The sequence below is a fragment of the Jaculus jaculus genome, chromosome 4 (genome assembly GCF_020740685.1).
Source record: "Jaculus jaculus isolate mJacJac1 chromosome 4, mJacJac1.mat.Y.cur, whole genome shotgun sequence".
Lineage (NCBI taxonomy): Eukaryota > Metazoa > Chordata > Mammalia > Rodentia > Dipodidae > Jaculus > Jaculus jaculus.
In genome coordinates, this window is record NC_059105.1 from 36922446 (window position 1) to 37189556 (window position 267111).

General features: G+C 39.7%; 2 protein-coding genes and 1 non-coding gene across 3 annotated transcripts; 1 reads left to right on the forward strand and 2 right to left on the reverse strand.

The window, feature by feature from the left end:
• Positions 1–8334: 8334 nt before the first annotated feature.
• On the forward strand, positions 8335–8438 carry LOC123460478. The gene has a single exon (XR_006637032.1). It is a non-coding gene; the product is annotated as a U6 spliceosomal RNA (small nuclear RNA).
• An 11609-nt stretch (positions 8439–20047) lies between these two features.
• On the reverse strand, positions 20048–223142 carry Nbeal1 (neurobeachin like 1). The gene is made up of 56 exons (XM_045147952.1): positions 223049–223142; positions 221961–222230; positions 205176–205267; positions 191584–191745; positions 184486–184567; positions 177849–177976; positions 171380–171462; positions 164494–164579; positions 158712–159018; positions 156433–156539; positions 146929–147015; positions 144295–144378; positions 140939–141037; positions 140271–140851; positions 139266–139398; positions 138419–138538; positions 135184–135487; positions 132581–132666; positions 129029–129118; positions 122191–122356; positions 121420–121553; positions 117647–117806; positions 117448–117550; positions 115563–115719; positions 114135–114293; positions 112338–112497; positions 110809–110897; positions 105075–105620; positions 104230–104405; positions 93634–93787; positions 85766–85894; positions 81835–82140; positions 81593–81742; positions 79955–80112; positions 78337–78461; positions 75869–75995; positions 72341–72489; positions 70794–70927; positions 68506–68607; positions 63550–63645; positions 62641–62765; positions 59659–59799; positions 57612–57742; positions 54750–54859; positions 50669–50786; positions 48028–48125; positions 46548–46664; positions 42138–42227; positions 39258–39367; positions 37680–37852; positions 34878–34972; positions 32120–32236; positions 28651–28812; positions 27614–27762; positions 25550–25685; positions 20048–20894 (listed from the first exon to the last, which is right to left on the reverse strand). Exons 2-56 carry the CDS (start codon positions 222009–222011, stop codon positions 20793–20795), a joined length of 8136 nt encoding a protein of 2711 aa, XP_045003887.1. The 5' UTR covers positions 222012–222230; positions 223049–223142; the 3' UTR covers positions 20048–20792.
• A 20803-nt stretch (positions 223143–243945) lies between these two features.
• Positions 243946–252242, reverse strand: LOC123460175 (calcium-responsive transcription factor-like). Its single transcript, XM_045148052.1, has 2 exons — positions 251883–252242; positions 243946–244845 (listed from the first exon to the last, which is right to left on the reverse strand). Exons 1-2 carry the CDS (start codon positions 252193–252195, stop codon positions 244736–244738), a joined length of 423 nt encoding a protein of 140 aa, XP_045003987.1. The 5' UTR covers positions 252196–252242; the 3' UTR covers positions 243946–244735.
• Between the last annotated feature and the right edge of the window lie 14869 nt (positions 252243–267111).

The window sequence follows — 267111 nt, forward strand, 5'->3', positions numbered from 1 at the left end:
GAGAGAGAGAGAGAATGGGCACGTCAGGGCCTCCAGCCACTGCAAACGAACTCCAGATGCGTGTGCCACCTTGTGCATCTGTCTAATGTGGGTCCTGGGGAATTGAGCCTCAAACCAGGGTTCTTAGGCTTCACAGGCAAGCGCTTTAACTGCTAAGCCATCTCTCCAACCCTGAAATGGAGTTCTGAAGACAATTGTGGGTTCTCTGCCTATTGGTCCCTTGATGCAAATACCTTGTAGTGAGGTGACAAGTCAGTTGGGTCATCAGTGTTAGATGTCTTTTTTTGTTTTTTTAAGGTAGGGTCTTAATTAGCTGGGCATGGTGACACACACCTTTACTTCCAGCATTTGGGAGGCAGAGGTAAGAGGATTCCTGTGAGTTTAAGGCCACCTAGAGACCACACAGTGAATCCCAAGTCAGCCTGGGTCAGAGTGAGCCCTACCTTGAAAAACCAAAAAGAAAAAACTTTACCCATGAAAACTGAGGCTTGGGGGCTGGAGATGCTTGCCAGAAAAGCCAAAGAACCCAGGTTCAGTTCCCCAGTACCCAAGTAAAGCCAGATGCACAAGGTGGCACATGGGTCTGGAGACCATTTAGAATAGTGGGAGGTTCTGGCATGCCCATTTTTCTATCTGCCTCTAACTCACTCACTCACTCCCTCCCTCTCTCCCTCCCTCCCTCCCTCCCTCCCTCCCTCCCTCCCTCCCTCCCTTCCTCCCTCTCTCTCTCTCTCTCTCTCTCTCTCTCCACCCATTTGTTTTATATATATATAAATTTATTTTTATTTTGTTTTTTTGAGGTAGGGTCTCACTCTAGCTCAGGCTGACCTGGAACTAACTATGTAGTCTCAGGGTGGCCATGAACTCACGGTGATCCTCCTACCTCTGCCTCTCGAGTGCTGGGATTAAAAGCATGAGTCACCACGCCCTGACACTTTATTTATTTATTTCTTTTCTGTACTTGGAACTTGAAGCTAGGGCACTGCATGTGGTAGGCAAATGCTCTACCACCAAGCTGCATTCTTGTTTTCCCTAATTCAGTTGCAAAGACTTAGGACTTGCCTGGATGTTAGTCTTGGGAAACAAGTGAATTATTCTGAACTGTCTGAGCTTCCAGGAAGTACATCCTTCTACATTAGTTAGCTTTTTATTATTGCCACCAAAACACCAGACATAAACCACTTAAGGAGTAGGAATTGATTCTGGCTCACTGTTCCGTGGGTGCAGCCCATGGTTGCTGGGCTCTGCACACTGGGAAAGAACCTCCCTGTGGTGGGAGTGAAGCTGAGGACCTTCAACTCTCAGGAGCAGGAGGGTGATGGGGGGCGGGGAGGGACACAGAGAGAGAATAAGGACCCTCCTCTAGGGACCTAATTTCTCCAAGGAGGTTCCACCTCTCAAAGTTTATAAAATGTCACCATAAGCTACAGGTAAAATATTCAGCAAATGTACCTGTGGTGAACACTTCATATTCATACAATACCACTTTCAAACCATAGAGTTTTGCTGTCCATTGGCAGTTGCAGCTGGGCAAAGTAGTACCCAATTTTAACCCAGCTTGCCCACATATTCCTGCCTGTCTTCAGTGTAGCCTTGGTTCTTCCTAACGATCTCAAGCAATTATCTCTAAAGGAAGATGATCCCTTGCATACTGATTGCTGGACAGGGGGCAACCAAAGTGCTCAGACAACAGATCTATTTTTTTTTAAAGAAGTTATTTTTTGTTGTTGTTTATTTATTTGAGAGCGACAGACAAAGAGAGAAAGAGGCAGGTAGATAGAGAATGGGCGCACCAGGGCCTCTGGTCACTGCAAATGAACTCCAGACACGTGCGCCCCCTTGTGTAACTGGCTAATGTGGGTCTTGGGGATCGAGCCTCGAATCAGGGTCCTTAGGCTTCACAGGCAAGTGCTTAATTGCTAAGCCATCTCTCCAGCCCAACAGACCTGTCTTAAATTCTATGGCATGGGACAGTGCTGAGGAGATAGCTCAGTCAGTTAAGTGCTTGCCTTGCAAGTTTAAGTACCCAAGTTTGATCTCCATAACCCACGTTAGGATGCCAGGCATGGTGGCAGGGGCCTGTAATCCCAGTGCTGAGAGGGGTGACGGGGATTCCTGGGACTCACTGGATAGCCCGTCTAGCCTACATGGTGACCTCCGAGGCCCCCAAAGAGGGATACAGTATACTTGAGGAATGACACGTGTGGCTGTCCTCTGGCCTACACACACACACACACACACACACACACACACACACACATACACACAAAACCCAGTGGGAATTTCACTGTGTTCGTCCATGTAAGTTTGCCCATTTCCATTAAGTGGGTCCTTTGATCTGAGGGACTGTGTAGGCCCCTGGCTAGTACATCAAGTATTCCACAGCCTTTAGAGAATGGTCTTAAGCCATGTCAGAAAAGGCAAATCCTACAAATACCTAGCTAGTCTATGAATGAACCTCTAATCCTTCTAAGACGAAAGGGACCCAAAATAACCAATTTGCTTGCAAGTGGCCCATTGGTCTTCTTGAAGAATGACGTGGTGTCAGGGACCAAGTGCTGATCTCTGTTGTAAGTTGGTCGCTTGTATAGTTAGACCAGCGTTGGTGAAAATTCATGCTGCTGAGCTCATGTATCACCTATGCTTCTGCCACTGTGGCTCTTCCTTTCAGGTGCCAGCCTTGCAGTAGCCAAGGCAGACACTGCCTCACATGAGCTGGTGCATTCATTTTGCCCACTTGGTTGTTCTAGGGTCTCTTTCATAGTGGTGCTCTCTAGTGAATGTTAGTATATGACTCATAATTCTCACTTCCCCATGTTCATATACATATGCATGTGTGTGTTGTGTATGGGTGTGCCAGGGCTCTTACCACTGCAAACAAACAATAGGTACATACACCACTTTTTGTGTCCAGCTTTATGTAGGGGCTGGGGAATTGAACATGGGCTGGTAGGCTTTGCGTGCAAGCACCTTTAACCACGGAGCGCTTTTCCCAGTCTCTCCATCACAGTCTCATCCCATCTTTTTTTCCCCTTGAGATAAGATCTCATTTTGTAGCCCAGGCTATCCTGAGGACTGTATATGTAGCCCAGGCTGGCCTCAAACCTACAAGGATCCACCTGCCTCAGCCTTTGAAGTGCTTGTATCGCAGGTGTGAGCCACTTTTGTCCAGTATAAAAATCCTTTTCCTTATGTGTTTTTGGTCAGCTGGACAAGTCACTCATCACTGCCTCTGAATGTGTGTGTGTTCTAACATTAAGCGGCTTCTCTTTCCACACAAAGTAAACAATATGGTGTACCACTACAGAGCTGTCCATTCGAGATGGGATGTAGCTCAAGTTGGCAGAGTGCTTGCCTAGCGTACAGGAAGTCCTAGGTCAAGTCAATGCCCTGCATTGGGTGTGGTGGGGCACACCTATTATCTTAGCATTCAGGAAGTGGAAGTAGGAGAATCACAAAGTTGAGGTTATCTTGGCTACCTAGTGAGTTTGAGGACACCTTGGGCTCCATGAGACACTGTCTTTAAAAAACAATCTGGGGGCTGGAGAGATGGCTTAGCGGTTAAGCGCTTGCCTGTGAAGCCTAAGGACCCGGTTCGAGGCTTGGTTCCCCAGGTCCCACATTAGCCAGATGCACAAGGGGGCTCACGCGTCTGGAGTTCGTTTGCAGAGGCTGGAAGCCCTGGCGCGCCCATTCTCTCTCTCTCCCTCTATCTGTCTTTCTCTCTGTGTCTGTTGCTCTCAAATAAATAAATAAATAAAAATTTAAAAAAAAATTAAAAAAAAAAACCAATCTGGCCGGGCATGGTGGCTTTTAATTCCAGTACCAAGAGGGCAGAAGTAGGATTACTATGAGTTCCAGGCCAGCCTGAGACTACATAGTGAATTCCAGGCCAGCTTGGGCTAGAGTGAGATCCTACCTTGAGGAACCAAAAAACAAAACAGAACAAAACAATCTGTCCCTCACTGAAAAGACCTTTCCTTTCCACCGTCTCTCAATAGCATAAGCAAGGTTTTGAACAAGCTGTCACTTGTGTTTGTCTCACTAATAAATCAAACTTTGAAAGCCAGATGTGGTGGCACACACCTTTAGTCCCAGCACTTGGGAAGCAGAGGTAGAATAATTGCAGGGAGTTTGAGGTCACCCTGAGACTACATAGTGAATTCCATATCAGTGTAAGCTAGAGTTGAGACCCTACCTCAAAACAAACAAACAAAAAAGCCGGGCGTGGTGGTGCATGCCTTTAATCCTAGCACTCGGGAGGCAGAGATAGGAGAGTTGCCAAGAGTTTGAGGCTAGCCTGAGACTACATAGTGAATTCCAGGTCAGCCTAGGCTAGAGTGAGACCCTACCTCAAAAAACAAACAAACAATATAAACCAACCAACCAACCAAACAAACAAACAAACAACAAAACAAAACAAAACAAAACAAGGGCTGGAGAGGTGGCTTAGTGGTTAAGCACTTGCCTGTGAAACCTAAGGACCCCAGTTCGAGGCTCGATTCCCTAGGACCCACGTTAGCCAGATGCACAAGGGGGCGCACACGTCTGGAGTTCCTTTGCGGTGGCTGGAAGCCCTGGTGTGCCCATTCTCTCTCTGTCTCTCTCCTCCTCTCTGTCACTCTCAAACAAATAAAAACAAACAAACAAACAAAACAAAACAAAAAATCCTGAAGAAAAAGAAAAAATTTTATACTGTAAAGCCGTGCATGGTGACTCACACCTTTAATCTTAGCATTTGGAAGGTTGAAATAGGAAGATCACAGTGAGTTTGAGGATAGCCTGAGACTACAGTGAAATCCAGGTCAACCTGGGCTACTGCAGGACTCTACCTTAAAAAACAAAAACAAAAAAAATCTTTGGTGGCAGGGAAATGTCTCAGTGGTTAAATTCCCAAGACACCCATGTAGAGCTGGACAGGTGTATGTTTGCAATGGTAAGAGACCCTGGCACAGGCACGTGAGCACACACACACACACATATGTGCAAATCAAAACAAAATTAAAAAAAATAAAAATCAATTGGTGGTGGTGGACTGTGGGAATTTAAGTGTGCAGTGATACAGTGGTGGTGGACTGTGGGAATCTAAGTGTGCAGTGGTACAGTGGTGGTGGACTGTGGGAATCTTAGTGTGCAGTGGTACAGTGGTGGTGGACTGTGGGAATCTCAGTGTGCAGTGGTACAGTGGTGGTGGACTGTGGGAATCTCAGTGTGCAGTGGTACAGTGGTGGTGGACTGTGGGAATCTAAGTGTGCAGTGGTACAGTGGTGGTGGACTGTGGGAATCTCAGTGTGCAGTGGTACAGAGGTGGTGGACTGTGGGAATTTAAGTGTGCAGTGGTACAGTGGTGGTGGACTGTGGGAATCTCAGTGTGCAGTGGTACGGTGGTGGTGGACTGTGGGAATCTCAGTGTGCAGTGGTAAGGTGGTGGTGGACTGTGGGAATCTCAGTGTGCAGTGGTACGGTGGTGGTGGACTGTGGGAATTTAAGTGTGCAGTGGTACAGTGGTGGTGGACTGTGGGAATCTCAGTGTGCAGTGGTACGGTGGTGGTGGACTGTGGGAATCTCAGTGTGCAGTGGTACAGTGGTGGTGGACTGTGGGAATCTCAGTGTGCAGTGGTACGGTGGTGGTGGACTGTGGGAATCTCAGTGTGCAGTGGTACAGTGGTGGTGGACTGTGGGAATTTAAGTGTGCAGTGGTACAGTGGTGGTGGACTGTGGGAATTTCAGTGTGCAGTGGTACAGTGGTGGTGGACTGTGGGAATTTCAGTGTGCAGTGGTACAGTGGTGGTGGACTGTGGGAATTTCAGTGTGCAGTGGTACGGTGGCGACAGACTGTGGGAATCTAGGCTACTTTGTTATTAGCATGTTTATATCCTGATGTCCCTATATAATCTGTATCTAAATAGAACTCTAGATAGATAGCAAGAAGTGACTATAATTATTTTCTGGAATCCTTAAGGGCATAGGACTTGTAAGGTTTTGTTTTTCTTGCTTATCTGTACTTATTTATTTTTGGAGTGCAGGTAGAAAGATTTGGAGCTGGAATACTGGAAGATGCACTTGTTTTGGATCTACTTTATTTGTTGTCTATTAACCTCCCAACACCCCAAATCATTTTACCTGCCTATACTTTGATTGCAGTTGCAGATTAATACATTTAAAAATATCCTCCCCTTCATAGAATAGGGTGTAATCCACTGGTTGAGCCTAACATGTGCATGACCCTGGTTTCAAGTCCCAGATACCACACACACACATACACACACAATCCTTTCACTGTTCTGGTAAACTTGAGAGATCAAAACTCAATACAGTACCTACATTTGATCTGTTCTCTCAAAACTCACAAACACAATCTCTGTCTGAGCTCTATGCCTGCTCAGTGCTGAGAGAAAAGGCCTGTATTGTCATTCTGAGTTTTCAGTCTATTCTTTAAAAAACATTTATTTATTTGCAAGTACAGAGAGCCAGAGGGGGGGGGGGCAGAAGAAAAGGCATTCTAGGGCCTTCAGCTGCTGCAAGCGAACTTTATGCATGCGCCACCCTGTGCATCTGGATTTACATTGGTAAAACTGCATGCAATCTTTTAAGAGAACCTACGCAAAATATGGTTGTCAGAACCAGCTATGGGAAACGTTTTGGTATTAACAGCTGCTTCTGGTTAACCACTAACTCAGTTAAAGATTCAAAAGGCTAGAAGTAAAAAATACTTCATGCCTTAAATATATATATATATATATTTGTGAGCTGGGCGTGCTGGCACACGCCTTTAATCCCAGCACTTGGGAGGCAGAGGTAGGAGGGTTGACTTGAGTTCAACGCCACCCTGAGACTACATAGTGAATTCCAGGTCAGCCTGAGCTACAGACCCTGAAAACAAAAACAAAAACAAAAAAATAAATAATTTTCCAAGAGAGAAAGAGATAGATAGAAGAGAGACAGATAGAATGGGAATGCCAAGGCCTCCAACCTCTGTAAAGGAACTCTGGATGTATGTGCCACGTGTGCACCTGGATTTATGTGGATCCTGGAGAATCAAATTCGATCATTAGGCTTTGCAGGCAAGTGCCTTAACTGCTAAGCCATGTCTCCAGCCTTAGCTCATGCCTTTTCCAACACCCGGTTAAACTCTGTTCTTTGGATGCTGACATAACTGGTAACGTTTTGGTTAACTTGCCTGTATGTAATTCTGCTCAAGTATGTGTACACTAGTTATGAGAGAAAGTTAGGTACATCACATGGGGACAGAAAATTTGGCCGATGACAAAAGAGGTAAGAATGAATAACCAATGTAAGCAAATAAAAAACAAACAAAAGAAGAGTGCCAAAATAGGGCTGGGGTTTGTCAGTGAAGCAGGAGGCCCTGGGTTTGATCACATAGCACTAAAAAGAAAAAAGTGTATGATGATTGAGATGGGGAGGTAATATGATGGAGAATGGAGTTTCAAAGGAGAAAGTGTGTGTGGGGGAAGGGAATTAACATGGAATTTTTTTTATGATCATGGAAAATGCTAATAAAAATTTAAAAAAATAAAAATAAATAATAAAAATAAATTTAAAAAAAGAAAAAAGTTAGGATTCTAAAAATCCAGTTCTAGATTGAATAATTAAATTTATCTTCCTGTTCCATTAGTTACCATAATATCATTATATGCATTTGAATATCTTGTAACATTGAGTTTCCTTTGCAAAAAAATCTATGGATTGTTAAAGGATTTGGGTTATAGAGCTGAGTAATAGAAGAAGGTCTCTATTTTCAAAAAATTTACATCACCAGACTATGAAAGGTAATTCATAAACTTTCTGGAATCTTTCCTTAAATGTATGTTTGCAGTTATATTCAAACAATCTTTGAATAAATGTAACTTTAAAAATATACAAAATACTAATTAGATAAAGTTCAACAAGATTTGAATTTGTCAAAATCATAATAGTAAGTTAGTGAATAAAGTAGAAAAGCTTCTCAAAAAATTTTGTTTTTGCAATATTGGGAAGTACCTAAGGCCTCCTGAATACTACGCAGTTCTACTACTGAGCTATGTCCCCGGCCCCTTTCCTCACGTTTTTTTGTTTGCTGCATCTACTTTTCACTTGCAAGACATATTGTCAGTAGGTTGTCCAGTTGGCCTTGAACTCATCCGAAGCCTAGGCAGTCTTTGAAGCTGCATCTGCCTCATCTTCCCAGGTAACTAGGATAATAGGCAGGCATCACCAGGCTAAGACTCAAAAGTTAAAAATAAATTGCTTAATTTCACATTCTCATCAAGTGAATAATGTGGTGAAGAAAATATAAGCTGTAGTATAACTGTATAAAACGCAGTGCTCAACGCAGGGCGTTGCCAGCATAAATAATGAAAGTGGAACAATGCAGAGAAGACGAGCATTATTCCCTGTGCAAGGATGACATACAAATTCATGGAGCGTTTCACATGTTTACATTCAAGATGGAGAAGTGACACAAGCACTGGTGTAGTGTTCTCACTGATGGCCTGACAACTAGCTCCAGGGTGATGGAGCCACTGGGATCATTCAAAACTCATCAAAACAGAGAACTCAACACTAAATCAGACATCTAAACAAGTCCACTAAGGCTCAGGGAACATTGTGGAAGAAGGGGTGAAGACTGTAAGAGACAAGGTGTGGGTAGGAATATCTGAGTCTGAGGCACGCTCCCCGCCACCCCCACACCGTCACAGAATGAGCCCGTCAAGATCCACAGTGAGTACCAGTAACACCACTGAGGAGGGCCTTCAGTGAAATGGGGTGGGGGAGAAGGCAAACCCCCCCCCCAAAAAAGGTTGTAAACAGTTGGTATTGAAGTCAATAAGCTAATGTTCATTTCCACTGCTAGTGTGGATGTAGACAAGGGTACCAGCAAGAATTGCAGCAGCATTTGCATTTGTCTTAATGTGACTAGGTTTCAGTAACATTAACAAAAACAGAATAGGGCTGAAGAGGTTAGTGGTTAAGGTGCTTGCCTATGAAGGCAGAGGACCAAGGTTTAATTCCCCACATAAGCAAGATTCACATGTGGCACCTGCATCTGGAGTTTGAGGTGGCTAGAGACCTTGGTGCACCCATTCTCTCTCTCTAATAAATAAATAAAATGAAATATTAGAAAAACAGAAGGGTTAGGTTAGTTACAACAGGGCAAGGGGCATAGCCCAAAAGTAGCATACTTAAAACCCTGGGTTTGATAATCTCTAATACTGAAAAAAAAAGTTGGTAAAGTATTTATCTAGGAAAGGTAAAAAGTTAAAAGACCAACCTAATATACTATTTGTTTAACTATAAATACAAATTTCTGATCTATGATCATTTACTATGTTTTGGATATAGCATTCAAAGTCTTATTATTATATATGACAACACTCAGCTAATGTATCTGTGTACATAGAATAATAAAAGAAATTCTACTCATCTGAGAAAGAAACAGTGGTCAAATTTCTGCTTATTAAATGCTGCATTCAATTCTTTGGTCTGCCCCAAAAATTTAGCCAAGGGTAAGTTCAAGTCAGACTAAATTGAGAACTAAAAGTCAACTGAAGAAAGTATCATTATCTTTTTATTTGATTCAAATCCATTGTAATATACAAAGCTAATTTATTATGTACAAAATAAGTGTACATTCTTAAAAATCATTAAGATTATAAATTTCCAAAGGACTAAAAAAGTGCAAAATTTTCAATTATTATCTTTGTTCATAATATACAGAAACAGTTCACACAAGAACTCATATACATATATTGAATTTTTAAAGAACATCATTTAATTAACAAAACATACATCTTATATATATCTTATATATTTAAGTTTAGAAGGATGAGGAAGGAAAGAATGAATTGCATCGAATAGTGACTTTGCTATGAGAATATTAATCAAATTATTTACATATCTTTACTAAATCTAAAACTTGTTCAACTTTAAAGACTTTTCTGCATACAAATATTCAATTAAGTCACAGTTTGCACAATTAATTAGGTATAAATAAGGCTTAATAGATTTTTCACGGTCAATTCCAGTAAAACAAATGAGAAGGAATATTCTAAGATAAATATGCAACTTTTCAACCCCCTTAAATATTTAAATAGCAGCACAACTTCCAAGGTTTTTAAGTTTTAACCTTTTTTCAGATAGCCTCATTCAAGGCTGGCCTCCAAATTTGTGACCATTTTCCTGCCTCAGCCCTCCTGAGTGCTAGGATTTTACAAGTGTGTACCATCATATCGAGCTATATATACACACACATACATACATATATATAGACAAGTCATTCTGAGGTTTCAGCTAAATCTCTGAACTAATGTACATATACATGTATTCAAGTTCCTCATTCCCTGTTCAAGCTGAAATGCTTCTAGTTAATCTGAGCCCCAGAAATTGGTAAGCAGATTAATCAAATATTCTTATTTTTTCTGCCTTAATTGATTCTTTCCTATTACAATAAATATGACAGAAAATGGCTGGCCAGGTATGTGACTACTTTTTGTTTATGTTTTTGCTTCAATTCTGTAAAAGCAAACAGAGGAAGGGAAACCTTACACAGTTAAAGAGTTTCTGCATAGAACAGAAGGTCACACAGGATGGAGAAATGGCTCAGCAGCTAAAGGCACTTGCTTGCAGAAAGTAGCACAATTTCCCAATAAGTTTTTAATGTGAAGTTAATGAAAATAAGCAGTACTACATAAAAAAGTCAATGGTATCACTTTGTACATTCAAAAAATTACCAATTTAGGGCTGGAGAGATGACTTAGTGTTTAAGGTGCTTCCTGCAAAGCCTAAGGACCTATGTTCGACTCTCCAGGTCCCACATAAGCCAAACATGCAAGATGACTCATTTATTTGGAATTCAATTACAGTGGCTGGAAGCCCAGATATGCCAATTCTCTCTTTCATATTAAAAAAAATTAAATTTATATTTAAATAATGAGAAAACCATCCTAAGTGGAAACACACAAGGAACACATATATGACTACTTTTTGCTATGTCAATCAACAGTCAGCTTTGAAACATGAATTAAAATAACGTAGTTTGAGATGGAATCTTGCTATATTGCCCAGGCTGGTCTGGAACTCTTGGGGGCCCAAGTGAGCCTCAGTCTTAAGACATCTGAGTAATTGTGACCTACTTCTGGGCACAGCTGAAGAACTGTTCAAATGAGTAAACTGTGTTATTATGTTAATAGTTGCAAAATACAAGTCTTTTTTATTTATTTGTGAGGGGAGAAAGAGAGAGAGCAGGAGAGAGTGCAAGAGAGTGAGAATGGGTGCACACTAGGGTCTCTGGATTCTGCAGTCAAACTCTAGTTGCATGCGCCACTTTGTGCATCTGGCTTTTACATGGTGAATGCGACCCAGACCATCAAGCTTTGCAGGCAAGTGCCTTTAACCACTGGGCAATCTCTCCAGCCCTGCCCTGGTAGGTTTTAAGTGTTAGGGAGAGGTCAGTGAATAAGTACAACTTCTTGTCCTTGTGGTCCCACATTCTTATTGGGAGAGACAGACAATGATCTACAGAAGTAACAGAATGGCAGCCTTTGTAAACAAGCACCTTTAGCCAATGAGCCGCATCTCCAGCCCCCAAAGACACATTTTTAAGAAAATAGGAAAACTGTGCCATGGGAAAAGAATGTTGAATTAGTGACTTTTCTCATTTCTGTCCTGAATTCTCAGCTCATAAAACAGTAAGTCTTCAAAGACAAATACCACTGAATTTGTGTCCTTTTACTTGACAATAAATCATTAGTTAGTCCAAATTCTACAAATGTTTTTAGAAACTACTCTCACATGACAAGCATACGGTGCTAATCTAAAAGGGCATATCCAAACCGGGCGTGGTGGTACACGCCTTTAATCCAGCACTCGGGAGGCAGAGGTAGGAGGATCACCATGAGTTCAAGGCCACCCTGAGACTACATAGTTAATTCCAGGTCAGCCTGGAACAGAGTGAGACCCTACCTCGAAAAACAAACAAAAAAATAAAAAAAAAATAAAAGGGCATATCCAATGAATCACCACCAGCTATCAAAACATTATCTGGCAGGTGGTGGCACATGCCTTTGATCCCAGCACACAGGAGGCAGAGAGGTAGGAGGATCACTGTGAGTTTGAGGCCAGCCTGAGACTACCTAGTGAATTCCAGGTCAGCCTAGGCTAGAGGGAGACCTTACCTTGAAAAACTTAAAAAAAAAAATTATCCGGCAATATAGCCACTTCAACACAGAGTTTTTGTACTAAACAAAACCATATTATTGCTACTATATTCTAGGATGGTCTCCAACTTTTTTTTTTTGTTGTTTAGGTCTTCAACTTTTTAACAAATAAAATTATATATACCACAATATGCCATATATATTAGCCATATGTGTGTGGGCATTTATTTATTTGGTGGGAGGGACAGGGCTTCAATCTAGCCCCAGATGATCTGAAACTTACTGTCTAGTCCTGGCTAGTCTGGAACTCATGGCAATCCTCCTACCTCCTACCTTAGCCTCCCAGGTACTAGGATTATAGACATCAGTCACCATACCTGACCATATGTGTGTATTTTTGCAGGCTAGGGAATGATTAAGTTTATTAAATCAGTCAAAATCCAAAGCAGTATTTAGATACAGTATATTTACTACATCCTGTTAAAAATCTGATTTGCAATCTCAAATTAACAACTATCTGCATTCAGTGGTAGAGTGCCTGCCTAGTACCCATGAGGCCCTTGATTTGGTCCCCAGCACTGAGGAAAATAATTATAATGCCCCATCCCAAGCTACCCCAGAATAATTAAAACAAAACAAAACAAAACAAAACTAGGGCCTCACATATTTTGGGCAATTGTACTATTGCTGAGGTATACTTTTAGCCCAAGCCCAAATCTCTCAAAAGTTAATGCTTTGTTCCCTAACACTTATGAAAAATTAAAGATGATTTCCATACAGAGGCATATTTACATAATTACAGTAGTCATTAGAAATACTTAGAGAATTTATTCAATGCATTTTTTAAAATTAGGACACATCTGTTTATAAACTTCAAGGCTATAAGAGATCTAATTCTGTTTTTTAAAAAATGTATGTTATTTATTTATTTGAGAGAAAGAAGCACACATAGAGAAAGAATGGGCATGCCAGGGGCTCTAGCCACTGCAAACGAACTCCAGGTGCATGTGCCACCTTGTCCATCTGGCTTTACATGGGTACTGGGGAACTGAACCTGGGTTCTTTGGCTTTGCAGGCAAGTGCCTTAACTGCTAAGCCATCTTTCCAGCCCTCTAATTCTATTTTAAATTAATTTAGCACTTGTTCCTCATTATTTTTATCTTTGATCAACATGTTTCTGGCCAGGTCTTGTAGGGCAGACCTGTAATCCCAGCTATTCTAGAGTCTGAGACAGGAGGATCACAAGGTCAAGGTCTGTCTGGGTACAGAGTGAGCTCAAGGCCAGCACAGACACTTGAGTGAGACTTTGTCTCAAAATAAAAGTAAAAAGAGGGCTGGGATATAGCTTTGGGGCAGAATGGTTACCTAGCATGTGTGAGGCCCTGAGTTCAAGAACTGCCCCAAACCCAAAATTTTATCTACTTTCAATTGTATAAAAAACACTGATAGGAGCTAGGCATGGTGGAGTACACCTTTCATCCCAGCACTCAGGAGGCAGAGGTAAGAGGATGGATCACTATGAGTTCAAGGCCAGCCTGAGACTTCATAGTGAATTCCAGGTTAGTCTGGGCTTGAGTGAGACCCTACCTTGAAAAACCAAAACCAAAACCACTGGCAGATATCAGGAACTACTATTAGCAAATATATACATTTTTAGAGGCAAATACTATAATTTTCAAATATGAAAGGTAAACAGCTCATTATAAAAATAATGACTAATGAATCTTTCAGTAACAAGGAAATGTGGCTGTTCTATATATGTAAAATCAAGATAAAGGCATAGCAAGCAAATTTTAGACAAAATGTCTCTCAGGATAATGATGAAATATTTTTTGAAATATATTTTGAGTATTAGGTTTGGTTTATAGAAATAAGTGAACCTAATTCATAGAGTGGAACATATTTTAAGATATAGTATACAATAATCCTGAGACACAATTTATTTTATAATAAGGATATCAAATAAAGAGATTTGGGAGGTTCAAAGTAGTACCTAGCCACTGCATACTTACTGAACGTATGGATAGTAAGAACTCGGCTCGCAGGAAAGTACAGTTCAGGGGAAGAGCACTTAGCACTTATCTAGCATGTGCAAAGCGATGGTTCAAAACTGGGTTTGGTGGCACATGCCTTAATTCCAGCACATGGAAGGCACAGGTAGAAGAACTGCTGAGTTCGAGACTAGCCTGGGACTATAGAATGAGTTTTTAGTTCCAGGTGAACCTGGGCTACAGTGAGACCTTACCTTAACAAAGCAAAACAAAACAGCAAAAAATGTCAGACATGGTGGTACATGCCTTTAATCCCAGCACTAGGAGGCCAAAGGAGGAGGATTGCTGTGAATATGATGCTAGCCTGAGATGCCATAGTGAATTCTAGGTCAGCCTGAGCTATAGTAAGACTCTACCTCAAAAAACCAAAAGCAAAAAAGTGCTGGGTTCAACCCCTAGCACTGGCTATAATCCACATTTTAAATAACATTGAAATGAAGACTGGTAACACTATATTGTTGCCTAATTCCATCAGGAAAAGCACTACAGGAAATCTCTACAGAACAACGTACTAGGTGGGATCATCTGAAACAAAACAATAGTATGTATGCATGAGAACTGTGCTCCTTAGGAAAAAATATGGAGAATGAATATTTGTTGACAATGGTAAAAATACTTAAGATTAATCACTTGCTGGGAAAGAATACTTTCTGTTAGTGATGGGAACACTTATGACAAGGTATGAATCTAGCTGAAAAATGAAAACATTAGGTTTAGCAAATTAAAAATGAAACACTTCCTCATATAAACCACCCCAAAACTATATTCTAAAAAATACTATATAGAAACCTATATAGTGTGTGTGTGTGTGTGTGTATGTATGTGTGTATATATATATATATATGTATATATATATATATATGTGTGTATATATATATATATACACACATATAGTTTATATATATATATATATAAACTATATAGGTTTAAGATCCTATTTACTGAAAAGTTCAACAATGTTTGAGCCTAACATCTTTATATAAAAATGCACACATACCCTATGCACCATATTATACTGTATTTATATTTAATACAATCCAGTACTTGAATATTTTCATTATAAAGGAGGTAAAGACAATTCTATTGATTTTTATAAATAAATATAGAAAAGGATAGGAGCTAATTTCGTAAAATATAGTTTAAAGCTTTCCTTAGTGATTTCTTAGTAAAAACAATATTAAGATTACTTAAAGGCAAATGCCTGTGTCTATCATTATTAATTAAAAATCTGGTACCCAAGTTTCTTGCCTACTTCAAGTGAAACATTAAAAAGTCTAAGGTTGGTCTGGAGAGATGGCTTAGTGGTTAAGGCGATTACCTGCAAAGCCTAAGAACCCATGTTCAACTCTCTGGGTCCCACATAAGCCAGTCACACAAATGTGACACAAATGTACAAGGTCGCACATGTGCATAAGGTGGCACACATGTCTGGAGTTTTACTACAGTGGCTGGAGGCCTGGCATTCCAATTCTCTCTCTCTTTCGTATTAAAAAAAAAGAAAAAGAAAAAGGAAAAAAAAGCTAATCTGTTGGGCTTGCCTCAAAAAAAATTTTTTTAAGTCTAAGATTAAGCATAAATTTTCAAATCAGAATTCTAATTCTAACAGCATACTTATTCCTTTTGGAAGCATGTATCATTTCCAATGTCAAATCTCTGGACAATAGCTCTGATATGTCTTAAAGGATAAAAGGGCAATCTTGCTTGTATTCTTTGTTGATAACAAAATAGTTGGCATTTTTCTCTTCAAAAGGATATACTGTCACATAAAGGAAACTGATAGAAACTTTTTATATAGCTGACACAAGACTCAGGTTAAAATAACTGCCACTCTTCATTTTACACACTTTCCTGATTTTCATGTACTGATTTACTTTTCATTTTTGCCTCCAAATCTCAGTAATAACAGCAAACTAATTGGGAATTTTTATAAGGCTTCCTTGTTTTCTAAGTGTACACAACTATTACATGTAAATGCATGAATAAATACATGCATGCATACATATATTACTATATTTACTGGCCTCATTTTCAAAAAATCATTATCTTATTATAGGCATTTAATCACCAAGATGCTTGCATTTTTATATTCATGATCACCAGTATCATGAAACAAAAGCAGATAACAAAGCTCTGCAAAAAAAACAAAAACAACCCCCCCCCCAAAAAAAAAAACAACTGGACATTTTAAAAGCCAGGTTGAGACTTGATTCTCATCTGTTAAAATGTTCAGCTAGCTGGGTATAGTGGCGCATGCTTTTAATGCCAGCACTCAGAAGACAGAGGCAGGTGGACTGCCGTGAGTGAAAGGCCAGCCTAAGACTACATAGTGAATTCTAGGTCAGCTTGGGCTAGAATGAGACTTTATCTTGAAAAAACAAAAAACAAAAAAGAAATACTCAGCTGTTATTCCATTCTAATGATATTTTAAAATTTCTTCCACTATACAACATATAAAGATGTCTATGAGGCCGGGCGTGGTGGCGCACGCCTTTAATCCCAGCACTCGGGAGGCAGAGGTAGGATCGCCGTGAGTTCTAGGCCACCCTGAGACTACAGAGTTAATTCCAGGTCAGCCTGGACCAGAGTGAGACCCTACCTCGAAAAAACCAAAAAAAAAAAAAAAGATGTCTATGAATATCATCGAAATATTACAATCTGTAAAAGTGTATCTTCCAGGGATTTTTATATATTGAGTTTTATTTCAGTGGGCTGTAGTATTTAAACAAGGTCTATATTGCTCAACTAATAGTACAATTATATTTGCTTATTTTAACAAAAAAGTTTCATTCTTCAAGAATTGGTACTATCCTCAAAATCCTACATTTTTGAGAAAAAAAACAACATAATGAATAATTCTGCTACATTCAGTGCCTAGTATTAGCCTGGATAAGAGATCTACTAACTGCACAAAGCTTCTTATGCATATTCTAAGATAATACAAGTTTTAGTTTCCTCAATTAAAGAATTTTTTCTCAACAGGTGTGGTGGCACATACCTTTAATCCCAGCACTTGGGAGGCAGAGGTAGAAGGATCACCGTAAGTTCAAGGCCACCCTGAGACTCCATAGTGAATTCCAGGTCAGCCTGGGCTAGAGTGAGACTCTTCCTTGAAAAACCAAAAAAAAAAAAAAAAAAAAAAAATTCCCTATCAAAGTCTTTTATTTTAATAATGCTTAAGCAGCCAAAATAATTTCCAATGGCCTCAAAAAATACATGGCCAAGCTGGGCATGGTGGTGCATGCCTTTAATCCCAGCACTTGAGAGGCAGAGGAAGGAGTATCATTTTGAGTTTGAGGCCACCCTGAAACTACATAGTGAATTCCAGGTCAGCCTGGACTAGAGTGAAATCCTACCTCCAAAATCACAAACAACAAAACAAAACAAAAAAACATGGCTGGGGCAGGGGAGATGGCTCTGGGGTAGGTGGAGCCAGGAGAGTCAGAAGCTCAGTCTGACATTGTTTTACAGACCTTTGTAGTGGCATGAGACCCTGTCTCCAAGGAGGTAGAACACAGATACCTTGAAGTGTCCTCTGACCTCCACTCATGTACCCTGGCATGTATACATAAACATATACACAAACACACTTAAAAAAAAAATCATTAGGGCTAGAGAGATGGCTTAGCAGTTAAGAGCTTGCCTGTGAAGCCTAAGGAGCCTGGTTCACGGCTTGATACCCCAGGACCCACGTAAGCCAGATGCCCAAGTTGCCGCATGCATCTGTAGTTTGTCTGCAGTGGCTGCAGGCCCTGATGCACCCATTCTCTATCTATCTGCGTCTTTCTCTCTCTGTCTGTCACTCTCAAATAAATAAACAAAATTTAAAAAAAATCATTAAAAATACATGAATAGTAAAAAAAAAAAATAAAAAAAACCTTACAAAGTTTAGATAAAGCTCCCCCAAATCATTATCTTACAATTTTTTTTGTGTGTGCGTGGCATGTATACATAACATGAATATGTGCTTATATGTGTGTGGGCTCAAGTGTATATGTGAATGTGAAGGCCAAAGACTGCTGGCAGGTGTCCTCCTCACTCACTGAGGCAGCGACTTGCACTGAAGCCAGAGCTCACAGATTCAGCTAGTCTAGCTCGCCAGCTTTACCCAGGGATTCCAGCTCTGCTGGCCTGAGGTTACAGGATGCCGGGGATCTGAACTGCGCTCTCCAGCAGCACAGCAAGTGCTTCATCCACAGAGCCATCTGACAGGTCAGCCTGCCTACCTGTCTGTCTGTCTGCCTGCCTGCCTGCCTATCTACCTACCTACCTACCTACCACCACCACCGCCACCACCATCATCATCATCATCATCTATCTTTCCTTCCTTTTCTTTTTTGCAGTACTAGAAATTAAACCTAGGGTCTTACACATTCTAGTCAAGCACTACCGCTAAGCTATGTCCCTAGCCCCCAATGAATTATTTTCCAAATCAAAAATTCAATTATGCTGCTTTTACTGAGGTAAGAATGGGATAGCTCTGGTGATATCATGGGTGGAACATGAGAGTGAGGGAGGGGTGAAAGAAATGAGGAAAACCAACAAGAAACTATGTCTCATATATCATAATTATCTCCATTGGTTTGTAAGACTTTTCCAACAAATTCCTAAAGTACTCAGATAAGGAAAATTTCACATTTAAATATTTTCTATTTTCTTTTTTAAATGCCTGTCTGGCTTTACATGGGTGGCTGGGGAATTGAACCCCAGGCTAACAGGCTTTATAAGCAAGCACCTTTAATTGTTGAGCCATCTCCTTAGCTCCCATATGTTCTATTTTTGAACCAGTTGATTTCTATTACTGATTAGCTATTTACAAAAAAAAAAAAAAAAACAAAAAAAACCCAGCTTTTTTTCTTGAATCAGACAATCTTAATGGGTTAGAAACATTTTACTAACCCTGATGCATAACAAATCAAGCTACTGAAGTTTCCCTTAACAGAATCCTTTACTTCTTACATTGTTTTTGCTCATTCTTAAGAGTATGGAGGAAAGGCCATGGGATATTGTGATCAACAGGAGAGAGAGAAAACACAAAAAGAAATTTCTTTTCTAATATTAAACTGAGAAAACAATTAGGTATAAGGAAATGTATGATAAGAATAAAAAGATTATTGATAAGCTTTCTATTGTTCACAGACCGTTTTAAGATAGCCATGCAATCATTTTTTTTTTTCCTGAAAATGTATTCAACATATAAATTCCTATAGAATTTCACGGATTCATAAATCTCTCCAAGCCCATAGAATCTCTAGTAACTTTGTTGTAAAATCTCTCTGACCTAACTCAAAAGATAGTCTTATAAAAGAACAATGTCTTTGAATTCCAAATTAAATCAATGTTTCACTTAAACATTTAAATAATAAAGTATAATATTTAATTACCTCTAACAAAAGTAACTAATTCTAGAAGTTGTATATAACATGTAATAGTAATTTTTTACATTATTTTATCTTAATGACTACTTTTAAGCATATAATTTTCAATTATTCATCAAATACATGATAAGCCTAGGGAAAAAACATGACACAACTGGGTATTACTGACAACTCATAATTATCATAGCAAAGCTACTAAAATACAGAGTGAAGCAGTTTTTGCTTAACAAAGAAAAAGCCAAGAACATCTGAATTTTCATATGTAAATTGTGCTGCAAATGCTATTTAGAAGACCCACTGTCAAAGTTACAAGTAGTTTTTACTTAAGTTCACCACTAATGAAATACATCTATAAAATTTATCTCTAGTTTTTCTTTTTCCTATTCATCTTCTGCTACTTAAGGCTAATAATATAACTTAATACATTATCATTAGTAGTATGCTAAGTAGCAGTAATGGTGGAATGAACCCATGTACCAGTTTAAATATTTGTATTTTAATCTAATTGTGCAAACCTTTAACTTCTGAAAATTGTACAACAGATACCTTTAAAATTAATCAAGACTTTCATGAGTCAATTGGTATTTTTTTAATGTGGTAGTCAGTAAACAGAAAAACAATTTTCTAAAGAATCTATGAAATGCCATTATCTCTCAACTGTCCCATTAGCTATACTATTTTATAGAAATACCTTAACACTTAGTATTTCAAATAACTTAATTGAACCTAAATTTTTAATACTGTAAGTTTGTTTTTGAAAATGGGTTGAATGCTCTTCAGAGGTGAACCATTAAATTGAATCAAATGTATTTTCTCAAATCCATCCTAGTAATCCAGACTGGTTAATGACACTAGAATATGTTAACCAAAAATTTTTTTTAAAAAATGGGTTAATAGTAAACCTACATCTACCTGCTTTTATTATTTATTATTTGTCTGTTTTTGAGACAGGGCCTTTCTATATGCAATCCAGGCTGGTCTCGAATTTACTTTCCACCTGCTGAATCTCCAAAGTGCTGAGATTGCAGGTGTGTGCCATCATACCTACCTCAACCCATATCTTCACATCTACCATACTGAGTTTTGGTAATCCCTAGATGATTTTCAGGGATAAAAATTTTAAAGCTTTTGGGAGAGTGGAGAGATGTGGTTAAAGTGACAAAGCAATACATGAAATTTCAGTTATCCAAGACAGAAGACGGAAATAATAATCACTTGGAATCTTGAGTATTATATTCCGTTTCTCCAGCTGAAATCTGGCTGAGCCGCTTGCTAGAGCCCCACAATTTTCGAGAAATCTGGCCCAAACGCATCTGTTTAAAGTAATTCAGAAAAATGGAAAATGGACGTTAAGAAAAGATACATAAAATCAACACATAAAGCACTGATTGTGTAGAATGCAGAATAGCTTTTGTTAGCATAATCATCACTTTAAAGATTCTTGATTAATAATCAAAGCTTTTGTTTATTTAATCAATTTTTTCGGTAGTAGAGATTGAACCTAATGCCTCATGCATGCTCGGCAAAGAATCCGCTGAGCCCTCTCTCCCTGTCCCTCTCTCTACTTTTCATTTTAAGACACTGTCTTGCTAATTTGTCCAAGCTGGCCTTGAACTTGTGAATCTTCTGTTTTAGTCTCTTAAATAGCTAGGATTACAGGTTTGTAACATCAGGCCCCGCTAAAGGCTTCTCACCACAATTTTCAGTTGAGAAAGATCTAGTGCCCATTTGCAAATTTAAAATAAGAGGTCCAGGGCTGCGGAGATGGCTCAGTAGTTAAAGGTGCATGCTTGGAAAGCCTGATGGCCTAGGTTCATTTCCCCAGTACCTATGTAAAGCCACATATACAAAGTGATGTGCACATGCACGTGGAGTTTGTTTCAGTGGCAAGAGGCCCTGGGCATCCATTCTCACTCACTTCCTTTCTCCCCTTTGCAAATAAGTAAATAAAAGTATTTTAAAATAAAATGTCCCAGTTATGTTAAAAAGATTCCTTTAGCAAAAAATGAGTATAAGCCAGGTGTGGTGACAGACACCTTTAATCCCAGCACTCGGGAGGCAGAGGTAGGAGGATTGCCTTGAGTTCAAGGCCACCCTGAGATGACAGAGTTAATTCCAGGTCAGCCTGGACCAAAGTGAGACCCTACCTCGAAAAACCAAAAAAAAAAAAAAAAAAAAAAAAAAAAAAAGAGTATAATTTGGGCTAGAAAGATGGCTTAGCAGTTAAGGTGCTTGCCTGAAAAGCCAATGAACCCAGGTTCAATTCCCCAGAACCTATATAAGCCAGATGCACAAGGTGGCACATGTGTCTGCAGTTCATTTGCAGTGGCTGGAAGCCCTGGTGTGCCCATTTTTTCTCTCTCGCTCAGTAAAATAAAATGCAATAAAGAAATTTAAAAATGAGTATAATTTTATTGAAATAACATCCCCCTCCCTTTTTTTAGGTAGGGTTTTGCTCTAGCCCAGGCTGACCTGGAATTCACTATGCAGTTTCAGGCTGGCTTCAAATTCACAGTGATCCTGCTATCTCAGCCTCCTGAGTGCTGGGATTAAAGGCATGCCTGCAAAGCCTAAGGACCTAGGTTTGATTCTCCAGGTCCCATGTAAGCCAGACATACATGGTGGCCCATGTATCTGGAGTTCAGTTGCAGTGGCTAGAGGCCCTGGCATGCCCATTTTCTCTCTCTCTCCTCTCTGTCTCTAATAAGTAAATAAATAAAAATAAAATCTTTTTAAAAAAGCCTATGAAGGTACGAATCACATATTGTTCACACTGTCTGTACCATGTAACCACCCTTTGCAGAATATAACAAATATTAATTAATCAATGAATAAATTTAAGAAGCAAAAATTTCATATAATTTGATGTAGTCACTTTCCCATGTACAATCTAATTATTATTTTCTTTTTTACTTGAAACATGGTCTTACTATATAGCCTAGGCTGGCCTTGAATTGACCATCTTCCTGTATCAGTGGGTTGATCTTGTACTATTCTATTTTTTGTAGCTGAGCTACAATCTTTTTTTCTTCCTTTCCCCAATTTCAAAACTAATTTGTTTACATGGGTGTGTGTGTGTGTGTGTGTGTGTGTGTGTGTGTTCTAGTGCATGCCAGGGTCTCTTGTTCCTGCAAACAAATGTCCATCCAGCTGTATGTGGGTGGCTGAGGAACAGAACCCTGACTGACAGGCTTTCTAAGCAAGCACCTTTAACCACTGAACCATCTTCCTAGGTCCCTGCAAATGGTGATTCTACTACCACCATTTTTGAGTGGTGACTTTCCTAGGGCATGTTCATTAGAGTGATAAGACAAGCCTGACACAAAGATACCATTGGCTCTGGATGCTTGTATTACTTTTCATCTCCAGATTAATCTCTGAAACATTATTTCCATGTATATATTATTATCCTGTCATTTCTGGTATGACTTTCACACAATAGAACAATACATCCTCAAACTGATGCATAATTTAAAATATAAATTAAGATTTTGATATTTCCAGATAAAAATAAATCTTGAAATAGCAATGTTTTTATAACTGTTGATGTATCTCATATTTTACATGATCATATTTATAGAATGGTTTATATCTGAATTATCAATAAGTTTAAGTATTCAATTTACTAAAGTAGAGCCATAATTCAATAGTTATATACATATAAGATAGAAGTAATTTTATTTACAATCTAATTTAGATTATGTATTATAGAGTATATAAATCTTACAGTGCGGGATACTGTCTAACTCATTTAACAAATATTATAAAACATTATCTATAAAATACAGCTGCTTTTGTGTTTTTCTCATGAACAGAATATCTATCATCCATCCATCCATCTATCTATATCTATCTATCTGTGTCAGTCAATCATCTATCTAATTTAAAACAGTGTTTCACAATGTAGCCCAGGATGGCCTTATACTCTAGATCCTTCTGCCTCATCCTCCAAGTGCTGAGGTAACAATTATGAAAAGATAGGCCTTTCCAATCAATTTTTAAAAGAAAATGTATGCACTTATGGTTATTTCATTAAACCAAATACTGTAAGATCAGAAACTGATTAACACATAAGATGGGGAGACAGGCAAATTTACAAGACCCTTGGGTAAACCATGAAAATGAAACCAACTCAATAAAGTCTGAACAGTTTTCATGTAATTATCCTACTAGCAGTGGACAGGTGGGTATTACTCAGGGGTGTATTAATCAAGAAATTCACTGTTGAATAGAGGCATGCTTAAAATGTCGATGTGGTAGTTTGAATGGATGTCTCCCAATAGATTCAGGAGTTTATTAAAGCTTGTAACCTAGATCTCTAGCCACCTGGCTGGAAGAGTATCACTGTGGGCAGAACCTGGGGCCCAGCTCTAAGGTGTTACTGGGGCTGATGTAGAACTCCACCCTAAGGTATGCAGAGAGCGGTCTGAGTTCCCTGTTATTTGGCTGCCAGCTTTGGCTCTCGCTTTTGGTGGTGGGTTCTCTCTCTACGTGGACTTGGAAAAGAGGGCCAGCTTCTTCCACCATTATGGAACTTCCCTGAATCTGTAAGCCTCAAATAAATCCTGTTCCTCCCATAAACTGTTTGGTTTTGATGTTTATCCCAGCAATGTGAAGCTGACTACAACAGTTATAAATACAAGTGAAATATAAGTACTGAGATACAAAATTGCTAATATAGTTTTGGGGATGTCACATCAGAAACTAAATGCTATAGTCAGTCTAATAAGACCATGTTTTGTTTTGTTCCCCCCACCCCCCCGGTATAGTCTCACTCTAGCCCAGGCTGACCTGGAATTCACTACGTAGTCTCAGGATGGCCTCGAACTCACAGCGATCCTCCTACCTCTGCCTCCCGAGCACTGGGATTAAAGGTGTGTGCTACCACACCCAGCCTAACACCATGTTTTAAGTGTCCTGATTTTATTTATAAAATATTAATATAGAGCTTTTCTATAATAGGTTGATTTTAATCACTAACAATGTAGCAGTAATTTTTCTTTCTCATTTCCTTCCCTCTTCCCTACTCCTCTCTTGGTAAGGTCAAGTAGTAGCCCTGGCTGGCCTCAAATCAGGAGGATCCTTCTGTCTCTGTCATCTGTGTGTTGGGTCTGTAATATGTGTCACTTTGCCCAGTTCAGTTTCTTTTCTTGAAAAGCCCATACAGATAATGTTTCTCAGTAAAGATTAATAGAAACTAATTAATAGAAACAATTAATTTAACTCTATATAAATAAGATCACTATATAAATAACAATCACTAAATTACCAAAAGTCACTAAATTTTCTAGGAACAAAAGTTAGATTTAAAATATTTGAATACTCAATAATTGATAAACTATTAGGAAAGTCAATTTACAGTTACAGGAAACTCACTGAGATTAAGCATATTGATATGGGTTATTTATAGTTATAAGAAAGAAAAGATACATTCACATAAAGACATGCAGTAATTCTTAGTATCTATTAATATTAAATTAAGTTTTATTGTTGAGAGAGAGAGAGAATGGGCACACCAGGGCCTCCAGCAACTGCAAACAAACTCCAGACATGTGTGCCTCCTTGTGCATCTGGCTAACATGGGTCCTGGGGACTCCAACCTGGGTCCTTTGGTTTTGCAGGCAAACGCCTTAACCACTAAGCCATCTCTCCAGCCCTGTATTTCATTTTTTTAAGGGTTTTATATAAGAAATTTTCACATAGTACTCTTGAGTCTAGATCTGGAATAAAATAATTTTCTTATTCGAACAGAATTGTACAAAGGAAATTCCAAATGTATGACTTAAATAATATGAACATCACTCTGAATAATAATTACATTTTGTTTTCATTTACTGCCATTTGAAAAATCAAATTTGCTTTTTAATTTGTTTATCCATAATGGAGACTTCTGAGATAGGTGGAAGGATGGAGAGCCAAAGGAATCCCCAACAGTACGGGAAATGAAATCCATGAGTCTAGGTTTTACCTCAGCAGGCTTGCCAACACCCACTACAATCAATTTGCCATCTTCTAAACCTACAAGAATGTGGCTGTATTCTTTGGTTACTGAAACACAGTGGATAGGCAATCGCATGGCTAATGGAGTGACGCTGAGATTCAAACTAGAAGAGAAATAAAAAAACACAGACATAATTACATGCATACAGAATGAGTTAATAGAACTTTATACCTTGAAGATAACTCAATGATCAACTAGTTTTGCAATCCAATTTTACAGGCATGTGCCACTGTGCCTGGCTGGGTTTCATTTTCTTACCCTACAAAAAGAGGGCTCTTGCTCTATCCCATTACAATTCCTACCGATTCTTCAAAAAGACTACTTACTCAGACTTACTCCTGCCACACATACAACTACTCCACTCTTTTCTTCCCACCCCTCTTTGTTTTTATTCTTTTTGTCAATGTAGGTTCCCACTGTAGCCCAGACTGACCCGGAACTCTACAACAATCCTCCTATCTCAGCATCTTGAGTGCTGCGATTAAAGGTGTGCACCACCATGCCCAGCTCTCTTTCTGAGACAGGGTTTTGAAAATAGCCCAGGATGGCATTGAACTCACATCCTAAGTCTCCCGAGTGTTGATTGATTATAGGGGTGTACCACCTTCAAGGTCAATCATTGATTAAATGCTTTTCACCTTGCTGACTAATGAGTTGTGATAGTTTGAATGTGATAATTTAAATATATGGCCCCATAGATTCAGGTATTTAATTAAAATTGAGCTTGTAGTGTGAGTCCTCTAGCAGGCAGATCCTGCTATACGGGGCATGTAACTGCAGGCAGATCTTGCAGTTCAGCCCTAAGGTATGTTTGGGGGCAGATCTGAAGTACAGCCCAAAGGTGTGCAGAGAACAGTCTGAGCTCGGGCATGCTGATGTTGGTGTTTTGCTTGTTGTAGTTGTTTCTCTTTGTTTGGATCTATGGAAATAAGCAGCTTCTTCTGCCATTGATGGTGCTCCTCTGGACTCTGTAAGCCTGAAATAAACCTCTTTCCTCCCATAAGCTGTGTCTGGTTGTTTGTCCCACTAATATAGAGCTGACTGCAACATAAGAGAAAGGTGAATTAAAAGGCCAAAATATGGGGCTGGAGAGATGGCTTAGTGGTTAAGGCTTTTGCCTGCAAAGCCAAAAAAGACCTGGTTCAATTTCTCAGGATCCATGTATGCCAGATATACATGCATCTGGAATTCATGCCCATTCACTCCCTCCCTCCCCTCTCTCTGCCTCTCTCTCTCAAGCAAATAAATAAAAATAAAAATAAAATACTAAAAAAGAGTTCCAACTTAAAAATACATCCCTCAATGGATTAAGTAACAGAATACTGCCCACCAATTTTATACACATGCATCTATAACATGATTAACACAAATAAATTAAACTTTCAAATACCTTAGTTTGCTTTACTTCATTTAAAATATAATGATCTAGCTGGGCATGGTGGCGCACGCCTTTAATCCCAGCACTCAGGAGGCAGAGGTAGGAGGATTGCCGTGAGTTCGAGGCCACCCTGAGACTTCATAGTGAATTCCAGGTCAGCCTGGGCTAGAGTGAGACCCTACCTCGAAAAGACAAAAAAATAAAAAAATATATAATGATCTGCCTCCTTAGCACAGTAGGAAGCATGTCAGTCTCAAAAAATATAAGTAATATAAAATTTTACATATTTGAATATATACATATATGCTTTATTTACTAATCTAGAATAAGAAAAATTGAACTTCCTCTTTTTTCTTAGTTGTGAAGATGTAATTTTTACAATAAACAATAAACCAAGATTATGAATTTTAGGATTCTGGTTTCCATTCTGGGATAGAAGTACCTTTTCTATTTTTATTTATTTATTTATGTAGGCAGGGTTTAGTTACTTAACCTTGACTAGTCTGGAACTCATTATGTAAACCAGGCTGGCTCTGAACTTGCAGCAATCCCCTGGCTTTGTCGCCTGAGTGCAGAGTCTACATGCATGCATCATACACTCAGCACAGTGCTACCTTTTCTTAAGTGTTATTTCAATAATTTTTATTACTTACCTATGCAGATCCCTTATAGACAGGAACCCTTGTAAGCTGCCAGTGACAATGTGTTCTCCAATTATACATACGTCTGATATTTGTTCATCTAGGACTTGAGACTCAAGATATTTGCCATTTACAGAAAACAGGTGTAATGTGTTCTTACCCTAATGAAGAATTGGTGAGGAATATAAGGATCTCAAATAAGAGCTGAGTTTTTATATTAACAGTTAAAACTATGGCTATAACAGAATGATGGAGATTTTGGAGTAAAAACATGGCTATATTTAAAGAGAAAGTATATAGACCATATTTTCAAAGTAATTTCATATCATATTGCCAAGAAAGCAAATGAGTTAAAATATTCTCCAATTTAAAAATATTACAGTGCTGGAGAGATGTCTTAGTAGTTATGACACTTGCCTACAAAGTCTAGGGACCTAGAACTCCCCAGAACTCACGTAAGCCAGATGCACATGGTGGTGGCACATGTGTCTGGAGTTTGTCTGCAATTGGCTGGAGGCCCTGGTGCACCCATTCTCTCTCTCTTTTTCTCTCAAATAAATAAATAATATTGCACATTCTTAAAAATAAATGATTTTAATAATTAAAAAGCTCTATTACTTAAAGGAAATAAATATATAAAATTGAGTTTATATGCTATCTTGTTCATGAAAGAATTTAATCCAGCTATTTCCATTTAAACTTATGAAGTCCTAGATAATCAGAAATTATTGTCTGTGTAGGTTGCTGGGAACGTACTCAGGGCCTCATTCATACATGCAAGGCAAGTATTCTACTCACTGAACTATATCCTCAGCCCTAAAAATAATTTTTGTAAACAAGTTATACAGGCCAATGGAAATCTCTACAATAAAATGCAAATCTGAGGCCAAGATTGTGGTAGAAATCTACAGGAAGGAATGAACAAATGATTTTTATGAAAGAAAAAGGGCCTCTTTTAAAAATGTTCTTTCCTAACTCAAACTGCTTAACATGTGGAGAGGGACAATGCTACTGATAGCCTCTCCCTACTGTTTATAAGTGTTACATACCTTAAGGGTAGTCTTTTCTTCAGTGCTGGAGTAGATAACAATATGACCTTCATAAGATATAGCCAGATTGGGAATGGTCAGGAGCAGGGAACTCTCACAAGGTGGTCGTAAAGTCCTCATGTACTGACCTTTCTGAATGGTATGTATAATCACAGTGCCATCCTACATACAGGAAATTAAAAAAAAGAAAAAGAAAAAACCCACAAAGGCAAACAACATAAAAAATGGAGAAAGGAAAGTGGCCAGGCACCAAAAATGTAAGTGCCTTATAAAAATTCCAATTTGAAAATTCTAGTATTTTATCTCATATGATGCTATCTTTCCCTTTTGGTAAGACCAATAAAATCCCCAAATAGAACCTAGCTTCTTTAGGCTTTTATTTTCTATTTTACTTTATTTTTGCAATGTCCAAAAATAAATATGGCATAAATTTCTTTTTACTTGTTCTCTTAACAATATCTTCTCAACACTCCAAGATATAGGCATAGGGAAGACTTTCTAAATAAGACCCCAGAGGTCCAGGAACCTTAGACAAACATTCAACCACTGGGATCTCTTGAAACTCAAAAGCTCTTATACAGATATACAGAGCCATCAATAAACAATCTCCAGAATGAGAGAAAAGCTTTTCTAGCTATACATCTGACAGAGGTTTAGTATCTAGAATTTACAAAGAACTCAAAAAACTAAGCAATAAAAAAGTAAAGCAACTCACTAAAAAAAATAGGGAAGGGAATTGAAGAAATTCAAATAGCTAATAAACACTTAAAGAATTGTTCCACATCTTCAGTAATTAGGGAAATGCAAATTAAAATGACTTTTGGATTCCATCTCACCCCAGTCAGAATAGCAGTCATCAAAAAACCAAGTGACAACAAATGCTGGCAGGAATGCGAGGAGCCTTCATTCACTGCTGTGTAAACTTGTAGAATCACAATGGAAATCAACATGGAGACTCCTCAAAAAGCTGAAAATAGACCTACCAGTTATTCTACTCCTGGGCATACAACCTTAAAGACTGTACTTTTTACCACAGAGGTACTTGCTTAGCCATGTTTGTCAGTATACCATTCACAATAGCTAGGACTAGAATCAGCCTTCAGCCAATGTACAGTTAATGAAGATGTGGTACATATATACAATCTCAGCCATAAAGAGAAACAAAATAATGCAATCTACAAGAAAAGAGATGGACTTGGAAACAAATCATACTAAGTGAACTCACAGAAGCAAAGAAAGACAAATGTCACTTGGTTTCCCTCATATGTGGTTCTTAATTTGAAATAGCTTGAGTTGCGTGTAAACGGTAGTTAGTATCAGGAGTATTGACAGGGCACTAGATTGAAGCTACCAGAAAGTGGAAGTACGGAGGGAAGACAGAAAGGGCTATTTGACTGACAACTCGAGGGGCAAATAACAGGAGATGAAAGGGTCTTGGGGGGGAGGGGGTAAAGATGGCAGGGACAGGTTTACACAAAACTAATGACATGAATTAGTACCATAGAAACCTTTTGCTTGGACAGCAAACTAAAAGACAACCCTTAATAGGAGGGGGGGGGGGGAGATTGAACACAAGGGCTCTGGAAAGGGTGGAAAAAGCCTAACCCTAAAACCATGGGCTATGGCTTGTAATTCCCAGTGCCAGAACTGGGTTATACCCTACAGTGAGCTATAGGTTGGGGAGACTCATGAGGATCCCAAAACAATGCAGGCTTCTGCCAAGGTACTTGGTTCCTCACCAGAACTAAATGATAAAATCTTATTGCTGAAGACACTACAATCTGTGGACAGAGGACATCAAGAGATCATGTTGGAATTTAGAAGGAAGCCAGCTTCCTGATGGCCCGCCCTTATAGTGCTAGAAAGTGCTATGCAAGCTGCTGGAGGATAATGGCAACCAGTAGTGAGTTAACAAGCAAGGGACCCTGCAAGCTGTAAAATCAACCTGTTGGACAAGATGTGCACACCAGTACAGTAGTGGCACACAGCTATGCAGATAATCAATGGCTTTCTGATTGGATAAGAGGCCCACGCACTGAGAAATAACTGATACCTGGTACTGTGAACTAAGAATACTAAGATTCTTATAGATTCCAGAGAGAAGTTCCTACTGGTCTTTGGCCAAAGAGTGGCTACACCCATCAAAATGTCTCTCAGTTAACTATGATGCTTGCCTTTAATCCATAGTGCTCCCACTCTTGGTTGGAGAGATTTTCTTTCTTTTCTTTCTTTTTCTGAGGGAGGGACTTGCTGGAATTCACTATGTAGTCTCAGGGTGGCCTCAAACTCATGGCAATCTTCCTACCTCTGCCTCCCAAGTGCTGGAATTAAAGGTGTGTGCCACCATGCCCAGCTCTCTGTTTTCTTTTTATGATGGCAACAAAAACTGGCAAGAACCAAAATCCATCAAAATAACAAGAAAAGAAAGCCAACTGCCTAGAATGAGATGAGCCACCTCCAGCACATCTGCCAGGACCCAGGTGACACCACAAAGGAAGTGGCAAGTTAAACATGAATGCTGTCTCACTGCTATCCCGACAACCTGCTCCAAGGAGGTGGTAATAGACTCCAGAGCATTCAAAACTCATCAAGGCAGGAATCCAGAAACTGCAGAGAGTACACTAATGTAGACTTACAACACACCTGCCAAGGCTCCGGGGACATATGGGAGAGGGGGCAAAGACTGTAAGAGCCACAGGGCTGGAATTTGTCCCTCCCCTCCCAGACTGACTGCTGCCTTCCTAACCCCATGAATATGGTGAATACCAGTAACCCCACCAAGGAGAGCCCTCAGTGGAATGGGGGCAGGGAAGACGGGATATAAGAGGATAACACGAGAGGAATGGGACTGTGTTATGGTGTTGTCAACTTGATCTGTTTAGTAATCCACTGAAATCCTTTTTGGGTGGGTATTCAAGGTTGCTTCCAGGAACATTCATTGAAGGAGCAAGTCCTTCCCCCAGAGTGGGCAGTCCCTCTCAGACAGGGACTTCGTATAAGGAAGCTCTGGGTGAAAAGAGCCCCTTCCTCCCTTCCTTCTTCCCACTTGGCTGCTGGAGCTGCTTGCTGCCTTCCAGCATGGATTGAAGACCAGCGAGGACTGAAGACCAGTGTCAGCTGAAGACCCGCATGGATCAAATCCAGCGGCTCCTCAGGAAGCCTCCAGGCTTTCCAGTGCCATCTGCAATGCTGGGTCGGGACTACTGAGGCATCTGGCCACATGGACTGAGCAGCTACCAGGTTCCTAAATCCTCAGGCCTGCAACTGCTATTGGACTACCGTAAGCTAATTCAATAACTTGCCTTTTTAAATTAATTCATTCTAGCAGTTCTATTCCTCTAGAGAACCCTGACTAACACAGGGACCAATACGTGATTTGTGCATACAATAAAGTTTCTAATTAATAAAAAAAAAAAAACCTTCTCAATTTATATAAAAAAATCAGTGTATCTTAAAGGTGAAATCTTACCCTCGATCCTGACACTGCCATGTCGAGTTCAGTGCTGATGCCCACACTTAGTACCTCATCAGTATGTCCATAAAGAATCTGGAAAGGTTTAGACGATAAGCCCACAGGAGTGCCTCCCTAAGGTTTAAAAAAAAAAAGGAAAGAAAAAGTAAAAGGGCTTAAAAAATTAAATTTATTTGTTTGTGCGCACGTGTGTATGGATGTACCAGGGCCTCTTGCCTCTGAAAATAATGTCAGACACTTGTACCTCTTTTATGCAGCTGGCTTACCTGGGTGGCTTGGAAACTGAACCCAGGCCAGCAGGCTTTGTAAGCAAGCATCTTTAACTGTTAAGCTATTTTCCCAGTCCCAATGGGGTTTCTTACATTGTATTTACACTTTCTAATAACAGAGTAATCCTGCAGGTAGTTATCATCACTGAGCTATCTCATGGTAGTACTCAGTACTTTATATTTTTATTTCTGGGTTGTGTGTGTACAAGTGCACATGCCTGTGGAGGCCAGTGGAGGACATCAGGTATCTTCCTCTATCACTTTTGGGCCATTTCCCCCTGAGATACAGTTTCTCACAGTTGCAGGGGAATTTTTTCCTTGGGGTGAGGAGAACACATGCTTATTCCTCCCAGCTTGAGCATGGAGGGCAGACCAAAGGACAATTATACCAAAACCAGAACTGAAGCTGCTTACAGAGCAGGGTAAGGGGTTGCCAACAGGAGCAATGGATGACTCAAAGGCAGCTCCATCATTGAAAAGCCCACCCAGCTTAGGTGACAACAGAAGCAGCTGTTTTCCCTTTGTACAGCCTTAGGGCAGGACTTGCAACCCGTTCCAGATTTGTTGATTTCCCCAGGAAGGAGTGTTTCACTTTCTATTTAACATACTCTTGGGGAGTAGTTGTGTGACCTTTTAAGTTTCAGGTCTCCCAGTCTTGACTTCCTGAATCAAAGCCTCTTTACTCTCTTCCAGAGAGTATTTCAATTAGGAGCAATCTGCTATACAACACTCACCCAATCTGGAGCTCTTCATTTTTCAGTGAGACTGGCTAGCCAGCAATCCCCAGTCTCAGCCTACTTCAGAGCTAGGGTTAGGGACATACATGACCACACCCAACTTCTTATTTTATTTTATTTTTATTTTTTTGGTTGCTGAGGTAGGGTTTCACTCTAGCTTAGGCTGACCTGGAATTCACTATGTAGTCTCAGGGTGGCCTCGAACTCACGGTGATCCTCCTACCTCTGCCTCCCAAGTGCTGGGATTAAAGGCGTGTGCCACCATGCCCAGCTCACACCCAGCTTTTTACTTAGGTGCAGGGAACAGAACTGAGGTCCTCATACTTACACAGCAAGTCCTTTTGTCCAACACTGGCGAGCACCCTGCCACAGGGGAGCTTATGAAGTGCCACACTACGACACACCACACCAAGGGCCCCCACCACACACACCAGCAAAACAAAACAAAACAAAAAAACCAACAACAAGGAAGTCTGAGAAGCACAGCAAGGAGAAGACACCTCCTGAGAGAAGTACAGTGAGGGGGCCAAGACCTTCTGAACACCAAGCTCTAAAGTGCCGTGATCGTCACAAAACAGAATGAGCAATGTGTGATGTAGAACAGTCAGAAGAAAATCTGGAGAGGAAGACAGAACACTGAAGTAAGGTAGAAAACCTAGAAGCTATTAACAAAGAGACATTTCCTGAATCAGTATCATGATGAGGATATAATAAAGTGGAGGAAAATAAGAAGCTATGATTTCTAATAGTTCCATGAGAAAGGTAGCAAGAATAATTATTATGCTGTCCAGACACTAAAAAAGAGTATTTTTAGAAGAAGTTCACAAGAAAGAATATTTCATAAACACAAGGAAATAAGTGAATCTAACAACAAACTTAGAAAAAAGTAGCAGTGAACTAAAGAGATAGCTTAGATTTGACTGCAAAGCAGATGACCTGGTTCACTTCCTCAATACCTATGTAAAGCCAGATGCACAAAGTGGCACATGCAACTTTGCAGTGGCTAGAGGCCCTGGCGTGCCTATAAACACACACTCACTCTCTCTGTGTATATATCTACTTGCAAATGAACAAATAAAAATTTTTTTGAGGTAGGATCTCATTATCTTCCAGCTGACCTGGAACTCACTTTGTAGTCCAAGTCTGGCCTCAAATTCACAACAATCCTCTTACTTTTACCTCCCAAGTACTGGAATTAAAGGCATGTGCCACCATGCCCAGCCTATAAAATGTTTACTTTATTTTATTTATTTGCATGCAGAGAGAGATAGAGGATAGAGGAAGACAGAAGGGGGGAGGGGAGAAAATGGGCATGTCAAGGCCTCTAGCCACTGTAAATGAACTCCAGATGCATACACCATTTTTGTGCATCTGGCTTTATGTGGGTACTGTGGAATTGAACCCGGGTTGTTAAACCTTGCAGGCAAGTGCCTTAACCACTGAGCCATCTCTCTAGCCCTAAACTTTTTGTTTGTTTGTTTGTTTTCAAGGTAGGGTTTCACTCTAGCTCATGCTGACCTGGACTTCACTATGTAGTCTCAGGGTGGCCTTGAATGAAATGCACCACCACACCTGGCTCCTACACTATTTTTTTTTTTTAAAGGAAAAAGATTAGCAATGAAGACAGGACAGAACATACAAAAAAGAATGCAAAGATGCTCAAAAGTCCACTTCCCTGAGAAAATTCATCACCACTCTCAAATATCTCGATAATTTCACAAGGTCTAACAACATTAAATGTGTGATTACCTGATGTGTTATTTTCCATATGATGCATGTAGTATCTCTGGAACCAGAAATCAAATGTATTCCACAGTAATCTGAAGCTAGGCAAGTCACAATATCTGTAAAACAACAATAAAGAAGCAACAGAATAAAATGAAATGGATGTGTTTTGCTGAAGCAGAACTTTAAGGGGTCAATTCACTAATGTTCCAGCTATTACTAACCCAGTTATTTATTTATTTATTTATGCTTTTCTGAGGTGGGGTCTCGCTGTAGCTTAAGCTGACCTGGAATTCACTCTGTAGTGCCAGGGTGGTCTTGAACTCATGGCAATCCTTCTACCTTGGCTTCCCAAGTGCTGGGATTAAATGCATGTGCCACCACACCCAGCCTAACCTTTTTTTTTTTCTAACAAGAAGGTATAGAAGTGACACTGGAAAAAAAATCATTGGGAGAGAGGGTAACACAAGATTTCAGCCGTATCAAAATCACCTAGAAGAACTTCAAAACGATTCTTTTTTTGAGAGACATGGAGGCATGTGTGAGATGACTGACCTAGGTCACAGAGATTCCAATGGATCCCTGGGTAATTTTGATAGGCTTCTATGCTCTCTACCTCATTCATACATTTCCCCCATTGAGAATTACATTCTTTCAGAATAAGTGTCCTTAAAAAAACAGTACTAATTACTATGATATAAATTCACAATGTAAAAAATAGCATTTTTGCCGGGCGTGGTGGCGCACACCTTTAATCCCAGCACTTGGGAGGCAGAGGTAGGAGGATCACTGTGAGTTCAAGGCCACCCTGAGACTCCACAGTGAATTCCAGGTCAGCCTGGGCTAGAGTGAGACCCTACCTCGAAAAACAAACAAAACAAAACAAAACAAAAAAAATAGTATTTTTGGCTGGGCATGGTGGCACATGCCTTTAATCCCAGCACTTAGGAGGCAGAGGTAGGAGGATCACCATGAGTTTAAGGCCACTCTGAGACTACATAGTAAATTCCAGGTCAGCCTGGGCTACAGTGAGACTCTACCTCAAAATTCAAACAAAAATTTTTTTGGAACTCTAACTATAAACTAAGCTAAATAATGTAGGAATCATTACTATAGAATTGGTAGCAGATTACATTTCATTCATCTAATAAGCTTATTAGAAAAAAAACTACTTATGCTTTGTTCTTCAAAACACTAAGATGTACCAGATTAAATTAATTATTCTACAAGTTTTTAAAAAAATACCCTTGGGCTGGAGAGATGGCTTAGCTTAGTCCTTTGCCTGTGAAGCCTAAGGACCCTGGTTTGAGGCTTGATTCCCCAGGTCCCACATAAACCAGGTGCACAAGGGGGCACATGCATCTGGAGTTCGTCTGCAGTGGCTGGAGGCCCTGGTGCACCCATTCTCTATCTATCTGCATCTTTCTCTCTCTGTCACTCTCAAATAAATAAATAAAAATTTAAAAATTAAAAAAAATACTCTTATGAGCTAGAGAGATGGTTCAGAAGTTAAAGGCACTTGTTTGCAAAGGTCAATGGCCTGGATTCAATTCCCCAGTACCCATGTAAAGTCAAAGGTACATGCATCTGAAGTTCATTTGCAGTGGCTGGAGGCCCTGATGTATTCATACCCCTTTATCCCTTCCTTCCTCTCTCTTTTTCAAATAAATAAATGAATAAATAAATACTAAAATATATTTTTATTTATTTGCCAGGAGGGGGGATGGGCACATCAGGGCCTCCTGCCACTGCAACAAACTCCACATGCATGCATCACTTTGTGCCTCTGACTTTACGTGGGTACTGGGGAAATCGAAACCAGGCCATCAACCTTTGCAAGCAAGCACCTTTAACTGCTGAGCCATATCTTCAGACCCTTATTTTCAACAATTTTACCTATTGTATTGACTGTTAATAAAGACAGCAACTAGGTCAGTTGATGTCTTGCTTGATGATGACAAATACAGTTATCAATTGGTGTTAAAAATCCTTATTTGTAGGGCTGGGGAGATGGCTCAGTGAAATTAAGGTGCTTGCCTGCAAAGGTTAATGACCTGGCTTTAATTCCCCAGTACCCATAAAGCCAGATATACAAGGTGGTACATGAGTCTGGGGTTCGTTTGCAGCAGCTGAGGCCCTGGCATTGTCCAGTCTCTCTTCTCTCTCTTTCTGCTTGTAAATAAATAAAGTGGTGACACATGCCTTTAATCCTAGCACTTGGGAGATAGAGGTGGGAGGATCGCTGTGAGTTCGAGGTCAGCCTGAGACTACATAGTGAATTCCAGGTAAGCCTGGGCTAGAGTGAGACCCTGGCTCGAAAAACAAAACAAAACAAACAAAAAAATTCAACTTAGTGTAATATCTTCTAATGTACTATGAAGGTCCATCTAACCTATATGGTGCTTTAGTATACCCTCAGTATATTAGGCACTCTTAGAAAGATCACATAGTACTTTTACATAATTTAGAAAATAGAAAGTTTTTGAAAAAATTTTTGGGCTTAGGAGATGGCTCAGTGTTTGAAGTGTTTTCTGCCCAAGCATGAGGACCTGAATTTGGATCCCCAGAATGCACCTAAGCCCAAACATGGCAGCACAAAAAATACCTATGCCAAGATGGGACTGGAGACAAGAGAATCTCTGGAAGCTCACAGGCCAACTGGCCTTGCTAACAAAGTAATGAACAAGAAGGGACCCTGCCTCAAACAATGTGAAGGCAAGGGCTGATTCCCAAGGTTACCCTATAACCTCCACATGTGTCCAATGCCATGTGTCCACTCACACATACATCATACATATGCAGAAAAATTTTAAAGTTAGCTCTTACCCATATGTCTGATGATATGTGAGATAATTTTGCCTTTTGTGAGTGACATCACTTGAATACTATTATCCCAGTATCCAGCACTAAAGAGCAACTTCGCATCATGTGATACTACAAATAGCTTAGAAGTGACCTCCAGCCCTGGAGCAAAAGGACCATTCATAGTACGTTGAGTTCTGTAAACACAATTATACATTAGACTTTTCTTTAAAAGATCACTTAGATTGGTATTATAAATATTTTTATCTCTGAAAAATATAAATCCCAAAAGTTCTACTTGAAATGTTATTAGATGATAGAATTTCAAGAAATATTAATTGTACTTTTTCATGTTATTCATAAAATAGAGAAACACATACAAATAGTCTGAAAGGTTAAGCATAAAGGTGAGATCCCGTGAAGGTGTGCAAAAGGTTGGCCATCTAATAAAAGTGGTAGTTCTGGAAATGGTAGTCTCAAAGTACAAAGACAAGACAGGAAATGCTAAGGCCAGGAAAATCACAAATAAACTTGAATCAAGTATCTTCTACACAAAGTGATATGTACGTGACAAATCTAATATATATCTAACAAGATTCATGACAGTTGTTTCTGTTCCAACGAAAGCAAACACATGACTTAGGCTTGCTTCCAAGGGAAGCATCTCTACACCTAGCCAATCTAAGTTTTCTGAAGACAGACCTAAGTGCTTGCACACTAGTATGTGTACAGGACAGGAGGCCTAATTCTGCTGGATCTGTGCTAGGACTGTATTATTTAGTATTAATCTGCTGAGAATGGAATTTGTACAAAAGAATTTGCACCAAGTTCTATGTTGGAGTTTTATTTTATTGAGAAAAATGAGAAATATACAGCAATAAAAATCATACCATCTAAGCCAGGCATGGTGGTACACGCCTTTAATCCCAGCACTTGGGAGTCAGAGGTAGAAGGATCACTGTGAGTTCCAGGCCTCCCTGAGACTACAGAGAGAATTCCAGGTCTGGGCTAGAGTGAGACCCTATCTCAAACAGAACTACTTAAGATGATACAATTTATTTTAGATGGTACAATTTTGTTTTTGTTATTGTTTTGTTTTTTTGAGGTAGGGTCTCACTCTAGCCCAGGCTGACCTGGAATTCTCTGTATTCTGAGTGATCTCAAATTCACTGTGATCCTCCTACCTCTGCTTCCCAAGTGAGGGATTAAAGGGGTGCATCACCACACCCAGCTTAGCTTTTTTTTTTTTTTTTTTTTTTTTTTAGGCAGGGTCTCTACCCCTGCCTGACCTGGAATTCCCTGTATAGTTTCAGGGTTGCCTTGAACTCACACTGATTCTCCTACTTCTGACTCCTAAGTGCTGGAATTAAAGGCATGTTCCACCATGCCCAATTTCATCTTAAATACTTTTCATACTTGTCACTAAAACAAATGTTAGGATGCAACTTAAAAAAAAAAAAAGGGGGGTGGGGAAGAGAAAAAGACGGAAAAATTTAGGTCTCAAAGCATTGCTTTCAAGATGACAGGAATCAATCTTGATTATTTTTCTTGGTAAGAATGAATCTGCTATAGTTCTTCTGCTTTAAGGGTTAATTTACTTACTTTGGATTTGTCACACTTTGATCCTTGATGAACGTAAAGTAATTAGAAATGTTTCTGTCATAAGGTAGCCATCCATGAGTCCCAACAATGTAATTCATGCTTATTGTTATCTGAAAAAGAATATAAAACTCAGCTGGGTGTGGTGGCACATGCCTTTAATCCCAGCATTTGGGAGGCAGAGGCAGGAGGATTGCTGTGAGTTCAAGGCAACCTTGAAACTACACAGGGAATTCCAGGTCAGCCTGGGCTACAGGGAGAACCTGCCTAAAACACACACACACACACACACACACACACACACACACACACACAAACAAAAAACAACAACAAAAATAAAACACTAAGCTAGGCCTTTATATGAGGCCTAGAAGCTAGAAAGGAGGCACTAGGGAGGGAGGAGTGGGTGAGGTTAAATGGAGGGGATTGAAGATACATAAATAGAGGGGTAGAATATTAGGGGTGGAAAGGCCCTAGTGGGGTTAGGTTAAGGGGGATGGAAGAGAGGAGGGAATGGAAGGAAGATTAATCAAAACTAAAGATGTTATGAATAAGCTACATGGGAACCTACTTCTTTCTTAGTATGTATGTATGTATGTGTGTGTGTATGTATATATATATGGATGTTACAGGAAAATCCCAGTGCCAAGGGTGGGATACCGTCCATTAAGTTGTTGGTCAGAAAGGCCCCCAAAACAATACAGGATATCAAGGCTCTAGCTTGCTCACCAGACTTAGATGGTGAGAGTTTATTGTTGAAGGCACTATATACTTGGGTTGCAGAACACTGAGAAATCCACCTGGAACTGAACTGGAAGCCTCTTTCCTGCTGACTAGCTGTCATGGTGCTGGAAAATGCTAGAGAAAAGTCATCAATGGTCTTAACCAGCAGTGGACCCTATAAACTGGACCCTATACACTATACAACTGGCCCCAGGCAAGATGTGACCATTAGTGCAATAGTGACATGTCTGTTGTGGGGGTAACCAAATGCTCTCAGACTGAATGTGAGGTTTGCTCCATGGAAGGGAATTCATGCCTGGTACTAAAAAATCTAGTCAAAAGCCTGTGGCAGAGAAGGTCATAAACCCTAAGGGGAAAGCTACTACTGGATATATTATTATTCCTACCAAAACTACTCTTGTAATATTTATGCTGCTGTCAATTCTGGTTAGAGAGATTACTCTCTTTTCAGATGATGAAGACTACCAGGGACACTCAAAACTCATCAATTTGCAGAGGAAAAAAAAAAAAAATTGAGGGCTAGAGAGATTGCTTAGCAGTTAAGTGCTTGCCTGTGAAGCCTAAGGACCCCAGTTCCAGGCTTAATTCCCCAGGACCCACGTTAGCCAGATGCACAAGGGGGCGCACGTGTCTGGAGTTCGTTTTCAGTGGCTGGAGGCCCTGGCGTGCCCATTCTCTCTATCTGCCTCTTTCTCTCTCTGCCTGTGGCTCTCAAATAAATAAATAAAAATATTAAACAAAATAGTTGAATGAAGTCTAAGGGATCATTGTTGAAGAGGTAGCAGAAAAAAATGTAAGGAGTACTCTGGAACACTTCTTCCTGACAAAGTGGCTGTTGCATAAATGATCTCATAGCAGCTGTCATTACTTGCACAAAACTTTCATAATACTGGGTCACTAACATGCTACTATAGATGATGGAGAAGGGCAAAAACAACAACAAAATAACAACAAAAGACTTCAAAAATAAAAGAGGGGGTAGTTTGGAAAAAAGGTAGTTCATTTAATAGGGTATTGGAAAGAAGGGCGAAAGAAAGTAGTAAGAAGAAATTATGATCAAAATACATTTATATATGTGTGTGTGTGTGTGTGTGTGTGTGTGTGTGTGTATGTATGAAATAAAAAAAAATATATCCATTTCCGGGCATGGTAGCTTTGTGCTGATAATCCTAACATTTGTAGGATGAGGTAGGAGGATCACCATTTGGGAGGGTCACCATTTACCATGTGTTCAAGACCAGGCTGAGTTGAGTGAGACCCCGTCTCAACAAATACACACACACACATACACACACACACACACACACACACAATACACTTATTAAATATAAAATTTCCTGGTTATTTCCAAATATTTACTCTTCTAGATAATCCCTGCAATTACAGTAAGCATTCACAAATATTTAATTAATAGTTAGTGAATTCCTTGGTCAGTCTGGGCTAGAGGGGACCCTACCTTGAAAAACAATAGAAAAAGCATTTAATTAAAAGTTATATTTTTGAGCCAGGTGTGGGGCACATGCCTTTAGTCCTACCCTCAGGAGGCTGAGGTAGGAGGATTGCCATGAGTTCGAGGCCACCCTGAGAATACATAGTGAATTCCAGGTCAGCCTGTACTGGAGTGAGACCCTTCCTTGAAAAACAAAAGAAAGAAAGAAAGAAGGAAGGAAGGAAGGAAAGGGGGGGGGAGAATGAAACAGAAAAAGAGAGAGAAAGAAAAGAAAAGAAAGAAGGAAAAGAATGAAAAAAATATTTTTTTTATCAAATTAATTCTGTAAAAATACTTCACTATTGTTATATTTTACAGTGATGGGGAACAAACTCAGGACCTCACACATAGCAGGCAAGCTCTACCACTGAGCCTTCTCCCAGCCTTCTCTGTTATATGTTTTATAAAGGTTTACTCCATACTTCATTTTCAGTTTTTCAAGGTGGGGTCTTGCTCTAGCCCAGGCTGACCTGGAATTCACTACGTAGTCTCAGGTTAGCCCCCAACTCACAGTACTCCTACTACCTCTACCTCCCAAGTGCTGGGATTAAAGGCGTGCACCACTATGCCCAGCTATACTCCTTATTTTTTGATAAATTGTCATGAGTACAGAGATAGCAGTATACAAAAAACAGTATAAATCAACTTACCAGTAACTCAGGACTGCCTTGAGACATAAAAGAACGAGTTTGATTTTTGGGGATGATGGCCTTCAATAGCGGAATACCATCACTAATTCCCTATAAAATAAAAGAAGCTTAGTGGCTGGTTCTGTTCATATTTAGTAGGTACAGATTACTGAAAATTTCTACTTCTTTAAACAAGGATGATTCTTGTGATATAGCATCTTACTCTATGTCATTTACAAGAAAGTATAGCAAAAGAATCATATGACATACTTGGTAGCCTACTGAAACTTAACACCATCACCTTCTTTCTACCCCAATATTACACTATTAAATAAAGATACAGATTTCCAAGAGAGCAATCATTTAAAACAGTTATTTATGATCTTATCTTTTCTTTACTATACTGACACAAATATAAAATAGAAATATAAGTTATATAAACATATTTCTTAAGTAAGTAGATGAGAGAATTAGTAATTTACAGAAAAAAATCTTTTAGGGCCTTTCATAAAAAAAATCTGGACTGGAATATTAAAGGTGTTTGCTTGCAAATCCTGACGGCCTGGGTTCGATTCCCCAGTACCCACATAAATCCAGATGCACAAAGTAGTGTGTGTATCTGGAGACTGTGTGCAGTGGCTGGAAGCTCTGGCATGGCTGCGTTAACTTTCTGCCTGCTTCTTTCAGTCTCTCTCTGACATGTATTCAAGTCCATCCTGGACTAGAGTAAGACCTGCCTCATAAATAAATAAAGTATAAAAAAATACACCTATTTCATCAATTGTGGTACTTCTTGAAAGCCCTAATATTACTATCAGAAAATATAAATGATTCTCAGAAAACATCTACCGTTATCTTATTACAACAGAGAACAACAATTTGAGCTTAATTTATTGATATAATCATTCTTCAAAAGTGATGCTTAACACTTATTAGGCAAATAATATTATTGGGTATAGACTATGTATCAAGTATTATTTTTAAAAATTCTTATACAAATTTATATATAAATAGATCCTCGTAATATCAAAGGCTCTGAAACAACCCCTAAATACATGATAAATGATAGCTCAGTAGCTATGATTTAGCTGACATGATAGCTAAATAGCTGATATAAAATTGTGGATTTAAAGTCAAATTTAGTGGCTAAATAAATGATGAAACATTCATCCTCTGTAACACTATGCAGCCAGTAGAATCTGGTTAGAAGCAGTATGTAACAACTCAGGAGAAAAACAGAAGCAGCAGCCAGACATGATGATGAATACCTGTAATTCCAGCATTTGGGAGGCCAAGGCAGGAGGATTACCAAGAGTTCAAGGCTAGCCAGTGTTACATAGTGAATATCAGACTTGTCAAAGCTATGTACCAAGGTCTCACCTAAAAAAAACTAGAGAGAGCCCACAAATAATGAGAGCTTAATTACTTAACAGTGAATACCAAAAACCCCTCTGAGGACAGCCCTCAGGGAAAGTAGGACCAGAGGACAGGGGACATAAGACTACAACCTTTGTAAAAAAAATAAATAAAATAAAAAATAGGGCTGGAGAGATTATTTAGTGGTTAAGGTGCTTGGCAGCAAAGCCAAAGGACCCAGGTTAGATTCCCCAGTACCCATGTAAAGCCAGATGCACATGGTAGCGCATGCATCTGGAGTTCGTTTGCAGTGGCTAGAGGCCCTGGAGCATGCATTCCCTCTCTTTTTCTTTCTCTTTCTGAACTATTTAAAGTAATCCAAGATGTGTATTTAAACATTTAAAATTGAAAGTATTCTTTCAATTATAAAATTAACTACTACTTTATTTGACTATTTAAAAAAGTATTATTTAGTTATTTATTTGAAAGAGAGAAAAGAGGGAGAGAGGGGGAGAGAGAGAATGAATGGGTGCGTCAGGGCCTCCAGCTACTGCAAACGAACTCCAGATGCATGTACTACCTTGAGCATCTGGCTTACGTGGGTCCTAGGGAATCGGACCAAGGTCCTTTGTCTTTGAAGGCAAGCGCCTTAACCACTAAGCAATCTCTCCAGTTCTTGACTACTTTTAAAAAATATTTATTTATGAGAGAGAGAATGGATGCACCGGGGCCAATAGCCACTACAAACGAACTCCAGACTCATGTGCCACCTTGTGTATCTGGGCTTATGTGGGTTCTGGGGAGTTGAACCTGGGTCCTTTGGCTTTGCAGGCAAGTGCCTTAACTAGTAAACCACCTCTTCAACCCCTTACTTGACTACTTCTAATACTATCAATTAATAATCTGACTTACTGGGATATAGTATAAGTGAGTAGATACTATAAATAAGAGCTATAAAAATAGCGTTCTCCACATAGTATCTCAACTGTCATAGAAAGCATTTTAACTGAAGTTATGCATCCTTGGCAGGAAAACATGAAGCAGCAGCCAAGAGAAATTGTTTAGTACTACCACTCAGCAGTAAATAAAAGTTTTCAATAAAAGTGATATAGTCAGGCATGGTGGTGCATGCCTTTAGTCTCAGCACTCAGGAGGCAGAGGTAGGAGGATCAAGAGTGTTTGAGGCCAACCTAAAACTCCATAGTAAATTCTATGTCAGGGCTAGAGAGAGGGCTTAGTGGTTACGGCACTTGCCTGCAAAGGCAAAGGATCCATGTTCAATTTCCCAGGACCCACATAAACCAGCACAAGGTGGTCCATGCACCTGCAGTTTGTCTGCAATGGCTAGAGGCCCTGGTATGACCATTTCTCTCTCTCTCTCTCATAAGTAAAATTTAAAAAAAAAAAAAAAAAAAAAAAAAGAACAACTCAGTAGTAGAGGCCAGCAAGCTAGAAAAGGGAAGAGAAAGGGGGGGGGTGTACTTAATAGAATGGTATTATATATATATAAGTAGAAGAATAGATTAATGGGGGTGAAAAGGCCCAAAGTGAGGTCAGGGGAAGAGATCAAGTAAAGGAAAGGTGGAGGGAGGGCTAATCAAAATCTAAGAGGATATAACTAAATCATATAGAATCCTCTGGTTTTGGACAATGGAATAATCAGGAGCTGTAGATTCTTGCTAGAAAATTTTCAGTGCTAGGGATGGGATACCTTCCAGTGAGTTTTTGGCCAGGGAGTTCCCTGATGCCCCCAAAACATTATAGGCCATTGCCAAGGCCCTTGGTTTCCCACCAGGAATAGATGGTAAGACTCTATTGCTAAAGACTCAACATACTTGGGCTGCAAGGCCACTGAGAAATCCTGCTGGAACTGAGCTAATAACCTCCTTCATGTAGACCAGCTGACAGAAAGCTGGAAGAAGCCATTCTGCATGCAGTTCAATGGGAGAGAGAGAAATCACCAGTGAAGATACTCAACAGTGGACACTGCAATCCTTATAATTGGTCAGCCAGGCCAAATGAGCCAATGGGTGCAATAGTGGCACGTCTATCATGATGGAAACCAACTGCCCTCTAATTGGACTGGAGGCCTGTTCCATGGGAGGGAATATATCCCTGATACTGAAAACTTAAAACAGGGGTAGTCATGAGCCCTAGGGGTGTAATGTCTGCTGCTATCTGGCTAACTGTATATACTATGCTTATCAAACACCCAGTAAGCACTTCTCTTAATGTTCATACCCTTATATTAATGCTACTCTCACTTTTGGTAGAGAATCTTCTCTTTTCAAATGGATGACTCAGAAGATATCATATCATGGTGCTAGAAAGTAGTGACAGGAGTGCTCAGTACTGTAATATCTCTATCACACCTTCCAAGGCTCAGGGTCTAATGTGGAACAGGTGGCGGAAAGAATGTAAGAGCCAAGGGAAGGGTAGGACTCCTTACAATGTGTTCCCTCCAGACATAAAATGGCCTGGATATCCATGAGCTCACAGTGCCTGACACTGCCTACACAAGACCATCATAAGAGGAAGAAAAGATCATGACATCAAAATAAGAAAGACTGATTAAGAAAGGGAGGGGATATGATGGAGAATGGAGTTTCAAAGGGGAAAGTGGGGGGAGGGAGGGCATTACCATGGGATATTTTTTATAATCATGGAAGTTGTTAATAAAAATTTGAAAAAAACTTAAAAAAAAAGAAAGCAAGTTCTAAGTCAGCCTATTTTAGAGCACGAGTACCTCAAAAAAAAAAATTGATCTAAAAATCCAAGATGAGGGCTGAAGAGATGGCTCAGCAATTAAAGGCATTTGCTTGCAAAGCCTAAAAGCCTGGGTTTGATTATCCATTCTCATTCTCTTTCTTTACTTGCAAATAAATACATAAAATTATTTTTTAAAAAACAGGCAAGGTGGCACACACCTTTAATCCCAACACTTGAGAGGCAGAGACAGGAGGATTGCTGTGAGTTTGAGGCCAGTTTGTAACATTTCCCCTTCATTAAAAATGAAATAAATTGACATGTATACAATTAGAGAAAACTTTTTGATGACACCAACTTGGGTATTACCTCTATAAAAAATGACTTCAGCTCAGGGAGGTACTGAAAGATGTTTAGGGTTGAAGTGTCAGCTCTGGTCTGCTTTTGCACTGCTTCTTCTGCTGACAATCTTGGAGGATGTGGTTCCTTCAAAAATAATTTTAAGGGAAAATTTCAGAATTACATGAAAGCATCTCTCTCTCTGTTCCCTCATATATACTGGACTATGGCTTAACTCCAGGCCATGGCAGAGCCTATCCTCTTGCAGCAAAGGAATTGCTTGCTTTTCTATGTAAACTCCACTTCTGCTTTAAAGTTTTCCTCCTGATATTGCTCCTGAATTTCCAAGTCAGAATTGTTTTCTTTTGCTGGGCATGGTGGCACACACCTTTCATCCTAGCACTCCGGAGGCAGAGGTAGGAGGATTTCTCTGAGTTCAAGGCCACCTTGAGACTACGTAGTGAACCCACGTCACAGGTCAGCCTGGGCTAGAGCCATAGAGCGAGACTCTGCCTCCAAAAATGGAAGAAAAAAAAGAAAGGAAGGAAGGAAGGAAGGTAGCAAGGAAGGAAGGAAGAATTGTTTTCCTTTATCATGCTCTTTGTTGTTTATGATCTGTTGTCCCTGTCTAGGCTATAGATATCTTAAAGTCAGTCATGAGTCTTACTCATTTTTGGATTTTCAACACTTAGACCAGTATCTCAAGCATGGTATATATTTCATAAATATTTGGTAAAATCTAATGCAGTATTCAACATTCAAAATTTGTAATGTGAATTATTTCCTGAAAGAATTGAAATGTAGTGCCATCAAAATTAAATTACAGATATTCCTGTATACTTTCCAAATAAAATATTATTATTCTTTGACATTCATGCCAGAGACAAAGAACCAATTATATTAACAATATTAATCAAATAATTAATAACATTCCCAAAGTACAATTAAGATGCAGAATGGAAGTCTTTCTAAAGGGGCCTAATTCTTTTTCTAAATTCTGTACAATAAGTCTACAACAGATTTTTCAAAACTTTTCATTTTTATTTATTTATTTATTTGAGAGAGAAAGAGACGGGAGAGGACGGGGAAAGAATGGCCCTGCCAGGGCCTCTAGCCACTGAAAAAGAACTCCAGATAGCATGTGCCCCTATATGCATCTAGCTTATTTGGTTTGGGGAATTGAACCTGGTTTCTTAGGCTTCACAGGCAAGTGCCTTAACCACTAAGCCATCTCTCCAGCCCTAAAACAGATTTTTAAATTACTAAAATAGCTGGGCATGGTGGCGCACACCTTTAATCGCAGCACTCAGGAGGCAGAGGTAGGAGGATCACTGTGAGTTTGAGGCCACCCTGAGACTACTACATAATTAATTCCAGGTCAGCCTGGATCAGAGTAAGACCCTACCTTGAAAAACCAACCAAACAAAAAAATTACTAAAATATTTTTAAATAGCATTAGTACTTTGGCAATTTAATTCTAGACTTAAACTATTAATAACGTATCATTTACCTTTAACAATTGACAAGGTGTTTGCCCAAAATTATTAATCATCCCTTCTAAGGCTTTTCTTTCTTTTTCATCTGTTAAAGCATCAAGATCCACAGCTCCTAAAACAAGAAGTATTCAACAGTATGGTGTGAAAACAAATCAGGACTACGTATCACTGATGACTATATCAGGAACTAATTAGTCTATTTTTAACAAAATACCATTCTTCATTTTCTTTTCTTTTTTTGGCTTTTCAAGATAGTGTGTCACTCTAGCTCAGGCTGACCTGGCATTCCCTATGTACTGTCTGGGTGGCCTCGAACTCACAGCCATCCTACCTCTGCCTCCCGAGTTCTGGGATTAAAGGCGTGTGCCACCATGCCCGGCTACAAACAGTTAATTTTCTAAAAACCAGTATGTCTTCAAACATTAAATATGTGTAAAATAAATTCCATGTACTATTTAGGACTCAACTCTTGTCATTAAGCAACATATATTATAAGTTTCTCTTGAAAAAATATAAGTTTTCATTATCTTTCATCTTATTTTAGGTCTTCTTCATGACAGGTTCAAATAAAAATAACCAAAGGGCTGGGGAAATGACTCACTGGATAATGCACTTGCTGCACAAGTGTGAAAACCATGTTTGGATCCCTAGAATCCATATAATGGCAGGTGAGGGTGGCAGCCTGCCTGTAATCCCAACACCAGCAGCAGAGACAGGGATCCCCAAGGGAAGCTGGTTAGCCAGACTAGCCAAATTGGTAACATCTGGGTACAAATGAGAGCCTCTGCTTCAGTACATAAGACACCTGATGTCAAGCCAGATGTGGCGGCGCATGCCTTTAATCCCAGCACTCGGGAGGCAGAGGTAGGAGGATCGCTGTGAGTTCGAGGCCACCCTGAGACTCCACAGTGAATTCCAGGTCAGCCTGGGCTAGAGTGAGACCCTACCTCGAAAAACAAACAAACAAAAACAAACAAACAAAAAAACACCTGATGTCAACTTCTCGTCTGCACATGCAGGGACACATGTACTCACACAGACAAACTAAATACACTACACAAACATACATGTGCAAAGTAGTAATAACCATGCAAAAGTACTGGGGAAGGTGGTATTCTTGTTTACTTCTTATATAATCAGCCATATTTAACACAGATTTTTATGTAACTAGAAATCAGTCAAACTGTGTAAGTCTAACCTCCTAACAATCACGCAATACTAATGCCTTACTAAACCTCATTAATAAATCAGCCAGTTATGGTGGCTCACAATTTTAAACCTTGCACTTGAGAGGCTGAAGTACAAGGATCACAATGAGTTCAAGGCCAGCGTTGGTCACCAAGTGAACTCCAGGTCAATTTGGGCTAGAGAGAGAGCCTACCTCAACAAAAGAAGGAGAGGAGAGGGGGGGAAAAAGGGTGAGGAACAGTAAGGAAGGAACCATAGTACCTGAGTGGATGTGGCACACTAAAAATGTACTTGTTTGTTTACTAAGAGCCAATGCAGGTTCTGTTCAAATTCACATAACTCCACACTATTCATAATCTTCAGGGCTAATTCTAATTAAGAACTAGAAAAGGGGCTGGGGAGATGACTTAGCAGTTAAGGGGTTTGCCTGTGAAGCCTAAGGACCCATATTTGACTTCCCAGATCCTATATAAACCAGACACTCAAAGTGATGCATATATAAGGTTGCACATGTGCACAAGGCGATACACGTCTGGAGTTCAATTACAGTGGCTGGAAGCCCTGGCACACTCTATATACATCTCTCTATATACATCTCCCTTGCTCTTGCTCTCTCTCATTAAAAATAAAATAAAATAAATAAAAAGAATTAGAAAAGAGGGCTGGAGAAATGACTTAGTAGTGGTTAAGGTGCTTGCCTACAAAGCCTAGGACCTGGGTTTAATTCCCAAGTACCCATGTAAACCAGGTGCACAGGGTGGAGCATACATCTGGAGTTTGCAGTGGTTGGTGGTCCAGGTGCACCAATTATCTCTCTATATATATCTGCCTCTCTCACTCTTTTCTAGGTAGGGCTGTATTCTAGCCCAGGCTGACCTGGAATTCACTATGTAGTCTCAGGGTGGCCTTGAACTCATGGCAATCCTTCTACCTCTACCTCCTAAATACTGGGACTAAAGGCGTGTACCAACACACCTAGCTTAACATTCTCTATCTGCCTCTTCCTCTCTCTCTCTCCAATAAATAAATATTAAAAAAAAGAAGAAAACAATTTAAAAAAAGAATTAGAAAAGAAAGAACACTTTTTAGCCCAAAACCATCAAAACTATATTGATCCTGATCTAAAAACTGTTACTTGAAAACTTATTATTAGTAATACTAAATGCCTTCTTTCAAAATGTGATAAAAAGTTAATCTGGAGTATTTAATATAGGACCTGATTAAATAGGACAAATATGCCAGAAATTAAAACCTTTTAGGATACCCATCATTGGAATTTATACTTAGATTTATATTTATACAACTGGTTATTATTATGAAAAAGAAAAGGCAGTAGTTTTTTAATCTTTTTATTAGAAGGCTATTTTGTTAGTCAAGTCTTTTCTGGATTCAGCAGTTAGGCTCAAATATCATGTATAGTAGCATAACACCAATTTTTATCAAAATACTGCCAAACAGGCTTTATACCTTCATAAGTACAATAATAGAAAACATTGAGTGCCTCCACTGCAGCCGGCCCTCTCTGCTTATAACCAAAAATAAGATCTATCCATTCATGTAGATGAGCAGAAACATATTCAGACTCCTAGAAAAGAACAAATTTAGTAATTAATAAAAATAACTTCTAACTACAACCTGAATTCATGCTCTTTAAAAAGCCAGCACAAACAAAATTGTTCTGGGTATATGCTAACATCTCTCAAAATCGTATGAAAATATTCATAGCTACAATAACACAGATGGTCATATTTATTACTCTAGGCATATGAATCTCCTCACTACTGGGTAAAGAAGACAATACTAATAGATCCCAAATGATGACAATTAAGGAGACCTGTGGAATGTTTCTCTGTGGTACAGTTTCCACTGAAATACTTCTCTAAAGCTTGCCAATTCATAAATAAATAGAAAAAGGAAAAACTGACTGGAGATATGGCGAGATGGCTCAGCACTTAAGGCGCTTTCCTGCAAAGCTTAATGACCCAGGTTTGATGACCCAGGTTTGATTCCCCAGTGCCCATATAAAGCCCGATGCGCAGATTGGCACTTGCATCTGGTGCTTGTTTGAAGTGGCTAGAGGCCCTGGTACACCCATCCTTTCCCTCTGCCTCTTTTTTTCTCTCTCTCTGCTTGCAAATAAATAAAATGAAAATAAAGCAATAATGAAACCATATTCAAATGGAAAGAGATTTAGGGGGAATTTAAAAATAATACTTGGGCTGGGGAGATGGCTTAGTGGTTAAGCACTTGCCTATGAAGGCTAAGGACCCTGGTTCAAGGCTCAATTCCCCAGTTCCCACGTAAGCCAGATGCACAAGGTGGCTCATGCATCTGGAGTTTGTTTGCAGTGGCTAGAGACCCTGATGCACCCATTTTCTCTCTTTCTGCCTCTTTCTCTCTATGTCTGTTGCTTTCAAATAAATGAAAATGAATTAAAAAAATTTTTTTAAATAAAACTTTCTTTTTTATTCCCAGAGTCTCTAGAAAACCAAGACTCTCCACATGAAAAGTGGTCTAAGACAATGACTGGTTAAGACAAGCACTATTAGAACACATATGTAAATGAAAGTTTCCAAAGGCTTATCTATTAAAAAATTTACTCAAACAAAGACAGGTTATATATTTCACTTCTCAACTGAAAAGAAACTAAGAATATTTTTATATTTTGTGTATGTATTTTCTTCAATCACTCGCCACTTGGTTTTTGAGATCTAGTGTCTTGCTGATCCCAGAGCTCTCCAGACTAGCTAGCCTGTAGGGATTCTAACTCAGGTCCTTATGCTTGTGCAGTAAGCACTTTACTGACCAAGCCTGGGCCCAAGCCAGAGAATCTTAAAGGCATTTTTCTTTAGCAGTTCCTATTAGGCCCAAAACAGAAAAGAATCATTTTGTAATGAAATGTGGAATGGCCTTTGCCCAATTACAGTTGAGAAACTCAATGTTTGTAAGGGATTGTGTTAGTTAAAATTAAAAGAGATAAAAGCTAGTCAAAAAAGGAGAAAGGAAAGAGACTTTTGGTTTTCAACTTTCTATGGTTAAGAAAGAGGCTGAGAAAGATAATCATGTAAACAAGTCCTTAAAAAAAAGAAAAGAAAAGAAATAATGATAGGAGCATAGTGAATCAAGAACAGATTTAAGAAAGACCATGAACCACTTTTGGGGAATATGACTGGGTACAAATTAAAAAGAAATCAATGACCATGTTCCTTTTAGAATTCTGAATTATAATAAACCAGTAACTGCTAGGAGCCAAGTTTTCTTTTTCACACTTTTTTATTTTGAGGTAGGGTCTCCCTGTAGCCCTGGCTGAGCTGGAATACACTATATATTATACATATACAATATGTAGTCTCTGGGTGGCCTTGAACTCATGGCGATCTTCCTACCAAGTGCTGGGATTAAAGGCATGCACCACCACACCCAGCTTCTTTTTCACATTTCTGAATAGGAACTTTATTAGAGTTCTCCTGTCATAACACTGTTGTGATACCAACAACAACAAAAACCCTGCTAATTTCTGTCTCAATGAGATGGGAGGGATATGATGAGAGGAAGTGAGCAGGGGTTTGAGCAGAGGGAAGACTGTTTAATGATTAAACATAACTGCAGGGCTGGAGACATGGCTTAGCAGTTAAGGCGCTTGCCTGCCAAGCCTAAGGACCCACGTTTGACTCTCCAGATCCCACATTAGCCAAATGCACAAAGGTGGGGCAAGTGCAAGGTCACACATGCCCACTAGGTGGTGCAAGCATCTGGAGTTCAACTGCAGTAACTGAGGCCTGGCGTGCCAATTCGTTCCCCCCCCCCCCACCTCTCTCTCTCTCTCTGTTTCTATCTCTCTAAAAAACAAACATAACAGCAAAGTCTTTCTCATTTTAACCACTAAGGGGTGGTTTACTTTTCTTCCTCTAAAATCTGCACTGATCCTTCCATCACTTCAAAGTGGCAAAAGTGATGCTATGATAATTTAGAGCACTAGTCCTTAAAAAAGTAATGACAGTAAAGAAAGTAAAGCTTTCATTTTTGTACTTTGGGGGAGCGTGAGCTACTGTGTTAAAAAGTCTGGTTATTCCAATGCAAAGACCACACAGATAGAAGACATCCTGAGATGACGTGTAGAGGGATAAAATGGTAATATTTTAAAAAACCATCCTCAAACATTAAATACATATAAAACTAATTTCATCTTTTAGGATTTCAGTGTCTCAGGTTACGCTACAGATGACTTCAACCTTAAGCCCATGATTGCAATGTCAGGAGAACCTAAGAGTAGAATAACTGCCCAACTATACTAGCCAGCTCACAAAACTGACAGATGACAAAATGACTGTACTTTCAAGCCACTAAATTTTATAATAGTTTGTTGCACAGTAATACATAGCTGCCACAAATTTTCCTAAAATTTTATTAGTTAGGTGCATGTCTTCCTAAGATCCTAGGCTCCTACTTTAGTTCTCAGTATAGTAGAAAAGGATTGAATCCAAGCATGATGGTATATCCTGTAGACACAGAACTTGGAAGCTAATGCAAGAGGAATGAGAATTCTACACCTGTGAGTTACCCACTGTGAAAAGCAGGAAGGAACAGAAGGAGACCTAAGAAGTTTCTTGATTGTCAGTAACTAACGTGATTTTTCAAGTTTACTCTATTTTTATTTATTCAGGCATAAAGTTATTTTTTACAAATTTATAAATCTAAGTTTTGTAAATTTGAGTACTATGTAATAATGACAAGATATGTTTGTAAGTATTGGCAGAGTGCAACATTTCCCTTTATATGTGGGCTTGTAGAGAAAAAAGGATCTATCAACATCTTCTACAACATACTCACCATTTGTAATAGTTAAGCCCTCAGTTCTTCAATTAAAAATTGAAAATTTAACTAAAAACGAACATCTTAAAGTGATACTTAGGATTTAGTTACTTTTGTTATTAGAAATTTAGGGAAGTTTCTCAGAAAAAAAAAAATGAAGAAGGTAGACATCCTTATTAGATTTGAAACAAATATGGAAACTAAAAACATCCAACAATACCAGCTTGGAAACCAGAATAATTTCTTAAATAGCAAGCAGACAGAGAACTGAGCTATTTAGTATAAGCTTGGCAGCCCTTATTCAAAATGCTCGGGACCAGAAGTACTTCAAATTTTGTTTGTTTTTTGAAACAAAGTCCCACTATGCTATCCAGGCTGGTCTAAAATTTCTGAGCCAAAGGAATCCACCTGCCTCACCCTCCCAAGTAACTGAGACTACAGGTGTGTGCCATTATCTTTGCTAATAATAAAAATCCAAAATGCTCCAAATCTAAAACTTTCTTCCAGAAAACTGACATATATAAACCTTTATTCTGTCACACATTAATAGAGAACTGTACAGTATTCTCAATATAATTAAAGATTCATATCCTAAAACTAAATTACCATATGGCACTTTCTAGAAAGGCATATAGAACAGATTACAAATAAATCTAGAAAAACATGCATTTTATCTCATCTTTGGAAAAATATGTGTATCTTATCAGTCTGTCTAGTAACAAAACAAGAATCTTACCAGAGCTTTCCTATGTTTATAGATGAAATCTTCAGCTGACTTTGCCCATTTGGGGAGAATTACATCATTTACAGGCTCTTTGGTAACTTGCAGGTGACCCAAGTTAAATTCTATGACATGTAAAAAAACACAAATGATCAAATTATTTTAGATTTTAAGTAAAATGTTCAACAATTACAAATGAGGGCCTATTATTTGGAAAAAACAAATAGCTGTCTCTTTCTTTTTTAACCAATCTACTGCAGTATAATGCTATCCAGTAACTAAGACACACAGAAATAGTTTTAACTAAGTTGTTACAGGTAAATCAGAGGAAGAATTTTCTTGTTTGGAAAGCTGGGGCAACTAACTATAATCCTCGCCTCAACTGGAAAAATACACCATTAATTACTCATGCTACAAATAAGTAACCATCCCTTTAATGGTCAACTATATACCTCTATTCTACAGATACATGCATAATAAAGATTGATCATACTGCTTGAATATAGCGTTTGACAGAAATTTTTCAAGTATGAGGTTTCCTTGTTCATATAAAGTGCAAGAAAAAGTGTTAATACCAAAGACATTCAAAATAGGTCTAGAATATCAGCCTGCAAATAGTGTGCTGCTTTAAAATACCATGATTTCCAAGTATGAGCGATGCTTAAATGGCACAGGACAGAATTTACAGGGTCTTTAGGCTTTACAGTCAATCACTATGGAGCAGATGCTGTTTGCTGTCCACTTGATAGGCATTCCTCCTTTTCACTTGCTAATAAAACTTTTCTCTCCTCTGAACATTCATTTCTAAGACATGTATTTCATGGCTGTTCCAGGTGACTATTTTAGTGGTTGGCACATAATCCAGTTCTGAAGAATGAAATTACAAAAGGTACATACACTTATGAAAAAAAAAAAAAAGGACACAATAGGATTGGAGAGATGGCCAACCCAGGTTTGACTCCCCAGGACCTATGTAAGCCAGATGCACAAGGTAGTGCATGCATCTGGAGTCTGTTTGCAGCAGCTGAAGGCCCTGGCATGCCCATTCTCTTCCTGCCTCTATCTCTCGCTCTCAAATAAATAATGTAAATAAATTAAAAAATGGATGAATAAATTGACAAAATATGTTAATGTTCCACTTCTTTGTAAGATGCAGTTCTATCTCACAATGCTTAAAATGGCTCTGGCCATTTAGGACCATGAGAAAAATTGGACACAGAAAAAGCCAAAGCATTTGGAAAGGCAGAGAGAAAAGACAGAAAAAACAAACCAAACAACAACAACAACAAAAAAAAAACTCTGCTATATTATTTTGTTTGAACACTTAACTCTGGGCTTCTATTACAAAAGATACTAAAATTTTACTGTTTACAAAATTGCAAGTCAGTGTTATTACTATGTGTCCCAATTCATATTAATTGATATGTTTGCTTTCTTCCATCCCATTTTATTTTAAAAGGGTTTAATAAATTAATTAATTTGCAAGTGGAAAGGGAGAGAGATGGAGAGAGAGAGAGAGAGAAAGACAGACAGACAGACAGACAGAAAGAATGGGTGCACCAGGTCTTCCAGCTGTTGCAAATAAACTCCCAATGCATGTACCACTTTGTGCATCTGGATTTCTGAACTTGGGCCATTAGGCTTTGCAAGGAAGATCCTTAACCACTGAGCAATCTCTGCAGCCCTCCTCATTTTAAATAAATGAAATGGAGAACATAAAACACAGTGCTGGGTTGGAAGGATGGCTCAGCAGTTAAGGTGGTGGCCTGCGAAAACCTGCCAGCCTGGGTTTGATTCCCCAGTAGCCACATAAAGTCAGATGCACTAAGTGGTGCACGCATTTGGAGCTTGCTTGGCAGGAGGCCATGGTGCACCCATTTTCACTCTCTCTGCTTGCAGATAGATAAATACTTTTAAAAAACCTATAGTGCCAATGTGTTCCGATAAATATAATTCATCATGCTATGAGTACGTTAAATTTATCATCTAAAATCATCCTGTATGTCTTTTTTCTTTTTTAAAAAGATACTTAGGCTTTAATGAATTGCAGTTGAATGGCTGACTTGACAGTGTAGGATCAGACTCAATATATCTGGTTTTGTGAAACTCATCAATTCTGTGTGCCTTATTTTGCTAACCAGAGGCTCTGCCTCTAACAGGCTGTTCCAGAGTGCATGATCAAAGTGACATGAAGCCTTGCATACACTCTTAACTGTAATGACAAACGCTACTGAGCAAGTAAATGGTGAAGCATTGACATTATGGATTAGGTGAGGAAAGAGAAGTTGGCAATGACCCTTTAACACTGTAGAGTCACCCCAGAGAACAATGGTAAAAATCTTGCCAATTTCTTCATTTGTGTTTAAATTTTTTTGAACAAGGTCAAAGAACAAATAGTTTGAATCTTAGTGAATGATAGATATGGTCTCTGGTTGTCAGTCTCTATAATTAGCCATTCAATGAAGATACAGAAATGAACTGGCTGGTTGTGTTGCAATGAAACTGTGATTATAAAAATATGAGTTTGTTTATGTATTTGGCGTGCTGATCTGTAGTCTACTGCCCTAGGTCTAAATACTTACCTTATTTAACTCAGAGATTTTAATAACAGCATATGATTATATTTGCTTTTCTTCTAAACACTGTACTCTGTTAAATTCACTTACCAGTTCAAATTTGATTCATTTACTTTAGTTCCCTATGTCATTCCCTTGAAGGGTAAGACTGGAACCTGGGCCGAGTTAAACCCTAACACTGAGTAATCTACAGACAGAATGAACTGTGAACTAAGAAACATTACAAAAATATTCTAAAAAATATCTTTCAGGTGTTTCCATTGGAACCTGCTGAATTAATTTTTAATTCTCTACTTCTTACGATTTTGATTTTCCAAAAACTCTGGGAAATAGAAGAACTCAGGAATAAGTTCCTTCACATCATATGGATTATCCATGAGGGCCTGCCAGGTAGCAGGGATGGAATGGAACTGTCGATCTGCACAGTCAAACCTGCATATGGAAATAGAAAGAAAAAAGTTTATTGGATGAAAGCAACAATGAAGCATGAACAAAACCTTTAAACTCCTTCAGAGGAGTTCTACATGACCACAGATATATATGTGTATATATGTATATGTGTATGTGTATGTATATGTATATGTTTGAGAGAGACAGAGAATGGGCATGCCAGGCCCTGTACACTGCAAATAAACTTCGGACACATGAGCCACTTTGTGCATCTGGCTTATGTACTGGGTACTGGGGAATCAAACCTGGGTCTTTAGGCTCCACAGGCAAGCGCCTTAACCACTGAGGCACTTCTCTAGCCCCAGTTGTTCTTTCTCAATCTTCCCCTCTCATCTTATTATAATAATCTATCATTATATTTTATTGTCAGGAGTTAAATACTATTATTTTAGTAACCTTGGTTAAAACAGTCAAATCACACTGAGGAGCAATTTCAAGCAAATTAAATAGAATGTTAAGAGACTTAAGAAGGCACAGAGACTAGATTTGCAATCATTCCTGGATCACTTGTCTATAATATTTAAAGCACTGGGTTCAAACCCCCAATCCCACAAAACACTTTTTAAAAAGACCTAAAATTGCTGAGTAAAATTTATTTTAAGAAAGCCAGGTGTGGTGGCACACACCTTTAATCTCAGCACTAGGGAGGCAGAAGTAGGAGGATCACCATGAGTTTGAGGCCACCCTGAGACTACATAGTGAATTCCAGGTCAGCTCTGGGTTGGAGCAAGACCCTACCTCAAAATAAAATTATTATAAGAACTTAATGTTAGATAGATATATGAAAATCAGAGTTTAAGATGGACACAGTAGTTCATACCTACAGATCAAGACTTAGAAGGCTAGGACAACATTGCTTGAAGTGTAAGGCCAGACAGAAAGTACAAAGTATAAAAATATAGAATAGGCAATATTTACATAGTTGTGACTAGATAGGAAAAGTAAAATAGTAATGCCAAGGAATAAGGCAACATCAATATAAATGCATATTTAAAAGGGGAGCTATCTGAAAGATACACCGAGAGACCTAAGAGGATTCAGGGAGTTAAAAAGTTTCTTTGGAATTATCAGGAAAATGTAATAAGGTTAAGTTATAATACAGACATATGGTAAAAGAGTACTATGACAGACCTGCTTAAGTGGCTGCTATGAGACCCATATTTCTCTTTCAATGTATTTCTCTCTCTCTCTCTCTCTTTTTTTTTTTTCCCCGAGGTAGGGTCTCACTCTAGCCCAGGCTGACCTGGAATTCACTTTGGAGTCTCAGGGTGGCCTTGAACTCATAGTGATACTCCTACCTCTGCCTCCTGAGTGCTGGGATTAAAGGTGTACGCCACCATGCCCGGCTTTGTATTTTTCTTGATAAATATTCTTAGGAAGACCATGCAAGCATTGCTGTGCTTTGACTCTATACATGGCTTAGATTCAGCTCGAAACCACATGTAACTCGAAATCTCTGGAAGTCTCAAAAAGACAGGAACCCCAAAGATACACTAGGATAACAGTAAAAAAAGAATTCTCTGTAAATATGCTGACTCTGAGTCTACTTGAATGCCTTATTTCAAACTAGTTCAGTTATTTTTTATGGAAAGTAAAACCTAATAGAAGGCTAGGGAGATGGCTCAGCAGTTAAAGGTACTTGCTTGCAAAGCCTGCCACTTCAGGTTCAATTCCCCAGTTCCATTTGAAGCCAGATGCAGAGTAGTGCATGCATCTGGAGTTTCTTTGCAGCAGCAAGAGGCCCTGGTGTGCCCATACACACTCTTTCTCAAATAAATATATAAACACATTCTAAAAACACATAGTAAAATAGAATGAAAGATATAGCATACAACATCAAAGCAAAGAGTCTTCCACACTGATATTAGAAGAAAATAGTTTACTGACTCCAAGCTTACCTTCCACTCTGAAGCTGGATGTGGAGGGTGGTGAATGGTTCTACGCGGATAAGATAGTGCATGACACCCGCAGAATTAGAATAGTGGGTCCCATAATGAAATTTATCAATTGTTCCCATAGGATCCTCAAAACTTTCATATCTAAAGAAAGAATGCAGATTTGTGATCATAATAACAAAACCACACAAGGAGCCCAAAGTTTGATTGTTGAGCTAAAACAGACTTTGATTTCACTGCAGGTCATTCTGACCTGGAATTCACTATGTAGTCTCAGGCTGGCCTTTAACGCATGGCGATCCTCCTACCTCTGCTTCCTGAGTGCTGGGATTAAAGGCGTGTGCCACCACACCAGGCTACAACAGACTTTTTACATCAGTCCTTGTTCAAGTGCTTCATTATCAAGTTATATCACAGAATATACTATATAAAAGATGGGTTATTTCTGAACATATTTTCCAAACAATGAAATATCACCAACATAAGACTCTGAAGCGTTTTTCCATTATTCAATTATCATACATATTCACTATGGAAAAATTAAAAGTCATACAGAATTAAAATAGAAGACATTTAAAACCAACTATAATTCTACTTTCTCAAGATAATATCTTACTGATGAGTAACTGTCTATTCTAATGCATACATATACAAAATTATATTTGCAGTGTTGGGGATCAAACTCAGAACCTCACACACTCAAGGAGATAGCTCATTACTGAGCTCTACTTCCAGTTTTGCAAACATTTAAAAAAATATTTAATTTAGTTATCTGTTTATTTATTTGAGGGGGGAGGAAAAGAGAAAGAAAAAGTGGCAGCAGAGAAAGAAAGAGAGAATGGACATGTCAAGGCTTCTAGCAACTACAAACAAACTCCAGACACATGAGCCACCTTGTGTATCTGGCATATGTGGATACTGGGGAATGGAAACTGGGTCTCCAGATTTCATAAGCAAGTGCCCTAACCACTAACCAATCTCTCCAGACCTTTACAAACGATTTTTTTTTTTTTTTAACTTAAGTAGGGTCTCATTCTAGCACAGGCTGACCTGGAATTCACTATGTAGTCTCAGGGTGGCCATGAACTCACAGCAATCCTCTTACCTTGGCCTCTTGAGTGCTGGGATTACAATCATATGCCACTACATCCAGCAAAAAAACAGCTTTTAAGAATGATCTATTAACATCTTTTGAACTAATTAAAAACTTTTTTACAGATACATGGAGATGCAGTATATAGTTGTAGCACAATTCAATAATTTCTTACTTTTAGACATTTAAGTAATTTCCTTTTTTTGGGGGGGGGGTTCAAGGTAGGGTTTTGCTGTAGCCCAGGAGGACCTGGAATTCACTTGGTATTCTCAGGGTGGCCTTGAACTCATGGTGATCCTCCTGCCTCTGCTTCCCAAGGGCCGGGATTAAGGGCATGTGCTACCACGTCTGGCTAATCAGATATATCTTTGCGGCCAAAGTAATGAAAAACAATTGGAGAAATAGTCAAAAATTCTGAAAATCAAAGCCTAGCACCCTAAAGGTAAGAGAGATGGAGATTGCTTTAAAGGAAAAAGGCAACAGAAAATAGTGATTCTGCAAGTTGTACCAATAATACATGTATGACTAGTATGAATGATGACATCTCAATTAATGTGTATAAAGTCTGAGTAAGAAAAATGTTAGCAAGGCGTAGTAGCTCACACCTATAATTCCAGCACTTGGAAGGCTGAGGTCAGAGAATCACTATGAATATGAGGCCAGCCTGGGCTACAAGTGAGACCCTACCTCAAAAAAATAAACAAAACAAAACAGCCAGGCATGGTGGCACATGTCTTCAATCCCAGCACTTGAGAGAGACAGAGGTAGGAGGATCACTGTGAGTTCAAGGCCACCCTGAGACTACATAGTGAATTCTAGGTCAGCCTGGGCTAGAATGAGACCCTACCTTAAAAATAAAATAAATTAGGGCTGGAGGGATGGCTTAGCAGTTAAGGCGTTTGTCTGCAAAGCCAAAGGACCTAGGTTCGATTCCCCAGGACCCATGTTAGCCAGATGCACAAGGGGGCGCACGCCACTGGAGTTCATCTGCAGAGGCTGGAGCCCTGGCGCGCCCATTCTCTCTCTCTCTCCTTCTCCCTCTTTCTCTCTGTCAAGTAAATAAATAAATGAAATATTTAACAAATTAATTAAATTAAAAATAGATCTACCAGCTGGGTGTGGTAGCGCATGCCTTTAATCCCAGCACGTAGGAGGACTGCCATGAGTTTAAGGCCACCCTGAGACTACAGAGTGAATTCTAGGTCAACCTGGGCTAGAGTGAGACCCTACCTCAACAAAACAAACAAAAAAATAGGTCTACCATATGACCAGTTATACCAACCCTGTGCTTTTACCCATAAGATACTTAAGCCAACATACCAGAGAGATACTTGCACAGCAATGTTTATTTCAACATTATTCATAATACCTAAGTTATGCAACCAGCTTAGGTGTCTAATAACAGAAAATGTGGCAATATATATGCATACAATGGAATACTTCAGCTGTAAAGAAGAATAATGTGTCATTTGTACCAAAATAGGATGCAGCTGGAGATAATCACATTATGCTAATTAAGCCAGACTCAGAAAGACAAACATGATTTTTTCCTTTCATTGTGGTTCTCAGATTTTATAGATGCATAAAACCATGTGTATAAATGTGACAGGAAAATAGGACAAATTATCTAGGATGGCACTAAAGGGATAATGGATGGGGAGGGGTGCAAAAGGAAGGAGAGATACATAGGAGGGGGGGAATATGCCCAACATGCAGTATGTACTAGTATGAAAATATTCATATATAACAATACTAGACACAATGAATATACACAGTAACTTTTTTTAATTTAAAAAGTAAACATCTAAAAATGCTAACATCTGGTTAGTTTTGATAGAAATCAATACAAATTCAAATAATAGCTATCTCTCAAAAGGTTTAAAACCACTTACTTTTCTTGCATAGCTTTGGCATTTTTTTCATTAACTACTCCAATTGGTTTAGAGAGATCTCGAAATACAGTGGGGTTATTAAGGTCCAACTCTTCTGAAGTATAATCTTGTAAAATCCAGGGAAACTAAAAGAGCCACAATTTGCAACTGAGACATACATTAAAGACATTTTAAATATTTATTTAACAATGACATTTCCTCTAATTCTACTGGGATATTTTCAATAAAGTGAAAGAAAGAAGGCATTATTTTTTCTTGGTATGGTTTTCATTTGAATTTCACTCTAGCCCAGGCTGACTTATAGCTCACTCTGCTGTCTAAGCTGCCCTGAAACTCATAGTGATTTTCCTACCTCAGCTTTCTGAATGGTAGATATGAGTCACAATGCCTGGAAGAATGTTTTACTTTCAATTATTTTTCATGTTTACATACTTTAAAAGAATACCAGTATAGAGGCTGGAGAGATTGCTTAGTGGTTAAGGCGTTTGCCTGCCAAGCCAAAGGATCCCAGTTTGATTCTCTAGGACCCACATAAGCCAGATGATGCACAAGGGGACACATGCATCTGGAGTTCATTTGCAGTAACTGGAGGACTGGACACACATACACTCTCTCTTCTCTCTGCCTCTTTCTCTCTCTTAAATAAGTATTTTTTAAAATACCAGCATATAAAACATAAAGGGAAAAGGTATGTATACATACGCATATATATGTACATGTACATAACTATAAATTATTTTTGTAGTCCTGGCAGTTGAATCCAGGGTTTCATACATGCTAGACAAACACTCTACTACTGAGATACACTTAAAACTCCTCCATTTTTAAAATTAAAAATATCATGTATATAATTGTTACTACTGTAAAACTGTGAGGGAATTATATTTTTAAGAGTTATACAAAACTTACCACAGGATACTGTGCAAGATCATTATAGGTTCGTCCTGCCATTGTATTTATTTGAATGAGGTAATCAAAATTTGATATCTCTCTGTTCACCCATTTCTATGTAGCACAAAAAAGAATAATATCAGAATTATATAACGTGTATACTTTAGAAAACAGCAACTATTATCTACAGGAACAACAAAATATTTTGTTACCATTACCTCATGTTGAAAGAGATTGAACTGAAAAAAATTAACTTGGAGATAAATCTACTTTTTCCTTTAAAAAGGTCTCCAAGGGCTGGAGAGATGGCTTAGCAGTTAAAGCACTTACCTGCAAAGCCTAGGGACCTAGGTTTAACAACCTAGTACCCACATAAAGCCAGATGCACAAGATGGCACATGCTTCTGGAGCTTATTAACAGTGGCAGGAGGCCCTGGTGTGCCTATTCTCTCTCTCTCTCTCTCTCAAATAAACAAACAAACAAATAAATAAATAATTTTTAAAAAAGAGGTTTCTAAGAAAAGAACAGAAAACTAAACCAAAGTAGTATAGTACAATGTGAAGGTCTTGGTAAGAATCAAGTCTTACTGGGTACAGGTGCACACACCTGTAATCCTAGCTTCTCAGGAGATGAAGACAAGACAAAAAGTTCAAGGATACTATGGCTAACTTTATAAGCCCATTAAAAAAAAAAAAGAGGACTAGGGATATAGCATAGTTTAGCATTTGTAATTCCTTGGGTTCAAGAAGGGTGGGTAGAAAGGAAAAGAATTAAGACTTTTTCTTTAATTAAATATTCTAAATTGAAAAAAAAAAAAAAAGAAATAGGGCTGGAGAGATGGCTTAGAAGGCATATACCTCAGAAGCCTAAGGACCCAGGTTCAATTCCCAGAACCCATAAGCCAAATGGACGTGGTAGCACATGCGGCTGAAGTTCTCATCTGCATTGGTTAGAGGCCCTGGTGTGCCTATTTTTTTGTTCTCTCTTTCTCATAAATAAATAAGGGCTGGAGAGATGGCTTAGCAGTTAAGGTGTTTTCCTGTGAAGTCTAAGGACCCATGTTTGACTCTCTAGATCCCATGTAAGCCAGATGCAAAAGGTGACACAGGTGCATAAGGTTGTACATATGCACAAAGTGGCGCACACGTCTGGAGTTTGATTGCACTGGCTGGAGGCCCTGGTTTGCCATTTCTCTCTCTCTCATAAAAAATTACAAACAGATGTGTATGTCTTTAATCCCAGCACTTGGGAGGCAAAGGCAGTATGATTGTCACTGAGTTTGAGGGCACCCTGAGACATGGTGAATTCTAGTCAGCCTGAGCTAGAGTGAGATCCTATCTCAAAAAACCAATAAATAAATAAATAATAAATGAAAAAAAAATCTATTTAGGGGCTGGGGAGATGGCTCAGTGGTTAAAGGCACTCGCTTATAAAGACCTGGCTTCCCTAGGTTTAATTCCATAGTACCACATAAAGCCAGATCCATACAGAGGTGCATGTAACTGGAGTTCCATTTGCAGGGGCAAGAGGCCCTGGGGTACCCATTTTCTCTTTCTGCTTGTAAAAAAATAAATAAAAATATTTTTAAACTTAAAAAATTTTTTTTGTTCATTTTTATTTATTAATTTAAGAGTGAGAGAGAGAGGGAGGCAGATAGAATGGGTGCACCAGGGCCTCCAGCCACAGCAAACGAACTCCAGATGCGTGTGCCCCCTTGTGCATCTGGCTAATGTGGGTCCTGGGGAATCAAGCCTCGAACTGGGGTCCTTAGGCTTCACAGGCAAGTGCTTAACCGCTAAGCCATCTCTCCAGCCCCTAAAATTTTTATTTAAGCTAATACAGATATATATGGCAGTGGTATTCTTCATGTATAAGCATGAGGGCATAAGGGAGCCTGAAAATGCTCAAGTTCAAATCTTCAGATCCTAGGTAAAACAGCTGGTTGTGGTCACATGCTTCTATAACGCTAGTCCTGCAGGGAAGCAAAGAGCCAAGAAGCAAGCTCTGAAGAGCAAGGGCATGGGACATCTGATGTTCTACTCAGGCCACTGAATGCAAGCAACCCCCACTGCAGGTGAGCATATGGAGTGCTGCAAGATCACATACATGTGCAAACATTACTCATATGCACACATACAAGTAAAAAAAAATGGAATTAAAACACTGTACAATTTAAATTTCTGAAAGTACTGAGCCATTAAATTTTTATACACACACACACACACACACACATATGTAATATCTTTTCAAAAAATATTTATTGATGAGAGAGAGAGAGAGAGACAGAGAGACAGAGAGAATGTGCATGACAGGGACTTCTCCTGCAGCAAATGAATGCCAGATGCACGTGCCACTTTGTGGATCTGGCTTTATGTGAGTACTGGTGAACTGAACCTGGGCTGGCTGTCAAGCTTTGCAACCAAGTGCCTTAAACCACTGAACAATCTCTGTAGTCTCCTAAATAAATATCTTTAAAAAAATTTTTTTTTCATTTATTTACCAGAAAGAGAATAAATGGATGTATCAGGGCCTCCAGCCACAGCAAATGAACTCCAGATACATGTGCCACTTTGTTCATCTGGCTTTATGTGGGTACTGGGGCACTGAACCTGGGCCAGTAGGCTTTTCAAGAAGCTCCTTTAACTAATTTACTAAAACTATACTTAATATGTAAAAACAATGTTCTGTAAGCTTATGTTGCTGAGCATGAAATTAATTATCCAAAGAAAATCACCATTTTGGTAGGTAAGATTTCATCATACCAGGTACAAAACTTTCTAAAGAAAGAGATAATTATTTTGTTCTATTAATCAAGTAATTATACCTAACTTTTAATCAAGTAATGATACCTAGCTTTCCAATTACTTTATATAGTGGGGCTATATTTGAGAGTTTTGTTGGTTAGCATTAAGCTTACTATGTAAAGGACATAGTTTTGGTGAATAGTAGCAAATGAAATGTGTTTATAGACAGATTTAGAGAAAGCTCGATTGTTCTTAGGTACAAAGTTGAAGAATTGGTGCTTAATGAATAAAGCTTGTTGCATAAGCAAAAGGAAATGTACTCTATGAAAAACAGCTTATTTTAGACCAACAAAAAAGAATTATTAAAGGCCCAAAGTGAGGTCAGGGAAAGAGATTTAGTAAAGGAAAGGTGAAGGGAGGGCTAATCAAAATCTAAGTGGATGCAAATAAATCATATGGAACCCTCCGGTTTCAGACAATGGAACACTCAGGAGCCATAGATCGTTGTTAAAAAATTTTCAGTGCCAGTGCCAGGGATAGGATACCTCCAGTGAGTTGTTGGCCAGGGAGGTCCCTGATGCCCCCAAAACATTAGAGGCCATTGCTGAGGCCCTTGGTTTCCCATCAGAATAGATGGTAGGTCCCTATTGCTGAAGACTCTACATACTTGGGCTGCAAGGCCACTGAGAAATCCTGCTGGAACTGAGCTTATAACCTCTTCCATGTAGACCAGCTGACAGAAACCTGGAAGAAGCCATTCTACATGTAGTTCAATGGGAGAAAGAGGTATCACCAGTGAAGATACTCCACAGTGGACACTGCAATCCTTATAATTGGCCAGCCAGGCCAAATGAGCCCATGGTGCAATAGTGGCACATCTATCATGGTGGAAACCAACTGCCCTCTAATTGGACTGGAGGCCCGCTGCATGGGTGGTGGGGAGGAACACATCCCTGATACTGAAAACTTAAAACAGGGGTAGTCATGAGCCCTAGGGGTGTAACATATGTTGATGTCTGGAAAAATGTATAAACTATGCTTATCAAACTGCCCAGTAAGCACTTCTCTTAATATTTATACCCTTATATTAACGCTACTCTCACTTTGGGTAGAGAATCTTCTCTTTTCAGATGGCAGTGACCTTGGGACAACTCAGAAGGTATCGTGGTGCTGGAAAGAAGTGACTGGAGTACTGAGTAACATCTAGATCACACCTTCCAAGGCTCAGGGTCTAATGCGGAAGAGGTGGCGGAAAGAATGTAAGAGCCAAAGGAAGGGTAGGACTCCTTACAACCTGCTCCTCCTAGATACAAAATGGCCTAGATATCCATGACTTCACAGTGCCTGACACTACTTACACAAGACCATCATAAGAGGAGGAAAAGATCATGACATCAAAATAAAAGAGAGACTGATTGAGATGGGGAGGAGATATGATGGAGAATGGAATTTCAAAGGGGAAACTGGGGGGGTTAGGGGGAGAGAATTACCATGGGATATTTTTTATAATCATGTAAAATGTTAATAAAAATTGAGAAAAAAATGAAAAAAAAAAAGAATTATTGGCTGGGGTGTAGTTCATAGAAGAGCTTAGCGTCTAATTCCAGCCCCCATCTCCACAGAAATTACTTTTAAACAAGAGCTAAGAGTGCTTGCCTAGCATGTGCAAGGTCTTGAGATCAAACCTAGAACCTCAAAAAAAGTGTTACTGAAGACCAACATTTGGTACATACATGGTAAAGAACATGTTTAAGAAACCATTAATAGTTCACAAAAACAAAATGACAGCATACTTTTGAAACCTGGCAATAAAGATTGGAGACATATAACTGAAGCATATAAGTGAGTTCAGACATATCAGTGAGACATATGAGTTCAGTCAGAAAAGCATTAATTACATTGAATTAGCAGGAGGAATGGTATTTTTGTTTGCATTTTCTAAGGTATTCCTTCCCCTCCTCACCTCCTTTTTTTAACTTTAAATTATTAAGAAAATGAGTAAATACTGAAAAATATAACATTAACCCAGTGATGCAACAAGTAAGGGAGAGGGTAGTAAGTGAATAAGGTAACAAAATAAAATGCAAAGATAACTCAAAAGATCAGGGTAAATGGAAGAACAGCACTTGCAATAACCAAAAGAAAGTAATTGGAAGATGTTTTAATTTTTAAGCAACAATTAGAGAAATAAAATGAACACCAAAATAATCAACATTTAAAATTTCCTACCTGTGTCAATCCTGATGCTTTAAATATCTCCTGTGGTGATCTGGTTCCAAAACTATTTGGAGAATGAAGTGACAATAGTCTACTATATACTTTGTTTCTAACCTATAAAAAATACCACTAGTTTAAAAATTGGCCAAGATAGCCTATAGCTTATCAAGATATAATAACCCATTATCCATACTTGTAGCAGTACTACCCAATTCTGCCTTCTTATTTCTTAAAACCACAATCTAACATCTGTTCCTAAGAATTCACCTATTCTGGGAAGTTGATATAAACAATGGATTGTGCTTTTAACTTCACTCATCTTGGTCCTGTGGTTTTCATGTGTTCTTTCAAAGTCTGTAAGTTAGAAACTTAATAATCACATTCACATGTTCACAGTTGGTACATAGCCAATATCACCCAATTGAAATATTCTCTCCTGAAGAGGGAAGGAGGCTCTGATCCACGAAGTAGTCTGGGAGACCTGAAACTTAAAGATCAAACAACCACTCCCCAGGGCTGTATTCTGCTGAAACACTCCTTGGGTGTGTGTGTGGGGGGGGGGGGCTTTCTGCAGATTCAGAAAGTCAACAAGTCAGCTGAGGTTAAAAGACTCTGTCCTAAGGTGAAAACAAGCGCTCGGCGATGGGCTTCTCCAATTGAGCTGCCTGCAGATTGTGCAACGTGCTCCAGGGATGAAGCTGCTAAGAGTGGTCTATGGTGGGGTGGGCTTCTCAGAGATGTAGCTGCCTTTGAATTGAACTTGCTGTGGGAATGGTTGGGACGAGACTTCTCCACGGTGCAACTGCTTTGGGCTTTCCATGCTGTGTCAGTAAGCTCTGCCCCTGAGGCTGAGGGAAGAGGATCTGCAGAGGCAATCTGGACATATAAGTGGTTATGGGAAGGTCATCATCCAAGATGGGATGAGACTTCTCAGTGTGTGGCAGCTTTGGGGTCACCACTGCTCCTATAAGCCTCCATAAACTCACAGGTTCACCAAAACTGGTTTTAGTGTAATCATACTTTGGTCTGTTGTCTGTGCCCTGTCTGGGGTGAAGATGTGTTCATGTCACCCCAGGAAAAATGTTTGTCATGACTGTTGGAGATGGGGCATTTGGGATATTAATTAATATTTCCCCAATGGAAATATCACAATGGCATTAGTGGCCTTCTAAGAAGAGGAAAGAAACCCAAACAGCACCATGCACAGCTCCAGTCCTCTCTTATATACTGTACACTGCAATCATCAGACATTTGTCGTTTGATACTCATGCTCTGCTATGTTACACACTGAAGGATTCAGCAAATACTCTGGACACAAGAAAGTCTCCTTGGAGATTACCAATGGTTCCACAACCTTGAGCAATAGGAAAATCTCACTGACCTGTGACCCCCATGGGAACCAGATTATCTGAAAAGGCAGCTTGTTTCTCCTACTTCCCACTCCTCCCTTCCTCATTCTGCCACCAGTACAGTCCTACTCCCACCTAAAAAGCCTTCAAAACCCCTGGCCAAGCACTACTCATTCCCATGGTCAGGGTGCCTCTGGAACCCTAGATGCCCCTCTCAGGCTCTGAATAAAGTCTGCTCATTGAGATTTCTGTCCCTTTTGTTCATCTAAACTTACCTCAAATCTCCTTTCTTACACACATACATGCACATTAATCGAAAACAACCACCTCTATGCTCAAGCAATCCCAACAAAAGCTCATATAATTGTATTTTTTCCTCTAATACTCTGTTTTGACAAAAATACAGCCCCAAGGCTGGATAGATAGCTTAGTGGTAAATGTGATTGCCCATGAAGCCTAAGGACCTTGGTTCAATTCCCCAGGACCCATGTAAGCCAGATGCACAGGGTGACACATAGTCTGGAATTTATCTGCAGTGGCTAGAGGCTCTGGAACACCCATTCTCTCTCTCTCTCATCCTCCCTCCCTTCCTCTCCCCTCCCTTCTCTAATAAATAAATAGATAAAATTACAGAAAAAAAAAAATAGCACCAAATAGCATTAAGCTCAAGCACTGGAAAATTATTTCAACTAATTATGATCACCAGAAAGGTATCATTCTCTTTTTTTTTTCTTTTTGTTTTTGAGATAGAGTCTCATGTTGCTAAAATTGGACTCACTATGTAGCTGCAGATGACCTTGAACTTCTGATCCTCCTACCTCCATTTCCCAAGTGCCAAGACTACAGGCACCTACAACACTGCTTGGTTTATGTGGTGCTAGGGAATGAACCCAGGGTCTTTCACATGCAAGTAGGTAATATACCAACTGAGCTATATCCCCAGACCCATACCTCTTTTCTGAAATTAAGAAAGTAGTTGGATTGGTCAATATGAAATATCTCAAGGGCTGATCTCCTTAAGTTGTACCGCCGTAAGTGAATCTCTCGAATTTGAGAATGAGGCCACTTGAAATCAAAGCCTATTCCTGAAAACAGAAAAGATCTTGTTATTAAAGTACCACACAAAGCCACTCATACCATAAAGAAAGTAACTCTTTGTTTCTAACAAAAGTAGCACTTAGGGAAAAGAAAAACTATATTATAAAAACCATGTATTAAATTTATGAAGTGATTGTAATTTTTTTCTTTTAAAACTATTTTAGGCCAGGCATAGTGGTGCACACCTTTAATCCCAGCACTCGGGAGGCAGAAGTAGGAGGATCACCGTGAGTTCGAGGGCACCCTGAGACTACATAGTGAATTCCAGGTCAGCCTGAGCTAAAGTGAAACCCTATCTCGAAAAACCAAAAAAAATAAATAATAAATAAATAAAACAAAACTATTTTAGAACTGCACAGCTATTTTATTACCTTTGGTTAAGAACAAATATTAATTCTAAGTATTAAATCTTATAAATACTTTTTATTTCTAAGATGCTAGCATTTCAAATTTAATCAGCTTTAAGTTTTTATATAAATGTAAAAAGCTATATTTAGAAAGGTATGATAAAATTAAGACTGTATCTTGTTAATTTTAAGTTTACTGTGATTCCCCTCTAGCTAAGCTTTAAAAATACACATAATAATAAGTAAATGAATAAATGTAGCCAGGTATGGTGGTACATGCTTGTAATCACAACTACTCCAGAGGCTAAGGCAGGAGGAGTATAAGGTCAAGGCCAGTCTGGGCAATTTCATGAGACACTGTCAAAAAAAAAAAAAAAGGGGTGGAGGTATAGCTCCATAGCAAACCACTTCCCTAGCGTGTGAGTGGGCCTGGGTTCAATCACCATACCACCAACAAGAAACCATATGGGGACCCAAGAGATGCCTCAGAGTTAAGGTATTGCCTGCAAAGCCTATGACCTGAGTTTGATTTCCCAGTACCCACATAAAGCCAGATGCATAAAGGAGCACCCGTGTTTGGAGTTTGTTTACAGTGAATAGAGGACCTGATACAACCCATTCTCTTTCCCTCTCTGCTGGGTGTGGTGCCACATGCATTTAATCACAGCACTCAGGAGGCAGAGCTGGAGGATCGCTGTGAGTTTATGGTCAGCCTGAGACTACATAGTGAATTACAGATCACCCTGGGCAAGAGCAAAACCCTACCTCAAAAAAAAAAAAAAAAAAAAAAAAAAAATATATATATATATATATATATATATATACACACACACACACACATACATACATACACACACACACGCATACATATGTGTGTGTGTGTAAATACACAAAAATCATTCCCATTCAATGCATTGTTGAATGATTTTTAACAGATTATTCTGCTTTTCATTTTACAAGATATGTTATCATTTCACAGTTCATGTTATTGCTTTCTCATTCTAACTCACATGATTATCTGGACACTTAAATTATCTCCCCAGAACACCTCACCATCTTCTTTTTCAATGCTGTTATCGTAGAAGTAAATGTGTTGAGTAGTGACTTCCAATCTGCCAGGAATTACGTCTATTATTGTAATGAGCTCACAGTCTTCGGTTAACACCAGTTTTTCTTTTTGATCTTGTTCTTCTTTCTCATCACTGGACAAAGATAAAAGAAAAAGAGGGAGGGGAAAGAAAGAGAAGACATTCATCAATTTATCCCGCTTATGGAGAAAATAATATCATATTCAAATACAAATCTCATACCTGTAAAACTAGTTTATAAAGAGTATTTCAATGATGGACAAAACCTTTCTACTGCATAACAAGTTACTTAAATCCTGCCCAAACATTTGAAGAGTAACTGGAAAGGGCTTGTTCTCTACTTGAAGAGATGACTTTAATTTCCAAGTAAAGAAATGGGAATTCCTGCATCTCACTCACAGAGAAATATTCAAGTTACCAATTCTCTAGGCCTAGATATTTCATGTATGCCTCATATCCAGCATAGCAATGACTAAGCCTCACTTTGTAGCAGATTCCCATTAGACATTATATATCACCAGATACTATAAACTTTTCACTCAAAGGGTGAAAAAACAACTAAAAAGGAGAAGGAAAGGGCAAAATGGGCAAATCTGGGCTGGGGAGACAGCTTAGCGGTTAAGGTGCTTGCCTGCAAAGCCAAAGGACTTTGGTTCAAATCCCCAGCACCCACATAAAACCAGATGCACGAGGTGGCACATGCCTCTGGAGTTTGTTTGCAGTGGCTGGAGGCCCTGATGCACACATTCTATCTGCCTCTCTCTCTCCTTCCCTCCCTCCCTCCCTCCCTCTCTCTCTCTCAAAAAAGTAAATAAATAAGTGAAAAAAAATAAGATTAGTTGTTGCCGGCGCATGTAAGGAAAAGTGGGACTGATTATTAAAAGGCACAGAATTTCCTTTATAAAAAATATATGGATATTTTTATTTCTATGTGTAAATGTTTCTGTCTATGGGTGTGCCAGGGTCTCTTGGCTCTGGAAACAAATGCCAGATGCATGTGCTACTTTTTGTATATGACTTTACATGGGTACTTAAGAACTGAACTAAGGCCAGCAGTCTTTGCAAGCAAGTGCCTTTAGCCATTGAGCCATCTCTGCAGTTCAGTGTTTCCTTTAAGGTGGAAAGAAATAATGCGGAAATTAGATAACCAATGGCTATATAACCTAGTTAATTTACTAATAAAACACTGAACTGCACACTTTAAGATGACAGATTTTATGTTATGTGAAATATATCTTGATTTTAAAAGGAACCAAGCCAGGCATGGTAATGGGAATCTGTATGTAACCTAGCTACTGGGAAGGCTAATATAGGATCTTCTTTTATTTATATATTTTTTAGTTTTTAGAGAGAACACAAGAGATAGAGAGAGACAGAGGTGGGGGGAGAGGGAGGGAGGGAGAGAGAGGGAGAGAGAGGAGAGATAGAGAACTGGCACACCAGGGCTTCAGCCACTGCAATCAAACTCCAGATGCCTGCACTACCTACTGGGCATGTGAGACCTTGTACTTGCCTCACCTTTGTGTGTCTCGCTAACGTGGGATCTGGAGAGTAGAACATGGGTTCTTAGGCTTCATAGGCAAGTGCCTTTACCACTAAACCATCTCTCCAGTCCTAATACAGGATCTTAAGTTCAAGGCCAGCATGAATAACATACTCCTGTCTCAGAAAAATAAAATAAAAATAGAGTAAAAAAATAAAAGTGAAGACTACCAGAGGTAACAAAGACCAAAAGAAACCTATTGTTTTTGAATCATTCTTCTTCTAAGAAATATTTAATGAGGGCTGGAGAGATGGCTTAGCAGTTAAACACTTGCCTGTGAAGCCTAAGGACCCTGGTTTGAGGCTCAATTCCCCAGGACCCACCTTAGCCAGATGCACAAGGAACGCATGCGTTTGGAGTTCATTTGCAGTGGCTGGAAGCCCTGGCGCACCCATTCTCTCTCTCTCTCTATCTCTCTCTGCCTCTCTCTGTCTGTCGCTCTCAAATAAATAAAAATGAACAAAAAAATTTTTAAAAAGAAATATTTAATTAAAGATCTTTAGACTGAAAGGAGATAAATGACATCAGATACCATGTGTATGAATGCATACAAAGAAATGAAGTTTACATATTCAAGTATGTGTAATAGTACACAGATATGGTAACAGTACAAAAGGAGAGATGAGAAAATAAATATAGTTTCTGTTTTAGGGAAAAGCTCAATCCTCCTGACACAGTCTTGCATACTGGGATTATAGACACTATTGATTAAAACTACACGGAATTTCAAAGGGGAAAGTGGGGGGGGGGGAGTAGGGAGGGAATTACCATGGGATTTTTTTTTATAATCATGGAAAATGCTAATAAAAGTTTAAAAAAACTACACATTAAAAAGATATATACCTCAGATTATTGACATGATCTATTTCTTCTTAATAGAGGAAATTTGTTTCCTTCAAGAAATTTGTTCATTTGTCAAATTTACTAGGATAAAGTTACACACACACACACACACACACACACAATTTTTTTGTGTGTGTATTTTTTTTTTTTTTTGTTTGTTTGTTTTCAGGGTCTTGCTCTAGCCCAAGTTGGCCTGGAATCTATTATATAATTTCAGGCTGTCCTTGGACTCATGGCAATCCTCTTACGTCTACCTCCAAAGTGCTGGTATTAAAGGCATGTGTCACCACACCCAGCAATATTTCTTTTTATTTAACCACTGTGACATGTGTAGTGATATATTTTTGTTCACTGCTATTACTGGCAACTTATACTGCTTTGTACATTAAAAAATTTTTATTTATTTATTTGAGAGAGAGGGAGAATGGGCACACAAGAGTCTATAGCCACTGCAAATAAACTCTAGATGCATGCACCACCTTGTACATCTAACTTAGGTGGGTACTGGGGAATCGAACCTGGGTCCCTGGGCATCACAGGCAAGCATCTTAACCACTAAGCTATCTCTCCAACCCCAGGATCCAGCTTTTATTACCCAGTACCCATGTAAAGATAGATACACAGGGTGATACATGCATCTGGAGTTCATTTACAGTGGCTAGAGGCCCCAGTGCACCCATTTTTTCTATCTACCTTTCTCCCTCTCTCTCTGTCTCAAATAAATAAATGGATGAATATTTTTTTTTAAAAATCTAATTTCAGTGCACAGCTTCTGGTGATCCCAGTTTGAAAAAATATAGTAGTCATAAACTTGTAACAGGTGACAAAGAGTTATCTATTCTAACTTGGAAACAAACAATTTCAAGGAGCCCATGAGTTTTTTTATTTTTATTTATTTATTTTTTTCAAGGTAGAGTTTTACTCTAGTCCAGGCTGACCTGGACTAGTTTCAGGGTGGCCTCAAACTCATGGTGATCCTCCTACCTCTGTCTCCTGAGTGCTGGGATTAAAGACATGTACCACCACACCCGGCAAGGAGTCCATAATTTTGTAGTCCCATTTCTTAGAACAAAATAATTTTAAATTATTTCAAGTACTTATACATACATATTTGCTCTGGCTGCCATGTCCTCTTCCAGAAGTTCTAATTTATCTTCTTCCATATCACTAACTTTCACTTGTTTTACTGCTTCCAAAAGCAATGAATCACTGGAAGGCTGTAAATGATGGACACCTGCTTAAACACAAAATATCTATTGAAAAGAAGTACAAATAGTATCAACATCTTCTGTTAATTACATAAAGGTGAATAAAAATACTTTCATTTACAATAATGTATGACATTTGATGGTGATTTCTTATGTACTAAACATGGGGCAAAGAGAAGATTTTTTTTTTTTTGAGGTAGGCTCTCACTCTAGCCCTAGCTGACATAGAACTCATTCTGTAGTCCAGGCTGGCCTCAAACTCATGGCAATATCCTACTTTAGCCTTTTGAGTAATGGGATTAAAAGCCTACTCCACCATGCCCAATTATTTTTAATAATGGCATTATCTGATTCAGAAATGGGCCAATTCTGAAAAAAAATGGGAAACTGACTTTGCACAGATGAATGACATTGCTCTATTAATCATACTGAATTCTAACATATTCCAGTAAGTCAAATAGTGTCGATATTTTAATGTTATTGTGTAATTGTATTAAATATAATCAAAGAATACATGATAAATTGTCCTTATCTAACAAACAATGTATAGGCCAAGAGCTTAGTCATTTTCTGGTACACATGGAAATTAACAGGTAGTTCTGATATATATAGGAAATAAACTTATAAACAAAATATTCTATAGTAAGGAAGGAATATGTAATGAAAAGACCATGGGCTATGAGCCAGTAAACTAGATTGCCATTTATTAGTCAGATCTCTTTAAATGGGTTTTTTTCTTGCCTTTTTTAAAAAAACTTTTATTATGAGAGAGAGAGAGAATTGGCATGTCAGGGCCTCAGCCACTACACTTGAACTCCAGATGCTTGCGCCACCTTGTACGCATGCACAACCTTTGTGCTTGTATCACTTTGTGTGCCTGGCTTACATGGGACCTGGGGAGTGGAACATGGGTTCTTAGGCTTCGCAGGTTAAGTGCCTTAACTGCTAAGCAACCTCTTTAGCCATTTTCTTGCTTTTAAAAACTTTATTTTGATACAGTCTTGCTAGGTTCTCCAGCATAGGCTAAAACTAAAGATCCTCTTGTCTCAACTTCACAGTAAGCTGAATTATAGGTATAAATCACTACACTCTGGTCATGAATCTGTTTTTTGTTTATTTTATGTAAGATTTCATGTAGCCCAGGCTGGCCTTGAACTCACTATGTAGTAAAGGATGACTGTGAACTCCTAACATCTTGCCTCTTAGGTGCTAGGATTATAAACATATTCTTAAGTGTGAAATACAGAATTTATCTCAGGGTTAACATAAATATAAAATACCTGGATACCTTAAGTGTGTAAGTGAAGATGAACACAATTTTTCAAGTCAAGTTTTTTTTTTTATTTTTTGAGGTAGGGTCTCACTCTGGCCCAGGCTGACCTGGAATTCACTATGTAGTCTCAGCATGGCCTCAAACTCACAGTTATCCACCTATCTCTGCCTCCCAAGTGCTGGGATTAAAGACGTGTGCTACCACACCCAGCTAAGCCAAGTATTTTTTAATGATACATTTAACAATACTATTCAGCTGTGCATGATGGTGCATGCCTTTAATCTCAGCACATGAGAGGCAGAGGTTAAGAGGAGGGCATGAGTTTGAGGTCACTCTAAGACTACATAGTGAATTCCAGGTCAGCCTGGGCTAGAGCCAGACTAAAAAACCAAACCAAAACAAAACAAAAAACCTCCTAAGAATAAATTACGCTTTGTCATTAATTCTAAAGTAAATGTACTTCGGAGAATGTTATAGGTTTAAAAATTGATACTACTGGTTTTTCTTGGGGTCTATCATTTACAGCCTTCCAGTGAAAATAATTATAATTTAGTAAACATATTGCTTCCATTGACTTATCATTAATAATAATCTGGAGTATTTCACAGACCTTTCTTCAAAAAGGAAGATATGACCCCTATAAAGTTGTAGAAATCCTATAAATATCTGTTTCTGAAATATTACTAGTTTAAATATTCAAAGGAATTTTTTTTTCTAAACTAAGTAATCAGTTCATCTAAGACCAAAATAATCTAGAATCTTTTAAAAGCAAATTATAAAAGAAAGGCACTTTAGAGGGTGGCTAACAAGTCTAATTACATCAAACAACTAAGAAAAAAGGCCACTGCTGCATGACAACAGACAGCACTTCATAGGAAATGTAGCACAATTTTGAAGTGAAAATTTTGCTTTTCTTTGGAACAATTTACAAAGTCATCTTAGACCTAGACCAATTGTAACAACACTGACGATATACATCTATTTGGATATTCATTTTAAAATGCCACCCTTCCTTCATAAGCAAACATTTTAAAACAAGACAATAATAACCAGCCCACTAACATCTTATTTAATAAATAGCCACTGAAACTCACCTAAATTATCTCTTAAGGCACTAGCTTCCTCATGAGTTTTGAAATTATAATTCGGCGCCAGTTTAAGTCTCATGCGGGAATAATTTTCTACATTAGCTAGTTTCCAGTGAATTGGATTCTGTTTCCTAAAGATATTCGTAATCAAACAAGTAAAATTACTTAAGAGTTATAAAGACTGGCTGAAAGAAAGGAGTCAAAAAAATTGTCAAGTTCTTTGCAATTGATTAGCACCATTTTATAAAATATTCAAGGACTAGAGCTGGTCTAGCCTTCATGGAATGGAACCCCAGGAAAAGTAGCAATTCCTTGATAAATTAAACACATAATATGATCCTGCAATTCCACCTGAAATACACATACAAAAGGATTAAAGACAGGTATTTGATGAACACTTTTACACAGTAGCTCATAGTAACACTAACCATAATAGCTCAAAAGTTAAAGACAACCAAATGTCCATCAAATGAAAGGATAAATAAAAGTGTGACAATAATATAATGCATACTATTCAGCCATAAAAAGGAATGAAGGTAAGCTGGGCATGGTGGCACATGCCTTTGATCCTAGTACTTAGGAAGCAGAGGTAGGAGGTTCACCATGAGTTCAAGGCCACTCTGAGACTACATAGTAAATTCCAGATCAGTCTGGGCAAGAGCAAGACCCTACCTCAAAAAACAAAAAAGAAAAAGGAATGAAGAAGTCATACATGATGTGACATAACAAAAACAGTATGCTAAATGACAGACACATACACGAAAAGGTATCATTCCATTTATATGAAATATCCAAGTAAAGAAAATAGTAGAGACTGAAAACTGATTGGTGGTTGGGGTAACAGGATTAATGGGTGTGGGGTTTCCTTTTGGGGTGTCAAAAATGTTTTGAGACTAGACAGTGGTGATGACTGTACATTATAAATGTACTTAATGCTACCAAATTTACACTTAAAAATGGTAAATTTCTTTTTTTTAAAAATTTTTATTAACATTTTCCATGATTATAAAATATATCCCATGGTAATTCCCTCCCTCCCCACTTGAAATTCCATTCTCCATCATATTACCTCCCCATTACAATCATTGTAATTACATATATACAATATCAATCTATTAAGTTTCCTTCTCCCTTCCTTTCTCTACCCTTTATGTCTCCTTTTTAACTTACTGGCCTCTGCTACTAAGTAAAAAATGGTAAATTTCTCATGTATCTTACAACATTAAAAAAGGCTATAAAAATATAATTCAGCAAAATAGAAGTGACACATTAAATAAGATGCAAAACATTCAAACAGATATTATCTTTAACTCTAGCTTAATGAGATAGTATTGGAAAAGTATATGGCTCAATGCTCATTAAGACTTGAAAGTTCGATAAATGTAATAAAAAAGGCAAAAAGGAACAAACTACGTGAAGAAAAAACACAAGCATACTAACCTCTAATCATCCCAGTCCTACTACATAAGACAACAATAAAAATAATTAAAAGTACTCTAATTTGAAAACTTAGAATGAAGACAGAATTGGCTTAAAAGTTTCAGACCTAGTAGGGCAGAGGAAAAATCATTTCAGGCCTAAGTTCTAAAGAAAAAAGAGTAATTAATAAAGAATGTGTACCAACCTTTCAGCCCAAGGACCCCTTTCACATGTAAGATAGAGTCGTATTGCCTTCCAGCGTCGAACAGCTGCTAGTTGTTGACTGCTAAGCTGTTTAAGCATATTATTGTACCTCAAGTTTTCTTGGCGTGCTTTTCGATTAAATGGCTCCACAAAAAACTCCTGAAAGAAACAAGAAAGAACACTGTACCATAGAACTTTTTTAGATTTGACCAATAAAATCATTTGAGGAAGGAATTGACAATCAACATGCTTTTCTTACTTCATTATAGAAATTTTCCCTGATGAAGCATGATTTGAGCTAAGATTTATTTAGGTTTTTCTGCGTGTGTGTGCACAGACTATTTGTATGGTGTGGAGTGTGTGCAGATTGTGCCCCATACATATGCATGCAGAGGCCAGAAGGGAATGTTGGGTGCCACTCGCATAGCTCATCTGCATTTTTCTTTCCTTAAGATGGGGTCTCTCTCATCCCAGAGCTGCTGTCAGTGAGCCCCAGGGACTATCCAGTGGGTAGTACCTGAGGAACAATACTCGAGGTGTTCTGGCATCCACTCATGTACACATATGTGCACCAGCATGCTCAGTCATACACACAAGCACATACAAAGAACTTGGTCTGTAAGTAGTCACATATATGTTTAGAAAGGGGGTTATAGTAGCCTTTTACTACCATACTGATTTTTGTGTTTTCTTTCACTTTTTTGTTTTGTTAAGCTTTCTAGAACTTTATCAGTTCTGATGACATAGTGAAAGGCTAGATTATGGTTTCACTGATTTATCCGATTTTTATTTTTGCTTTTAATTTTCAGTGATTTCAGTACATATTTTTGTGATTTTTAAAAATTTTTTCTAGGTTTCAATTACTTTCTTCTAGATGCTAATAGTGGAATCATAAAATTGTTAAGAACTTTCTTCTTTTCCAGAAACCATGTAGTGCTATAAATCTCCCAGTAGCACTGAAGAACAGACTCTTTTTAGAGTTACTTATCAATACACTTACAGCTTAATAAGTCTTTTAAAAGAATAACGATATAATAATATTTTACCATTAATGTCCTTAATTGTCACTGATAAGCTAGAGTTTTTTAAAATTTATTTTTATTTATTTGAGAGCGACAGAGAAAGAGGCAGAGAGAAAGAAGAAAGAGAGAGAGAGAGAGAGAGAATGGGCGCACCAGGGCCTCCAGCCACTGCAAACAAACTCCAGATGCATGCACCTCCTTGTGCATAGGGCTTACATGGGGAATCGGACCTCGAACCAGGGCCCTTAGGCTTCACAGGCAAGTACTTAACCACTCAACCATCTCTCCAGCCTTTTTTTGAGGGGTGCAAATCTGAAGTATTTTTAGGTAGTTTGTATCCCAATTTCAGGCTTGGCATTATTTTCATTTGAACATTAGATGCTTGGTTTGAATCAATCTAAAAAACTAGATGGAGAAAACTCTTAATTTGGGCTTTAGAGAAGTCTTAAAAGTTATGGTGCTTGCTGGCAAAGTCAAAGGACCCATGTTTGATTCTCCAGTACCCATGTAGAGCCAGATGCATAATATGCCACATGCAACTGGAGTTCTTTATTTAAAAAACTAAAGAAGAAAAAAAGCAAACTCTTAATTGTTACTTGGTCTTCATTAATTGTTACCTGGAACTTCAGCTTGCTTTCTCCTCCTTCCCGATCTCGTTTATGCATATTCACCATTAAGGATTCATAACAACTCTTCCAGTAGAGCGCCATCTTCTCATGACCTTCATAAAACGTATGCGTTTCATACTGCTTCATGTAAGGTACAATCTTATTTAAGAAAGAATGTACAGAATTTGGTATAAGCTTCTCTAAAATGATAAATCAGTAGAGAAATCTTGTTCAAGAAAGATAAAACTTACATATTTTTCAATGTAAACTTGCCATTCACTTGAATTGCAATATTCCTGAAAATCTTCAAAAAATGAGGAGCTGCCATTGGTAAAAGGTAAAGAAGGCAGGTGCAAGTTCATGAAGAGAAGTTCATAAATTTTGGACACCAGAGTACGTAGAAGAGGAATCAGAAATGAGTAGATTTCTGTTCGTCCCTTGATTGACTGACTGAGAACCTGTTCTAGCTTTCCTAAAATGTAGCAGGCTTCATCTTGACTCTCGATCACTTTTGTCTGGAGAAGGGTATTTAGTTTAGCTGAGGCCATTGCACAAACCTGTAAGTAGACAGGAAGATCAAAAAAAGGACACTAAAGCAAACATTTAATGCTAGCAAAAGTCCTGCCTCACTCTGCAAGTTCCAATTTGTTACTGTCCACGATCATGAAAGGTCTCAGATCTTGCCTTATTTCAAAGTTAATAATTTAGCACACTATAATTTCATATATATTAGCATAAAACATGGTACTCTTTGATCAGAGAGACAGATCTACAACAATACTAATAATCATAGTACTTAAAATTGGATTGGTTCTCCCACTGCAATTGCCAGTTAAAGATTACAAGATACCTGTAAACAGAGTGGTTGCTCAAGAAGGGAACACCAAGTCTTGAGTACCCTACCCTTTATGTTGGTATTTAAGCTTGTCTGATATTTGCCATGGAAAAAGGAAGTTATCTCTATTATATTAGACAGTAAACAAACCTGCCTTTTGCTCAAGAGAGACATGACCTCTATCTTCCAAATTTGTCTGTTACACAAAGATCACGAAAAGAGTTGTTTAACAAAGCAGCCAGTGCCTCTTACTCACATGTTAGACAGGAATACAAGAGATTAGACTGGAGAGATGGCTTAGCAGTTAAGGCACTTGCCTGCAAAACCAAAGGACCCAGGTTCAGTTCCCCATGAGCCACCTAAGTCAGATGCACAAGGCATCATATGCGTCTGAAAGTTCCTGTGCAGTGGCTAAAGGCTCTGGTGTGTCCATTCTCTCTCTCCCTCTTTTTCTCTTTCACAAATAAACAAATAAATAAAATATTATAAAAATAAGACAATCATCTGGGTGTGGTGGTGTACACTTTTAATCCCAGCACTCAGGAGGCAGAGGTAGGAGGATCACCATGAGTTCAAGGCCACCCTAAGACTGCATAGTGAATTCCAGGTCAGCCTGGGCTTGAGTGAGACCCTACCTTGAAAAACAAAAATATAAATAAATAAAGTATATATAAAGTCTGAGTCTTAACCAGAAACCTAACTAACTGAAATTTTTCAGGAAAATGCATGCTCAGAGCACAAGCCAAGATAAAAGAACACTCTATATTACTATACAAATGTGACCATGTGCTAAGGGCTCAGTTTCATATTAGGATGAAGGAAAGAAAAAGTGAAGGAAGGGGAAAGGAGGGAAGGAAACACAGATAGAGACAGCAAAGAGCAAAGCATGAAAGAAAGGGAGGGAAAAGAAAGAGGAAACAAAAAGGAAAGTAAAGGTGGGAGAGAATAAGAGAAAAAAAACAAAAAAAGAGTGAGGGAGAGAAGAAAGTAAACAAAAGGGAGGAAGTAAAGAAAGACCCCTAACTAAGAAAAAAAAAAACAACATAATTCTGCATCATTTTTTTTGCAAGCACATGTGTGCACACATGCGTGTGTATGTCAGGTGTCCCACTCCATCACTCTTCCGCCAGTTCTTGTTTGAGTAGCCGTCTCTACTGATTCTGGAGCTTGCAGGGCCAAACTGCAATGATTCTTGGGTCTTTGCTTCCCTTTGACTGTAGTTACAGATGCACATGGTTACACCAAGTTATTACTTGGGACATAGAGATATGAACTCTGGTAGTCTGAAGACCTCATGCTTGAGTAGGAAAGTGCACTTAACTAATGAGCCATCTCTCCAGCCCTTAAAAAAACAAAACAAAAACAAAAAAAACCAACTGTGTGTGTGTGTGTGTGTATTGTGAGTGTAAGCACATAAGAGGAGGTCACAGGACAATGTCTAGCATTGTCCTCCACCTTATCTGAGATGGGATATACTTGTAGTTTGCTACTGTAAACACCAGGTTAGCTGTCCTGTGAGCTTCAGAGAATTCTCCTTTCTTTGCCTCCTATCTCAACATAGGATTAGACAAGCCCTGCTATGTTCAGTTTTGTATGGGTTCTACAGATCTGAACTAAGGTCCTCATGCTATTGTAGCAAATGCTTTATCCACTAAGCCATCTCTCTAGCTCTGAATCTTTTTCCTTTAACCCTTAATTCTTATTTTGAATATTACATCCCAAATATAAGAAAACTAGAAATTATTGGAACCTGATACCAAGTGAGTAATTTATGCCAAAAGATGTTCTGGGATATATGAACAAGTTTTTATAAACCAAGACAACAAATGAGTTCAGGCAGTCTTTTCATGCAATCTTAACAAAGTAAACAGCATTGGAAGAAATAATCTCTAAGGTGCACACAAAGCTCTCATTTTTCTACAAAAAAAAAATTGAAGCTTCTCCACCTTCTTCATATCCCCCAACTCCAATTTAGTCTTTGCTTCTGACTACAGGAATTTAATTTTAGTAGATGCAATGTGAAAAGTTCCTAAGAAAAGATGAAAAGTTCTAAAATTCCTTTATCGAAGAAATACCATTTTTAATATTCTAGGCTTTAATATAATGTATTCATTTTTAGTGTCTTTGTATAGTATGTGATCACATGTACGCTTGTGTTTATGTACATGTGGGATATTACATGTGTGGCGATGTAGGCAGAGACCAAAGGAGGACAGCTGGGTATCCTGCTCCATTGCTCTTCTGCCTTACTTCTCTGAAACAGTCTCTCACTGAACCTGGAGCTCCCTGATTTTTTGTTAGAATGGTTGACAAGGAAGACCCAGTGATCCTCCTGTCTCCATCTCCCTCAGCACTAGGATTACAGGCACATATGAGCACACTCAGTTTTTTATATGGGTACTGGGGTTTGAACTCAGCTCTTCATGCTTGCATAGCAAGTGTTCTTATCTGTGGAACCATCTCCCCAGCTCCAATGTCACATATTTTGAAAACATATTATATACATAAAAAGCTGAATATTTAGTGTTTTGCTTTTAACTCAATATCATGGCATTGACTCTAAGTTTATATATTTAAAAATGCTAAAATAATTCTGTTTCTGCATACACATGTATATACATTCATATCATTCCCCCTACCAGGGCCCCATAACAATGCATTCTGCATTCGAGTCATCTGAGGAATTGCAAGATGAAATACTAATATCTTAAGTCTTCCGCTGTAAATTAACCCTCATCCAGCTGATTTTGCTACAGCCAAGAATGATAGTCACCTAAGGCAACTAGGAAAATAAAGGAATCCAGACAACTTGAGACTCTGTGCTGCAAGTAAGTAAATCAATAACTATGTAATTTTTCTCACTCTAGCCCAGGCTGACCTGGAATTCACTATGCAGTCTCAGGAATGTGTCATCAATATGGGAATAACCAATCAGCTGCTTCTCAAGCTCTATTCTGATCTCACAGAATTGAAATTTCAAGTGAAGTCATGCATAATTCTGTAGCTAATGAAACATACTATAAAGACATTATCATTGGGCTAGAGAGATGGCTTAGCAGTTAAGCGCTTGCCTGTGAAGCCTAAGGACCCTGGTTCAAAGCTCTATTCCCCAGGACCCACGTTAGTCAGATGCACAAGGAGATGCACTCGTCTGGAGTTCATTTGCAGTGGCTGGAGGCCCTGGCGCTCCAATTCTCTCTCTCTCTCTCTCTTCCTCTTTCTCTATTGTTCTCAAATAAATAAAAATGAATAAAAATTTTTTTAAAAAAGACATTATCATCTAGTTACTGAATGAAATAACTATGCTGCTTGAAAGGATAGAAAATAATATAAAAGAAATGACAAACCTGCAAACTGCCTCTTCCAATGAATTCCAGGAGCAACTGTATCTGAATTTGAGAGAGTTTTCCCCACACTGGACTCTCAGCATACCATACTGACAGACAGTCAAGGAGCTGCATGGTATCCTCTAAAAGCTATCACAAAAAAAAAACCAAAAAAAACATTTGAGTAATAAAAACATTCACTTTTTATTGATATTTTAAAACAGATTTTTATTTTTATTTATTTATTTGAGAGAGGGAAAGAGGTAGAAAGAAAGACACAGAGAGAAAATGGGTGAGCCAGGGCTTCCAGACACTACAAACAAACTCCAGATGCATGTACCACCTTGTGCATCTGGCTTACAAGGGTCCTGGGGAATCGAACCAAGGTCCTTTGGCTTCACAGGCAAGCGCCTTAACTATTAAACCATCTCTCCAGCCCACATTCACTTTTTTACAAAATTATTTTTATTTGTGAGCAGGGAGAGATAAAGACAGAGAAAGAATGGGCTCAGAGTTTCTTGTCAATGCAAACAAACTTCAGATGCATATACTACTTTATGCATCTGCTTTTATGTGGACTGGGGAATCGAAACTGGGCCAAGCAGTCCTTGCAAGCAAGTGCAGAGCCATTTCCCCAGTCCAATATTCACTTTAAAATCTGATTATGAGCTTTCCTCAACACGAATACAAATTACAAATATGTCAAAAGAAGCATTCTAGTAAAAGCTAACAAACTGTCGCTGTGCATCATGTTACTCATGTTTACTGACATCTGACTGAGCATTCATTTCCAAAAATGGATGCAAAATTTTCCTCCTTGAATAGTTCTGAGCTACCTAATGTACAATTTATTTTCTCCTCTTCCTTCTTTATATTGTAAGATAGTCAGCCTCACAATGTAGCCCAGACTGGCCTCAAGTCTGTGGAAATATTCCTCAGTCTCTTTTTTTTTTTTTTTTTTTTTTTTTTTTTTTTTTTTTTTTTTTTTTTTTTTTTTTTTTTTTTTTTTTTTTTTTTTTTTTTAAATTTTTATTAACATTTTCCATGATTATAAAATATATCCCATGGTAATTCCCTCCCTCCCCACCCCCACACTTTCCCGTTTGAAATTCCATTCTCAATCATATTACCTCCCCATTACAATCATTGTAATTACATATATACAATATCAACCTATTAAGTATCCTCCTCCCTTCCTTTCTCCACCCTTTATGTCTCCTTTTCAACTTACTGGCCTCTGCTACTAAGTATTTTCATTCTCACACAGAAGCCCAGTCATCTGTAGCTAGGATCCCCATATGAGGGAGAACATGTGGCGCTTGGCTTTCTGGGCCTGGGTTACCTGACTTAGTATAATACTTTCCAGGTCCATCCATTTTTCTGCAAATTTCATAACTTCATTTTTCTTTACCGCTGAGTAGAACTCCATTGTATAAATGTACCACATCTTCATTATCCACTCATCTGTTGAGGGACATCTAGGCTGGTTCCATTTCCCAGCTATTATAAATTGAGCAGCAATAAACATGGTTGAGCATGTACTTCTAAGGAAATGAGATGAGTCCTTTGGATATATGCCTAGGAGTGCTATAGCTGGGTCATATGGTAGATCAATCTCTAGCTGCTTTAGGAACCTCCACACTGTTTTCCACAATGGCTGGACCAGATTGCATTCCCACCAGCAGTGCAGAAGGGTTCCTTTTTTTCCACATCCCCGCCAACATTTATGATCATTTGTTTTCATGATGGTGGCCAATCTGACAGGAGTGAGATGGAATCTCAATGTAGTTTTAATCTGCATTTCCCTGATGACTAGTGACGTAGAACATTTTTTTAGGTGCTTATATGCCATTCGTATTTCTTCCTTTGAGAACTCTCTATTTAGCTCCTTAGCCCATTTTTTGATTGGCCTGTTTGATTCCTTATTAGTTAACTTTTTGAGTTCTTTGTATATCCTAGATATTAATCCTTTATCAGATATATAGCTGGCGAAGATTTTTTCCCATTCTGTAGGTTGCCTCTTTGCTTTTTTCACTGTGTCCTTTGCGGTGCAAAATCTTTGTAATTTCATTAGGTCCCAGTGGTTAATCTGTGGTTTTATTGCCTGAGCAATTGGGGTTGTATTTAGAAAGTCTTTGCCAAGACCAATATGTTGGAGGGTTTCCCCTACTTTTTCCTCTAGCAGTTTCAAAGTTTCCGGTCTGATGTTAAGGTCTTTAATCCATTTGGACTTAATTCTTGTGCATGGCGAGAGAGAAGAATCTATTTTCATCCTTCTGCAGATATTTATCCAGTTTTCAAAACACCATTTGCTGAAGAGGCTGTCTCTTCTCCAATGAGTATTTTTGGCATTTTTATCGAATATCAGGTGGCTATAGCTACTTGGGCTTACATCTGGGTCCTCTATTCTGTTCCACTGATCTACATGTCTGTTTTTGTGCCAGTACCATGCTGTTTTTGTTACTATGGCTCTGTCGTATAGGTTAAAATCAGGTATGGTGATACCACCAGCCTCTTTTTTGTTGCTCAGTATTATTTTAGATATTCGAGGTTTTTTATGATTCCAAATGAATTTTTGGATTGTTTTTTCTATTTCCATGAAGAAAGCCTTTGGAATTTTGATAGGGATTGCATTAAATGTGTAGATTGCTTTAGGTAAGATTGCCATTTTCACGATATTGATTCTCCCAAGCCAGGAACAAGGGATGTTTCTCCACTTTCTAGTGTCTTCTGCAATTTCTCGCTTGAGTGTCTTAAAGTTCTCATTGTATAGATTCTTTACTTCCTTAGTTAGGTTTATTCCAAGGTATTTTATTTTTTTTGATGCAATTGTGAATGGGAGTGATTCTCTGATTTCATCCTCTGTGTGTTTGTTGTTAGCATATATGAAGGCTACTGATTTCTGTGTATTTATTTTGTATCCTGCTACATTGCTGTAGGTTTTGATTAGCTCTAACAGCTTGCTAGTAGAGTCTTTAGGGTCCTTTATGTATAGAATCATGTCATCTGCAAATAGTGATAACTTGATTTCTTCCTTTCCAATTTGTATCCCTTTTATGTGTGTCTCTTGCCTTATTGCTATGGCTAGGACTTCCAAAACTATATTAAATAGAAGTGGAGACAGTGGACACCCTTGTCTTGTTCCTGATTTTAGTGGAAAAGCTTCCAGTTTTTCCCCATTTAGTAATATGTTGGCTGTAGGCTTGTCATAAATAGCCTTTATTATATTGAGATATGTTCCTTCTATTCCCAGTCTCTGTAGGACTTTTATCATGAAGGGATGTTGGATTTTGTCAAATGCTTTCTCTGCATCTAATGAGATGATCATGTGATTTTTGTCCTTCAACCCATTTATGTAATGTATTACATTTATAGATTTGCGTATGTTGAACCATCCCTGCATCTCTGGGATAAAGCCTACTTGGTCAGGGTGAATGATCTTTTTGATATACTCTTGTATTCTGTTTGCCAATATTTTGTTGAGAATTTTTGCATCTATGTTCATGAGGGAGATTGGTCTGTAATTTTCTTTTTTTGTTCTATCTTTGCCTGGTTTTGGTATCAGGGTGATGCTGGCCTCATAGAAGGAGTTTGGTAGGATTCCTTCTTTTTCTATTTCCTGGAAAAGCTTAAGAAGCAATGGTGTTAGCTCTTCCTTAAAAGTCTGGTAAAATTCAGCAGTGAATCCATCCGGGCCTGGGCTTTTTTTAGTTGGGAGATTATTGATAACTGCTCGGATCTCCATGTTTGTTATAGGTCTATTTAAGTGATTAATCTCATTTTGATTTAATTTAGGTAGGTCATATAGATCAAGGAAATCATCCATTTCTTTCAGATTTTCATACTTTGTGGAGTATATGCTTTTATAGTATGTCCCTATAATTTTTTGAATTTCTCTGGAATCTGTTGTGATGTTACCTTGTTCATCTCTGATTTTATTAATTTGTGTCTCTTCTCTCTTTCTTTTGGTCAGATTTGCTAAGGGTTTATCAATCTTGTTTATCCTTTCAAAGAACCAACTCTTTGTTTCATTAATTCTTTGGATTGTTCTTTTTGTTTCTATTTCATTAATTTCTGCCCTAATCTTTATTATTTCTTCCCGTCTACTACTTTTTGGTTTGCCTTGTTCTTCTTTTTCCAAGGCTTTAAGGCGAAGCATTAGGTCGTTTACTTGCGACCTTTCTAATTTCTTAATATAGGCACTTAAGGCTATAAATTTACCTCTTAGAACTGCCTTCATTGTGTCCCAGAGATTTTGGTATGTTGTGTTCTCATTATCATTTGACTCTATAAATTTTTTGATTTCCTTTTTGATTTCTTCATTGACCCACTCATCATTTAGTAGTGTATTGTTTAGCTTCCATGATTTTGTGTATGCTCTATAGCCTTTCTTGCTACTGATTTGTAGTTTAATTCCATTGTGGTCAGATAGAATGCAAGGAATTATTTCAATTTTCCTGAATTTGTTAAGATTTGCTTTGTGTCCTAATATATGGTCTATTTTAGAGAATGTTCCATGTGCTGCTTAAAAGAATGTATATTCTGCAGCCTTTGGATGAAATGTCCTGTATATATCTGTTAGGTCCATATCTTCTATGACCTCATTTAGTCCAGATGCCTCTCTGTTTATTTTTTCCCTGGATGACCTGTCAATTGATGAGAGTGGGGTGTTAAAGTCACCCACCACCACCGTGTTTGGTGTTATCTGTGACCTTAGTTCTAATAGTGTTTGTTTGACGAATTTGGGAGCCCCCATGTTAGGTGCATATATGTTTAGGATTGTAATGTCCTCCTGTTGGAGTGTGCCCTTAATCAATATAAAGTGACCTTCCTTATCTTTTTTGACTAACTTCGGACTAAAGTCCACCCTGTCTGATATTAGGATAGCAACCCCTGCTTGTTTTCTAGGCCCATTTGCTTGAAACACCGTCTTCCAACCTTTCACCCTAAGATAATGTCTATCCTTTGTAGAAAGGTGAGTTTCTTGAAGACAACAAATTGTAGGATCCTGCTTTTTAACCCAGTCTGCCAATCTATGTCTTTTCGTTGGGGCATTGAGACCGTTGATATTAAGAGATATTATTGAAAGGTGTGTATTTATGTTTGCCATTTGTGTGTGTGTGTGTGTGTTACTTGTTCTACCTGTGCTCTCTTCTGTTAACTGGTATTTGAGTATGGCTGGTTTTTTCTAGGTTCCTTATATGTGTGCTTTTCCTTTTGTTCAGCATGGAGGATTCTATCAAGTATTTTCTGTAGAGCTGGTTTTGTCTTCAGATATTCCTTTAACCTGCTTTTGTCATGGAATGTCTTTATTTCTCCATCTATTTGGATGGATAACTTTGCAGGATAAAGTAACCTTGGTTGACAGTTGTTATCTTTCAGAACTTGGAATATATCACTCCAGGCCCTTCTGGCTTTAAAAGTTTGTGTTGAATAATCTGCTGTAATCCTGATGGGCTTGCTTTTGTAGGTAACTTGATTTTTCTCTCTAACTGCTTTCAATATTTTTTCTTTGGTTTGTGTGTTTGGAAGTTTGAGTATAATGTGGCGAGGAGAGTTTCTTTCTGGGTTTTGTCTGGCTGGGGTTCTAAAGGCTTCCTGTATCTGTATTGGCACCTCTTTCCCAATTTGGGGAAAATTTTCCTCTATGATTTTGTTGAAGATGCCTACTATGCCTCTGGAGTGGACTTCTTCTCCTTCTACTATGCCCTGAATTCTTATATTGGATCTTTTCATAGTGTCCCGAATATCTTGAAATTCCCACTCATACTTTTCTATAAGTTTGTCTTTCTCTTTGTTGGACTGCATTAGGTCTGCCACCTGATCTTCTAGCTTAGATATTCTGTCCTCTCCCTCATCCATCCTACTGGTGAGATTTTCTACAGAGTTTTTTATTTCATTAACTGTGTTCTTCATTGCTAATAATTCTGACTGGTTTTTCTTTATTATTTCTATTTCTCTATTTATGTCTTGTATTGCCTTCTTTATTTCATTAAATTGGTGTCCTGCCTCTTCTTTGATTCCTTTGATTTCCTCTTTGATTTCCTCTTTGATTTCTTCTTTGGTTGTATTCATGTGTTCTTTGACCTCTTTGAACATATTTATAATTATTCTTTTGAACTCTTTCTCAGGCATTTCCTCTAACTCTTTCTCACTGGAGGACATTTCTGATGCATTAATACTTTTAGGTGGATTTATATCGTCTTGCTTTTTAGTGTTTCTTGTGTTATAATGTATATATTTTTGCATCTTGGATTAAGTTAATGCTTGGATTTTCTAGCTAGCTGTGTATTCTTAGCTGTATCAATTGATTTGGTGTAAAATATTTTCAGGGTAGGACCTTAAGGTATTAGGTGTGGCTCTTAAGACTCTCAGAGTATCTACAAAGATGTTCTTAGGGGTTGAGTTTCCCTGCTATAGGAGTATTCAAGCAGGCTGAGTGGAATAATATACTGGTAGATTCTAAAATTTAGCTAAACACTGTACCCATTCCATCAACAACAGCCCCGAGTATGTATGCAAGAGTAGTTATTATAATGACCAGATCCTCTATCAACAAAGAGGTTTAGATTTCTGGTCTGTTGAGGTATCCAAGTCAGCTTGTGACCAGGTGAGACCCTTCCCTGGTGCAATCCCAGTTACCTTGGGTGATTGTGGTCTCAGTCAAGTTGCTGCCTGGGTCGTCGGGCTGCTGTTCTGGTTTCTGGAGCTGGGCACTGGCTTTTCCTACGGGGCAAACTGGGCCGCCTCTGCAGCTGTTGTAGGTGCCTCCGCCGGAGCCCCCACCACTGCTGAAGCTGCCGTTGTCGTGTCCACCGCTGCTGCTCACCCCGAAGCCGCTGCTGTCCTGGGTCCGCTGCTGCTGGGGCCACTGGTACCGGTGCTGGAGCCGCTGAAGTTGCTGCCAAATTCTGCTCCTGCTTGGGTCCCGCCGTCAGCCCAAGTTGGCGTGGCCGGGTCCCGGGCCGCTGCTGTGTTCGCTGGAGCTGGGTTCAGGCGGCAGGGGAGGGGAGGGAGCCGCGGCTGTTCTGGTTGTATCGTGTGCTTTTACCTCGCGGTCTGCTCCTCCCTCCGTTGCTCGCTGCCGCTCTCCCCTCACGTTTCCCGAGTTGCGGAGAGCGCGGTGTGAGGGGAAAATCCCACACCTGGCTTGTCCTGCGGCTCGAGTCGAGAGACCGGCGGTTTTCTGCCGCTCCGCGGTTGCGGCGGGTAGCCGAGCGGCCCGGAGCCGCTGTTCCCGGCTGTGCAGGCTCTGGATGCTCTATAACTCTTCCACTTCTCCGCTGCCGCCTCAACTTCCTATACACCTCACTTTTTAGTAAAAGTGTGTATTTTGCTGAGTTTATTTTGGTCTTTTCCCCCCCCAGGCTGTTTTGGCGTGGTACCTACGCCGCCATCTTAACCGGAAGTCTTCCTCAGTCTCTTTAAGTGTTAGGGATTATAGGCTTGAAACACTATGCCTGAAACCTAAAATAGAACTATTTTTAAATTTTTATTTTAAAAATATTTATTTGCCGCCAAGCATGGTAGTGCATGCCTTTAATCCCAGCACTTGGGAGGCAGAGGTAGGATGATCATCATGAGTTCAAGGCTACCCTGAGACTACATAGTGAATTCCAGGTTAGCCTGAGCTAGAGTGAGACTCTACCTCAAAAACTTATATATGTAGACACACACACACACAGGCATGTGTGTTTGTATATGGACACATCAGAGTCTCTTGCCTCCATGAACAGAACAATAAATGCTTGTGGCCCCTTTTGTATCAGGATTTACGTGGATGGTGAGGAACTGAATCTGGGCTGGCAGGTTTTGCAAGCCAAGTATCTTTAACCACTGAGCAATTCCCCCAGCCCCCTGAAATATGAGTTTCAAAGTATATTACTAACCTTATCAGTCCAGATATTTGAATTAAGTAGTCCTTCTGACTGTAGAAAATCCTGTATGATCAACATGAGTCGAAAGGCATTTTCAGCAGTTACTGGATTACCTTTGGCATCTCTGTTTTCTGTGACCGCCCATTCTAACATCTTCTGTAGCAAACTAAATATAAAATAAAGTCCTCTTAAAACCATTGTAAACTTATGATGGGTGTGGTAGTGCATGCTTTTAATCCCAGCACTTGGGAGGCAGAGGTAGGAGGATTGCCATGAGAGTTTGGGGCCATCCTGAGATTCCATAGTAAATTCCAGGTCAGCCTGGGGTACAGTGAGACCCTACCTCAAAAAAACAAAAAACAGGACTGGAGGGATGGCTTAGCAGTTAAAACGTTTGTCTGCAAAGCCAAAGGGCCCAGGTTTAATTCCCCAGGACCCATGTAAGCCAGATGCACAAGGTTCTGCATGTGTCTGGAGTTCATTTACAGTGGCTGGAGCCCATTCTCTTTCTCTCTTTCTCCCTCTTTCTCTCTGTCAAATAAATAATTAATTAATTTTTAAAAACACTGTAAGCTTAGAAAGTGGAACCTAAAAGAAAAAGAACTAATATCAGTTATATATTAGTAGCATTACACAAGCACAGGCACATGTCACTAAACGATAGTGAACTGAGGGCGTCTGGGTAAGCTGGCAGGCTAGAAGTTCCACCTGTTCTTGTGAACAGTCAAAATAAGAAAAAAAAATAGACTGTGTAAAGACAACACAAGGAAGAGCTTCAGAAACTGCACAAAGGTAGAGAAAGGATTCCTGAAAACATGGAGAAAAAGACAAGGGACACAGGCTCAGGCACGAGGCTCTCCAGCGGGGAGAGGAGGCTCAGGCATGCGGCTCTCTGGCAGGAGGAAGCAGAAGCAGCTTCCAAAGGTAAGCTGGGAGAGAGGTGAGCAGCCCTTTCCTGAGGCCAAGCCCACAGCAGTTCAAAGCCTCAAACCCAAGTGTACACTTGGGAAAGAGTAGTTTCTCTGGTGGATGGGTAGTTGACAGAAATCACACTATCCCATTCTTTATGACTCAGAAGACAGCAGTGCTGTGTTGAGAACCAAAGTTAAAAAGTAAGCTACATGGGGGTCCTAAGAACAAGAAATCACCATAGGTTAGGGAGCCTCAATGTGGCCCTGCTGTAGTCCCAGGGCAAGGGAAGGCCCACAGAAGCCATGGTAGAAAGCACACAGCTTAGACACTGGCAAGCTGAATGGTGCAGACAGCAAGAGGCTCAGCTCAGGCTGAGAAGTGTACAGGGAAAGCTAGCCCCACCCCCACGGCCAAGAGCAGAACTCATCAACCTTATTACACTAGAGTTTCAACATTAAACCTGAGGTCACCCTTCAACCTCTGCAGCAATCTGCTGTTGATTGCTAGAGAGCCTGAGAACTCTGACACTTCAATGGTGTGCTTGCTAACCACAACTCCATCAGTCCAGGAGGATGACTCAGGATGTCTTAACAACACAAAGATAAGCCCTCTACTGTGGTTGCTTCTCATACTCCCAATGCACATGGGAGGTACTGCTCAGCTGAAACAGTACCTAGTCCAGGGGTGACAATCTGGGAAGTCTCAGGAGGCTGACAGCCTACTCAACCCCACTACCTGCAAAGCAACTTGGCTAACAGAGGTCCATAGTCACAATGGAAGGAAACTACCAAAATAAAGACCACTACGCTAAACAGTGGACATATGTGCAATTTAAATCTAGACAGGAAAACCAATATGCAATGTTTATACAATAAAGTTCTTGATAGAAGAAAAAATATATATATAAAAGACAAGGGTCACAAGTTCAAATGACAGCACCATCCATGCATACAACTGGCAGTCTCCAATTACTGAGGATGCAAAAAAGAATCCATTCCAACATTTTATTCTCTAAAAACATCTTTTGTAATCCTTGTGATTATTTTCTTTTTACTAGGTTTTGAAGAGTATTTAGTTTTCAGTTTATTTTTTATTTTTATTTTTTTTTAATTTTTATCTATTTATTTATTTGAGAGCAACAGACACATAGAGAAAGACAGATGGAGGGAGAGAGAGAGAATGGGCGTGCCAGGGCTTCCAGCCTCTGCAAACGAACTCCAGACGCGTGTGCCCCCTTGTGCATGTGGCTAACGTGGGACCTGGGGAACTGAGCCTCGAACCGGGGTCCTTAGGCTTCACAGGCAAGCGCTTAACCGCTAAGCCATCTCTCCAGCCCATAGTTTTCAGTTTATTTTAAATTAGTTTCATTGACAATTTTTAAAAAAATTTAATATTTATTTATTTGAGAGAGAGAGAGAATGGGTACACTGGGGCCTTTAGCCACTGTAAACAAACTCCAGACACATGTACCATCTTGTTCATCTGGATCATGTGAGTACTAGGGAATAGAACCTGGGTCCTTAGGCTTCACAGACAAGTGCTTTAACTGGTAATCCATCTCTCCAGGCCCATTGACAATTTTTATACATGTATAAATATATTTTGGTCAGAATTCCCTCCCATTACCTCTTCTTTAAATTTTTTTTATTTGCAAGGAGAAAGAAATGATGATAGAGAGATAGCTGTTACAGATGGACAGATAGACAGACAAAGAGGCAGACAATGGGCATGCCAGGGTCTCTTAGATACTGCAAATGAACTCAAGATTCATGAGTCACTTTGTACATCTGGCTTGATGTGGATACTGGGGAATCGAACCAAGGTAGTTAGGCTTTGCAGACAAGCACCTTAACTGCTGAGGCATCTCTCCAGCCCCATTACTTTCTCTTGATTCCCTACCCCATCCCTTTTTAGTAAACCTATTCTATTTTGATGTTTTTTTGTTTATCTTACATATGGGACCCATTAAATTTAATTAGGGTTGCCTGGATGAGCTTGGGTAGAGAATTATTTACCAGAATAAGTGGAATCTAACAGGGATTACTACAGAAAATATCTCCTGCTCTCTCAGCAACCATTAACAGGCAGGGAGGGATGGGGGTCTTATTTTCTCACCCATCACTCATGATAGAAGGTTGTTTTATTGTATAGTTTTCATACTTTTATGCTTTTATTTTATTTTGGATTTTTTGAGGTAGGATCTCACTCTAGCCCAGCTGACCTGGAACTCACTGTTGTCCAAGGCTGGCTTTGAACTCACAGCAATCTTACCCAGATATGCTCTTATTTTTAATGTCATTTCACTTTATCATTTTAACAAATCACTTCTTGCTTTCTTTTGTATTTTTTCTGCACTTTCCGTTTTTCCCCCTCCATAATAACCTTTGCCATTTCTTTTAATTGGTTTAGCTTTGCTTCAATTATTTTTCCCCTTACCCTGCCTCATTTATCTTATTCACATGCTATTTTCACATTCACTAAAATTTTTTTTTTAATTTTTTTTTTTTTTTTTATTTGAGAGCGACAGTGTGGTGGTTTGATTCAGGTGTCCCCCATAAGCTTAGTGTTCTGAGTGCTAGGTTCCCAGCTGATGGATATTTGGGAATTAATGCTTCCTGGAGGGAGTGTATTGTTGGGGGCGGGCTTATGGGCTTTATAGCCAGTTTCCCCATGCCAGTGTTCGGCACACCCTCCTGTTGCTGTAGTCCACCTTATGTTGGCCAGGGAGTGATGTCCACCCTCTGCTCATGCCATCATTTTCCCCTGCCATCATGAAGCTTCCCCTCGTGCCTGCAAGCCAAAATAAATCTCTTTTTCCCAGAAGCTGCTCTTGGTTGGGTGATTTCTAAGAGCAATGCGAACCGGACTGCAACAGACAGACATAGAGAGAAAGACAGATAGAGGGAGAGAGAGAGAATGGGCGTGCCAGGGCCTCCAGCCTCTGCAAACGAACTCCAGACGCATGCGCTACCTTGTGCATCTGGCTAACGTGGGACCTGGGGAACCGAGCCTCGAACCGGGGTCCTTAGGCTTCACAGGCAAGCGCTAAACCGCTATGCCATCTCTCCAGCCCACATTCACTAAAATTTTTAACTTCATATCACAACATACAATACTGTCATTTTCTGTTTTATGATCACTGGAAAGGTATTAGTGGTATATAACTGCTTTTTGGGTGTACTTTTATGTTCTGGTGTAGTTGATGATGTTGGTGTTATAGCAGTTTGTTTTTTCCTCATTGAGTGAAACTAGGGGTTGACTCTTAAAGGGTAGGCTGACTAATAAGAAGATTTACTCATGCACAAATCACAAGAAATATAAAAAAAAGCAAGGCAACATGACCCCTCCCAAAAGTTACAATTACAGTACAAAACAGAATATAAATATTACAACTATATTACAATTGCTAAACTGAAAGATATTAAAATATCAATTCTGGACTTAAAAAATTTTTTTTCGAGGTAGGATTTTACTCTAGGCCAGAATGACCTGAAATTCACTATGTAGTCTCAGGGTGGCACTGAACTCACAGTGATCCTCAAACCTCTGCCTCCCAAGTGCTGGGATTAAAGGTGTATGCCACTATGCCCGGCCTGGATGAAATTTTTAAAGTTTATTTGTTAAAAATGATCAATGAGGGCTGGAGAGATGGCTTAGCGGTTAAGCGCTTGCCTGTGAAGCCTAAGGACCCCGGTTCGAGGCTCGGTTCCCCAGTTCCCTCGTTAGCCAGATGCACAAGGGGGCGCACGCGTCTGGAGTTCGTTTGCAGAGGCTGGAGGCCCTGGCGCGCCCATTGTCTCTCTCTCCCTCTGTCTGTCTTCCTCTCTGTGTCTGTCGCTCTCAAATAAATAATTTTAAAAAATGATCAATGACCTAAAAGTATACAACCAAGCAGAAAAATTCAATCTAGGACCTGCAGAGGAAGCTATCACAAAGGAAAAAGTCAACAAAATGTATAATAAAACTAACAATATGGCAGAAAATTTCAGTAACAGGGAAGAAAAACTCAACAAGAAAACTGAGGTTGGGAATAACACATAAATGTTTGAAAAGAAAAACTCAATGTATCAAATGGAAAATCCAGTGGAAAGCATCACTAGTACACTTGATCAAGCACAATAAGGAATATCAGGGCTGGAGAGATGGCTTAGCGGTTAAGGTGCATGCCTGTGAGGCCCAAGGAACCAGGTTTAATTATGCAGGTCCCACATAAGCCAGATACACATGGTGGCACATGCATCTGGAGTTTGTTTGCAGTGGTTAGAGGCCCTAGTATGCCCATTCTCCCTCTCTCCCCCTCTCTATTGCTAATAAATAAATGAACAAAAATAAAAGTGTTTAAAAAAAAGTTGTTTTTTTTTTTGTTTTTTTTTTGAGGTAGGGTCTCACTCTAGCCCAGGCTGACTTGGAATTCACTATGGAGTCTCAGGGTGGCCTCGAACTCACAGCAATCCTCCTCCTACCTCTGCCTCCCAAGTGCTGGGATTAAAGGCGTGCACCATCACACCTAGCAAAAAACAAACAAATTTTAAAGGGCTAGAGAGATGGCTTAGTGGTTAAGGTGTTTGCCTGCAAAGCCAAGGGACCTAGGTTCAACTCCCTAGAACCCATGTAAGCCAGATGCACAAGGGGACATGTGTCTAGACTTCATTTGCAGTGGCTGGAGGCCCTAATGTACCCATTTTCTATCTGCCTCATGCTCTCTCTTTTTCTCTCTCAAATAAATAAATGGAAAAAAAAAAATAAAAGAGCCGGGTGTGGTGGCGCACGCCTTTAATCCCAGCACTTGGGAGGCAGAGGTAGGAGGATTGCTGTGAGTTCGAGGCCACCCTGAGACTCCATAGTGAATTCCAGGTCAGCCTGAGCTAGAGTGAGACCCTATCTTGAAAAACCAAAAAAAAAAAAAGAAAAAAGAAAAAAAATTATCATGGATGGAGTTCAAGATCACATTCAAACATCAATAAAGAAAAACATAAACATAGCCATAATATCCAAGAACTCTGGGATATGAATCAAAAGACCAAATATAAGAATCTACTGGAAAGAAGAAGCTTAGATCAAAATGTAAGGCAGCCGGGCGTGGTGGCGCACGCCTTTAATCCCAGCACTTGGGAGGCAGAGGTAGGAGGATCGCCGTGAGTTCAAGGCCACCCTGAGACTACAGAGTTAATTCCAGGTCAGCCTGGACCAGAGTGAGACCCTATCTCGAAAAACCAAAAAAAAAAAAAAAAAAAACGTAAGGCAAAAGTATCTGTCTATAGTAGAAAATTTCTTAAATCTGTGGGGCAAGACATAGGCATAGTCTTTTTGAAAATGTCACCAAAAACACAAGAAATAATCCTAAGAACTAACAAGTAGAATATGAAGTTTAAAAGCTTCTGCAAGCCAGTCATGGTGGCGCATGCCTTTAATCCCAGCACTCAGAAGGCAGAGTTAGGAGGATCACCATGAGTTCAAGGTCACCCTGAGACTACAGCGTGAATTCCAGGTCAGCCTGAGGTAGAGTGAGACCCTACCTCAAAAAAAAAAAAAAAAAAGCTTCTGCAAAGCAAAGGGGAAATAAGCAGAGTGAAGAAACAGCCTATAGAATGAGAAAAAAATATATTTCCCTATTACATATCAGATAGGGGAGTAATATCAGAATATATGAAGAATTATAAAACTTAAACATCAGAAAAACCACATAATTCAGTCAGTAAGTGTTTTAATAAATAAACTGAATAGACAGTTGTCAAAAAAGAAATAAAATTGGCCAACAAATAATTGAGAAAGTATTTAACACCCTTAACTACTAGGGAAATGTAAATTAAAATTGCTTTGATATTCTATCTCATTTCAGAATGGCCATCATCAAGAAAACAAAATGGGAGTGGTGATGCACACCTTTAATCCCAGTACTGGATAGGCAAAGGTAGGAGGATCACAGTGAGTTCAAGGCTACCTGACACTCCATAGTGAACTCCAGGTTAGCCTGGGCTAGAATGAGACTCTACCTCAAAAGACCAAAATGACCAGATATGGTGGTGAACGCCTTTAATCTCAGCACTGGAGAGGCAGAGGTAGGAGGATCACTGTGAGTTCAAGGCCAGCCTGGGACTACAGAATGAGTGCCAGGTCAACCTGGGCTAGAGTGAGACCCTAACTCAAAAAAAAAAAAAAAAAATCCAGAAAACAAAATGACAACATATGGTGGTAAATATTTGGGGAAGAGGAATCCTAAACATTACTGGTATGAGTGTGAACTTGTGAGCCACGATGGAAATCTCAAAATCTAAAAATAGAAGTATCACAGGACCCAGCTAGAGAAACTCTTGGTTATGTAACCAAAGGTATCTAGGTCCACATACCACAAAGATATCTGCACATCCATATTTATTACTACACTATTAACAGCAGCTAGAAAATAGAACCAGACTAGTGTCTAAAAAAAGATGAATGGACTAGCTACAGATGATTGGGCTTCTGTGTGAGAATGAAAATACTTAGTAGCAGAGGCCAGTAAGTTAAAAAGGAGATGTAAAGGGAAGAGAAAGGAAGGGAGGAGGGTACTTAATAGGTTGATATTGTATATATGTAAGTACAATGATTGTGATGGGGAGGTAATATGATGGAGAATGGAATTTCAAAGGGGAAAGTGTGGGGGGTAGGGAGGGAGGGAATTACCATGGGATTTTTTTTATAATCATGGAAAATGCTAATAAAAATTTAAAAAATTTAAAAAAAGATGGACAAAGAAAAGATGGTAATATTTACAATGAAATTTGACTCAGCTGAGAAGAATAAAATTATGATATTTGCAAGAAAATGAATGTAATTGGAGATCATCATATTATATTAAGTGAAATGAGCCAGACTCAGAAATATGTTCTCTCTGATATGTGGACCTTCTATTTAAAATTGTGCATGGGGGAGGGGTCATGGAAGTAGAACAGGGATTTTGAAAGGAGAGGAAGAGATCTTAGCAGGGAAGGAAAGGTAATGGATACTTATGACATAAAACCATTTGGTTGGGAAGAAAGGAACCAGCTTGCTGGAGGAGGGAGAGTAGGGAGCCTGAGGAATGTTCCAAATTAGAACAAAATATAATGACAAATATGTATGAAAATCTCATAGCAAAACATATTACTTTGCATGTGAACTAAAATAATAATAATAATAATAATAATAATGATAATAGGAAAAGGAGGGCTGGTGATGTAATTGCCTAAAATATCACTTGCTTAGCATGCCTAAGGCCCTAGGTCCAATACTGTCAATAAATTAGCTTAGTTAATTAAAGTGGCTGTGGATTGAAGTTAACCAAAAAATTTAATTATTAAAATTTCTTCCTTCTCTTAGTGGGCACTGACCTGTAACTCCCAGTACCAGCATGTGGCTATCATCCACAATGAGCTTTTGATCAGAGAGACCTACAAGGCTTCCTAAAAGAATGACAGATTTCTGTCAGAGTACTTGATGACCCACCAAAGGTTAGTGGTAAGATACTACTGCTGAAGACAGCATATGCAGTTGACACATAAAATGGAATGCAATGGCTGGAAGCTGGAAGAGAGTCAGTCCCCAGACAGTCAGCACATCTACTGCCAGAAGGTGCTACATGGGTGACTGGGGGAAAATGACCAATATCTGTCCAAGCAACTCATGGTCTAATCTACTTAGCAGTAAATAACCTGTCGTGATGCTCACACAAGTGCAATAGTGGCACACAGCCATGGTGGGAAACCAACTGCTCTGTATTTGGCTAACTGATTCCCTCAGTGGAAGGGGACCCATAGCCGGAGCTGGGAAACAAGTCAGAACCATATCCAAACATGAGACTGCTCTCCATTATCAAGCTACCACCAATCGTGGGCTATAAGAGGGCCTATACCTATTAAATTCTCTATTTAAAAAAAGGGGGTTATCCCATTTGTCTGGTGTTAACTTTACTCAGCATTGGAGAATCTGGTTCTCTTTTTCAGATAGAGGCAGATCCCAAGGAGAGAACTACCCCATCATACCTCAAAAGGGTCCCAGCTGAAACTAAGAATAATTGGCAAAACAAGCAAGGGTGCTGTTATCTTGGTGAACCAGGTACCAGCGCAAGGGGGAAGGAGACCAACACACAGAAAACTCAACTCCTACCAAATCAGATATCCAGAGACACAGAGGCCCCCAACACCTCATCACTGAAGCAGACCAAAAATGAACCCAACATGGCTCAGGGAAATTTTGCAGAAGAGGGGGAGGAAAGAATGTCAGAGCCACATGTTGGGTCATGATACACAGAGACATTTCTCCTACCCATAACTGGTCTAACTCTACAATGCATGACCTACATACTTCACAAGGTGAGGCCAAGGGGAGGAGGTAGGACATGGATGAGCCTAACAATGGTACCAACTTGACTGTAATCACTTAACTGACTACAAAACTAATTAATATTTTTTTAACTTTTAATTTAATAAAAATTTAAAAATATATATATTTTGGAGTGCATATCTTCAGTATACTTAACACTAAAAGTCAGTTGCCTGTTTTTCTTTTTCTTTATTTGGAAAAGAGAAAGAGGAAAAGAGAGAGGGAAAGAACAGACATGCCAGGGCCTCTAGCCACTGCAGACAAACTCCAGACACATGTACTACCTTGTGCATCTGGCTTACATGGGTACTAGGGAATTGAACTTGGGTCTTTAGGCTTTACAGGGAAGCACCTTAACCACTAAGTCATCTCTCCAGCCTTGTTTTTCTTTTCTTTCTTTCTTTTTTTATTTATTTGAAAGAGAGTACAGGCATGCTAGAACTGCTTGCCTCTTTAAACAAACTACAGATGCATGCACCACATTATGCATCTGGCTTTATGCAGCTACTGGGGAACAGTACTCTGGCTGCAGGCATTACTAAACACCTTTAACCAGTGAGCCATCTCGCCTGCCCAGTTATCTGTTTTTTCTTGAATACAAAAGATCTGACAATAATTCACATTTTATTTTCCACAGACACTTAAAATACTTTTAAAAAGTTAGAAATTAAGTCGGATGTAGTGGGACACACCTTTAATCCCAACACTCAGGAGGCAGAGGTAGGAGGATTGCCGTGAGTTTGAAGCCAGCCTGAGACTGCATAGTGAATTCCAGGTCAGCCTGAGCCAGAGTGAGACCCTACCTCAAGAAACACCACCACCACCAACAAAAACGTTAGAAATTAAGATCATCAGAGAAGAAAACCTTGTTAGTACTTGAAAAAAAAAAAAATCAAAGAAAAGTCAAAACCATAACTCTTACCTCGTATGTTATTGAAACAAATAAAATTCATTATTTACAAGGCATCCTAAAGGCTTAAAAATTTTTCATGAAAGCACTACTTTTTTCCTTCACATGGAAACACTAAATTTGGACAAACCTGTGGAAGACCTTGCATTAAGTACTGAGATGTGAGATACTGAAAAAAATCAACTTAAACAAGAAGTCTGAAATCACTTAGAATTCAAATTTATTTAAGACTTAAAGCTCCTAACATTGGAGTTTTTTGTTTTGTTTTGTTTTTAAATTTCCCTCCAGGTCCTACTAGAATGGTAAAACATAAGAAAAGGAAATGAGCATAGTTTTTTTTTTCCTTCTTCTATGTCTCCTATAAACTATAGTAGGTGTTCAATATTTAACGTTACCTTACTGCTCACACCAAGAGGAGGGTTAAAAAAAAGTCATTGAATACTTACTTAAGTTTTACTTCCTCTGATGGTTGAAGTAGCTCACTGGAAATTCCTGGTTTAGTTAGTGCTGAAAACACTTGTCCCCGTTCAATCCAACTATCATCATCACACTTTTCTAGCCCCTTACACATTATATAATTCAAAATATTTGTCAGCAATTGAAGGAGCTCATCCTCATATCTCTATAAAATAAACAGGTAACATAATACTAAATTACTGAAGGAAGCATTTAAAGCACGTCATATACCATGAATGTATGTGTGTATACGTGTGTGCATGCCACAATGAGCGTGGGGTCAGAGTAGAGCCTCAGGGTGTTAATCCACTTCTCCCACCATGTTTAAGCCAGGGTCTCTTACCACTGCAAAGGAATCTCCTGACGCCAACTCCTATTACCACAGACATGTTGGGATTACAAAGGACTGCACCATATGCATGTGGCTTTTACATGGCTGCTGGAGATCCAAGCTCCAGTCATGAGACTTGTACAGCAAGCACTTTAAACCAGCCCCTAAAGTAATATATTTTTAAGTGCCTTGATCAAACTGAAACTTTAGTAGACCCTGGTGACACAAGATGGTTAAGAGGTTTGTTCTCAAGACACACAGGGATAAGAATGTAGATCTGTGGTAGTAGAACACTTGCCTAGTATGTGAGAAACCCTAGTAACACACACATATACAACACAAAGACATAAGTAACTAGCAACTTTTAGGCATCTAAATGTCAGAGACTTAGAACATGAGTAGAAAAAATAATTTATTAATTGCTCACACACTTTCAAGGATTAGAAGTATTTCACAGGCATATAAATAAATCAAAACATTTTGGGGGAAAATACACAATCTTACCTCTTGGCTTTCAAGTAAAGAGAAGTCGTCACTGAAGTTCATCTCATTTGTGATGCTTCTTTCTTTGTCAGACTGCACAGAAAATAATTTAGGAGACTCTACTGGGGATGGTGTGCTGGGTAAGCTGTCTGGCATTTGACTTCCACTATCACTCAGTTCACATGAGTCAATTCCACTGAGATCTAAACTCAGATGTGAGGAGTTACTATGCCAGAATTCTTCTTGATTCTCTGACTTGAAGGACAATTCTCCCACAGAGTTATCATCTTGAAATAATGGTATATTTGAGTTTAGAAAGTGTCTATCCTCCAAATTCCAATGATCTGAAGTGATTTTTTCCTCATCTGTTTTTTCAAAGTTCTTCTTAATATCTTCAGTTGGTGTGTTTTTATTTTCTTTCATTAAAACAGCCCTCTCATTTTTATGAAGACAATTTCCATTTTCAAAATTTGCTTTTAAAAAAAGTCTAACCAAAGTGTCTTGCCAACCCACTTGTTGTGATATCTGATATGCTGCATCTGGCTGGGAATGCAAAATCTGTAATATCTGCAGAGAGATTAAGAATGCAAAATTCAGGCTGGAGAGATGGCTCAGTGGTGAAAGGCATTTTCTTGCAAAGCCTGACAGCCTGAGTTTGGTTGCCCAGTACCCATTTGAAGCCAGATGCACAAAGTGGCACATGCACCTGGAGTTCATTTGAAGCAGCAAAAGGCTCTGGAACACTTATTTTCTCTCTACTTCTGTTACTCTCTCTCAAATAAATAAATATTTTAAAAGAGTACAAAATTTCAAGAAGCACGTAGTATTTGCAAAAGCCTCCTTTTAGCTATTTTAATGGCAAAGTTATTTAATGATAAAATATGAGAAGATATAAAGGATCATACCCTTTATTATTAACTATAAGATATTGGGAACTATTTGATATTGTGATTCTACTTAGTCTGCATATTATTCATGGAGAAAGAAAGAATATACTAAAATGTTTGCTGAAAGGTAAGAAAACTAAATTGATTCTCCATATGCCATAGTAAATGTTATTAACTTGTACAGAGCAAAAGTATTAGTGGGATGATGGTGTACATGCACGTAATAAAATTACTATTATCTGCATGAACGACTCCACAAGACTACTATATTTACTCAGCAAATATTATTGAACACCTGTCATGTGTCAGGCACAAGTCTGGGCAATGGGCAGTAGGCTAGGTTAATGAACAGGATATACAAGACACATTCATAGAACCAGGGTAATGCAAAAATCGTGTTTTCCTGCAGATTAAAACTACATTGAGATTCCATCTCACTCCTGTCAGATTGGCCACCATCATGAAAACAAATGATAATAAATGTTGGTGGGGATGTGGAAAAAGAGGAACCCTTCTACACTGCTGGTGGGAATGCAATCTGGTCCAGCCATTGTGGAAATCAGTGTGGAGGTTCCTAAAACAGCTAAAGATTGATCTACCATATGACCCAGCTATAGCACTCCTAGGCATATATCCTAAGGACTCATCTCATTTCCTTAGAAGTACGTGCTCAACCATGTTTATTGCTGCTCAACTTATAACAGCTGGAAAATGGAACAATGGAGTTACACTCAGTGGTAAAGAAAAATGAAGTTACGAAATTTGCAGAAAAAAGGATGGATCTGGAAAGGATTATACTAAGCCAAGCGCCACATGTTCTCCCTCATATGTGGATCATCGCTACAGATGATTGGGCTTCTGCGTGAGAAGGAAAATACTTAGTAGCAGAGGCCAGTAAGTTTAAAAGGAGATATAAAGGGAAGAGAAAGGAAGGGAGGAGGGTACTTAATAGGTTGGTATTGTATATATGTAAGTATAATGATTGAGATGGGGAGGTAATATGATGGAGAATGGAATGTCAAAGGAGAAAGTGTGTGGGGGGGTATTACCATGGGATTTTTTTTTAAGTATTTTTTTTTAATTTCCATGGGATTTTTTTTATAATCATGGAAAATATTAATAAAAATTAAAGAAAAAAAGAAAAGATATAAATGCAAAAAAATCGTGTTTTCCTGCCTTTATTTTATATAAAGTAACCTTAACGACTGCTTTGTAAAGCCATTTTTCACTGTCTATATTATTTCATTAATAAAACAAGAAATATTTTAATTCCACAAGTTCTGAGATGGACGCTGTTACTTAGCTGAAATAAGTAGAAATTAAAGAATAGATGGTGATGTGGCAATGTGTAAAATTTCTATTATCCAACTGATCCCAATTTTTTTTTTTTAAGATAAGTCCTCAAAAAAAAAAAAAAAGAGAAAAATAGGGCTGGAGAGATGGCTTAGCAGTGAAGATGCTTGACTGCCAAGCCAAAGGATCCAGGTTCGATTCCTCAATACCCATGTAAGCCAAATACATAAGGTAGCTCATGTGGCTGGATGTCCTTTTGTGACCATTCTCTTTTTCTCTCTCTCCCTGCCTTTCTCTCTCTCTCTCTAATAAATAATAAATAAAAATATTTAAAGAATAAAATAAGCCCTTAAAAAAGTAAAAAACAGGGCTGGAGGGATGGGTCAGTGGTTAAGGTGCTTGCCTGCGAAGCCTAAGGTCCCAAGTACTATTTCCCAGTACCCAGTGGCACATGCATCTGGAGTTCACCTGCAGTGGCTAGAAGACCCAGCGTGCCCATTCTCTCTTTCAAATAAATAAATAATCTATCTTTTGGTTTTTCAAGGTAGGGTCTTGCTTTAACCTAGGCTGACCTGGAACTCACTATGTAGACTCAGGGTGGCCTCCCAAGTGTTGGGTTTAAAGGCAGGTGCCACCATGCCCAGCCATAAAATATATTTTTTAAATGAATGACTTTTTTAGAATGAATGAATGGACACACCAGTGACTCAAGCCACTCCAAATGATCTCTAGACACACATACCATCTTGCTTACATAGGTAATGAAGAATTGAACCTGGGTCCTTAGGCTTCACAGGCAAGAACCTTAACAGCTAAGCCATCTCTCCAGGCCCTATGAAATATTTTTTTTAAAAAGTAAAAATAGCAGTAATATTTATAAGCTATTTTAATTACAAAATAAATAAATTTCTATATATTTCCAAAAAAATTCGATCTTTCTTTTTTTTCCCTCTCAAGATAGGGTCTCACTCTAGCCTCCAACTCCTGAGTTCTAGGATTAAAGGCATGCACCATCATGACCAGCTGGATCTTTCTTAACACAAGTTCTAACTGATAAACTTCATAGCAGGAGATAAGTACTGTCAGTAATCTTAATATTAATAGTACTAATATATGCTGATAATAAGAAAGCATATGCTAAGCTTTTTCTTCACTAATGTTATTAATCATTTAGTTATCATTCAAAATGATGCATAACATCTTATTTTTTCTTCAAGCTTAAGCTTTGCTTCACAAAGAAATTTTTACAATGTTCTAACTTCAAAGGTTTCATAAGTAAGACTTCTTTTATATGTTGTATACATAACTTGCAATAGTTGTTTGTAATTCCACACAAAGATCAATTCTTTTTTTTTTTTTCTTTCAAAGATCAATTAATATTATTATTTTTCTTGAGGTAGGGTCTCACACTCTAGCTCAGGCTGACCTGGAATTCCCTGTATAGTCTCATGATGGCCTCAAACTCATAGTGATCCTCCTACCTCTGCCTCCTAAGTGCTGGAATTAAAGGCGTGCACCACTACACTTGGCTAAAGATCAATTTAATAACTTGATACACTATGAAAATGCAAGTAAGTACAGTTACTTTAAATGACAATAGGGCAAAATCCATCAAAATGTAAAATGTGAATATGCTTTGATGCAGCAACTCAATTTCACAGAGATTATCCTACAGATTTATTTCCTCAAATAAGGAAAGATACAGATAAAAAGAGGCTCACAATTGCAATTTATGACATGGAGGAAAAAAAAAAGACTTAAATGTCAATCAAGAAGGAACGAGGTGGATGATGGAGAATGGAATTTCAAATGGGAAAGTGTGGGGGTGGGGAGGGAGGGAATTACCATGGGATATATTTTATAATCATGGAAAATGTTAATAAAAATTAAAATAAATAAATAAATAAATAAAACACATATTAAAAAAAAAAAAAAGAAGGAACCAGGTGGGCTGGAGAGATGGCTTAGCGGTTAAGCGCTTGCCTGTGAAGCCTAAGGACCCAGGTTCGAGGCTCGATTCCCCAGGACCCACGTTAGCCAGATGCACAAGGGGGTGCATGCATCTGGAGTTCATTTGCAGTGGCTGGAAGCCCTGGTGCGCCCATTCTCTCTCTCTCTTTCTCTCTCTCTCTATCTGCCTCTTTCTCTCTCTGTCACTCTCAAATAAATAAATAAAAATGAACAAAAAAATTAAAAAAAAAAGAAGGAACCAGGTAATACCTGCATCTCTACGTATTTTCAAAGTACTGTGACATAATTAGGAGATAAAATTAAAAAAGAAACAAATTTAACAACAGACTTGTTATGAATCTACTGGAGAGAAGAAAAAGTTATGATCAGGAAGAGGCACAGCAAATAACTAACTCTTCAAAGATTAAACATGTGCTGAAGATAAATTTGAGGGAACATCTGTAAAGAAGTAAGAGAAAACTCTTTCCACAAAGCAGAAAACATTCAGACACTTTAAAACACGGTCTATCCATTAGAAACGGCCACAATTTGAGCCAGCGTGGTGGCATGTGCCCATACTACCTGCTGCTCAGAAAATAGAGACAGAAGAATCCCAACTGCAAGATTAGGCAATTTAATGAAATTCTGTCTCAAAAAACAAAATTTATGGGCTGGAGAGATGGCTTAGCGGTTAAGATACTTGCCTGTGAAGCCTAAGGACCCAGGTTCAATTCTCCAGGACCAATGTAAGCCAGATGCACAAGGTGGTACATGTGTCTGGAGTTTGTTTGCAGCGGCTAGAGGACCTGGTACACCCATTCTTTCTTTATCTGCCTCTCTCTCTCCCTCTTGCTCTAATAAATAAATAAAATTTAAAAATCTAAAAAATTTGTAAAAATGACTTGAGATTTAGATTGTTTACTCAGCATGTGTGATCCCTGGCACACAGTTAGACAGTGGTGATGAGGAGGGGACAGAGAAGGAAAAAGGGAAGGGAAGTTAAGAACAATTGATGGCTTTGGCTAAGAAAATTATCCTCTGGCATTACTAAAACAATTATTCATTTTTATTTTTGAGGAGAGACAGTAAGGGGGGGGGTGTGTGTGCGCGCGCGCACGCGGGCGTGCGTGCGTGCATGCATGCCAGGGTCTCCTGCTCTTCCAAATAAATTCCAGATGCATGCCTTATATCTGGCTTCATGTAAGTACTGGAAATGGAACCCAGGCCATTTAGCTTTGCAAGCAAATGTCTTTAATTTCTGAGCCATCTCCCCAGCCCACTGGTAATAAATTTTTGATGATATGGAGAACATATTTCCAGAAGACTATGTAAAGTAGGGCTAAAAATAATAAATTCACATGCTGATTTTTGTGACTACATGAACTTAATTAATTTTTAAATATTTTTTCAAGATAGTCTTGCTATGTAGACCAGACTGGCCTTCCCTTTGTGACCCTCCTGCCTCAATTTCCCAAAGCACCATCACGTCCAGCTAAAATTATTTATAAAATATTGTAATTTATGAAATAAAATTAATATTTTTATCTGCTTTAAACTACTCAATCCAAAAGTTACTCACAGTATAATAATGTTATTATAAAAATGTGTCTTGAAAGCTTACTAACCTTTCTACACAGGACCACTCTGACATTTACATGTGTTCTGTGAGATATATATACTACAGATAACAGGTCTCTGAAATTAATAACCGGATCTACAGTGGAAAAAAAAAACAAAAAGTTAAAATTAAATGTCATGGACAGCCAAAAAAAAAAAGAATTGTAGGTATTACATAAATGCTGAAGTAATTGTTTCATTTCCACATAAGGATTACATCCATATTTAAATTGTTCAAAAATAATCTATAGGTTCAGAATATCTTAGTTAAGCATTAATAACTATTCTTTTTCTTTGATTGCCTGAACACAGTATCCATTCTGCATGGTCTTAATACTCTTGTCTATCTTTATTGTGGATTATTAATGAGGCATGATAAACCACTCAAGACAAAGAACCTCATCACATTCACTAAATCCCCCAGCATTTACCACCAATTGTAGTTTGTAGTTACCTGCTGAAAAAAAGACAAAACAGGATTACAAAAAATTAGAGGAACTGGGTATGGTGGCTCATGCCTTTAATCCCAGCCCTCAGGAGGCTGAGATAGGAAGATCAACATGATACTAAGACTATCCTAGGCTACAAAGTGAGTTTCATGTCAGCCTAGGTTAGAGTGAGACACTGCTCCAAGAAACAAACAGAAAACTAGAGGGCTGAGAAGATATTCTGGTCCATAAACTGCTTGGCTTGCAAGCATGAAGACCTGAGTTCAATTCCTAGAACATATAAAAAATGGCAAATGTGGGGGTGTACACTTGCAGTTTCAGCTCTAGGGACCAGGACTGGGAGATCCTTGGCTCTTGCTGGCCAGTGATTCTAGCTTATTTAGAAAATTACAGGTCAATGTGAGAGACCCTGTCCAAAAAAAAAAAAAAAAAGGTAAACAGGGATAGAGACAGGGTTTAGCAGTTAAGGCACTTGCCTGCAAAGCCTAATGACCCCAGTTCAAGTCCCTGGTACCCAAGTAACCCAGATGCATAAAGTGGCACATGTGTCTGGAGTTCACATGCAGTGGCTTGAGGCCTGGCGCATCCATCCTCTCTCTATATCTGCTAATTCGTATCTCTCCACCCACCCTCAAAATAAATTAAAAAGAATTTTTTTTAAAGGCAGCCGGGCGTGGTGGCGCACACCTTTAATCCCAGCACTCTGGAGGCAGAGGTAGGGGGATCACTGTGAGTTCTACACCATCCTGAGAATACAGAGTGAATTCCATGTCAACCTGGGCTACAGAGACCCTACCTTGAAAAAAAAAAAAAAGAAAAAAGAAAAAGCAATCTTAGAAAGGAGATTACGCCAGGCGTAGTGGTGCATGCCTTTAATCCCAGCACCCAGGAGGCAGAGGTAGGAGGATTGCTGTGAGTTCGAGGCCACCCTGAGACTACATAGCAAATTCCAGGTCAGCCTGGGCTAGAGTGAGATCCTACCTCGAAAAACCAAAAAAAAAAAAAAAAAAAAAAAAAAAAAAAAAGGGAGATTACGAACACTCTCTCATGCAAAACTGGTATCTTAAATGCATTAGTACTAGACATACCTGTATTTGTGATTTGATTGATAAGGTTTTTAATGAGGGAAGTGTTAATAGATGTGTCATTAAGGAGGAGTCCCAATCCTGAGTAGCCAACTTCTCTAAGACGAATACGTTGTTTACTACGTTCGTAAACATTTGTGCATTTCAACATTTGTTCCATAACCTGTTGCAAGTAATACAGTCTTTTCAGAACATAGAAATAAGAACAGTTTATCATTCAGGTTAATCCTAAATGGAATATTAGTGTATACTGAATTTTGGAGAATTTAGAGTAACTTGGACAAAAATGAATAAACTGGACTGAAATGGCTCTTCACTTGAGACAATAAATGTTTAAAACTCTAGTTTAAATATGGCAAATGAAAAAAATGTATAGTTAGCTGGCACAAAGAACAAAGATCTGCCAAGACAGTCTAGTAATCAATTTATGTAACAGTTACCAACTTTTAAGAAAACATTTGTAAAACAAACTAATTCACATGCAAAAAATGGCAGAATGAACTAGTAACTTCATTATTTCTAGAAGGAAGATAAACATTTTCAAAAGCTTACTTTCGTATAACCCTATATAAAAAGGAAATAGTGTCAGAATATCATACATAATCCCTGAAATTTTTTTTTTGTTGTTGTTTTTTTGAGGTAGGGTCTCGCTCTAGTCCACGCTGACCTGGAATTCTCTACGTAGTCTCAGGCTGGCCTTGAACTCACGGTGATCCTCCTACCTCTGCCTCCTGAATACTGGGATTAAAGGCGTGCACCACCATGCCCAGCCTTCTGAAAAGTATTTTTAGGAGAAATAGCATTTACGCTCCATGAATGAACCCTTATAAGGGAAGATGCTTAAGGTAACCCCAACTAACACTACAGTTTCAGGCCTTTTTTAAGTTCTGTACTTAGGGATTTTTTAGCCATTGGCAATCTAAACAAAAAACAAAACAAATAAATGTCACCAAGTAATAAGATATAACAAATGGGAGAATTATAAAAATGCTGGTATAAATATGACTGATTCCTCTACTTTTAATTATAAAAAGGTGGAATGGGTAACTTCAGACAAAGTTCAAAGTCCTAAATATTTTGGGTGGCCTAAAAAAATCTATTCTGTGGACCTTGATAAGTTATCACTGTCTCTGGCCTCAGTTTCATCATCTGTAATATAACAGAAATATCCACCTCACACAGTTGCTACCAGGGTAAAGTAAACTAACAGATCAGAGTGTGCCATGTAAAGTCAGTTCGAATTCTTAACTATTATAATGTTCTGAGTTACCACACAGACCAACCATGATAGTCAGGGAAGAGATAAGAGATTTCATATTGATAATAATAGGGCAGAGGATATATTCAGAAATCAAACTATAGTTAATTTGTTTGGTGTTTGCTTTTTGTTTTGATGTGGGGAGTTGCTTGCTTTTTGATAGTGCTGGTAGATTTTGCAGGGCATGTGCATGTAAATCAAGCTCTTTATTATTTAGTTACATCCTAGTTCATAGTACAATTTTTAATATATGAAACAACATGAAAAATACGTAGTAGCCAGGTGTGGTGGTGCACACCTTTAATGAGACAGAAGGATCACTGTGAGTTCAAGGCCAGCCCAAGACTACATGGTAAATTTCAAGTCAGCCTGGGCTACAATGAGACTCCTCCTTGAGGACAACAACAAGAAGAAATGCAGCAAATCACATTGAAGTAAGAATTAGGCAGAAACAAAGAAGTTACAATCATAGAATGGACACACTGCAAGCAAATTCATATACAAATGCCCCATATCTAAAGATGCTTATAAAATGCTTATACCTTAAAAATGATTTCTCTTAGTTTGTCAGAATACTTCTGATTTAGCAGCAAAGCATAAAGTATGTCAGCATTTCCTGGTTCAAACAGCAGTAAGAAAAGCTGACCTCTAGTTGGACTGGTACGAAGAAGACCCAAGAGGACATCCAAAATTCCAAAGAGCTTTTAAAATTAAACAATATAAAAATCACATTCATGTATACAGGTACAAATATATTATCCCCAAATCCTATACACCTTAATGTTCTAGCTTAACTGCATTATCTGATGTCATCTGAAATAATCCTACTTGTTCTCTCCAATATGTTTTTGGCTTATTCGATTTCCTTTTACATATCCACTATTATTTTCATCACCTACTGGAACCTCCTATAAAAACCTTACAGGACTTATATCACTCATATAGATAAACTCTTATTTATTTATTGGACAGAGAAAGAAGAGGGAGAGAGAATGGGCCTCCAGCCACTGCAAATGAACTCTAGATGCATGTACCCCCTTGTATATCTGGCTAATGTGGGTCCTACGGAATCAAACCTGGGTCCTTTGGCTGTGTAGGCAAACGCCTTAACCGCTAAGCCATCCCTCTAGCCCGATAAACTCTTTTTTAAAATTCAGAATTATCTGTAAATTTCTCTTATGACCCCTGTCCCTATTAGGTTAAAAATAAGAATCATAATTCATATCACTATAAACCTTAAATGTCTAATATTACTCTCTCCATATAGAAAGTTCTAAAGTTGATATTAGGTGAGCATGTATTAAGTGGACCATGAAAATAAGACTTCAGAATTGTTATGATTTGGACACAAAGTGTCTCCCCAAAAAGATCTTGTGTTCAGAGCTTAGTCCCCAGCTGACAATTAGGTCATGAAGGCACTAACTTCATTAATGGAGTAATCCACTGATGAGTTAGTAGCTGAATGGCTTTTGGGAAACAGTCTCACTGAACGGAGAAAGTCACTAGGGATATACCTTTAAAGCAGACTCTTCCTCTCACACTTCTGCCACCTGTATGCCCCAAGGTGAGCAGCTTTGCTCTATCATGCCCTTCTGTCACAATGTTCAAGTCTCACCATTGGTCCAGAACCAAGAAAGGCATGTACATGGGACAGAAACCTCTGAAATCAAGAGCCAACACAAATCTTTCCTCTTTAAAACTGTTCTTCTCAGGTATTTTGTCACAGTGACCAAAAGTGATTAACACAGCAATTATTTCCACATACTACAGTTTCTAGCTAATGAAAATACTACATTGTAATGCCACCTATCTATTAACCTCTCAGATGGTAAAAAGTTTATTTTTCATGTGTAATACTGTGACACTACGTAATAAAATGCTATTCATGAGACATTTAATTAAGATAAATAAGTTTATAAGATGTAGAGCTATTTAAAAGTTAAGAAAACTTAAATTTATCTGAAGTATACCTGTTCTTCTTCATTAGTAGCAGCTATGAAACCCATAATACTTTGTATCTCTTCATGAGTTCCACCTTTACACATAAAATATTTAATTAGTCCATACAGAGAAGACCTTATTGTTTGAATATCATCTGGAGATAGCTCAGTATATGTGCAACCATTCCTGAAAAATAAATGTATAAGAATTGGAATATTAATTTTTTTTTTGAGGTGTGGTATCACTCTAGCCCAGAATGACCTGGAATTCACTATGTTCAAATGTTGAGATTAAAGGCATGTGCCACCACTGCCCAGCTTGAAATATTAATTTTAAAACATATTTTTATTTTAGAGAATTCATAGTTAAAAAAAAATCTAGGGGGCTGGAGAGATGGCTTAGGACCAACGTTCGATTCCCCAGGACCCATGTAAAGCCAGAAGCACAAGGTAGCACATGCATCTATAGTTCATTTGCAGAGGCTAAAATCTCTGGCATGCCCATTCTCTTGATCTGCTTCTTTCTCTCCCTCTCTCTCTCAAATTAAATAAATAAACAAAATGTTTAAAAGAATCTTTCTATTCAATCATGTAATTATATTATTATTATATTTTATTATATTTTTATAAAATTTATATAATTATTATTATATAATTTATTATATAACTATTATATTATATTATTATACCTAGGACTTCTTTTTGTGTTTTGAGAATAGAATGAATCTCAGGTATTCCAGGTTGGTCTTGAACTCGCTGCAGAGCCATGGATGATATTAAACTGCTGACTCTTCCGCCTCCACCTCCCAAGTGTTGGGATTACACGTATGTGCCACCACACCCAGTTTAGGCTACATGCAATCTGGGCAAGCACTCTGCCAACTGAGCTACATTCCCAGCCCCACTGACTTTTTTGTTGTTGTTTTTAGAGGTAGGGTCTCACTCCAGCTCAGGCTGACCTGGAATTCATTATGTAGCCTCAGGGTGGCCTTGAACTCATGATGATCCTCCTACCTCTGCCTCCCGAGTGCTGGGATTAAAGGCGTGCCCCACTGACTTTTTTAAAAAATATATTTATTTTTATTTCTTTATTTGAGAGATAGATATAGAAATAGGCAGGTAGAGAGAGAGAGAATGGGTGCTCCAGGGCCTCCAGCCACTGCAAATGAACTCCAGATGTGTGTACCCCTTGTGCATCTGGTTTACGTGGGTCCTGGGGAATCGAACCTGGGTCCTTTGGCTTTGCAGGCAAGCAACTTATCTGCTAAGCCATCTCTCCAGCAGGCGGGCCCCCACTGACATTTTTTTAAATTTTTTTTGTTCATTTTTATTTATTTATTTGAGAGTGAGAGAGAGAGAAAGAGGCAGAGAGAGAGAGAGAACGGGCACGCCAGGGCTTCCAGCCACTGCAAACGAACTCCAGACGCAGTGAACCCCTTGTGCATCTGGCTAATGTGGGTCCTGGGGAATCGAGTCTCGAACCGGGGTCCTCAGGCTTCACAGTCAAGTGCTTAACCACTAAGCCATCTCTCCAGCTCCCCCACTGACATTTTTGTCTGTAAAGAACTTTGAAAAAGAATTTCAGTTTCAAATATTAAAATTATTATAATACTCACTATACAACTATCACATTATATAACACTCACTATAATGTATACACAGTGGTATGTGCTTGACATATTATGAATTCTTAGCATGTCTAAACAATCATGGAGATCATAGTTTTTAATCTGTTTTTAACAGAGGAAGAAACTTAAATACAGAGTTGGGTAACTTCCTTGAAGCTACAGAATCAATGAAACTAATATACAAATCAATATGAATCCACTATTTTGCTGTTCTGATGTTGATTAATAGCAGAATTGCTGGAAAACAGAAAAAAAATCTATCAAACTAAGGAATAAAGAGGTCATACCCATAATAAATCCTAAGTGTATCTAGAAGAAACTGCACCCCATACTTCTTTCGGAAAACTCTCCTGCTGTCTTTAATAATGGTTGAAAGATATTGTATATGACCTAAAATAGAAAGTTTACTTGTGAATGTTAAAGTCATGTAAGTAGTCACATATTTCTAAAATAAAAACATAACTTTATCTAATAGTTTGCTCTCACCAATTCGAAGAGGAAAATCTCCACGATTCCAGATTCGAAAGTCAAAGAGTAAATACTGATACATTTGTTGCAGCAGCACTGTATTTTTCTCTAATGATACCTGCTCAATTAGTAACTGAATTGCCATCAATACATTAACATCCATTAAGGTACCTGGCACCTGGAATCAAACAGAGAAGGTTCCATATAGTCAGTTTAAATAACTGTCATAAAGTTATGATTTCAAATAATGCAGAACATCTAGTAAATGCAACCCAAACTACAGTTTTTAGCTGGTTAGGTGGCTGGTTTGAGATAGGGTCTCATATAGGCCAGGGTGGTCTCAAACTCACTATCCAGTTGAGGCCAGCACTGAATTTCTGACCCTCCTGCTTCCACATTCCAAATACTAATATTATCAGCATGTGCCATATGTCTAGCCAAACTTATACAGTAGGGAAAAGTGCTACTCAGAACATTACTCTGTTTCACAGGTCCACTGCATTAGCTTTCTGGAGGTAGTATTCACTAGGTATGTTTGGTACTGATCTCCTGGTGGAGAGCTTCACTCCGCTGACTTAGTTGGGCAGGAGAACTCAGTGAATCCTGATAGCCTGGCCTCAAACTGCCAGGGTTAGCCTCATTTACAGCCTTCTCAGAGTTTCACAGTCCATACATCTAATACATTCTTACTCACTAGCCTGAAAAATACAGTTATGTGGGTTTTCTGGCTTTTATAAGGGGCTATACAAGAGACACTCAGAATATTACTTGTCTTGCTGTAAAAATGGTTTCTAATGTGGCCTTACACACCAACCTTATGAACCAGTCTCTAATCTCAAAGAACAACAACAAAAATAATAATCCCTTAGAGGGCTTCAGATGAATTATATACTAGTGTCTATGGACTTTGTATACTAGTATCCTAAAATAACCTTATGAAATAGGGTCACAAAAATTCTACGACACTAGATTCCCAGTGTGGCCTCAGGTTTTCTAATCTGGCGTCCCCAAGTGGCCTTCTGTCTGGTCTTTATAAACCAGCCTCCTAGGGAAGCCTGTGCACTTCTCAGCCAACAGGCTTCCAGTGGACCTCATGTTACAGATAAAGTGAGTAAGTCTTTTTGGGAAAGAGGGCCTAAGGTTGGCCATACAGAACAGTTTCTTCATGGATACATAAAACATACTCAGTAAGTTTTTGTTTGTTTGTTTTCAAGGTAGGGTCTCCTCTAGCCCAGGCTGATGTGGAATTCATTATGTAGTCTTAGGCTGGCCTCAAACTCACAGTAATTCTCCTACCTTTACCTCCTGAATGCTGGGATTAAAGGTATATACCACCATGCCCAGTGTCAGTAATTTCTTTCTTTCTTTATTTCTTTTTTTTTTTTTTTTTTTTTTTTTTTTGAGAAAGAGATAAAGAAGGAGAGAGAGAGAGAGAGAGAGAGAACGGGCATGCCAGGGCCTCCCAGACGCTGTGAATGAACTCTAGATGTGTGCACCCCCTCATGTACATGTGTGACATTGCATATTTGCGTTACTTGCATCTGGCTATACATGGGACCTGGATATTTGAACAAGCATTCTTAGGCTTTACAGGCAAGCAGCCTTAACTGCTAAGCCATCTCTCCAGCCCAGTAATTATTTTTAATGCAGAGTTTATCAGTGAGTGTCTAATACACTGAATGACAGTCTTCCAGTGGTGGCAACTTTGGACCAGGTATTCAAGATTCTGTTTCTAAAATGTCTTTCAGGGGCTGGAGAGATGGCTTAGCACTTAAAGCGCTTGCCTGTGAAGCCTAAGGACCCCGGTTCGAGGCTCGATTCCCCAGGACCCATATTAGCTAGATGCACAAGGGGGCACACGGTCTGGAGTTCGTTTGCAGTGGCTGGAGGTACACCCATTCTCTCTTTCTCTCTCTGTTTGTCGCTCTCAAATAAATAAATAAAAATAAAACAAAAAATTAAAAAATAAAAATAAATAAATAAAATGTCTTTCAGATTGGCACTGTGGATATTGAAATGGTCTACAAAAAACCTACTGATTGATCTTAAACATATGACTCTAAAAAGACTTCATTTTGACCACATGAGGATACTTTCCATGGTGAAGTGTATAGTGGCCTCACCAGTCTCTTTGCCTACTTCAGCTGCCTTCTAGACCTTTTACAAAAGAGCCTTTGAAACAACTGCCATTTCTAAACAGCTTCTGGAGGGGAGCCACATCCTGGTATATACAACATTATATACAAAGTGGGCTTGTGATTCACTCAAAAAATTATTTCTGCATGATGTGGCCATAGCATTCATAACCTCACAATTACTATCATCATTGCATAATACTGAGTCCATCAACATCATCAGTCATGGTTGGTGGAGGAGGATATAAGACCCTCATCCCTGGCCTAAGAAGTTACTGGCATTTAATGGCTACTGGGAAGAGTGGAAGCCACTTTCTTCAGTGGTGTAGCCAGCAGTAAGCTGTATGTACTCTGAAAAATGATACCCCACCCAGGCTCACACAGGGCCACACAGGCATAAGACAGAGACAGGCATCAAATTAAAAGAGGGGAAGTGGTGGCTTGGATGTGGATTGTCCCCCATAGCTTCATGTGTTTTGAATACTTGGTCCTCAGCTGGGGGCAGTGGGGAGGTGGAGCCTGGCTGGAGGAGGTGTGTTGCTGGGCTATTACAGCTCAGCTAAACTCACTCTTGCTCAGCAAACTCTTGCTACTTTCTCCAGGTGCTATGGCAAAGAGGCAATGTCCAGCCTCTACCATCCTTTATCTATGATGAATTTCCCCTAGGAACTATTCAGACAAAATAAACCCTTTCCTCCATCAGCTGCTTTTGGATGGGTATTTTTTCCGAGCAATAGGAAGCCAAGTACGTGAGACAAGTTGGGAAGAAGGATTCCCTGGAGGGGGGTGGGAACAGGAGACAACAGAAGGTAATAGGAGGGGATTGTGTTCAAAATACATTATATACAGGTATAAAAACTGTCAATACAGGTTGGAGATAGCTTAGCCATTAAGGTGTTTACTGGCAAAGCCAAAGGACCCAGGATCAAGCCCCTAGTATCCATAAAGCCCAATCCACAATGTGGTGCATTCATCTGGAGTTTATTTACAATGGCTAGATGCCCTGATGCAAGTGCCTTAACCACTAAGCCCAAGGGACACAGTCTTATATTTGTCAAATAACCCACATACTAACCTAACAAACATAGTCATATATATCAAGGACAATAAATTTATGTAAAATAAGTAATTCATGTTTGATTCCATTAATTTTTTTCTGTTTTTGCTTTTTCAAGGTAGGGCCTCACTCTAAGTCCAGGCTGACCTGGCATTCACTCTGTAGTCTCAGGGTGGCCTCCAACTCATGGTGATCCTCTTATCTCTGCCTCCCGAGTGCTGGGATTAAAGGCGTGTGCCACCACACCTGGATGATTCTGTTAAAATTTTTAAAAGCTAGCCAGGCGTAGTGGCACACGCCTTTAATCCCAGCACTCGGGAGGCAGAGGTAGGAGGATTGCTGTGAGCTTGAAGCCACCCTGAGACTTCATAGTGAATGCCAGGTCAGCCTGGGCTAGAGTGAGACCCTATCTCACACACACAAAAAATTAAAATTAAAAAATTTTAAACACTGCCTGTGAAACAAATTATGTCCATTAATATAAATTCTGCTGTTATACTGTAGTCTCTAATAACAATTACTTAGTAGGCAGAATAAAATCACATAAGCTAATTACAGCTACTAGCTAAATTAGTCAACACCATGTCAGACTGGCTTACCCTCTGAAGTAAGGCCCCTAGAGTTGCAACTCCATGGGACTGAATAAGATTGTCCTGGTTGATAGGATGCCTCTGAAGCAAGTGTTTCACAATCAAGATAAATGTGGCAATGAGGTTTTTCTCTAGTCTTGACTCTATGGAAATAGAAAATGGTCCTTATCATAATTACTCTCATCACTTTTGCATCACATTTTCTATATTATAAAGTATACTATAACAAAAAAGAGGAGTATCAGGCTGGAGAGATGGCTTAGTGGTTAAGCGCTTGCCTGTGAAGCCTAAAGACCCTGGTTTGAGGCTCAATTCCCCAGGACCCACATTAGACAGATGCACAAGGAGGCACATGCATCTGGAGTTCTTTTGCAGTGGCTGGAGGCCCTGGTGCACCCGCTTTCTCTCTCTGTCTGTTGCTCTGAAATAAATAAATAAAAATAAACCAAAAAAAAAGAGTAGCTTGCCCCCAACGTTCATTTATAGAGTAGAATCAGAACAAGCAGCAATGGTCTATTATACACTTATATGCGTAAATATTATGCAAATATTTTCTGTACCAACAATTTAACAATGTAGTCCTTTTTCCACTAAGAGTATAAACACAGTAAAACTAAAATTTACATAGGGTTTGGACTAAAGTATTATAAACTTAGTGACCTACTTCAGTAAAATTAGGGCAGCTACAACAGCTATAGGTAATCAAGTGGCAAGGCATTTTATTTTTCAATTATTCTTAAATTTCTAAATAATTAGTTTGTATTAATGTCATCTTAATACCTGATGCCTTTGCGGAGGCTAATATATATTCTTGTTCTACAGGTGTTATTAATTCAGGAAATGTATTTTCGTTCATTTCTTCAGAAGTCTGTCCTTCACTGAAGTGACTGATTTGTTCCAATAAAGGGAAGAGTACATTTAATCCACCTATACAGTTGATGATGTCCTGAAAACAAAGTCACAATTTTTGAACCTTAAAAAAAAAACAAGGATGTGGGTATGGTGGCGCACACCTTTAAGCTCAACACTCGAGAGGCAGGGGTAGGAGGATTGCTGTGAGTTTGAGGCCACCCTGAGACTACATAGTGAATTCCAGGTTTGCCTGGGCTAGAGTGAGACCCTACTTTGAAAAAACCAAGTAACTTAAAATCCAAGTTAAAAAAATAAAAAATACCAAGGTTAATGGTATTATTTAGTATCTATAAAGATACAATTTGGGCTGGAGAGATGGCTTGGCAGTTAAGCGCTTGCCTATGAAGCCTAAGGACCCCATTGAAAGCTCAACTCCCCAGGACCACGTAAGCCAGATGCACAAGGGGGTGCACATGTCTGGAGTTCATTTGCAGTGGCTGGAGGCCCAAGTGCGCCCATATTTTCTCTCTCTCTCTCTCTCTCTGCCTCTTTCTCTGTTGCTCTCAAATAAATAAAAACAAATTTTAAAAAAGATACAATTTGTTAGTAAGCCTTAAGTAATATATAGGATATCCTAAAATAAAGAAATCATTGTGAGGACAGCTTCATAGGTAGTCATAACCACTACTCAAGAGAGACCATTTCAGTTCATTTTTTAATTTTTTTAATGCTTAGGAATTTCAGATATTGACAATCAAACAATCTCAAAAGTAGACTTTATGGGGCTGCAGAGAAGGTCTAGCAGTTAATGTGCTTTCTGGCAAAACCAAAGGACTCAGATTCGATTCCCTTGTACCCAAGTAAAGAAAGATGCAAAAGGTGGCATATGCATCTGGAGTTGGTTTGCAGTAGCTAGGAGGCCCTGGCATGACCATTCATTCTCTCTCGTTCTCTCTCTGCTCTATCTGCTTTCGCCTCTTTCTCTTTCTCTCTTTCTCTCTCTCTCTCTCTCTCTCTCTCAAAATAAGTAAAACATTTTTCTTACAAAATTAGACCTTATAACTCTGACAATGTAAAAAAAAAAGACAAAAAAGTCACCAAAGTATCAGAAATAACAAAAAGAGAATCATAGCATGAAAATGAATTTGCTGATAGAAGTATGATTGAGTCCTCTACTTTTATATAACAAAAAGGTAGAATGGGTAAAAGAAAGCTAATATAGGAAAACCACTTACTGCCTGACATACAGTGGTGCTATATAAAGTTACTATTATTATTAACCATTCAATAGTCTGACCTAAACTGATCTGGTGATGCATCCTTTTAATCCCAGTACTAGGGAGGCAGAGGCAGGAATATTCAAGTTCAAGACTAGCCTGGAAAAGAGGAAAGAAGGAAAAGATAGGAGAGGAAAAGGATGGGAGCAGGTTACCATATCTATCATCTCACATAGACTTTCTGTGACAACCACAGTTAAAGCTACTTACTTAACAAAGTCCTAAATACAATTTTATTAACTACAGTCCTTTGTGCTATACAGCAGTTCTCTAGGTCTATTCATACGGCATATTTGCCATTTTGTTTTGCATGTATACTGTGGTGGTTTGATTCAGGTGTCCCCCATAAACTTAGGTGTTGTGAATGCTAGCTCCCCAGCTGATGGATATTTGGAAATTAATGCCTCCTGGAGGGAGTGTATTGTTGGGGGCGGGCTTATGGGCTTTATAGCCAGTTTCCCCTTGCCAGTGTTTGGCACACCCTCCTGTTGCTGTAGTCCACCTTATGTTGGCCAGGGGGTGATGTCCACCCTCTGCTCATGCCACCGTTTTCCCCTGCCATTGTGGAGCTTCCCCTCGAGCCTGTAAGCCAAAATAAAACTTTTTTTCCCAGAAGCTACTCTTGTTGGGTGATTTCTACCAGCAATGCGAACCTGACTGCAACATATACATATATACAGACACACACACACACACACACACACACACACACAAATGCAAATTCACTAGGTAGTCCCAGGGTAGCCAATAAATCAGTGTTCTTTCTATCTCTGCCTCCCAAGTGCTGGGACTGAGGGCATGCATCTCCATACCCAGCTCTTAAATTTTACTTTTACCTATTATATAAAAATATAAGGGCTGGAGAGATGGATAAGCAGTTAAAGGCACTTACCTGCAGAGCCTGATAGCCGGGGTCTGGTTACCCAATACCCAAGTAAAGGAGTTTACTTGCAGTGGCAGCAGGTCCTGGTGTGTCCATACTCTCTCTCTCTCTCTCTCTCAAATAAATATTTTTTTAAGAAAACATAAAAATTGGGGCTGGAGATACGGCTTACCAGTTAAGGCACTTGGCTGCAACACCAAAGAACCCAAGGTTCAATTCCCCAGTACCCATGTAAAGCCAGTTGCACAAGGTGGCACATGCACTGGGACTTTTAAGTATGTTAGTGTGAATAACATACTGAGTTTTAAAAGCTCATTGTGTAGTATTAAATAAACTTTTGAATAGAAAGCATTTTTTTCTGTTGTCACAGTTTCAACACAAGGTAACAAAGATCAATTTGATTTTTACTATGAATGGTATTACCTAAATACTTTCGCTTTTATATATATGGCACACAGAACTAGTCTTGTAACATCAATGTTACAAAGGAAGGAAAATTTAAATTACGAATTTTCTTATTCATTGCTTTTTAAACTATTTTATTTGTATTTACTTATTTGAAAGAGAGGGAGAGGCAGAAAGAGAGAGAAAGAAAGATTGGGCACACCAGGGGCTCCAGCCACTGCAAACAAATTCCAGATGCATATGCCACCTTGTGCATTTGGCATACTTGGGTACTGGGGAATCAAGCCTAGGTTCTTAGGTTTCACAGGCAAGAGCTTTAACTGCTAAGCCATCTCTCCCATCCTTTGTTGCTTTTTTTTTTTTTTGGTTTTTCGAGGTAGGGTCTCACTCTGGTCCAGGCTGACCTGGAATTAACTCTGTCATCTCAGGGTGACCTTGAACTCATGGCAATCCTCCTACCTCTGCCTCCCGAGTGCTGGGATTAAAGGCGTGCGCCACCACGCCCGGCCTTTGTTCCTTTTTTATCTTTTCTATATCACTGACTTTCCCCTTAATTTTTTAATATGTATTTTTATTTACTTGAGAGAGACAGAAATCAAGGGAGGCAGATAGAGAGAATGAGTGAGCCAGGGCCTCCAGATGCTGCAAACTCCAAATGCATATGCCACCCTCTGCATCTGGCTTACATGGGTCTTGAGGAATTGAACTTGGGTCCTTTGGCTTTGCAGGCAAGTACCTTAATCTCTATGCCATCTCTCCAGCCCTAAACTATGAATTCTCAATCATAAGTTATCAATTATGATAACACAGATAAGAATTCTCTCCTTAAATTTAGAAAGAAAAATGTATAAGCCACCAATCACATGACATAACTACTAATTATATAATTAGTTATTGAAAATAATTTTTTCTAGCCCAGGTTGACCTGGAATTCACTATGTAGTCTCCGGGTAACCTTGAATTCATGGCGATCCATCTACCTCTGCCTCCAAAATGCTGGGATTAAATATTTTTTCAAGGTAGGATCTCTTTATAGCCCCACACTACCCTCAAACTCACAGTGATCCTCCTACCTAAGCCTCCTAAGTACTGGAAAACAATCATTTTTAATTTCATGTGACAGAGAGATAGAGAGAATTGATATGCCAGGGCTTCTAGCCACTGCAGTCGAACTCTAGATGCATGTGCCACCTGGCTTACGTGGGTTTTGGGGTGTCTAACCTTGGTCCTTAGGCTTCACAGGCAAGCACTTTAACCATTAAGCTGTCTATCAGGACTGGAAACAATCATTTTTGATTTCGGTTAAATGACTACAAAAGTTTTCTTGCTGATTTGCCAGCAATCCCAGTTAAATTTTATGACTCTTTTTGATCTTAATCTGTATCTTCTATTTAAAATACCTTTTAAGAACCAAGTATGAAGGCACACCTACATGGGGGTATGAGGTGGGAAGACTGATTTTCAAGGCCAGGTGGGCTATAGAATTGAGTTCTAAATGAGGCCAGAGTATAGACATTGTCTCAAAAAGCAAACCAAATCAAAACAATCTAAGGTACCATTTTTTTTTCTTATATTTTTAATTAATTTATTTGCAAGGGGGTGGGGAGAGATGACTGGACTTGCCATGGCCTCTAGCCACTACAAATGGACTCCAGATACATGCACCACTTTGTGCATCTGATTTATTGGGGGTACTGGGAAATCAGACTCTGAACATTAGGCTTTGCAGGCAAGTCCCTTAACCACTGAACCATCTCTCCAGCCCCCTCTTATATTTTTTTTAATTTTTATTAACATTTTCCATGATTATAAAATATAACCCATGGTAATTCCCTCCCTCCCCACCCCCACACTTTCCCATTTGAAATTCCATTCTCCATCATATTACCTCCCCATTACAATCATTGTAATTACATATATATAATATCATAAGGTACCATTTTCTAATTTAATATTTTATTTTTATTTATTTATTTGAGAGAGAAAGAAAGAGAAGGAATGGTGTGGCAGGGCCTCTAGCCCTGTAAATGAAATCCAGGCACATGTGCCACCTTGTGCATCTAGCTTATATGAGTACTGGGGAAACAAACCTGGAACCTTAGGTTTCACAGGCAAGTGCCGTAATTCCTAAGCCATCTCTCCAGTCCTAAAGTATCTTTTAAGGAAATACTGTGTTTAAGAAATAGTCAAACAACTATTTATTGCACATCCTTGTAATAGGCAAAAATGTAACAGGGCTTGTCATACTTCTACCAGAAAATTCCTTTCTGCTATGATTCTACTGTTTGTGATGCCTGGTAGCAAATGTTTGTTCTTACATGGTTAGAGTTGCATTATAAAAGTCCACATCTGGGCTGAAGAGATGGCTCAGCAGTTCAAGGCTCTTGATTGCAAAACCTGACAGCCTGGGTTTGATTCCCCAGAATCCACTGGAGTTCGTATAGTGGCAGGAGGCCCTGGTATGGCCATGCTCACTCCCTCCCCAAATAAGTAAATAAAAATATTTAAGGTCTACCTTTTTAAAATTTTTATTTGTTTTAGAGACAGAGAGAAAGAGGCAAGGAGAAAGAATAGGGGTGCCAAGGTCTTCAGCCACTGTAAATGAACTCCAGATGCATGCACCACTGTGTATATCTGGCTTACGTGGGTCCTGGGGAATTGAACCTGGGTCCTTTGGCTTCACAGGCAAATGACTTACTGCTAATCCATCTCTCCAGTCCAGAAGTCTACTTTTGTGATTATATTTATATTGTCTATGCTTGAAATTCCTACAATTTAAAAAATGTACACAGAAATGGTGGCAGTGACAAAAGCAGTGGCTTGGCTCCTCTTTAGAAGTTCTTAAGGACTACAGGCCAGTTGAGTAGTAGTTAATATTCACCATGATACATGATAAAATAAAGTTCTAAGGATACCATGATAAGAACAAGTAATTCAGTTGGGGAAAATAAACTGAGGTCTTTAGATAGAAGCAAGGTCTAAGCTAAAAGGTACACATACAAGACCTATGAGAATGTAGATAAAAAGTGATAGCTAGTGGGAAATGGGAGAAAAAGGAAAAGGTATTCATTCATAACCTAAGAGAAGAATGATTTGAGTTTGTTTGAAGACAATACACAGGGGACCACAGAGATTGAGATCTCTGAGAGAATGAACAACCAAAGAAGACTTTGAGAAAATTGAAATTTACCATAGTTTTAAGGATGAGATACCTTGTAAGTGGGACAATGAAGCTAAAATAGCATATTTTCTTATTGAGATTATCAAGTTGATGGTATAGCTTACAAAGGTAATTAAGGCAAAAGTAAATCAAGTGGTCATTCAACCACTGTACTGATTTATCCTTCAAACTGAACATTTGCATAACATTTAAACAGAGACCTGCTATTAAGAATCAACCAGGCGTGGTAGTGCACACCTTTAATCCCAGCACTTGGGAGGCAGATCATCATGAGTTCGAGGCCATCCCAAGAGTACATAGTTAATTCCAGGTCAGCCTGGACCAGAGTGAGACCGTACCTCGGAGAAAAAAAAAAAAAAAAAGAAAGAAAGAAAAAAGAATCAGTTTGGGGCTGGGAGGATGGCTTAGCATTTAAAGCATTTGCCTACAAAGCCAAAGGACCCAGGTTCGATTCCCCAAGCCAGATGCACAAGGGGGCGCACGTGTCTGGAGTTCATCTGCAGTGGCTAGAGGACCTGGCATGTCCATTCTCTCCCCCCTTCTCTGTCAAATAAATAAATAAAAATAAAATAAATTAAAAAATCAATTTGGTGATGCTTAAGAGACAAAATCTGAAAAGCATCAATGCTGAGAATATGTTATAGTTGTAGAGTACCTACTTTGCATGCATGAAGCCCTGAATTTGATATACACATCACCATGAGAAAAAATAAACAAATAATGCACATAATATCAGGATTGGGATTGTGGATCAGTGGAACAGCACTTCTATAGCATAACCAAAGCACTGAGTTCTATTCCCAATACTGCAAGTAAAGATTCTATATTATGTTAAAAAGTTAAGCTGGGTGTGGTAGCACAGGCTTTTAATCCATAAATTCGAGGCCACTCTGAGACTACATAGTGAATTCCAGATTGCCGGGCTATAGCAAAACCCTACCTTGAAAAACAAACAAACAAACAAAAGACAAGCTTCAGTATACTCAAATGATACTACTTTGTTCACTATTATTAATTTACCTTAATGTCCCAGTTCACTACTTTATTTCCTGTTAATCTCCCATGCAAACAATTAGTAGATAAATCAAGGCATATTGAATTTTTGCAGGCCTGTGAATAAAAGAAAAATATAACATTTTAGTGCAATTAGAACAAAACATAACTTTATACATTGAACGTTGAACCACCACAGTTTTAAAGGGTATATAATATAACCAATGAAAACATGTTTACTATTTGACTATTTTTTTTGGCTTTTCGAGGTAGGGTCTCACTCTAGCCCAGGCTGACCTGGAATTCACCATGGAGTCTTACGGTGGCCTCGAACTCACGGCAATCCTCCTACTTTTGCCTCCCAAGTGCTGGGATTAAAGGCGTGTGACTTTTATTATGACCATTCTCTAAGTGTCTTCTAAAAGCTCAGGAGAGTATATTCTAAAGCACGTACTTATCAAAAGCAGATAATCACACGATTCTTGGTGTAAAGAAAATATTAAATGAATTTTAAAGAAATGGATGGCTAAACACTTGCTATAAAAATGAAAAACTAGAGAGCCAGTCCTGGCAGCTCGTGCTTTTCCCAAATAAAAGCTTCCATCTTCGCCTCAGAAAAAAAAAAAAAAGAAAGAAAGAAAAGAAAAAGAAAAAGAAAAAGAAAAAGAAAAAGAAAAAGAAAAAGAAAAACTAAGCTGGGCGTGGTGGCGCACGCCTTTAATCCCAGCACTTGGGAGGCAGAAGTAGGAGGATCGCCGTGAGTTCAAGGCCACCCTGAGACTCCATAGTGAATTACAGGTCAGCCTGGGCTAGAGTGAGATCCTACCTTGAAAAACCAAAAAAAAAAAAGAGGAAAAGAAAAAGGAAAAAATGTTGACTACTACAAAGTATGCCAAGAGCTGAAGAGATGGTTTAGCAGTTAAGGCACTTGCCTGCGAAGCCTAAGAATCCATGTTCAACTCTCCAGGTCCTATATAAGCCAGACACATAAGGTGACACAAACAGGCAAAGTCGCATATGAGCACGCATCTGGGGTCTGATTAGAGTGGTTGGAGGCCCTGGCACACCAATTCTCATTCTCTGTCTCTATCAAATTTAGAAGTAAAAAAAAAAAGGCTAGTCTGTTGGGCTTGCCTCAAAAAAATATATCCACCAAAGCACTGTTTAGACAACTGATGTTTGTTAATAACTGAATTATTATTTCTGCATGTGTGTGTGTAGTATGTGTACATGTAGGTATGCATGTGTATTGTGGGTATATGCATGTGTACACATGCAAATGTGTGTTTAGGCCAGAGGTAGGCCAGGTGTCTTCAACAATTCCTCCTTACTTTACTGATGTTGGTTCTCATAATTAAGTTAAGAGCTTGCCAATTCAGCTAATCTAGGTAGCCAGCTTGTCCCAGGGATTCTCTGTCTCTATCTTCTGGATACTGGGGTTACAGACAGCTTTCATACCCACCAAGCTTTTACATGGGAACTGGGGATTTGAAATTTGGTCCTCACACTTGCAAGGCCAGTGTTTTACTGACTGAACCACCTCCTCAGTCAGTAATAACTAAATTATATTAAAAATGTGTCTTCAGTGAAAAAAGCAAAGAGGCAACCTACAGAATGGGAAAAAATCTTCGCCAGCTATATATCTGATAGAGGATTAATATCTAGAATATACAAAGAACTCAAAAAGCTAAGTAATAAGGAATCAAACAAGCCAATAAAAAAATGGGCTATGGAGCTAAATAGAGCATTCTCAAAGGAAGAAATACGAATGGCATATAAGCATCTAAAAAAATGTTCTACGTCACTAGTCATCAGGGAAATGCAGATTAAAACTACATTGAAATTCCATCTCACTCCTGTCAGATTGGCTACCATCATGAAAACAAATGATCATAAATGTTGGTGGGGATGTAGAAAAAGAGGAACCCTTCTACACTGCTGATGGGAATGCAATCTGGTCCAGCCATTGTGGAAATCAGTGTGGAGGTTCCTAAAACAGCTAAAGATTGATCTACCATATGACCCAGCTATAGCACTCCTAGGCATATATCCAAAGGACTCATCTCATTTCCTTAGAAGTACGTGCTCAACCATGTTTATTGCTGCTCAATTTATAATAGCTGGGAAATGGAACCAGCCTAGATGTCCCTCAACTGATGAGTGGATAATGAAGATGTGACACATTTATACAATGGAGTTCTACTAAGCAGTAAAGAAAAATGAAGTTAAAAATTTGCAGAAAAATGGATGGACCTGGAAAGGATTATACTAAGTGAGGTAACCCAGGCCCAGAAAGCCAAGCACCACATGTTCTCTCTCATATGTGGATCCTAGCTACAGATGACTGGGCTTCTGCGTGAGAATAAAAATACTTAGTAGCAGAGACCAGTAAGTTTAAAAGGAGACATAAAGGGAAGAGAAAGGAAGAGAGGAGGGCATTTAATAGGTTGATATTGTATATATGTAAGTACAATGATTGTGATGGGGAGGTAATATGATGGAGAATGGAATTTCAAAGGAGAAAGTGTTGGGGGGAGGGAGGGAATTAACATGGGATTTTTTTATAATCATGGAAAATGCTAATAACAATTTAAAAAGAAAAAAAAATGTGTCTTATGCTCAATTGGGGAAACAAGGGAAAACTGGCTAAATTAGGTGTTTTTTAATTTTTATGCAGCAATTCACTACTACTAATTCCAACAACTATTCCCATTCATACTATTAGAATGACAATAGTAGAACTTCCATTGTAGAGGTATGAGGAGGTTTAGATGGGCTAAGCATGAGAACCAATTCTCAGAGTGTCCTTGCAGCAGGGGGAACTGAGGTCATGGGACTTCAGCAAGCTGAAGTCAACAAGGAGCACACTTCTTGACGACAAGACTGAATGTTTTGCCTATGCTCAGGCCTCTTGAGAATGTGGTTTCTGCTTAGATAAAGGTGTTTTACATGCCTGAGTTACTTTGAAGTTTAATTGGGAACATAAACCATCACTGCTTTGTTCAATATTATTAAGAAAGAAGTTATACCATCTCTCAATTATTGTGTGCACTAGAAAAACTGTTTTAAAAACTAACACCTGGTGTATATGAAGTGACTTTCTTTCATGATGACTTTCTGTACAAAAATGAACAGTGCTAGAAATAAAATATGCAGTCGCAGTTGCATTTGATTCAGCTTCTCTGCATCCCCTGTGTCCTGATTTCGTGGAGACCCTTACCTAGGGACCCCAACGCACTAGATGTTGACAGAGGTATGCCTTCATTTTCTTCTCACCTTCCTGTGTAAATTCACAACATTTTAAAAATGGCAATTCAAGCCCTTTTCAATTACCCACTGAAATGATTAAAGGAATAAAACACGAATTTTAAGCTGGGCGTGGTGGCGCACGCCTTTAATCCCAGCACTTGGGAGGCAGAGGTAGGAGGATCACCGTGAGTTCAAGGCCACCCTGAGACTACATAGTGAATTCCAGGTCATCCTGGGCTAGAGTGAGACCCTACCTCAAAAAACCAAAAAAAAAAAAAAAAAAAAAAACCACGAATTTTAGTTGTGGACAGTCCATACATTTACTCTGACCTTTGCTGTGTAGTGGAGGAGGATATTACTGGGCAGGTCGGCCATTTCAGTCTCTTGGCATTTCCAAGGGCTTAAGCAATTTGGACCTGAAAATTATTATAAACATACACATCTGTCAGTGGATATATATGGCCTCCTTAATAAACTACAATTTATATACAACTTAGAAAATCGACCTTTGGTACAGAAAGAAAATGTTATGTAGCATTACAAAATTATTATCAAACACAACAGATTCTTATTTTATCTATAAGTTTGAATGATGTTCCACTGTATATGAAAAAAACTGAAGAAACAACTGTTACCACATTTTGTTGAGATTGTGCTGAAACTGACATATGACAGTGTTACTGAAAGCACTTTGAATTGATATATCTCTTTTGGAAACATTATACAAGTATGGAGAACATATGCATATATTTTGAAAGTATAGTGATAATTTATCATAAAATTCATAAAATAAAAAACTCCAAATAGAACAGTATATTTAAAAGTTGAAAACTTAAAAATTCTAAACAACTTATAGAAATCACATATCATGGAATTAAAAATAAGGACAGGGGAGAGACTGCTTAGTGGTTAAGGTTCTTGCCTGCAAAGTCTAAGGACTCATGTTCAACTCTAAGTTCCACATAAGGTAGACGCAAGGTGACACAAGTGTGCAAGGTCGCACATGCGCACTAGATGGTGTAAGCATCTGGAGTTTAATTACAGTAGCTGGAGGCCCTGGTGCACCAATTTTCTATCTCTTTCTTACTCTTGATCTCTTGCATTAAAAAAAAAGCCAGTCTGTTGGCCTTGCCTCAAAAAAAAAAGGGCTAGGAGAGATGGCTTAGCAGTTAAGAGCAGTTAAGGCACTTGCCAGCAAAGCCAAAGGACTCAGATTTGATTCCCTAGTCCCATATAAAGACAGAAGCACAAGGTGGCAGGACATGCAGCTGACGTTTGTTTTCAGTGACTAGAGGCTCTTGTGCACCCATTCTCTCTCTCTCAAATAAATAATAAATAAATATTTTAGAAAAATAATTATTTATAGGTAAGTGGATGGCACACACCTTTAACCCCAGCACTTGAGAAGCAGAGGTAAGAGGGCTTGAGGCCAGACTGAACCTACAGAGTGAATTTCAGGTCAGCCTGGACTAGAATATGATCCTGCCCTGAAAAAAAATACCCCCCCCCAAAAAATAGAAGGAAAAAACCCCCACCCAAAACAAACAAAAAATCATTCATAAAAACTAGCAATTATTTACAAGGGAAATTCAAAGTTGGAAAATTATAAGAATATTTGTATGCTATACAAATACACTACATAACTTATTTCTAATTTACTGGGCATATACACCTTGAAATACTTCAGTGTCAGAGAAACAGAAAAGTTGTAATTTAAACTTTGAAAATCTAGATAGACCTATTGATTTCAAAACAAGCCGAGCATGGTGGCACATGCCTTTAATCCCAGCACTTGGGAGGCAGAGGTAGGAGGATCACCATGAGTTCAAGGCCACCCTGAGAGACTACATAGTAAATTCCAGGTCAGCCTGGGCAAGGGTGAGACCCTACCTTGAAAAACAAAAACAAAACCTCCAATACAATCTAAGCAGTATACACACTCCACCCCCTATTCTGAAGAGGAACATCTCTTAAAGGTTTAAATACTGAACATCTTGATAATTTGGATATAAATTTAAAAGTGCTATGATCCAATAATAATTAATGGGTATATTAAAAACTCATAGCCAAAAGAAGAACACTTATAATCTTATCCAAAAACGATACTGCCTTCAGGATCTCTTCAGGTGGAACACATGAATTATAAAAATGGCAACTTCTGGAGTAAGACCATGATTTTAGAATCTTATATGATTTCTTATGTAGATAGGCTAATATTTGGAATCATCAATTCATTAAATATCTATCAAAAGTAATGCCAAAAAAAAAGTAATGCAGGTAACACATCTTGTGCTTTGTACAGGTTACAAAGGGAAAAGATCACGTTAACAACACAGCAAGCAGGGGGCCACCTACAGAGAAGCTCACTAGAAATAATCTTCAGGGCATCTTAATTTAGACTTCCAACCTCCAGAAATGTGAGAAAATAAACTGTTGTTATTTTATTATGGCAAGCCCAAGAGATTAATATGCTAAGTACTTTGAATGAATTAAGGAATTTAAATATTTTTCAAAGATTTGTTTAAGGTATGGTTACAAAAATAGTTTAGTATATAGTCAGCTTTTCTTTCATTTTCATCTCCAATTAAAATAAACACAGGGCTGGGCATGGTGGTTCATACCTTTAATCCCAGCACTCAAGAGGCAGAGGTAGAAGGATAGCTGTGAGTTCAAAGCCACCCTGAGACTACATAGTGAATTCCAGGTCAACCTGGGCTAGAGTGAGACCCTATCTTGGAAAACCAAAATAAATAAATAAAATAAAATAAAACACAGGGATAGTAGAGTACTAGCCTAACATGTACAAGGCCCTTGGTTTGATTCCTAGTACTGGGGAGGTGGGGGGAGGGTAGAGAGAGAATGAATAAAATATATTCTTAGAATATCCTCAGACAGTAGAAACAATGGTGACCAGTATGAGTGTACATGCTCACCTGCTAAGTACAATGCCTTCACCTGAGGAGGCTGCAGTGCTTCATAGAAGATGACAACAGACCCTAGCTGACCCTCTAGGGACGTGGGACATCCCCATTCGCTATCTTGTGTTCCAGCTGATATTAATTTAGTAATTAATTTTGATTTTTCCATTGTTCCTCCCCAAGAGGCTGATGACAATATTCCACCAAATGATGTCCGATGAGGAGTAATGGGAGAAGAAAACGGTGGATCTGGGATTTGGGATGGAGGTGGAGTGGTGGTTCTTTGCCCAGCTGAACCAATACAACAGGAAGTAAAAGGCTGAAAATTAATAAATAAAAAAGATATTTAAAATCACAAAATTTAGTTTTCATTTATTTGGAGTATGTGTGTGAAGTACATGTTTTATATGTACAGATGCATGCACCCAATGTGAATGTGCGCAAAGGCCAGAGGAAGAAATTGGGTTGTCTTCTTTATTGCTCTTCTATTTTATTCCCTGAGACAGTTTCTCAGTGAGCCTGGAGTTCCCATTTTCTCAGTTAGACTGGTAATCAGAGAGCTCCAGTGATCCTATTAGCTCTAGTTCTCTCAGTGGTGGTTTGATGAGCACATGTGGCCATGCCCAGCTTTTTCTTTTTCTTTTTCTTTTTTTTTTTTTTGGTTTTACAAGGTAGGGTCTCACTCTAGTCCAGGCTTACCTGGAATTCACTATGGAATCCCAGGGTGGCCTTGAACTCACGGCAATCCTCCTACCTCTACTTCCCAAGTGCTGGGATTAAAGGCGTGCGCCACCACGCCCGGCTACTGATGCCCAGCTTTTAAAAAGAAAAATAAAATTTTTGAGAGCAACAGAGAGAAAAAAGGCAGAGAGAGAGAGAGGGAGGGAGGGAGGGAGGGAGGGAGAGGGAGAGAGAATGGGCACGCCAGGGCCTTCAGCCACTGCAAACGAACTCCAGACACATGTGCCCCTTTGTGCATCTGGCTAATGTGGGTCCTAGTGAATTGAGCCTCAAATTGGGGTGCTTAGGGTTCACAGGCAGGCGCTCAACCACTAAGCTATCGCTCCAGCCCCATGCCCAGCTTTTTAACATGCATGTTGAAAATCAAACTCAGGTCCTCGGGCTTGTGAAGCAAGCACTCTCACCTGCTGAGCCATCTCACAGCCCAACCCCCATCACACAATGTTAAACAAGTATCCCTCTCCAAATGTAAACAGTCTGAAGCTAGGCTTGGTGGCATACACCAGTAATCCCAAAACTGGGAAGGACTGATACAAGAGGATTAATAAAGTCCAGGCCAACCTGGACTGTATAGTGAGAGCCTATCTCAAGAAAACAAAAGAACAAAACGAAAAGAGTACAGGGCTGGGATGCAGCTCTGTGGTAAAACATATGCCCAGCATGTATGAAGGCCCAGACTTGATTCTCAGCAATGTAAAAATGTAAATAACTTTAAAATTAAAGTAAAATGAAATGGCCCATAAAACTAAAAAAAAAATAGATATTGACAATAAAAGTATGTCTATATCTAAGACATAATTATTATAATTCACTTTGGTAAACACTGTGGGTATGTCAGTTTTTATAACTCACTATATCCTTATGCAGTTTTGAGTTTCTGGTAGATATATATTATTTTTAATTATTTTGGGGTTTGTTTTTTTTTTTTTTTTTGGTTTTGTGAGGTAGGCTCTCACTCTAGCCCAGGCTGACCTGGAATTCACTATGAGTCTCAGGGTGGCCTTGAACTCACGGCAATCCTCCTACCTCTGCCTCCCGAGTGCTGGGATTAAAGGCATGCACCACTACACCTGGCTAGGTAGGAGCCGGGCATGGTGGCACACACCTTTAATCCCAGCACTCGGGAGGCAGAGGTAGGAGGATTGCCGTGAGTTCAAGGCCACCCTGAGACTACTTCAGACTACAGAGCAAATACCAGGTCAGCCTGAGCTAGAGTGAGACCCTATCTTGAAAAAACAAAAAACAAACAAACAAACAAAAAGTTAAAGCAAGTTTACTGTTGTCTCAAGTAGAGATAACTACTTTTTAATTAATTAATTTTAGGGAGGGGGCTCAAGATAGGGTCACTCTAGCCTAGGCTGACCTGGAATTCACTAAGCAGTCTCAAGGTAGCCTCAAACTCACAGTGATCCTCCTACCTCTGCCTCAAGTGCTGGAATTAAAAGAGTGTACGAGATAACTACTTTTTGTCTTAAAAATTATCAGTAGCTGGGTGTGGTAATGCATGCCTTAATCCTAACACTCAGGAGGCAGAAGTAGGTGGATTATTGTGAGTTAGAGGCCACCTTGAGACTGCACAGTAAATTTCAGGTGAGCCTGGACTAAAGTGAGACCCTATCTTGAAAAACAAAAACAAAACAAGCAAAACAAAAAAAAAAAAAAAAAAAACAGGTCAAAAGGTGCTAGGCATGGTGGTGAATGTCTTTAATCCCAGCACTTGGGAGACTGAGGTAGGAGTATTACTGTGAGTTCTAGGCCAGTCTGAGACTATATAATGAATTCTAGGGCAGCCTGGGCTAAAGCAAAACCATACCTTCAAAAACAAACAAACAAAAAAATTGTCAAGGGGCAAAAACCCAAAAACCTAGTACTTAAATTCTGTTGCCTTGAAAATAACTGCCTTTGACTGCATTCTATTATATTGAGAAAAGACTTCCTTAAATTAGTCAAAAATTCCAAAAGAATATTTGTACCAATGTTCTTTGGGATTCATCTCATAATTTATTAACTACAATGTAAACATTTGCAGCATCTTCATCATTAACTCAAACTTAACAGAGCTAGACAAGAGTCCATAATATTTTCTTAACCATTCCACATACTTAAAGAGTTTCATTAAATGATAAATTGGTTAGCTCTATTCATGTGTCTTTTCCTAAATCTTTTTTGTAAGTCTTTAATTGTATTTGCTTCTCCCTTAATTTTCTTTTTTATGTTGTCTGATATTATGTAATAACAATATTTAGAATAAATAGGACATCCTATATTTCCTAAAATTTTCAAAAATTCACAATCAATTGGGCCTGTAAAAAATAGGTTTTGTTAGCCAGGTGTGGTGGTGCACGCCTTTAATCCCAGCACTCGGGAGGCACAGGTAGGAGGATTGCCATGAATTTGAGGCCACCCTGAGAATACAGAGTGAATTCCAAGTCAGCCTGGGCTAAAAAGTGAGACCCTATCGCAACCACCCCCCCCCCAATAAAGAATAGGTTAGGTTATATATACTTACTTCATTCATAGCAGGAAATCTGAGAGGGGCAGAGACCTTTTGTTGTCCATTGTCATAGATATAGACAAGACTTTGACCAAAGGGCCTTTTTCCAGGCATATGAACAATGGTTATGTTGTGCTGGTGAAGTAAAACATGTATTTAAAAGGCTAAAATTAGACCGTGTCATTGGAATGGCATATCTTCTCACAGTATTTCTTTATAACTTGTTCATGTGAACAAAACATTAAAACTAAGCACAGCTAAATACTGATTAATATGACATTCTCAAATTGAGCAACTTTTTTTTTTTTCCCTGTGGTACTACAAAAACAATCCTTTTCTAGAAAATCCACAAGAATTAAATCTTTCTTTTGCATTCTCCAAGGCTCAATCAAAATAGTTTTAGGATAATTTTTCTAATGAGAAGCATATCATATTTTTAGAAAAGCAATGCATCAACCCAGCATCTCACTTCAAGATCAAATTTGATTCTGGAAAATCTTGAATAGTATTAATTTGAAATGTTAAATAGAAAAGATAACTACTGCTTACTTTATGACAATAAAATAGGATTAGTTGAACTTTACTATGAATAGAAGAAATGAAATCCAAATCTTAAAGGGCTCCTCATGAACATATACAAAATCATAATTTGGGGGCGGGGGTTGAGGTAGGGTCTCACTCTAGCTCATGTTGACCTGGAATGTCTATGTAGTCTCAGGGTAGCCTTGAACTCACAGTGATCCTCCTACCTCTGACTCCCAAGTGCTAGGATTAAAGGCATGTGCCACCAGGCCTGGCTTTTATCATATTTTTTCTTAAAGGAACAAACCAAAAGTTTGAATGTGGTGCCCCAAAGTCTTACCCAGAGAGAATCACAGAAACTGTGGTCAGGAAGCATAACTGTTGCATATTCTCTTTTTGTGCACACTGCCACAACCAACATACCTGACTGGGTAATAAAAGCTTCAAAACCCATGCCACTTCCTGTAAAAAAGCTAACAAAAAGACATTTTTTTAGAACTTCTAGAAGTCCAGTTGATCAGTTTCAGCATTACTGAAGCATATAACCAAACCACAAAGCCATCACAATATCTTTATCAACAATGCTGCAGCTTAAAATTCTGTTGGCATACATCAGTCCAAACTTGTTTCAAAGACACTTAAATCCTTTTAGGCTACAAAAATTCATAAATTATAAAAGACAACATTATAAGTGGTATTTCATTATCAAACTACAGTAAACTGTATACTTTCAAAATTCATCCAAATATCAAAAAGCATACATACATAAATCACAAGTTATACTGAGAATTTTTTGCTACCAAACGCTGGTTGCTTTATAGAAACACAAGCCTCTCAGAGAATAGTTGATCACTAAAGTTTACTAATCCTTTCTTCTCTACTTTTACACTACTTTTAACTGTTTACAAAGTAGTGTCAGGACTTAAACAGCAATAGTAGGAAATACAGAATTATGATGAAATAAAGCAGGTATAATTTAGCTGTTTGCAGCCAAAGGATGAAGATGTTTCAGATAAAACACTTCATATTTAAAAACTAGATGCATTAAGATGCCTTTTCCTGTTTAAGAATCATAAGCATATACTTGGGGGTTGGAGAGATGGCTAAGTGGTTAAGGCACTTGCTTGTGAAGCCTAAGGACCCAAGTTCAATTTCTTAGAACTCGCATAAGCCAGATGCACATGGTAGTGCATACCTCTGGATTTCATTATAGTGGCTAGAGGCCCTGGTGCACCCATTCTGTCTCCCAATCTGTCTCTTTCCCTCCTCATATAAAACATTTAAAAATCATAAGCATATACTGTTATGACAATGTTCATTTACATTTCACAAGTTGTACCATTACCTGTATAATTGTTTTCTTTTCCCTCCTTTGCTAGCCATGCCAAGAGTTAACTGATCCTGATCTAAACAAAACCAAGCAGTGAAAGAAAATGCAGACCCTGGCCATTTCTGTATGGGAGGCACAGAAATTCCTGCCATACTGTGTGATAAATTAAAATACTGCAGTGCACTCTCTAGGCTTAGTTTTCGTGCCATTGTCAGGATTGCTCGAGTCACAGGCGTTATATAAGGGTGAATATACTCGGATTCATCCACTCTCAGCAATCTGAGGAGTCTACGTATTTCTTCTGAACTCACTGACTGACTCCCCAAGGAGCCATGGAGTGCAATCAAGTTCTCAGCACAAGTTCGATGTAGAAAAGAATGGAAATCAAGGGTTTCAATAATTCTAATTCCCATGTTTGCATTGACACAGGTAGTCCGACTCTGCCTATTAATACAACAAATCCTTTTCAGCCAATCAGAGATGAAGATTTGCAGGTCATGTGATTCTAGCTCTGGAAGCCATTGGATAAGAAGCAAGAGAGGATGGACATTACTGATGCCCAAAATACCAACTGAAGTGTGGTCACCCTCTACAGCCTGAAAAACAGCATGAAAGATCAAAGTTAGTGACCACTTCCTAAATGAAGATAAAGAAGCTTCTTGGAATAAAGGTTAAAAACTCACCATGTTCATAAGTTCTTTAAGTAGTCCCAGTGGTGGCTGACCCAGAGATTTTAATACCTCAAATAGGTGTGTATAACCAATTCTTTCTTTAAATACTTCCTAACAGGAAAAACATATCAAAGTGCATGTTAAAATGACTACATTTGTGGGGCTGGAGCTGCAAAGCCTGATGGACTGGGTGACTCATGCATTTGGAGTTTGTTTACAGTGACTAGAGGCCTTATTGCGCCCATTCTCTCTGTCTGTATCTCTGTATCTTCTTTCTTTCTCTCCCTTCCTCTTATAAATAAGGACTACTTTTGTTGGAACATTACAAATGCTGACTAACATTTAATGTAATTAACAACATAAAAGCCAGAAAAAGATTAGGAATTCAGGGTTTTTTTTCCCTATTAAATTACCTATATCCATCCTCTATTCTGAAATGGGTTCTTCCTATGTTGCCAAGCTGGCCTCCATTTTTCAATTCTGCTTCTGCCTCTACCTCTACCTCCACGCCCTACAGAGGTGGGATAACAGGCACATGCCACCCCATCTAGCATGTGTTCATTTTCAAACAGATTTCACATACCCTCCATAATAATAACACTTTAACCGTTTACCAAACTCAAAACAAATGAAATCAGAAAAAGTATGTGGTAGAATTAATTTTTGCAGATTATGGCATATGACATTTCCTAATGAAATATTAGGTGAAGTTAAAATAGAAATGGGGGTCAAAACAAATGAAATCAGAAAAAATATGTGGTAGAATTAATTTTTGCAGATTATGGCATATGACATTTCCTAATGAAATATTAGGTGAAGTTAAAATAGAAATGGGGGGGGGGAGTATACATGGGGGCAAAATGGCTTAGCGGTTAAGGCATTTGCCTACAAAGCCAAAGGACCTTGTTTGATTGCCCAGGACCCATGTAAACCAGATGCACAAGGTGGTGCATACATCTGGAGTTTGTTTGCAGTGGCTGGAGGCCCTGGCATGCCCATTCTCCCCCCTCCCCCTCTCTGTTGCTTTCTCTCTTGCTCTCGCTCTCTCAAATAAATAATTTTTTTTTTAAAGTATCCTTGGGAGTAAGAAAAGTTAGACAATGGCATCAAAGAACTAAAAAGTCATGATGGGTATGGTGGCCCATATTTGTAATGCCAGCAGAGGTAGCAGCAGGCAGACTGAGAGTTTGAGGGTACTCTGGGCAATACAGAAATATATATAGAATATATTTATATAGAAATACAGAAAGGCCCTGTCTTTAAAAACTAAGGACTAGCTGGGTATGGTGGCACATGCCTTTAAATCACAGCACTAGGGAGGCAAAGATAGGAGAAAAGCTATGAGTTCAAGGCCAGCCTAAGACTACAGAGTGAGTTGTGGGTCAGCCTGGGATAGAGTGAGACTTTACCCTGGTATGGGGGAAGGACTAAGGATATAATTCAGTGGCAGAATGCATGCTTAGTATATACAAACAAAACCTAAATTTTACTGTGTTAGATTCAAACAAAGCCTAAATTTTAAGTGGCCAGGAAAAAAAAAGTGTGAAGAATTTTCTCTCTGCTTCTTGTGTCTGAATTATCTGGACCAACAAGTTCATTTTAGAAAGCCTTAAGCCATATATATTTTTTTAAACACTGGTACTCAAGCTCTCAAGCTGGGCGTGTTGGTACACACCTTTAATCCCAGCACTCAGTAGGCAGAGATAGAAGGGATGCCATGAGTTTGAAGCCACCCTGAGACTCTAGTGAATTCCAGGTCAGCCTGAACTAGAGTGAGACTCACCCTTGAAAAACAAAAACAAACAAAAAACAGGTACCCAATACCACAAGGTAGATATACACACAACTGATCATCTAGACCATAAAACATTAGTCCACTAAATTAAACAGAAATATATACACTAACCATAAAGTGATGATTTAAATAAATCAAGTAAGACAAGTTGTCTCTAGGAAGGATTAGTTGCACATGAGTCAATGATGAGAAGAAAATCCTTTTATCTTTTTATAAAAGGTATTTTTCTTATACAACCTTTTATTTGGGGGTGGGGGCAGATTGAATCTAGAGGTTTAAGTATGTTAAGCAACTACACTACCACTGAGATATAATCTATCCTTGCTATATAACTTTTTGAATTTGAAACCATATTAAGTATTATATAGTCAACAACACACTGTCTTGACAATTACTAGAACAGCTTTTTAGGTTAGAATTTCAGAAATAATACAGGAAATCCATTATGAATCAATATCTTAGAATGTACAAAAATTTCTCCCTTAAAGAAACTATTTTAAGGCTGGTGAAATGACTCAGGGGTTAAAGGCGCTTGCTTGCAAAGCCTGACAGCCCTCCAAGTTTGATTTCCCACGTAAAGCCAGATACACAAAGTGGCATGTACATCTGGAGTTCCTTTGCAGTGGCAGGAGGCCCCAATGTACCCATACTCATTCTCTCCCTCTCTTTCAAATAAATAAATAAAAATACTTAAAAAACAAAGTATTATTAAATGGAGAGTATCATCACAAGCCAGACTATAAAATGAGGAAAAGGCTATTCAATAGGAGGCTAACCATGAGTGACAATGGTATTTCTAAGGCAAAAATTAGAGTTTATAACACAAACTAATGGAAACTAAGGAAGGAGACTGAAGGTACTGCTCAGGAAACACTTCTGGTTCCAGAAATGCAATGTATGAAATACAGTAGAGATCAGAAGGTAAAGTGGTAATAATGTCACTAACACTTCATTGAGTGCTTCCCATGTACCTAGCACTTTGCTTACCATCTTACAAAGATGATCTCACTAATCTTTTCAACTACTCACTGGGCTAATTATCAATGTAAGACATTAATACAAAACTATAGTCTCAGGTACTAGATGGGAAAGGACAGAAACCCTAAGTTAGTGACCACAGGCAAAGCAGCAGAACTATATGGCTACACAACCTGGAAAACAGGTCCCATACCAACAGAAATGGTCATATGAGGAACATATTCATATTCTAAGAGGCTATAAACCAACTAAACAGCAAGAGTGACTATTTTATTAATAAAGAAAAAAACTATGCCTTAAAACTTAGTTCTCTTTTATGCACGTATAGATGCACATGTGTATGTGCGCATATGCATGTGGAGGCCAAGGTCACCATCAAGTATCTTCCTCAATTGTTCTCCACCTTGTTTAAGACAAGGTCTCTCACTGAAGCGAGAGTTCACTGATTCACCTAGACTGCCTAACCAGCAAGCCTCAGGGATCCTGCTGCATTGGCCCCCCAGCACAAGGGTTACGGGTACATGCTGTACATGCTGCCGTGGTTGGACTTTTTTTTCTTTTTTTGGTTTAAAAGCTTAGGAACATTAAGCTTCACCTTAGCAGCTGGAGATTTCTTCATCACTGCTGTCAAAGCCTGAATGGTTGACACAGCCAAACAATCTAACTGCCCCTGAAACACCTACCAGAGAGAAAAAGAGAAAAATATTAACAAATGTATTCAAGATTTTTTTTTTAATGTGGAAACCTCTGTTCGGAAAACCTGCAAACAATAATCACATAGCATGCACTGCATTTCTCCTCCTATGACATGGACTACTAGCACTAAAACCTGGTAAAAAATAAATAAATAAATAAATAAGTTAATTAACAAAAGATAAGCCACATGTCAAGAAAGAAAGAGCAACACCCACTCATTATATTAAATGTTCTGGGAAATAACTTTGCACATGCATTTAAAAAATAATGGACAATCTCAAGAGGAAGGGAGGGAGGTTTATAACAGGACATTGTTTTTTTGCTTTAATTTCCCTTCAAAAATACACTTGAACTTACTAGGTTTAAATTTCACAGCAAATATAGTAAGATAGCTAAATGATCTTGTTTGCTTAGTTTCCAAATTCTGTAATAAAAAGGAGATGGTATACACATACATCAACTTTACAAAGGATATGGAATATCTATTTTAAGAAAAAGGTTTCAATTTAAGAGAAAAATGCAGGAGATGAAATAGCTATAAGCACTGGCATGTTTTGGAGAAAGTAACTTTAAAATTTTTTTTCTATTTTTTATTTTATTATTTATTTGAGAGAGATACAGAAATAGGCAGGTAGAAAGAGAGAGAATGGGCACGCCAGGGCCCTCAGCTACTGCAAAAGAACTCCAGATGCGTGTGCCCCCTTGTGCATCTGGCTTACATGGGTCCTGGGGAGTCAAACCTGGGTCCTTTGGCTTTGTAGACAAGCACCTTAACTGCTAAGCCTTCTCTTCAGCCCGAAAGTAACTCTTAATACCAAAAGTTTGAAACTAGCTCCCCTCTGCATATTCTGTAAGCAACATTTTATGATTTAAATGATTTTATGATTTAAGAGATGCATTAGCCAGTCGTGATGGTGCACACATTTAATCCCAGCACTTGGGAGGCAGAGGTAGAAGGATTGCCTTGAATTCGAGGCCACCTTGAGACTACATAGTTAATTCCAGGTCAGCCTGGGCTACAGTGAGCCCCTACCTTGAAAACCAACAGATGTGTTAATTACAGGGCACTGAAGGTAAAACAAAAGCCAAAAAGTATCACCAACAATATTTAAAAAAAAAAAAATTGAGCATGCCTGCAATGGGAGGAATAGTCAACCATGAAACTGAGGATCAGAAAGCTATAAAAACAGCCTTGAAAATCTTCATTGGGTGATACATTACTATGACCAGTCATTCCACAAACTCAATTTTCTTTTCAACGTCTCAGCAGAAAAGACTAAATAGAGAAGAAACTAAATCTTTGTGCTGTTAAACCAGGATCTATCATTTTTAGGTATGTTATTTAATCCAGAATCTTGGCTTTTGTTGGTGTTTTTGTTAAATACTATTATGTACTACAAACTATTATATGTAATGCTTTGCAGGATAGATTATACCTTCTGCATAAAATGATTCACATAAATAAAAATCTGTGCTGGGCTTTTCCAAGAATAAGCCAAAAAGACCTCATTAGAACTACCATTTGGGATTGTTTATGTAACATTCTGTAAGATACTATAACTTTTTTTTTAATTAACCTGTGTACATAGTCCTTAAGAGAGTATAAATACTTGACATATCTAATATAGTACTCCGTGAATTGATATTTTATATCCAGAAGAGATAGTAATAGATTACAATATGGTCTCTTTTTATACCACAACTCAGTAAAGAAAGACATTTAACTTCTCTCAAACATGTTGGGAAAGAAAAATAACAAAGCAATTTTTGGGTTGTTTCTTCAAAATAATTTTCCTAATTTTATTTTGAGAAGAAACACAGACTTATTTCTTTTGCTATACCAATACATAGTTGAATTTCGAGAACAGAAAACAATTTAACAAGTGTGCTAGACTAACTTTCAGAGTTCAGCATCTTCTTCCCTTCCTCCAAGATTCAGTTGTCCACTGAATTATAATCGTGTCAATAAGAAACAAGGAATCAAGATATTAACAATGACCATTCATATTCAGAAACAAAGCCCTAAGATCCCGAACACCAAAATGCTTAGAAAAAGAAGCCCTCCCAAACATGAAATCCATCATCAAATGGTCAACACTGATACTGGGATTCCATTCCTGTACTTTTTATCTTCTTAAGTGAAAAAGTAGACACACTAACACAGATGGGGTTTTAGTGATCACTTATGTCATCCACCAAGATATTTATCCTTTTTTTGGTTTTTTGAGGTAGGGTCTCACTCTAGCCCAGGCTGACCTGAAATTCACTCTGTATTCTCGGTGGCCTCAAACTCATGGCGATCCTCCTACCTCTGCCTCCCAAGTGCTGGGATTAAAGGCATGCGCCACCACACCCGGCAAGATATTTATTCGTGAGATGAAAGCAAATTTTAATTAATTCTCAAAAATAATTCATGAATATTAGAATGAATTGTCTACATGTTTTATGAAACAAGAAGAAAAGTACAGGAAGAGTTATTCCCAATGGCTGATTTGGAGCTTCAGCTGAAACAAGATGCAGGCTTTTTAGATACCTGGTCCTCATTCATTTCTGTCAGTAATTTGTTGGCAAGATCTTTCTCGTTCTTGTCTGCCACCTTACTGTTAGCATTTAAAAACAGCTGTCAAAAACAGAGACAAGAATAATGGAGAAAGAACATTAAATTGTCACCTATAAGTACAATGAAGCCTAAGTGGATTTCCACATCTGTTGAAAGCAAATCCAAAATCCACTTGTGAAATGTATCACTTCTAGAAACAGATTATTTGTTTTTTGAATAACAAATATTAGCTTATATACTATGCAGTTACTGTAAATACAGTTATCTCTTGTTACTAAAATGAACAGCAAAGAGTTAACATTCCTAAATTCCTAAAAAATCAGTAAAGAATGCCTCATGGAAAAGAAGGTAAACATAATTATTGAATAATGTTGCTTAATCACCTAAGTTTTCTGACATGCTATTGAACTAACTTTGCACACTCTTTCCAGAAGTATTTCATAGATTTTCAGTAAGATAAATGTGTAGCTTGACACATGAATACAGTATAAAAACTTCCCAAAACTTATCAACCATACATTGTGTTAAAATATTGTCAGGAGTTGGATTTAAAGTTATATTTTAGTTTGTAGCCTGGAAACATAGACTGTGTTATTTTCTGAAACATGTGGAGGTTTTTCTCTTTTGAATGAAATAAATGAATCAGGGCTGGAGAGATGGCTCAGTGGTTAAAAGTACTTGCTTGCAAAGCCTAACAAGCCTCTGTTTGATTCCCCAGTAGCTATATAAAGACAAATGCTTACAGTGGCACATGCATCTGGAGTTCATGTGCAATAGAAGGCAAACTGCATCCATTCTCTCTCTCTCTCTCCTTGCAAACAAATATATATATATATATATATTTTTTTTTTTTTTGGTTTTTCGAGGTAGGGTCCAGGCTGACCTGGAATTAACTATGTAGTCTCAGGGTGGCCTTGAACTCACGGCGATCCTCCTACCTCTGCCTCTCAAGTTCTCAAGTGCTGGGATTAAGGGCATGCACCACCACGCCCAGCCAAATAAAAAAACATATTTTTTAAAATGAGCCAGGCGTAGTGGCACTCCCCTTTAATCCCACCACTTGAGAAACCAAGGTAGGAGGATTGCTACGAATTTGAGGACAGCCTGAGACTATGAGGCCATAGGGAATTCCAGGTCAGCCTGTGTTAGATACTACCTTGAAAAACAAAATTTCAAAAAAGAAATAAGCAAATCAAGTACTTTAATTACAGTATATAAATTCCAGCATTACAAAAGCTTTGGCCTTTGCCAGTTTAGGTAACAGAAACACAATTCAAATGAAAGTGAAATAAATAGGGAAAAAATATATATATATATATATATATATTTGTTTTGTTTTGTTTTGTTTTGTTTTTGTTTTTTGGTTTTTCGAGGTAGGGTCTCACTCTGGCTCAGGCTGACCTGGAATTCACTATGTAGTCTCAGGGTGGCCTCGAACTCATGGCGATCCTCCTACCTCTGCCTCCCGAGTGCTGGAATTAAAGGCGTGCGCCACCACGCCCGGCATATATATATATTCATATATATGAGTGAAAACAGCTATGAGCATCTTAACAAGGAAGTTGTTAGGAAATTGTTTGAAATATCAGAAATGATAAAAAGAAATGTTCAGACTGAAATGATATAATATAAATTACACAGTGGTATAGTTTAATATGGTATGCAAGAATACACATAAAGCTTAATATAAGCATAAGTTTTGGAATCAGAGATCTGAGTTTATATCTTGATTTTGCTCAACCTTTCCAGTTCTAGGATAACAGTTACACACTAGCACACCTGGGGGGTGGAAAAAAATCTCTAAACGACAGCTTTTTTGTGGCGCTGAAAATCAAGCCTCTGACCTTATTCATGTGTAGGAAAGAGCTCTACTGCTGAGCTGCATCCTCATCCCTTTACTACTTTTTAGCTGTCTGAGTTTAGGGAAACTACTCAATTATTCTAAGGCTGTGTCTCAAAATCAAGAACAATTGGGCTGGAGAGATGGCTTAGTGGTTTAGCACTTGCCTGTGAAGGCTAAGGACCCGGGTTTGAGGATTGATTCCCCAGGACCCATGTTAGCCAGATACACAACACACGTCTAGAGTTCCTTTGCAGTGGTTGGAGGCCCTGGTGCGCCCATTCTCTCTCTCTCTCTCTATCTCTATCTGCCTCTTTCTCTCTGTCATTCTCAAATAAATTAAAAATAAATCAAGAACAATATCTCATCAAATAAATGTGCAGATTAAATGAGAAATAATCTATGCTAATTTATGTTCACAGTGTCCAGCACATAACAGTGACTACATAAATGAAAACTGGTATTATCAACAAAAACTAAAAATAATGTTCTTATATTGGTTGACTATTTCTTTGCTATGCTCAATGCCATCTTTTACAGTGTGAATACTTATTCTATGCCATGATAGGTTTATTTTTTTGTTTTGGTATTACAGCTCAGTCAAAAGATCTTGAACTATGGGGATGTTTGAACGGCAGTGAGATTGATTAAAAAAAAAAAACTGGAAACTTTTAAAGGTGGACTGAATGCACTGCATTTTACATCATGTATGGTTATCAGGTTATGAGGGTGAGGGGCAGAATGTAGTGGTTTGTTTCAGATGTCTCCCATAAACTTATGTGTTCTGAATACTAAGTCCCCAGCTGGAGGCAACTTGGGAACTGGAGCCTACTAGAGGCAGTGTATTGTTGGGGTAGGTTTATGGGTATTATAGCCAGCTTCCCCTTGCCAGTATTTGGCACACTCTCTTGTTGCTGTTGTCTATCTGATGTTGACCAGGATTGGATGTATACCCTCTGCTCATGCCATCACTTTCCCCTGCCATCATAGAGAGTCCTCTCTATAAGCCAAAATAAACCCTTTTCTTCAACAAACTACCTTTAATTCCAGCACTTGAAGGCAGAGATAGGAGGATTGGTGAGTTCAAGGGCATCCTGAGACTACATAGTGATTTCCAGGTTAGCCTGAGCTAGAGAGGGAAAAAAAAAAGAAAAAAAAAAGAGGAAAATGATGACATCAAAAATAGAGGGCTGGACTAGCATACCCATTCTCTCTCTGCCTATTTCTGTATCTATCTCTCTCTCTAAAATAAATAAAATATATTTTAAATTTAAAAAATAAAAAAATAAAAAATAAAGGCAGTCTGTTGGGCTTGCCTCAATAAATAAATAAATAAATAAATAAATAAATAAATAGAGGGCTGGAGAGATGGCTTAGCAGTTAAGCGCTTGCCTGTGAAGCCTAAGGACCCCGGTTCGAGGCTCGGTTCCCTAGGTCCCATGTTAGCCAGATGCACAAGGGGGTGCACGCGTCTGGAGTTCGTTTGCAGAGGCTGGTAGCCCTGGCGCACCCATTCTCTCTCTCTCCCTCTATCTGTCTTTCTCTCTGTGTCTGTCGTTCTCAAATAAATAAATTAAAAAAAGAAGAGAAGCTAGGGGCAATGGCACACATTTTTAATCCCAGCACTTGGGAGGCAGAGGTGGGAGGATCACAGTGAATTCAAGGCTACCGTGAAGTACATAGTTAATTACAGGTCAACCTGGACCAGACTAAGAACCTACTTCCTACTTCAAGAAAAAAAAAAAAAAAAAAAAAAATAGAAGACAGCCAGGCATGGTAGCCCATGCTTTTAATTCCAGCATTCCGGAGGCAGAGGTAGAAGGATCACCATGAGTTTGAGGCAAGCCTGGGACTATAAAGTAAGTTCCAGGTCAGCCTAGGTATGAGACTCTACCTTAGAAACAAACAAACAAAAATAATAATAAGAGAGAGACTATCTGGAAAGAAGAGGGATCTAGTGGAGGGAAGATTGGGGAATGAGTAAAGGGAGGGTAGTGCCAGGAGATTACGATCATGGTATATAGTCTGTATGTATAGAAGGTATCACAAACTTACAAGAACACAACAAAAAATGAGATACAATCCCATATCCAATGAGATAGCTACAATCAGTAACAGGAGAGAAGAAGGGGAAAGGGAGAGAACAAAGAAAGAGAGGATGAAGGAAAGAGGGGGGAAGACAGAGAGATTACAAAGTAGAGAAATCAGAACTCCTGTACACTGCTGGTGGGAATAATATAAAATGGTACAAATGTATGAATGGAAGCTTCTCAGAAGCAGCAAACATTGAATGATCATAGCCAGACATGATGGCACATGTCTTTAATCCCAGCACTTGGGAGGCAGAGGTAGTAGGAGGATTGCCTTGAGTTTGAACCTACCCTGAGACTGCATAGTGAATTCCAGGTCAGCCTGGGCTATAGTGAAACCCTACCCCAAAAATATAAAAAATTGGATGATCATGATATAATAATGCAACTTCTGGGGAGAAACCCAAAACAAATAAGAGTGGTATCTTGAAAAGACATTTGTATCATCCAGATTTATTACATTATTCATAGTAGCTAAAAAATGGAGTCAGTCCAAATGTTCACTGATACATGAATAGATAAACAAAATGTGGCATGTGAACCTAGTGGAATATCATTCAGCTTATTAAAAAAGAAGGGAGGCTAGGCATGGTGGTGCAAGCCTTTAATCACATCATTTGGGAGGATGAGGTAGGAGGATCACTATGAGCTCAAGGTCGGCCTAGCACTACAGAGTAAGTTCCAAGTCAGCCTGCACTAGAGTGAGACCCTACCTCAGAAAAAAAAAAAAAAAAAAAAATGAGGGCTGGAGCCAAAGGACCCAGGTTTGATTCCCCAGGACCCACATAAGCCACTTGCACAAAGTAGCACAAGTGTCTGGAGTTTGTTTGCAGCAGCTGGAGGCCCTGGTGTGCCCATTCTCATTCTCTTTCCCTCTTCCTCTCTCTCAAATAAATAAATAAAAACTTTAAAAAGCAAATCAAAGAAGGAGGCTGGACAGGTGACTTAGCTGTTAAAGTGCTTGCCTGCAAAGCCTAAGGGTCTGTGTTTTGACTCCGCAGGACTTACCTAAAGCCAGATGTACAAGGTGGCACATGAATGTGGAGTTTGTCTGCAGTAGCCAGAGGCTCTGGTGTGCCCATTCTCCTTCCCTTCCTCCCTCCCTCTCTCTCTACCTCTTTCTCTCTCTCAAATAAATAAATAAACAAATAAACATTCTCTAAAAACCGAAGGAAATGGCTGGAGAGATGGCTTACTGGTTAAGCACTTGCCTATGAAGCCTAAGGACCTGGGTTTGAGGCTCTCCTCCCCAGGACCCATGTTAGCCTGATGCACAAGGGAGTGCACATATCTGGAGTTCATTTGCAATGGCAGAAAGCCCTGGTGCGCCCTTTGTCTGTCTCTCTCTCTCTGCCTCTTTCTGTCTGTCACTGTCAAATAAATAAATAAATTTTTTTTAAAAAGGAAAAGGAAATATTGATACGTTACAACATGGAGGAAACGAGAGCATTATGCTAAATTCAATAAGCAAATCATATAAGAACAAATACTGTATTATATTTCTCCACTTATAAGATGTAGAACACTCAAATTCTTAAGACAAAATAGAACAGTGATTGCTAGACTTAGGAAGATGGGATAATGGAGAGATGTCTAATGGGTATAAAGTTTTAGTTTAATAAGAAGAAAGAGTTCTAGAAGGGCTGCACAGTAATGAAATTACACTTACACTTAAGATGGTAAGGATTATCATACCACAATTAAAATAAAAACTTTTTAGAACTGTCTATAGGGCCGGGCATGGTGGCACACGCCTTTAATCCCAGCACTTGGGAGGAGGATCACCATGAGTTCAAGGCCACCCTGAGACTACATAGTGAATTCCAGGTCAGCCTGAGCTAGATAGAGTGAGACCCTACCTTGAAAAACCAAAAAAAAAAAAGTCTATAGGATAGTAAAAATAACTATACCTATGCTGGGCGTGGTGGCACACACCTTTAATCCCAGCACTAGGGAGACAAAGGTAGAAGGATCACCATGAATTTGAGGCCACCCTGAGACTACACAGTGAATTCCAGATCAGCCTGAGCTAGAGTGAGTAAGACCCTACCTTGAAAAACCTAAATAAATAAACTATACTAATTTATTTTTTATATTTACATTTTTTACTAAAGAGAATATCTTCATAATAAAAACCTAAGCTTTGTATTTTAAACTATTTCTTATAATAGGAAAATAATAACAAAAAGAAATTTAAATTTTTTTTAAATGAAATGTTGCCTGGCATGGTGGTGCATGCCTTTAATCCCACCACTGGGGAGGAAGAGGTCAGAGGATCACTATGAGTTCAAGGCCACTCTGATACTACATAGTGAATTCAAGGTCAGCCTGGGCTAGAGTGAGACCTACCTCAAAAAAACAAAACAATAAAAAGAAAAAAATTATTATGAGACAATTCAAACCCATTACCTGGGTATTGATTATGTAAACAGGCCTCAAATTAACCTGTATACCAGAAAATTGATCTTCTATATACTTATTTTTTAATTATTAAACAGATAATTCATAATACCTTATTGCTACAAAAAAGATATATATGTATACAAGAAAAAGAAGAGAGAGCAAGAACAGGTACACCAGGACTTCCTGATACTGCCAAGAAACTTCAGACATATGTACCACTTTGTGCATCTGGCTTTACGTGGGTACTGGGAAATCAAACCCAAGACGTCAAGTTTTGCGAGCAAATGCCTTAACTGCTTAGCAATCTCTCCAGCCAGCTACAAAAAAGTTTTTCTGTCTCAAGTTCGACTTTAAACATTTCCTTTAAAGTGGGCACTGAAAAATGTTTCAAACCAATTAAAGTTTACTCTTTTGCAAGTTCAAATCAAGGGGCAGGGACATGGCTCAGTGGGTAAGAGGGCATGTTGCACAAACATATGGACTTGCATCCATGTAATAAAGTTAGACTGGTCATTCATGCCTATAACACCAGTGACAAAAGGGCCAGAGACAGCAACCTCACTGGAGCTCTCTAAGCAGCCAGTGGTCAAAACATAGCACCTCCAACCTTGAGTGTGGTATTCATTTTCTCAAGGAAATTAAGACAGATTAAAGATAGAGGAGAATACCAACAGAGGACACTGCAAGCCTTTTATTTGGCCAGCCAGGCCAAATGAGCCAACAGGTGCAATAGTGGCATGTCTGTCATGGCGGAAACCAACCGCCTTCCAATTGGACTGGAGGCCCACTCCAAGGAAGGGAATACATCCCTGATACTGAAAACTTAAAACAGGGGTTGTCATGAGCCCTCAGGTTGTAACATCTGCTGATGTCTGGATTAGGGTATATACTATGCTTATCAAACTGCCCAGTAAGCACTTCTCTTAATATTCATACCCTTATATTAATGCAAACCTCACTTTGAATAAAGAATCTTCTATTTCCAGATGGCAGTGACCTTGGGACAACTCAGAAGGTATGGTGCTGGAAATAAGTGACTAGAGTACCGAGTAACATCTCGATCACACCTTCCAAGGCTCAGGGTCTAATGCGGAAGAGGTGGCGGAAAGAATGTAAGAGCCAAAGGAAGGGTTGAACTCCTTACAATGTGCTCCCTCCAGACAAAAAATTGGCCTCGATATCCATGACCTCATAATGCCTGACACTACCTACATAAGTCCATCATAAGAAGAGGGAAGGATCGTGGCATCCAAATAGAGGAGAGACTTATTGAGATGGGGAGTGGATGTGATGGAGAAGGGAATTTCAAAGGGGCAAAGGGGGTGGGGGGGTATTACCATTGGATATTTTCTATAATCATGGAAAATGTTTAATAAAATTGAGAAAAAAAAAAGATAGAGGAGAATACCAGTGCCTTCCGCTGGCCTCCCATACACATGTCTTGGACACAGGCATGTGCACACCCCAAATAATAATGATGATAAAATCAAAGAGGCTTGTTGCAGGTCATGAATGCTGAGGGCTCTGTAGTATTGTAATGAGTAAGAACAAAAGCAAAACCATTCTTGTGCTCCTTCAGCGGAAAGCTGCACTGACAACCCAAGTTTAAATGCATTTTGTTTTTGATATTTATGCTCTTCCTTTACCCAAATATGATCCTATTGTACTAGACCTTCAGCTTTAAAATTAACCAAGTGAACTTATTAATGAGCTCCTACCATGCAGCAACACCTAATGATGGGAAAGAAAGATTCAATCAGCATGCTTGCCTTCAAGTAGTCCACTGTTTTGTAAAACATAGGAAGTATCGCCTTGTAGACTTGTAAAGACACCATAAGGGTAAAAAAATATGCATCTATCTAAATCTGAATGAACCAGAAATAACAGTAATTTAAAAATTATTTGTAAGCAGAGAGAAATATGAAGATGGGCAGGCAGGACTGGGCACATCAGGGCGTCCAGCTGCTATAAACTCCACATGCATGCACCACTGCATGTGGCATTATGTGGATACTGGGGAATCAAACTCCAGTCATTAGGCTTTGTAGGCAAGCACCTTAACCACTCAGCCATCTTTACAGCCCAATACAGTCATTTTAAAAAAGAAAAAAATTGTCAGGCGTGGTGACGCACACCTTTAATTCCAGCACTTGGTTGGCAAAGGCAGGAGGATCACCATGAGTTTGAGGCTACCCTGAGACTACATAGTTAATTCCAGGTCAGCCTGGACTAGAATGAAACCCTACCTCAAAAAACAAAAATAGAAAAAGAAAAGAAAAAAAAATATCCAGCTATGGTGATGCACATCTTTAATCCCAGCACTTGGGAGGCAAAGGTAGGAGGATTGCCATGAGTTCAAGGCCACCCTGAGATTACATACTGAATTCCAGGTCATCCTGGGCTAGAGTGAGACCCTACCTTGAAAAACCAAAAATTTAAACAAAGAAAAAAGTAATAATAAAGAAAGCATTTCAAGTAACTTTTAGAATGTCAACAACACTTGTTAAATAGATCTATTTCATTAAAAAGCTGCTTCTGGGCTGGAGAGGTAGATGGCTTAGCAGTTAACACATTTGCCTGCAAAGCCAAAGGACCCAGTTTCAATTTCCCAGGACCCACTTAAGCCAGAAGTGGTGCATGTGTCTGAAGTTCACTTGCAGCAGTTTGCCTGCAAATTCCCCAGGACCCACATAAGCCAGATGCACAAGGTGGCACAAGAGTCTGGAGTTCCTCTGCAGTGGCTAGAGGCCCTGGTGCACCCATTCTCTTTATCTCTATCTGCCTCTCTCAAACAAATAAATTAATTAAATATATTTTTCAAAAAAAGAAAAAGGAGGGCTGGAGAGATGGCTTAGTGGTTAAGCGCTTGCCTGTGAAGCCTAAGGACCCCGGTTCGAGGCTCGGTTCCCCAGGTCCCACATTAGCCAGATGCACAAGGGGGCGCACGTGTCTGGAGTTCGTTTGCAGAGGCTGGAAGCCCTGGCGCGCCCATTCTCTCTCTCTCCCTCTATCTGTCTTTCTCTCTGTGTCTGTCACTCTCAAATAAATAAATAAAATAAATAAAATTTAAAGACATGTTACCACCATGCCTGGCCTTTTAAGAAAATAAAGAAAAAGGAAACAGTAATAATAATAATAAAGTACCTTGCAGTTCTGTAGCAGTCGAATGAGGTGTTCAAAGCAATTGCTGTTAAGAAAAATGGCCTGAAGAACAGGCCTGTCTGTGCAGTCTAACATGGTTGTGATGGTATCTATAAAGATAAAAAGAAAATTATTCATGTGAAAGTGAAAATCTTGGATTAAGTATTTATTATAGTCATTTTAAATTTAGGCTTTTAGGGGCACAATAGATATAATTTGAAAATAATACAGATGAAAAACAAAAAATAAAGCTGTAAGTAAATATTAGGAAATGTGAACATCTTTCTACTTTATAATTCAAAATATTTGGATTTTACAAAGGAATAATTTCTCAGAGATTGGCTTTGCGGTTCCTCCATCATGTCTTCCAATTTTTGTATGTGATTTGCTATTAATAAGCACTAACTGGTGCTGAGGAGAGGACTCAGTTGAAAAAGTAGTTGCTGCACAAGCATGAAGACCTGAATTTGGATCCCAGGAACCAGGCAAAAAGCTGGGTGTACCTATCATCCTAGTACTGGGGAAGGAGAGATAGGAGGACCTCTGGGGCTTGTTGCCTAGCCAGTCTAGCTAAAATGCTGACCTGTTGCCTAGCCATTCTAGCTAAAATGCTGACATCCAGGAGGCAGAGGTAGGAGGATCACTGTGAGTTCGAGGCCACCCTGAGACTCCTTCGTGAATTCCAGGTCAGCTTGGGCTAGAGTGAGACCCTACCTCAAAAAAACAAAAAAACAACAAAAAAAAAAGCTGACATCCAGTTATATGGAGAAACTCTGCCTTGAAAAGTAGGGTCAACCTCATGTTGAAATCTGGATTCCAAATGCATGAGCCCTATCAACTGCATGTATGAACACACACACACACACACACACACACACACACAAATACATACAGTAAAAAGACAGTAAGACCCTATTATTGAACTCCACATGCCTGGGCTGCAAGGTCACTGAGAAATCAAGCAGGGGCTGAGCTGAAAACCTCCTCCCGTTAAGACTAGCTGATAGAAAGCTGGAAAAAGCTTAACTGCATTTAGCCCTATGGGAGACAGATGTCATCAGCGGTGAAAACAGTGGATAGTGCAGGCCTCAAGTTTGGCAAACCAGACCAAATGAGCCAACAGGTACAACAGTGGCATGTCTGTTATGGGGGAAACCAACTGCTCTCTAATTGGACTGGAGGCCCGCTCTATGGGAGAGAATACATGCCTGGTACTAAAATCCTAATCAAAAGCCTATGGTGGGGGAGGTCATGAGCCTTAGGAGTGTAACACCTACTCTTGTCTGGCTAAATGCATACATTCTCTCCCTCTATCTGTCTTTCTCTCAAATAAATAAATAAAAAATGAACAAAAAATATTTTTAAAAAATGCATAATTATGCTCACCAAACTGTCCTTTAAGCATGTTACTTACATTCATGCCCATATATTAATGCTACTTTCACTTCTGGTTACAGAAGCTTCTCTTTTCACATGGCAGTGAGCACTGGGATGACCCAAAAGGCACCACAGTGCTGAGAAGAAGTGATGGAGGAGTGTTCAGCACTGAAGCATCTCCATCATACCCTCCAAGGCTCAGGGTCCATTATGGAAGAGGTGAGAGAAAGAATGCAAGAGCCAAAGGAAGGGTAAGACAGCTTACAATGCAATTGTCCAGACAGAAATTGGCCTCGATACCCATGACCTCAGTGTCTAGCACTACCTTCACAAGACCTCATAATAAGAGCAAAAGATGATGACATCAAAATAAAAGAGAGACTAATGGAGCAAGGGAGGAGATATGATGGAGAGAGGATTTGTGAAGGGGAACATGGGGAAGGGAAGGTAATTATCATGGTTTATTGTCTGTAAGTATGGGAGTTGCCAATAAAAAAACAAACAAAAACACACATATACAAGGGCCCAATAGATGTTGAAGTGTTTCTACAGAAAAGAAATACTACAGAAGCATGGATAAAATTATTTTTATAATAAATAAAACAGTATGAATTATACCTTCCAAAATTTTATTCTTCCTAGAAATTTAGAGATGTAGCTTAATTTTTAGCATAGACACTTTTAGTCTATTTCACTTTCAAAAAATATAGACTTGACTTTGTTATTGCTAAATGTTACAAGCAAATTAATTCCATAATAACTATTTGGAAGTCAATGCCTAAATGGTCATGTTATTTGATTAAAGTCAGTATTTTCTACACAGTGGCATTGTATTTATTTTTAAAAATAAAGAATATGGAAGCAAAAAACAGACTCAGAGAAAACTGGTTTTATGGAATACTTACTGAGCATCTTGATCTGTAGAGCTATAAACCGGCTTTCCCACTGCCGGGACCTCCTTTGTTTAGGTAATGCTGAGTGATCTGAATTTAGCAATTTGAAATAATTTTCCAAGATTGTACTGGTTTCCACTTGACGCTGGTCAGAGCTGCTAGTGAGAAGGATATGCACCACTTCTGTAAGGCATTTCAGAGTCAGTTCTATCTTCCTACCCACGTCTTCAGGATCTCCATCCTCCCACGAATCACAATCTGCCAAAACTCTCATTAGAACTTCCATAGTGGCTGGAGAAATTGCTTGCAAAGCATTCCTCTAAAACATTAAAACAATAAAAATGAAAACAAATCTGAATGAGGTTTCCTATGTTTCCAATAGCAAAGAGAATCAACAAGAATGAGGGCAACTTTTTCTTTTTAGTAAATTAACATATAAAAATTTTTAATAGGCTGGACATGGTGGCACACACCTTTAATCCCAGCACTAGGTAGGCAGAGGTAGGAGGTTTGAGGCCACCCTGACCCTACAGAGTGAATTCCAGGTCAGCCTAAGCTAGAAGGATACAATACTTAGAAGAAAAAAAAGAAATCAACAGATACTCTAATAGACACTCTAAGTGTTTTACATATACCTAAGATATTTTTGCTCACTTACCTAAAACTCACTTTCCAAAACCCCTGCAGCTAAGGGTTTATAAGATAGTTCTGTTCAAGTATGTATATCAAAAGTCTATGAAGAAGGCATTTATTACTTTACAAATAAAAAGGAAAAGAACCCTTGCCATTGGTCCTTTCATCTTCTTCTAACCTGGAATGCAGGCATAATACTTGGAGCAACCTTGGTATCAGACAAGATAAGCCCAAGAATTAAATTAGCAACCTACAGTCAGCAAAACAGAAATCCAAAGGATCTTAGTCTATAGTCACTTTACCACATTTCTCTATTGCCCTAGAACTGCCTACCTTTGAATTTCTTAACCAAGAACTTCAAAGTGTCAATTTGGTTAAGCTTCTGTTAGGTTTTCTGCTGGTTACAGCAAATCCATCCAAATTGACTTAGGCATATAAAACGACTGGGTTGTCTCTGATTCTACAAACATATTTCTGAAACTCCACACACTAAATAATTGGTAGCTGTTGAAATACGATGAAACAAAGCCTATAATTACAGCTATCTTGAGAGGCTAAGACAGAAGGTTCATGAGTGCAAGGCTGGCCTGGGCTACAAAGTGAGTTCAAGGCCAGCCTAAGTAAGTCAGTAACCTAACTAACCCTGTCTCAAAAAATAGGGCTGGGGTGGGTATGGTGGTGCACACCTTTAATCCCAGTGCTCGGGAGGCAGAGGTAGGAGGATCACTGTGAGTTCAAGGCCACCCTGAGACTACAGAATGAATTCCAAGTCAGCCTGGGCTAGAGTGAGACCCTACCTCGAAAATCAAAAACAAAACAACAACAACAAAAAAAAAACAGGGCTGGTAAAATAACTTAGCAGTTAAGATGCTTGCCTGTGAAGCTGAGGGACCCAGGTTCTACTCCCCAGAACCCATGTTAGCCAGATACACAAGGTGATTCATGTGCACAAGTTGGCACATGCAGACAAGGTGGCGCACGTGTCTGGAGAGCAACTGCAGTGGCTAGAGGCCTGACATGTCAATTCTTCCTCTTTCTCTCTCCCATTAAAATATATACATATTAGAGAGAGAAAGAGAGAGATAGGGAGAGGAGCTAGGGAAGAGTAAATAGTTTGGTAGCATAGCATTTAGTATAAGGCCCTAGATTCAAATCCCCAGTACTGTGGAGGTGGGGGAAAATGTAATAAGCATAGTTATACAAAATCAACTGCAAACCATAGCCTTTAGGTCATTCAGACTTGTTATTGTCAGTAATTATCTACATAATAAATATTAATAACAGTACTGTGGAAGAAACTACTGATGGTCAACCTAAGATTTTCAACCTCCCTCATTTTTCTTATTACTAGAACCTTTAATTTAATGCTTTCCTAGATATGTGGCTTATCCAGTTACTGATCACATTTTCTCTCTCTCCTACTAATAAAACCAAGAAGGTTTGGGGTAGTCATAGTGCATAAAATTTGAATTGAGCTTCTAATGTCTCTTCATTTTCATGTCAAATTTTCCTTATAGAAATCTCTGACTTGATAACCCATGAATACTAATAAGAACATGTCTCTATGGGCTCAAGAAGTAAATGGAGGGTATGGTGTCTTATGCCCATAATCCCAACAGTGGGGAGTGGAGGCAGGCCCCCATGAGTTCAAGTCCAAACAGGTCTACATACTGAGTTCCAGATAGCCTGAGCTAAAGAATGAGACTGTCTTAACAGGGGAGAAGGGGTACTGGGAATATCGCTCATCAGAAATTAATGGCACTTGCTTGAAAAGCATATAGGTCGAAGTTCAATTCCAAAGCCAACCATGTAAGCCAGACACAAAAAAGTTGCACAAATGTCTGGTGTTTCTATGGTGTGGCAAGAGGCTATGTAATAACCATATACGCAATAATGCATACATACTCACAAATAATTTTTAAAAAATGTTTTTAAGTAGGTTCTCTATTGGCCAGTGATAATATACTTCCATTTTCAATCATGCATACTTATCAATTTATATTCATATTAGTGGATAAAATATGGACATGGGAAGAAACTGACCCAAAAGAAAGTTATTAGCTATTACAGGAAAGTGGCTAGGCCACCCGAACTGGAAAAATAAAATTTAAGTTACTCTTTTTTTTCTAAGAAGATTTATCTTCCTCCAGGTGAAGAAATGGTCAGCCACACAGCCCACTGGTAAACAACAGTAGGGATTCTGGATGGGTATCACAAAAGGGATGAAAAAAAAAAAAGGGATGGGATAAATTAAAACAAGATAAAAAAATTCATCAGTGTTATCACAAAAGGGATGAAAAAAGGGATGTGATAAATTAAAACAAGATAAAAAATTTCACCAGTGTTCTAGAAGCCACAGGTGGTAATAAAAATAATTTTAAATGTGCACTGAGTACAAGGGTCATTAATAAAAAATGATAATGTAGGTAGAAAATACAAGCAACAAGGCTAAGGAAGGGGAATTTCAGCAGTAAAACAGGTAGAAAACTTCATTTTGGAAGCCGGGCGTGGTGGCGCACGCCTTTAATCCCAGCACTCGGGAGGCAGAGGTAGGAGGATTGCCGTGAGTTCAAGGCCACCCTGAGACTACAGAGTTAATTCCAGGTCAGCCTGGACCAGAGTGAGACCCTACCTCGAAAAGGAAAAAAAAAAAAAAAAAAAAAAAACTTCATTTTGGGATGTTATTTATATGCTAAAAAAAAAAAATCTCAAGCTGGGCATAGTGGCACATGTCTTTAATCCCAGTACTCAGGAGGCAGAGGTAGTAGGATTGCCATGAGTTTGAAACCACCATGAGACTACATAGTGAAGTTCAGGTCAGCCTGGGCTAGAGGTAGACCCTACATTGGGAAAAAAAAATTATATTTTATATATATATATATGCATGCCATACATGATAGCACACACCTTTAATCCCAGTACAGTACTTGGGAGGCTGAGATAGGAGGAGCAACATGATTTTGAGACCAGCTTGGAGCTACAGAATGAGTAAAGCTTTGCCTTGGGGAAAAAAAATTACAAATATATTCAAACACATTAATCAAAATGGAGACTACAGAGTGAGTTCCAGGTTAGCATGGGCTAGAGTGAGACCGTGCTCAAAAATAAAAAAGTCATCAATTTATGTAATCTGCTTAACAAATAAAAATATTCCCTCAAGTCTCCAAACTAAAATTGGAAACAATAACAAATAATGAACAACTGCCTATTGCTATACAGTTATTTAAAAGCTCCTAGGGGTGTCAAAAAAAACAAAAAACAACCAAACACTTGAGGTTGGAGAGATGGCTTACTGCCTAAGGCACTTGTCTGCAAAGGCTAAGGTCTCAGATTCAATTCCCCAGGACCCAAATAAACCAGATGTACAAGGTGATGCATGTATCTGGAGTTTGTTTGCAGTGGCTGGAGGCCCTGGTGTGACCATTCTCTCTATATATCTACCTCTTTCTGTCTATTCTTCTCACAAATAAATAAATAAAATATTTAAAAGGACCTCACAAGAGGGCCTCAAACACAGTAAAACTGTCTAAGTATTAATTCAGACAAGGATTCTTCCTGATGTGCGAAGTGTAAGGTAATATGCATAGAGTACTACTCTTAAAATTTTCTGTCCTTAAATGTAAGCAACACAGCATAGTTCTTTAATACTTAATTTTGTTACCAATAAAACTATATGTGGGGGCTAGAAAGATGGCTTAGTGGTTAAGTGCTTGCCTGTGAAGCCTAAGGACCCCGATTCAGGCCTTGATTCTCCAGTACCCACGTAAGCCGGATGCACAAGGTAGCATGTGCATCTGGAGTTTGTTTGCAGTGGCTGGAGGCCCTGGCATGCCCATTCTCTCTCTCTCTATGTGCCTCTTTCTCTCTGTCTGTTGCTCTCAAATAAAAATAAACAAAATTAAAAAAACTATATGTGCTTTGATACATTCTATTACAGCTGCTACAACACAGTGAGATGTTGAATAAAATTTATTACGTATGTATAACATATTTTATATATAAATTTTATTTTATATGTAACATATGTTATATATGAGATTACACAGGGTCTCACTATGTTGCCTAAACACTGGTCTTTAAAACACCTGGATAAAAGGAATCTTCCTGCTTCAACTTTCCATGTTGCTGAAACTAAAGCTTCCCACCACCACATACAACTCACTACTGTATGTTTTTGTTTCCTGCATTATACACACACAGCTCACATATATGCTGAAATTCTTTTTTAATATTGCATTTATTTATTTCAGACAGAGAGAGAGAGAGAATGGGCCTGGGGAATTGAACCTGGGCCCTTTGGCTTTTCAGGTAAGTGCCTTAACCACTAAACCATCTATCCAGACCCCACAATTCTTTTTATTACTATTTCAGTAACTATTTCTTTGTAATAGTATTCTTCTTTAGACATTTGAAAATATTCTAACTTGGGGCTTTAACAAATTCCCAAATGGGTATATGATAGAAAGAGTACAAAAAGCATCAATAACCTCTCATTTAAACTTCATGGTTATTTAAGAAAGAGTTTGTTAAAATGTATATTAAAAGTTATATAAATACATTTAGTTTTTGCAAGTACACATAAGTGTGATGAAATTCATGTCTTTAGGAACCAAACTGCTACATTTTTTTTTCTTCACATCTCCTAACAAAGTTGATTTTCACTACACTCTAAAAGAAGAACTAGTAGCTTAAAAATCAAGACTAATATGAACTTACTTTAACAAAGCTTGTTCAATATGGTTATTTATCCACTAATTTTATTGACAGTTTAGTATTATTTAGGTTTTTTGAAGCTTACAAAGAAGTTTAGTTTTATTATTTCTGAATATTTATTTTGAAGGATAGAGTGAGAAAGAATGTTCATGCCAGAGCTTGTTGCCCATGTAAATGTATTCCAGATACATGTATCATTTTGTGAATCAGACTTTCTACATAGGTTCTGGGGACTTGAACCTGGTCCAGCAGGTTTTGCAGGCAAGTATACTTAATTGCTGAGCAATCTCTTGAGCCCAGAAGTTTAGTTTTAAACAAGATAGAAATCCAAAGTTATATATATAATTTATCAAGTTATAAAAATACAAAGAATACATTCAATAATACATGGGAAGATTTTTGCACTGTTAACTACTATTTATATATTAACTTTCAACACTGTCCTCACCTGCCCACCGGCTACAATGGCTCCAAAGAGATGCAATAAGCAACACTTAAGACTTTCCTTAAGATGTTCACTTTCCTGAAAACATTCTGTGAATAAAAGACAAAATAAACAAGTAAATAAGATTTCTATTTCATGACATCATTCATCTCTAAGGAGTGCTTTTAATTGAAAAGGATAAAATCTTCATAAAAAGCAAGACTAACAAGAATTTTGTCACAGGAAAGAAAAAAAGAAACATCATAAGCATTTTTGGTATAAATAAAAAATTTTTTAAAAAGAAAGGCAGAGACAAAAGGATCCCGATGCTCACAGACTAGCTACCCTAGGGCAAACACACCGAAGCAGAGAAAGACCTTGCCTCAAAACAACATTGGTAGAAAGCAAAAGCCCATACTCAAGGTGGTCCTCTGACTTCCACACATGCATGCATGGTCCCACACTCACACACACACAAATACACAAACACAAATTTAAGTAAGAAAAGCAGTTGAACTTACTCCTGGACTGTCTACCTACACCACCCTGAGTACGATACCCAAGCTGATCGCACTCTCCAGCCCTAGGCACTGAGTAGGCCACCCAGGGCCTGTATGAGTGCTCTATCCATCCTACCCCATCCTGCAGCACAACCTTCATGACCCTACACTCAGATTGGGTATCAGGCCAATATGGCTTTGACCTCATTCCTCAGCCATCCTCCTAGTCTGTTGAGTAGGAACAGCTGGGCCAATGGTACTCCCCAACTCAGGATAATCAGTAGGCTGCCCAAGGTCCAAGTAAGCACAAGCCCCCAACATTCAGTTCTGTGGGTACATGAATCTAGACCCTCCATTCTAACCCTGCACAAAAATCTATTCCAAACAGATTAATGACCTCAATATAAGACCTGAAACTCTAAAATAATTGAAAGAAAAAGTGGTGAGAACACTCCAAGATGTAGGGGAAAGACTCTGAACAAGACACAAAAGCCCAGGGAATTAAACAATCATTTGCAATCTCATGCAACTAGAATGCTATAGTATGGTTAAGCAAACCAATCAGCAGAGTAAATAAACAACCTATAGAATGGTAGAAAATCTTCAGCAGCTATACATTTGACAGAGGTATAATATCCAGAATATACAAATTTATCAGAGTCAGATATGGGATACCTTCCAGTGAGTTGTTGGCCAGGGAGGTCCCTGATGTCCCCAAAACATTATAGGCCATTGCCGAGGCCCTTGGTTTCCCACCAGGAATAAATGGTAAAGACCTAATTCTTGAAGAATCCACACACTTGGGCTGCAAGGCAACTCAGAAATCCTGCTAGAACTGAGCTGATAACCTCCTCCATGTAGACCAGCTGGCAGAAAGCTGGAAGAAGCCATTCTACAAGCAGTTCAATGGGAGAAAGAGATACCACCAGTGAAGATACTCAACAGTGGACACTGCAAGCCTTATAATTGGCCAGCCAGGCCAAATGAGCCAATGGGTGCAATAGTGGAATGTCTATCATGGTGACAACCAAATGCCCTCCAACTGGACTGGAGGCCCGCTCCATGGGAGGGAATACATCCCTGATACTGAAAACTTAAAACAGGGGTAGTCATGAGCCCTAGGGGTGTTAACATCTGCTGATGTCTGGATAAATGTATATACTATGCTTATCAAATTGCCCAGTTAGCACTTCTCTTAATATTCATACCCTTATATTAACGCTACTTTCACTTTTGGTAGAGAATCTTATCTTTACAGATGGCAGTGACCTTGGGACGACTCAGAAGGTATCATAGTGCTGGAAAGAAGTGACTGGAGTACTAACATCTCAATCACACCTTCCAAGGCTCAGGGTCTAATGTGGAAGAGGTGGCAGAAAGAATCTAAGAGCCAAAGGAAGGGTAGGACTACCTATACAAGACCATTACAAGAGAAGGAAAAGTTTATAACATCAAAATAAAAGAGAGACTGAGATGGGGAGGGCATATGATGGAGAATGGAATTTCAAAGGGGAAAGTGGGGGGAGGGAGGGTATTACCATGGGAAGGATGGTATTACCATGGGATATCTTTTATAATCATGGAAAGCATTGATAAAAATTGAGAAAAAAAATATCCAGAATATACAAAGAACTAAGAAACTAAGGTATAAAAAAAAAATCAACTGACCCACTTGTGATAATTTGAATAGATGGCCCCCAATATATTCAGTGTTTTATTAGTTTGGAGTTTACATCTGCAGCCACCTGGTTGGAGACAGGGTCACTGGGTAGATCTTAGGGTCCAACCCTAAGGTGTGGTGGTAGGTTTAAAATTCTAATCTAAAGATACAAAGTGCTTAGTTCTACCTGGAGTTCCTAAAGTGACCTATGTGGTGTGGCTTTCAGCTTGTGGCTTCTCTCTCTGGCCCTTTTTCTGTCATTATGGAACATTATGGAACCTGGATCTGTAAGCTTCAATAAATATCCTTTCCTCCATAACTGTGCCTGGTCTGGAAGTTCATCTAAGCAAACCTAAACATGTCTGCTATAAAAAATGGTATGACAAGGTGGGGTGAGATGAACCTAACCATGTGGAATTTTATCTTTGGGAACTTTTGTTATGGAGGACATAGACTTGGTACTTAGAACTAAAGGCGCCTTCTGAAGTGGTAAACCACATATTGTGGTCTATTGTGATTAGAGTTTGAGAATACTAAGTACAGACAGTATGAACTTCAAGGCTTGGCTTATGAGCTTTTTAAGGGGAAGGAGAGACTACAAAGGATTTTGTTGGAACTGAGCTACTGATATAAGGGTTGGCTGCATTCTGCTTCCCAGGCCCCCAGGGTTTGATCAAAGTTAAATTTGTAATGGATTGGTGTGCTTGGCTAAAGATACTGGACTGAGAGATTTAAGATTTTAAGTTATAAAACCTTAATCAAGTTAAAATTACAGGCACTAAAACTGGTTTTAGGTCACTGAAGCTGCTAATATCAACACATTAGCAATCTTAAGGAAGGTGGCCCAATAGCTTTACATTAAAACAATGGAAGCTGGGCATGGTGGCACACACTTCTAATCCCAACACTTGGGAGTAAGAGGATCGCTGAGAATTCGAGGCCACCCTGAGACTACAAAGATAGTTAATTCCAGGTCAGCCTGGGCCAGAGTGAGACCCTATCTTGAAAAAAAAACACAAAAAACAGAAAGAAAGAAAGAAAGAGAGAGAGAGAGAAAAAGAAAACAATGGAGAGGATGCCTGAGGAAAAACTGATAAAAATACAAACTCTTCTGGAAAAGAGTTGACTGAAAAAGGAACCTGCTTTTCAATGTTACAATTTATTTTGTCCCTGGTATTCGTTTTGGAAGCACAAAAAATATGTGGAGTGGGGCTGGAGAGATTGCTTAGTGGTTAAGCACTTGCCTGTGAAGCCTAAGGACCCCGGTTCAAGGCTCGATTCCCCAGGACCCACATTAGCCAGATGCACAAGGGGGCCCCTTGAAAATAACCCCCACAAAAAAAAGCTACAATGAGTAACAAAAGCAACCTTCATGGAATGAAAGGCAGAGTACTGAGCCAAAGAACATTATTCTCAAGTTTTAAAACTGAATGGAATTTGTTATCTTTGCACATTGTGTAATTTTTTTTCCTAGACATGGTCCAAGTCTAACATTGTCTCCCACTGGGTGTTGGAACTTGCTTTGTTTTATTTATTTACTTATTTATTTGGGAGAGAAAGAGAAAGAGGTAGACATAAAGAGTTAGTATGGGCATGCCAGGGCCTCCTGCCACTGCAAACAAACTCCAGACATATGCACCACTGTGTGCATGTGGCTGTACCTGGGGAATTGGACCTGGGCTGTCAGGCTTTCAAACTTTATGAGCAAGCACTTTTAACCACTGACCATGGCTCTAGTCCATGTTTTGTAAAAACTTTAAAAATATTTTTATATTTTATTTATTTGTTTGCGAGAGAAAGAGGTGGGGGGGGGGGAGAGAATGGGCATGCCAGGGCCTTTAGCCACTGCAAATGAACCCTAGATGCATGCACCACTTTGTGCATCTGGCTTTATGAAGGTACTGGGGAATGTAACCTGAGTCCTTTGGCTTTGTTGGCAAGTACCTTCACAGCTAAGCCATGTCTCTAGCCCTATATTTTGAAATTTTTTTTAAATTTTTTAAATTTATTTATTTGAGAGCGACAGACACATAGAGAAAGACAGATAGAGGGAGAGAGAGAGAATGGGCGCGCCAGGGCCGCCAACCTCTGCAAACGAACTCCAGACGCGTGCGCCCCCTTGTGCATCTGGCTAACGTGGGACCTGGGGAACCGAGCCTCGAACCAGGGTTCCTTAGGCTTCACAGGCAAGCGCTAACCGCTAAGCCATCTCTCCAGCCCATTTTGAAATTTTTATGTATTATTAAAAATGGAGCCGGGTGTGGTGGCCGTACCTTTAATCCCAGTACTCGGGAGGCAGAAGTAGGAGGATTGCTGTTGAGTTCAAGGCCACCCTGAGACTCCATAGTGAATTCTAGGTCAGCCTGGACTAGAGTGAGACCCTACCTTGAAAAAACGAAACCAAAAAAAAAAAAAATCGAAGCCAGGAGTGGTGGTGCATGCTTTTAATTCCAGCACTCGGGAGGCAGAAGTAGGAAGACTGCCAAGAGTTAGAGGCCACCCTGAGAATAGAGTGAATTCCAGGTCAGCCTGAACTACAATAAGACCTTACCTTGAAAAAACAAAATAATAATAATAATAAAATAAAATGAGCTTTACTGAAAACAACAATAATAATAAAAAAAAGAACTAAAAAAATATAACACCAGTGCAATAGTGGCACACAGCCTCAGTGAGTAACCAAAAGCTTTCTGATTGGCCAAGATTTCTGCTGCTCCATGTAAAGGAACCCATTTTTGGAATTGGGAACCAGATCTAAATCCTATGGAGACAAAGATTATGTTCTCCAGTGTCAGCTCTCACTAGTCTTTGGCTAAAAGAGGGGTTACATACATCAAATTCTCCCTAAATTAATAATGTTTATCCCATTTAAACTATGCTGACTTCACTCTCTGTTGGAGAATCTGTTCTTTTTCAAAAGATAGCGAGACTGGAGGAGATAAACTACCTCTTGCACTTCAGCCAAGCCCCAGCTGAAACCACAGAGGAATGAGGAGACTAGCAAGAGTGCTGTTTCCATGCTATACCTGATAATCAGCACCAGGGTATAGGAGACAGACCCTGAGGATACTCAACACCCACCAAAGTAGGGGTCCAGAGGCTCCTAAGAGCTCATCACTGAAGCAGACTTAAAGCTCACCCACCATGACTCAGGGAATTTTGCAAGGGGGTGGAAGGACTGTAAGAGCACAGAGGCATTTTCTCCCCACCAAAATAATTGACTACTGCTCCCACAATGCATAAACTATAACCCCATGGGGAATACCTGCAACCCTACTGAGGAACATCCCCAGCAAAACGGGTGCAGTGATGAGAGAAATAAATGTGCCAACACATGATGTATCCATATGACACATCTTGTTAACAGTAATAATAATAATAAATATATATTTTTAATTTGTGATATTGAAAAATATATATTTAAAAAAATGGAGACCAGGCAGGGCCAGGTTGGAAGGCAGAGGCAGGAGAATTACCATAAGCTCAAGACCAACCTGAGTCTACATAGTGAATTCTAGGTCAGCTTGGGCTATATCAAGATTCCACATCAAGCTGGGCGTGGTTGCGCACACCTTTAATCCCAGCACTCAGGAGGCAGAGGTAGGAGGATCGCCGTGAGTTCAAGGCCACCCTGAGACTACAGAGTTAATTCCAGGTCAGCCTGGACCAGAGTGAGACCCTACCTCGAAAAACCAAAAAAAAAAAAAAAAGATTCCACATCAAAAAAACAATAAATAGCCTGGCATGGTGGCACAAGCTTTTAATCCCAGCACTCAGAATGCAGAGGTAGGAGGATCACCATGCGTTCGAGACCACCCTGAGACTCCATAGTGAATTCCAGGTCAGCCTGAGCTAGAGTGAGACCCTACCTTGGAAAACCAAAAAAATAAAAATAAAAATAAATAATTTGATGGGCTGGAGAGATGGCTTAGCGGTTAAGCGCTTGCCTGTGAAGCCTAAGGACCCCGGTTCGAGGCTCAGTTCCCCAGGTCCCACGTTAGCCAGATGCACAAGGGGGTGCACGCGTCTGGAGTTCGTTTGCAGAGGCTGGAAGCCCTGGCGCGCCCATTCTCTCTCTCTCCCTCTATCTGTCTTTCTCTCTGTGTCTGTCACTCTCAAATAAATAAATAAAAATTAAAAAAAATAAATAATTTGAACACACACACACACATATATTAATATTTGCTGGATATGGATATAAGCCTTTAATCCCAACACTCAGAAGCAGCAGAGGCAAAAGGATCAGGAGTTCAAGATGATTCTCAGCTACATACAAAGTTCAAGGCAAGCCTGGGTTACATGAGACTCTGTCTCAAGGGCAATGGGCTAGAGCCTATATGCATCTATGCTGCATATACAATAGATAAATCTCAATAAATTCAGGAGATTTATTTGGGGTATTTTGGTGCTAAAGATCAAACCCAAGGTTAAGCATGTACTCTCCCACTAAACTATATCCCTAGCTTTTACTTCCTATTTTTAGTAAAAATTCTGAAGTTCTAAAATGACAACTATCATGAAAATGTCCATCTCCCTAAAAACCAACAAAAAGTCAGAACTTTTCAAAATAATAACAATAAATTATTCAAACCAAGGACAACCATCACAGCCAAACACAATTAATTAATCCAGTGACATATTCTTAACCGCTAAGCCATCTCTCCAGCCCAAATCCAGTGACATATTCTTAAACAACCTTTATTTCCCAGTTGATAAAAATCAAAGTCAAATGAATTAGAGTGAAACTTACGATAAAAGAAAGGAACAAACTCCACTGTGAGAGAAGCTGGTTTATATTTCTGCCTGCTCATTTCAACAGAACTGAAGATTCGCCTATTATTAAAAAGAAGTTAATGACAAATTATGACATGGGCAAGTAGAGATGGCACAATTATAAACATTTAACACTTGAATTGTATATTAAACAAAACATCTCCAGGCCTGACAAGGTCTTATAAAGTGACTTATGCCAGTTATCTTAAATGCTTTCTAATTCTTTTTCAAAGGACTTCTTTTTTTTTTTTTTTTTTTTTTCCTCCTATGAATTACTTCTAAACTATTCATCCTGACAGACAGGTTAAGTCTCTAAGTAACTGGTAATTTAAAAAGGAACTAGCACTTAAAACTTCTGCTTACACTGCCTGGGTGAGAGAGACACTACCTCAAAAACCAAACAAAAACAACTTCCACTTTCAGAAGCATTTGCTTAGCAGAACTACTAAATTGATAGCTAAGGCAAGTAGCTTATTACAATATTATTGAAATTTCCCAAGATTCAGATTGCTCTGCCCCTTTCTGACATTTTACTTGGATGCAACGGATTCATACCATAGCATTATCTCATCATAAAGACATGGATCTATAAAGATATAGGTTGGGTTTTGTTTTGTTAGTTTGAGGCACGGTCTCACTCTGCAGCCCTGACTCATCCCAAACTCATGGTGATCCTCCTACCTCAACCTCCTGAGTGTTGAGATTAAAGGAATGAGCCACTGTGCCCTGTTTGGAATTTTTTTTAATGAAAATTCTAAGTGTTTAAACAAACAAAATATAAAATTCTAGTAGTTGAAATGTCTTCTAGACTTTGGTAAGGCCAACACAAATTGTATATGCTCTTAACTAAGAACATTTCAGTTCAATGCAAAAGGGAACTCAGATGGCCATGGTGCTATGAAGATTGGAGAATAAGTATTACTGGAGCAATAATACATTCAACTGGTAAAATAGTTTTAAAAATTTTTAACTTGAGCTGGAAAAATGGCTTAACAGTTAAGGCAGGACCCATGCTCGAATTTCCAGATCCCAGAAAAGCCAGATGCACAAAGGTGAGGCAAGCACAAAGTTGCACATGCCCACTAGGTGGCAGAAGCATCTGGAGTTTGATTTCAATGGCTGAGGCTATGGTATGTCAATTCTCATTCTCTCTCTCTCTCTCTCTCTCTCTCTCTCTCTCTCTCTCCCCCCCCCCTCCAAAATTTTTTTAAAAATGATTAAAAACATTTTTTTAACCACAGGCATTTTTTTCATGCCTGAAAATATACTTGATATTATTAGATGAAGCAAACCCAGTGGAAAATATATGAAGGATAAATACAGAACCTGTACATCCATAATTAAAGGTGTGCACCACCATGCTAGGCCTCTTTTTAATTCTATTTATTTATTTATTTATTTTTTTTTTTTCTTTTCAAGGTAGGGTCTTACCTCATACCAGGCCAACCTGAACCTCACCATGCAGTCTCAGGGTGGCCTCAAACTCACAGCAATCCTCCCACCTCTGCTTCCCAAGTGCTGGGATTACAGGTGCACACCACCACACCTGGCTTAATTGTATTTACTTATTTTTTTTTTTTTTTTTAAATTTTTTTTGGTTTTTCGAGGTAGGGTCTCACTCTAGCCCAGGTGGTGACCTGGAATTCACTATGTTATCTCAGGGTAGCCTTGAACTCACAGTGATCCTCCTACCTCTGCCTCCCGAGTGCTGGGATTAAAGGCATGCACCACCACTCCTAGCCTGCCTCTTTTTAAAACTAGAATTTTCTTACTTTTTATTTTGTTTGGTGGTTCCCCACAATTAAGTTTGGATTATGCATTCCTGACTGGAATACCACATAGGCAGTGATGTGTCTTTTTCAGGGTATAGTAACGTTTGCAATTTTCACTGATAATAATCTTAGCCAATCAATCTAATGGATTATTTTAACCAATACAGTTCAGAATAATTACTAAATTATCTTTACAAGTAATATGCATCTATGAAAAGACATTTCATTTTTTAAACCTTTATTTAAGAGAAAGAGAGAAAGACAGAGAAAGAATGTGCATGCCAGGGCCTCCAACCACTGCAATAGAACTCTGAACTCCAAATGCATGCATCACCCTGTGAATCTGGCTTATGTGTGTTCTGGGGAATTGAACCTGGGTCCTTTGACTATGCAGGCAAGCACCTTAACCACTAAGCCATCTCTCCAGCTCAGGAAGATATTTTTGAGAAAGAGTGTGAGTGAGTGTGCCAGGGCCTGCAGCCACTATGAACAAAGTTCAGATGTGTCTGCCCCTTTGGGCACATGTGCCACATTGTATGCTTGCATCACTGTGTATAGGTTACATGGGACCTTGAGATTCAAACATCAGTTCTTAGGCTTTACAGGTAAGTACCTTAACCACTAAGCCACCCCTCCAGCCCCCAAGAAGACATTTTAAAACTATGCACTACCATTCTTCTAATCAACACTTGTCTCTAGATTTACTACCCTATGTAAATTTACTATTTTTATTTTTTTTGTTGTTTATTTTTATTTATTTGAGAGCAACAGAGAGAGAAAGAGGCAGATATATAGAGAGAATAGGTGTGCCACAGCCTCCAACCACTGCAAGTGAACTCCAGATGTGTGCGCCCCCTTATGCATCTGGCTAACGTGGGTCCTGGGAAATCGAAGCCTCAAACCGGGGTCCTTAGGCTTCACAGGCAAGCGCTTAATGGCTAAGCCATCTGCCCAGCGCAATTTACTATTTTTATATTCAATTTTATTGAACTGGTTATCAGTGTTACATTTTTAAATTTTTTATTTATTTACTTGGGGGGGAGGGAGGAATGGATACACCAGGGCCTCCAGCCGCTATAAACAAACTCCAGATGCATGCAACACTTTGTGCAACTGGCTTACATGGGTCTTGGGGAATCAAACCTGGGTACTTTGGCTTTGCAGGCAAGCACCTTAACTACTAAGCCATCCCTCTAGACCTGAGAGCTACATTTTTAAAAATCTCTCCCTTGGGCTGGAGAGATGGCTTAGCGGTTAAGCGCTTGCCTGTGAAGCCTAAGGACCCCGGTTCGAGGCTCGGTTCCCCAGGTCCCACGTTAGCCAGATGCACAAGGGGGCGCACGCGTCTGGAGTTCGTTTGCAGAGGCTGGAAGCCCTGGCGCGCCCATTCTCTCTCTCTCTCTCTATCTCTATCTGTCTTTCTCTCTGTGTCTGTCGCTCTCAAATAAATAAATTAAAAAAATAATCTCTCCTTTTATCATGTTTAAATTTATTTTGCTCTGATTTTTAGGATTTCCTTAGGAGCCTGTCATATTCAGATTGAGTGATGACTCTTTCTACATCTGCCTTGTTACCTATAAAGAAAAATTCATGGCAATGTTTCAAAACCTCATTTTGTTAGCTCTCCATTACTATCAAAAGTGGAAGATGAGGGCTAGAGAGATGGCTTAGCAGTTAAGCGCTTACCTGTGAAGCCTGAGGCCCCAGTTCAAGGCTCAATTCCCCAGGACACACATTAGCCAGATGCACAAAGGGGCACACGTGTCTGGAGTTTGTGTGCAGTGGCTGGAGGCCCTGGCGCACCCATTCTCCCTCTCTCTCTGTCACTCTCAAATAAACAAACAAATACATTGTTTTAAAGGTGGTAGATGATTTAGTGAAGGAGGAGGAAGAAATATAATTTTCTTTGCAAAATCTCTGGTATACAAGTCAAAATAGAATAAAATATAAATAAAATATAAAATATAAATAAATAATATAAATATAATATAAATATAAATATAAATAAATAAAATATAAAATATAAATGTTGAATTTTAATAGTGTAATGTGTTAAATTCAAAACAGATAAGGGTCTGAAAAGATGGCTCAGTGGTCAAGGCACTTGCATGAAAATAGAAATGGAAAAAATCATCCAGGCATGGTGGTACACACCTTTAATAACAGCACTCAGGAGGCAGAGATAGGAGGAACATTATGAATTCAAGGCCAGCCTGAGACTACAGAGTGAGTTCCAGATCAGGGTGAGATCCTACCAAGAAAAAAGAAGGGTTTGAATCTCCAAGTCCCACATAAGCAAGATGCACAGTGACGCGGGTTCACAGCAATGTTGCACAAGCGCACAAGGGGGCGCTAGCATCTGGAGAAAAGGCAGTCATCATCCTACCACACGACCCTGCAATCATGTTCCTTAGTATTTATAGAAATGAGTGCTGAAACATGTCTATCTACCCACTGACACATGGGTGTTTATGGTCGTTTTATTCAGAATTGCTAAAGCTTGGAAGCAATCAAGATGTAGAATGAATCAATATACTGTTGTACATCCAAACAATGGAATAGTATTCACTGTTATGCACTATTTATGAAGCCATGAAAAGACATGGCAGAACTTTAGATGTACATTATTAAGTGAAAGAAGCCAATGTGAAAAGGCTATATGATTCCATGAATATAACATTATGGGAAAACCACAGTGATAGTAAAAAGATCAGTGATTGGAGCCCGGCATGGTGGCACACACCTTTAATCCCAGCACTTGGGAGGCAGAGGTAGGAGGATCACTGTGAGTTAGAGGCCAGCCTGAGACTACATAGTGAATTCCAGGTCAGCCTGGGCAAGGGTAAAACCCTACCCCACAATCCCCCCCCAAAAAAAAGAAAAAGAAAGAAAGAAAGGAAAAAATGAAAAAGAGAGGTAGCCAGGCTTGGTGGCCTACATCTTTAGTCCCAGCACTTGTGGGAGGCAGAGGTAGGAGGATTACTATGATTTTGAGGCCACCCTGAGGCGACAAAGTGAATTCCAGGTCAGCCTGGACTAGAGTAGAACTCTACCTCAAAAAACAAAGGGAATTAAGGGAGGGAGGGAGGGAGGGAGGGAGTGAGTGAGTGAGTTAAGTACTCAGAAGAGACAGAAATTCTGAGGCCAATGGATGGGGAATTAGCCCAGGGTGAAGGACAAAAGGGAGCCAACGAAGAGGGAAGGCCGCAGGGAGAGCAAAAAGAACCAGCCACCAAGCCAGGCGTGGTGGCACACGCCTTTAATCCCAGCACTTGGGAGGCAGAGGTAGGAGGATCGCCATGAGTTCAAGGCCACCCTGAGTCTACAGAGTTAATTCCAGGTCAGCCTGGACCAGAGTGAGACCCTACCTCAAAAAAAAAAAAAAAAAAAAAAAAAAAAAGAACCAGCCACCAGAGGGCAGCTGGGGATGCTGGGAACCAGCGGGCGAGGTTCCCGGTGGCAGGGATGGTGGAAGGCCTGCACTCAAACCCGTGTTATCCTGCTGTGTGCCCACATCTGCACCCACACAGATTTGGAAGAAGATGAATGATAAGATCTGGATTCTGGGTCTGGGCTGCTGTTGGCAGAAGGACGGGCTCATCTTCATGTGCAAAAGGACATTCCGCTAAGGAGAGAAAACAGAAAAGCAGGGCCCGAGAGTCCACAGTGCAGTTCATTCCTCTCTCCCTTTGGGGGACAGACCACCACGTGTTAGTGAAAGCGCATCAGGTGAGCGGTCTGGAGGGCACAGGCTCAGACGCTGGCGGTGCACGAGGGTCTGAGGAAATGGGCATGGACAAGTTCCCAGGACTTAACAGTCAGAAATATTTAAAAATGTTCTCAGGAGCTGGGTGTGGTGGCGCACACCTTTAATCCTACTACTTGGGAGGGTTGCCATGACTTCGAGACCAGCCTGAGAATACATAGTGAATTCCACGTCAACTTGGACTATAGTGAGCTCCCATGTTGAAAAACCAAAAAAAAATTATAATAAATAAATAAATAAAAGAAGAAGAAAAAAAAGAAAAAGGAAGGAAGGAAAGGAGGGAGGGAGGGGAAAGAAAGAAAAATATTCAGGAAACTATTAAAGAGATCTTACTGGAGTTGATGTTATAATTCTTAATTTTGCCCACAGGTAAAATGACACGTGAATTTATTCTCTTTGAGCTCATTATTGGTAATTAAGCTATTGTTTCTATGTTATCAACCTACCCTTCCATTTTCTCTTTGCTCTCTAATGCTGGAACACTTTGTAAATAATGTGTTTCTTGGGCTGGAGAGATGGCTTAGCGGTTAAGCGCTCGCCTGTGAAGCCTAAGGACCCCGGTTCGAGGCTCGGTTCCCCAGGACCCACGTTAGCCAGATGCACAAGGGGGCACACGCGTCTGGAGTTCGTTTGCAGAGGCTGGAAGTCCTGGCGCGCCCATTCTCTCTCTCTCCCTCTATCTGTCTTTCTCTCTGTGTCTGTCTCTCTCAAATAAATAAATAAATAAATAAATAAATAATTTTTAAAAAACTTAAAAAAAAAAGTAGCATTTATGACATTACATCCAATGTGTTTCTGCATCTTACAGTTAAATCTGTAGGTCTTATACACATCTTTTCAATCTCTGAAGAATCACATATATTAAAGCATTCTGGTTTTAAATGAACGTTATGAGTCATAAGACATACCCTGAAACTCTGTGTCTCCAGTTCCTGTATGGATCATATAAACTTTCACAAAATGCCAATGCATGGATCACAAATTCTTCAATAGATGTCTGATCTGTCATTTCCTTTTCCTTTTGCTTGCTTTTTAACTGAGAATAGAGTAAATCATAAAATTAAAATCATAGACATATTTCATTATTCATGGCACAAAGAAATAACTTTAAAAAATATATATCCTAAGGCCGGGTGTGGTGGCGCACGCCTTTAATCCCAGCACTCGGGAGGCAGAGGTAGGAGGATCGCCGTGAGTTCAAGGCCACCCTGAGACTACAGAGTTAATTCCAGGTCAGCCTGGACCAGAGTGAGACCCTACCTCGAAAAACAAAAAACAAAAAAAAAAAAAAAAAAAAATATATATATATATATATATATATATATATATATATATCCATATCCTGCTGGGCATGGAAGCACATGCCTTAATCCCACCACTTGGAAGGCAGAGGTAGGAGGATCACTGTGAATTCAAGGCTACCCTAAGACTACATAGTGAATTCCAAGTCAGCTTGAGCTAGAGTAACATCCTTCCTTCCTTGAAATACCACACACACACACACACACACACACACACACACACACACACAATTTCAAAGAGAGAAAGTGAGAGTGCCTCTAGCCACTGGAAATGAACTCCAGACACATGCACCACCTTGTGCATCTGGGTTACGTGGGTTACTAGAAAATTGAACTTGGGTCCTTAGGCTTCACAGGTAAGTGCCTTAACCACTAAGCAATCTCTCCAGCCTTATTCAAATATATTATTCAAATGAGCTTAACTTCCCATTTGAGTCTAAAAGTTACTTAACTGTATGGACTAGATATATTCTCAGAAACTTTAAGTTTTATATTTTTCTAGGCCAGGTTTAAAAACAGACAGTCAAACATATTTGGGAAAAAATGCTTTTCAATAAGATATGTGATGGTAAATAAGTATATAGAAATACAAATTGTGGTTCCCTTGTGCCAGAGTGTATGTATGCAGAAATCCTTTCTCCTGTATAGCAGACTAAATGACACAACCCTTAATAGGAGTACACAGGGATTGTCAGATATGAAGGGCCCTGGAGAAGGTGGGATGATGATCCAGAAGCTGCTGAGAGCTCAACACTAACACAGACTTAAAGCATACCAATCAGGGCTTACAACCCATAACCCACAACCCCATGGTGAATACCAGCAATCCCACTGAGGAGGGCCCTCAGTGGAATAGGGGCAGGGAGGAGGGAAATGATGGTACTAACTAACATATGGTTAGTACATACAACCTTCTACTTAATAAAAATAAATAAATAAATAAATAAGCTGGGCATGGTGGTGCATGCTTTTAATTCCAGAACTTTGGAGGCAGAGGTAAGAGGATCACTATGAGTTCAGGGGCACCCTGAGACTACATAGTGAATTCCAGGTCAGCCTGGACTAGAATGAAACCCTACCTTGAAATAATAATAATAATGATAAAATAAAAATATCTCCCCTCTCCAAGAGGATGATTGGAATCAGTTACATACACAGATAGATAGATAGCTATATATATATATGTGTGTGTGTATATATATATACACACACACACATACATACATACATACATACATATCAGAAAAGAGCTAGCTTTCCTACCCTAACGCAGGTTACCAAATGGGATGTTTTTCAATAGCCTACAACTCTACCAGGAACAAACAGGGACACAAAAAGAGCTTCTTGAAAGAGGAGACTGACAATCCTGAGAAGGTATGCTGGCACCCTCTTTGACAGCTCGAACTTCATGATAAGGGAAAAAAACCATATATATCAGGATGGTTATTTTCAAATCTTGGATACATATATGTGGATGACTCCAACTAAAGGTCATTTAAGCCAAATGATACCCTTATGCTGAGGACAAAAAAAAAAAAAAAATTGCTCTCTCAAAATATCAAAGTAATGTTAGTTTTCTAGGATGGGTTCCTTCAGACTTGTGCCAGAACATCATTACCCTACAACCATCAGAATGGTTTGCTATTGAAGGGACGCTAAGGCCAAATGTACTCTGGGCCATCCCCAATGGCACCCAATGGTTCTGTGGTAGCAACCTTTGGCCCTGGTTACTTCCAGGATGGATTGGAAGATACATCCTAGGCTTTCTCTGGGTGCAACGGTGTCAAGTAAAAAACCTTAGAGTGTCCAGCCAATTTACAGGTTTTAAAACACCAATGGACCAGAGTGTTTTTCAATAGTATGATCACTCAGTCTCAATATTTCTTCCATCTATTGGGTTGGAAGATGTCATCTGACACATAGAAACTCTCAGAAAGTTACCCAAATGCTTTAAATGACACAGCTGAAGTAATATCGCTTCTTAGTTCTGAGGTTCAAAGGATGAGAAAAGCCATCATATAGAACTGCATGACTCTAGATACTCACTGCAGCTCAAGGTGGCGCATGTGCCATTATCATGTTTGAATGTTGTGTATACATTCCTGATAACACTGCTAATGTTTCATTTGCTTTACAAGACCTGCATAAATAGATGTAGACTATGTTGGATGCTATGGTTCAATTCAATGAACAGTTCTGGGAGTAGATCTCAAGTTTTTCAAGGTTGAAGAAGATCATACCTATTATAATCTTCACAGTTATTTTGTAAATCTTTGGCCCTTGTATACTCAACTGGTGTTTTAACTTTATCTCTACTCACTTAAAGGCAGTTCACACCCAGATGGTTATATAGCAATCCAACTACATCTACACTGGCCCACTTGAATGACCACTGAGAGCAGAACACTTGCCTCTTCTCATAGGGCTATCTAATCCTACCTCACAATACTAGATACCTCCATCTCTGAGATAGGACCCATGACTTAGATCCAAGTAATGTGGTATCTAACTGATAGGTTTCTCCCTTGGGGCTTTAGAACAGCTCCCCTCTCTGGAAAATACTGTAACTGCCACATCTCTGTGCCCCATTCAGAAGGAAGTAGTTCACAATCTGATGTCATCATCCCTTTTCCTCTAACAGTACTTACGAGTGTGTCTTTTCATAAGAGGAGGTAATGTGGGGGGTGCCAGGATGGCCCTTAAAAGGAGGGACCTTAAGACATCACACCCTCTTCACGCCTATCTCAGCTTGCCCTGCCTGTGCCAATCTTGGGATTTAGTGTTTGCCCATCTCATCCAATCATCTCTCTCTCACATGCACCCCTGCCCAGGTATAGGGAGCTTTCTCCTCTACACCCAGGCCAATTGGCTGGGACACCTGGTGTAGGTGTATCCAGGTGGTATGGCACAAATACTAATCCCCCTGGATCCATCGAGAGAATGGGCCATTTTTCTCTCTCTCCAGAGCTGGCAGAAACATTTTTTGGGCTCTGTCCCACCCCAGCAAGGCAGGAAGACATAGTTTTTCCTTTTTACTTCTAGCTTCACGCTGTGTGTGTGTGTGTGTGTGTGTGTGTGTTTTCCCTGAGACAGGGTCTCACTCTAGCCCAGGCTGACCTGGAATTCACTAGGTAGTCTTAGGGTGGCCTCGAACTCACGGCGATCCTTCTACCTCTGCCTCCCAAGTGCTGGGATTAAATGCATGCACCACAACACCTGGGGCTACTCTCTTCACTTTAGATCATTCTTGGAAGTGCATGTTTTAAAATCCCTTCCCTTGTCAAATTTATTTTTATTTATTTTGAGAGAAAGAGGCAGAGAGAGACAGAGAAACAATGGGTGCACCAGGGCCGTCAGCCACTGCAAACAAACTCCAGATGCATGCATCCCTTTGTGGCACATATGCAACATTACATGCTTATGTCACTGTGTGTCTGACTATGTGGGACCTGGGGATTCGAACATGAGTTTTTAAGCTTTGCAGGTAAGTGCCTAACCACTAAGCAATCTCCCCAGCCCAAAATTCCTTCTCGTTTTTTCCTAAGATCCATATGGGCTCCTGAGCTACACATGCCTACATGGGCTTTTGGGCTCCACGTGGCATACTTCTCTTCTTCCCCACTTCATCTTCCTTTACTTCTAGTTTTCTCCATTCCCTGCTCCTTTGTAAGAGCTGGATAAGGGCTGGAGAGATGGCTTAGCGGTTAAGCGCTTGCCTGTGAAGCCTAAGGACCCCGGTTCGAGGCTCGGTTCCCCAGGTCCCATGTTAGCCAGATGCACAAGGGGGCGCACGCGTCTGGAGTTCATTTGCAGAGGCTGGAAGCCCTGGCGCGCCCATTCTCTCTCTCTCCCTCTATCTGTCTTTCTCTCTGTGTCTGTCGCTCTCAAATAAATAAATAAAAAATTTAAAAAAATAAAATAAAAAAAAAGAGCTGGATAAAATGTGGTATTTTAAAAATCAAATAAATAGATAAAATTAAAAAAAATGTGGCTGAAAAGATGGCTTAGTAGTTAAAGTACTTGCCTATGAAGCCTACAGACCCAGGCTCAAATCCCCATTATCCATATAAAGCCAGATGCGCAAGGTAGTACATGCATCTGGAGTTCATTTGCAGTAGCTAGAGGCCCTGGTATACCCATTCTCTCTGGTTCGCTCTCTCTCTCTTTCTGTGCCTCATTTCCTTCTCTCAAATAAATAAATGAATAAACAAATAAATATTTAAAAAAAATAAAATAAGCTGGGCACACACCTGTAATCCCAGCACTCAAGAGGCAGAGATAGCAGGATCGCCATGAGTTCAAGGTCACCCTGAGACTATATAATGAATTCCAGGTCAGCCTGGGCTACAGCAAGACCCTACCTCAAAAATAAAAAATTAGTGCCAGGCGTGGTGGTGCACACCTTTAATCCCAGCACTCGGGAGGCAGACGTAGGAGGATCACCATGAGTTCAAGGCCACCCTGAGACTCCATAGTGAATTCCAGGTCAGTCTGGGCCAGAGTGAGACCCTACCTCGAAAAACCAAAAAAATAAAATATGATAAAATAAAAATTAAAAACTAAAAACATAAAAGAATTACAAACTGCATCATTAAAAAAAACAACATTTAGTTTGTACGCGGTGGCACACATCTTTAGTCCCAGCACTCAGGAGGCTGAGGTAGGAGGATTGTTGTAAATTCAAGGCTAGCCTGGGGGTACACAGTGAGTTTCAGGTCACCTTGGGCTAGATTAAAATCCTTCCCTGAAAAATAACAACAACAAAAAAAGCTATTTATAAGGCTGGCTCAGCAGTTAAAAGCACTTGCTTATAGAGCCTGATGGGCTGGGTTCAGTCCCCCAGGACCCACATAAAGACAGATGCATAAAGAAGTGAGTGTGTCTGGAGTTCACTTGCTAGAAAGCAGGAGTCCTAGTGCCACCCATATTCTCATATTCCCTCCTTCTCTCTCTCTTCCTCCCTCTCTCTCCCTCACTTCCAATCTCTCCCCTTCTTTCAAATAAATAATTTTTTTTAATTTTTTATTTATTTATTTGAGAGCGACAGACACAGAGAGAAAGGCAGATAGATGGAGAGAGAGAGAGTGAGCGCGCCAGGGCTTCCAGCCTCTGCAAACGAACTCCAGACGCGTGCGCCCCCTTGTGCATCTGGCTAACATGGGACCTGGGGAACCGAGCCTTGAACCGGGGTCCTTAGGCTTCACAGGCAAGCGCTTAACTGCTAAGCCATCTCTCCAGCCCAAAAATATTTTTTATATAATAACACTTAAATTAAAATACCAGCTAGGGGCTGGAGGCACGGCCTAGCAATTAAGGTGTTTGCCTGCAAAACCAAAGGACCCAGGTTTAATTCCCCAAGACCCATGTTAGCCAGATGCACAAGGGGGCGCATGCATCTGGAGTTCATTTATAGTGGCTGGAGGCCCTGATGCTCCCATTGTCTCTCTCTCTCTCTCCGCCTCTTTCTCTGTCAAATGAATAAATAACAAAATAATAAAAACTAAAATAAAATACAAATCGGGTGTGGTGGTGCATGCCTTTAATCCCAGCACTTGGGAGGCAGAGGTAGGAGGATTGCTGTTTGTTCAAGGCCACCCTGAGACTACATAGTGAATTCCAGGTCAGCCTGGGCTAGAGTGAGACCCTACCTCGAGAAAAAAAAAAAAAAAAAAGCAGCATACATTAATAGCTACTTATTTACCTTTATTTAGGATGTATGAGATTTCTGAAATATTAAAGGTAAATATAACTATCTTACCAATTATTACCTTCTTTGAAAAGATTTAACTATGTTGGCTGTAATTGTGTATATGTGTGTTTTGACGTTGGGTTTTGCTCTAGCCCAGGCTGACCTGCAAATCACTATGTAGTCTCAGGGTGCCCTCCAACTCACAGCAACCCTCCCACCCCTGCATCCCAAGTATTGGGTTTAAAGGCATGTGCCCCCATGCCCAGCTTAACCCTAATATTTAAAAAGTAAAACCTTGGGCTTGAGAGACAGCTCCATGCTCAAGGCAGTAAAACCTGATCAGCACAGTTTGATTTCCCCATATCCACATCAAGTCAGATGCACAAAATGGCACATATATCTGGACTTAGTTTGCAGTGGCTAGAGACCCTGGTGTGCCCATTCATTCTGATTCTCATTCTCTCTTCTCTCCTTAAAAATAAACAAACAACTTAAAAAAAAAAGTAAAACCTAGCTAATCTTAATAAAGCAATAAAAAGTAATATTCACACCTACTTGCTGAATGTAGAGGGTTGTCATGGTGATAACATGATTAATGTAAGAGCAAGTCCCAATTTCTTCCACATTTGATAGATTCCTATGAGATTTAAAAGAATCACATGATTATTACACATGAATGATAAGCAGTATGATGCTCATGCATTCAGCTTAAATTATGAGAAAAGATGTTGGTAAACAAAATACAAATGGTATTTGCCAAAATAGAAAATCAATATGGTTATAAATATCTTCTTGTAAAACATGTTTACAATGTATCTTATAAGGTAGTATCTCAGAGTCAATTTTCATCCAATTTACTCCAGAAAATTTAAAAAGCAATACAAAGTAGACAGAAGAAAAAAAATCACCAGTATTCTTACAGCCCAAACATAAGCAATGATTTTCATCTAGATGCCTACAAGTTTTCCCTGACAGATTCTTGAGAACATGTCTGGAGGTTCTAGCAGAGGAGTGCAGCTACTCATACACCCTTGACCAAAGACAAATGTTCCTCTTTCAGGAAGGGAGGGATGTATACAGAGCTGTTAAGAACAGGACACCTGCTTAGCCAACCAGATCAGCTGAATCAACCATGGCATCAATAGGATAACAAACGTTGCAGCCAGTTTGCTCTCACATCCGCTAAACAGATTCTTTTTTTTAATTTAAAAAATTTTTTAATTTACTTATTTATTTATTTATTTATTTATTTATTCATTCATTTATTTATTTGAGAGAGACTAAGAGAGGCACAGAGACAGAGAGAGAGAGAATGGGCACATCAGGGCCTCCAGCCATTGCAAACGAACTCCAGATGCATGTGCCACCTTGAGCATCTGGCTTACATGGGTACTGGGGAAATCAAGCCTCAAACCAGGGTCGTTAGGCTTCACAGGCAAATGCTTAAGCACTAAACCATCTCTCCAACCCCCAAAACAGATTCTTATTTATGCATATGGTGTGGCCATTACAAGACACATGTGGTTTTGCTGTTTTCTAGCTTCTTTTTTAGACTTATATCATGTTTCTTGAAGATTATTAAAAATCTTTAATACAGGGTGGAGAAATGGCTTAGTGACTAAAGGACCTGACTGAAAGGCCAAATAACCCAGGACCCATGTATGCCAAATGCACAAGGTGGCACATGTGTCTGGAGTTCGTCTGCAGTGGCTGAAGGCCCTGACACACCTAATTTCTCTCTCTGTCTTTTTTTTTTCTCTCTCTCTCAAGTAAATTTAAAAAAAGTTTTTATAATCCTTAATATAAGGGCCATTGGATCTTTACATATTCTATTAGGACATGACATTATGTTGAATTAAAGCAGTGGGCCAATAAGTATTTGAGTTACAACACATAATATGCTAATTTGATACATATAAAGTCTGATTCTTGGCATAATTTTATTTTTATCTGTGTCTATGTATGGTATATGCATGAATGTTCATATTTGTGAGGATATAGATGTGTGTGCAGGTACAAGTGCATGTTTGTGCATCTGCCTGTGAAAGCCAGAGACTGATGTCAGGTATCTCTCTCACAAATGGCTCTTCACCCCTTGCTTTTTGAGATAGGTATCTCACTGAACCTGGCTAAACTACCGTGGTAATTTGAATGTATGTCGCCCATACACTCAGATATTTTAGTAAAGCTTATACCTTGGCTCTCTAGACACCTGGCTGGAGGCATTATCACTGGGGGCAGATCATGGAGTCCCAGCTTAAGGTATGTTTGGGGGCATATCTGATTTCTAGCCTAGATCTGATTTGGAAGCAGAGCAGTTTGCACCCTGGGCTCCTGCTGCTACATGTTTTTGCTTGTCACATTTGGTGTTTGCTGGCTGGTGATGGTCTCTCTCTGCTCGGATGTATGGAAGCAGCTTCCTCTGCCACTGATGAAAACACCCCCTAGAACTGTGGGCTTGGCGTAAACCCCTTCCTCCTATAAACTATGCCTAGTCTGGATGCTCATCCCAGCAATGAGATGTCTGTAACAACTAGCCAGCAAATCTTGAGGATCCTTCTGTCTCCACCTCCCCAGCTCTGGGATTGCAAATGTGCGTGAACATGCCCAACTTTTACATGGGTACCAAAGATCAAACACAGGTCCTCATGTCTGCATGGCAAGCAGCTTATCCTCTGAGCCATCTCTCCAGGTCCTTCTGACAAAATTTTTTAAAGTATGATGCGGTAGGGCACGCCTTTAATCCCAACACTTGGGAGGCAGAGGTAGGAGAATCACTGTGAGTTCAAGGCCACCCTGAGACTACACTGTGAATTCCAGGTCAGCTTGGGCTAGTGAGACCCTACCTCAAAAAGAAAACTATAACATGATACAAAGAATAAAGACTCTGCCAAAGGTTAAGGCAAGAGAAGGAGTGGTATAAGATTTGAAAAGGCATAGCACAGGACAATGTTAGGGTGTTGAAAGTATTCTGGATGGCTCTATAATAATATTCACATGACTCTCATGGAAAATGCTAATAAAAATTTAAAAAAAATAATAATAATATTCACATGACAATATTCCTTTATCAAAACCACAGAACTGAGCCTGGCGTGGTGGTGCACACCTTCAATCCCAACACTTGGGAGGCAGAGGTAGGTGAACTGCATTGAGTTCAAGGCCACACTGAGACTACATAGTGAATTCCAAGTCAACCAGTACTAGAGGGAGACCCTACCTCAAAAAAAAGCAGTGGGGGCGGGGGCATGCTATAGAGATGGATCAGAAGTTAAGGCACCTGCCTGCAAACCCTAATAACCCCAGTTCTGGGTTCAACTCTCTAGTACCCACATAGAGCCAGATGCACAAAATGGCACATGCATCTGGAGTTTGTTTGCAGTGGCTAGATGCACTGGTGTGCTCATTCTCTCTCTCTCTCCCCCTGCCCCCTATGTGCTTGCAAATAAATAAACAAATACTGTAGTAAAGAAAACCACCACAGAACTGTGGCTGGGTATGGTGGTGCACGACTTTAATCTCAGCACTTTCAGGAGGCACAGGCAGAATAATCACTATAAAATCAAGGACAACTTGAGACTACATAGTGAATTTCAGGTCAGCCTAGGAAAGAGCAAGACCCTACCTCAAAAAAACAAAACAAAAAAATGAGGAACTGTGAATCCTAATGAACACTACAGAGTTTAATCAAACATTTGTCAGAACGTATAAAACTATGATTGGGGAGATTGCTCAGGAGGTGAAGGTGCTTGCTTACAAAGCCGGCCAACCAGGGTTCCATTCCCTAGTATCCACATAAAGCCAGGTACACAAAATGCCACATGTGTGTGAAGTTCCTCTGCAGTGGCAAGAAGACTTGCTATTCTTTCAGTCATCTAATATAAATAAAAATATTAAAAAAAAAACTTGTAAAGGACTGGAGTTTAGCGGTTAAGGCATTTGCCTATGAAGCCTAAGGACCTGGTTCGATTCCCCAGGACCCACGTAAGCCAGATGCACAAGGGGGTGCATGCATCTCGAGTTCATTTGCAGTGGCTGGAGGCCCTGGCATGAGCTTTAGTTAATAGTATATTGACATTGAATGTGTTACACTAATAATGTACGTGGACACGTATAGGCTTATTCATGTGTGTTCAAGATGTACATGTGAATATCAGGGGTCAATGCCAGGTATCTTCCTCAATTATACTCCAACTTACTTTTTATTTTCATGGTAGGGTTTCAATCTAGCCCAGGCTGACCTGGAATTCCCTATGTAGTCTCAGGGTGGCCTTGAACTCTTGGTGATCCTCTGGTGGGATTAAAGGCATGTGCCACCAGGCCTGGGTCTCCAACTTACTTTAAAAAAATTTTTTTAAATTACTTTTATTTGTAAGCAGAGAGAGACAGGAAGAGAGTGAATGGGTATAGCAGGGCCTTTAGCCACTGCAAGCAAACTCCAAATGAATGTGTCACTTTGTGTATCTGACTCAATGCAGGTACTGGAAAAATGAACTGGGGTTATTAGGCTTTGCAGGTAAGTGCCTTAACCACTGTGTCATTTCTCCAGCTTCCAACTTTTTTTTTTTTTTTTTTGGTTTTGCAAGGAAGGGTCTCACTCTAGCCCAAGCTGACCTGGAATTCACTACGTAGTTTCAAGGTGGCCTTGAATTCTTGGCTATCCTCCTACCTCTGCCTTCTAAGTGCCCGGATTAAAGGCATGAGCCACCATGCCCGGCCCTAAAACATTTTTTTAAAAAAGAATTTTTTGATTCCAGTGAAATTATACTACACATTTAACAGAAGAAAACAGCAAATTCAGTTTCGCAGAAGCTACCCTCCGTCTACCCAACTAAACCCTTTTCTCTGAGCCCTCACAATTCTTACATTACTGCTTCTTAATTTTAAGGATGCAGATAAGTGTGAACAGAAGTATGCCTAAAGTTTATGGAGCACCTAAAGAGGGATGAAATGTTCAGCAATTCTTGTTTAATAATTCCTATAATCAAAGCAATGAGCAACTAGGAGCAAAGTGACAGAAAGCTAAATTAAGAACCTGGTCACCTATTAACTATAAAATATCAATAAAACAGTGCATCATACAGGAAGTATTAGCACAAAATTTTTAGATGGGTGGTACTGAGAAGTGACAGAGGAGTGCTCAGCACTGAAATATCTCAATCACACCTTCCATGGCTCAGGGTCCATTGTGGAAGAGGTGGCAGAAAGAATGTAAGAGCTAAAGAAAGGGTAGGACTCCTTACAATGTGCTCCCCCAGACACAAAATGGCCTGGATATCCATTACCTCACAGAGCCTGACATTATCTATACAAAACCATCATAAGAAAAAGAAAAGATCATGACATCAAAATAAAAGAAACTGATTGAGAGGGGGAGAGGATATGATGGAGACTGGCATTTCAAAGGGGAAAGTGGGGAGAGGGAGGGAATTACCATGTGGTATTGTTTATAATTATGGAAGTTGTCAATAAAAAAATAAATAAATAAAAAGTTAAAAAAAACTTTTAGAAGGTTAAGTCATTTGAATCAGAATTTCTATAAGGAACAAGATTGACATATGTATTTTTTTAGATAAGGTCTCAGGTAGCCAAGGCTCTTCTTGAATTTGCTACATAGCCAACAGGTATCATTAAAGAGAGATCCTTCCTCCTCCTTGCCTCTGTCTCCTAAGTGATGGGATTCCAGTTATGAACTAACACATCAACTTGAGCTTTGTTTTTGTAACTAAGCTTTGCAGTTGAGAATGAAGCACATCAAAATTTAAGTACCAGAGATGTAAGCTATAAATACCTGGAAAACATGATGACCTACAGAATTACTGTACTTTAATTGAGAAACTAGTCAAATGAAAATAGGTAAAAAAGTAAAATGTGTTTTTGCCAGGCGTGGTGACACACATCTTTAGTCCCCAGCCCTCGGGAGGCAAAAGAGGATCACCATGAGTTCAAGGCCACCCTGAGACTGCAAAGTAAATTCCAAGACAGCCAAAGCTAGAATGAGACCGTACCTTGAAAAACCACACACACACAAAAGTATTTTTAAAATTACAATAAAAGATAATAAAAACGTGTATAGAGAAGCTGGAGTGTAACCCAAAGGAAGAGCATATCCTAGCATGTGTGAAACCTGTGCACAAGTGTCAGCACCACCAAAAATACCTATATGCACCTGTGGGTGAGAACTACACAGCCTCGAACTCACTGTGACCCTCCTACCTCTGCCTCCCACATTCTGGGATTAAAGACGTGCACCACCACACCCAGCTTATATTCATTTATTTATTTTAGAGAAAGAGACAGAGCAAGAAAAAACTGGCATGTCAGGGCCTCAGCCACTGCAATTGAACTCCAGACACTTGGCTACCTAGTGGGCTTGTGCAACCTTGCACTTGCCTCACATTTGTGCATCTGGCTTACATGAAATCTGGAAAGAGATAGAACCTGGGTCCTTAGACTTCGCAGGCAAGCACCTTAAGTACTAAGCCATCTCTCCCACCCATTATAGTATATTATTTATTTATTTATTCATTAGAGAGAGAGACTGGGCATACCAGGGCTTCTAGCCACTGCAAAGTACAAATACATGTGCCACAATGTGCATCTGGCTTACCTGGGTTCTGGGGAGTCAAACCTGGGTCCTTAGGCTACATAGGCAGGTGCCTTAGCCACTAAGCCATCTCTCCAGGCCCTGTCACTGTCTTTAAAGTCACATTGAAATCCTTGGTTGACAGTGAAGATACTCAACAGTGGACACTGCAAGCCTTATAATTGGACAGCAAGGCCCAATGAGCCAAGGGGTGCAATAGTGGCACGTCTGTCATGGTGGAAAACAACTGCCTTCCAATTGGACTGGAGGCCCACTCCAAGGGAGGGAATACATCCCTGATACTGAAAAGTTAAAACAGGGGTTGTCATGAGCCCTCAGGTTGTAACATCTGCTGATGTCTGGATTAGGGTATATACTATGCTTATCAAACTGCCCAGTAAGCACTTCTCTTAATATTCATACCCTTATATTAATGCTACTCTCACTCTGGATAGAGAATCTTCTCTTTTTAGATGGCAGTGACCTTGGGACAACTCAGAAGGTATCATGGTGCTGGAAAGAAGTAACTAGAGTACCGAGTAACATCTCGATCACACCTTCCAAGGCTCAGGGTCTAATGCGGAAGAGGTGGCGGAAAGAATGTAAGAGCCAAAGGAAGGGTTGGACTCCTTACAATGTGCTCCCTCCAGACAAAAAATTGGCCTCGATATCCATGACCTCATAATGCCTGACACTACCTACACAAGACCATCATAAGAGGAGGGAAGGATCATGGCATCCAAATAGAGGAGAGACCTACTGAGATGGGGAGTGGATGTGATGGAGAATGGAATTTCAAAGGGGAAAAGGGGGGGGAGGGGGATATTACCATGGAATATTTTTTATAATCATGGAAAATGTTTAATAAAATTGAGAAAAAAAATGCTTGGTTGAGTGTCTTTGTAATTAGGCATAGTAACTAACGGACTTCTCAATATGCTAACAGAAGACTACTACAAAACTTACACATGTTTTTAAAGATGCAATCAACAAACATCACTAAAAATGTACTATTATTATTTTGGACATAACTACTTTAAAACAGTTCATATTTTTGTACCAGATACCTGCAAAGAATAATGAAGAACTTGACAAGCAAAATTGACAGTGCTTGTTGTTGCTCCTCTAACCCATCGGCCATTTTCTGAACACACTGTAGTAGCTGAATCCTCAGAACTTGCAGAATATTGTCAGGAAGCAGAGATATTCCTGGAGGCACATCGTCCACCCTGTATGATGAGGAAAAGAAAATAAAAAGTGTTCACTTATAAGAAGAAAACCTCTGACTTCTGGTTAAGATGGCGGTGTAGGTACCACGCCAAAGCAGCCTGGGGGGAAAAAGACCAAAAAAACACAGCAAAATACACACTTTTACTAAAAAGTGAGGTGTATAGGAAATTGAAGTGAAGCAGCAGCAGAGAAGTAGGACAGATCCAGAGCATCCAGAGCCCACACAGACCGGCAAAAGTGGCCCCAGCAGCTCTACCAAGCGCTGCTGCGGCAGAGCACCAGAAAACCGCCAGGCTCGGCTTGAGCCATAGGAAAAGCCAGGTGGGGGAGCTTCCCCTCACACCGGCGCTCTCCGCAACTCAGGAAACGTGAAGGGAGAGCAGCAGTGAGCAGCAGAGGAGCAGACCACGAGGTAGAACAACACGTGGAGCAGCGAGACAACCAGAGCAGCTGCGGCTCCCTCCCCTCCCCCACCGCCTGACCCCAGCTCCAGCGAACAGAGCAGCAGTCCTGGACCCGGCCACGTCAACTTGGGCCAACAGCAGGACACAAGCAGGAGCAGAGTTCGGGAGCAACATTAGCGGCTCCGGCACCGGTAACAGCAGCCCCAGCAGCAGCAGACCCAGGAGTGGCAACAACAGCAGACCTAGCAGAGGCAGCTTTCGCAGCAGCAGTTCCAGCAGTGGGGGTGCTGATCTGCAGGGCCACAGTTGCCAGGTTTGGTTTGCCCCGCAGGAAAAGCCAGTGCCCAGCTCCAGAATTCAGAACAGCAGCCCAACGACCCAGGCAGCAACTTGACTGAGACCAAACTCATCCAAGGTAACTGGGTTTGCACCAGGGAAGGGTCTCACTGGGTCACAAGCTGACTGGGATCCCTCAACAGACCAGAAATCTTAACCTCTGTGTTGATAGAGGATCTGGTTGTTATAATAACTACTCTGGCATACATACTTGGGGCTGTTTTTGACTGAATGGGTACAGTGTTTACTTAACTTTTAGAATCTACCGGTGTTTTATTCCACTCAGCCTACTTGAATACTCCCATAGCAGGGAAACTCAACCCCTAGGAACACCTTTGTAGATACTCTCAGAGTCTTAAGAGCCATATCTAACACCTTAAGCTCCTACCCTGAAAATATATAACATCAAATCAATTGATACAGCCAAGAATACCCAGCTAGCTAGAAAATCCAAGCATTAACTTAATCCAAGATGCAAAAATATATACATTATAACACAAGAAACACTAAAAAGCAAGACGATATAAATCCACCTAAAAGTATTAATGCATCAGAAATGACCTCCAGTGAGAACGAGTTAGAGGAAATGCCTGAAAAAGATTTCAAAAGAATGATTGTAAATATGTTCAAAGAAGTCAGAGAACAAATCAAAGGAGTCAAAGAGGAACTTAAAGAGGAAATCAAAGGAATCAAAGAAGATGCAGGACACCAATTTCATGAAATAAAGAAGGCAATACAAGACATAAATAAGGAAATAGAAATAATAAAGAAAAACCAGTCAGAATTACTAGCAATGAAGAACACAGTTAATGAAATAAAAAACTCTGTAGAAAATCTCACCAGTAGAATGGATGAAGGAGAGGACAGAGTATCTAAGCTAGAAGACCAGGTGGCAGATCTAATACAGGCCAACAAAGAGAAAGACAAACTTATAGAAAAGTATGAGTGGGAATTTCAAGATATTCGGGACACTATGAAAAGATCAAATATTAGAATTCAGGGCATAGTAGAAGGAGAAGAATTCCACTCCAAAGGCATAATAGGTGTCTTCAACAAAATCATAGAAGAAAATTTCCCCCAAATTGGGAAAGAGGTGCCAATACAGATACAGGAAGCCTTTAGAACCCCACCCAGACAAAACCTGGAAAGAACCTCTCCTCGCCATATTATAATTAAACTCCCAAACATACAAACCAAAGAAAAAATATTGAAAGCAGTTAGAGAGAAACAGCAGATTATTCAACACAAACTTTTAAAGCCAGAAGGGCTTGGGGTGATATATTCCAAGTTCTGAAAGATAACAACTGTCAACCAAGGTTACTTTATTCTGCAATGTTATCCATTCAAATAGACGGAGAAATAAGGACATTCCATGACAAAAGCAGGTTAAAGGAGTATTTGAAGACAAAACCAGCTCTACAGAAAATACTTGATAGAATCCTCCATGCTGAAGAAAAGGAAAAGCACACATATAAGGAACCTAGAAAAAACAAGCAATACTCAAATACTTGTTAAGAGAGCACAGGTAGAACCGGAACCACAAAAAAAAAAAAAAAAAAAAGGCAAATATAAATACACACCTTTCAATAATATCTATTAATATCAACGGCCTCAATGCCCCAACGAAAAGACATAGGTTTGCAGACTGGGTTAAAAAGCAGGATCCAACAATTTGTTGTCTCCAAGAAACTCACCTTTCTACAAAGGATAGACATTATCTTAAGGTGAAAGGTTGGAAGATGGTGTTTCAAGCAAATGGGCCTAGAAAACAAGCAGGGGTTGCTATCCTAATATCAGACAGGGTAGACTTTAGTCCGACGTTAGTCAAGAAAGATAAGGAAGGTCACTTTATATTGATTAAGGGCACACTCCAACAGGAGGACATTACAATCCTAAACATATATGCACCTAACATGGGGGCTCCCAAATTCGTCAAACAAACACTATTAGAACTAAGGTCACAGATAACACCAAACACAGTGGTGGTGGGTGACTTTAACACCCCACTCTCATCAATTGACAGGTCATCCCAGGAAAAAATAAACAGAGAGGCATCTGGACTAAATGAGGTCATAGAAGGAATGGACCTAACAGATATATACAGGACATTTCATCCAAAGGCTGCAGAATATACATTCTTTTCAGCAGCACATGGAACATTCTCTAAAATAGACCATATATTAGGACACAAAGCAAATCTTAACATATTCAGGAAAATTGAAATAATTCCTTGCATTCTATCTGACCACAATGGAATTAAACTACAAATCAGATTGATAAACCCTTAGCAAATCTGACCAAAAGAAAGAGAGAAGAGACACAAATTAATAAAATCAGAGATGAACAAGGTAACATCACAACAGATTCCAGAGAAATTCAAAAAATCATAGGGACATACTATAAAAGCATATACTCCACAAAGTATGAAAATCTGAAAGGAATGGATGATTTCCTTGACTTATATGACCTACCTAAATTAAATCAAAATGAGATTAATCACTTAAATAGACCTATAACAAACATGGAGATCCGAACAATTATCAATAATCTCCCAAATTAAAAAAGCCCAGGCCCAGATGGATTCACTGCTGAATTTTACCAGACCTTTAAGGAAGAGCTAACACCATTGCTTCTTAAGCTTTTCCAGGAAATAGAAAAAGAAGGAATTCTACCAAACTCCTTCTATGAGGCCTGATACCAAAACCAGGCAAAGATGGAACAAAAAAAGAAAATTACAGACCAATCTCCCTCATGAACATAGATGCAAAAATTCTCAACAAAATATTGGCAAACAGAATACAAGAGTATATCAAAAAGATCATTCACCCTGACCAAGTAGGCTTTATCCCAGAGATGCAGGGATGGTTTAATATATGCAAATCTATAAAGGTAATACATTATATAAACGAGTTGAAGGACAAAAATCACATGATCATCTCATTGGACGCAGAGAAAGCATTTGACAAAATCCAACATCCCTTCATGATAAAAGTCCTACAGAGACTGGGAATAGAAGGAACATATCTCAATATAATAAAAGCTATTTATGACAAGCCTACAGCCAACATATTACTAAACGGGGAAAAACTGGAAGCTTTTCCACTAAAATCAGGAACAAGACAAGGGTGTCCACTGTCCCCACTTTTATTTAATATAGTTCTGGAAGTCTTAGCCATAGCAATAAGGCAAGAGACACACATAAAAGGGATACAAAGAAGAAAACCTCTGGCACAAGTGAACTACATTTTCACCTCAAATCCAGCCGAGCATGGTGCGCTCGCCTTTAATCCCAGAACTCAGGAGGCAGAGGTAGGAGGATTGCTATGAGTTCAAGGCCACCCTGAGACTCCATAGTGAATTCCAGGTCAGCCTGGGCTAGAGTGAGACTCTACCTCAAAAAACAAAAACAAAAAAATCCTAAGATGCTGTTTTATTCTGTCCAGATAGTCTGTGACCTCTTGTCCTCAGGGACATAGCCAGATAGATGATTTGTGACACAATTATTAGGGCAGAATGCTTAATCTTCTGAGCAGATATACTAATATTTTAAACTATCATATTTTTAATGAAAAGAATATAAATTCATCCATCTCCTACTTAGAGTTATGTATATGCATACTGTTTCTAAAAGAAGTCATTTTAAACAATGAACAAAAATGAAGTACTTTGGGCTGGAGAAATGGCTTAGTGGTTAAGCACTTGCTTGTGAAGCCTAAGGACCCCAGTGCCAGGCTTGATTTCCCAGGACCCACGTTAGCCAGATGCACAAGGAGACGCATGCATCTGGAGTTCATTTGCAGTGGCTGGAGGCCCTGGCGCTCCCATTCATTCCCCCTCTCTGCCCCCCTCTCTCTCTGCCTCGTTCTCTCTCTGTCACTCTCAAATAAATAATTTTTTAAAATAAATGAAATACCTATAATTAGATTAAAATGTGCCACCTACTCTACTGAACACCAATCATCTACCTTACAGATTATATGCAGAAAAGGGAGAAAAAGATAACTAGCAAAAGGGAAAAAGATTTTTTAAAAAAGGTTAATTCAGACCACAAGCATGAGCATCAACAGTTTTTTTAAAAGCAATAAATAGGACAGTGTTTTATGACAAGTAATTTCTGTGTAAAATACCACAAGATTTTTTTTAAATTTTTTTTAAATTTATTTGAGAGTAACAGACACAGAGAGAAAGACAGATGGAGGGAGAGAGAGAGAATGGGTGCGCCAGGGCTTCCAGCCTCTGCAAACGAACTCCAGATGCGTGCACCCCCTTGTGCATCTGGCTAACGTGGGACCTGGGGAACCGAGCCTCGAACCGGGGTCCTTAGGCTTCACAGGCAAGCGCTTAACCGCTAAGCCATCTCTCCAGCCACCACAAGATGTTTTTTTAAGGCCAAAGCCAACATCATATATGAATGGCTCCTCTCATGTCTCTCTCACAATAATAAACCCTATCTTGGGCTGAAGCAAAGGCCCAGTGGTTAATGCCCTTGCCTGCAAAGTCTAAGGTTCCAAGTTTGATTCTACAGTACCCAAACAAAGCCAGATGCACTAAGTGCTGTATACATCTGGAGTTCATTTGCATTGGCTGGAGATCCTGGTATACTCATACTTACTCACTCTGTGTTTGCCTCTTTCTCTCAATCTCTCAAATAAATAATTTTATTTTAGCCAGGCATGGTGGTGCACACCTTTAATCCCAGCACTCAGGAGGCAGAGGTAGGAGGATCGCTGTGAGTTTGAGGACACCTGATACTACAAAGTGAGTTCCAGGTCAGCCTGGACTAGAGTGAGACCCTACCTTGAAAAACCAAAAACATATATACAGATGTTTTTATTTAAGTTAAAAACATCCATATCTAGATTCAAAGTCTAAAGAACTAAATTCTACCTCTGTAACAATGTCATTTTATCTCTGAAGTTCCTTAATACATAAAATTTTAGTATCCTCTGCCCTATTTCACATGACTCTGAAATTAAAAATTAACATGCATTTTTGCTATGAAATGCATAATTATAAAAATTATTTCCAGGCCAGCCAGGGCTACAGCAAGACTCTACCTCAAAAAACCAAACAACAACAAAAAAAAGGAATATATTTTAAGCATACTATTGCTCTATTTCTAAGGCCTAAGAATCTTTTTATAAAACACTATAAAGTAATTTCCCTAAATCTTTTAAGAATACCTAAATCTCTAGGCTGGAGAGATGGTTCAATAGTTAAAACATCAAACATCAAAACATCAAAGGCTAACAACCTGTGTTCAATTCTCCAGTACCCACGTGGAGCCAGAATCACACCATCTGGAGTTTCTTTTTTGTTGCTGTTGTTGTTGTTTAAATTTTTATTAGCATTTTCCATGATTATAAAAAAAATCCCAAGGGCTGGAGAGATGGCTTAGCGGTTAAGCGCTTGCCTGTGAAGCCTAAGGACCCCGGTTCGAGGCTCGGTTCCCCAGGTCCCACGTTAGCCAGATGCACAAGGGGGCGCATGCATCTGGAGTTCGTTTGCAGAGGCTGGAAGCCCTGGCGCTCCCATTCTCTCTCTCTCCCTCTATCTATCTTTCTCTCTGTGTCTGTCGCTCTCAAATAAATAAGTAAATAATTTTTAAAAAATTCCATGGTAATTCCTCCCCTCCCCCCTGGAGTTCTTTGTAGTAGCTGGAGGCCCTGGCATGCCCATTCATAACTCTCTTTCTGCCCCTTCCCACTCTCAAATAAATATATTTTTTTTAATACCCAAGTCTCAAGACAGTGTGTAAGTAAATGACAATTTGTAACAGTATCTACTCAAATAATGTTTACTATAATTATAGATGTTTTATACTTGTGGTGGTTTGACTCAAGTGTCCCCCATAAACTTAGGTGTTTTGAATGCTAGGTTTCCAGCTGATGGAGATTTGGGAATTAACACCTCCTGGACACAGTGTATTGTTGGGGGCGGACTTATGGGTGTTATAGACAGTATAGCCAGTGAACCCTTATCAGTGTTTGACATATTTTCCTGTTGCTATGATCCACCTTATGTTGGCCAGGGGGTGATGTCCACCTTCTGCTCATGTCATCATTTCCCCTGCCATCATGAAACTTCCCCCCGAGCCTGTAAGCCAACTAAACCTTCCCCAGCCCCACAAGCTGCTCTTGGTTGGGTGATTTCTACCAGCAATGCAAACCTGACTGCAACAATACTGAATGTAAGTTATTTGTTTCACTGTAGACAGAATATATATAGAAATCCATACAATAAATGTATTTAGTCTCTTTCTGAACATGCTGCATACTACTAACACACAAGTTGTGTTTCTATAAAATGAGTACCTGAAAAAACTAAAATGAGCTGGACGAAGCGGCGCATGCCTTTAATCCCAGCACTTGGGAGGCAGTGGTACGAGGATCACCATGAGTTCGAGGCCACTCTGAAACTACACACTGAATGCAGGTCAGCCTGGACTAGAGTGAGACCCTACCTTGAAAAACAAAACAAAAAATAAATAAATAAATAAATTTTTAAAAAATGAACATTTGACTTTACTTATACACAAGGTACATTATGAAGATTGTCAAATTCCATACCCACATTACAAAAGTACAAGTTTCATTTTAGTTTTGAAATTATCTCCTTTGTAGCTTTGGATGCTTTAATTTTCTCTCATTTATAAGCATTTGTCAAGCTCATTTTTTAATAATTTCATTATTTGAGAGAGAGAGAGAGTATGGGCATGTCAGGGCCTCCAGTCACTACAAACAACTCCAGACACATACACCACTTTATGCATCTGACTTTACATGGCTGCTAAGAAACAGAAACAAGAAACAAAGCCATTATGCTTTGCAAGCAAGCGCCTTTAACTGCTGAGCCATCTCCCCAGCCCATAATCTTCATTTTTAAACATACTTCTCTCCTGCTAAAGATTTAAAATGAGATTCTTAGATAATTCAGAGTAATTTCAAGATAATAAAGATTGAAATATAAGTTTTGGGTTTTTTTTCCGAGGTAGGGTCTTGCTCTAGCAGTCTCAGATATAAGTTTTGGGTTTTTTTTCCGAGGTAGGGTCTTGCTCTAGCAGTCTCAGGGTGGCCTCAAACTCACGGTGATCCTCCTACCTCTACCTCCCAAGTGCTGGGATTAAAGGTGTGTACCACCACAACCGGCTGAAATATATTTTTTAACTAATTTATTTATTTGCAAGCAGAAAGAGAGAGAAGAGAGGCAGAAAGAGAGAATAGGTTTACCAGGGTCTCCAGCCACAGCAAACAAACTCCAGATGCTTGTGCCACTTTGTGCATCTGGCTTGACGTGGATACTGGGAAACTGAACCCAAGTCATTAGGCTTTTTATGCATGTAGCTTAACTGCTGAGTCATCTCTCCAGCCACTGAAATATAATTTTTTGTGTGTTTATTCTTATCTATTTATTTGAGAGCGACAGATAAAGAGGCAGATAGATAGAGAATAGGCGCACCAGGGCCTCCAGCCACTGCAAACGAACTCCAGATGCATACGCCACCTTCTGCATCTGGCTAATGTGGGTCCTGGAGAATCTAGACTCAAACCAGGGTCCTTAGGCTTCACAGGCAAGTGCTTAACCATTAAGCCATCTCTCCAGCCCTGAAATATAATTTTTAAGACTAAGTTAAGCTATTTACCTCTACTTTTCCTAAACAGGTCAAAATATATTTTCCAAGATTCCATTTTCAAGCCATTTAAACAAGTAATTCCCATTGTCTTTTTGTCATCCTGTTCTTTATTTGCACATTTTCAAATAAATAACAAGGCAATTAAAGATAATTAGCTTCTAAAAGAGAACTATACATTGTTCTTGTCTCAATTAGTTCTCATTATAAAACTGGAACTTGGCAAAACATCCCTTATAAAGTTGATTCTTTTGGCCTCATCTCTAAATGAGCATTTAATAACTGGAAGGACTTTCCAACCTCTAGAACTTTACTGCCTAAAATGTTATATCCTCTTTGTTAGGGTTTCGGTTCCACTCTCATGTGACTCCTGATTTGTCTATTGTGAACAGCTGCCAATGGTTGTGTCCCTACACAGGAAGAAGCCTAGCTTCAAGTTTGTTCAAGGCTTCCAATTCTGGTAAAAGCAGTCTCTTCCTTTCATTATGAATTCTCTAACTAGGAAAATCTATTAAGACAGTTTGCCTTTTCTTTTATTTTGCATGTTTATGAGCACACATATGTGTGGGTATGTGGGGAGGCCAGGAAACAAGCTGAAGCTGTCTTAGTCACACTCTACCTTATTTTTTGAGACAGGGTCTCTCACTCAATCCAGAGCTCACCAACTTGGCTGGATTAGCTAGCCAGAAAGCCACCAGGATCCTCCAGTCTGCTACCAATGCTGCAATTACAGACCTATGCCACTGTGCCTGGCTTTTAGTTGAGTGCTAGGGATTCACACTCAGGTCCTTATGCTTTCAGGCACGCACTTTACTGATGGAGCCACTGCTCCCACTGTGAGTTACTTTACTTTAAAGGAGGGTTGTCCAAGAGTCTCTTAGCTTTAAGGTCCCCTGATTAATTCTATACAGTGTTTCATATATAGTTCACACTTGGAAACTTTGAATGCTTTCCATTAATAATCTTTAATAGTAATTCACTGGACAGAGAAAGAATTTGAAGGAGAGGGTATAGGGAAGGGGAAAAACAAAGGTTTTGAGAGTGGATTATGATTACAGTATAATGTCTGTATATGTGGAGCTTGCCAATAAAAGTTAAAATAATAAAATAATAGGGGCCGGAGGGAAGGGTCAGAGATTAAGGTGTCTGCCTGCAAAACTAACAATCTGGGTTTGAATTCCCAGTACCCCTGTACAGCCAGATGCACAAAGTGGTACATACATCTAGAGCTCATCTGCAGTGGCTTGAGGACCTGGTGCACCCATTCTGTCTGTCTGTCTCCCCTCCCCCCCCCCTCTGCTGGCAAATAAATTAATAAAATTAAAGCTTAAAATAGTTAAAATGAAATCTAAATTCATGGTTTTGACAAAGATATGAAACAATTCAAAAACAAGCCAACTATATTACAGATAAAGCAATGTTCTTAGCATTCTTCATCTTAGGTTAAGCATTTTGTCAATAAAAAAACTTTTTAAAATATTTTATTTACACTGGGCATGATGCACAAAATTGCACAAGTGTCTGTCTGGAGTTTGTTTGTGGTGGCTGGAAGCCCTGACATGCCCATTCTCGGATTAAGTTAATGCTTGGATTTTCTAGCTAGCTGTGTATTCTTAGCTGTATCAATTGATTTGATGTAATATATTTTCAGGGTAGGACCTTAAGGTGTTAGGTGTGGCTCTTAAGACTCTCAGAGTATCTACAAAGATGTTCTTAGGGGTTGAGTTTCCCTGCTATAGGAGTATTCAAGCAGGCTGAGTGGAATAAAATACAGGTAGATTCTAAAATTTAACTAAACACTGTACACATTCAAACAAAAACAGCCCTGAGTATGTATGCAAGAGTAGTTATTATAATGACCAGATCCTCTATCAACAAAGAGGTTTAGATTTCTGGTCTGTTGAGGGATCCAAGTCAGCTTGTGACCAAGTGAGACCCTTCCCTGGTGCAATCCCAGTTACCTTGGGTGATTTTGGTCTCAGTCAAGTTGCTGCTTGGGTCGTCGGGCTGCTGTTCTGATTTCTGGAGCTGGGCACTTGCTTTTCCTACGGGGCAAACTAAGCCGCTGCTGCTGCCTCTGCTGCTGCTGTAGCTCCCACTGCTGGAGCCACCACTGCTGCTGAAGCTGCTGCTGCTGTGTCCACTGCCGCTGCTCCCCCTGAAGCTGCTGCTGCGGGATCTGCCGCCGCTGCCGCTCCTGGGTCTGCTGCTGCTGCTGGGGCCGCTGGTACCGGTGCCGGAGCCGCTGATGTTGCTCCCGAACTCTGCTCCTGCTTGGGTCCCGTTGTCAGCCCAAGTTGGTGTGGCCGGGTCCCGGGCCGCTGCTCTGTTCGCTGGAGCTGGGTTCAGGCAGTGGGGGAGGGGAGGGAGCCGCGGCTGCTCTAGTTGTCTCGCTGTTCCACGTGTTCTTCTACCTCGCGATCTGCTCCTCCACTGGTCGCTGCTGCTCTCCCCTCACGTTTCCTGAGTTGCGGAGCGCGGTGTGAGGGGAAAATCCCGCACCTGGCTTTTCCTGCGGCTCGAGCCAAGTCTGGCGGTTTTCTGCTGCACTGCGGCCGCGGCGGTTGGCCGAGCTGCCGGAGCTGCTTTTCCCACCTGTGCAGGCTCTGGATGCTCTATAACTCTTCTACTTCTCCGCTGCTGCTTCAATTTCCTATACACCTCACTTTTTAGTAAAAGTGTGTATTTTGCTGAGTTTTTTTTGGTCTTTTTCCCCCCTAGGCTGCTTTGACGTGGTACCTACGCCGCCATCTTAACCGGAAGTCCCCCCATTCTCACTATATATCTACCTCTCTCTCTCTCTAATAAAATATATACATATACATTTTTTGTTGTTTTGAGGTAGAGTCTCCCTGTAGTCCAGGCTGACCTGGAATTCACTATGTAGTCCCAAAAGTTCTAAAGGTTGCTTTTTTTTTTTTTTTAATTTGCATAGGTGTGCATGTTTATGTGAGTGCATGAAGCAGGTTCCATGACACATGTGTGGAGCTCAGAGGACAACTTCAGGTCAGTCCTCACCTTTCTGTATTTTGAGGAGTTGTTTCTCTCCCTGGGTTCTTGCTACTGCTACTTGTTTACTGCATTTACCAACAAGCTTTGGGAAATGCTACAACCTGCCTCCCATCTATCAGTGTGCTGGGGTTACAGGCACCTAACATGGATTCCATTTTTGTTTGTTTGTTTTGTCCCACCACGCCCGGCAAGATGGAGTTTTGGTTTTGGTTTTTCTAAGGTAGGGTCTCACTCTGACCCAGGCTGATTTGGAATTAACTATGCAGTCTTGCTGGGCATGGTGGTGCACACCTTTAATCCCAGCACTCGGGAGGCAGAGGTAGGAGGATCACCGAGAGTTCGAGGCCACCCTGAGACTCCATAATGAATTCCAGGTCAGCCTGGGCTAGACCCTACCTCGAGAAAAGAAAAACATAACTATGCAGTCTCAGGGTGGCCTCGAACTCACAGGCTCCTCCTAACTCTGACTCCCAAGTGCTGGGATTAAAGGTGCGTACTACCATGCCCTCATTGTATACTATATTTTGAGAGTTTCACATAGCCCAAGCTGGATTCAAACTAGCTATGTAGCTGATGATCTTGAACAACTTCTTCCACCTCCCAAGGACTGGGATTTATAGATATAAGCTGCCATGTATGGTGCACAATTACCTCTTGACTGGGTTTCTTGACTACAGTTTCAGGCTCCTTCAACCTATAACAACGGCACCAAAGTAACTTCTGAAAAACATACCTTACCACGACAGGTGCAGATTGAAAAGATTTTTTTTCTTTTTTTTTTTAACTTTTTGACAACTTTTATAATTATAGGTAATAAACCATAATAATTCCCTCCCCTCACCGCTTTCCCTTTCACAAATTCACTCTCCATCATATCTGCTCCACCTCTCAAATAGTCTCTCTTATTTTGAGGTTATCATCTTCTCTTATTATGAAGGTCCTCTGTAGGTAGCACCCAGCATTGTGAGGTCATGGACATCCAGGCCATTTTGTGTCTGGAAGACTGCACCGTAAGCAGTAGTTCTACCCTTCCCTTAACTGAAAAGTTTTAGTAGCGTTCTTACCTTCTATAACAAAAAACAAAACAAAAAATCCATAAGCATTGCATACACACTTCATGTGTTAGTTGGTCCCTGTTTGATTCTACAGGATCTACTCTCCTTACCTATTCTGATTACCTACTTTCACCCCCAAATTGCACACACTTTCTCCTTGAAGAGTTTTCGTTCTCCATACACTATTTCACATCACCAATCACAACAAATCCCTTCCTTCTCCGCTGAACACATATACCTATTTGGGACTCCTTTTGTGGCTGAAGACTTTCTGCATTTCTCCTGCATCTTAACCCTGCCAATCTCTTCCCTCTAAGAACTGCCAGACTTTCAAGCCATCAATGAGTTACAGAACAAGCTTTGTCTTGCAGTTTGCCTAGGAACACCTAGAAATCGTAGTAGATGGAAGAATTGGTAGGAAAAAATTTATACTTTTACATGAAATTCGAATTTCACCATTTAAATATTTTTTAGATACAGTTTTTAAAAACCAAAACACTTCACCTCCTAAGATGCCTTTGTTGTTGTATGCTTATTTTTCCAGATTTGCTGTTTATTTTCATTTGATGTAGAGTCTCCCAGACTGGCCTCTAACTCAGGATCTTTCTGCCTCAGTCTCTCAAGTGATAGAATTATAGGAGTATGCTTTCACACACTGGGTTCTTCTGTTTTCTAAGGTTTTACTCTAAGATCAGTACTGAATGAATTTCAACTCATAAGCCTTTGTTACAATAAATAATATATGGCTGGTCTTTGTCCCAGTTTCCTGGGATAGCTTTAAAAGGAAGGACAGAGTAGGCAGACTAGAAGCCAGGTATGACCCAGAAAGACTGCTGTGATCAGTCAGCAGTGTTTGGCATGAAAGCACCATCATGTAGGTGCATCAGGACTAGCAGCATAATTACCATTCCTGTCTGATATTATCAATGAAATCATTGCACCAAAAATGAACAATCTTATCCAAGGGTAATAGCTTAGTATGTTCCACATACCTGGTAGGCAACTTTTCAAAGTCAACATCTAAGAACTGTTCATAGCTAGAAACAAAGTTGTCCAACCACAGCTTCAGGTAATCTGGATCTTTCTGAAATAAGATCATCATATTAGTCCATTTGTAGGAAAATAATGCTTTCACATCTAAATAATTATCTGAAATAAAAGCAATAGAGGCTGGAGAAATGGCTTGGCGGTTAAGGCATTTTCCTGCAAAGCCCAAGGACCCCAGTTCAATTCCCTAGGACCCATGTAAGCCAGATACACAAGGGAGCACATGCATCTGGAGTTCATCTGCAGTGGCTATAGGCCCTGGTATGCCCATTCTCTCTTTCTATATGCCTCTTTCTCTCTCTCTCAAATAAATAAATATAGTTTAAAAAAATAGCCATTCTTGTCAGGCGTGGTGGCGCATGCCTTTAATCCCAGCACTTGGGAGCAGAGGTAGGAGGATCGCCATGAGTTCAAGGCCACCCTGAGACTACATAGTGAATTCCAGGTCAGCCTGTGCCACGGTGAGACCCTACCTCGAAAAACAAAAAAAAAAAAAAAAAAAAAAGCCATTCTTGGAATTATGCACCTGTAATCTCAGCACTTAGGAGGCTGAGGCAGGAGGTTTAAGAGATCAAGGTCAGTCTAGGCTACAGAGCAAGATACCATCTTAAACAAAAGCAGTAATATAAAATATCTAAGTGATATTAAGGATAAGCTGAGTGTTGTTTTAAAATATGAACAATAGACGGTGAAATGGTGTGTGTCTATAATACCAGCTACTAAAAAGACAGATACAAGGATAACAAATTCAAGATCAGCCTGCAACAACAGCAAGACCTTATCTCAAAAAAAAAAAAAGGAGGGGGGTTGCAGAGATGGCTTAGTGGTAAGGCACTTGCCTGAAAAGCCAAAGGACTCAGGTTCAATTCCCCAGGACACACATAAGACAGATGCACAATGCCTGGAGTTAAGACTGCAGTGGCTGGAGGCCCTCGTGTAACCCTCTCTTACTCTATCTGCTTCTCTCTCTCTCTCTCTCTCTCAAATAAATGAATAAACATAAAATACTTTAAGGGGGGTAGAGGGATGGCTTAGCAGTTAAGGCATTTTCCTGCAAAGCCGAAGGACCCAGGTTTGGTTCCCCAGGACCCACATTAGCCAGCTGTACAAGGGGGCACATGTATCTGGAGTGTTTGCAGTGGCTGGAGGCCCTGGTGTACCCATTCTCTCCCTCTCTCTCTCTGTCAAATAAATAAAAATTAAATGTTGAAATTTTTTTAAAAAAAAAAGAGAGCTGGGTGTATGCCTTTAATCTCAGCACTTGGAAGGCAGAGGTGGGAGGACTGCCATGAGTTCAAGGCCACTCTGAGACTCCACAGTGCATTCCAGGTCAGCCTGAGCTGACCTAAAAATCAACAACAACAAAAAATAAATAAATAAAAGGAGGTGGGCCGGGCAGGAGGACTGCTGTGAGTTCAAGGCCACTTTGAGACTGCATAGAGAATTTCAGGCCAGCCTGGGCTACAGTGAAACCCCACCTCAAAAAAAGCATAAGTAAACAAAAATAAAATAAAAACTATTACATGATCTCTCAAATGGCTTTCCACATCCCATCAAAAAGCTAAGCACGGCCTGGAGAGATGGCTTAGCGGTTGCCTGTGAAGCCTAAGGACCCTGGTTTGAGGCTCGATTCCCCAGGACCCACGTTAGCCAGATGTACAAGGGGGCACATGCGTCTGGAGTTTGTTTGCAGCAGCTGGAGGCTCTGGCACGACCATTCTCTCTCTCTCTCTCTGCCTCTTTCTCTGTCTGTCTGTCACTCTGAAATAAATAAATTAAAATAAACAAAAAAAAATTTTTAAAGCTGGGCATGGTACACAAACCTTTAATCCCAGCACTTGGGAGGCAGAGGTAGGATGATCACTGTGAGTTTGAGGCCAGCCTGAGACTTACTTATTCCAGGTCAGTCTGGGTTAGAGCAAGACCCAACCTCAAAAAAACAAAAATATCTGGAAAGGATTATACTAAGTGAGGTAACCCAGGCCCAGAAAGCCAAGCGCCACATGTTCTCCCTCATATGTGGATCCTAGCTACAGATGATCGGGCTTCTGCGTGAGAAGGAAAATACTTAGTAGCAGAGGCCAGTAAATTAAAAAGGAGATATAAAGGGAAGAGAAAGGAAGGAAGGAGGGTACTTAATAGGTTGTATTGTATATATGTAAGTAGAATGATTGAGATGGGGAGGTAATATGATGGAGAATGGAATTTCAAAGGGGAAAGTGCGGGAGGGGATGGTATTACCATGGGATATTTTTTGATAATCATGGAAAATGTTAATAAAAATTGTGAAAAGTAAATATATATATATATGTATGTGTGTGTATATATATATATATATATATATATGCACACACACACGTATATATATACACACACATATACATACACACACACACACACACACACACGGGCTGGAGAGATGGTTCAGTGGTTAAAGTACTTCCTGCAAAGCCTGACTACCAGGGCTCAGTTATCCACATAAAGCCAGATGCATAAAGTAGCACATGCATCTGGACTTCGTTTGCAGTGGCTGGAGGCTCTGATCTGCCCTTTCTTTCTCTCCCTCTCTCTTTATCTCTCTCACCTCTCTAATAAAATTTTAAAAATTTAAGAAATAAAATATCTTATTTTATTTAGAGGAAAAGGGAAGGAGCGTGCCAGAGCCTCTAGCCATTGCAATGGAACTCCAGACGCATGTGCCACCATGTGCATCTGGCTTACATGGGTTCTGAGGAGTTGGACCTAGCTCCTTAGGCTTTGTAGGCAACTGATTTAATTGCTATGCCAAATTGTCTCTCTGAAGTGATGTTCAAGGGCTGGGGAGATGGCTCAGTGGTTAAAGGCACTTGCTTGCAAAGCCTGATGGGCCTGGTTCAATTCCCCACGTAAAGCCAGATGCACAAAGTGGCACATGCGTCTGGAGTTATTTGCAAAGGCCCTGACAGGCCCATGCCCATTCTCATTCTCTCTCCCCTTACAAATAATAAATAAAATAAATAAATACAAATAAAATTTAAAAACTTTTTTACTTGGGAGGCAGAGGTAGAAGGATCACCATGAGTTTGAGGCCACCATGACAGTAGAGGTCAGCCTGCACTAGAGTGAGACCCTATCTCAAGATACAAAAAAAAAAGAAGAAGAAGAAAAAGATGAAGAATCCAGGCACGGTGGCACATGCCTTTAATCCCAGCACTCAGGAGGGAGAGGTAGTAGGATCACCATGAGTTTGAGGTCACCCTGAGACTACACAGTGAATTCCAGGTCAGCCTGGAATCTTTTTTCTTTTTGCCTCCACAACACACATGTCAAATTTAAGCATGTTATTCATAAGTCTAATTACTTAGTCATTAAACATGACCACTTATGCAGTGATCTAGGACAAAGGAAACTCAAGCAACTTATTTCACTAAAATAAAAAAAGCATTACACTATGATTCAGAATCTTAGAGAATGTTCCCAGAACATGCAGAGAGTGTTGACCTTTTGTGTATTTGTTTTTCTATTAATATATTATTCCAAAATCAGCCTGTAATATAACATCACAGAGAAATCAGAGAATGAAAATAGACAAAGAGTAACCTTTGTGAAAATTTTTCAAGGAGTTTTATTACTTGCTTTTTGTTTTGAACTAGAATACAACTCATATTTATTCATGTATCTATCCATTCTAGAACCTCAAAACTCCAAGTACCTGAACTACTTCTCAGTTCCTTTCTAATAAAAGAAGTTCTTAGTAAAAGTTAGGCCAAAAGAGTCACACAACATTATAAAAAATTAATGCATTTCTCTTCATATTTTATTTAGCTATGATAGTATCTGGTTCAAATTCTAGACAAACCACTCTGCACTGAAGTAGATTCCAAGCCCTCTGTTTCTCAGGCTATCAAGGAGTTTGAAAACATAGCATTCTCCTACAAAACTGAGTAATTAACAAGGAAGGAAATGGTACCATTTCATTTGCTAACAAATAAAGCAATTATAACTGATAAAGGATCTCCATGAAGAACATCACAGACATTTTTGACAATTCACCATCCTATCTGCACCTCACAACTATCCAGAGAAAGTTTGGTTTTTCTCATTTTACAGGTTATAACAGGAAAACTATAAAGATATACTACTCTCCCAAAATCATACAGCTAGTAAGCGGGGCATGGTGGCACATACCTTTAAACCCAGCACTCAGGAGACAGAGGTAGGAGGATCACCCTGAGTTCAAGGCCACCCTGAGACTACATACTGAATTCCAGGTCAGCCTGGACCACTGTGAGACCCTACCTCGAAGAACCAAAATAAAATAAAATAAAACAAACAGGGCTGGAGAGATGGCTTAGCGGTTAAGCGCTTGCCTGTGAAGTCTAAGGACCCTGGTTTGAGGCTCAATTCCCCAGGACCCATGTTAGCCAAATGCATAAGGGGGCACATGCATCTGGAGTTCCTCTGCAATGGCTGGAGGCCCTGGCACGCCCATTCTCTCTCTCTCTCTGTTTCTCTCAAATAAATAAACTTATTTATCTATTTGAGAAGGAGAGAGAGGGAGGGAGGGAGGGGGGGAGAGAGAGAGAGAGAGAATATGGGTGCACAAGGGCCTCCAGCCATTGCAGAGGAACTCCAGACGTGTGTGCCACCTTGTGCATCTGGCTAACATGGGTCCTGAGGAATCAAACCTGGGCCCTTTGGTTTTGCAGCAAAACCTTAACCACTAAGCAATCCCTCCCGCCCTGAAAGATATACATATTTTTTTTTTTTTTTTGAGGTAGGGTCTTGCTCTAGTCCAGGCTGACCTGGAATTCACTATGTAGTCTCAGGGTGGCCTCGAACTCATGGCTATCCTTACCTCTGCCTCCTGAGTGCTGGGATTAAAGATGTGTGCCACCACACCCAGGCCTAAAATATATTTTTTAAATAGTGGAAGAGTTCAAGGCTAGCCTGGGCTACACAATGAAACTCTGTTTCAAAAAAAAAGCAAAGGGAGCTAGGTGTGGTGGTGCACACCTTCAATTCCAGCACTCAGGAGGCACAGGTAGGATCGCTGCGAGTTCAAGGCCCCCAAGACTACAGAGTGAATGCCAGGTCAGCCTGGGCGAGAGTGGGACCATACCTTGAACCCCCCCCAAAAAAGTAAAGGGGATCTGGGCATAATGGTGCATGCCTTTAACCCCCAGCCCTAAGAAAAACTATGTAGGGAGGTCAAGGCCAACCTAAGACTACATAGAGAATTCTAGGTCAGACTGGGCTAGAGCAAGATACTACCTCAAAAAAATGAGGAGGGGGCTGGAGAGATGGCTTAGCGGTTGGGCGCTTGCCTGTGAAGCCTAAGGACCCCGGTTCGAGGCTCGGTTCCCCAGGTCCCACATTAGCCAGATGCACAAGGGGGCGCATGCGTCTGGAGTTCATTTGCAGAGGCTGGAAGCCCTGGTGCACCCATTCTCTCTCTCTCCATCTGTCTTTCTCTCTGTGTCTGTCGCTCTCAAATAAATAAATAAATAAAAATTTAAAAAAAAATGTTTAAAAAAAAAAAAACGAGGAGGAAACATCGTAAAATGTTACAAGCAGCCCAGTGGCAATCTTAAGTCTGTTAAATGTAATGAGAATGAATCAGGCTGGGGCAGAGCGCACTGTAGCTAGTGTAGTGCAGCTCCACGGTGTAGTGCTTTCTTAGCATGCATAAGGCCCTGGATTCAATTCCAACACTATAAAAAAAATGATAATAAAATGGATAAAATGCAACCCTATTTTTAACATCTTTTATTATCATTATTTTATTTGAGAGAAGGAAAGAGGGAAAGAGAAAGGATGGGCATTCCAGGGTTTCCAGCCACAGCAAACAAACTCCAGATACATGCACCATCTTGTGCATCTGGCTTACATGGGTCCTGGGGAATCGAACTGAAGCCCTTTGGCTTTCCAGGCAAGCACCTTAACCGCTAAGCCATCTCTCCATCCCTTAACATTTTTTTTTAGTTTTTTATTAGCATTTTTTAATTTTTTATTAGCATTTTCCATGATTATAAAAAAAATCCCATGTTAATTCCCTCCATCCCCCCCACACTTTCCCCATTCCTTAACTTCTTTTATACCACTCTTTTTTAGAATTGCTTTTACTAAAGTAACCAATAATCTCTGAAATTTTACCCTTTTGGGGGGACAGGATTTCACTATGTAGCCTAGACTGACCTCAAACTCATGATTCTTGCCTCAACCTCTTTTGATAGTATTGTGTGTGTACACCATGTCTGCCTTCTAAATGTGTATGTGTGCGTGCATGTGTGTGAGTGGAGGCCAGAGGTTGGCATAGGGGTTTTTCCTTAAGTCTTTCTCCACAGCTTCCTTTTTGAGAAAGGGTCAATCACTGAACCTACAGCTCACTGATTCAGCTAGCCAATAGCCACAGGAATCCTCCTGCTTCTAGTTCCCTAGAACGAGGAATACAGGTTCATGTCACCATGCCCAGCTTTCATATGGGTGTTGGTGAGCTACACTCGGCTCCTTATGTTTGTGCAGTAAGCACTTTACCAACTAAGCCAACCCCTCATTCTCTAAATGCTTTCCTTAAATCCTAAATTGAATTTGATTCTGTAAGATTATTCCCTTCTGCCTCATCAGTCTACTTTCTGAGGCAATGTTACTCCTACTTCTCTTGAATTCTTTACAAATTCTCCTTCCTCTATCTTCTTTTTTAAATAATTTTTTATTTATGAGGGAGAGATAGGTACACCAGGGCCTCTAGCCACTGCAAACAATCTCCAGTTGCATGTGCCACCACATGCATCTGGCTCACGTAGGTACTGGGGAATCAAGCCTGGGTCCTTAGGTTTCCCAAGCGAGCACCTTAACTGCTAAGCCATCTCTCCAGCCCTCTATCATCTTTTAACAGGAAAAAGAACACACATTATTTTATGTATAAAGCATGGGAATGTTGTTACCATTTTAGAAGTTCTCAGTGATGACTGCCAATATGCTAAGTCTTTTATTACTAGAATAGGTCTCCCTTCTGAACTCCAGACACATATATGAGCTATTGTTCCCTGAACGTTCTGAAAACTCATAATGCTTACCTGAAAACTGAGTGATCCTACATTAGCTATCTTTGTAAATGAGATACCTAAGTATCAGTTTCCGAAATCTGTAGACTTGTTTAGACTTACCCATACCCACACATTTATGCTACATGTCTACAAAGTATTACCAATTCAATCTCCTGTAACCAGGGAAATTTATACTCAGAAGAATAAAAAGCTTTCATGCATCTTAACTTTTCAGAGTAATGTACAAGCTCCTCTAGTCAAATCACAAAGGTAATGTTCATTTACTAAAGATAATCTCCAGATTTATTGATATAAAATAAGTATTTCTTGCTTTCCCATCTTTCCAAAACAAACATATTAAGGAGCCACTTGTAGCAGTGTGCTTATGACCCAGTTTTTCTTTTTTTACAGTTGAAGAACATTTTCCTCCCTACAAAATCATTATTAAACCATAGAAAAAAATCAAGAGGCAGGGCTGGAGAGATGGCTTAGTGGTTAAAGTGCTTGCCTGGAAAACCTAGGAACCAAGTTTGATTCCCCCAGTACAAACATAGCCAGTGTCTAGAGTTCGTCTGCAGTGGCTATAGGCCCTGGTGTGCCCATTCTCTCTCTGTCTCTGCTCACAAATAAGTAAATAAAAATGTTTTAGGGCTGGAGAGATGGCTTAGCGGTTAACCACTTGCCTGTGAAGCCTAAGGACCCTGGTTTGAGGCTCATTCCCCTGGACCCATGTTAGCCAGATGCACAAGGGGCACAAGCATCTGGAGTTCATTTGCAGTGGCTGGAGGCCCCGGTGCACCCATTCTTTCTCCCTCCCTCCCCCCCCCCGCCGCCTCTTTCTCTCCCTGTCACCCTCAAATAAACAAAATTTTTAAAAAAAAATTTTAAAAAAGAAAAAGTCAAGAGCTATCTCCATGCTTTGCACATGCCAGACATTACAGATGGGCTATGTTAAGGGAAGGTATGCGTTGGTTCACTATACTAAAACTTTTATTTAGGATTATAACACTGTACTAAAGAACTGATAATTTTTTGGATTAGAAGAGTATTCACAGTCCTTTTTTTTTTTTTTTAATCTGTATAAAGAGGTGCTTGCAAAACTTTTTCTTTTTCTTTTCTAGCATTGGCTGACCTGGAATTCACTATGTATTCTCAAGGTGGCCTTGAACTCACAGTGATCCTCCTACCTTTGCCTCTCAAGTGCTGCGATTAAAGGTGTGTGCTACCATGCCTGGCTGAAGCAAAACTTTTATTCTGAAAAGGAACTTTACTCTGAGCTCACTGCAAAACTATCTATTTCAGTCATATTCCAGATTTAGCAGGACAAAGGGCAACAGCAGGAAGTATAGCATCACCAAGATCCAAAACAAACTGGGTTTAGAGTGGGCGAAAATAAAAACTCACATCTTTAAGATAACTAATCACCACTTAATGCCAATGTGAAAAAAGGTACACATTAAAAATTATTTAAGACAGTCATGAGTTTAACTTCACTGCTAATTATAAAGAGTAAATAATACTGATTTTTATTATAAAATATGAAAGCAAAGCCAGGCATGTACCTCCCACCTATAATCCAGCAACTGGGAGTGAAGGCAGAGAAGATAAGGAGTTCAAAGTTCAAGGACAACCTGGGCTACATGAGATTCCACACACATGTATTTAAAATTTACTAATAACACCGGGCATGGTAGGGTATGCCTTTAATCCCAGCATTAGGGAAGCAGAGGTAGAAGGATTGCCATGAGTTTGAGACCACCCTGAGACTACATAGTTAATTCCAGGTCAGCCTGGACCAGAATGAGACCCAACCTCAAAACAACAAAACAAAATTACTAATAACGATTACATTTTTAAAATTTATTTATTTGTAAGGGGAGAACTAGGGCTTCCTGCCACTGCAAATGAACTCCAGATGTATGTGCCACTTGGTGCATTTGGCTTTACATGGGTCCTGGGGATAGAACCCAGGTTGCCAGCCTTTGCAGGCAAGTGCCTTAACCACTGAGTCACCTTCCCAGGCCACAATTACTTTTTTTTGAGGTAGAGTCTCCCACTAGCCCAGGCTGATCTGAAATTTCCTATGAAGTCTCAGAGTGGCCTCCAACTCACAGAGATACTCCTATTTCTGCCTCTCCAGTGCTGGGATTAAAAATATGGGACACCACATCTGGCATTTACTGTTTTTTTTTTTTGGTTTTTCGAGGTAGGGTCTCACTCTGGTCCAGGCTGACCTGGAATTAACTCTGTAGTCTCAGGGTGGCCTTGAACTCACGGCGATCCTCCTACCTCTGCCTCCCGAGTGCTGGGATTAAAGGCGTGCGCCACCACGCCCGGCTTTACATTTTTTTTTAACTTCAAAGGTACATGTAAATATAATCAATACTTTTTTCCCTCAACTTTGAGATAAGTAAAACTGTTACTTTTTTCCCCCATTTGACAGATGAGAAAAATCAAAATATAAAGAAACTAAAGGGCTGGGGAGATGGTATAATGGGTAACAGCGTTTGGTGCACAAGCATGTGGGGACCTAAGTTCGATACCCAGCACCCCACATTAAAAGCCAGGCATGGGGCTGGAGAGATGGCTTAGCAGTTAAGGTGTTTGCCTGCAAACCCTAAGGACCCAGGTTCGATTCCCTAGTACCAATGTAAGCCAAATGCTCAAGGAGGCACATTTGTCTGGAGTTCATTTGCAACAACTGGAGGCTCTGGTGTGCCCATTCTATCTGACCTCCCCAAAATGGGTAATTTTTTTTTAAATGTTTATTTTTATTTATTTATTTGAAAGTGACAGAGAGAGAGAGAGAGAATGGGTGTGCCAGGGCCTCCAGCCACTGCAAACGAACTCCAGACGCATGCGCCCCCCCTTGTGCATCTGGCTAATGTGGGTCTTGGGGAACTGAGCCTCGAACCGGGGTCCTTAGGCTTCATAGGCAAGCACTTAACTGCTAAGCCATCTCTCCAGCCCAAAATGGGTAATTTTTTTAAAAACTTTTAAATAGGCAGGCATGGACACGCATAGCTGTACCCCACCATGAGGGGGGACAGGGACCAGAGGACTGCTGGGGCTTGCTGGTCAACTAGCCTAACGGAAAACAGTGACCTCCACACTTAGTGAAGACCTTTCTTAAGGAATAAGCTGAGGAGAGGTAGAGGAGAAAACGCAGTATCATCCTCTGGTCTCTGCATGCAGACACATGGAGTCTGCACAACAGCACATATACACTCACCACCCATGTGCACAACACCAAAGGGGAGGGAGGGAGGGAGGGAGGTTGGTTGATCTTACATTCAGGTCCTTAAGAGCAGAAGCAGAACAGAACTAAACTTTGGTTCCACTTCTGTTAGTTCCACAAATGACACATTCCTAGAATACCAGTACTTGGGAGGACGGGGCAGGATTAAATTCTAGGTCAACCTGGCGTAAACAAGACCTTGTCTCAAAAGCAAAAGCAAAAAAAGCAAAGCTAATGAACCCTGAATTTCAGCTGTTTGTTGCCGTATTTCAAAATGTCACACTTTTTTAAAAAATTTTTTTTATTTTTTCAAGGTATGGTCTCATTCTAGACCACATTGACCTGGAACTCACTCTGTAGTCCCAGGCTGGCCTTGAACTCACAGCAATCTTCCTACCTCTGGGGTTAAAGATGTGTGCCGCCACACCAGGCAACACTTTTAACTCAATTTGTGATACTTTATAGCAGAAAGAAAGTAAGTTTCATCTTATGGAAGAATCTGGGAGCTTGGTTTTTCTCGTTTACATATTCTAATGAGCAAACTCAGCACACCCAAAAAGGATAAATGTCTAAAAGAAATATACCCTGAGGCTGGAGAGATGGCTCAGCAGTTAAAAAGTGCTTGCCTGCAAAGCCTAACGACCCTGGTTTGATTCCCCAGTACCCATGTAAAGCCAGATAGACAATGTGGCACATGCATCTGGAGTTTGTTTGCAGCAGCTAGAGGCCCTGGTGTTCCCATTTTCTCTCTTTGTCTCTCCCATCTCCTTCTGCTTGCAAATAAATTAAAATAAAATTAAAATAAATACAGTGAGGCCTGCCAAGAATTCTATCTACATGTGAGCCTGAGGCAAGAAAATGCCAAGCTCAACGCCAACCTGGGCATCTTGGTGAGATCCTAAATCAAAAAATAATAAGTGAAGGAAAAATAAACAGCTAGGGAAATACCTCAGCAGTAGAGCACTTGCCTATCATTTGCAAAGTTACAAGTAGTGAAAAGGACGAAAGGACAGAAGGAAGGACAGGACAGAAGGGAGAAGAGGGGAAGGGAGGTGGAGAAGGGGGGAGAGAGAAGAGAAAAAGATCTTGTCAAAGACAGCAGCCGAGATAAGGAGTTCATGATACATGTCTTTCCATGCAAAAACATGAAATCCAAAAAGGTGCTAAATTCCACTAGTTGATGTAAAGTTGTATTAAACTACCCTTCACTTCTGTCTTTAGAATGTTAAGGAATGATATCAAAAGACAAGGTGCCTAGTACATATAAAATAAAATCTTTTATACTAAAATAAACAGCTATCATTTTACATTCCATACTGAAATATATCCAGACAAGTAGTTGTTAGCTACTAAAATACAGATATCACATTAAGCCTGGTCAAATTAATGTTTAACTTATAAAACTTATATGAAATGCAATGTTAACCAATCCTTGACCCTGGGTGGGGAATGACTATTGGAGGCAAGAAAAGTTCAGACTACATATAATTTGTATACTAATGAAAGAATCTTCAGAGAACAAGAATATTAAGTGATATGAAGTAATTCTGCTGATATAATAAGAACTATGTAAGATTAACAAGTAACTTGTTATGAAGGTCACGTTTCTAACAATGCAACTAAACTCTATTTCTAGAAGGACCAAGTGAGAAAATTTGGCCTGAAAAGTTTGGTAATAAAACAAACTAAACACCACACACACAAAAAATGCTGCACTCGGGAGGCAGAGGTAGGAGGATCACCATGAGTTCGAGGCCACCCTGAGACTACATAAATTCCAGGTCAGCCTGGGCTAGAGTGAAACCCTACCTCAAAAAAATCAAACAAACAAACAAAATTATGTGAGGTGATATATATGTTAGAGTTGATCTTTCCAGTGTACATGTATCAAAACATCACACTGTGACTCATAAATACATACAACTGTCAATTCAAAATAAAATATATTAAAAAGAAAAAACTGGGCTGGAGAGATGGCTTAGCGGTTAAGTGCTTGCCTGTGAAGCCTAAGGACCCCAGTTCGAGGCTTGGTTTCCCAGGTCCCACGTTAGCCAGATGCACAAGGGGGCGCACGCGTCTGGAGTTCGTTTGCAGAGGCTTGAAGCCCTGGCGCGCCCATTCTCTCTCCCTCCCTCTATCTGTCTTTCTCTCTGTGTCTGTCGCTCTCAAACAAATAAATTAAGAAAAAAATTTTTTTTTTAAGTTTAAAAAAAAAAGAATAAACTACAAAGTATTTCACAAATTCTTTTTAAATGTTGAATTTGATATATGAGGAACCAACCCTTAAAACTGTGTTGGTAACTCATTTTAATTCTATTTATAAGACTTAAATAACTAGTATTTAAACTTGCAACTCCTTTAGAGTTCCTTTTTTTAAAATTTTTTTATTCATTTTTATTTATTTATTTGAGAGTGACAGACACAAGAGAAAGAGACAGGGAGGGGGAGAGAGAGGGAGGCAGAGAATGGGCACGTCAGGGCCTCCAACCACTGCAAACGAACTCCAGATGCATGCACCCCCTTGTGCACCTGGCTAACGTGGGTCCTGGGGAATCGAGCCTCAAACCGGGGTCCTTAGGCTTCAAAGGCAAGTGCTTAACCGCTAAGCCATCTCTCCAACCCTAGAATTCCTTTTATAAAGCAATATAACCCACAGATACATCGTTGAACTTTCGTACTGTTCAGTGACAACTTTTAAAACATTTTAATACTGACTTACTACCAACACTGGAATACCAGTAACACTGTAGCAATATAAACTATGTCTTAACCTGACTGATCCCAAAGAGACCTACACAAATCTTCAAAGATGTCTTCTTTAATCAGGTATGTATACAATGTTCTATGTTCTAAACAAAGAAAGTAGGGCAGCTAAATGGTAACCACTGTTAAAATTTTAATCAGATGAACCTGGAGTTCAAGAATACCTGGTCACTTTGGGAAGCTATTAGTCAACTAACTCATTCTGAAAATTGACACGAAAAATACATTTATGTAACCTGCTTTCCTTTTAAGTGATGTCATCAATAACTGATTATGGGACATTAATGTGTTGTTCCAAACAACGAAAAAGTGATGTAACATTACAATACTGTAAATTCCTCATGAAAAATAATGCAAGTAAAAATTACTAACAAAGCCGGGCGTGGTGGCACACGCCTTTAATCCCAGCACTTGGGAGGCAGAGGTAGGAAAATCACATGAGTTCGAAGCCACCCTGAGACTACAGCCTGAGCTAGAGTGAGACCCTACCTCGGATAACCAAAAGAAATAAAAAATTACTAATGAGTGCTACATGTGCAAATTAATGTAGCCTTCCACATTTAAAACAGAACCTTAATAAATTAAACCTCTATACCTGTCAGTTCACGGGCACCAAAAGAGAGGAACAATGAAATAAAATCAAGACAAAACAATCAGCAAAAATCCAGATTGCAGAAAACTCTAAGGTTAGTAATTGGTTTCTTCAACAGACAGCAAAGAAGTGTGGTAAAGAACCTATACAGAAAGGTTCACACACATTTTCAATAATACACAATGTGCATGTTTCACACAACTACTGAATCAGACAATGGAAAACAGCATTGAGAAATGAACAGGAAAGTTTGGATGCAAACATTTTATGAAGATTGTACTGTGGCTTTGTCTTTGTTTGTGTCTTCATTTTTTTCAAGGCAGGGCCTCACTCTTAACATCTAGAACTCACTCTACAGCCCCAGGCTGGTCTTTTCCTCACAGCAATGAAAGTGTGTGCACCACCAAGCCCACCTTGCCATTTTTGTTGTTTTTCAAGGTAGCATTTCACTCTAGCCCAGGCTAACCTGGAATCCACTATGTAGCCTCAGGGTGACCTCAAACTTATAGCAATCCTCCCACCTCTGCCTCCTAAGTGCTGGGATTAAAGGTGTGCGTCACCATGTCCAGCATTGTGTTATTTTAGAGATACTTTATAGATATATATTTAAAAATATCTATAGATATTGTAAACTGTGAGATTTGAGTAAAAATAATTCAGGTAATAGGGAAATGAAAGGGTACAGTTAAATCATGATACTATGAACAGAGGATAATGTGTGTCAAAATGAAGAAGAGTTACTATATCTCTGTTTTGTGCATGCTTAAACAAAAATACTAAAATCAACATAGAAAAACATTAGTAAAAACAACGTAACCTCATTTACTTTTTGTTTTGGTTTTTTGTGGTAGGGTCTCACTCTATCCCAGGCTGACCTGGAATTTCCTACGTAGTCTCAGGGTGGCCTTGAACTCATGGCAATCCTATCTCTGCCTCCCAAGTGTTAAGATTAAAGGTGTGCGCCACCACACATTTACTTGTTGTCATTATGAAAAGAGTGAAAGTAAACTGAATGCACTTAAGTGTTTTTCAAATTATTGAACACATACTAAAATTTCAGTTTAGGGCTGGAGAGATGGCTCAGTGGTTAAGGCACTTGCCTGCAAAGCCTAAAGACCCAGGTTTGATTGATTCCCCAGTACCCACATAAACCAGATGTACATGGTGGCTCATACAACTGGAGTTTGTAGTAGCTAGAGGTCCTGGCACACCCATCCTCTATCTGCCTCTTTCTCTCTCAAAAAAATAATAAAATTTCATTTTAACTTTTTCTAACACATTCCTTTTTTCCAAAGTGTCTGAATGAAATAGATTCCTTTCGATTTATTTATTTTTGAGAGTAGGGGAGAGAATGGCTGTGCCAGGGCCTTCAGCCACTGTGAGCGAATTCCAGATGGGTGCACCCCCTTGTGGGCATGTATGACACTGCATGCTTGCATCTGGCTATGTGAGACCCGGAGATTTGAACATGAATTCTTAGGCTTTGCAGGCAAGTGCCTTATCTGCTAAGCCATCTCTCTATCACTGGCTAGATTCCTTTTTTATTAGAAGACATGTCTATTTTTAGAGATATTCCCAGCATTAAATTACACAAACCTAAAAGTTACTCTGAAAATTCCTATTAAACATTTCAAGATCTATATCCTTTAATAATTATAGTAACTTCAAACCAAGAAGTTAAAAAATCCAATGGGACCTCTAAAATTATTACAGATAAATGAGATCATTGTTAAAAAATAGTTAAACAGCTGAAAATATTAAAGAGAGAAAGCCTGGAGAAGTAATGCTAAAATAGAGGCCCTGACTTGAGAACTTTACCACACAGACCTAAGCTAATGTAAATAGTAGATCAGGGATGTTTCTCTGATCCTCACCAATATCTTCAAAGTATTAACATGGTTCCTCACTTGAAAAATGTGTTTTATTTTGTTTTTTAAGAGAGAGAGCAAGAGCCCACCAGAGCCTTAGCCACTGTGATCCAACTCCAGACTTGCCAACCAGTAAGCATGTGTGATCCTGTGCTTGCGTCACCTTCGTGCATCTAGCTTACTTGGGATCTGGAGTGAGACTGAACTGGGTCCTTAGGCTTTGCAGGCAAACTCCTTAACTGCTAAGCCATCTCTCCAGCCCGAAAAATGTGGTTTTTAAGTAGCACCCTTCTCAATAACCTAAAATCAAATCTACCAGGTAAAAATTCAAACAAGGAACATAAAGTTGTTTTTGAATGACAGTAACAAAAATACTGAAGAGCCAAAATGGTGAGTTCTAGACTCAACACCATGCTCCCCACCCTCACTCCTACACCCACCCCCAACTACTTTTCTCATCAGTAAAAGGGAACTGCAATACTCATCCCACAGGACTGCAGTATCGCATGAGACAGTGCCCATCTGTGCAAACACAGAGGCAGTAACAGAATACCCACCTTAATCAGACACTTTTATATACAACTTAAAAGGTTAGCAACGAGAAAAATGTTTAATGACCTCACAGAAAAGTCTATTCTGTGGGGGCGGGAGTAATGGCTCAGCAGTTAAAGGCACTTGCTTTCAAAGCCTGATGGACTGGGTTTGATTCCCCAGAACCCGTGTAGAGCTGGATGCACAAGGTGGTGCATTTGTCTGGAGTTTGTTTGCAGTGGCAGGCGGCCCCTGGCATACCTACACTCATGCTATCTCTGTCTCTCTCAAATAAATTTTTAAAAAGTTTTAAAAGAAATGTCTATTACAGAATAAGTTCCAGGTCAGCCTAGGCTAGAGTGAGATGCTGCCTTGAACATATAAAAAAAGTCTCTATTCTATCCCCAGTTGCAGTAGAGAAAGAACACCATAAAAATAAAAACATTTTATTTTTCCCTTAAGAGCATCATTTTACATATACAATTTTGAGATCACTCAAGTATCAAAAACCGCAACAAAGTCTGCCCATATTATTAATGTTTTCAAATCTGAAAAAGTGGGAAATATAAAAATCTCTTACATGTTTTTAAATTTGGGGGTGTGAATGAGTGTATAAACTATTACCAATTAAATTAAGTGGTAGTTAAGCAGGTCACAAACTTTTATAATAAAATATGTTTAAACACAGAAATAAAAAGGAAAGCAATTACCTTTGTACAATAAAGCATCCAAAGTTCAAAGAGCCTCTCTCTGGATGCCATTCTGGCTTTCACTCTGGCACTTTTAATTTTTCCTCAAAAAGAAGGTTCAAGACCACAGCACGTTCATTTTATTTTCCAAGTTTCTCATCTGTTACAGTAAAGGTCATAGCAGTAAACAAAAATCAGTGAAACAAATAGAGTGTGTCTTGTCAACCAAAGGCAGTTTCAGCAGTTATTCCAACCCATCTTCATCAGTGGGAGTTAGGCACTTAAATAAACCTGCGAAACAAAAAAACACTCAAAGGTTTGTTCAAAAAGAGAATCCGTATTTTAAAAAAAAATCTATTAGACTTATGAAAAAAAAAAGTAGACAAGATTTATCTACTGAGCTTGTCAGAATCAACAGGATAAAGTTTTACACCGAGCGGATTTTCATGCAAACTTATGTTTTCAGGGGGAAAAAGAGACAAAAAAAAAAAAAAAATCTCAACAGTTGTCACATCGATATCCTCTAGGGCAGCTTCATAACCAGAAACGCTTTTAGGTGAAGGTTAAAGTCGCTCACTCAGGAAAGACGAGGAACATTATTTATAACGTGTGGAATTGCTCAGAATTTTCTAGTCGGCTACTTCCAAGTTGTTGAGACAGTTTGCGGCGTTGCCCAGCAGGGCGTGGGGGTTGGAGGAGGAGGAGGAAGGAATTCCGGATGCGTTTGCTGTGAACGATCCTCAGGGTGAAAGGCAACCTCCCCACCTGGCCTGACCACCTCCCCACCCAGCACGGAGGCGGAAGCGCGCGCAGCTCGCCCTGGAAAGCCTCCAAGGGTCCGCGCTGGCGAGGGGGTCTTTAAACCTTTCCCGGCAACCCCGACCGCGCCAGCCCAGGCTCACGCGAAGAGGGCGGATCCGCTTCACAAACGTGGCACGGCGGGCTGGGCGTCCCCCCCTCTCGACCCGGGGCCGGCGACGACCCGTGCCGGGACGACCTCGCCCCTGCCCCGCCCGCTTCGGCCCGCAAGCCCCCCCCCACCCCGGGGCCCTCCCTCCGGCCCTGCGGCCGTCTCCTTCCCACCAGCAGCCTCCCCTCACCGCACTCACGCACGCCGCGCCGGCCGCCTTCCGTCTCCGCCGCTGCCCTCGCCCCTTGCCAAGGCGAAGCCCCAGTGTCACCCCGGAGCCCCGGCAGGCGGGGAGACGGAGGCGGGGCGCGAGGGCGGGGCGGCGGGGGGCGGGGCGGGGCGGCCCCTCGGCTAATCATGCCGGCCGCTCAGGAAGGAACCGGCCCTCGGGCGGCGGCTCCTCATTGGTCGGGCGGCCCCGAAGCCCCGCCTCCGCATGCCTGCGCAGCCGCGCTCCCGCAGACCTCCGCGCAGCCGGCGCCAGCCAGGGCCCTGGGGTCAGAATTCTCCCAGCTGGACGTGGGCCGCGGCGCGCTGACGTCCGCCCCGCCCGGTCCAGCTCTCCTCAGACTCCGCTGGAAAAAGGGTGGCGTCATTTCCGCAAGCCAGCTGAGAGTGGGGATCCTCCCCTAAGGTGACTAGGGGGGATTTTCGTCTTGGTGTCTTTGTAGAAATGACTGTATAGTAGTAACGTGTAAAGACAACACAGACCCGCAAGAGCAAAAATACTTCTTGGGATGCAAAGATGGCTTAGCGGGTAAGGCACTTGTCTACAAAGCCAAAGGATCCAGGTTCAATTCCCCAGGACCCACGTAAGACAGAAGCACTAGATGAAGCATGTGTCTGGAGTTTGTTTGCAGCACCCATTCTATCAAATAAAAAAATTGTGTGTGTGTGTGTGTGTGTGTGTGTGTGTGTATTTCTTTTTTCCCTGATAATGTTTGTGCCTCATATTTTCACTGTCGTCCTATGTTAATTCCAATTCCAACTAAGAAACTTTCGAATGAATTTTGCTCTTTCAGGAAAATAAAAGACCATCAACTGCATTTATAAGCTATACACAACTTTCATAAGTGTTCTTTCTTTTTTTTTTTTTTTTCTCTTTTTCTGGTTTTTCGAGGAAGGGTCTCACTGTACCCAGGCTGACCTGGAATTCACTATGTAGTCCCAGGCTGGTCTCGAACTCACATCAGTCCTCCTACCTCTGTCTCCCTACTACTGGGAATAAAGATGTGTGCCACCATGCCTGCCTTCTTTTGTTTTAATTGATTTCAAAAAAATGCATGATTAGCCACGTTTTAAACCTAAACATTTGTTAAACTTTTTACTGTGGAAATTTTCAAGCATATAACAGAGCAAACTAGAAGTAGCTCGTGCTTAGCATACCTGAGGCCCTATGTTTGATCCCTAGCACACACAAAAAGAAGCCAACTAGCAAAATGAAGTTCCATGCCATCACTCTGCTTCAAACATTAACGACTAAAGCCAAGAGTGGTGATGGGAACCTATAATCCTAGCCCTTGGGAGGTGGAAGGAGGAGAATCAGGCGTTCAAGGTCATCTTCCACCACATAGCAAGTTTGAGGACAAGGTATGCATAAAGCCTTGGTCCAACCCGCAGCAAAGAGAAGCTACAACCTCAGAGACAAAAACACTCTTCTTGGGCTGGAGAGATGGCTTAGCGGTTAAGCGCTTGCCTGTGAAGCCTAAGGACTCTGGTTCGAGGCTCGATTCCCCAGGTCCCATGTTAACCAGATGCACAAGGGGGTGTACGCATCTGGAGTTCATTTGCAGAAGGTTGGAAGCCCTGACTCGCCTATTCTCTCTCTCTCCCTCTATCTGTCTTTCTGTGTCTGTCGCTCTCAAATAAATAAATTAATTAAAAAAAAAAAACACTCTTCTTAGTGGACGCTTCCCCTCCCCCCATCTTAGTAATTAGCAATTCTATTCTTCCAGGTGTTCGTTCTAGGAATTTTACATACATTTCAAATCCAGTCCAATTCCTTGACTGTATTGTCAACATGTATCTGGAAACATAATAAGTTCTCCACATCACCACCTCTTCCACCTTCTTGAGAGTTAGCACTGAATTTCATCCAGATTGCTGTGATGCCTTTCCACACGTCTCCCTGCCTCTTAACCATTTACCTTCCTCCACCTGTGGGTTATTCTCAACACAAAAGAGATAATTTTACCGGTCTGAAGGGATAGCTCAAAGTTAAAAGTACTTACTTGCAAAGCCTAACTGTCCGGGTTCAGTTCCCCAGTACCCATGTAAAATCAGATGCACTAAGTGACACATACTTCTGGAATTGGTTTGCAGTGGCAGGGGGCCTGGAGTGCTTTCCCTCTCTCTCTCTCTCTCTCTCCCTCTCTCTCTCTCTCTCTCTCTCTCTCTCTCTCTCATTCTCCCCTTCCCTCCCTCCCTCCCTCCCTCCCTCCCTCCCTCCCTCAAATAAATGAATAAAAAAAAAGTTTTTAAGTTCCTATGGGGCTGGAGAGATGGTTCAGTGGTTAAAAGTGCTTGCTAGCAAAGCTTTATGGCCCCAGGCTCAACACCCCAGTATCCACATAAAGCCAGATGAACAAAGTGGCACATCTGTTTGGAGTTTGCAGTGGCAAGAGGATCTGGCATGCCCATTTCCTCTCTCAGTCTCATTCTCCCCTCCCTTGCAAATAAATAAATAAATAAATATGTTTATTTTTTTTTTTTAAGTCTGGGGCTGGAGAGATGGCTTAGCAATTAAGGCACTTGCCTGCAAAGCCAAAGGACTTTGGTTTGATTCCCCAGGACAGACATAAGACAGATGTACAAGGTGGAACATGTGTCTTGATTTTGTTTGCAATGGCAAGAGGCCATTCTCTCTCTTTCTCTCTCTGTCTCCCCCTCTTTCAAATAAATAAAAATAATTTTTTTTTAAGTTCCTACAAACTGGGCATGATGGAGCACGCCTTTAATCCCAGCAGTCGTGAGGCAGAGATAGGAGGATCACCATGAGTTTGAGGCTACCCTGAAACTACATAGTAAATTCCAGGACAGCCTGAGCTAGAGTGAGACCTACTTCAAAACACCAAAATAATAAAATAATAATAATAATAATAATAATAATTCTACAGCTGGATGTGGTGGTGCATGCCTTTAATCCCAGCACTTGGGAGGCAGAGGTAGGAAGATCACCATGAGTTCAAGGCAACCCTGAGACTACATAGTGAATTCCAGAATAGCCTGAGCTAGTGAGACCCTACCTCAAAAAAAAAAAAAAAGTTCCTGCAGAGCCTGTCATGGTGGTGCACTCCTTTAATCCCAGCACTTGGGAGGCAGAGGTAAGAGGATCACTGTGAGTTTGAGCCCAGCCTGGGACTATAGAGTGAATGCCAGATCAACTTGGGCTAGAGAACGACCCTACCTCATAAAAACAATAAAAGGTTCCTATAGTTAATAAATTTTATTTCAAAGGGAATACTGATTGATTTGCATGGATTTATTTATCTATTCTTTCTTTCTCTTGTGAGTAGCAGCATAAATATGGAAGAGATATAATATGTGGGTATGATATAAAACTAAACCATGGGCTGGAGAGATGAATTAGCAGTTAAGGTACTTGCTGTGAAGTCTAAGGAGCCATGTTCGACTCTTCAGATCCCACATAAACCAGACACACAAAGTGACTCAAGCGTGCACAAGGTGGCACATGCATCTGGAGTTCGATTACAATGGCTGGAGGCCCTGGAATGCCAATTCTCTCTTACATGCACGCATGCACATGCTCTCTCACATAAAAATAAAAATAAAAATAAATTAAAAAAAACGCATTGGTTGGGTTTTCTCAGAAAAAGGAAAAGGAGGGGACGGACAAGGTGGTACATGTCTTTAATCTCAGCACTCAGGAGGCAGAGGTAGGATGCTGTGAGTTCAAGGCCACCCTGAGAATACATAGTGAATTCCAGGTCAGCCTGGGCTAGAACAAAACCCTACCTCAAAAAACCATTAAAAACAAAAACAAGGGCTGGAGAGATGGCTTAGTGGTTAAGCGCTTGCCTGTGAAGCCTAAGGACCCCGGTTTGTGGCTCGGTTCCCCAGGTCCCACGTTAGCCAGATGCACAAGGGGGGCGCACGCGTCTGGAGTTCGTTTGCAGAGGCTGGAAGCCCTGGCGCGCCCATTCTCTCTCTCTCCCTCTATCTGTCTTTCTGTCTGTGTCTGTCACTCTCAAATAAATAAATAAAAAATTTTAAAAAAACAACAACAACAACAAAAACTAAACCAGGGCTGGAGAGATGGCTTAGTGGTTAAGCGCTTGCCTGTGAAGCCTAAGGATTCCAGTTTGAGGCTTGATTCCCCAGGACCCACGTAAGCCAGATGCACAAGGGGGTGCAGGCGTCTGGAGTTCATTTGCAGTGGCTGGAGGCCCTGGTGCGCCCATTTTCTCTATCTGCCTCTTTCTCTCTCTCTCTGTCGCTCTCAAATAAATAAAAAGAAATAAAACAAATAAATAAACTAAACCAACTGCCATCAGTAGTCATTGGATTCCCATTGAAGTCACAGTCAGAAGGGCAAAGATAGAGTCTGGAATGCCACCTGGCTGTCCCTACAGAGACAGAAGGGTGCAGTGTTGTGCTTTGGTGTCTATGTCACTGGGCAGATCTTAGCTTGACCACCCTCCAGGAGTCTGTCTTACCCTATATAAACTCATGAATGACTGGCACATTTATCCTGCGTGGCATGTATCTTCTTTCTGTTGCATTAGGAAAATGAAAGAATTTTTCGTACTCTGAGGAGTTTGCTAGTGGGCATACCAATGACTTCTGGAGTCAAGCAAATTCTCCTTAGATAATATGTAGGTATCATGAAGAACCCAACACCTTCCGTCTGCTATTCTAAAAATCCCCAGGAGTCGTTATCCCTGCTAATTGTCTCTAATCATCACAGTAAGAACTTGATCAAGCTCCTAGAGGAAAATCACAAAAGTATGGGAGAGGAGCCTTTATACTTGCCTCCCCTTGCAAGATTTTCTTAAAATATTTATTTACTTTTATTTGCAAGCAGAGATATCAGACAGACAGACATGCCAGAGTCCCCAGCTGCTGGTAAAAGAATTCCGGATACACATGCCACATTGTGCATCTGGCTTTATGTGGGCACAGTGAAAATGAACTTGGGTTGTTAGGCTTTGCAGGCAAGTGCCTTAACCGCTAAGCCATCTCTCCAGCTCCCCAGAACCCTGCAAATTTTAGCTGACAAGACAGGACCGCTGGGAGTTTTTAGAATTTCTTAATTACAGTTCCCTTTCCCTTTTCTTGCCCTTGTTCTGGTTCCTGTGGGGAGAGTTTTTTTTTTTTTTTTAATTCAGTAAACATTATTTAAATTAATCTGTGGGGAGGTTTTTGATCTAAGAAGATTTGCTAAATCTTTTCAGTTTGTTAAGCTTTTTTTTTTCAAGGTAGGGTCTCGCTGTAGCCCAGCCTGACCTGGAATTCACTATGTAGTCTCAGGTGGCCCTAACCATGCTGCAATCCTCCTACCTCTGCCTCCCGAATGCTGGGAGTAAAGGCATGTGCCACCATACCTGGCTTTGTTCAGCTTTTCACTTGTTCTTAGTATAGTTATCCCAGCGTTGCACACTGGAAGTGATATGTCTTCATTTTTTTTTTTTAAAGATTTTTATTTATTTATTTGACAGTGACAGAGAGAGAAAGACAGGTAGAGGGAGAGAGAGAGAATGGGCGCGCCAGGGCTTCCAGCCTCTGCTAACGAACTCCAGACGCGTGCGCCCCCTTGTGCATCTGGCTAACGTGGGACCTGGGGAACCGAGCCTCGAACCGGGGTCCTTAGGCTTCACAGGCGAGCGCTTAACCGCTAAGCCATCTCTCCAGCCCATATGTCTTCATTTTTAGTAGCTGTAGACAGCTTTTCATTGCTGAGCCAAACATCCAACCAAATACAGCTTTTGGGAGGAAAGGGGTTTACTTCAGGCTTACAGAGTCCAGGGTAATACCATCAATGGCAGAAGAAGCTGGCTCCCTTTCATAGATCCAAGCATACAAAAACAACTGCAGCCAGCAAACACTAACACCAGCAAGCACAAACCACCAGAGCTAAAACTACTCTCTCCACACTTTTGAGCTGGAATTCAGATCCATCTTAAACACATCTTAAAGCTGGGCTCCATGATGTGCCCCAAGAGACACCTCTTCCTGAGTAGGGGTCTGCCCACTGGAGAGTGTAATTGAAGAAGACCTTAAAGGAGTATAAGTATTTGACCAGAAAAAAACAAAAGTATTCTGACAATAGAATTTTTTAAAGTTTTTTAAAATTACTATTTGTAAGCAGAGAGAGAATGAGATAGAGAGAAGAGAGATAGACAGACAGAGAATGGGAACTCCAGGGCCTCCAGCCACTGCAAATGAACTGCAGACACAGGTGCCCCTTGTACATCTGGCTTGTGTGGGTCCTGGGGAATCACACCTGGGCTTTTGGCTTTTGGCTTTGCAGGCAAATGCCTTAATCCTTAAGCCATCTCTCCAGCCCGAATTTTTTTTAAAAGCCTTTTTTGAAGTTTATTTTCTAGTTAACAAAATTACTGAACAGGTAAAGCACTTTTTGAGGATACCACAGCAGGGGATAGATAGAAGTGTCATAGGTGTTTTGTATCATGGCAAGATAGGGTAGATGAATTAATCATCTTGTGGTATAAATCTGCAGGAACTTTTGAAATGTCCATTCCTAAGGCTCTTGTTACTACAATTACAAACTTGTAGTTCTCCAGCAATGTCACATGAAAGTAAAAGCTAATCCAGGCATGGTAGTTCATACCTTCAATCTAACCCACCTCGCTGGCAGCGCAGAGTGGCAGGAGCAGAAACAAAGAGAGGGGCTTTTCCACTCACATCAGCCTTCTCACAAAGGCAAGAAACCTGAAACCTGAGCAGCTGCTGAAGGAGAATACAAACAGGACAAATCGAGCATCTCTGGTACAAATCCAGGCACCCTGCAAAGCGATTTTTTTTTTTTTTTTTTTTTGGTTTTTTGAGGTAGGGTCTCACTCTGGTCCAGGCTGACCTGGAATTAACTCTGTAGTCTCAGGGTGGCCTTGAACTCACGGCGATCCTCCTACCTCTGCCTCCCAAGTGCTGGGATTAAAGGCGTGCGCCACCACGCCTGGCGAAAGAGAGTGTTTTGTGTAGAAACTGGGATCCTGAGGTAATTTACCTCTGCATTTTGAGGAAACCATGAAGTGCCTGACTAGTCTACCTGGTGGAAGTGCATAGATGACAAGGTTGGGAGGATAAATTTTGAGGACAGCTCACAATTAGTATCTGAAAAATTAAACAGAATTTTAAAACATAGAAGTAACAAGATGAGAACTCTATTTGTTACCATCAGCCCAGTGATATCTTGCCCACAGGAAGATGTGTAGTACACACACAGAGAACACAATAGTTAACACTGGGTTGAAACATAAAAGAAAACCACTTCACTTTCATCTATAATGAACTTCACATGGTGGCTAGGAAGTTAATTAAAAGTTATAACTTCCACATTCCATAGTGGAGAAAAATTCTTTAATCAAGGAAGAAAGAGGAAAATTATAGGAAATTTTTTAAGAATGAGCATTTTCAACTGGGCAATGTGGTTTATGTCTATAATCCCAGCATTTGGGAGACTGAGTTAGGAAAGTTGCCATGAATTCAAAGCCAACCTGAAATTCATAGTGACTTCTAGCTCATTTGGGGCTAGAATGAGTTCTTGCCTCAAACACACAAAAGAATTAGCTTTTGAATCCCGTACTTCTTTAAAAATAGGAAGAAAGAAGCCGGGTGTGGTGGTACATCACAGAGGTAAGAGGATTGCTGTGAGTTTGAGATCACCCTGAAACTACATAGTGAATTCCAGGTCAGCCTGGGCTAGAGCAAAACTCAAGGGAGGGTGGGGGAGGACGAGAAGAAAAGAAAAATTCTTGCCGGGTGTGGTGGTGGTGCATCCTTTACGCCCAGCACTTGGGAGGCAGAGGTAAGAGGATTGATGTCAGTTTGAAGCCAGCCTGAGACTACATACTGAATTCCAGCTCAGCCTGGGCTAGAGCGAGATCCTACCTCAAAAAAAAAACAAACAAACAAAAAAAAACAACAAACTAACAAAAAAATATGTTAACACCTGTCTGTTCAGATAGTTCCCTTACGTTTCCCATTGTAAGAATCAAAGAGAGCTGGAGAGATGGCTTAACAGTTAAGGTGTTTGCCTGGGAAGCCTAAGGACCCAGGTTTGATTCCCCAGGACCCACATAAACCAGATGCACAAGGTGGCACAAGCATCTGGAGTTCATTTACAATGGCTGAAGGCCCTAGTGTGCCCATTCTCTCTCTCTCTCTCTCTTTGCCTTTCTCTCTCAAATAAAATTAAATTAAAAAGAAAAGAATTTGCAGGGTTTGTTCTTTTTTTTTTTTTTCAATTTTTTTTTTTTTTATTTGAGAGTGACAGACACAGAGAGAAGGACAGATAGAGGGAGAGAGAGAATGGGCGCGCCAGGGCTTCCAGCCTCTGCAAACGAACTCCAGACGCGTGCGCCCCCTTGTGCATCTGGCTAACGTGGGACCTGGGGAACCGAGCCTCGAACCGGGGTCCTTAGGCTTCACAGGCAAGCGTTTAACCGCTAAGCCATCTCTCCAGCCCGGGTTTGTTCTTTTTTTAAAACAAATTTTTTAATCTATTTATTTGCAAGCACAGAGAGAAAGAGAGAATGGGCTGCAAACAAACTCCAGATTCATATGCCACTGTGCATCTGGCTTCACGTGGTGCTGCAGTTAGGTTCACATTGCTGGCAGAAATCACCAGACCAAGTGTAGCTTGTAAGAAAAAAAGGTTTATTTTGGCTTCCAGACTCAAGGAGAAGCTCCATGACGACAGGGAAAAATGGTGGCATGAGCAGAGGGTGGACATCACCTCCTAGCCAACATCAGGTGGACAACAGGAGTAGGAGAGTATGCCAAACACTGGCAAAGGGAAACTGGCTATAACACCCATAAGCCTGCCCCCATCAATACACTACCTCCAGAAGGCATTAATTCTCAAATCTCCATCAGCTGGGAACCTAGCATTCAGAACACCTAAGTTTAGAGGGGACACCTGAATCCAATCACCACATGTAGGTATTGAGGAATTGAACTCAGGTAGTTAGGCTTTATGGGCAAGTGCCTTAACCACTACACCATCTCTTCAGACTTTTTTTTTTTTCTTTTGAGGTAGGGTCTCACACTATCCTTCTACTTCTGCCTCCCAAGCGCTAGGACTTAAGGTATGCACCACCATGCCTGGTTTCAACCCTTTTATTTTTTTCTTCGAGGTAGGGTGTCACTGTAGCTCAGGCTGACCTGGAATTCACTATGTAGTCTCAGGGTGGCCTCAAACTCACATCAATCCTCCTACCTCTGCCTCCTGAGTGCTGGGATTAGTATGTACCATCGCACCTAGCTTTTCAACTCTTTCTTAAACAATATATTTTAAACCTTTATTTTTATTAGAGAGAGCAAGGCAGATAGAGAGTGAGGAAGTGAGTGTACCAGGGCCTTCAGCACCTGCAAATGAACTCCAGATGCATGGGCCACCTTGTGCATGTGGCTTATGTGGGTCCTGGGGAATCAAACCTGGGTCCTTTGGCTTTGCAGCCAAGTGCCTTAACCATTAAGCTATCTCCCCAGAGCCCCCTTTTTCTTCTTTCAGGCACCTTTAACCACTGACCCATCTCCCCATCACAGTACTAGTATGTTAACACAGGCTAGATGAGCTTTGCTTATTGAGTTTCTATTTCCATATTTACTTGTTGCAAAAAACTAGTCTTTTTCACAAGATTTTTAATGCCATGGAACAGATTAGTAAACTAAGGAGATTATGGTTTCTAGCTGTGCTAGCTGTGAATAAGCAAATGGGAAAACGTCCTCCAAGAAACTAAGTATGAATGAAAAGCTTACTTCAGTATAAAATTAGAGAAAGCCAGGTGTGGTGGAGCATACCTTTAATCCCAGACTCTGGGGGTAGAGGTAGGAGGATTACTGTGAGTTCAAGGCCACTTAGAGACTACATAGTGAATTCAGCACAGCTTGGGATAGAGTGAGACCCTACCCTGAAACCACACCACAAAACAAAACAAATTAAAAAATTAGAGAATGGTAGAAAACTAAACAGTATTGGTTTTTATAATTTATTAGATTTTTTTTAATTTTTATTTATTTATTTGAGAGCGACAGACACAGACAGAAAGACAGATAGAGGGAGAGAGAGAGAATGGGCGCACCAGGGCTTCCAGCCTCTGCAAATGAACTCCAGATGCGTACGCCCCCTTGTGCATCTGGCTAACGTGGGATCTGGGGAACCGAGCCTCGAACCGGGGTCCTTAGGCTTCACAGGCAAGCGCTTAACCGCTAAGCCATCTCTCCAGCCCGGTTTTTATAATTTATTTATTTATGAGAGAAAGAAGCAGAGAGAGAGAGAGAAAGAGAGAGAATGGACACTTCAGTACCTTCAGCCACCACAAAAGACTCCAGATGCATGCACTACCTTGTATGTCTGGGTTACATGGATCCTGGGGAATTGGACCTGGGTCCTTTGGCTTTGTAGGCAAGCACCTTAACTACTAATCCGTCTCTCCAGCTCCACAGTATTCTCTTTTATGGTTCTAAATAAGAAACCAAGCAGCTTCTACAAGGGGCCTCAGTTGAATAATTTTTGAAAACATAAATGGCATTTGAAAAATTGAAAAATTTAGTTGCAGGGCTGGACTTGGACACACACACACACAATTTGCAAGCAGAGAGTGCTAAAATCCCACTCTCTGGATCCCATGTAAGCCAGGTGCAAAAAGGTGAGACAAGTGCAAGGTTGCATATGCCCACTAGGTGGTGCAAGCATCTGGAGGTCAATTGCAGTGGCTGAGGCCCTGGTGCACCAATTCTCCTGCTCTCTCTCACCCTCTCTCTGTTAAAATAAAAATAAAAAAATAGCTGGGCATGGTAGCACACACCTTTAATCCCAGCACTCAGGAGGCAGAGGTAGGTGGATCACCATGAGTTTGAGGCCACCCTGAGACTACATAGTAAATTTCAGGTCAGCCTGGAGTAGTGTGAAACCCTACTTCAAAAAAAAAACAAATAAATAATTGCAAATACATGGAGAATCACTAACCGACTAGCTAAGAGCATATGGATAATGACAAAAGTAACTTCCTTTTCCATTTAGGTTACAGATTCACTCCTTTTTCCCCTTTTAACTGTATGCATGTACGTATGTATGTATGTATATACATATATGTACTATGTATGATTTCCCTCATAACCATTGCACCAGTTGGAACATTTATGGTTCTAAAGCCATAAATCTTGCAGGATCCACTGGTGGTTAAAACTGTTGATGACTTTTCTCCCCCAACAGGCTGCATAGCTCTTTCCAGCATCCTCATACCTAGTCCACAGGGAGGAGGCTTCCAGTTCAGCTTGATTTCTCAGTGACCTGAAGCTCAAGCATGTGGTGTCTTTAGCAGTACAGTCTTACCATCTAGTTCTACTGGGTAAACAAGCACCTGGGGAATATCCTATAATATTTTGGAAGCAGCAGGATCCTCCCTGACCAAGAAGTGACTGGAAGGTATCCCAACTTTAACAATCTATGGCTTTTGGGAACAGTGTTATCCACTTCTACAGGGTACTTCTAACCAGACTCTCTCTCTCTCTTTTTTTTTTTTTTTTTTTTTTTTTGGTTTTTCGAGGTAGGGTCTCACTCTAGCCCAGGCTGACCTGGAATTCACTATGGAGTCTCAGGGTGGCCTCGAACTCACGGCGATCCTCTCACCTTTGCCTCCCGAGTGCTGGGATTAAAGGCAGAGGTAGGAGGATCATCATGAGTTCGAGGCCAGCCTGGGACTCCATAGTGAATTCCAGGTCAGCCTGAGCTACAGTAAGACCCTACCTTGAAAAAAAACAAAAAAGACAAAACAAACAAACAAACAAAACCCAGAAAACAACAACAAAACAAAAACCCCACAACTTGCTGGGCATGGTGGTGCACACCCTGAGACTCCATAGTGAATTCCAGGTTAACCTGGATTAGAATGAAACACTACCTTGAAAAACCAAACCAAACCAAACCAACCAAACCAAACCAAAAGAACCACAACTTGTAACTAAATGAAATTCATAATCACTTTAGCCACCTTTTCCTGCTTCATATTTTTAAAAGTAGAAGTGAGTAGTTATATCTCTGTGCTTACTAGTATAGAGTTTTAAATCTACAGAACTGTAAACTCTGGTATAATTAAAAATTAAAATGATCTCAGTGTTTCCAAGGAAATAAAGACCGCATTAATAAAGAATTAGTCATGCAACTTACATGAAGTCTGTTACTCTAAAAGCCAGACATTGTTTTATACCTATTAAAGGATAGCTTTTTTATCTTACTTTCTCCTTTAGCTTCTGCTTAAATTCCTCGTGTGTGTGTGTGTGCACGCGCATGTGTGCACACATGTGTGAGTGTGATATTAGAAATTGAACCCAGAGCCTTGCACACGCTACGCAAGTGTTCTGACACTGAGCTATATCCCCAGCCTTTTTTTCAGGTTCTTGCTATGTAGAAAATAGCCTGGATTGACCTCAAATTCATAATCCTCTTGCCTCCAGCCTCTTGAGTGCTGGATTATAGGCATGCATGCATCACTATGTACAGCAACAATTTCTTTAAGAAATAAAGCAGGGTGAGGAATGTAGCTGAGTAGTAGAGATTTTACTTAGCATGTTTGAAGCCATAGATTTATTGCCCAGCACTAGCATAAAAAAATTAAAGGAATAAAATCCATATCAGCAATCTATCCTACATAAATATTTCTATTTCTCTGCAATTAAATGGAATATATTTTTAATTGTTTCCTTCAACAAGAGTGACTAGTATCCCCTAGTCAAAAGTAGAAAATAGAAAAGCAGGAAATGTTTATCTTTCCACATGAACTTGATATCCATATTATCTTATACATTTTAGAAAGCTATGAATATAACAAAAATCCAAAGGCATTTTGGGGCTGGAGAGATAGCTTAGTCATTAAGTCACTTGCCTGCAAAGCCAAAGGACCAAGGTTTGATCTCCAGGACCCACGAAAGCCAGATGCACAAGGTGGCACATGCATCTAGAGTTTGTTTGCAGTGGCTGGAGGCCCTGTCATGCCCATTCTCTATCTGTTTCTTTCTCTCTCAAATAAATAAATAAATAAATAATATTTTAAAAATCACTGTCCAAAGGCATTTTCACATCCCATACATTGATATCCATTTTTAAATGTATAATAATAATAAATAAAACCCATTTTATATTTTATTTTTATTTGAAAGAGGCAGATAGAGAGAAAATGGGCATGACAGGGCCTCTAGCCACTGAAAAATTCCAGATGCATGTGCCACCATGTGCATCTGACTTATGTGGGTTCTAGGGAATCGAACCTGGGTCCTTCAGCTGAGCAAGCAAGCAAGCACCTTAACCACTAAGCTGTATCTCCAGTCCCTCACACCATTTTTTTTTTTTTAAAGGTAGGGTCCAACTCCAGCCCAAGCTGACCTGGAATTCACTATGTAGTCTCAGGCTTGCCTCAAACTCACAAATCCAGGCTGACCTAGAATTTACTATGTAGTCTCAGGGTGTAGTCTCAAACTCAGAAGGATCCTCCTACCTCTGCCTCCCAAGTGCTGGTATTAAAGGTGTGTGCCACCATGCCCGGCTGTCACAGTTCTGATTTTATAAGCATATTGTGGAAGGCTTTTGTTGCAGTTAGCTTCATGTTGCTGGTAGAAAGCACCTGACCAAGAACAGCTTGTGGGAAAAAAAGTTTTATTTTGGCTTACAGACTCAAGGAGAAGCTCCATGATGGCAGGGGAAAACAATGGTATGAGAAGAGGGTGGACAATACCTTCTGGCCAACATCAGGTGGACAACTGCAGGAGTATGTGCCAAATATTGGCAAGGGGAAGGTGGCTATAACACCCATAAGCCTGCCCCCAACAATACATTGTCTTCAGGAGAATCCAATTCCCAAATTGCCACCAGCTAGGGCCATAGCATTTCAGAATACCCAAGTTTATGAAGGACACTTGAATCAAACCACCACTCCTTCCATATCAATATACAATGGTTTTTAAAAAACTACTTTAGCACCATTAACAAATGAGTCTTAAATTTTTGTTTTGTTTTTCGAGGTAAGGTCTCACTCTACTCCGGGCTGGCCTAGAATTCACTATGTAGTGTCAGGGTGGCCTCGAACTTGTGATGATCCTACTACTTCTGCCTCCCAAATGCTGGGATTAAAGACATGTGCCACCACGCCCAACTGGTTACGACTTTTAGCACTGTATTATTTCTTTTTTTGTTTGTTTGCTTCTTTTTTTAATATTTATTTATTTTAGAGAAAGAGAAAGAGAATGGGCGTGCCAGGGCCTCCATCCACTGCAAACGAACTCCATATGCATGCACCCCCTCATGCATCTTTAGCCCTGTATTATTTCAATTTGTCTTAAATGTACCCAGTACTTGGGAGGCAGAGGTATGATTGCCATGAGTTCAAGGCTACCTTGAGATTACATAAGTGAATTCCAGGTCAGTCAGGAATTCAGTAAGACCCTACCTTGAAAAACAAAACAAAACAAAACAAAACAAAACAAAACAAAAGTCTATTTATTTATGAGGAGAAAGAGAGAGGGAGAGAAAATGAGAAAGAATGGGTACCCAGGGCCTTTTGCTACTGAAAATAAACTCCAGATGCATGTGCTACCCTGTGCATCTGGCTTTATGTGGGTGCTGAGGAATTGAACTCAGGCTACCAGGCTTTGCAAGTGAGTGCCTTTAACTACTGATCCCTCTTTCCAGCATTTGGCAGATTATTATTATTATGGGTTTTTGAGGCAGGGTCTTGCTCTAGCCCAGGTTGACCTGAATTCACTATGTAATCTCAGGCTGGCCTTGAACTCATGGTGATCCTCCTACATTTGCCTCCTGAGTGCTAGGATTAAAGGCATGTACCTCTACGCCAGGCTAGATTATTTTTGGTTAAAAATTTTTTTCAGGCTGGAGAGATAGCTGAGCAGTTCAGGCACTTGCCTATGAAGCCTAAGGGCCCAGGTTCAATTCTCCAGTGTGCATGTAAGCCAGATGCTCAATGTGGCACTTGTGTTTGGAGTTTGTTTGTAGTGGCTGGAGCCCTGGCACACCCAGTGTCTCTCTCTAATACAATAAATTAAAATTTTTTTGTTTTAATTTTTATTTAAGGGGAGCAGATTATATATATATACACACACATATAATACACACACACACACACATATATACAGAGAGAGAAAGAATGAGTGTACCAGTGCCTCCAGCTGCTGCAAATTCCAGATGCATGTACCACCTTGTGCATCTGGCTTACATGGGTCCTAGGGAACTGAACCTGGGTCCTTTGGCTTTGCAGGCAAGTGCCTTACTGCTAAGCCATCTTTCCAGCCCCTATTATTTCTTTCCTTTTGCACTTTTATTTATGTGTGTGTGTGTGTGTGTGTGTGTGTATGAGAGAGAGAGAGAGGTGTGTGTGCCAGGTCCTCTAGCCACTGCAAATGAACTCCAGACACATGTACCACTTGTGTGTCTCGCTTTACGTGGGTGCTGGGGACTCAAACCCAGGTGCACAGGGTGGCACATCTGGAGTTCATCTGTGGTGGCTAGAGGCCCTGGCATACCCATTCTTTCTCTATCTGCCTCTTTCTCACAAATAAGTAAATAAATAAAATATTTAAAATATTTTCTATAGTATTTTAAAAAAACAGAAAGGAAGAAGGGATAAAATATGAACAATCCTTTCTGTTTTAACCATATAGTCCTATTGTCCCTCTAATCCTCCAATCCATGACTCATTGTTTGAAGATTGTTTGCCAATACATGGAGAAAAAAAATTACTTGACTTTTTTTGTGGGGGCGGTCGAGGTAGGGTCTCACTGTCTAGCCCAGGCTGACCTGGAATTCACTATGTAATCTCAGGGTGGACTTGAACTCACAGCAATCCTCCTATCTCTGCCTCCTAAATGCTGGGATTCAAGATGTGCACTACCACGCCTGGCTCACATATTTTTCTTTCTTCTTCTTCTTTTTCTTTTTCAAGGTAGGGTTTACTCTAGCTCAGGCTGACCTTGAACTCATGGCAATCCTCCCACTTCTACCTCCTGAGTGCTGGGATTAAAGGCATGTGCCACCACACCTGGCTTCTCATGCATATATATATTCTTGCTGGATGTGGTGGTGCATGCCTTAATCTCAGCACTCAGGAGGCAAAGGTAAGAGAATCGCTGTGAGTTTGAGGCCACCCTGAAACTACATAGTGAATTCCAGGTCAGCCTGGGCTAGATAGTAAGACCCTACCCTGAAAAAAAAAAAACTAAAACTAAAATTCTTGGGCTGAAGAGATGGCTTAGCAGTTAAGGTGCTTGCCTGCAAAGCCAAAGGACCTAGATTTAACTCCTCAGGACCCGTGTAAGCCAGATGCACAAGGTGGCACATGCATCTGGAGTTCATTTGCAGTGGCTGAAGGCCCTGATATGTCCATTCTCTTTCTGTCTGCCTCTCTCTCAAATAAAAATAAATAAAAATCTTTATTGCTGTGCATAGTGGCTCACACCTTTATTTTATTTTTTATTATTTATTTGAGAAAGACGGAGGGAAACAGGGGGAAAGAGAGAGAGGGAGGGAGAAGGAGAGGGGGAGGGGGAGGGAGAGGGAGAGAGAGAGAGAGAGAGAGAGAGAGACAGAGAGAGAGAGAATGGGTGTGCCAAGGCCTCCAGCCTCTGTAAATGAACTCCAGACGCATGCACCCCCTTGTGCATTTGGCTTACATGGGTCCTGGAGAATCAAACCGGGATCCTTTGGCTTTGCAGGCAAACACCTTAACCACTAAGCTCCAGCCCAGTGACTCACATCTTTAATCCTAGTACTCAGGAGGCAGAGGTAGGGGGATTGCTGTGACTTTGAGGCCAGCCTTGGGCTACAGAGTGGGTTCCAGGTCAGCCTGGGCTACAGTGAGACCCTAGAAAAAATTTTTTTTTATTATTTAAAAGGAGGGGGAGAGAGAGGATAATAGGTGTGCTAAGGCCTCTTGCCACTGTAAATGAACTTCAGATACATGTGCCACTTTGTGGGTACAGGGGAATTGAACCTGGGCCATCATGCTTTGCAAGTAAGCGCCTTTAACCACTGAGCCATTTCTCCAACTTGTTCATGACTTTATTATACATATTACTTTAAGATGTTGATGCTTGGTTCATATACCTCCACATGTAATGTTCATAGTAGTTACATTTAAAAGCTTTCAAGCTTCAAGTTGACAAATATCCAGCCAAAATTCTCAGGTATTATTTATTCACCATCTTATTTAAGAAGAACAAAACTTCCATTATCTCCAGGAAAAGCGTGTGTGTGTTTGTGTGTGTGTGTGTATATATATATATAATTTTGGGGGAGGTCAAGATAGGGTCTCGCTCTAGCCCAGGCTATCCTAGAATTCACTCTGTAGTCTCAGGCTGGCCTTGAATTCATGGCAATCCTCCTACCTCAGCATCCCTAGTGCTGAGATTAATGGTATATGCCACCACGCCTGGTTAGGAAAAAAAAATACACACACACACACACACACACACACACACTTTAAACTTTATTTTTATTTATTTATTTGAGAGAAAGAGGCAGACAGAGGGAGAGAGAATGGGTGTGCAAGGGCCTCCAGCCACTGCAAATGAATGCCAGATGCATGCACCCCCTTGTGCATCTGGCTTATATGGGCCCTGGAGAGTCGAACCGGGATCCTTTGGCTTTGCAGGCAAATGCCTTAACTGCTAAGCCATCTCTCCAGCCCAGAAAAGTATATATTTTTTGTTTGTTTGTTTTGTTTTTTGGTTGTCCAAGGTAGGGTCTCAGGCTGACCTGGAATTCACTATGTAGTCTCAGGGTGGCCTCGAACTCACAGTGATCCTCCCACCTCTGCCTTTCAAGTGCTGGGATTAAAGGTGTGAGCCACCATGCCTGGTGGGAAAAGTGTATTTTAACAAACTAACACATAAGAAAAACATAGGATTTTTTAATGAAAAATTACATTATAATATGAACATTGTACATTAAGTTACAATATATATATACATATATATATGCACACATATTTTTAATCTCTTTACAAACCTAGTACAAAGTAAACAATATCTCATACCCACATAATTAAGTATATATTTTGACAGAATATAAAGAAGATAAAATACAAGCTGGTGGGCTCCAAAATTAGAAACTGTAATGCAGGATTGGATTCCAAAACTTATGCTTTTATCACTTGTGTGATATTTAGGAAACATTCACCTTGCATAAGATGTTAAAGCTTTTGAAGTATGCTATCTCCTTAAACAGAAAGTTACTATCACCATGGCTGTGTATCTATAATTTACTGGTGTGTAGTTCACTTGGAGGTGCAGATCATAAAAACTACAATGAAGAAACAAACTAAGCTGTAATTGTAAATTTTGAATGTCCAATTCACTACTGTAAATATCATATCTTGTAACACATGACACAAAAAAACATATGTTGAGCTTTGCTGCAGAGTCATTAGGAGAAGTCCAAATACAGATACTGAAAATTTTATGCACTTGAATTTAAGACCCAGTGCACTTTAAAATAATTATAAAATTTTAAATATGTAAACATAGTTTAAAAAATGATGCTGAGCACCTTTAAACATCAATACTGACACTGTGATTAAACATGCACTTAGAGAATGAATAATTTTTATACCCATTTAGAAACCCATATTTTATAGAGCTACTCATTTATATATACAAAAATATTAATTGTTCCAGTTTCTACCTAAAAAACAAAAGGATGTGTAATTAAGGATTTAAACTTTCACACTTGGTTTTTTTTCTTTGTTCTTGTTTGTATAGGAAGGATACATGTAATTTTCTGTCCTCATGATAAAAAACAGTAACAGAATAGATGTTCATACAGAATGATGTGACAGAAGTATATTTTAACTATGTTTGTTCTTGATTAGGTATCAAACTCTGAATCCTTTGGTATTTCACATTCTCATAGGAAATTGACTAATTTGTATCTCAACAAGCATTTCTCCTTAGCAACCCAACACCATAAAGGAAAGGAATGTCTCCCAAAAATAATAATAACAACAATAATACAGTTCAACTACTGAAGTAACAATAAACTTATATCGTATTGGAAGATGCAGACCTATTACTTCTTAAAAATCTTCCATAAAAAATAAGAAATGAAAACACTATTACCTACAGTATAGTACAATTACAAACTATATATTAATTTGGACTTATTCCTTTTAAGTACACGTAGACTAAGAAAAAAAAGCAGGGTTTGAGGTAACCAAGATTTGTGTTGAACTTAGTCTAACATACTCAGTTTAGCAGCCTGTCTCTACAAATGATGGCATCAAATGTTTTCAGTTCTTCAGAAAACAGTTCCTACTAAAAATCATGTATGTGACTAAATATTAATGCTGCCTTAAATAAAAAAGTAAACTTTCCATTGAATAGGATATAAATGTAAAGATAAAGGGATCTTAGAATTGCACCTATTTCTAAAATAAGAGTGTTTTATATTTAGATACACATTATGGACCTGAAACAAAGTGAACTAATGGGAGCTTGGACTTTGAAAAGCCAAATGACTGATACCCATGTAAAGCATTAATGTTCAATTTTGTATTATATTGTTCATGCTTTGAATATTAAACATTAATATCCACTTGAAATCCTTATTTTTAAAAAATATACCTATAAATAGTCTCTGGAAAAACAAAATCTTTTAGGTTTTTTTTTTCCCCACTCTTTTTATGTAGGGTCTTGCTATGTAGCCCAGGCTGACCTAAAACTCACAGTACTAGTAACTGCCTCCACCTCATGAGTCCTGAGATTACAGGTATTTGCAACCATAGCCAGTTATGCTGATTCTTTGACAGTTATATTTGAAATCTCTAGTCTGCCACTCTCTCAGAAAACAATTGTATAATAGATATACTGATTGGCAGATATTTGGTATTTATAGTAAATATACTTAATAACTTTTTTTTTTTTTTTGAGGTAGGGTCTCACTCTAGCCCAGGCTGATCTAGAACTCACTCTGTAGTCCCAGACTGGCCTTGAGGTCATGGCAATCCTCCTACCTAATGAGATCAGACATTTTAGGTTTGGTTTTTTGAGGTAGAGTTTCACTCTAGCTCAGGCTGACCTGGAATTCACTATGTAGTTGCAGGGTGGCCTCAAACTCATGGCCATCCTCCTACCTCTGCCTACCAAGTGCTGGGATTAAAGGAGTGCACCACCACCCCAGCTTTTATTTTAATACGAGAGAGCAAGGGAGACAGAATTGATGTGCCAGGCCTCCAGCCATTGTAATCAAATTCCAGATGCATGTGCCACCTGGTACGCATGTGCGACCTTGCACACTGTGTCACCTTGTACATCTGGCTTATGTGGGGCATGGAGAATCAATCATGGGTACTTAAGCTTTGCAGGCAAGCCCTTTAACTGCTAAGCCATCTCCACAGCCCAAGATAAGTTATTTAAAAATTTTTAAATATGAACTAAATTTCAAGCTATATATATTTTACTTGAAATATATAAATCTTATACTATCAATTTAATGAAAATTCTGGTACAAAAAGTGTAAATACAGCCAGGTATGTGATGCACACCTTTAATCCCAGCATTTGGAGGGCAGAGGTAGGAGGATTACTGTGTGTTCAAGGCCACCCTGAGACTACATATTGAATTCCAGGTCAACCTGGGCTAGAGTAAAACCCAAACTCAAAAAAAAAAAAAAAAAAAAAAAAAAAACCAGGTGTGGTAGCACACGCCTTTAATCCCAGCTCTTGGGAAGCAGAGGTAGGTGGATTACCGTGAGTTCGAGGCCACCCTGAGACTCCATGGTGAATTCCAGGTCAGCCTGGGCTAGAGTGAAACCCTACCTCAAAAAACCAAAAGAAAAAAAAAAGTAAATACCATTTAAATTCTTAAAAAAACAACAACTAAAATCGTATCTTCAAAACAAAAGAAAAAAATTCTGCTATTATCAGAAGTTCTCCCAAATTATCTGCTAACAGCACAGAATTCTTTTCTTTCCAAATTCTCTGATGTTTTTCATCTTTCTAGTTCAAGAAGGTGCTCTAATATAGTATAAATTTATGCAGTATACACCGATACGTGTTGCTTACCTCATTAATTCAGTTATAATACCTAGTACTTACCACACTGAGCCGACTATGAGGGGCCGTAAACACATGGTTGGTTTCGAGCTGGAAGCACAACGAAGAAGCGGTGACCTGCAGCTGCGGTCTTCAGAGGGGCAGGCCGGCCTTGTGTTGTTATGTCACATCTCTTGCTTACAATTATTCCCTAATTTGTCAAATTAAACATTTCTTCACAACTTTAAAACACATGACATATAAACACCCAGATATACACTATCTTTCATGTTGGTCTTTAAAGAACTAAAATTGGATATCTCCAGGGATGAGATAAATAACTCTGTATTCTGAGTAAATTACTGTGGGTAAAGTCAGATCTCTTTTGAAATACTGGCCTTATTAGATAATGAAAAAACAAAGGAACTAAAAAATAAAAACCAAAGGAACTGATATAAAATAAGAAAGCAAAACTTTTAAGAGACATAAAAATATGGAATTGGCAACAAATATACCAGTTTTTAGTCAAAGCTGCTCATCAAACCCATCTTCAGTTCAGTTTTTACAATGTTAGGCTTTGACAATATCTTCTTTTCTAAGACCTCAGAGGTCACTAGAGTTGTAAATTCTGAAAGCTCTCAAAATTTTTATGTGGCAGATAATTTCTTAAACTCCAAAAATTTTTTTGCTTCCATAGACAATGTTGAGTCTTTGGGCTCTTGTTTAACTTGGCTCATATCTTCTGGATTTTCTTCAACTTTAAAATCAAACAAAAAAATCCAAAAAGTTAATATGCTTTTTTGAAGTCTAGTGATTGTGTATTTTTTTGTTCCAGTATTACAAAAATTTCCACTTACAACAGTTGCAAACAAGTTGCAATGACCATAACCTAGATTGCATAATATATTTGCTTGTTTTCCCACATCTGTTCAGGGTCACATTCAGACTTCTTTATGGTTTTTTTTTTTTTAAATTTATTTATTTATTTATTTGAGAGTGACAGACACAGAGAGAAAGACAGAGGGACAGAGAGAGAATGGGCGCGCCAGAGCTTCCAGCCTCTGCAAACGAACTCCAGACGCGTGCACCCCCTTGTGCATCTGGCTAACGTGGGACCTGGGGAACCGAGCCTCGAACCGGGGTCCTTAGGCTTCACAGGCAAGCGCTTAACCGCTAAGCCATCTCTCCAGCCCTTCTTTATGTTTTTTTTTTCTTTATGTTTTTATGACTTCAGACAACAATACTCTTTCCCTAAATACTTTAGTATGTATATTAGCTCAAATTCAAAATATGTTTGTTGATTTTTCTTTTGATAAGATATTTATATTCAATGAAACATACCCAAATATAAGTTAACATTTGTTGACTTTGACTAGTACATATGGTATAAAAATGAAATATCTAGATCTTCATCAAGATATGAAAGTTTTAAAGCTGGGTATGGTGGCACACACCTTTAATCCCAGCACTCGGGAGATAGAGGTAGGATCAATCACCATGAGCTCAAGGCCATCCTGAGATTACATAGTGAATTCCAGCTCAGCCTGGACTAGAGTGAGACTCTACCTTGAAAAACCAAAAAAAAAAAAAAAAAAAAAAAGAAAGAAAGAAAAGACAAGACATTCTTAATCCTAACAGTTGGGAGGCTGAGGTAGGAGGATTGCTGTGTGTGTTGGAGGCCACCCTGAGACTACTGTGAATTCAAGGTCAGCATGAAGTAAGAGTGATACCTTACTCAAAAAAAAAAAAAAAAAAAAAAAAATTTTCTTGTGGTGCTAGGGATGGAACCCAGGTTCTTATGCCTGCTAGATAAGCATGCTACCATTGAGCTATAGCCCCCAGCCAAAGTTCTCTTACATTTCTTCTCAGCCAGTTTCCCTCCCCATTGCCCTAGTTTGGTCAGGATGTTGTAAAATGTCCTAATAGCATGTAGGTAGCTAATAAACAACATGAATGTGTCTCTCATAGTACTGGACACCAGAAAGTTCCAGACCTGCTGTCAGATGTGGTATCTGTGAAAGTCCACTTCCTGTTTCATGGACAGCATTTTCTCTCACTGTGGAATGGAGTTTGGTATCTCTTTATTATTATTTATTTTTGGTTTTTCGAGGTAGGGTCTCACTCTGGCTCAGGCTGACCTGGAATTCACTATGTAGTCTCAGGGTGGCCTTGAACTCACGGTGATCCTCCTATCTCTGCCGCCCGAGTGCTGGGATTAAAGGCGTGCGCCACCACTCCCGGTTTAGGTCTCTTTTAAGAAGGCACTAATCCATTCTCCTTTGATGAGGGATCTGTCCTCAACACCTAATTACTAACTCCCAAAGGCTCACCTGCTCATACTGTGGCACTGGTGAGTAGGTTCAAGGCATGAATTTTGCAGAGACATAGTACTCATCAAATTGAGGAAGTAGCTATTTTCATTTTTCTTCCACCACAGAGATTTGCTTATTCTAGAACTAGAATAAATGCAATCTAATGATATGTTTGTTTGTTTGTTTTCCCAGTAAGGCTTCTACTCTTTCTGTAATGTTTCTATACATATAGAATCATATTCTATAATGTTTTGAAATTTCTCAGTGTTACTTTATGCATCCATGGATTTATATGTTTATATACATATATATATTATTTTTATTTCTGAGGCAAGCCTAACAGACTGACTTTTTTTTTTTTTTTTTTTTTTTAATGAGAGTGAGAGTTAAAGTGAGAGAAAGCAAGAGAGAAGGAAATTGGTGTGCCAGGGACTCTAGCCACTGGAACCAAACTCCAGATGCATGAGTCACCTTGTGAGGTGTGACCTTGTGTGTCTGGCTTATGTGGGATCTGGGGAGTCAAACATGGGTCCTTAGGCTTCGCAGGCAAGTGCCTTAACAACTAACCCATCTCTCCATCACCATATATATGTATGTGATTAGTTACTTATTTATTTGAGAGAGAGGGAGGCAGATAGAGAGAATGTACATGCCAGGGTGTCTAGTTACTGGAAATGAACTGACACATGCACCACCTTGTGTATCTATCTGGCTTTCTATGGGTACTAGGGAATCAAACTTGGATCCTTTGGCTTTGCCAGCAATCACTTTTAACACTAAGCCATCTCTAGCTCAATAGATAATTTTTTTAGGTAGGGTCTTACCTTAGTCCAGGCTGACCTGGAATTCACTATGTAGTCTCAGGTTGGCCTTGTACTCACAGGGATCCTCCTACCTCTGCCTACCAAGTGCTGGGATTAAAGGCATGTGCCACTACCCCTGGCTCCAAGAGATGATTTTTTAAAAGATTATTACTGATTTTGAGAGAGAGAGAATGAGACAGAGAGTGGGCATGCCAGTCTTCAGACGCTATGAATGAACTCCAGATGCACATGCCCACTTGTGTGCATGTGTGACATTTTATGCTTGTGTCACTGTGCATCCGGTTACATGGGCCCTGGAGATTCAAACATGAGTTCTTAGGTTTTGCAGGCAAGCGCCTCAACTGATAAGCCATCTGTCCAGCCCATAGATGCTTTTTAAAAAATATTTTTATATGTTTTTAAGGAAAAAGAGAGAGAATGGGAACACCAGGGTCTCTTGTCACTGCAAATGAACTTTTGATGTGTATGCCACTTTGTACATCTGGCTTTTATGTGGGTACCGGGGAATCAAACCCAGGCTGTCAGGCTCTGCAAATAAGCAACTTCAACTACTGTGCATTCTCTTCAGACTTATATATGTATACTTTTTTTTTTTTTCCATGTAGGATTTCACTCTAGCCCAGGCTGACCTTAAATTCACTATGTAGTCTCAGAGTGGCCTTGAACTCACGACAATCCTCTGCCTCCCGAGTGCTGGGCTTAAAGGTGTGTGTCACCACGTCTGGCTTTTATAAATTCTTTAATGTGGATGTTTATTAGTGTATCCCACATGACCGTCCTGTATCCCCTTTGGTTTCATTATACTCCTTCTGGTCTCTTATTAGAGCTATGACTTGAAAGAGAATGATTTCCCTCCCTCCCGGCAACCTTTAACTGTCTGTCATATTAGCTCATTAGAGAGGACCACCAAGCCTCCTACCCATAATAGAATGATGACTGACTCCATCATGAGCAGGTCTTGTACAGGTAACCACATTTGGTTACCTGAGATCACAAGTCCAGTGGTGTTGTCATGTCTGGATGCCACATTTCCATGGTACTCCTTCCCATTAATATTTTTATGACACTAGAGTTTTTAAAACTATATGAATTTAAAGACAGACACGGTGGCTGATGTAATAACAGCACTCTGGAGGTAGAGGCAAAAGGATCAGGAGTTCAAGGTCACCCTCAGCTGCATAGTAAGTTTGAGGCCAGGCCAGACTACATGAGACTCTAGCAAAAAATAGAAAAAAGAACTGAAGTTTGGAAAAAGGACCAACCTGTAATTGGAAAAATAGTTGGTATGCTGAAAACTCAGTGCCACATCTTAAAAGATAGCTTTAACTTAGCTTTGAGAGCTATGTGTTTGCTTGTCTGCAACATTCTAGAATACACTTACCATTCTGGTTTCAAAGTACTTACAACCAAATTAACCTAGCAGCAGCCTGCCAGCAGTATTACTACTGTTAAGTAGCAAATGGCATGCCTAGCATGAAATACGCACTTTCCCAAGAATATCAGTTTTTCAGTTGCTATTCCGAGCCAGTTAAAGGGACTATTACTTTCTCACAGAAGTCTACTGACCACGCCTACTGTTTATATCATATAGGTAGACTGGTGTTTAGTCAGAGACATAGAAAACTAATAGAAGATGGATTTGAATGACCACAAGAACCCATATCCAGGTAACAATCCTTCAGATTATAATTTAACTACACAAATAATGGAAATTTGGATTAAAAAACATTTCCTTGCCAGGCACGGTGGTGCACGCCTTTAATCCCAGCACTAGCTGTGAGTTCAAGGCCACCCTGAGACTACACAGTGAATTCCAGGCCAGGCTAGGCTAGAGTGAGAACCTACCTTGAAAAAAATTTTTTTTTCCTGTAAAACGGTGCTCCTAAAAACACTGTGGTACATCACAGAAGAAGGAAATATGGCAGAATAGAAGACTGCCTTGAAAAGCAGGAATCACCTGGGCTCAATTATCTGTTATTCACTAGATCGGAGTTTGTGGGAATTACTCTACCTCTCTAACTCTTGGTTTCCCTGTTTGTAGAATGGGGACAACACCAAGTTTATCATGGGTTTGGAAGAGTAAATTCATATATATTCCTTTTTTCCCCTCATCTGTTAAAGTTAGTCAGTAGCTACAACTGCCAGAGCCCACTGGATAAATGCGTGTGTGTGTGTGTGTGTTTTTTTTCAAATGTGTATGCGTTGTGCATGCATGCATATATGTGGTGGAATCATATGTGTGCACATGCATTTAGAGGTCAGAGGTTGACATTGGGTGTCTTCTTCAATAGCTTTCCACTTTATTTACTGAGTCAAGATCTCTCACTTGAATACAGAGCTCACTGATTCAGCTAGCCCAGCTAGCCAGCTTGTACCAGTGATCCTGTCTCCACCTTCCAAGCACTGGGATTCTAGGCGGACCTCCACACCCACTCAGTTTTAAGTGGGTGGTGGAATCTGACTTCTACTTCCTATGCTGTGCAGCAAATGCTTTATCCACTGGGCCATCTCTCCAGCCCTGATAAACTGACTTGAAAGTATGTGTCTAATAAATAAAAAGGACAACTTTCTACAAGGACCTATTTGGTTTTGTCTGCCCAGAACAATGATGGATGATAGTTGTGATGGTTTGATTCCGGTGTCCCCCATAAACTTAGGTGTTCTGAATGCTAGTTGATAGTTAGGAATTAATGCCTCTTGGAGGTAGTGTATTGTTGGGGGCAGGCTTATGGGTGTTATAGCCAGCTCCCCCTTGCTAGTGTTTGGCACACTTTTCTTATTGCTGTTGTTCACCTGATGTTGGCAAGGGGTTGATGTCCACCTTCTGCTCATGTCATCGTTTCCCCCTGCCATCATGGAGCTTCCCCTCAAGCCTGTAAGCCAAAATAAACCCTTCTTTCCCTCATAAGTTGCTCTTGGTCTAGTGTTTTCTGGCAGCACTGTGAACCTGACTACAACAATAGTTAAGATGGAGGCAAAATATGTGGTCTAAGAATATTTCTGTGAAGGTATTTATACTTCAAAACAAAAGATCCATCCATCCATCCATCCAATCTTTTCTCACAAAAGTGCCCAGGCCAGAAGAAGCTGTAAAAAGAAGTAATAAGAACAACAACAACAAAAATCAAGTAGAAGGCTAGAGAGATGGCTCAGAAGTTTAAGGTGCTTTTGCCTGCAAAGCCAAAGGACTCAGGTTTGATTCCCCAGGACCCACGTAAGACAGATGCACAAGGTGGCACATGTGTCTGGAGTTCATTTGCAGTGGCAGGATGCCCTGGCTCATCCATTCTCTCTCTCTGCCTCTTTCTCTCTTTCAAATAAATAAATGGAGCTGGATATGGTGGCACACACCTTTAATCCCTCCTAGCACTCGGGAGGCTGAGGTAGGAGGATTGCCATGAATTCGAGGCCACCCTGAAACTACATAGTGAACTCCAGGTCAGCCTAGGCTAGCCCTAACCCTACCTCAAAAAAACCAAATAAGTAAATAAATAAAAATGTATCCATATGAGACAACTTGTTAATAATAATAAACATAAAAAAAGAAAAAAGGAAAGATGTCTTCAATTAAAGAAAACTTTCATTAAAAGAAAGTCAAGTTGACTTTGTAGTTTCTGCCCCTAGCAGACAGACTGTCACTGGGGGGCAGATCTGCATTCCAGACTAAGGTATGCAGAGTGAACTCTGGGGCTCCAGCCACTGCAGGCTTCTGTGTGATTGCTAGCTTGTGGCTCTCTGCTTGGATATGTGAAAGGGGGCCAGCTTTTTCCACCATGAATTTCCCTTGGATCTGTAAGCTTCAAATAAATCCCTTCCTCCCATTAAAAAAAAAAAAAAAGTCAAGTAGAGAGCCAGGCATGGCAGTACATGCATTTAATTTTAGTACTTGAGAGGCAGAGGTAGGAGAATCATTGTGAGTTCAAGGCCAGTCTGGGACTACAGAGTGAGTGCCAGAGTAAGCTGTGCTAAAATGAGACCCTACCTCAAAAAAAAAAAAAAAAAACAAACAAAAATTGAGGAAGAATTAACAGTTTACTGCTATGATGACTGGGTTAGCTATAAAGATAATAAAGTGTTAAGACTAAACTCAAGTACCCACATCTTGACTCCATTTCAATCTCCACAGAATTTAACATGTAAGTTTAAAACCACAGATCTTCATGCTAACCTTTATATCTGACCACTTAGTTCCTTTTTTGTTTTTGTTTTTGTTTTTGCTTTTCAAGGTGGTATCTCACTTTACTACAGGCTGACCTGGAATTCACTATGTAGTCTCAGGGTGGCCTCAAACTCACAGTGATCCTCCTACCTCTGCCTTCTGAGTGCTGGGATTAAAGGCTTGCACCACCATACCACACTTACTTTTTTTTTTTTTTTTTTTTTAAGGTAGGGTCTCACTCTAGCCCAGGCTGACCTGGAATTCATTATGTAGTCTCAGGGTGACCTAGAACTCATGGTGATCCTCCTACCTCTGTCTCCCAAGTGCTGGGATTAAAGGCGTGCACCTCCACACCCAGCTTCCAATTATCTTTGTGTGTTCACACACCAACTTTTTTCATAACCTTTGCACTAAAGTAGTTTCCCTCACCGTATTTGCTTCTAGAATTATATTCTACAATTATACTGAGGCTAAAAAAAGTAAGATAATTTTAACTTACTAAGAGCTGGGTGGTTATCTATAATTCGTATTGGAATGGCCTGCACATCTCCCAACAGAATCCTATGTTCACTTCCTTCCAGGTTCTCTGTAACTTCAGTATCTCCAACTTCTACCAGCTGACCCATTGCAACTAGATTTTGATCTGGTCCAGAAAGATTACCCACAGTAGAGGCAGTACTATTGTCTTGAGTTAGGCATGTTCGAAGGCTCTGACTGTGACTAAGCAGGAGAGAATTATTACTCATGACAGCATTTCCTACTGAATCCAGAAGTCTTGAAGGACTGGAGGAGGGGTGGTTATTTACTGACATCAGAGTTGGTGATACATCAGGAGAGTTAAGTTTTGGTTGTAACTGCAAACCCTTTTAAAGAAAAAAGAGTTGTATCAAAACATGTGGATTCACTATGCATGATATTCTCAAAGGCCATTATTATTCTTTTAATAAAAATTGGAACAAAAAATAATAAATGCATATTAACTAACAAATATTTTTATAAAAGCGTAGAAATAAGGACCAAGAAATAAGGACTAAGAAGATTTGCTAAATCTTTTCAGTTTGTTAAGCTTTTTTTTTTCAAGGTAGGGTCTCGCTGTAGCCCAGCCTGACCTGGAATTCACTATGTAGTCTCAGGTGGCCCTAACCATGCTGCAATCCTCCTACCTCTGCCTCCCGAATGCTGGGAGTAAAGGCATGTGCCACCATACCTGGCTTTGTTCAGCTTTTCACTTGTTCTTAGTATAGTTATCCCAGCGTTGCACACTGGAAGTGATATGTCTTCATTTTTTTTTTTAAAGATTTTTATTTATTTATTTGACAGTGACAGAGAGAGAAAGACAGGTAGAGGGAGAGAGAGAGAATGGGCGCGCCAGGGCTTCCAGCCTCTGCTAACGAACTCCAGACGCGTGCGCCCCCTTGTGCATCTGGCTAACGTGGGACCTGGGGAACCGAGCCTCGAACCGGGGTCCTTAGGCTTCACAGGCGAGCGCTTAACCGCTAAGCCATCTCTCCAGCCCATATGTCTTCATTTTTAGTAGCTGTAGACAGCTTTTCATTGCTGAGCCAAACATCCAACCAAATACAGCTTTTGGGAGGAAAGGGGTTTACTTCAGGCTTACAGAGTCCAGGGTAATACCATCAATGGCAGAAGAAGCTGGCTCCCTTTCATAGATCCAAGCATACAAAAACAACTGCAGCCAGCAAACACTAACACCAGCAAGCACAAACCACCAGAGCTAAAACTACTCTCTCCACACTTTTGAGCTGGAATTCAGATCCATCTTAAACACATCTTAAAGCTGGGCTCCATGATGTGCCCCAAGAGACACCTCTTCCTGAGTAGGGGTCTGCCCACTGGAGAGTGTAATTGAAGAAGACCTTAAAGGAGTATAAGTATTTGACCAGAAAAAAACAAAAGTATTCTGACAATAGAATTTTTTAAAGTTTTTTAAAATTACTATTTGTAAGCAGAGAGAGAATGAGATAGAGAGAAGAGAGATAGACAGACAGAGAATGGGAACTCCAGGGCCTCCAGCCACTGCAAATGAACTGCAGACACAGGTGCCCCTTGTACATCTGGCTTGTGTGGGTCCTGGGGAATCACACCTGGGCTTTTGGCTTTTGGCTTTGCAGGCAAATGCCTTAATCCTTAAGCCATCTCTCCAGCCCGAATTTTTTTTAAAAGCCTTTTTTGAAGTTTATTTTCTAGTTAACAAAATTACTGAACAGGTAAAGCACTTTTTGAGGATACCACAGCAGGGGATAGATAGAAGTGTCATAGGTGTTTTGTATCATGGCAAGATAGGGTAGATGAATTAATCATCTTGTGGTATAAATCTGCAGGAACTTTTGAAATGTCCATTCCTAAGGCTCTTGTTACTACAATTACAAACTTGTAGTTCTCCAGCAATGTCACATGAAAGTAAAAGCTAATCCAGGCATGGTAGTTCATACCTTCAATCTAACCCACCTCGCTGGCAGCGCAGAGTGGCAGGAGCAGAAACAAAGAGAGGGGCTTTTCCACTCACATCAGCCTTCTCACAAAGGCAAGAAACCTGAAACCTGAGCAGCTGCTGAAGGAGAATACAAACAGGACAAATCGAGCATCTCTGGTACAAATCCAGGCACCCTGCAAAGCGATTTTTTTTTTTTTTTTTTTTTTGGTTTTTTGAGGTAGGGTCTCACTCTGGTCCAGGCTGACCTGGAATTAACTCTGTAGTCTCAGGGTGGCCTTGAACTCACGGCGATCCTCCTACCTCTGCCTCCCAAGTGCTGGGATTAAAGGCGTGCGCCACCACGCCTGGCGAAAGAGAGTGTTTTGTGTAGAAACTGGGATCCTGAGGTAATTTACCTCTGCATTTTGAGGAAACCATGAAGTGCCTGACTAGTCTACCTGGTGGAAGTGCATAGATGACAAGGTTGGGAGGATAAATTTTGAGGACAGCTCACAATTAGTATCTGAAAAATTAAACAGAATTTTAAAACATAGAAGTAACAAGATGAGAACTCTATTTGTTACCATCAGCCCAGTGATATCTTGCCCACAGGAAGATGTGTAGTACACACACAGAGAACACAATAGTTAACACTGGGTTGAAACATAAAAGAAAACCACTTCACTTTCATCTATAATGAACTTCACATGGTGGCTAGGAAGTTAATTAAAAGTTATAACTTCCACATTCCATAGTGGAGAAAAATTCTTTAATCAAGGAAGAAAGAGGAAAATTATAGGAAATTTTTTAAGAATGAGCATTTTCAACTGGGCAATGTGGTTTATGTCTATAATCCCAGCATTTGGGAGACTGAGTTAGGAAAGTTGCCATGAATTCAAAGCCAACCTGAAATTCATAGTGACTTCTAGCTCATTTGGGGCTAGAATGAGTTCTTGCCTCAAACACACAAAAGAATTAGCTTTTGAATCCCGTACTTCTTTAAAAATAGGAAGAAAGAAGCCGGGTGTGGTGGTACATCACAGAGGTAAGAGGATTGCTGTGAGTTTGAGATCACCCTGAAACTACATAGTGAATTCCAGGTCAGCCTGGGCTAGAGCAAAACTCAAGGGAGGGTGGGGGAGGACGAGAAGAAAAGAAAAATTCTTGCCGGGTGTGGTGGTGGTGCATCCTTTACGCCCAGCACTTGGGAGGCAGAGGTAAGAGGATTGATGTCAGTTTGAAGCCAGCCTGAGACTACATACTGAATTCCAGCTCAGCCTGGGCTAGAGCGAGATCCTACCTCAAAAAAAAACAAACAAACAAAAAAAAACAACAAACTAACAAAAAAATATGTTAACACCTGTCTGTTCAGATAGTTCCCTTACGTTTCCCATTGTAAGAATCAAAGAGAGCTGGAGAGATGGCTTAACAGTTAAGGTGTTTGCCTGGGAAGCCTAAGGACCCAGGTTTGATTCCCCAGGACCCACATAAACCAGATGCACAAGGTGGCACAAGCATCTGGAGTTCATTTACAATGGCTGAAGGCCCTAGTGTGCCCATTCTCTCTCTCTCTCTCTCTTTGCCTTTCTCTCTCAAATAAAATTAAATTAAAAAGAAAAGAATTTGCAGGGTTTGTTCTTTTTTTTTTTTTTCAATTTTTTTTTTTTTTATTTGAGAGTGACAGACACAGAGAGAAGGACAGATAGAGGGAGAGAGAGAATGGGCGCGCCAGGGCTTCCAGCCTCTGCAAACGAACTCCAGACGCGTGCGCCCCCTTGTGCATCTGGCTAACGTGGGACCTGGGGAACCGAGCCTCGAACCGGGGTCCTTAGGCTTCACAGGCAAGCGTTTAACCGCTAAGCCATCTCTCCAGCCCGGGTTTGTTCTTTTTTTAAAACAAATTTTTTAATCTATTTATTTGCAAGCACAGAGAGAAAGAGAGAATGGGCTGCAAACAAACTCCAGATTCATATGCCACTGTGCATCTGGCTTCACGTGGTGCTGCAGTTAGGTTCACATTGCTGGCAGAAATCACCAGACCAAGTGTAGCTTGTAAGAAAAAAAGGTTTATTTTGGCTTCCAGACTCAAGGAGAAGCTCCATGACGACAGGGAAAAATGGTGGCATGAGCAGAGGGTGGACATCACCTCCTAGCCAACATCAGGTGGACAACAGGAGTAGGAGAGTATGCCAAACACTGGCAAAGGGAAACTGGCTATAACACCCATAAGCCTGCCCCCATCAATACACTACCTCCAGAAGGCATTAATTCTCAAATCTCCATCAGCTGGGAACCTAGCATTCAGAACACCTAAGTTTAGAGGGGACACCTGAATCCAATCACCACATGTAGGTATTGAGGAATTGAACTCAGGTAGTTAGGCTTTATGGGCAAGTGCCTTAACCACTACACCATCTCTTCAGACTTTTTTTTTTTTCTTTTGAGGTAGGGTCTCACACTATCCTTCTACTTCTGCCTCCCAAGCGCTAGGACTTAAGGTATGCACCACCATGCCTGGTTTCAACCCTTTTATTTTTTTCTTCGAGGTAGGGTGTCACTGTAGCTCAGGCTGACCTGGAATTCACTATGTAGTCTCAGGGTGGCCTCAAACTCACATCAATCCTCCTACCTCTGCCTCCTGAGTGCTGGGATTAGTATGTACCATCGCACCTAGCTTTTCAACTCTTTCTTAAACAATATATTTTAAACCTTTATTTTTATTAGAGAGAGCAAGGCAGATAGAGAGTGAGGAAGTGAGTGTACCAGGGCCTTCAGCACCTGCAAATGAACTCCAGATGCATGGGCCACCTTGTGCATGTGGCTTATGTGGGTCCTGGGGAATCAAACCTGGGTCCTTTGGCTTTGCAGCCAAGTGCCTTAACCATTAAGCTATCTCCCCAGAGCCCCCTTTTTCTTCTTTCAGGCACCTTTAACCACTGACCCATCTCCCCATCACAGTACTAGTATGTTAACACAGGCTAGATGAGCTTTGCTTATTGAGTTTCTATTTCCATATTTACTTGTTGCAAAAAACTAGTCTTTTTCACAAGATTTTTAATGCCATGGAACAGATTAGTAAACTAAGGAGATTATGGTTTCTAGCTGTGCTAGCTGTGAATAAGCAAATGGGAAAACGTCCTCCAAGAAACTAAGTATGAATGAAAAGCTTACTTCAGTATAAAATTAGAGAAAGCCAGGTGTGGTGGAGCATACCTTTAATCCCAGACTCTGGGGGTAGAGGTAGGAGGATTACTGTGAGTTCAAGGCCACTTAGAGACTACATAGTGAATTCAGCACAGCTTGGGATAGAGTGAGACCCTACCCTGAAACCACACCACAAAACAAAACAAATTAAAAAATTAGAGAATGGTAGAAAACTAAACAGTATTGGTTTTTATAATTTATTAGATTTTTTTTAATTTTTATTTATTTATTTGAGAGCGACAGACACAGACAGAAAGACAGATAGAGGGAGAGAGAGAGAATGGGCGCACCAGGGCTTCCAGCCTCTGCAAATGAACTCCAGATGCGTACGCCCCCTTGTGCATCTGGCTAACGTGGGATCTGGGGAACCGAGCCTCGAACCGGGGTCCTTAGGCTTCACAGGCAAGCGCTTAACCGCTAAGCCATCTCTCCAGCCCGGTTTTTATAATTTATTTATTTATGAGAGAAAGAAGCAGAGAGAGAGAGAGAAAGAGAGAGAATGGACACTTCAGTACCTTCAGCCACCACAAAAGACTCCAGATGCATGCACTACCTTGTATGTCTGGGTTACATGGATCCTGGGGAATTGGACCTGGGTCCTTTGGCTTTGTAGGCAAGCACCTTAACTACTAATCCGTCTCTCCAGCTCCACAGTATTCTCTTTTATGGTTCTAAATAAGAAACCAAGCAGCTTCTACAAGGGGCCTCAGTTGAATAATTTTTGAAAACATAAATGGCATTTGAAAAATTGAAAAATTTAGTTGCAGGGCTGGACTTGGACACACACACACACAATTTGCAAGCAGAGAGTGCTAAAATCCCACTCTCTGGATCCCATGTAAGCCAGGTGCAAAAAGGTGAGACAAGTGCAAGGTTGCATATGCCCACTAGGTGGTGCAAGCATCTGGAGGTCAATTGCAGTGGCTGAGGCCCTGGTGCACCAATTCTCCTGCTCTCTCTCACCCTCTCTCTGTTAAAATAAAAATAAAAAAATAGCTGGGCATGGTAGCACACACCTTTAATCCCAGCACTCAGGAGGCAGAGGTAGGTGGATCACCATGAGTTTGAGGCCACCCTGAGACTACATAGTAAATTTCAGGTCAGCCTGGAGTAGTGTGAAACCCTACTTCAAAAAAAAAACAAATAAATAATTGCAAATACATGGAGAATCACTAACCGACTAGCTAAGAGCATATGGATAATGACAAAAGTAACTTCCTTTTCCATTTAGGTTACAGATTCACTCCTTTTTCCCCTTTTAACTGTATGCATGTACGTATGTATGTATGTATATACATATATGTACTATGTATGATTTCCCTCATAACCATTGCACCAGTTGGAACATTTATGGTTCTAAAGCCATAAATCTTGCAGGATCCACTGGTGGTTAAAACTGTTGATGACTTTTCTCCCCCAACAGGCTGCATAGCTCTTTCCAGCATCCTCATACCTAGTCCACAGGGAGGAGGCTTCCAGTTCAGCTTGATTTCTCAGTGACCTGAAGCTCAAGCATGTGGTGTCTTTAGCAGTACAGTCTTACCATCTAGTTCTACTGGGTAAACAAGCACGTGGGGAATATCCTATAATATTTTGGAAGCAGCAGGATCCTCCCTGACCAAGAAGTAACTGGAAGGTATCCCAACTTTAACAATCTATGGCTTTTGGGAACAGTGTTATCCACTTCTACAGGGTACTTCTAACCAGACTCTCTCTCTCTCTTTTTTTTTTTTTTTTTTTTTTTTTTGGTTTTTCGAGGTAGGGTCTCACTCTAGCCCAGGCTGACCTGGAATTCACTATGGAGTCTCAGGGTGGCCTCGAACTCACGGCGATCCTCTCACCTTTGCCTCCCGAGTGCTGGGATTAAAGGCAGAGGTAGGAGGATCATCATGAGTTCGAGGCCAGCCTGGGACTCCATAGTGAATTCCAGGTCAGCCTGAGCTACAGTAAGACCCTACCTTGAAAAAAAACAAAAAAGACAAAACAAACAAACAAACAAAACCCAGAAAACAACAACAAAACAAAAACCCCACAACTTGCTGGGCATGGTGGTGCACACCCTGAGACTCCATAGTGAATTCCAGGTTAACCTGGATTAGAATGAAACACTACCTTGAAAAACCAAACCAAACCAAACCAACCAAACCAAACCAAAAGAACCACAACTTGTAACTAAATGAAATTCATAATCACTTTAGCCACCTTTTCCTGCTTCATATTTTTAAAAGTAGAAGTGAGTAGTTATATCTCTGTGCTTACTAGTATAGAGTTTTAAATCTACAGAACTGTAAACTCTGGTATAATTAAAAATTAAAATGATCTCAGTGTTTCCAAGGAAATAAAGACCGCATTAATAAAGAATTAGTCATGCAACTTACATGAAGTCTGTTACTCTAAAAGCCAGACATTGTTTTATACCTATTAAAGGATAGCTTTTTTATCTTACTTTCTCCTTTAGCTTCTGCTTAAATTCCTCGTGTGTGTGTGTGTGCACGCGCATGTGTGCACACATGTGTGAGTGTGATATTAGAAATTGAACCCAGAGCCTTGCACACGCTACGCAAGTGTTCTGACACTGAGCTATATCCCCAGCCTTTTTTTCAGGTTCTTGCTATGTAGAAAATAGCCTGGATTGACCTCAAATTCATAATCCTCTTGCCTCCAGCCTCTTGAGTGCTGGATTATAGGCATGCATGCATCACTATGTACAGCAACAATTTCTTTAAGAAATAAAGCAGGGTGAGGAATGTAGCTGAGTAGTAGAGATTTTACTTAGCATGTTTGAAGCCATAGATTTATTGCCCAGCACTAGCATAAAAAAATTAAAGGAATAAAATCCATATCAGCAATCTATCCTACATAAATATTTCTATTTCTCTGCAATTAAATGGAATATATTTTTAATTGTTTCCTTCAACAAGAGTGACTAGTATCCCCTAGTCAAAAGTAGAAAATAGAAAAGCAGGAAATGTTTATCTTTCCACATGAACTTGATATCCATATTATCTTATACATTTTAGAAAGCTATGAATATAACAAAAATCCAAAGGCATTTTGGGGCTGGAGAGATAGCTTAGTCATTAAGTCACTTGCCTGCAAAGCCAAAGGACCAAGGTTTGATCTCCAGGACCCACGAAAGCCAGATGCACAAGGTGGCACATGCATCTAGAGTTTGTTTGCAGTGGCTGGAGGCCCTGTCATGCCCATTCTCTATCTGTTTCTTTCTCTCTCAAATAAATAAATAAATAAATAATATTTTAAAAATCACTGTCCAAAGGCATTTTCACATCCCATACATTGATATCCATTTTTAAATGTATAATAATAATAAATAAAACCCATTTTATATTTTATTTTTATTTGAAAGAGGCAGATAGAGAGAAAATGGGCATGACAGGGCCTCTAGCCACTGAAAAATTCCAGATGCATGTGCCACCATGTGCATCTGACTTATGTGGGTTCTAGGGAATCGAACCTGGGTCCTTCAGCTGAGCAAGCAAGCAAGCACCTTAACCACTAAGCTGTATCTCCAGTCCCTCACACCATTTTTTTTTTTTTAAAGGTAGGGTCCAACTCCAGCCCAAGCTGACCTGGAATTCACTATGTAGTCTCAGGCTTGCCTCAAACTCACAAATCCAGGCTGACCTAGAATTTACTATGTAGTCTCAGGGTGTAGTCTCAAACTCAGAAGGATCCTCCTACCTCTGCCTCCCAAGTGCTGGTATTAAAGGTGTGTGCCACCATGCCCGGCTGTCACAGTTCTGATTTTATAAGCATATTGTGGAAGGCTTTTGTTGCAGTTAGCTTCATGTTGCTGGTAGAAAGCACCTGACCAAGAACAGCTTGTGGGAAAAAAAGTTTTATTTTGGCTTACAGACTCAAGGAGAAGCTCCATGATGGCAGGGGAAAACAATGGTATGAGAAGAGGGTGGACAATACCTTCTGGCCAACATCAGGTGGACAACTGCAGGAGTATGTGCCAAATATTGGCAAGGGGAAGGTGGCTATAACACCCATAAGCCTGCCCCCAACAATACATTGTCTTCAGGAGAATCCAATTCCCAAATTGCCACCAGCTAGGGCCATAGCATTTCAGAATACCCAAGTTTATGAAGGACACTTGAATCAAACCACCACTCCTTCCATATCAATATACAATGGTTTTTAAAAAACTACTTTAGCACCATTAACAAATGAGTCTTAAATTTTTGTTTTGTTTTTCGAGGTAAGGTCTCACTCTACTCCGGGCTGGCCTAGAATTCACTATGTAGTGTCAGGGTGGCCTCGAACTTGTGATGATCCTACTACTTCTGCCTCCCAAATGCTGGGATTAAAGACATGTGCCACCACGCCCAACTGGTTACGACTTTTAGCACTGTATTATTTCTTTTTTTGTTTGTTTGCTTCTTTTTTTAATATTTATTTATTTTAGAGAAAGAGAAAGAGAATGGGCGTGCCAGGGCCTCCATCCACTGCAAACGAACTCCATATGCATGCACCCCCTCATGCATCTTTAGCCCTGTATTATTTCAATTTGTCTTAAATGTACCCAGTACTTGGGAGGCAGAGGTATGATTGCCATGAGTTCAAGGCTACCTTGAGATTACATAAGTGAATTCCAGGTCAGTCAGGAATTCAGTAAGACCCTACCTTGAAAAACAAAACAAAACAAAACAAAACAAAACAAAACAAAAGTCTATTTATTTATGAGGAGAAAGAGAGAGGGAGAGAAAATGAGAAAGAATGGGTACCCAGGGCCTTTTGCTACTGAAAATAAACTCCAGATGCATGTGCTACCCTGTGCATCTGGCTTTATGTGGGTGCTGAGGAATTGAACTCAGGCTACCAGGCTTTGCAAGTGAGTGCCTTTAACTACTGATCCCTCTTTCCAGCATTTGGCAGATTATTATTATTATGGGTTTTTGAGGCAGGGTCTTGCTCTAGCCCAGGTTGACCTGAATTCACTATGTAATCTCAGGCTGGCCTTGAACTCATGGTGATCCTCCTACATTTGCCTCCTGAGTGCTAGGATTAAAGGCATGTACCTCTACGCCAGGCTAGATTATTTTTGGTTAAAAATTTTTTTCAGGCTGGAGAGATAGCTGAGCAGTTCAGGCACTTGCCTATGAAGCCTAAGGGCCCAGGTTCAATTCTCCAGTGTGCATGTAAGCCAGATGCTCAATGTGGCACTTGTGTTTGGAGTTTGTTTGTAGTGGCTGGAGCCCTGGCACACCCAGTGTCTCTCTCTAATACAATAAATTAAAATTTTTTTGTTTTAATTTTTATTTAAGGGGAGCAGATTATATATATATACACACACATATAATACACACACACACACACATATATACAGAGAGAGAAAGAATGAGTGTACCAGTGCCTCCAGCTGCTGCAAATTCCAGATGCATGTACCACCTTGTGCATCTGGCTTACATGGGTCCTAGGGAACTGAACCTGGGTCCTTTGGCTTTGCAGGCAAGTGCCTTACTGCTAAGCCATCTTTCCAGCCCCTATTATTTCTTTCCTTTTGCACTTTTATTTATGTGTGTGTGTGTGTGTGTGTGTGTGTGTATGAGAGAGAGAGAGAGGTGTGTGTGCCAGGTCCTCTAGCCACTGCAAATGAACTCCAGACACATGTACCACTTGTGTGTCTCGCTTTACGTGGGTGCTGGGGACTCAAACCCAGGTGCACAGGGTGGCACATCTGGAGTTCATCTGTGGTGGCTAGAGGCCCTGGCATACCCATTCTTTCTCTATCTGCCTCTTTCTCACAAATAAGTAAATAAATAAAATATTTAAAATATTTTCTATAGTATTTTAAAAAAACAGAAAGGAAGAAGGGATAAAATATGAACAATCCTTTCTGTTTTAACCATATAGTCCTATTGTCCCTCTAATCCTCCAATCCATGACTCATTGTTTGAAGATTGTTTGCCAATACATGGAGAAAAAAAATTACTTGACTTTTTTTGTGGGGGCGGTCGAGGTAGGGTCTCACTGTCTAGCCCAGGCTGACCTGGAATTCACTATGTAATCTCAGGGTGGACTTGAACTCACAGCAATCCTCCTATCTCTGCCTCCTAAATGCTGGGATTCAAGATGTGCACTACCACGCCTGGCTCACATATTTTTCTTTCTTCTTCTTCTTTTTCTTTTTCAAGGTAGGGTTTACTCTAGCTCAGGCTGACCTTGAACTCATGGCAATCCTCCCACTTCTACCTCCTGAGTGCTGGGATTAAAGGCATGTGCCACCACACCTGGCTTCTCATGCATATATATATTCTTGCTGGATGTGGTGGTGCATGCCTTAATCTCAGCACTCAGGAGGCAAAGGTAAGAGAATCGCTGTGAGTTTGAGGCCACCCTGAAACTACATAGTGAATTCCAGGTCAGCCTGGGCTAGATAGTAAGACCCTACCCTGAAAAAAAAAAAACTAAAACTAAAATTCTTGGGCTGAAGAGATGGCTTAGCAGTTAAGGTGCTTGCCTGCAAAGCCAAAGGACCTAGATTTAACTCCTCAGGACCCGTGTAAGCCAGATGCACAAGGTGGCACATGCATCTGGAGTTCATTTGCAGTGGCTGAAGGCCCTGATATGTCCATTCTCTTTCTGTCTGCCTCTCTCTCAAATAAAAATAAATAAAAATCTTTATTGCTGTGCATAGTGGCTCACACCTTTATTTTATTTTTTATTATTTATTTGAGAAAGACGGAGGGAAACAGGGGGAAAGAGAGAGAGGGAGGGAGAAGGAGAGGGGGAGGGGGAGGGAGAGGGAGAGAGAGAGAGAGAGAGAGAGAGAGAGACAGAGAGAGAGAGAATGGGTGTGCCAAGGCCTCCAGCCTCTGTAAATGAACTCCAGACGCATGCACCCCCTTGTGCATTTGGCTTACATGGGTCCTGGAGAATCAAACCGGGATCCTTTGGCTTTGCAGGCAAACACCTTAACCACTAAGCTCCAGCCCAGTGACTCACATCTTTAATCCTAGTACTCAGGAGGCAGAGGTAGGGGGATTGCTGTGACTTTGAGGCCAGCCTTGGGCTACAGAGTGGGTTCCAGGTCAGCCTGGGCTACAGTGAGACCCTAGAAAAAATTTTTTTTATTATTTAAAAGGAGGGGGAGAGAGAGGATAATAGGTGTGCTAAGGCCTCTTGCCACTGTAAATGAACTTCAGATACATGTGCCACTTTGTGGGTACAGGGGAATTGAACCTGGGCCATCATGCTTTGCAAGTAAGCGCCTTTAACCACTGAGCCATTTCTCCAACTTGTTCATGACTTTATTATACATATTACTTTAAGATGTTGATGCTTGGTTCATATACCTCCACATGTAATGTTCATAGTAGTTACATTTAAAAGCTTTCAAGCTTCAAGTTGACAAATATCCAGCCAAAATTCTCAGGTATTATTTATTCACCATCTTATTTAAGAAGAACAAAACTTCCATTATCTCCAGGAAAAGCGTGTGTGTGTTTGTGTGTGTGTGTGTATATATATATATAATTTTGGGGGAGGTCAAGATAGGGTCTCGCTCTAGCCCAGGCTATCCTAGAATTCACTCTGTAGTCTCAGGCTGGCCTTGAATTCATGGCAATCCTCCTACCTCAGCATCCCTAGTGCTGAGATTAATGGTATATGCCACCACGCCTGGTTAGGAAAAAAAAATACACACACACACACACACACACACACACACACACACACACACTTTAAACTTTATTTTTATTTATTTATTTGAGAGAAAGAGGCAGACAGAGGGAGAGAGAATGGGTGTGCAAGGGCCTCCAGCCACTGCAAATGAATGCCAGATGCATGCACCCCCTTGTGCATCTGGCTTATATGGGCCCTGGAGAGTCGAACCGGGATCCTTTGGCTTTGCAGGCAAATGCCTTAACTGCTAAGCCATCTCTCCAGCCCAGAAAAGTATATATTTTTTGTTTGTTTGTTTTGTTTTTTGGTTGTCCAAGGTAGGGTCTCAGGCTGACCTGGAATTCACTATGTAGTCTCAGGGTGGCCTCGAACTCACAGTGATCCTCCCACCTCTGCCTTTCAAGTGCTGGGATTAAAGGTGTGAGCCACCATGCCTGGTGGGAAAAGTGTATTTTAACAAACTAACACATAAGAAAAACATAGGATTTTTTAATGAAAAATTACATTATAATATGAACATTGTACATTAAGTTACAATATATATATACATATATATATGCACACATATTTTTAATCTCTTTACAAACCTAGTACAAAGTAAACAATATCTCATACCCACATAATTAAGTATATATTTTGACAGAATATAAAGAAGATAAAATACAAGCTGGTGGGCTCCAAAATTAGAAACTGTAATGCAGGATTGGATTCCAAAACTTATGCTTTTATCACTTGTGTGATATTTAGGAAACATTCACCTTGCATAAGATGTTAAAGCTTTTGAAGTATGCTATCTCCTTAAACAGAAAGTTACTATCACCATGGCTGTGTATCTATAATTTACTGGTGTGTAGTTCACTTGGAGGTGCAGATCATAAAAACTACAATGAAGAAACAAACTAAGCTGTAATTGTAAATTTTGAATGTCCAATTCACTACTGTAAATATCATATCTTGTAACACATGACACAAAAAAACATATGTTGAGCTTTGCTGCAGAGTCATTAGGAGAAGTCCAAATACAGATACTGAAAATTTTATGCACTTGAATTTAAGACCCAGTGCACTTTAAAATAATTATAAAATTTTAAATATGTAAACATAGTTTAAAAAATGATGCTGAGCACCTTTAAACATCAATACTGACACTGTGATTAAACATGCACTTAGAGAATGAATAATTTTTATACCCATTTAGAAACCCATATTTTATAGAGCTACTCATTTATATATACAAAAATATTAATTGTTCCAGTTTCTACCTAAAAAACAAAAGGATGTGTAATTAAGGATTTAAACTTTCACACTTGGTTTTTTTTCTTTGTTCTTGTTTGTATAGGAAGGATACATGTAATTTTCTGTCCTCATGATAAAAAACAGTAACAGAATAGATGTTCATACAGAATGATGTGACAGAAGTATATTTTAACTATGTTTGTTCTTGATTAGGTATCAAACTCTGAATCCTTTGGTATTTCACATTCTCATAGGAAATTGACTAATTTGTATCTCAACAAGCATTTCTCCTTAGCAACCCAACACCATAAAGGAAAGGAATGTCTCCCAAAAATAATAATAACAACAATAATACAGTTCAACTACTGAAGTAACAATAAACTTATATCGTATTGGAAGATGCAGACCTATTACTTCTTAAAAATCTTCCATAAAAAATAAGAAATGAAAACACTATTACCTACAGTATAGTACAATTACAAACTATATATTAATTTGGACTTATTCCTTTTAAGTACACGTAGACTAAGAAAAAAAAGCAGGGTTTGAGGTAACCAAGATTTGTGTTGAACTTAGTCTAACATACTCAGTTTAGCAGCCTGTCTCTACAAATGATGGCATCAAATGTTTTCAGTTCTTCAGAAAACAGTTCCTACTAAAAATCATGTATGTGACTAAATATTAATGCTGCCTTAAATAAAAAAGTAAACTTTCCATTGAATAGGATATAAATGTAAAGATAAAGGGATCTTAGAATTGCACCTATTTCTAAAATAAGAGTGTTTTATATTTAGATACACATTATGGACCTGAAACAAAGTGAACTAATGGGAGCTTGGACTTTGAAAAGCCAAATGACTGATACCCATGTAAAGCATTAATGTTCAATTTTGTATTATATTGTTCATGCTTTGAATATTAAACATTAATATCCACTTGAAATCCTTATTTTTAAAAAATATACCTATAAATAGTCTCTGGAAAAACAAAATCTTTTAGGTTTTTTTTTTCCCCACTCTTTTTATGTAGGGTCTTGCTATGTAGCCCAGGCTGACCTAAAACTCACAGTACTAGTAACTGCCTCCACCTCATGAGTCCTGAGATTACAGGTATTTGCAACCATAGCCAGTTATGCTGATTCTTTGACAGTTATATTTGAAATCTCTAGTCTGCCACTCTCTCAGAAAACAATTGTATAATAGAT

Bases quoted from the DNA above. Each gene is read 5' to 3' on its own strand.
- Nbeal1 (XM_045147952.1), bottom strand. From the start codon at position 222,011: ATGGCATCCAGAGAGAGGCTCTTTGAACTTTGGATGCTTTATTGTACA. The intron at 171,463-177,848 runs GTATGTCTTATG...TTTTAATAATAG, and splicing joins TGGAGACACAGAGTTTCAGG to GCGAATCTTCAGTTCTGTTG. The intron at 34,973-37,679 runs GTAAGAGCTAAC...GTTGTTTTACAG, and splicing joins ACATATCATCAGACATATGG to ATATTGTGACTTGCCTAGCT.
- LOC123460175 (XM_045148052.1), bottom strand. From the start codon at position 252,195: ATGTCAGTAAATAACCACCCCTCCTCCAGTCCTTCAAGACTTCTGGAT. The intron at 244,846-251,882 runs GTAAGTTAAAAT...TTGATTTTAAAG, and splicing joins AGATAACCACCCAGCTCTTA to TTGAAGAAAATCCAGAAGAT.